We start from the raw sequence: 277,677 nt of genomic DNA on the forward strand, positions 1-277,677 counted from the left end.
GGTCCCATGGACCAAGGAACCCCCGTCAGTAAGAGGTGGCAGGCACTGAGGAATAGCTCTTTCTGGAGCAGGATTCACCGCAGGTGCCATGACATGCTGGGAATGTGTCTGCGCGCTCTGGAACCAGCTCACACAGACAATAAAGGATCCCTACTGCTCCCAGCAGCGATATCTCCTGCAGCTCACCCGCTAGAGGAAAGGGCCTTTTAGATCTGCTTCCATTCCCGCTCCTCACCCCACTGACATTCCCATGAGTGTCATGGTTCAGTGACTCAGCCCAGGAAAGGGGCTCGGTGTCCCTCACCCCAACGCCCAGCACAGGGGCAGGTTCTGCTCCCTGACTCGCCATGGTGCTGGGCAAACCCCACACCGAGCCTGTGCTTCCACAGGGTGCAGGGACTCCAATGGGGATCTGGTCTGAGCTTCCCAACTCACTGACCAAGGGGCTCCCCTCTCAGACACCAGGGTGTCAGCCAGGGAGAGTGAGCGGAGCCGGATCCCTGGAGATACAATCCTCCATTAACTCACCCCCCCCAGGGGATCCCTTGTATGCCACGTAGACATAGATCCATGGAACACACACAAGCCTGGACCGTTAGCAAGGCTCCAACCCAGAGTCCTCGGCCTCTTGCAGCCGAACACGGTCAGCTGGAAATAAGTATCATAGAATATCAGGGTTGGAAAGGACCTCAGGAGGTCATCTAGTCCAACCCCCTGCTCAAAGCAGGGCCAACACCAACTAAATCATCCAACAGATTTTTGCTCCAGATCCCTAAATGGCCTCCTCAAGGATTGAACTCATAATCCTGGGTTTAGCAGGCCAATGCTCAAACCACTGAGCTATCCCTCCCTCTCCATAACACACTAACTGCAGGGGGAGACAGCTCCACACCTGTGCTACTGCAATGCACCAGCGGAGAGTCCTTACCTCCCCCACCCTGGCCATATTTCTGTAGGCCAGGTGCTCGGGGTCCTGGAGCCTGTCCCGGCACCACAGATGGCTCGCCTCTGGGATGTTCAACCCTGGGGAAAAGAGACACACCCATTGGGGAGGGTTGGCATCCGGTTTTAGTGCCTGTTTCCTTCTGTTCCCTTTGCTGGGTGAACATTGGCCGGGGTCCTCCGGGCACCCAATGGACCAGGCGGCTAAGTAGCTGAAGGGGGATTTGTCTCATTCATCACAGCAATCATGGACCCTTATGGCCATGGTGCTCTGGGAGTGAGCGCCTGTTAACAGTGGTGTCTAATACTGAGAACCCACCCACTGAAGTCAGGATCTGGCCCTAGCTACCCAACTGGTGACATCCTACAAGCTTTGTGTCCTTCTCCTGTGGTCCCTGCCCCTGCCCTCATGGTGGGCTCTTTCCCTCCACGTGTCTCAATAGCTCCGTTCCTGTCCCCTCACCAGCTGGCTGCCCCCTGGGTGGGCTGATTTCCCTGGGCTGGGGGACAGAGCCAGGCTCTGAGGTAAAGCTGCCAATTTCCCTGGCATGTTCGTCCCCTTCCTCTCTCCCTGAATTAGGGAGATGAGTGTGAGACATCATCTAAGCTGGGGTCGGTCTCAGAGGAGGGGGCTTCTTTCTGTAGGGTCCCTTGGCCAGCAAGTGGGGGGCCCAAAACAGGGCCTTGTTTCCATTGGGGTATCTCTGCCCTGCTGCAATTGGTCTAACAGAAGAGGCCTTAGTTCTATTGGTGTCCCAATGGCCAGCTGGAGCTAGTCGCCAAGGGACTCACTTCTATGGGGCCCCATTGCCCAGCTGGGTTTCTTACCCCTCCTCTGCAGCAGGAGCCTCTGCAGCCAATGTAGCCCGCTCCTGGCTTGCTGGCTGATGTCGTTGGCTGGGTCCGAGATGTACAGACCCAGCTGCAATACAAAGTTGCCCGCCTTAGGGAAATCGGAGGAGGTCTGGTGGGAGGAGAAGAGGGGAATCCATCAACATTGTCCCTTCAGCTCCCCAGCTCCTCTGGGCCAGAGCTCTGCTCCCATCCATCTGTAGGAGGCGCTGAGGGAGAGGAACTAGAGCCCTCTTTCTCTCTGACCCCAAAGGAGCTTGAAGCAAAGGGACCAGGGCAAGGGCCCTCTATGAGCACTCGCTGCCAGGCTGCTCCAGAATAACAAGGGCCCTGAGGCCAGGCACGACCCTGCCAGCCCGTGGCCTGTGGAACGCAGTCCCTCACGGACCCAGGGCGGACCAATTAGCCAGGGGATGAGGAACTTGACTCAAGCCCTGACTCTGCAGGATGCTGGGGTCAAAGGTCACTTACGTCAAATCTGGGCAGGGAGGTGGCGAATTGGAGCAGGGCAGTGCTGCACTGTATGGCTCTAACTCTCTCCTGGGTGTTTTCGGACTGGAGCCAGAAATGGACGTGCTGCGGGAGAAGGAGGCAGGGGAGGGTCAGCGGGCAGGCGTACATGCTCTACAAACGAGCCTCTCCCCCTCCCATGGGGCTGAGCCCTTGTGCTCAGGGGGGAATAGCTGACTCCTCATGTGGGGGGTTCATGACACTGCCCACGTCTTGCTGGGCACAAGCTCATTGTCTCTCCAGGCTGGGACAATGTTAGGTCTTGGGGCTGGTCTATTTGCTCTGAACTCCTGATCCATGAACAGCACGTCAGGATCAAGGCACATGCCCTGGACCCCAGACCCCGGCTGCAAAGGCCTTGGTAGGATGGATGGAGCGGCCGTGAGGACAATGCCTCCGGGAACTGCAGTGTCCCTAGGACAGAAGAGCTGATTCCCTGAGGCTCCTCCTGTATCTCAGGATCCCCCTAGAAAGGAGCCAGAGACTTTTCTCAGAGGCCCATGTCCTGCATCTCACAGGGGTTTCAGTCTCTCAGTCCCCAGCCAGGCCTGGTGCTCACTGTTAGTGCGTAATGCTGCCATGCAGAGCTCTGGCTAACACTCCCAGCTCCTTCCCCTGCTCCCCCCGCGCCCCCGCCCCGTGAGGCGTAAGCGTCCCAACATGGCACTGCACAGACAGCTCTGGGAACGTGTGGCCGCTTGGGTCCAAGCTGGGAGGACACAATGGAAACGTGACTCTTCTAGTCTCTCCTTTGCAGCCCTCCCACGGGGTTCAGGGGAAATTCCGCCCCAGACCCTCCCATTCTACTCACCTCCAAGAGGTGCTGCAGCTTGTCTGTGGTGGGGGTCTCGGTGAGCAGGCACCTGAGCATGGTGTCCAGGCCCTGTAAATAGGTGTTGTACAGAGCCTGCAAGAAGACGGAGCACCCGTCAGTCATGGGACATGGGGCTACACCTGTCACGGGACCAGGGGGGGGTCTCAGGGGAGGCCTGGCCAGACCCAAAAGGCACATCCTGGCCTCTGCCATTCCCATCACTCCAGGGACACTTAGCAAGAGTTCAGGGCCGGATGCCTGCTCCCTCTTCAATCCTTGCTCTTAGCAGTTCTCTGCGCAAGGCCTGGTATCCAGCAGACTATGGAACAGCCGAACCGCAATGGGTGGGAGGTAGGATCCCCAGGAGAGTCCAGGCAGCAGAGCAGAGAATGAGGAGAGGGAAGGCTGGGTTCAGCCATAGAGGGGTAACACAATCCCCCCTGGAGGGAAGGGGCCCTCCCTGAGAGTTTGTGTTGTCCCCCCTCCGCCCTGCCTGGGCCTGTTCCCAGCTCTGCTCACCCCTCCCCTATTCTCAGCAGCTCCATCAAACCGAGGGAGCAGGGACCAGAGGTGGCTCCTGCTCCTGGGACGGAGAAGTAGCATCATGACCTACCTGGAAGTGGGTGGCATCCTGCCCAGTGCCCATGGCAAATACGCTATAAACAAGAGCCCGCAGGAGGCGTGACTCCAGCTCCAGGGCAAGCGGCGGCTTCAGTTTGCTGGCAGGAGAGAGGAGCCCGTGTTATACTTGGCAGCACCGGAGTGGCGCTAGCACTGACCGGGACATGACCCCCCTCCCCCGCAGTGATCCCCTCCCTACGGCCACTCTAACGTTATGGGACTGAAATCACCCCCCAGCCAGGAAAGAGGGGAAGTTCCCACCTCCTTTGCTGGGGGACGCGAACAGCCACAGCTGGGGGTAATCTAGGCCAGAGAGGATCTGGGACTCCCGGCTCCGGACCCGATCAGCACCAGGGTTAGGGCAGCTGGATGGGAGGGTCCTGGTACCTGAGGCTGCAAACCGCGGCCATGGAGCTGGAGATGACGGAGGTTGGCTCTGGCACCAGGGGCAGATTTTCAATCAGCTCCTGAGAGACCCCAAGAAGATAAAATCGCATGTGAGACTCAGGCCCCGCAGACCCACAGGCGCTTCCCAGGGAGGAGACCAAAGTGCTCTGCAGAAACAGCCAGTGTCCCCCCCCCCCCCCAACCAGCTGGGCCCCTCATTCCGCCCATCCGTCAAACTTCCTTCCCCCTCTCCCACCCAATTCCTCCCTCCCCTCCCTTCCCCTCCGGCCTTACAATTCCCCCACTGCCAGCTCCCGATCGGTGTCAGAATTTCCCCCTTCCCTGCTCCCCAGCCCTCAGCCCCAGGAACCACTGTCGTCTGCTCCCCATTCCAGCCCCACTAACTCTTCCTCCCATATCTGGGTCCCTCGCCCCAGGGGCCAGGCATGGGGTCCCACTCACCGCAATGCTCTCCACGAGGGCCGCTTTTGAGATGTTCGGCTCCAGGGTGTCCCGCCCCTGCTGCTGTGCCAAGAAGCACAGACGTGGGATAGCATGGAGGAAGCAGAGCTGTTTGGCCCTGTCCTCCAGCAACTAGGAGTGGGGTGGGGGAGAGAGAGAGACGGTTAGGTAGGGACCTCCCCACACCACCTAGAGCAGCTCTAGGGCTCAGGAACCCCATGAGGTTAGACAGGGAAAGCCGCCCCGCTTCCCGAACCCAGTGTCGCCCTGCGCAGACTGGGGTTGTAACTGGGACAGTGTCTGCGGGGAGCGGACACCTTGGCCTGCGTGAGACAAATGCCCCCACTTTGGGGTGCCAGGTAACAGGGGAGAAGTGCCCCCCATTGGGGGTGAGGGATTCTCTAGGAGGGATTCTCTAGGACAAGACCCCCCTGCGTGGGTGGGGATGGAACAAGGGGCAGGACAGACTCGGGGGCAGCACAGCTGGGGGATTTTTGTACCTCAGCTCTGCCCTGGAGGTGCCCCTGGATGACCCTCATGATCTCTTGTTCAGGGGACAAGTCCTCTTCCTCCTCCTCTTCCTCCTCCTCCTCCAGCTGGGCACTGGGGGTCTCTGCACCAGGGAGAGAAGGAGAAAGGATCATTTATGCTGCTGCTGTCGGAATGCAGTGCAGAGAAATGGCTCAATGTCCCCCATCCTCAACAAGGAACCCCATGGCATAGAGGGCCCCACCCTGCCCCTCCCAGAGACGCCCTCAGCCCCATCCGCCTCAGGGCCCCGTGGCCGTCAGCCCCGCCCCAGCAACATCACCAGGGGAGGCTGGAGCTCCCCCGACTGTGCCCAGCATCCCCTGCCGCAGGGTGGGTGGCTGTGCCACTCCCACTGATGTCAGTGGGGCTCCCATGGCTCAGTCCTGGTGCCTTGGTGAGCCAATGGGCACAGGGTGTTACTAGTCCCCCACCGCCCTGTCCTTCCCCCTGTCCCCTGGGTCTCCCCTCACCTGCAAAGAGGGACCCTTCGCCCTCAGGGCTGTCAGACACCACGGAGGGGCTGCTGGCCCCTCGGGAGTAGGTGGAGCTCCTGGCCCCCGTGCCAGAGTCGCCCAGCTCCTGCTCTGGGCCGGCTGGGGGCTCCTCCGTGGCCAGGGTGGTGGATGGCTCCTGCCGGGCACTGGGGCTGGGCTCCTGGCTCCTCCGCTTCCTGCAAAGGAAGCCGCAGAGCCACCTTGCCCGGCTCCCGCCCTCTCCTGGGTCCCTCCGACATAGCATCCCCCTGGGCCACCTCCATTTGGGACCAGAAGGTGCCTCAGGGTCTGCTAAGGGAGCTGGTGTTTTCCTCTTCCTCCAGCAGTTCAGGGAGCTCCTCCGGTTTGCTAGTCCACAAGCCTCTTCCCTGCCTGTGGGGACAGAGGGGCCGCTCTCCTCCCGGACAAGCCGGACGCTGCTCCCTGCTGGCTCCGGAGCCACCTCCCCAGCCTTCCGCCTCAGCATCTGCTTCAGCCGCTTCATTCTGGAACCGAGTGGGGAGCAGCCGTGAGTCTGGGCTCAAGGCAGCCTCTCCTTAACGGGCCTGCCTGCTCCCCTGCCCACCTCCCCGCCGCTGAGGCAACTCCCCCACACCGCACACCCCACCCCAGGGCATGGGGCTGCTGTCCACACACAGTGGCAGCAACTCACAGCACAGGCAGCTCCCAATGTTCCCCCTCCCCAATGGGGCCCTGTGATACTTGGAGAGTCTCGTCCTTTCAGAGCAATGGGGCTCTCCGTTAGTTTGGACAAGCAGCTCCCTCCACCCCAGTAGGCCCCGCTCCCTTCCAGGCCAGAGAAAGAGCAGAACCCGGAGAGTCCCCAACGAAAGTTCGTTCACAAGGTGCCAATCCTAGGAGGCAGGAGTCGCCCTCAGTTCCCACTGATTTCACTGATTGCGGTTGTGGGTGTTCAGCACCTGGCAGGTTCTGCCCTTCCCAAAGACTCTCAATGTGGGGAACAATCTCCTGCAAGGGAAGGGCTGGGAGCCCTATTGCTGGGCCATTCCCACCACACCACACTGGGGATGGCTCTGGAGAACTCCACTCACTTGCTCTTGATGGGAAAGAGTTGGATGGCAGATGCTCTCTTCCTCTATCTCCTGCACCCAGATGGGCAGAAAGGGTGCTGCCCAATGCCCTGCCAGCAGGTAGGGGGTAGAAGCCAGGAGATCGAAAGTGGCTGTGAAAACAAGATGATGGTTTATTGCCAGGCGATGGATAAATTCAGCCTAGCAACTGGGGGTTCACAACACTGACCTACAGCCAGCAGGACACCTCCCATCTCCAGGTCTCCTAGTACCTCACACACATTCCTGAAGCGTGAAGGCCCAAGGGCTCTAGGGCAGTGTCCCCAACCCCACGGATGGAAACAGAGGTCTTGGCAGGAGAAGCCACTGCCTCAGGGTCGCTGAGGGAGTCAGGGATAGAGTCGGGGACGGAGCCTTTGTCCAGGCTCCCGCACTAGCCACTAGAGGAACACTCCCTTCCAGAGCTGGGAAGTGCCAGCAGGACTCTATTCCCAGTCTCCCTGGCTCTGAGTGTGACTGAGGCAGGGGGTTGGGAGTCTGGACTCCTGGCTTTCATTGGCGGTTTTGCTCTATTCCCAGTCTCCCTGGCTCTGAGTGTGACCTACGGAGGTGGTGGAATCTTCATCCTTAGAGATTTGTAAGGCCCAGCTTGACAAGAAAAAAATCATCTATTTTAAACTAAGGGCGAAATTTATGACAATCTCTTAAATAATTTAAATAGAAGAGGAAAAAATAACATTAAGTGGAACATGTTCACTGCCAAGTTTTTAAGGCCGTCACACCACTGACGTGATAGCTAAGGCCCTGGAAGCAAAGTTAGCTGAAAAGCTAACCCAGCTTTGGACAGCAATAGCTTCCTTGAACGGGGCAGAAAATATTTCCTTCAGTTCTTCATTGCAGTTTATTCAAATAGTTCAGTTCAATTGACTAGTTCGTTGAAATTCAAGAAAGCCATTGGGAGTTCACAAAACAGGCAAACTGGTTTTCCTCCATCAATCTCTGCATAAAAACGAGGTGTGAGGGGATGGATCTACTAGTTCATCAATCTAGTGTTGTATCCTTGGGGGCAGCAGGTTTAGGAAGAAATTACTGGAGACCAGAGAACTGTAAGCCTTAAAAAGCAACCATTTATTTACACACACTGAACTAACCAAACCAGGCAAAACTGGCTGGCCTATCCCCTAATAATCTAACTCCGTTGCCATAGCAACACAAGATGCTATTACCAGAGCAACCAAATCCACAACATCTAGAAACACGTGGAGACCGGAATGTATCATTTCAGTTCACCAACCACACATCAAATTTCCTTTGTTCAAGAAATCAGTTTGAACTGCAAAACATTTGGATACAACTTTTTTCTTATGCTTCTCTTTCTAGCCCTAACATGACCTTGGTGTGTGACCAAAGAGAAGTCACTTCTTTTCTCTTTCCCTCTGTATCATGGGGATGGAGAAAATTCTCTAAGTCCTAGCAGGAGAGAGATTTGAGCACGTCAGGCGTGTTAGAGCCCTTGTGCTCTAAAGGACAATGAGTGATTGTTGTTGTTTGGGGCATTACCTAGGGAGGTGCTGGAATCTCCATCTGTACAAGTTTTTAAAGCTCAGCTTGACAAACCCCTGGCTGGGATGATTAACTTGGGGTTGGTCCTGCTTTGAGCAGGGGGGTGGACTAGATGACGCCCTAAGCTCTGTTCCAGCCCTAGTCGTCTATGATTTTATGAATAGGTAGCCATTAAAACATGTTGACTTGCTGGTTTTGCAGGATACATAAAAACAAAAAGGTTGACTGAAACATTTCTTTTTTCATTTCAAACAAACGGAGGTAAAGACGTATCTCTAATTAATGCATTGAACTGATTGTTCCTGGTCATAATCGTCTATCCAGATTTTCGAAGTAGAAGCTTACATCTCCTTCTCTGTAGTGTTTATTCATATATTACAAGAAGAATAGAAACTTTCATCCTTTTTCAACTCCCAATGAGTTTTTTAAATTGGAATGAAGTAGCTGCATCAACTGAAATGAAGAAAATATTCTTTCTGCACCTGCAGAAGAAGCTATTGCTGCCAAAATCTGGCTATTTCAACAACTTCTGGACCCCCAGGGGCTTAGCCAATGACTTCCAACAGTTCAGTGACTTGACTTCCTCTGAAACTTGGCAGCAAACATGCACTCCTTTATATATGTATTTATTTAAATGAGTTTACTAGGGTAGAGCAACTCTAGGCCTTAACATAGCTTGTCATAGTTTTAAATTTGATCCCCGATAGGTTTGTTAAAGAAACAAACTGTTTTTAAATTTACATTTTAAAAATCCAGGATAAATTAAAAAAAATCCCTTTTGGGGTTTTTTGGTTTTGAAATAGGCATTGATTGGTATTCCCCTTGATTTTAGAAGAACTACTTCATTCGAGAGAATCATAAACTGCTCATATTCTCTTAAAGGAGAGGAGGCAGCAAAATTCATATCAGTAATTTGTTGTGCCTTATTGCTCAGTCTTAAGCAAACAGGTGTCCGGAACTCTAGTTAGTCTCTTTTATGGAGGCATCGCTCCCACGGAAACCTGCAGGTTCATTTACTGACTCATGCAAATCACCTGTGGAGAGTTCGCACTGACTGGCTGAATTCACTCTCAAGTCACAATGCCCTTCAGCTCACAGCACCAAGGTAAGTGGCACAGGTGGAAATCAGGCTTTTTTGGTGATGTTATTTTCCAAATGTCACCAAAATCAACAAACTTCTTCCCACTGATGCCTAGAAATTCCCTGAAATTTTGGATTCATTTGGATGTAGCCTTCAAAAATTATCGCCTTAGCGACAGACAAACAAATCCCATTGAATTGAGTCTTAGGCCTCACTGCACTCAGCCAAGAGTGCCTGAGTCTCCTCCCTATTAACTCAGCAATAGCCCCACACTTGGCCGATCAGTGTGGAGACTCTCAGACCTGGAGGCGGAGCATTCTCAACACACGGGCAAAAGCACTAGTTGCCACAGGAGATCACTATGGTGGAGATCACCATCAGTGCACAATTCCAGCCCCACCTCTTTGTGAGGCCTCCTACAATGACAGCTGGAGCACAGCCCCACCCTCCCCAGGAAGAAGAGCAGAGGAAAGAAATGAAAGAAGAGAAAAGAGAAGAAGAGTCAAGAGGGAAGGAGGAAGAAGGAAGCAAAAAGGGACAAATTCCAAATGCCCCCAGCAAGTCTCAGATTCATAAATTCCAAGCCCAGAAGGAACCACACTGGTCTGAATTTCTGTTTCACATCGGTCATAGAATGTCCCTCAAAATAACTCCCATAGGAATTAGAGCAGATTTTTTAGTAAAACACCCAATCTTGATTTTAAAATAGGCCAGTTGTGGAAAATCCAGCACAACCCCCAGTGAATTGCTCCAAACTCTGATGTTAAAAATGCTCGCCTTATTTCCAGTGTGTATTGGTCTAGCTTCAACTTCCAGTCATTGTCTGCTCATAACCTTTATCTGGTAAAGTGAAGAGCCCATTAGTAAATATTTGTTCCCATAGGCTCACCGCTTAACCGTCTCTTAGATTGAGCTCCTGTAGTCTGTCACCACAGGGCAGGTTTTCTAATCCTTTCATCATTCTTGTGGCTCTTCTGTGAACCCCTCTCTGATTTATCAGCATCTGTCTCAAATTGTGGACACCAGAAATGGACACAATATTCCAGGAGTGGTTGCGCCAGTGCCCAGTACAGAGATATCAAACCTCTCTACCACAACCTGAGAATCTGCTAGGACAGAGTCCCCGATCTCGTCCATAGAGCCTATATTTTTTCTTACCTTCTACACAGATGACGATTTCTTTCCAAAAAATCCACACAGAATGGAAACAAATCCAAAAGAATCTCAACACCAACCGTCTCTTGGTCCTCAGGGAGAGACCGCGAGATGGAGGCTTGCTGCAGCAAGGCTACAGGGGTCTCTGAGGTTCCCCCTGCCCTGCATCCCTGTCCTGCCTGGCTGTTGTCAAGGGAGCTCTGTGAGGTTACAGCCACCTCATCATCTTTGCCCAATAGGCTGAGTTCCTGCCAGAGGCCTTTGTGAAGTCATTGCCACACTCACCATTCCCTGGCAGGCCTGATGCCTGCCCCCGGCCAGCCCGGTTGGATGTTTGAGCTGCACCCTGGATCTCCCCACTTGCTCATTATTGATTCTGGAGAGCAACCAGGCCACCCAGTAAAACAGCAGAGTGTGTTCCTCACCCCACACTGAGTTTTCACAGAGGCATCGGTTGTGAAACAATTCAATCTCTTAATCTGGCCTCTATTTCACGGGCTATGAAATTTCACACTCTCAGCACCCTATTAAGCCCAATTGCTTGTAACTCACTAAAAGGCCCCTTCCAGAATGACACCCAGTTGTGATGATAGGACACCAGGAAACAGAGACTCCAGCTCTCCCCTGGGGAATTTGTTCCAGTGGCTAGTCTCCCTCGCTGTCAAAAATGGGTGCCTTGCCTCTTATTTGAATTGCTCTGGCTGCAGCTGACAGCTGTTGGTTCTTGTAGGGTTACCATATCTATTAAATAAAAAAAGAGGACCCTCCACGGGCCCTGGCCCTGCCCATTTCCCCATCCCCAGCCCCGCCCAACTCCGCCCCTTCTCCGACCTAACTCCGCCCCCTCCTCCCTCCCACTCCCAGCCACGGGGAAAGGGCTGCCCAAGTGCTACTGGCTTCACGGTTTGCCGGGCAGCCCCCAGACCCTGCGCCCCCGGCCGGGGCTTGCCCAGCGCAGCTGGAGCCCGGGAGGGGAAGCGCCCAGCTGGGGGCGCAGGGTCTGGGGGCTGCCCGGCAAACCGTGAAGCCGGTAGCGCTTGGGCTTCGGGCAGCCCCCTTGCCTCCGGACCCTGCGCCCCCAGCCGGGCACTTCCCCTCCTGGGCTCCGGCGGCGCAGGGTCCGGAGGCATGGGGGCTGCCCGAAGCCCGTAGCGCTCGGCTCTTAAACAGAGCTGAAGAGTCGGGGAGGAGCAGAGCCGCCGCGGCTGGAGGTCTGGCTTTGGCTCTGTTTAAGACTCCATTTCGCGGTCTCTCCTCTTCGGCTCTGTTTAAGAGCCGAGCTGCCCGAGCGCTACCGGCTTCGGGCAGCCCTCATGCCTCTGGACCCTGCGCCGCCGGAGCCCGGGAGGGGAAATGCCCGGCCGGCGGCTGGGGTCCGGAGGCAAGGGGGCTGCCTGAAGCCCATAGCGCTCGGGCAGCTCGGCTCTTAAACAGAGCCGAAGAGTCAGGGGAGGAGCAGAGCCGCCATTTTCCCGGACATGTTCGGCTTTTTGGCAATTCCCCCTGGACGGGGGTTTGAGTGCCGAAAAGCCGGACATGTCCGGGAAAAAGAGGACGTATGGTAACCCTAGTTCTTGTTGTGCCTTTCTTGGCTAGATCGAATTAGCCCTGCCCCGTGAAATCCGATCTCCCTGTCCTGCTGGGATCCCCCCAGCCAGAGAACCCAGTAGGGGCCTCCTAGCTGTTTCTCTGCCGGGCTGGGGACAGGACTTCCTCTCCGTGGGGATATCAGATGCACCTGCAGAGGCAATGCAGAAGTGAGTGCGCTGCATCAGCCCGGCGTGGGGCTCAGGGCTTTGGCCTTGGCAGCTTCTGCTCCAGTCATGTCTCTGGGCAGCGGCGGCTCCAGGCACCAGCACTCCAAGCGCGTGCCTGGGGCAGCAAGCCACGGGGGGCGCCCTGCCGGTCCCTGAGAGGGCGGCAGTCAGGCAGCCTTCGGCAGCACGCCTGCGGGAGGTCCGCCAGTCCCGCAGCTTCGGCGGTAATTCGGCATGCTGCCGAATCTGCGGGACTGGGGACCTCCCGCAGGCGTGCTGCCGAAGGCCGCCTGACTGCCGTGCTTGGGGCAGCAAAAAAGCTAGAGCTGCCCCTGACCACACCGGATCTTCTGAGAAGTGTGTGGTTTAAATCTTGAGGAAGAGAGAATCTGGCTCCTCTCCTAGAGTTGGACGGAGCCCTAACCACGGCCTTTGGGATGTAGCCGAGTTGGTGAATATGTTCTGTGTTGGTTTATATTCAAGTTATCCACCAGTCTTAAGTCAGGGCTACTAACAACAACCGTCTTTATTAGATACATATTGACAGAACATCTTAACTCAGATCAATCTAACCGAAAACCGGCTGCCTCCTCAAACGGCCAGCTCCTGAACTGGAGCCTCTATTCATTCTTTCAAAAAAATCACAGTTGCACCACAGCTTTGTTTTTTATTTGTTTACCACAAATTTATGTATTGGCATTATCTTAACAGCTGTCTTTTAAAATGTGGGGTTTGGGGGGTGTTTAAAATTGTGTGGAGGGGATGGGGAGGGGTGTGTGTGGTGTCAGGATTTAAGGGTTGGGGACAGGGCTGTGTCAGGTTTTGGGGGGGAAGGGGAAGAATCAGGCCGGGGGTGGTGTGTGTGAGGGCTGGTGGGGAGGGGAGGTATGGCTGTGGGGGAAACAGTCAGGGCCCAGGGGTGGGGGTTGGGGTAGGCCAAGACTCAGGGCTCCTGAGCATTGGGGTTTGGGGGGGATCTCAGGGCTTTGGTGTAGGGGCTCAGAGGGGGCAGGTGAGGTTTGGGGGGAATCGGGTCTTTGGAGATCAGGCCTAAGGGGTGAGTCAGGGCAGGAGGTGTGCGTCAGGTGTTGGGGGCAGGACAGGCCGGGGGGCTGCGGCTCCGGGAGGAATTGGGCTGTTGGGGGCGGCGGGGGTCGAGTCACGCTGGGGGCGCGTCAGGACTCCGGCGGCGGTCGGGCTCCAGGGGTTTCGGTCGGGCTGGAGGCGGGCTCGGGCTGTCGGGCCTGGTGGGGGTGTCGGGGGTCAGGGCGGACTGCGGGGGGCTCTCGGGGGCGGGCTCGGGCCCAGCACAGCGGGAGCAGCAGCAGCAGCGCCCCCCCCCCGCAATCCGCCCCCTTAACGGGCCCGCGCATCGCCCCGGGGGTCCCGGAACCCGCCGGGGGAGGGACCGGCTCGCTCCTGGGGCCCAGGCCGGGCTGGGCGCAGCGCTGCCGAGGGACCGGGGACACCGTCCCATCAGCGGTTCCCATGGCAGCCAGGCTAACCTCTGACCTCTGCCCCATGAACCCCGGGGCCCGACCGTCCGCCAATCGCGGGGCGGGGCAGCAGGCCCGCCCCGTGGGTGTCCCCGGCGCGCAGTGGTGACGTCGTGATGACGCGAGCGCCGGGCCGTAGCCCCCAGCCTGGGCCGGAACCGCAGCCGCTGTGGGCTGAGGTGAGTGCGGGGCCCGCCCGGCCCCAGGGGCCGCCTCCCTCGGGGCCCCGCATCCACCTGCCTCAGGGACGCGCCGGGGCCGCGCTCTGCCCGTGTCGCCCCTCAGCGGCGGGGCCGCGCCAAGCCCGTGTGGCGCGCGCTCCGCGACCCCCCCCCCCCCCGGCCCGGCCTGTCAGTGCGGGCCTGGCCCGGCCCAGCCTCGGCCCCTCGCCCCGCCGGTGCGCGGGGTCCGCCCTGCGGCTCCCCCGGTGCGCCTCCGGGGCCCTCAGACGTGCCGGGTCCTGAGCGTAGGGCCGGCGGCAGAAGCTCCGGCTGTGATCGGGGAACGCGTGGCTGCCGTCCCGGAAGGGTTTCCAGGGGAGTCCCCTGGGACTCTAACCAGAGCACAAACACCCCGCAAAGCCGCCGCGGCGAGGGCCCCGCCGAGCCCTTGATGGTTTTGCAGGGGCGCGGGGGGGGGGTCGGCTCTCAGTGATGGGACCCTGGCAGCAATGGAGCTGGGGCATGGTCCGTGATTCGGCCCATCTGATAAGTCCTGTCGTTCAATCTCCCAACCGGGGCACGAACAGCACGTGGGGAGCGGGGATCAAAGCTTGTCATTGACAGTTCGATTGCAATAGCAGAGAAAACAGCAGCAGAATCTCATTTTGTGCCTATTTATTTGGGATAGTTGTCCCTAGGTCCCAAAGATTCGTGATTTGTGTGGGGTAGAAATGACGTATAAGTCAGCTCTTACTGTCTTTCTCTAATGGATGTTTGTGCAATGGGTCGGTTTTTACATAATGGGGGGGGGGGGGAGGGAACAGGATGTCAGTGGGAGAGTTGCACATCCAGACATAGCAACAATCAGTGTTTGGGGGTTGCTGTATCAAAATGAAATACTTTAACTGTGTGCTTCTGCAAGTGTCTTCTTTCATTTGGCTTTAGGCACAACCTCCTTCCATCAACGTTCTCTGAACATTTTTAAGAAGTTCCTTCTCTTTTGATGTATGGAAGAAACCCCTAGACTTTGTTTTTAAAGCAATTTTTTATAATCACTCCTGTTCAGTTAGTCCTGATACAGAAAGCAAGCATAGACATGATCTAGTATGGGAGAATTTAAAATAAACACAGAAGCAGTCCTGGCTAACATAGCAATCTTTTAGTTCAAATGGTTCTTGACCCAACACAGTTCACTATATTTTATTTGTGACAAAAAAGAAAATAAAATCATACTGATGAATTATGCAAATGATGCAAAGACTGGTGGGGTGGCACATAATGACAAGGACCCAGCAGTCATAAAGAAATACATTAAATGCAATCAAATATGTTTTAATACAGCTAAATGCAGGGTCACACACTTCGGAACAAAGAATGGAGGACAGTTTTCATACATACAGTTTACATACAGGAAAGGGGACAGTTTTCTGGAGTGCAGTGATTGGAAAGGATTTGGGATATTGCTGGAGATAAGTAACTGAATGTGAACTCCCAGTGTGATGCTATGGTAAAAAGGGTAAACACTACCCTTTGGTACAAACAGGGCAGTAGCAGGGAGGGTGGGTGGTGCTATTACCTCTTTATATTGCATACTGTGCTCAGTTCTAGTGTCCATACTTGAAAAGGATATTGAAAAGCTGGAATGGTCTGTTCAGAAAACAGTCATAAAAATTATCTGAGGTCTGGAAAATCCACTTTATAATGAGAGCCTTAAACAGATTGAATCTTCAGTAACCTAGGGTGCTCAGAGGCAACTTGATCAATACAAGTACTGACACAAAGAGAAGCTGAGATGTTGGGGGCCCTTTAACCTAACAGACACTGACATAACAAAATCTGATAGCTAGAAGCTAATGTTAGAGGAAAAAATCAAAGTGGAAGTAAGATGAGACATCTTAACAGTGAGAATAACAAATCACTGGAACAGCTTCCCAAGGGAAATGTTCAATTCATCATTACTTGAATTCTTTAAATCAAGATGGGATGTTTTTTTAAAAGATAATACTATAGTTAACCACAAGTTACTCAGCTCAGTAGTGTTCACTTACATAGAAGGGATTAATGATTTCCTCAACTGCAGGAATTACTGGGTGAAATTGCACAGCCCTTGTTAGATGAGAAGTCAGGATAGATTATCATAGTTGTCCCCTCTGGCTTTAAACAGCTGAGTCTGTTTAGTTAGTTTTTACCACTCTCACTGTGGTATCTGACTCCCCTGACAAAGTTGCAAAAAACTTAAAGCCAACCTAACCTGAATGGTCTTCGGTTTCCCTTACCAGCATGAGGGCCATGGACTTTGCTGGCAGGAACCTTTATCTTTCTTGTCTGCTTTTAGCTAATATCGGATATATTTTCCAAGCCCTACGCAGAGTTCTATATAGCATTATTTGGTCAGCATCCCTCTTATGGACTCTAAGCAAGCTTCCTATCCTAGCAACAACACACTCCAGTGTATGAACATCTATAACCAATGGTCTCTAGGGCCATTAACAGACATGCCAAATAATCAGGGCAACTTGTCAAGACCAGGAGCTGTCTCTGACATCCCCACTTCCAGCACATGCTGCACAACTTCAGATACTAGCATGGAAGCTGGACTTTGCCCACGGGGAAGCCATAGATAGAGGGCAAGGGAGGGCAGAACACAGAAGCACTTTTGCAATGGAAGAAAGAGACAGTAACACTTATGTGAACAGCACACGTTTTACTCCTGCGTTTTCAGGTTGCATGAGATTTAGTGAGATGTCCCAGGCATGTCGATTTATGCCTAAGTCTTGTATATTTTGGGTCTTGTCTACCTTAGGTTGATGCCTTTTGAGGCTGGACTGTGGCTTACTTCATAAAGCACCATATACATTTATGGTGCCTCAGAAGTGATGATCGATAAATACCAGCCCCGTGCAGCAAAGTGACCATGGAGATTATACTTCTAGTAGGATTTTCCACGAGTGAGAGATTTCCACAGATGTGTTCCTCATCACACCTGCTCAACAGCATCTAGCCTTGCAGATGAACTTGTATGATGAAAGGATGATCCTTTGCCGTGTTAGTGTTTGTAGGCATTAAAGACCCTGATATTTCAAACGTTGGTATTAGTGTATCACTGAAAAAGTGTGTGTGAATTTAAATTGCTTCACTCCGTTTCAAGATGTCTCTGATTTCATTTGTGTGACTGAAAGCCTGTCAGTATAGTCTCAGTGTGGTTACTCAGTTGTCTCCGTGTTTATCTTCTAGGGCACCCCCAAATAAATTATTAATCAGTAGGGGTTGGCGTCGGAAATGTTGAGGACACTTAGTGAATCAATGGAAGTGGTGAGTCCTCAGTACGTTTGACAGTTACCCCACATGACCTTAATGGGGCTACTAGTCTGAGGAAAGCAGTTGCTAGCTTTTACAGCATTAAACTAATACCAGCTCATGCTAATTACAAGTGTGGCTAAAACACGCAGCTACCACCCAAACTATGTGGATAGGCTGAATATGTGTTTCCTGTTCAATTGCCTGAGTTATCTAATGCAACAGCTGCTTCTTGCTCGGCTCTGTATTCGATAATATAATATTCCACAGCACCATTTCCATGCAGACTATGGCACACAAGCAGTGGAGTGTGGGCTTAGACTAATCATTCTGACTAGAGCAGGGATACAGTCCCTCTCTCTTCTGGACTGTTCTCTGAATTGGACTGTCACGTTGAAATGTGCATCTACTGCGTTTTAATGCCCCTGGCTGTTCTTCACATGCTTTAAAGGCACTTTGGGCTGATATTTTAAAAAATCCACCCCATGTTACTAATAATATCTGAGATTATTTATATTCTTTCAGGTTGAACATTGGATTAGGCTATTTGTTTACTTTTGGACACTTCACTCAGAATGACCAGTGAAACTCAAGAGGTCATTTTCACTTTTTCTGTAGCTGGTTTCCCTTTCTAGTTCTTGTGCCCTAGGGCATGGCCTCTGTAGCTGACATTCAGATATTGCCAGGGAAAGGTTAGATAGAAGAGGTTTTTTTTGCTGATATTTTAAAAAGTCTCAACATTAGATTTTTCTAAACCTTTGGTTTCTTTTTCCAAACTGAATGTTGGACCTAAACTACTTCCTTGTGTCCCTTTTAAAAATGTTCCTCTTTCTACCCATAATCCCCTTCTGAGTGAGGACTAATTGGAGCTCCAATTCATGGCAGTTATGCTCCATAATTGGCTAGAGGTTCCAATGGGCGATGGTAGGAGGTGATATCAGGCACAGAGGCTAACAGCTTTCCCATAGTCCCCTGTGCATGCTCAGGCACCCCACCACCAGACTTCGAGCCAGAGTAGTAATTTTAAACCATCAGGCTAATTGCCAAAATGTGTTTAGGCAGCATCCCCAACTCCTAGCCAGTCATCTTGTTTTAATCTGCAAATGCCATAAAGCCTTGCTGAAGTGCAGCAGATTTCACTGGTGTATTAGAATACAGTGTGAGGAGTGAACGCGGCGTTCCCCTGGGTACGGGAGCAGTTTCTGTTCCAACGCAATGAGTGGAACGAGTTCTACTTCACTGCAACTAAAACGAAAACTTTCCCATGCTCCTGTGAAAAGGCAAAAGTGATGTTTGGTTCTTAAGAACGCAAAATAAAACACCTCTGATCACTAGATCTTGACTATTGGAATTAGAAAGTATTAAAACCTGCCATGGGATTTCCTGGGGTGGAGAGAGAGAGAGACGCTGAATGTCCCCCTGCACCCCCAATCCATCTTAATTGCTGATCTTAAAGACTGTTTCAGTGTAATAGTCTTCCAATAGGTGTTTGGAGTAGCACCTCTTAAAACCCATTTTCCACAGGACTGTCTCTCCTCTGTAGGGCTGGGTGACCCTTGCAAACGGGCACTGTAGCAGAGATGAGGTTTGAATGAGGGTTTATTCACTAATCTCCCCTCCAAACACAGTTTGTGTCTTCAAACTCTAGTGTATCCTGCTCTGCTATTTATGATGAGATCTGATGCTTTGAGGAGCAAAGGTTACTTCTCACTTTATTTTAATTTAGTTGGTGAAATTTGTGCTCCTGAAAACGAATGCCTGACAGTAGTGATTGGGCTTGGGCGGTGCAAGATTCTCTCAAAGCTCTGCTACTGCGTCTCAGTCCTGATTTGCCATCCCCTGGGGTTACTCTTGTACCACAGTCCTGAGCTGCAATGGTTACTACTTTTTCTAGTCCTACCCTCCTCTTTGCCCCTCAGCTCTGTCAGTGCGCCTCAGAAGTGGCCTGTATCACACCCTGCAGTTCCAGTTTTGGGCTTCCCATACGCAACTCGCCCAATCTCCTTTAACTCTGAACTGTAGCTCTTGCAGTCCTGGATTTCTGTAGATCAGAAACTGCCAAATTATGCAGTAGTTCTGTGCTGTGCAAATCGGGATTGGGATGGGTGATTGCCTAACTCGTGACCACAGTTTGACGCCTAGCCTCTGGAGATGTTAAACTGGTTCATTTCTTGAGCCCTGGTATGTCTGTTTGTCAGTGTCCTTTCACTGAGCCGGGACCGCTGGCTGCAGGGGGATGTTGGCAGAGGGCAGTTTGCTTTTCTTCTCAGGAGTGATTCTAGCAGCTGCCTGAAATGCAGTTGTGGTCTGAGCCATGTGACTCTTCATCTGAATGCAGAAAGGACTTTCTAAATGTGATTTTAAGTGAATAGCAGCAGAAGCCATACACAGCCTACTGCCTCCCATGCTGGTAGTGACAGGGCAGCAGAAATATCTGCCTGCTTCTGAAAATGTCAATATGCTACATCAAACCATTAATCCTAAACCAGACTTGGAGGTGGGGTAGAAGGGAAAGACAGGTTTGATCAAGTGAATGCTTCGTTTTAATTTGCAACAGACTTGAAAGCCACATGTGTAGTGATTGCTTTGAATGGAACTCTGTAAGGAGAATTTATTTAACAGTAAATCTGTTTCCCCCATTTGGAGCAGGATCAATGTGTAGACATAAAGCTATACATAATTATGGATTTCATTTGAAATTGGTTCTTCCTTTGCCTACCTGTCAAGACTTATGTTCGGGATTCTCTGTTTCCTGTGTAAGAGCGGCTGCCTTTGTGAGCACTTAAACCAGAGAATGTTCCTGCCCTCCCTGCTGTGCATCTGCTGATATGAACAGCAACAGGGCAAATGCTGGGTCACTACAAAAAGTAATTTTCCCTCTGTTGATATTCACCCCTTCTTGTCAACTGTTGAGAATAGGCCACTTCCACCTTGATTGAATTGGCCTCGTTAGCACTGACCCCCCACTTCGTAAGGCAACTCCCATCTTTTCATGTGCTGTAATATATATACTGCTTACTGTATTTTTCACTTCATGCATCTGATGAAGTGGGTTTTAGCCCACGAAAGTTTATACCCAAATACATTTGTTAGTCTCTAAGGTGCCACAAGGACTCCTCGTTGTTAGGGCAAATGCAGAAGCAGTTAGAGAGCTAGTTCTTAGGCTTTGTTTTAACATGTAATTATTATATACTTACGTCTACGTAACTATGATCTTATATTTTTTTTCCAAAGGCTTTTCAGGTCACCTTTAAAGGTCATTCGCAAAGGGGGAAACATGGGTATGTTTATTTTTTTTATGATGGGGGAGAGGGAGGGAAAGCCTGAAAGGGTTTTCTTTTTTTTTTCTTTTTCCTGCTTACACTTTACATTAGAGATTCAGGTCTTGTCTACACTGGTACCTGGAAGAATCTGCAGAGGATGGGAGTACTGTCCTATTAGTAGAATTATGACATCACACTCTTCAAAGAAGTGAAATGTGATTGAGCAGGGAATAGATTTTAAAACTTTATATACAAACACCTGTTTGACTCCAATTGCTAACTGTTAGAACAGTGGTTCTCAACCAGGCGTACGTACACCCCTGGGGGTACAGAGAGGTCTTCCGGGCGTACATCAACTCATCTAGATGTTTGCCAAGTTTTACAACAGGCTACATGAAAAGCACTAGTGAAGTCAGTACAAACTAAAATTTCATACAGACAACGACTTGTTTGTACTGCTCTATATACCATACACTGAAATGTAAGTACAATATTTATATTCCAATTGATTTATTTTATAATCATATGGTAAAAGGGAGAAAGGCAGCAATTTTTCAGTAATTGTGTGCTGTGACACTTTTGTATTTTTAGGTTTGATTTTGTAAGCAAGTTGTTTTTAAGTGAGGTGAAACTTGGGAGTATGCAAGACAAATCAGACTCCTGAAAGGTGTACAGTAGTCTGGAAAGGTTGAGAGCCACTGTATTAGAAGGAAGGCTGAAAAAGCACCCTGTCCACAACTCTGGGCCCATCAAGGAGTTCTCCACTAAACACAGAGAAGAGAAGACTCAATATTCCTGATAGTTCTAAAGTAAAAAAGAAGCAGAAGATTTTTTTTTTTTATTTGAGGGTGGAGATCTTTTAGGTCTTCTCTGTATATCACAAAATAGGGTACAAACTCATTTTGCTCTTGTTTTCAAATAAGCTTTTTAAGGACTCACCTACTTAGCCACATTCACAGATTCATAGTTCCCAGCATAAGACTGCACACTTCTGTCTACTCTACACAGGCAATGTGCAATGTAATTGTGTTAGAGCTCTGGTTACGTACATGGAAACATCATCTTCCATGTTTGCAGGAAACCTATTCAGAATTCCCTTCCCCTGAGTGAGCCAGTCAAAAATCTAATACAAAGCAACACCCTTGTCTCTTTCCCAGTTGATCCATGTTCTTGTGTGTGTGTTTACTAAATAGGGAAGTGATTTTTGTGTGTGTGTAAAAGATCTAAATCATTTTGTAAATGGTCCTGCACCTGCAGTGTAGAGGTTGCACCTTCTGAACAGCAACTCGTGCCAGTTGGGTACAGGTGAGGCTGGAATCCTACACACAACATCCCATCAGCATTTGTGATTGAGACTCCATATGAGAGACTAATGGCAAAAGTGAATAATACCACGTGCTCCACAGAAAACATCTCATTGGCTCTGTCTTCTAAAATGGCTACACAAGTGCTTAAAAATCAGAGCACAGAGTAATGATGAATAGGTCAGTGATACATTAGGAGGAGATATGGGTTTTCCATAGGGGTCATTCTAGGTCTGGTACTATTCAGTATATTAGTTGAAGCCTTGGAGGTTGAAGCAGTCAATGCACTTACCATCCTTTAATCTGATACAAAGTTGAAAGGGATCACCAATACCTGGGAGGACAGAAACAGACGACATTGGCCTGGGTAAATGAGTGAAGTGGGCTGAAATGAATCCCAGGAGATTCTACCAAGGGAAGAAAACAGTGGAGGTACAGAAGGGATAATCAAATGCGCTGTTATAGAATAGGGGATAATGGCTGGGCAGGTGTAGCCGAGAGTAGGTAATTGTTGAACCACATTTACTTTAATAGAATATCACATCTGAAAGAAGCATGGGATTTCTTCCACTCCATACAACGATGCTCATGCCTTAGCTGGAGGGCTGTATTCAGATCTGGGCAGCAATTAAAAAACAAACAAACCAAAAACAAGCATATCGGAGAAAGTTCAGAGGAGACCAGCTAAAGTGATCAAAGATTTGGAAAATAAGAGCTGTTGGGAATGTTCAAGGGATCTTGGCATGGAGAAAAGATGACTGCATAGAGACAATGACCTACTGGTAGAGTGGTGTGTTATAGAGGACAGGTATCAGCTGTCACTAGTCAGCGAGGACAGAATGAGAAGTAACAGACTTAAGAGACAGTTTCCCAGTTAAATCTGAGGGGAAAGTTTAGGAAGAGTTCAGTAAGAGAGAGCTTCCAAGGGAGGCTGTGGCATTCCTGTACTCAGAGATTTGCCCAGAAAGTAGAGTGATGGGTGCCTTACAAAAGCCTAAGCTGCACAAGAGAGGCTACCTTCCATTGTGGTTTGCAGTGTAGCCATGTTAGTCCCAGGATATTAGAGAGACCAGGTGGGTGAGGTGATATTTTATTCTTCAGGTCCGAAGAAGAGCTGTGTGTAGCTGGAAAGCATCTCTCTTTCCCCAATTCATGTTGGTCCCATGAAGGATATGACCTCACCCACCTTGCCTCTCGGAGAGGATACTGACATATTAGGGATACTCTGCTCAGGCCTACCATAATGCTGGGAAATGTACTAGCTGACCCACGGGGGTCTCTCTTCTAACCCCAGTTGGGGTCTCCTCTAGGGCTTGCTTTGGCCTGCTAATGTTTAATGTATAACTGCCTTGTGCACACAGTGATTTTACCATGTTAGCTAATGCATGGTAAGACCCACCTCATTTACTGGTGTGGCTGTATCCTTCATCTACAGCTGTGTCTTGAGCCAGGGGTCGCTTGCATGATGTTTGATGTTATAAATCGTCATTACTCGAATTCCTACTTCTTAGCTCTCTTCTCTCTGTTTTTTGAAAGGTTCGAATGTGGGAGTTGTCCCAGATGCGGTTGCTGCTGATGTCGCCCTGGGAGAATGCCTTGATGGGTGATTAGCACCATTCAGTGATGGGCTGTGGGACAAGCAAAGTGCTTCCCGAGCCCCCCACGGACGTTCAGTTAGATCTGGTTAAAAAGGTTGAGCCTTACACTGGTCATAAAAATGACGTGTACAAGCACTTCATCAAGGATGATGGTGGAGCTGCTATCAAAGCCGGCTCCCCCTCGCCTCCTTGTCACACCAACCCCTATTCCAGTGGCCACCCACCTAACTACCTGGAGCAGCCTGAGCCCCGCAAGAACAAGGTGGCTAAGTACCGTGCCAAATTTGACCCCAGGGTGACCGCCAAGTATGACATCAAAGCCCTGATTGGCCGAGGCAGCTTTAGTCGTGTTGTGCGGGTGGAACATAAGGCTTCCAAGCAGCCCTATGCAATCAAGATGATAGAGACCAAGTACCGGGAGGGGAGGGAAGTGTGCGAATCAGAGCTGTGTGTGTTGCGACGGGTCCGGCACACAAACATCATCCAGCTCATTGAGGTGTTTGAGACCCAGGAGCGAGTCTACATGGTGATGGAGTTGGCCACCGGAGGGGAACTGTTTGATAGAATCATTGCCAAAGGCTCCTTTACTGAGAGAGATGCTACCCGAGTGCTGCAGATGGTGTTGGATGGGGTAAAGTACTTACATACACTGGGCATCACGCACCGGGACTTAAAACCAGAGAATTTGCTGTATTACCATCCTGGAACGGATTCTAAAATCATGATCACAGACTTTGGGCTAGCAAGTGCTCGGAAGAAGGGAGATGACTGCCTAATGAAAACCACCTGTGGGACACCAGAGTATATCGCCCCAGAAATCCTGGTCAGGAAACCCTACACCAATTCTGTGGACATGTGGGCACTGGGTGTGATCTCGTACATCCTCCTGAGTGGAACTATGCCCTTTGAGGATGACAACCGAACCCGCTTGTACCGGCAGATCCTGAAAGGAAAGTACAGTTACTCAGGGGAGGTGAGTGTGGCAAAGGTCGAACCAAGGGGGACTCCAGACAGAGTCTGGACCATCAGGGCTGTGATGGGAGCCCTGTGATCATAGGCAGAGCAAGGTGACTGTCTTGAAAGGGGTTTCCCTTTGCCATGTTCAATACGTGGTCCATAAGGTGACTTCTTTAACAGGCTCAGGTCAGATTTCTGTGCCATAACTGTCTGAGCTGTTCTGGATTAGCCAGAGGTGAATAAAAGGCTGGGAATCTTACACAGGGTAGTTCAGTGCTGGCTCTTTTTAGGAATTGGCAGAGGTCTGCATTCCTGACCTGTTAAAATCCCTCCTGTCCTGCAGAGGATTCTCTCTCCCATTCAGGTTTGATTCCACTGAGGAACAGTGAGTTCTTTTTCCGCCCCCCTAAGACAGCACAGGAAGAACGTTAACTGATTAGGACACTGATTGGTATCGGAGTTTGGGTGACGTGACTCAAAATGTGTTATGCTAATTTTGGACAATAGAATTCTTATTTTGTGATGGAAACAAGACCAGGGTAAAATTTTCAGAAGTTCCTTTTCAAGAATGACTTAGGAACTTAAGTCCTATTGGCTGTCACTGCAACAGAGTTTCCTTAGTCATTTTTGAAAATGGGACTTAAGCACCTGTGATGGTGTTGGGACTCACCACCTGGCGCCTCCTACTGGTTGTCTCGGGAATTAACTCTGTCCAGTGGAGCGCCACCTCCTGGTGGCGTCCCGTCCGTCGTCTCGCTCTCAGTTGGCGTGTCCGGACCCGCGTTGTTCCCAAGCTCGCGGCGTCCTCTTCGAGCCAATGCCCTCCGGCAGTGCCCCTTAGTCCATCCTCGCCCCCTTCCGGGTGGGGATCAATCAGCTGCCTCTCTGCGTCCTGGCCGATGTGGCCAACTGCACCCTCAAAGTCACTCCCCTCTTGGCAGGGGGTTGGTGCAGCTCTAGATGGCCGCTCCGTTGGCCGGGTGGAAGGCAAGGGGCAAAGGGGGGGACCCAGGCCCGCCCACTACTCTGGGTCCCATCCCAGGGACCCTCTAGTGGCAGCCGTCCTGCCCTCCTTCTCTCCCTGTGTTTGTCCACGTCCCTTGGCCGCTTCCCCTTCAGCCCCTAGCACCGGCTAGGCCCTTCCCTTCAGGGCCTGCAGCCTGACAGACTCGGGGCTGGAGTTACCCTCTGCTCCCCCGGGCCTGCCCAGCACTGCGCTGTCCCAGGTGCTAGTCTCCCAGCCTTGAGACAGACCTTCCCCTGTCGAAGGCCTGGGACAGACTGCCTGCTCCTGTCCTGAGCGGCCTTCTTATAGGGCTGAGCCTGACCCTGATTGGCTCCCTCCAATCTGGGCCCTGATTGGCTCCCTATAAGGCCTTCCCTGATTGGCTCCCTGTCTTTGCTGGCCCACTGGCCTGCAGCCGCCCCACTACAGCACCTAAATGATTTAGGAGCCTTTGGAAATTTTATTCTAGAACCGTATTAAGACTTTAACGGTTGGTTTAGTGCTGGGCTCCATTAGATTTGGTACCTCACTTCTTTTACACTCACCATCCTCTGGCTTAAGAGGATAAACAAGATGTAGCATGCACCTGTCGGCTTTTTGTTTCCGATACAAACTACATATTTGTCTTGAAAGACGTGACTCCTGAAATTCCTAGAGTTCTCACGCAGTCTTTAGTTGCACTGTACAGCTGGTCACCTCTGGTTGGAGCCACAAAGGCCTTTCGGTGCCTAATTGCCACGTTAGGTGCTTAGGTTCAAAACTTGGATCCTTAAAACCCCACGCAGCTGCCACCTAACCCTGGAGGCATCGAAAGTCCCTAGGCACATAAGTTTCAGCTGGTGAGTGTAGGCAAAGCTCCCTTAGTCCTGACATTGCTGAGCTGCTGGACCTCGTCTTTATGTCTGAGCCTCTGTGGAATCCTCAAACGGGGCCTTCTGCCCCCATCTTCTCTGAGGGGCCTGATTTGGTAGGTGGGCTCAGAAGTTGCTTTAGAGCACACACAGCACAGTTGAGGAGCAAGAGGTGATGTTGCTGTCCTGATCCAGTAGCACAGTGGTTAGAGCTCACCCAGGCTGTGCAAGACCGCAGTTCAAATCCTCACTCTCCTGTATTCAGAGCAGGGACTTGAACCCAACTTTCCCGACACACAGGTGAGTGCTTTAACCACTGAACTATAGGATTGTCACAGATCTGGTCGGGCTCTCACTAGACTGCTGTGAAGTTACCCAAGCCTAGGCTCCTAGGTGGTTTAAGACGTCAGAGTCTGAACAGAGCCCACTCACGGTCCCTTTCCTAGCACCTCTGCACACTGAGAGATGTGCCTATGAGCTGAGAGCTCAGATCTCATGGTGTACGTAGTCTGTGGGCATAGTGCTGACCCTTCAGACTCCCCATAGCTTACACTCCTTCTCCCAGTATCCCGTCAAAAATGTGAGCCTTCTGGGTTAGTTTAACTCTCTGTCGGGGGGCACCTGATAAGTGTAAATCATATAAATCACACACTTCGCACTGGCTTCTTACACACTAATGCGCTTTCCTTAATCATGAGAGATACACAGATCTGTACAAAAATAACCCAACGTGCATTTCCCTGCCTCAGTTTCCTTACCATTCCAGAACATTATTTGGGTTGGGGTTAGAGTCCCTTGGGTTGTCCAGAGTCATCCTACTGCATTGCATGGCTAGGCTTAGAACATGGAGTCATCTTGCCCTTGGTCGGTCTGATCCCTTCCTCCTGCTCAGATTTCCTGTGTGCTGCACCCCAAGTTCCCCTGTGTGACTGTGAGTCTGTTTGTATACCCCTTTACCAATATCCTGGCTCTTCTGTCCTGTGTTTGGTAACTTTCTACTACTCTATTTTCCCACCTCCCTTCTTGAGAGCGAGGAAGTGTCTTTTTTTCCCCACCTTGAGCAAATTCCCTTAGCATATCTATTGGCTGTGCACAGCACCGTTGTTAACGTTAAGTATTCTCCATTGTCCCTGGTCTGGGGAAGACGTGACCCAACCCTGCCAGCTCATGGTGGATACACATACAGAGGCTTTCTGTGATACAGCATGTTCATGATAATCTCAAAAGAACGTCATGATGTCAACCAGAATTCACAAGTTGTACAGACAGGGTCCCCAAATCATCATCCCAGGGGCATTCTGGGGTGAATGTCTCAATCTCTCCCATTGAAGCTGTTCCACTTGGTATCAAATATTTCTTGGAACAGAGACTGGAACCTGGTCTCCTAAGAGTGTGCTAGCCAGTAGGTGATAGTCAGTCTCTCACTTTCTGGCTCAGCAGAGTGGAACAGCTTCAGCAGGTGAGAGTGCGACACCCACTCCACAATACCTTATAGCCCAAGGTTAGGGCACTCACCTGGGAAGGGAGAGACCTGGCTTCAAGTCCCTGTTCTGAATCTGGCAGAGGGGCAATTTGAACCCGGGTCTCCCACATGCTGGGTGAGTGCCCTAGCTATTGGTTATAAGGAGGACACCACCATCACCTTGTTCTTTTCCTTTTAAAAAGGGCTAGCCTGGCTTTGGTGCCACAGGAGTGGGTTCGTGGCTATGAATCCCAAGCAGAGATAGGTGCCTCCCTCCAGCCCAGAGTTCGGTGCCTAGCTCCCTTTGAGGCCCCACCCCTTCTCCTCGGCATTTCCTGCTGACTAGCTTAGGTGTCTCCCCACTCAGCGTCCTGACTTCTGTGAAGTCCGTTTTTAGGCATGCCATTCTCCCCAGGCATTGCATAGGAGCATGGGCACCTAACTTGGGGCTGTGGATTCCACTAATTGGCAGATATTGCAGCACTGAGCCTAAGGCTAGGTCTACACTACCCGCCTGAATCGGCGGGTAGAAATCGATCTCTCGGGGATCGAATTATCGCGTCTTGTCAGAACGCGACAGTTGATCCCCGAATCGACGCTCTTACTCCACCAGCGGAGGTGGGAGTAAGCGCCGTCGACGGGGAGCCGCGGAGGTCGATTTTGCCGCCGTCCTCACAGCGGGGTAAGTCGGCTCCGATAGGTCGAATTCAGCTACGCTATTTGCGTAGCTTAATTTTTGTATCTTAAATCGACCCCCCCTGTAGTGAAGACCTGCCCTGAGTCACCTTTATGGATCTAGCCCCTAGACGTTAGGTCCTGAGGACTTGATGGTTTCTCAGCTTGGCTTGGCATTTTGTCTTTGAATCTGTGTCACTCCTTATCCCACGGTTATAATGGGATGAGGGCACCCAGATTTGGAGGCAGTCTCACTGCCTACATCCCTGTTTGAATTACCACTTCCTTTCTGAGTACTCCCAGCTCAGACTGCCCTAATAGCATGACTTTCTGAAGAGGACCCGAGTGGGAAAGGAACCGGTGCTAACACATGACTAAGTTTCTGAAGCAGGGAGTTGTGGAGTGACAGTAAAATAACAACGTCTGAAAAACAGCACATCATCTCAATTGTTCTGGCATTTTTAGAAATGTGAGGGGGGTGTTGGCATTTCAGTGATGGATGGAACGAGTCTCCTAATGTATAGCTCAGATTGTAAAATGTTTTGGGCTCCTTCAGAATAAAAGGTGCTGTAGAAACATAAGTCATTCTCCCTAAGGACGCTTTGGAAGATGTAAGCGTGTGTAAGACAGGCCCACGCGCCAAAAATAACCTTTTATCCTGTCAAGCTGGGATCTTCCTAAGCTGACCTGCAGCAGCCATATCACCTGGTGCTGTGATCTGATCAGATCTTGCCAAGGTGGATCAGAACTTGCATGGGCAGCCTCCAAGGACGTGCTGATGGAATTGTCATTGGTAAGTGGTACTCTTTCCTCTGAGTCACTACTAGAAGAACCGTCTGCCAGCATGGAGGAAGACACTGGGCTTTCAGGGGTACCATGTTGCAGATGAGACCTAAAGCCAAGATTCTGACCTTTTGTGGTCATCAGGGATCCTGTGATACTTTCTCTAATTCACTGTCCTGGCAAATTTGAAGCACATTACTAGAGCAATCCTGCCAAGAATGACCCAGTTGGGGGAATGCATAGTCCATGATTGCTATGTGATTTTTTGGGGGGAGTTTGTTCTGGAAAGCTATGCCCCTATACGGTGGGAAGGAGTGTGGTATGCCTTAGTAGCCTGTGTATGTTGCCCAGCTGGCTTCTGTTCTTGTAGAGCCAATGAAAATGAAAGCTCTGATTTACAAGGTTAAGCAAGCCTCTGTCCCCGAATTACAGATGGACTCTAATGCGGCTGTGTATTGGCACTGATGTAGCAGTGTGCTGCCCGGGGCAAGGGAATGATTTCTAGGTGGAGGGAAAGTGGGCCAAATGTTCAGAGGAGCCTGGCAGGTTTCCAAAGGCTTCCTGGATTCTTTTCAGGTGTCAGGCATGCTGTGGGGAGGGAAATGCTCCCGCTTTCCTGATATTCTTAGAGAATTGCTTTTCTTTTCCTCTTCTCCTGGTATAAGGAAGAAAAATCTCAGAAATGAGCCTGCTGGTGAGATTTGTCAGGCTGTGCCCCAGCCTCCCAGGGGGAGGGACGGGAGCCCCATTGCTTGGGATAGTTAAAACTAGATTGGACAAAACTTTTGAGAATGTACTGTAGGGAGCAATCTGCCTTAGGCAGAGAATGCAGGGATGGACTAGACAGGAGCAACCAGTTTTTTCTCAATTCCGACTTGGAGACTCTGAGATGAGGGTGCATTTACCCAAGAGGGGAACTCTGAAGAGAGATCTGTATGGGTGTTTGCCAGGAGTTTACCACTGGAGCTGTGCAGGAAGGACAGGTGTCAGTGGTGAGGGATGTTTGGGGGAGAGGAGGGACCTGCATCCTAACCACAATCCGGTCAGGCGGATAAAAATCGATGATTTTTTTTTTTATTGGATTTTTCTGATTTAAATTTGATTTAAAAAAAAATAACTTAAATGCACTTTTAGGTTTACTTTAAAAATATTTGAAGTTATGACAACCTGTGTTAAGGCCTATGTCTATAATCTATTAAAATAAATTAAATTAAAAACTATGAAGCAATACGTGCTTGCTGCCAAATCTTAAAGAAAGTCAAATCACTGAACTGGTGGAAGTCACTGGCTAAGCCCCCGGAATCAGAATTTATTGAGGTACTAAACCAGCTTTTGACAGTGGTAATCTTTTCTGCAAGTGCTGAGAAAATATTTTCTTAATTTCAGTTTATTGACTAGTTCAGTTTATTGACTAGTTCGTTCAAAGGTATGAAACCAATTGTAATTGAAAAAGCAGAAAAACTTGTTTATTCATCGACTGGAAAACAAGGTGTGAAAGGATGAGATCTACCAGTTTGAAAATCTTGAAGGAAACAATCACTACAGAAAGAAGAACAGGAGTACTTGTGGCACCTTAGAGACTAACAAATTTATTAGAGCATAAGCTTTCGTGGACTACAGCGAAGAAGTGGGCTGTAGTCCACGAAAGCTTATGCTCTAATAAATGTGTTAGTCTCTAAGGTGCCACAAGTACTCCTGTTCTTCTTTTTGCGGATACAGACTAACACGGCTGCTACTCTGAAATCAATCACTACAGATAATACTTTATTTAATAAATCAATTGATTTTAAATGCAAACATGTTTTGATAAACTTTTTGGTACTTTCTTCTTGTGTATCAGCACACTTTTATTAGTTTTTAAAATGCTGTTTTTGTGCCTTTTAACTGACTTCAAATATAGTGTGACAAAATCACAAGTAAAAAAAAACAGTCTTCGTCTAGTAAGAAAGAAATGCCTCATTTACTATTTTATAGCATAATACAAAATGTAAAAATTAAGTAAAATAAGCTATAGAATTTCTTAAATAAACGTGTATCGCTACAGCATATCCTCCAGGTTAGCAAAAAGTTGCACCAAATTTAGTGTGTAGGCTATATTTTGTTGCAAATCACGTTTTAATGGTTACCAGCCAATGAGAATCAACTTTGCTTTAAAATAAATAACTAAAAAGTACGACTGCAAAACAAGATTAAAATCAGTGATTTAAATCAAGGTTTCTACTTGCTGATTTAAATCTGTGACTTAGATCACTTTGATATAAATCAATCCACCCTGATTGCAGTAGAATTGTGTTGACTGTGGCAAAAGCATGGGTTTGGTGAGAATGAGAAAAGGTTGAGACCCACTTTCTGAGATGAGGCTGGGCTCAGATTCCAGGCAGAGAACACAAAGCCATATCGAGAGAGGAATAAAAGCCAGAATGCATGCTGGCCTATGAAGTATTTCCATTTTCTTGACAAGAAATGGTCTGACACCCAGCTAATGGAGTTGCTGTCTGAGAGATAGCTACTTACCAGTGGAGCTCTATTCCTGAAGCGGTGGGATCTGTTTGAAGAGGCTATTAGCAGATCAATAGTAGAGGTATCCCATAATAGCTCATTCAGGTACTACTGACATCACTACTCTAATTATCACTCCAGGCTCCTTTGACAGCTCCTAAACTGTTTGGAGTGATGGGAAGAGTCAGGCTTGGAGATGAGAGAGGCCTTGGGAAAAGTAACTTGGCAAGCGTCTCTAATAATGCCAAGTCTCCGAATAAGAGTTATTGAGCCCATTAAAGCTGGATTGGTACAGGCTGCCCATTAAACACTCAACCTGTCTCCATTTGCCTTATTAGGTTGGTCTTGCTGACTAACCAGAAGACGTGAAATATGCCAAGGGGTTTGACATATTTGAGGATCTCTATGTGGAGTAAAGAACAGGCAGTTTGGTAAAGGGCTAGAATTCATCCCGGGTTTCTGTGGTGATGACCTAAACCAGACGAGTGAAGCTCAAGTCACCAGCATCCCCTGAGATGAAATCAGAACTATGCTGTTCCAAATGTGGCCTTTTATGATGTTGTACTGACCACCCCAGTAGTGTTCAACTGCCCAGGACACTTGCAGCATAAGAAAGAACATATCATCTACTGCATAGACCAGGACCTGGAAGTAGGACTCCTGACACTGACACTGACTCTCTCAGATCTTGGGCAAACACTTAACTGCTGTATGCCTCAGTTTTCTCACCCATCAATTATTTTACTTATTTCAATTGTGCTGTTTATTTTTCTGTCTGATGTGCTGGGTTCATTTACACATAAACTTAACAGCAGTTAAAAAATATATATATATATATATAGGCATAAAACTGAGTGAGGGTTTCTGAATAGTGGTTTGTAAAGTGCTCTGAGAGCCTTGCGGGAGTGGTTCTAGAGAAGGGCAAAGTGTTACTTGAATTGAAAAGTCCTCAGTTCTGTGTTAAGCTGTGTTTCCTGTTCTTCATAGATTTCAAGGTCAGAGAGGACCATTCTGATCATCTAATCTGGCCTCCTGTATAACACAGGCCATAGAACTTCCCGCTAATAATTCTTAGAGCAGATCTCTTAGAAAAACCTCCAGTCTTGATTTAAAAATTGTCTGTGATGGAGAATCCACCACAACTCTTGGTAAGTTGTTCCAATGGTTAATAAATTACTCACTGTTAAAAATCGACACCTTATTTCCGGTCTGAATTTGTCTAGCTTCAACTTCACCCATTGGTTGTATTAGACCAGGAGTTCTCAAACTGGGGGTTGGGACCCCTCAGGGGGTTGCGAGCTGTCAGCCTCCACCCAAACCCCGCTTTGTCACCAGCATTTATAATGGTGTTACATATATAAAAGTGTTTTTAATTTATAAGCGGGTGGGGGATCACACTCAGAGGCTTGCTATGTGAAAGGGGTCAGCCGTACAGAAGTTTGAGAACCATTGTATTAGACCTTTCTCTGCTAGATTAAAGAGCCCATTATTAACTATTTGCTCCCTTCTCTTTGTTACGCTAAATAGACTTGAAGAGCTCAATCTATCATTGTAAGGCAGGTTTTCTAATTCTTTAATCATTCTTGTGGCTCTTCTCTGAACCCTCTTCAATATATTAACATCCTTCTTGAATTGCGGACACCGGAACTGGTCACCGTATTCCAGCAGCAGTCACACCAGTGCTAAATGGAGGTAAAATAACCTCTCTGCTCCCACTTGAGATTCTCCTATTCATGCAGCCGTGCTACAGCATCACACTGGGAGCTCGTGTTCAGCTGACTATTCACCATGACCCCCAAGTCTTTTCAGAGTCACTGCTTCCCAGGGTAGAGTCCCCTATTGTGGAAGAACTGCCTACATTCTTTGTTCCTGGATTTGTTCATTTACATTTAGCCCTATTGAAATCCATATTGTTTGCTTGCACCCACTTTACCAAACGATCCAGATCTCTCTGTATCAGTGACTTGTTCTCTTCATTATTTACCACTCCCCCAATGTGTGTGTCCTCTGCAAATTTTACCAGTGGTGATTTTGTGTTTTCCAGGTCATGAATAAAAATGTTAACGAGTGCAGGGCCAAGAACTGATTCCCGAGGGATTCCACTAGTAACCCATCTGCTTGAGGATGATTCCCCACTTAGTTACATTTTGAAACCTGTCCGTTAGCCAGCTTTCAATCCATTTGATGTGGGCCATGTTAATTTGATACCTGTCTAGTTTTGTAATCAATGTCATGTGGTACCAAGTGAAACGCCTTACAGAAGTCTAAATATATTACATTAACACTATAAACTTTATCAACTAAATGTGTAACATCATCAAAAAAAGGTATCAAGGTAGTTTGGCAGGATATATTTTCCATAAACCCATGTTGATAGGCATTCATTATATTACCCTTCTTTAATTCTTTATTAAGCAAGTCCTGTATCAACCGCTCCATTATCTTGACAAGGATCAATGTCAGACTGACAGGCCATCCCATTTACCCTTTGAAATATTGGCCAAATAGTAACTTCCTTTTAGTCTTCTGGAACTTCCCCAGCGTTTCAAGACTTATTGAAAATTAGCATGAACAGTGCAGCAAACTCCTCAACCAGCTCTTTTAAAACTCTCAGATGCAAGTTATCTGGACCTGCTGATTTAAAGATGTCTAACTTTAGTAGCTGTTGTGTTGCAGCCTCCTGAGATACTAGTGGAATGAAAGAGTGTTATCATATAACTACATCATCTGTTTTTTTCCCGCCTAATACAGAAGGATTATATTTATTGAATACTTCTACCTTTTCTGCATTATTATTGATAATTCTACCATTTAATCTAGGAATGGACCAATACCATTGTAAGGATTCTTTTTATTCCTAATATACCTAACACCTCCCCCCCTTATTGTCCTTAACTCTCCTGTCCATAGCTTTCTCCTTATGTTTCTTTGCTTCCCTTATACATTTTCTACAATTCCCTGCTTCTGATTTATAATAATTACTAGGAACTTCCCCTTTCGTACATTTGTTATATATATTTGATAGTTGCCTTTGCTTCCCCTCTAAACTAGGTCTATTTTTTAACCAGTATGGCCTTCTTCAATAGTTGCTTTTTTGGGCATCTAGTAAAGTGTTCTTAACCAATTCCCAATTATCATTCTCATTTTCCTGAATCAATTCTTCCTCTCGTCTGACTAAGTTCATAATGTTTTCTGCTTTGTGAAATTGCCCCTATTAAAGCACCCTGGTATATATATCACTGTTGTGGACTTTATTCTGTTTGCACACTATAACTGTGATCAAGTCATGATCACTTGTACCTAAGTTACCATTCATTTTTAGTTCTGTGGTCAGTTCCTTTGTATCTGTCAAGACCAGGTCTAATTTAGAATTCCCTCATGTTGGATGCAACACTTGTTGAGTTAGGGAATTGTCATCTCTAATGTTAAGAAATTCCAAGAATGTTTTAGTACTGTCAGCATGAGACCTCTAGCATATGTCACTCAAACTGAAGTCCCCCTTGATCTTAGAGATTTCCCCCCCCCACACACACACACACATTAGAGGTAGGGTGCCTAAGGAGTTGGTCATCCTGTTCCCTCATGTAATTTGGTGGTCTTTAGGAGACACCAACCAGTACACCATCTTGGGTTTTATCTCTTAGAACTTTGATCCAGAAGCATTCAAGTAAATTTTCTTCTGAGTTACCCCGACTCAGAAACAGGTAATGTGATTTGTGACATGTTGTGCCAGGTATCGGTATGTGGAGAGACTACTGCTGTCAAAAGCTGGTAGCACGTCAACAAACTCTTGTTCCAGGAGCTTATCCGGTGATTTCCACCAGTTCAGTGGTATGACTTTCTTTCAAACTTCAGCAGCAAACGTGTTGCTTGAATATTACCTAATTCAAATGATTTTTATAATTATAGTAAGTCTAGGCCTTAACATAGGTTTTCATAACTTCAAATTTAATTTTAAAGAGGTCTATTTTTTTAAAAAATGTATTTAATTTAAATGGATAAAATCCAATTTAAATAAAAATATCCACATTTTTTTCTTTCTTTTTTTGAATCTACTTTTGTCTATCCTGCCTGGAAGGGAGGGTGCAGTATCCCGCATTTTAAAGAGCTGCGCCTGACTGAGTGTAGGCAAGCTGGTGATAGCTCATCACTTGCAATGTGTGCCTGGAGCAGGAATGCCACACCACACCAGCAGGCCCGCTCACATGTCTGTGGTTGCGTAGGGACAGTTCCCCAGTGATGGAACAGAAAACTCTACTCTAGTGTGGTCTTTGGCTTGTTGATTGGGGGCAGCATGGCTTTAAATGAGACTGAGAGGCAGAAATCAATCCAGTGCTCTGTTAGCTCACACAGGTTTCATTTCTTTAGGCATGTTTTAAAAATAAAAAATAAAAAAACCACAGCACACACTTCCAGCATCCCCGGAGGTGCAGAGGAGGGAGAGAAACTGCAAACCTGTAGCATTCTCAACTCTGGGGAGATGTTTGCATAGCTCTGTGAGATTCCTCTCCTAATCATGGTCTAATGGTGGAGTCCTTAGAAAAGGCAGTACAGATGCAGGCAACGTAAAAGTTTGTATTTCATAGGTTATAAAATTCCAGTTTAATTTCCTCTTCTGTAGTTGTGTTCTGGGTGGGTGGAATAGATTGTCTAGGGGGAAGATGAGTCGTCTTTGACGCGGCACATCTAGAAAGAAAAAACTGGTGGTGTGAATTGTGCTGCATTTGGGATCTTTGTCCTTCTCTCTCTGTGGTGACTCATTCATACAATTTGAAACACAAGCACTTGTACCCTCCAGTTAGCTTTCCTGGCTCATTTATTCCACCAGAGGCATTAGTGTGATGGCTCCCTCCTGTCAGAACCCTCCCTGCTGGCCTGCTCTGCTCTCAGGTTTTTTTGTATGGTTCGGGATCTTGCTTGTTCGGTACTCTTTGACTGCCCCTCCTATTAGGCTGGGTCTGCAGTAAGATTTTTTCCCTGTTGCTCCAACCATTGCAGCTTCGTGGCTGGGAGCGAGGCTGGAGAGGGTCAGCATAGCCAAGGCTCCAGGCGTCCCTAGCGTTCTAAGCACTGTCTTGTGTAACCCAACTCAGAGCAGGTCTACCTGTTTGCGCATCTTTGCTTATCTTCTTCTCATGGCAGTGCTGTGCACCCTACCTATCAGACTCCTCTACTAACCCCAGGGATGGGATAGCTGTTCAAAGTCAGCCAATTACTAACCTCCCACCGCAAAAAGCTGCATTGCTATGGTATGTTACTAGAATCTTGTAGGGCAACTCCTTCTGTCTATAAGGAGGACCCCAGCAGAGTCTACACTGCAATTAAAAAAACCCTGGCTGTCTCATGCCAGCTGACTTGGGCTTGGGCTAAGGGGCTGTTTAATTGCAGTGTAGATGCCGAGGCTGGAGCCTGGGCTCTAGGACTCTGCAAGATGGGAGGGTCCCAGAGCTCAGGTTGCACCCAAGCCTGAATGTCTACATCGCAGTTAAACAGCTTCTTAGCCCTTAGCCCAAGACCCACGAGCCCGAGTCAGCTGGCACGGGGCAGCTGTGGGTGTCTAATTGTAGTGTAGACATACCCCAGCCTTGTTCTGAAAACACCTCTTGGGCTATGTTTGGTTTGCTTGATTGTGCCAGCAAGGTGGCTGACCCATGCCCTCTCGCGTTCCCATTCTGTGGTTTTCTCTTTGGAGAGGTGGATGGTTTGGGTGGATTGGTTCTGCTTGGCTAAGAATCTGGAACTATAGTTTGTTGAAGAGTGTAACCATGTTTTGACAGCAGCAGCCTCTTCTGCAGATGCAGAGAGAATATTTTCTCTGTTTCAATTTATTCAACCGGTTCTTTTCAATGACTAGTTTATTTAAGAAACCAAGTGGGAGTCGAAAAAGCAGGAAAGCTTGTTTTCCTCATCCAATCTATGAATAAAAACAAGGTGTGAGAGGGTGAGATCCACTAGTTCTAAAATCCTGAAGGAGATGGTGACCAGAAACAATCAGTTCAATTCACTAACTGCAGATTACACTTCCTTTGTTTGTTTAATCAGTTAGCTTTATAGGAAAAGCGTGTTTTGATAAACTTTTTTGTTATGAATCCAGCACATTTAAGATATTTTTTATTTGATTTAAAAAGCTGGTTTGGTGCATTTTAAATTGAATTTGAATTTCCATCCAACTAGAGCTTGACCCAAATCACAAGTAAAAAATTAATCATCTTGTGAATAAGAAATGCATTATTCACCATTTTCTAACATCATCAGAAAGGTAAAAATTAAGACTCTGAATAAATGTAAGTTAAGCTTTATAATTGCTTAAATAAATGCACAGATATAGGGTACCCTCCTGGTTAGCGAAAAGAAGCACCAAATTTAGTGTAAAGGTTGTACTTAATTGCAATCAACATGTTTTCACGGTTATCAACCTTTCTTTAAGAAATTTACTAAAAAGCAAAACACAGTTTAAATAGATTTAAATTAAGGTTTCCTGCTTTTTGATTTAAATCATTATTTGAATCATGTTGATTTGAATCTCATAGACTCCAAGGTCAAAAGGGACCATTATGATCATCTAGTCTGACCTCCTGCACAACGCAGGCCACAGAATCTCACCCACCCACTCCTGTAACAAACCCCTGACCTATGTCTGAGTTATTGAAGTCCTCAAATCGTGGTTTAAAGACCTCAAGATGCAGAGAATCCTCCAGCAAGTGACCCGTGCCCCACGCCGCAGAGGAAAGCAAAAAACCTCCAGGGCCTCTGCCAATCTGCCCTGGAGGAAAATTCCTTCCCGACGCCAAATATGGCGATCAGCTAAACCTTGAGCATGTGGGCAAGACTCACCAGCCAGCACCCAGGAAAGAATTCAATTCACCATGGTTCTGCAGAGCGACACCAAAATCCTCCTTGCTCCCTACTCTCTGCTGTTCTTTGGGCTGTCAGAACAGTAGCCCCCAGGCTGACGTCCTCTCCATCTTGGGCAGTGGTTTTCAACCTCTTTTCATTTGCGGATCCCTACAAAAAATTTGAATGGAGGTGCGGACCCCTTTGGAAATCCTAGCCACAGTCTGCAGACCTTAAGGGGACCATGGACTACAGATTGAAAGCCACTGATCAAGGGTTTATAAATTTCCTCTCTCTTAAATGGAGCAAGTAGAGGTTGCTATAACCAATGTTTTTGTTTTTTGTGTTACTGTTTTGTGTGCATGGAGTATTCACAGTACTGGATTAATATCACAGTGATACAGGAACTGCTGCACTGATTTGATTATTAATTTTATAGTTAATCCAGTAAAAACCTCAATTTGGTAATTTGATCTTAATTGGCCACAGAATTTTCATCAGACTGCCGCAGAATTCAAAAATCTTAGGTCTGGTTTTCTGTAGCATGCTTTGGACCTTCCCATAGTAACTAAATAGCCTTTGCATCTGAAGTGCCTTACCTTAGACTTAGTCCATCCCATGCTTTGCTGCACATTGGGCTACCCGCATTTGCCATCCTTGCCTGTCAACTGCCCTTCTCTCCAAATAGTCTCATTTCGTGTTGAGGTGCTTGATGTCATTCAGAACTGTTCGTTTCCATATTGTTCGCGGTCTTCCTCTCTTTCTTCTTGTGTTTTCTGCCTTACATTCAAGGGCGGTATTTGATAAGTGTTCTTTTTCCATTCTCAGCCCAGGTCCCAGCCACTGATGTATTCTTTTGCAGATTGTTTGTGAGAGGGCGCCTTGTCCAGTCATTTTTCTGACTTCTTCATTTGTCTTCCTATCTCTATATGTTATTTTCAATATTCTTCGCAGACATTTGTGATGAAATGCATCCAACTTTTGTGTCTCTTTCTTGGTAAGTTGCCATGTCTCACTGCTATATGTTGTGATGGTGATAACAATTGCTTTGTATACATTGTTTTGTCGTGAGGGAGATGTTTTTGAGTTGCCATATGTTTTTGAGTCTTCCAAATGCAGCGTTTGTCTTCCCGATTCTTCTTACTTCCTCGGAACTAGTACCATCTGGCTGATGGTACTTCCAAGATATGTAAAATTGTTCACCGTCGCCAGTTTCCCGTCTTTAATTTTGATTTCTGTCCCTGTAGTCCCCATTAACATGACTTTACGTTTCTTTGCATTGTATCTCAAACCTATCTTCTCCATTACTACTTTTACTTGGTTTGTGCATTTTTGTAGTCCATTGGCATCTTCATTGATGAGCGATGTTGTCAGCGAAGTCTAGCTCAAATAGCCTTGATTTGTTCCATTTTAGACCATTTGTATCACTGTTGCATTGTTTTAATCCATAGTCGATGACTAGCGTAAACAAAAAAGGAGACAGGACGCACCTGTGCCTTACTCCTGTCTTGATACTGAATGGCTTAATCCATTTTCCATTTTAATGTAGCATTTTGAGTTGGTGTAGAATACCTTCATAATGATTAATTTTGTTGCAATTTCATATTGTTCCACAATTTTCCACGTTGTTTCTCTGTTTACACTGTCAAATGCCTTTTGAAAGTGCACACAAGAAAAAGTCCATCCCCAGTTTGCTGGAGATGCTGGCCTTCCTGTAGGGGGAGCAAGGCTGCTTTCATTTTCATGAGTGCTGTGGTTACTTACATCTCTCTTTAAAGGTAGGTGATCAACAATATTAATATTATTGAACTTCAGGAGAGCAGAACCTGCCATGTGCTAGGCACTGCTTTGTGTGCAAGGTTAGGGAAAACTACTTACAGACAGCCATAGTTGTGCATGGGACCTCACAGACTAACACAATAGCAGGTACCTGCCTTGAGGAGTTCACAGTCTAGATTGGACTAAGCAAAGTAAGGACAAGAGCTGCATCCTTTAATGAAGAATGAGTTGTGCTTAATTTACACATGCTACTTGTTAGTTCCTTTTTGGATCTCTTTTCGGATATACTTCTACTCGTAGGGTTTGTGGCTGGGAGCTGTAATGAAGGCTGAGGTGGGGGGAGCAGAGGAGCAAGCCTTTGTAAGTCCCTTTGTCCAAGGAGATCTTAGCGGCCAGGTTTGGTTGTCTCAAAGGAAAACTGGCCTCCCACCGAAGTTCCTTTGTAAAGGAGACTGAAAAGCAGAGATGTCCATTCTGTGCTTTAGAGGACATTGCATGCGGACCCAGCTGTGGACTCCCTTCCTGATGTGAAACATAGGGCAGACAGCTGGCTGCAGATCAAAAGGAGGGACTTAAGCAAAGCGATGGGTCATGGCTGTGCTCTAGGACCCCAGGAGCCACAGTGTTTGCTACTTCAGTGCAGTTAACCAAGCGCCATTTCTGGACAGACCTTCCAAGTGGTTCTGCCCAGAAGAGGAAAGTTCAGGAAAATGTGTCGTGGACAGACGTCTGCCATGCACTCGATCCGTGGATAAATAAGCAGGGAAATCAGCATTGGGGAAGTGAGTTATAAATGATTAGCCGAGCAGCCAATGGACTTCAGAGTATTTCCAGATGTGCCCTGTAGCCTGCTTACTCTTTGTTCCCTGCTGAATTTCAGAGCAGCCATTGTGGAAAGGCTGGTTACTGCTTTACTTAACTCTCTTCCTTTGTCAGGCAGGTGTCCGGCAGTTCTGTGCAGAAATTGCATTTGGTCAGTTGGTCTGAAATAGAGCAGGTGACTGTCTTCATGTTCAGACCTAGAGAGCGGCTTGGCTTTAGATGGTGATACAATACATGTCACGGTTGGTTCCACAGAGTTTAGATAGAGGCCATTGTCTCTGCATATCATCCTTCCTTCTAAATCTATCCCTGCCTCCTCTGGAAAATCCTCTGCTTCCTCTGACCACTCCCAACCCCACATCATACCCTGGCATTCTTCTTGTATACCACAGCAGATTCATCCTCTTCTTCGAGGCCCTACATAATCTCACTCCCACCTAGTTTACTGCTCACTTCCTCCTTCCCCCAGGCCTGTTTCCTCGCAGTTCCCTTCATCTCCTCCTCTCCCTCTTGCTTCATTACTCACACAGCCCATACTCTTGCATCAGCTTTGCCACCTTTTATCCATCTCCTTCAAATCCCTCCACTGAACCGGCTTCCTTTGAGAATCCTTCCTGTCCTGCTCTCTCCCGCGGGCTGCCCTGTCAACTGTTTTGTCTCTTTGCTTGTGAGCTCTGTGGGGTAGGGGCTTGGGCTTGTTTTTCTCATGGTGCTCTCTCTCTGTATAGGCTGTGATATAATTAAGTACTAATTACAGACTGTTGCAGGACAATCAACATTAAAGTTTCTCTAAACCGTAAAACAAAGGCTTTGCTTGCTGTGATTCAGTTTCTCATTAACTCTGTGCCAGCACCAGCTCTTAGCTAAGACACAGGGCACCTATTTGTCCAGAGAAAGCCTGGCTCTGTTAGTGTGTGGCTCCTGAAATGTTTTACAACAGCAACTGGAAATCAAATCAAATCAAGCCTGAAATGTACTTTCTAAACTCTTCCCATTATCACATCAAAGCAGAGGCTGCATTAATGGGCAGAAGGAACCTACTCTCATTGGACTTTCTTCTCACTTGGGAAAGTGGCCCACCAATGTCTGCCCCCTCCATCTGTTTTCACCACTGTTGATGGCTTTGTGAATCACACCAGCTTTTATCCTGTGCTGAACACCCTCCCCTCCTTAACAGCAGATGGCATGGGAGTTAAACCACTTTGATATACAGTGTCCTTCCGAAGGTCCCTGGAACAGTGCTTGTTTGGCAGTGTGGTAGCTTTGCATGTCTGTTGGCAGGCATCAGCTGGGGGTGGGACTTACATGGCGTGCACATGTTTGAGCAGGGTAAGGAATAACTAAAAGAGGATAAAGGACAGAAGCTATGATGTTTGCCTTCCTGCAGCATGTTACATTCAGGAACACAATCTCAGGTGAGCCACAATAACACGAAAGTCTAGAACACAGGGCTGGTTACAAAATAGTTTTGCTGTGTGTGTGAACATAGCACTGCCACATCGATACTGACACTCTGAGGACTGAAAGTGTTGTGTTTCTCCATGTAACAGGTACCACTTGAGTAGTGGCCAGGCAAGTTTCTCCACTCTGCCAGTATCCATGGTCAGTCCCCTGAATCATCTACAGCCCCATAACACTCTGAAATAGAGTTGTTCATGGACTAAATTTGTTTGTGCTGGCTGCAGTGAGTTTAACAGATGTCCATATTATTTATTCATTTGTATTACAGTAGTGCCTAGCAGATCCAAGCTTATGTGTGGAAGTTTTTTTTTCTTACTGAGCCCCACAGAGAGCAAGGCAAGTTACAGAAGGGCTGGCCAGTGCCTTAATAAAAGGGGTAGGGAAGAGAAGCAAGTGTTTGGCCAGTAGTCACCTCCTTGTCAGTTTGTTCTTCCATGTCTCAGCTGCTCTTATGCTCATTCCTCCCTGGCCAGCTGCTGAGGAGAGAGTGAGGCAGTGGCAGGGCATGGCACCCAGCAGCTGGGGATGGTAGTGGAGGCTTTCTTGGTGCTTTCCTGCTCTCTTGGAACTAATGAAGGAGCATGGCTTTGTGATCTATCAGGAGAAGAGCTGGCTTAACCCAGCTCTGTAGAGCACAAGGTCTTGGAGTGCAGTGGAGACAGCTTTTTATTACAGGAGGTGGAGATGGTGACTAGAGGAGCAGCTATTCTGGATTTGATTCTGACGGCTAGTTGTGAATTCGAAGATGGAAGGCAGCTGGGGTGAAAGTGATCATGAAATGATAGAGTTTGTGATTCTGAGGAATGGTAAGAGGGAAAACAGCAGAATAATGTCAGTGGACTTCAAACAGGCAGACTATAGCAAACTCAGAGAATTGGGAGGTGAGGTCCCCTGGGAAGCAAGTCTAAGGGAAAAGAGTTCAGGAGAGTTAGCAGGGAGTCAAGAGAACAACATCAAAAATAACCGGTTTAGAAAACCTGACCTATGAGGAAAGGTGAAAAAACTGGACATGTTTAGTCTTGAGAAAAGATGACTGAGGGGGGATCTGATAGGTCTTCAAAGACATTAAGGGCTGTTATAAAGAGAACAGTGATCAGTTGTTTTCTGTCTCCTGGAGCATAAGCAGCCTGTTGACAGCAAGGACTGAGATATTAGCCATTCTCACCCAGATGTTCTTACACTGAAGAGTTGGACATGACGTTTTTCACAGCCTTGAGTGATGTAGCTAGGTCGAGCTAAGTTTTGGGTGTAGACCAGGCCTAATTCCTTTCTGGTAGAATTAAGTCTCAAATGGCTGTCCCCTTGGTTACTTCCTCCGTCTTCAGAAGCAAGAAGTTATCCCCGATACATTCCAAGTATTTATGGACGTTTTGTGTTTTGCTGTATTACTTTTCCAACAGATGTATAGGTAGTTAGTGCTCCATTACTGCCAGTCTTGTGGTTTGGACATTTGTTTGTTCTAGAAATGCCTCACCCGTCCCTACAGTGACACCACCTGTGTTCCTGCCCACCCTTTTATCTTCACCCAGAGACATTTTCGTCTGCTCTGTCGCTCACCTCTTGTTGGACCTGTGGTGTTGACGTATAATAGAACAACTCTTCCCATTTTCCCCTGCCCGTCTTTCCAGAAGAAGCTGTACCGGTATTACAGTAGTGAAATGTATTCCATCAAGTCTCAGTGATGCCAGTTAAGTCACAAATTAGGTCATGTACTGATCCTCCCAGTTCTTCTTGTTTATTCCCCATACTCCTTGCATTTGTGTCTAGACATCTAAGATGTTGATCAAGTTCCCCCACTGATTACCCTATTGCAATCTGCCCCCCCCCAAAAAAACCCCTAAAACCCATGTGCCCCCTCTGTTAACTTTTCCTTGCTTGTCATGTTGAAGTCGTCACCCCTCTCGTTGAATCACTCCAGTGATACTCCCTTTTCTATACCATCAAACATAATCTACTTGCCTTCACTTTCAAGTAGAGTGACCATATTTCCCAAAGGGAAAACGGGACACCACGTGAGGCTAGCCTGAGCTGTTCATCTGAGCCCCCCAGTCTGCACAGGTCTGACTTGCCTCCCCCACCTCCGTGCGGGGCTGGCCCCAGCTGCTCCCCCAAGCTATGCCTCCCTCTCCCCGGGTGGGGCTGGTGTCACTGCTTGCCCAAGACCTGCCTGCCTCCCGTGCGAGGCTGGGGCTGGCGTGTCTGCTCTCTGGAGCCCTGCCTTCCCTCCTGCATGGGCTGGCATTGCCACTTGTCCCTCCATTGCTCCACACCCCATTTTTTGACAAAAGTGGACATTTGTCCCGTTTGCTCTTGTGAACTGATCAGGTTGGCAAGAGCAAATGGAACAAATGCCCACTTTTGCCAAAAAAGTCAGGCTAACCAGGACAGGGCTTAAAAAGGGAAGTGTCCCAGCCAAAACGGGATGTATGGTCACTCTACTTTCAAGGCCCTTCACAAACTATCCTCTCTCATTCACTATCAAAATGTTGACTCCCCCTTCCAGTCAATCCATGATCCCACAACCAGCCTCCATTGCCCACTTGGTAAATTTTCAAACAAGTACCTTCATACTTTCTCCCATGCTGCCTTCACACTTGGGAGGAGCTCCATGTTAACATCTTCAAAGCTACCTCATTACCCTCCTTCCAACTGTCCTTTGCTGTGATACCGTCAAAAAACTTGACAACAGTTTAGACCCCCAGTGTGCTGAGAATACTGCTGATCATGCTGACCAATACTGTCCCATTGTTTCTTTGTACTCATCCATCGGTATTGTATCCTCCTGTGTCTTGTCTTGTATTTAGATCAGGGATCGGCAACCTACGGCACGCGTGTCAAACATGGCACGTGAGCCGATTTTGATTGGCACGCAGCTCCTTGCCGCGGTCCCGGCTCCCAGCCCCACTCAGCCCCCCCCTGCCCACCGCTCTTCCCTGTGGGGGCAGGAGGCAGAAGCTTCCCCTCCTCCCCGCTTCTTCCCCCAGCGTGGTGCTTTCCTGCCCCGCCTCCTCTCCGTCCCTGGCCAATCAGCTGATGGCCCTAGCGAGTGGGAGGGGGAAGAGCGGCAGCTCCGTAGAGGAGGCAGAGAGAGGTAGGGACGGGCCTGGGGGAAGGGGGTGGAACAGGGCATATCCCTCCCAGCCCCCTGCCATGAGCCGCTCAGCGGGCTGGGAGCACCCCCACGAGCCGAGCACCCCAGCCCTCTGCCCTGGCCCCCCACACACACCCTCCAGCCCTCTGCCCTGACCTCCCCCCAACACACACCCAGCCTTCTGCCCTGCACCCCCACAGCCCCATCCCTCTGCCCTGAACCCCCCCACACTCAGCCTTCTGCCCTGCACCCCCACACACCCTCCAGCCCTCTGCCCTGCACCCCCACACACTCAGCCTTCTGCCCTGCACCCCCATACCCCCCAGCCTTCTGCCCTGAACCTCCCACACCCCAACACACACCCAGCCTTCTGCCCTGCACCCCCCACACCCTGCAGCCCTCTGTCCTGAACCCCCCATCCCAACACCCCAACACACACCTAGCCTTCTGCCCTGCACCCCCCCACACACCCCAGCCATCTGCCCTGAACCCCCCATCCCAACACACACCCAGCCTTCTGCCCTGCACCCCCACACACTCAGCCTTCTGCCCTGCACCCCCATACCCCCAGCCTTCTGCCCTGAACCCCCCACACCCCAACACACACCCAGCCTTCTGCCCTGAACCCCCCACACCCTGCAGCCCTCTGTCCTGAACCCCCCCACCCCAACACACACCCAGCCTTCTGCCCTGCACCCCCACACACTCAGCCTTCTGCCCTGCACCCCCATACCCCCAGCCTTCTGCCCTGAACCCCCCACACCCCAACACACACCCAGCCTTCTGCCCTGAACCCCCCACACCCTGCAGCCCTCTGTCCTGAACCCCCCCACCCCAACACACACCCAGCCTTCTGCCCTGCACCCCCACACACACCCCAGCCTTCTGCCCTGAACCCCCCACCCCAACACACACCCAGCCTTCTGCCCTGCTGTGACAATGCGGTTCTGGTGGAACCCAACTGAGAGTGCCAACTCAGGACAAATTGCTCAAACAGGGCAGTTACCGCCCAAAGCTGGGGTTTTTTCCACCTCTAAGGCAAACCAAACCAGCCAGACTAAGAGGACTTCGGTCTCACCCCCTGGCTAACCGCAAGTCTCACAAGCAATCTCCTTAGACACCCCAGTTTCCCAGTATTACCACCAGTGCCACTCGTTATGGGGACAAATGGTTATGAAAACCAATACCCCAGTAAAAGAAAAAGGTTCTCCTGATCTCAAAGGACCAAGCCCCAGACCTAGGTCAATATACAAATCAGATCTTATCCACAAATCACGCTGTTGCCAATCCTTTAGAATCTAAAATCTAAAGGTTTATTCATAAAAGGAAAAAGATAGAGATGAGAGTTAGAGTTGGTTAAATGGAATCAATTACATACAGTAATGGCAAAGTTCTTGGTTCAGGCTTGCAGCAGCGATGGAATAAACTGCAGGTTCAAATCAAGTCTCTGGAATACATCCCCCGCTGGGATGGGTCCTCAGTCCTTTGTTCGAAGCTTCAGCTTGTAGCAAAGTTCCCCCAGAGGTATGAAGCAGGATTGAAGACAAGATGGAGATGAGGCATCAGCCTTATATAGTCTTTTCCAGGTGTAAGAACACCTTTGTTCTTACCGTGGAAAATTACAGCAAAATGGAGTCTGGAGTCACATGGGCCAGTCCCTGCATACTTTGCTGAGTTACAAGGCGTATCTGCCTTCTCTCAATGGGTCCATTGTATAGCTGATGGTCCTTAATGGGCCATCAAGCAGGCTAGGCAGAGCTAACACCGTGTTGTTTGGGATGTCACCCAGCAGCATAGCCTAAGTTTGAAATGCAGATAGTATAGAGCCAATATTCCTAACTTCAACTACAAAATTGATACATACATATAGACAGCATAATTATAACCAGTAAACCATAGCCTTGTCTTAGACTTGGTTGCAACAATGATCTATATGGTCCCAGAGTATATCAATAACGTCACACCTGCGCTCCCACAGCCCCATCCCTCTGCCCTGAACCCCCCCACACACTCAGCCTACTGCCGTCCACCCCCACCCCCCAAGCCCTCTGCCCTGAACCCCCATACCCCAACATACACCCAGCCTTCTGCCCTGAACCCCCACACACACCCCAGCCCTCTGCCCTGATCCCTGAAACACCCTCCCCCCCAGGTCTGGGGTCCCGGCCACAGGCCCTGATCAGCCCGCTGCTGGCCTAGGTGAACAGAACCCCAGGCTGGCAGCGAGCTGAGCAGGCTGGTGGCATAAGATCAGCATTTTAATTTAATTTTAAATGACGCTTCTTAAACATTTTGAAAACCTTGTTTACTTTACATACAATAGTTTAGTTCTATAATATAAACTTACAGAAAGAGACCATCTAAAAACGTTAACATGTATTACCGGCACGCAAAACCTTAAATTAGAGTGAATAAATGAAGACTCGGCCCACCACTTCTGAAAGGTTGCCGACCCCTGATTTAGATTATAAATTCTTTGGGGCAGGAGCCATCTTTTTGTTCTGATTGCACAGCACCCAGTCCAGGGGGGTCTTGGTTCGTTACTAGGCTCCTAGGTCCTAGAATATAAAGAATTGTGCAGGCGAGGTGTGCAGCCCTCAACAGTTGCTGCCTTTGGCAATAGGGCACCAAATGCATATTTCAGTTGTCAGATTGGATGCTGCTGTCCCTTTCTGGCCACAATCTTTGCAAATCCCATTGTAAAGGACTCCGCTGTGCAGAAAAATGGATGCAAGCTTACTTGACAATTTCCTTTTTAATAGGAGGAATTTCCACAGATTGGTTCTCACTCAGAACACATTAAGCTTTTGCCCTGTGTCTTAGTAGCTGTCTTATCTGGTGACAGAATAGATGCTCTGCAGGAATCTACTGCACTAGGGAATCTGAAGCAATCCTTGCTAGTAGCTTCCAAGCTAAAGAAAGGAGCTAGTTGGGAGCAGCTGTTGGAGTTAGCTCAAATTATCTGGGACTAGGGGAGTGCCCCTCTTCCCTGCCAGTGACTGACGTGTCTGCTTCTGCCTCTTGAGTTGTGGAAGGGCTCAACACCCATTCTACACGATCTGTGGACCTTTTGCTAGAAGAAGGGAGATTTTTTTTTTCTTTCAAGCAGGGGTAAATTTTCTTTCACCCCTTGAAAATTCAGACTGCTGTTGTGTTGAGTTAGAACAGTCTGACAGTAAGCACAGAGCAGCATCAGGACCAGGGCCGCCGAAAACCTTTGAAGCCACCTTTGCACATTACCCCCTGCCTTGAATGAGCACATGGGCCTCTAGCCCACTGTTTCAGCCTTCAGCTATTCATATGGAAAGAGATTTTTCTATGTGAGCTGCATTAGCCAGTGCAGCCACTTTACAATAGAGATCGCAGTTAAAGCCTGGAGGTGTGCAGAAATGCATACGTGGGTCTAAAAATCCTAGACAAACTTTTTGTGAGAGAAAGAAATGTTGTTTTTAAATACACGTGAGGCTCTCCTCCTGGAAAAGGAGAAATCAATTTACAGAGGAATGTGCTTTTACATTTCAGATGATCATGAAAACGTGTGGTGGTTTTAATAAAGCACTGAGAGCCTCAGTAAAGTAGTGAGCAGCCCAAGGGCTCTCCTCTGAAGAGGCACAGTGTTCTTTGGAGAGCGGGAACATTCAACTGGATTAAAATAGGCCTCTTGCAGCCTGGTGCGGAATGCTGAGGTCAGCCTGACAAACACACTATGCTCTGCTGCTCTTGAAACTTCTTCTAGCTTCTGCTTTCTCTTTTCTTTTAATGCACTACCTCAGGGAAAGTGAGTGCAGATGGATTCAGGTTGTTCTGTGCACACCCGCTAGCTGAAATGCGTGGCCAGTTGTCTCCCACTGGAGGAACTGACATCTCAGACTCCCTAAGGCATATCATCCGCTCATTACAAACTCAGAAAATCCTGTAGCCTCTTCCCAGGTGCACATTGTGACCTGGGGCCTACGTTGCTGTTGAACGTTGCGGAAAATATTGTGTATGTAAATAAATAATTCTCTCCTGCGTCAGTAAAAGGATATCTGCGCAGGCTTAAAACCAACGCATGCATTTGAAAAATCAATTCCCCTTCACTCGCGGCTGCTCGAGTTCAAGAGGCTTTCCTCTGAAAGAAGTGATACATCACAAGCACCTATTTTGGAATGTCCTCTCTATCCCCTTCACTTACTTCAGTAGGTGCTTATGCTGTGTCCAGTTCTGCAAGGTGAACTCAGAATCCTGAAGTTGGTAGTCAGCAGGGTAAGTGAAATAGGAATTGATCTTCCTGTGTTTTGTTGTAAATGGATCCTCTCTTTTAATACACATACGCCCTGGTGCAAACATAGACTCTTAAATATGGTTTAGATTGTTTCAGTTCCCAACTAAATGTGAAGGGCCAAACTCAATGGAGTCGAGCCACTTCTATCAGGACTGAAGTCAATAGGCTTTCACTCATTTTGGCCTGCAGTGTCTGTGGGTCAGAAAAGTGTGCTCACCTCTAGGTGTCTTCTGAGATGGGTGTTGCATCTTAACCACAATGATGCTGGATCATCTCGTGCCATTCTGAAAACCATTCTTAGTTTGTCTGCATGTACTGGTATATTTCTTCCACTGTATTCAGCAGAGAAACAGTAGCCGAGGAATGAAGCTAATGTGATTCAAGCAGCCATTATTAGAACAAAGGAGAAGTGGGCAAATTATTGAGGGTAAAAATAGCAGGAGAAGGTATTTGTGTGCAGCATCTTTCTTCCTGACCCCCTTGCCGTAAATATGAATACAGCTTTCCATACAGGTAACAACCATAGGTGCAAACTGGGGTGGCCATGAAGGAGATTGGGGACCAACAGCCGGGCATTTTGGTTGCTTTTTGAGAGAATGATGGCGCTTGAGGGAAGCTGGGTGCTTATGGGACAGGACATTATTGTTTGATGGTTGGGGGAGGGCAGGAATCATTACCGGGGGAGAGGAGATGGGCTTTGACATAATGCTGTAATGCACAGTATTACATTTTCATTTCTGCAACTCAGGGCCCTGTAAAATCTTGTTAATGGCTGAGTAATACTGGTGAATTAGGGATCAAGGGATGCTGTCAAGGTAAAAACAAGCCCCAAACACATTAACCTCTGCCCTCCTCATGTTACATCCTAAATTATTAACAGAAAGGATTTAAACGATCAACTTTCGGCTGCATTTTGTTTGACTCCTTTGCATTTCATGAGGCTGTTTCCCTTTTGTTTCTGGCAGGCTCACTTTCTGGTTCTCTTGCCCTGGCTCAATTCTGTTGCGTTTGGGTTTGAGTTTCCAGGACTGCAGCAGAGCTAGATTTGCACTAATTCGCATGTAGCAGTGTGCCCCGCCAGCATGTTTAGGGGCTGTCTCCATTGCAGGGTTAAAGTGGCTCTTACGTGGGATGTCCTAACGCAGCTCCTAGTGATGCGTTTCAGGCTAGCTGGCCTGCTTGGGGCCAGAGGCTAAAATCAGAGTGCTGCTTTTGCTCAGGCTTGTAACCCGCCCACTTTGCAGTAAGGATGCAGGGTAAACTACTTGATTGCTGGTAGCTCTCCAGTATCTGGCCATGCTTCCCCCCATGTGCCAAGGAGGACAGGCAAGTTCCCTTACAGGTCACTGGGAAAGAATTATAGAGCAGCTCAGCTTACAATAGCTCTCAGAACCATGGGACTTCCCTTTTCCCTCCCTGCAAGTCCTAACACACACAGGGACCGGAGCACCGGTGAGGACACAGTAACTCCAGTGTGGCTGGGAACTACGGCCAATGAATCATAGAATCACAGAACATAGACTAAACAATCCCAGTTCCCTCAGCCTCTCCTCATAAGTCATGTGCTCCAGACCCCTAATCATTTTTGTTGCCCTCCGCTGGACTCTTTCCAATTTTTCCACATCCTTCTTGTAGTGTGGGGCCCAAAACTGGACACAGTATTCCAGATGAGGCCTCACCAATGTTGAATAAAGGGGAACGATCACGTTCCTCGATCTGCTGGCAATGCCCCTACTTATACAGCCCAAAATGCCGTTAGCCTTCTTGGCAACAAGAGCACACTGTTGACTCATATCCAGCTTCTCGTCCACTGTGACCCCTAGGTCCTTTTCTGCAGAACTGCTACCTAGCCATTCGGTCCCTAGTCTGTAGCGGTGCATGGGATTCTTCCGTCCTAAGTGCAGAACTCTGCACTTGTCCTTGTTGAACCTCATCAGGGTTTTTTTGGCCCAGTCCTCTAATTTGTCTAGGTCCTCTGTATCCGATCCCTACCCTCTTGTGTATCTACCACGCCTCCCAGTTTAGTGTCATCTGCAAACTTGCTGAGAGTGCAGTCCACACCATCCTCCAGATCATTAATAAAGATATTAAACAAAACCGGTCCCAGGACCGACCCTTGGGGCACTCCGCTTGAAACCGGCTGCCAACTAGACATGGAGCCATTGATCACTACCTGTTGAGCCCGACGATCTAGCCAGCTTTCTATCCACTTTACAGTCCATTCATCCAGCCCATACTTCTTTAACTTGCTGGCAAGAATACTGTGGGAGATGGTATCAAAAGCTTTGCTAAAGTCAAGGAACACATCCACTGCTTTCCCCTCATCCACAGAGCCAGTTATCTCGTCATAGAAGGCAATTAGGTTAGTCAGGCATGACTTGCCCTTGGTGAATCCATGCTGACTGTTCCTGATCACTTTCCTCTCCTCTAAGTGCTTCAAAATTGATTCCTTGAGGACCTGCTCCATGATTTTCCAGGGACTGAGGTGAGACTGACTGGCCTGTAGTTCCCCAGATCTTCCTCCTTCCCTTTTTTAAAGATGGGCACTACATTAGCCTTTTTCCAGTCATCTGGGACCTCCCCCGATCGCCATGAGTTTTCAAAAATAATGGCTAATGGCTCTGCAATCTCATCCGCCAACTCCTTTAGCACCCTCGGATGCAGCGCATCCGGCCCCATGGACTTGTGCTCGTCCAGCTTTTCTAAATAGTCCCGAACCGCTTCTTTCTCCACAGAGGGCTGGTCACCTTCTCCCCGTATTGTGCTGCCCAGTGCAGCAGTCTGGGAGCTGACCTTGTTCGTGAAGACAGAGGCAAAAAAAGCATTGAGTACATTAGCTCTTTCCACATCCTCAGTCACTAGGTTGCCTCCCTCATTCAGTAAGGGGCCCACACTTTCCTTGACTTTCTTGACAATGGGAGCTGCGGGGGCAGTGCCTGCGGGCATGGGCAGCACGTGGAGACCCCCTGCTCCCCCCCCCCACACACACACACACCTAGGAGCCGCTGCCAGAGGGTGCCAGTCGCTTTCAGGAGCCGGCCAAGGTAAGCGCCATTCTCTCCCTCACCCCCAAACCCCTGCCCCAGTCCAGAGCTCGCACCCAAACTCCCTCCCAGATCCCACACCCCGCACCCCCTCCTGCACCCCTGCCCCAGGCTCAGCCCTGAGCCACCTCCTACACTCCGAACTCCTTGACCCCATCCCCTAACTCAGAACCCGCACCCCATCCCTCACAACCCTTTGCCCCAACCCGGTGAAAGTGAGTGAGGGTGGGGGAGAGCGAGCGATGGAGGGAGGGGGGCTGGAGTGAGTGGGGATGGGGCCTCAGAAGGGTTGGGGCCTTGGGGAAGAGGGCGGGGCAAGAGTCTTTGGGTTTGTGCCATTAGACGGTTGGCAGCCCTACTGGGCAATGAGGCCCTAGGCATCTGCCTGTTGGGCATAGGCCTTAGTATGGCTGTGCCCATGGGTATATCTGAACCCCCAAGGGGAGTGCCTGGCAGAGGTCACATGATCGTATTTTGATCATCTGCACAATGTACAAATGACTGGTGTCTCCTTTTGGCATCTCACGTGATGGGGGCTCATGTGTGGAGCTTGGGAGAGTACCAAGCCCTGTTTCATAACCACTGACGTGCGCCCCTCTGGGGGTGAAAAACAGCAGGTTAACAGTACATATCAGCTTAGGACAGGAGATGTGTATTCACTTGAACCAGAGGAATAATATGCAGAAGATGACTGTCCAAGTTGGAATTTGGGTAGGACTTTGTGGCTAACATACCTGTTCTTGGGCTCTTTCGTCTCAAGTAGTTAAGATCTTAATAAATCTTGCTCAAGAGTTGGGGCCTGGATTAGGGGGGTTATCAGTAGTGTGTAAGAGGGAACAGCTCTTCCCCCTTCCCCCATCCCCCCCCCCAAAAATCACCTATACCACTTCTTGTGTCACCTTGGGTTTTTCTTGGAGGTCTCTGATCCAAATACTGAACAAGCCAGACCCTGCTTAACTTATGTGAAAAGATCCTTTCTAGCATGAGCTGAGTGCAGACACAAGGGAGCTGTTAGCTTTTCTAATCTGTGATGTTTTTAGGGGACCTCTCAACAAAGTGTCTGAGCTCTGGGAGAGGTTTCTTGGGGTTTCTGAGTGTGTGGTTCAACCTAGTTGTAGCTGGTCCTTCCCTTTCTCTCCCTCCTCTGCCCCTTTTACACCTACCCCTCCCTGCTGCTCTGTGTGAGTGCCCAGCTGGGGATTCAAAACACGGTTCCCAATTCACTCTTTATCTTGACTTAATTCTTTTATGGATTCTGCTGAAACCTGAGACTCTGCTATGACAAGAGATCAGCGCTGATTGGTGAAATGGGAGCAGTGCAGACATCTGTGGTAAGGGGTAGGCATCCTGCTGTTGGTTATTAGCGGCCCTGCTGTTATTGCTACATTCACCAGCCTGCTCCTGTGGTTGTCTGCCTGACTGTGTGTCTATAGCTTGTGAAGTTCCATCAGCATAATCTGCTCCACACACTGAGTTCACCCCTATTTCAATGTATTTCGAATGATTAACTTCAGAGTTATCAGTATAGAGTAGCACTAAGCCACCCCTAAGAATTATCTGAGACAGTTTGCCCTTTTCATACCGATTGTCCCTTCATCCCTGTCTGAAGAATGAACTTCCAGAGGAGATTAGATTAGTCCAGAATCTGACCCCTTTCAGGACATGCTTACGCTACCCTCCACCATTAGAAAGCCTGGTAGCAGTGCTTAAAGTTAGGATTGCCTGTTGCTTTATACTAGAAGCCCCTGTTTCCAATTGTTGGCAACTTTGCCAAACTTCAGTGGTTCTAGTTGAACTTTTCCATGTTTGCTCCCTGCCTCATGCTGATTTGGAAAGTTTCAGCAAAAAATGGTTCAGCTTGAACAAGGTTTGGAAAAAAGGCCAATGTTAATTTCTCCCCCTTTGCTTTGAAGAGCTCTGCAACCTCCAGTGTTTGGAGCAGGAATTTGAAGTCTGGCTGAGGCCGAGGCCTGGGGTCAGAGATGTGCCTTTTGTTGTCTCCATGAAAATCTACCCAGATTTGACTGAGCTGTAAGTCTCTGGAAATCACCATATGCAGATGCACAGAGTCTGAACTCTGGGAGTATTCCATCTGCACTGGGTATGTGCCAGCCCCCCAGAAATCCGTCACACCAGCCTCACTGAGCGCGTTCCTAGGCCCAGAGCTGGTACCCCACATGGGGGAAATGCCACAGCAGCTGCTGCTGGCTCTTGAAAGCCTGCCTCCCCCCATGGGCTAAACTAAGTGGGACTCGGGGGAGTACAGCTCTGCTAAAAGTAGAGTGAGTTCCCGCCTCTGGCTTGGTGGTAGTGTTCCCCCACAGCTCCCCCCTACTTGGCTGATCCTGGGGGACCTAACCTTTCTGTTTGTCTATTGTGACCCCCTGGGGAAGGCGTTCTAGGCACCAAGCCCAGACTGTGAGTTCCAGTCTCAGCTCCTCACTGACTAGTGCGAACGGTTGTGTGCACTTCGCAGCCTTTATAGGTGAGCAGAACATGATGCCCCTGCCTTGGGAGGCAGGCATGTCGCACTCTGTCCATTGTACAGGTGGGGTAACTAAGGGGATGCACAAGGTCACTTCTGGCAGCTCTGGGAATAGAAACCGGGGCTGGATTCTGAACATCTGAGAGGTTCAGATGATGAGCTGGGGATGGGAGAAGCCTTCTTTGTGCTTCCCAGAACCTGAGCTGCTCTTGGAGCCAGCGTGACTTATGGCAGCTTTACATAACCGGCGGCTTCTGCAACCCAGATCTCTGGGCGCTTCCCATCTCACTTCTGCTGTGCCCCTGAGCTCGGAGCTATGATACGAGAGGCAGAATAGTGCTGCCTACCTCAGCAGTGCTGTTGCGCTGGGGGAGTTCCCATCAAGGCCGTTCTGCACCTGTATTGTCAAAAAGGGATCAAATGGGGAGTTAGAATCTGCCCCAGGTCTCTAATTTAGTGGATTCAAGTCTCATTAATTTTGCTATGCTGCCTTGCAGAATGAATGTGCCAAAGCTATATGCTTGGCTGTGTTATCTGTAAGCACTAGACCACAGTCCCTGCCAGAGCCAGAAACAGAACCCAACGTTCCTGATCCCAGTTTTCTGGTGTCTGATGAATATTCTGTGGCACATCTCCTTCTAGTGGCTTGTCCGCTACGAGGATAGCAGCCTACTACTGATACCAGTTACTCCTTTAGCTCAAGGTGCACAGGTCTGTTATGGATCTGAAAGTCAGCTGGTGATCCCTGCAAAGGTCAGTATGGTTCTATATTGGGGTGGGCAAACTTTTTGGCCCGAGGGCCACATCTTGTTATGGAAATTGTATGGCAGGCCATGAATGCTCATGAAATTGGGTGTTGGGGGTGCAGGAGGCGGTGAGGGCTCTGGCTGGGTGTGTGTCGGGGGGCGAGGGCTTTGGCTGGGGGTGTGGGCTCTGGGATGGGGCTGGAGATGAGGGGTTGGGGGTGCAGGAGAGTGCTTTGGGCTTGGATCAAGGGGCTCGGAGTGCGGGGAGGTGTGAGGGCTCCAGCTGGGGGCTCTAGGGTATGGCCAGGGATGAGGGATTTGGGGTGCAGGAGGGGGCTCCAGGCTGGGGGATGAAGCTGAGGGGTTAGGAGTATGTGAGGGGGCTCCAGGTTGATGCAGGGGGTTGGGGTGTGGGAGGGTTTGAGGGCTCTGGCTGGGGGTGCAGGCTCAGGGGTGGGGCTGGAGATGAGGGGTTTGGGGTGCAGGAGGGTACTCAGAGTTCGGACCAAGGGGTTCAGAGGGCAGGAGGGGGGATCAGGGCTGGGGCTGGGGGTTGGGGCATGGAAGGGGGTCAGGGGTGCAGGCTGTAGGCAGTGCTTACCTCATGCAGCTCCCGGAAGCAGCAGCATGTCACCCCTCCGGCTCCTACACGGAGGCGCAGCCAGGCAGCTCTGCATGCTGTCCCGTCTGCAGGTGCTGCCCCTGCAGCTCTCATTGGCTGTGGTTCCCGGTCAATGGAAGCTGCTGGGGCAGCGCTTGGAGCGGGAGCAGCGTGCGAAGCCCCCTGGCTGCCCCTATGTGTAGGAGCCAGAGGGGGGACATGCCGCTGCTTCCGGAAGCTGCGCAGAGCCATGACACACATGGAGCAGAGCAAGCCCCGGACCCTGGTCCCTGGCGGGAGCTTGAGGGCCGGATTAAAATGTCTGAAGGGCCAGATGCAGCCCCATGGCCGTAGTTTGCCCACCCCGGTTCTACATGGTAGAACATCTGTTCTTCTTGGTTTGCTTTTTATAAAATCTAGGAAATTACCTATAAAAACTACATTAAAAAGAACATTAAGGTTGCAAAATCAGGCACTCAAAGTTAGGAAATGCCCGAATTAAGGTTGCCCATGTGACCTTAACTCTGCCCCCTTGTGCATATCCCAGGGGTGGCCAAACTGTGGCTCGCAGCTCTTTTACCATTCAAATGCAGCTCGCAGAGTCCCTCCCCCCGCCCATTCTCTATCTACTAGTCTGGGGGTGGGGGAGCTTGGGACCTCTGCCTTGCAGTGGAGTGGTGAGACTAGGGGCTTCTGCCCAGCGGGGAGGAGGGTCTTGGGGCTCCAGCCCCGCGGGGTGCACCTGCCAGGGCTCAGGGCTTCAGGAGGTGCGGGGCTGGAGCCCCGGCAGGTGCCTCCCACAGGGCTGAAGCCCCGAGCCCCGGCAGGCGTGCCCCAGCTCTCGAACTTCTGAAGCTTGACATATGCAGCTCGGTGGGTCGGTAAGTTTGGCTGCCCCTGGCATATGCAGTTTGAGACCGTCTTGAATTACAGACATTTGTTCTACAGGACCCCTGCCTCATTCAGTGCACAGGATGGACAGTATATGAGGCAGACGGTTGCAATAAGAGGAAGGAGGCTTGCTTGTGTTTGAGGCACTAGAGTGGGACCTGGGACAGTTGGGATCCATTCTTGGTCGGCCATAGACTTCCCATGTGATGTATTGTAATGCGGACCCCAAGGGGGGGCTGAATTATGACTTCACATGAAACCTTAGTTCTGTCATCTCCTACCTTTTGAGGGCCTGTCTTTGCAACTTAAATGTCCTTTTAGCTGCAGTACATTGTATGGAGTTATAGATACGCCAAGCAGAGTTCCTCCAGGCAGGGCTGGGAGAGGAGTAGAATGTGAGGTTCATTAGGACCTAGGAAGTGCTCAGAGATTACAGTGATGGGTGCTAAGAGCTAGGTGAGCCCCTTTTTCCTAGCTAGTGGTGCCAGTGTGGGTGGCATGACTGGCATCACCTAAGTGCTGACCCAGTGACTACTGCGGTGGAATCAAGGAAGTTTAAACACGCGAGTGCGAGTTGGGTGTGGAGGGGGAAATCAAGATTTAGATGCTGACCATGGAAGAAGCAGACTAAGAAGAAATGATAATAGGCCCTTCCTTCTACAGAACCTTTCAACTCGGAATTCCAGATGGGAACTGAGCAGAACCCCTCTTTTTTTGTTTCATTTTACAAATGGGGAAAGCAAGTCCATGACAGAGCGTGGAACAGAACCCCCGGGGCCTGACCTAGTGCAGACAGCTGGAATTAGGAGCCTAGGCACGCTGTCACTGGAGAGGGGGATTGCTTACCTAAAGGAGCTGCTGAGTGGGAGATGCCCAGCGCTAGAGACTGGTTGGACCTGTCCTGCAAAACTTACACTGAGTAGCATTTACTCAGGTGAGTAGTCCCACTGCCTGGCGAGGGTGGAGGGAAGATCCTTGCTGTGTGCACTCAAAGTGGGAGTGTTTCTACACTCCCCAAGGTTGGACCATGCGACGCGTTCAGATTCAGGTAAAGTGAATGCATTAGTTGTGTCACTCTCTGTGGCGCTGGTGCTACTGAGTTCTCTCTGGGCAGCTCCTCCCAGAGTCTCCGGATCGCTCACCGCAGGGAATGCCCCCCTAAGACCATACTGCCTAGCCCCACAGATGAGTGTGACAGGCTGTAGTTCTTCCAGAGGAGATCTGAGTAGCTTCTAGATTGGACTGATGGAATTCATTAACTTCCACAGGATTCATAGCAAGGGGAGTTGACTCACTTCTCAGGCCGCGCACAGTCCATCCCTTCCTCGTTTCACCTTTGAATCAGTACAAGGCTGATGAGCAGTCCAGGGGCTCAGTGCTTGCTGGACGGGCTGGTGGTTAGGGCAGTAGTGTGGGAACTCGCGAGGCCTGAGTTCAGGTCCTCACTCTGCTGCGCCTCCCTGGGTGATCTTGAGCTAGGTAGCTAGTTTGTCCCAGTTCCCAGCTGTTAGTTGGGGATAAGAGCCCTGCCGTGCCTGCTTGGGGTTGTGTGGAGATAACTATACTAAAGGTTGTGAGGGGCTTAGCGCTAACGGGCCGTAGCTGGGAACGTATCTCCCCATTCAGTTACTGTAAATGTTGTCAGGAACTGGGATCCCGGTTAAGTCACTGGCTGCTCCCCTTGCTTGTCCTTTGCTAACTCTTCCCAGCTCATTAGCCGTCTGTTTCTCAGCGTCTAGTCCAGGGGTCGACAACCTTTCAGAAGTGATGTGCCGAGTCTTCATTTATTCACTCTAATTGAAGGTTTCGCGTGCCAGTAATACATGTTAACGTTTTTAGAAGGTCTCTATAAGTCTATAATATATATCTAAACTGTTGTTGTATGTAAAGTAAATAAGATTTTGAAAATGTTTAAGAAGCTTCATTTAAAATGAAATTAAAATGCAGAGCCCCCCGGACCGGTGGCCAGGACCCGGGCAGTGTGAGTGCCACTGAAAATCAGCTCGTGTGCCGCCTTCGGCACCCGTGCCATAGGTTGCCTACCCCTGGTGTAGTCTCTAGGGAATTAAATGTGTATAGCTGTTTCCAGGATTCCCACCCTTGAGCCTTGTCCGGGTGTGGAGTTACTTGAGTAGGGAGGTGCTTAAACCTAGAGTCCCCCTAGGGCTAACCACAACCTGCTTGCATGTTTTTAACCATTTGTTCACACTGGGTTCTAAGCATAGGGTTCATTGAAATGGGTGTTACCATGTTTCCTTTCCCAGTGCCGCCAGCTGCAGCCCAGCGAGGAGAGTGCTGCAGGAGGGGTGGGGTGCTGGTCTGTTGAGTCTGGAGCAGCGGTGTGTGATTCTAGCTGAGACGCTCTGTGCTTGTGCAAGGAGGGTCCGCTGGCTGTTTTCAGTTGAAAAATCTGGGTTATAGGAGTTCATCGCACCAGATGGCTGCACATACTTAGAGTGCTGTGGATTATTAAAGGGCTGTTGTGTGTCCCTCTTTCATCCTCCCTTTCACCCTCCTCCCGGCATCATCAAATTACTAGTGAATGCTTGGGAAGCTCTGCGGCACAGTTTAGCACATGGCATCTTTTCATTTGGAAACATTTTGTTCCAACCTGTTTGAACTGTTCCCTGTTCTGATCACTCCTTTCATGCTGCAGTGGGCTAGGTAATGAACTGGCCTGAAGCACAAGCCTTTTGTCACAGGGTGGCAGGACCGGGGCAGCAGGGTGCTGTGGGGCAGGATTGAAGTGCATTGGCAGAGCAGGGTGGCAGGACTGGGGCAGCAGGGGTGCTGTGGGGCAGGATTGAAGTGCATTGGCAGAGCATGGCTGGAGCAGCAGGGGTGCTGTGGGGGCAGGATTGAAGTGCATTGGCAGAGCAGGGCTGCATCAGGGGGTACTGTGGGGCAGGATTGAAGTGCACTGGCAGAGCAGGACTGGAGCAGCAGGGGGTGCTATGGGGCAGGATTGAAGTGCATTGGGAGAGCAGGGTGGCAGGACTGGAGCAGCAAAAATGAAACTTTGCAAACAATTCAAATGTTTAAAGTTATTTTCTTTGATGCAGTGATTTGAGGCCTAGTAAAGTGACTTCGGCCCTGGAATGATTTTACAGGGTTCAGGCTCACTAGAGAATGTTGAGTAGGGAACATTTTTAATTAGTTTATTTTGCAAATGCCCCATGCATGTCATTGATAGATCAACTGCCAAACACATTTTAATTTTTAAAGTTAAAATGCAGTTTTCCTTTCAAAAGTAACTGTAAAGTGGGCGTTCACGTCCAGCAGCTCTGCGGGCCCCCTCTCGCAAGACGTATGTCTGCTGGATCTGTTCATTTCTGTGCAAAAATATTTTTACTGCTCTTTTCATGTTAGTGAGTCAGTGCAGATACGGTGAGCTGGATTGTACGCGCTGATAGAATTGTTAATGTATTGAAATGCTCACATTGGCTGTATACCTCTGAAATCCTCTGAAAGATAAAGGCGTAGCAGAAATGCACCTGAGGGCAGCATATGGGCATGAGAGAGAGTCTCCAGTGAGAGTCTCAGACCCCAGGCTGAATTTGCAGGGCTGGCGGGATGGGGGGGGAGATGGTCCTTGTCTCACTTGTAATTAGAGCACATTTGATCTGGACTTTCCGGATCCTATATCCTGGTATGGTCAATTTTAGAGTCACTTTTCAGAGCACAAACTGCAGTTTAAAACTTCCCTACTCCCCTTTTTGTGTATTGTATCTTTGGCTTGTATGATGCCAAACGAAATGAAATCACATTTTCTGTGTGGTTATTTCTTTGTCCCAAGTGCCAAGTCTCACCCTGAGGCAGGTTAGGATCCAAATAATGAGCATCCAAACAGGCATTGTAAGGTGCATTTGGCCCGCTTTACTAGTAAGGAGGGGGAGTCTGATGGAGCACCCCTCACCACTGCGCGAAGAGCCATGTCTGTCCCCTTTGCTATTTGAAAGGGTACAGGGTAGCTGGAACTGAATGTAAAACTTGAGTTTTTTAACCTAAATCTGGCTTAAAAAAATAAAGGGATGGCACCATCAGGTAATCTAGGCTCCAGACTTGGCGATAGTTAAAAATGTTTTCCAAACCTGGATAGAATAGAAATGTTTTAAAAAACTGTCAGGGAAATTTTCTGTTGCTTGTCATTTGGTTGCTAGATGTAAAGCTTCTCCTGTAATGTTAGGAGCCCACCCTCAATAATTTAGTGCTAGACTAGTGGGTGAGCGTAACATGGATTAGAAACTGACCATCTTAGTTTTCTGCTGAGCTGAACAGAGTGGTACAAAATACAACACCCAACGGCACAAAATGCAGCAGCCAATCTTTATCGCGACATGGTTGCCCCGAACACGTCACACCAGTGCACTGCTCTCTGCACTGAACATAAAGTAATGTTCAAGGTCTCTGCCCAGACAGTTAAAGCCCTCCAGGGGATTGACCCTAGCTACTTGTGAGCTCCTCTCCCTCCATGACCAGGGCCTCCCACAGCAGCTCTCTTTGGTATGTTTAATTTTGTGGGAGGACTCTGGTATTGAGGTGCTAAGTGGCAAATGAATACCTACATAAAGCGATCTGTGATTGTTTTAATGCAGATCAAAATTTTATTTTACACACGTGAAAGTATGACCAGGTTTGTGCTAGCTCTGGCTTACGTTTGGATTGAAAGAGGGTTGCTGTTTGTTGAAGCCAGGGAAAAAATAAACTTGAGCGTTTTCTCTTTGAGTGGCATGATCGGCACTAACTGTTGGAAATAAAGCAGTGGCTTGAATTTGGGACGGTGCAAGGGCATGGTGAGGTGGAGGGGCATATCCCCCCGAACGCGGCCAGGTTTGGGGTGTTCCATGAACTACAGGACACAAGATAATTACAGCTAGGCTTGTGGGAGGAGATGGACTCTGACGACACTCTGAATCTGAAAATGAGATACGAATCTATTCTGAACATTGTGAAAGGGATTTAAAATCTCTTTCCTGCTCTTTTGTTTTTCACAATGGAAGGACACATTGACTAAAACCCTCCTCAGCCTCCGGACTGGTTTTAAAAAGCCTTCTTGAGTGAATGAAATGTAGACTGACATTCCACAGTGGAAGAACGGTAAGCCAGGCCAGAGTGTGCATTAGTGCCTATTGAGGAGCTCTCTGGAGATTGAAAGCACAAGGTAATGCACCTGAGAAGTGCCCATGCTGGCCTGGCTTATTGCTATACTCTAAAACGGGAAGCTGGTGTGTGTGTGCCTGTGCAAGAACCTCATGATTTGCTACACAAAGGAAACTTGGCCATCTTGTCACAAGAATAGACAAAAGAAGCCACAATGAGCCACAACGACCATGTTTTGTCCGTCTCTTTCTGTGGCTAGAAAAATAGCCACCCTAACTGGTGCTCGCTATTACTAGAGAGGCATGGTCCTGCCTTTGTATTAAGGTGGGGTCTGGTTTCTCACTTAAAGCACAGATTTAACTTCTTTGTTTTGTAGAAACAATATAGTGTAGCTTCCCAACAGTTACAGCATATAAATATTGAATAAATTATATTGTAAATATTGAATTTGCTGTGGATTTTCATCTAAATCTGTTAATTTGAGTTAAAATGCATTTTAAAATGAAAAATGTTAAGGAGTTTTTTATGATCTGATCCATTTTCGATTCCATTTGCTAACATGTGGCTGGTTTGATGCCATTCATACTCTGAAGTGCCTGCAAATATAAATAGCAGTGAGTGGAATAGGTGAAATCTGACCTCCTAGCACTCTGCACCATCTCCTAGGCCAGGGGCCGGCAAACTTTTTGGCCTGAGGGCCACATCAGGTTTCAGAAATTGTATGGAGGGCCGGTTAGAGGAGGCTGTGGCTCCCCAAACAGCCCCTGCCCCCTATCCGACCCCCCCCCTGCGCTTCTCGCCCCCTGATGGCCCCCCTGGGACTCCTTCCCCATCCAATCCACAATGATGCCCTCTCCCCCTTCCTCCCCGGGACTCCTGCCCCATCCCCCCCCGCTCCCTGTCCCCTGACTGCCCCCAGAACCCCTGCCCCTGACTGACATTCAACCCCCCTGTTCCCCGTCCTCTGACTGCCCCGCCCCCCCAAACTCCCCAGCACTCTATCCAATGCCCCCGCACCCTGCCCCCTTACCATGGTGGCTGCCGGTGCTACCGCCGCACCGCCCAGAGCACCAGGACAGGCAGCTGTGATGCCCGGACAGAGTCGGCCACACCACCACGCAGCACAGAGCACTGGGTCAGACAGCGGTTCTGCAGCCGTGCTTCCCGGCAGGAGCGCACAGCCCAGAGCATTGCGCCAGTGGTGCAGCGAGCTGAGGCTGCGGGGGCGGGGAACAGCAGGGGACGGGCTGGGGGTTAGGCTCCCGGGCCAGGAACTCAGGGGCCAGGCAGGAGGGTCCCGCAGGCCGTAGTTTGCCCACCTCTGCCCTAGGCTAATGGGTATTTTGATGAGACCCTCTCCCTCTTCCTCCAAACTGGGAGCCTGATTCAGCTGAACTGTGGTACACTTTGGTATTTGACATGCCATGTGAAAATGAAGCTGCCTGCAGTCATGATGGCCACTTCTTGGCTCTTTGTTTCCAGTGGGACTGAAACCACAGTTTGTCTTCTGCGGTCAGGAAGCTGTGAGAAGAGGGCTCATGTGACGGAGCTCAGCTCGGCTGGGAAGAGACGGCCAAGGTTCCCGGGGTTGAGACGCTCTGAGTTCCAGGGCCGGGGGCTCTCCAGCTTCTGTGAAAGCTGTGCAGCTTGGACGGAGACTCCTCTGCTCTGAGAGCCAGGCCCGGCCTGGCGGGCACAGGTCAGAGGTCAGCACTCGACAGGCTCCGTTGTGCTGGAGTTGGGAAGGGTAGAGATGAACTTGCTGGACCCCCTTCCACCCAGTGAGCCTCACCTGCTATCTCCCCTTCCCTAGCACAAGCGGAACTGTTCCCGCCATATCCCCACTGAGATGAGTGGAGTAGTTTGCTGTTTCAGCCGCCCTCCAGAATGAGGAAGACAACACTGCATTGATTACATTCAGCCCAAGGTTTGCAAAGAATAACCCAAATGGCTAGGAACACAGGTACATTTGAATGGAAGATTGGACTCGGGAGCACAGTTCTGGGTCGAGGGGCGGATTCTGTTGCGAATTCCTTGACTGCAGAATTGCAGAGTACACAGGGTCCTGCCAAGCGCTGACAGAGGGTGGGCAGCAGCCCGCTCTCAATGAGGAGTTGCACTTGTATGCTCCCCAAAATAGGCAGCTCAGTTTATAAGAGGAAAGCGTAGACCTGTGTGTTCGTATTTCCGGGCTTTGGCTAGCATCCACCTCCGTTCCTTGTTGCAGACACTCGAGCTATGCATCTGTAATCCACTGCTATTCCTTTGTGAGCAGCTCACACTCCCTGATTAGTGGGGCAGCTTTTCTCACTGGCTCGAGGGGCATGCTGCTGCCTGGGGATTCTTTGCACCCTACTAAGACCCTGGAGCTCATTGGGACTGGAGACCGAAGCGCTAGATGCCACACTCTTCTTTGAAGGGGTTCAGGTTGCACTGGGTTGTGACGTCTCATGATTCCATGTCTTACTGAATGGAATTGCCTGGGGGTGATTCCGAGTTATGGAGCAATTTCGAACTGCTCTGCTTCCCTTGGAAGAGGTGCTTTGGGAAGGTGCTTCAGATGTGAATGGGATAGACACCAGCCAGGCAGCGAGGCTTAAGCAGCACGAGTTACAGCTGGGAGGGCTCTAAAGGGATGTCTACACTGCAAATAAAACAAAAAACCAGCCCAGCTGCAGCGACTCTCAGAGCCCAGGTCAACTGGTTTGGGCTGGTGGGTCTCGCACAGCAGGGCTAAGCATAGCAGTGTAGACCTTCCTGCTTGGACTGGTGCCTGAGCTCTGAAACCCAGCACGGGGGGAGGTCTCGGCGGACAGCTGCAGCCCAAGCAGGAACATCTACACTGCTATTTTACACTGCCCAATAGCGCAAGCCCTGCGAGCCCAATCCAGGGGAAGTATTGCGCTGAAGTAGACTTTAACTCTTCCCTTTGTCGTGCTGCGATTTAGTGATCTATTGTATGGCATTGCCAGCTTGACGCACGCTTCGAGCCGGCACGGCTGCTGCAAGAGAGCAGCAGAGTCATTTTCTCCCTGCAGAATAGCCGGGGACTTTCGGCAGGTACAGGCATTTCCTTCCCACTGACTTTCACTCTTTCAGCCTCTGGGGCAATAGTTTTCCACTGTGAACCTGGTCTGTATCCTGGGTCTGTCACCTGAGCAAGGCCAGATGCCATGTGAAATGAGGGCCCTAGCGCCTTGCCCGGGCAGAGGGCAGTGGAACAGCTGCTCAGGCTTAGGGAATTCCTGCTAGCAGCCATTGGATTCTGCTGAGGTTCTGCTCAGAAAGGAGTGGCTTTGCCTTTCTTTGCAGAACAGTGTGACAAGTCCTGCTGTCATTTGGGGACCAAAAGACTACAGTGAAGCTGAGTGAAAGTGTGCAGCAAATATGTAACTGCAGAAATAATACACTGAACTCAAGTTTTGGGGGGTGGGGGAGAAAGGTTTGGGTGGTAAGAGTAGCGTGGAGACTGCTTTGATTTTTGTGGCTGAATGTAGTGTTCACAGAAATGAAGGATTAATAGCAATGTCCAGAGACTGGCAGAGTGGTGATGAGATTGTGTTATGCAAGTTTTCCCCACAGTTCTGCCATGGCACTTCGGTCCTGACCTGCGAAACACCAGGGTCTCCCTTGACCAGATACTGATATCCTGCCAGTATTGTGGTACTTCTGTGAAATGAACAAACTTCATGAACAAACTTCTCCAGGGAGGAGGACCTGCGAAAATACTAAACTCATGTCACTTGTGGCCTCAGCAGTATATATTCTTATTTCTTTTTAAAGAAAGAGTTTAATTAAATAAAATCAAAGATACGTACAGTACAGCAGGTAAAACCTCCACTAGCATAAACAGATCAATAAACTGATTTGTGTTTGCTGACCAGAAGAGATTTCTAATTACGAGTGCTCCATACTCCCTGTTAGTGATGGAAGTAGAATAATTGGAAGGATAAGAAATCCAATTTGCTTTTGTTTGGAGTTTGTTTTTGTTCAGTTTAATTTAACTGGCTTGGTGAAACAGGCTCTTCTGTTGCGGGTGAGCTTGGCTACTTTTTAGTCCTAGTTCCTTATTCAAAGAGTGCGGTTGTTTACAGATTTTTTCAATGAAAAGGTACATGTTCAGATATGTCATCTTCTAAAATGACATGAATTGACCCAATTTATGATTGTTCCTGGTTTTTAGAATATGTTCTTCTGAGACACATCCCTAGTTCTTCGAGTGATTGCTCATGTCTATTCCACAGTAGGTGTGCATGCTTGCCACGTGCACCAGTCCGGGAGTTTTTCCCCTAGCAGTACCCATAGCGGGGGAGTGCCCCCCGCGACCCCTGGAGTGGCCCCTGCCTGGCGCGGTATAAGGGGAGCTGCCCGCTCCCCCCACCCTCAGTTCCTTCTGACGCCAGTGCAGGTGCATCGGAACTACTCAGCTCCAGCTTTGGTGCAGCTTGTCTCCAGAACAGTTGTTCGTTCATTAGTACCTGTAGTCAGTTAGCTTTTCAGTTAAGTTTAGTTAGTTAGTGAGCCCGGGCCAGGGCATGCCCCGCGCCCTGGGATTTAAGTCATGCGGCTCTTGTAGGGATTCTGTGCCAAGGAGTGACCCACACACAGACTGTCTGCGCTGCTTGGGAGAAACCCATATCAGCAAAAGGTGCAAGATCTGCAAGTCGTTCAAGCCCCGGACTAAAAAAGAAAGGGACATTAGGCTCCGGGCCATCCTGATGGAGTTGGCGCTGGCCCCGACCCCAGCACGCTGCTCCGAACCGGTACCCGGCACCGCGCTGTCGGTGTGCGGAGACCCTCTGGTACCTTCGACTAGTCGGCACCGCTCCCCTTCCACGGGGCACGCCAAGAGGACCAGAAAGACTCCCTCTTCGCAACGGCACCGAGGGAAGTCTGGGACAGAGGCTAGACCCATGTCGGGTAGTCCTCGGTCCCAACCAGGCCCTAGGCCTCCGACTCACGTTGAGCAGAGTAGCCCGGCCCCTTCGGAGCAGGCCTCTCCGGATGTCTGGATGCCATCTGTGCCCGAAGCCCTCCAGGCGGCCAAGGATGTCATGTTCATGCCGGTGCCCAGAGCTCTGCTGATGTCGGCCCCATGCTCCAAAGGCAAGCTGCCGCTGGGATCGCTGCAGTCACCGCCGGCCTGGTACCGGTCTCGGTCGAGGGAACGTTCCTGACACGCTCACCGCCCAGCGACCGTTCAGGGCTCAGTCCATGTGGATCGCCCTCGACTCCGGCCAGGCTGTCTGGATGAGTGCCAGCTGATCGGGACTCCTGGCACCGCTCGTCTTCGCAGAGCGAATACCTACGGGACCGTGGCGGACGTCGCCAACAGTCCTCATCTCGAAGGAGGTACCGCAGTCAGTCGAGGCATGACCATCGACGCTGTTCCCGCTCGGAATCCCACTCAGAGTCTCCACCAAGGCACCATAGCTCCGGGCGTCGATCACTGGTGTCTGGCCATCGCGGGTCCACCCGTCGAGACCGTTCGGGGAGCAGCTACTACCGTCGTTTCTGTTCCTCTGCCTCGAGGTCGTGGTCCCGTGGTCGACGTAGATCCCGGCACCACCGCCACTCCCGGTCCAGAGGCAGCAACAGGTGGTACGCCAGCCCGGCCTCCGCTCACAGCCACCTGTCTACAGGCCAGGCTAGCCAGCCCTATCAGCCAGCCCTGCCGGTGCCTCAGCAAATGCAGTGGCACCGAGCATCGTGGCTGGCCCAGTGGTACCAATGAGCACCGTGGCTTCCGGCGCAGCCCCTGGTGGGGACTCGCTCAGTGGCCAGGGTGTCGGAAGCACTGTCAGCCTCTATCCCTAGACCGCCAAGAAAGGAGTCAGTGGGACCCGCTTCCTCAGTACCGTGCCTGGAGTTTGACCAGGTGGCAGATCCTCCAGTGCTGGCCAACTCCCAAAGCACTGCACTGGCCTCCTCGCCCCATCCGGAGGAGCTGATTGCAGCCCCGCCCCCCTCCGTCCCGCAGGAGGACTACCGGGCCCACCAAGAACTCTTTAAAAGGGTGGCAGCGAGCCTCCACCTCCAGGCAGAGGAGATGGAGGAGCCCTCAGAGTGCCTGTTCAATGTGCTGTCCCCCTTGGCACTGGGCAGGGTGGCCTTGCCACTCCATGAAGGGGTGGCAAGAATTTCAAATGCCCTGTGACAAACACCATTCTCGTTAGCTCCCATCTCTAAGAAGGCGGAGCGCAAGTACTTTGTACCCACTAAGGGGCACGAATATTTGTATACCCACCCGGCGCCCAACTCCTTGGTGGTTCAGGGAGCGGCAGGGGCAGCCAGCCCTGACCCCTAAGAACAAAGACTCTTGGAGGCTGGATGCTTTCGGGAGAAAAGTTTATTCGTCGTCAAGCTTCCAGCTAAGAGTAGCAAACCATCAGGCGCTCCTGGGTCGCTACGAATTTAATCTCTGGGATCCCTCCCCAAGTTTGAGGACTCCCTCCGGGAGCGCGATAGAAAAGAGTTTAAGGCGCTCATGGAGGAAGAGGCAGCGCCCGCAAGGGCATCCCTACAGGCCGCTTCGGATGCAGTGGACATGGCCGCGTGGTCCAAGGCCTCGGCGGTGTCCATGAGACGGACGTCCTGGCTCCAGCTCTCTGGTCTATCCAGCAAAGCGCAGTCGTCAATGCAGGATCTCCCTTTCGACGGGAAGGTGCTGTTTGCAGAGGAGACAGACACAAGGCTGCATGGCATGAAAGACTCCCGCACGACCCTCCAGAACTTGGGCCTCTATGTTCCTGCTCCGGCAAAGCCCACGTTCAAGCCACAGCAGGCTCCCGCCCAGGCCACCCTCCCGAAGTACGAGGCCGCCCAGAAGAAGCAGCGGGACTATAAAAAACGCCTGCAAAGGCAGTGTCGGCCTGCCCCCCAGCTGGGGTCCTCTAAGGGCAAGCAGGCGGGTAAAAGGCGTTTTTGACGGGACGCTCGGGGGTACCCCACCAGTTTTCAGCAGGGATCCACCCCCAATAAAGCTCCCTTTTTCCAATCGATTGTGTGCGTTCCTCCCGGAATGGTCGCGGCTCACCTTGGACCTCTGGGTCCTCAATACCATCTCCCGAGGTTACACCCTTCAGTTTACCTCCTACCCTCCCAACCACCCCCTGCCCCCGTCCCTCTTGGGGGACCCATCACACGAGGCTCTGCTCGAGCAGGAAGTCGGGAGGCTCCTGGAACTAGGAGCGATAGAGGCGGTGCCCAAGGAGTTCCTAGGCAAGGGGTATTACTCCTGGTATTTCCTTATCCCGAAGGCCAAAGGGGGGCTCAGGCCCCTCATGGACCTGCAAGGTCTGAACCGGTACATGGTGAAACTCAAGTTCTACATGGTGTCAAGTATCAGAGGGGTAGCCGTGTTAGTCTGAATCTGTAAAAAGCAACAGAGGGTCCTGTGGCACCTTTGAGACTAACAGAAGTAGTGGGAGCATAAGCTTTCGTGGGTAAGAACCTCACTTCTTCAGATGCAAGACTTGCATCTGAAGAAGTGAGGTTCTTACCCACGAAAGCTTATGCTCCCAATACTTCTGTTAGTCTCAAAGGTGCCACAGGACCCTCTGTTGAAGTTCTACATGGTTTCCCTGGCCTCCATCATCCCCTTTCTGGATCCCAGGGACTGGTACGCTGCCCTCGATCTATAGGACGCGTACTTCCACATCCACATATTCGAGGGGCACAGGTGCTTCCTCCATTTCATGGTGGGACAGAACCATTACCAATTCACCGTCCTCCCGTTTGGCCTGTCCACCGCCCCCAGGGTCTTTACAAAGTGTATGTCGGTGGTAGTGGCCTACCTCAGGCACCGGGGGGTCCAGATATTCTCCTATCTGGACGACTGGCTGGTCAAGGGCACCTCCCGATCGGAGGTGAGGGAATCATGTGGCATTTCTCCTGTCCACATGCACCGCCCTGGGCCTGTTGGTAAACAACACCAAGTCCACGTGAGTCCCGGTCCAACGCATAGAGTTTATCGGGGCGTTCCTGGATGCAACGTCAGCCAGGGCCTCTTTCCCCCCCAGACAGGTTCGAGACCCTGACAGCATTCATCAACTTGATTGCAAGGTTTCCAGTGACAACAGCCAGGGTTTGTCTGCAGTTGCTAGGTCACATGTCGGCGTGCACGTATGTGGTCCGCCACGCCAGACTCAGGATGAAGCCCCTCCAGCTCTGGCTGGCCTCACAGTTCTCCCAGGCTACAGACAGAATGGACAAGGTCCTCACCATGCCGAACTTGGTGATCACCGCCCTGCGGTGGTGGTCCGCACCAATCATAGAATATCAGGGTTAGAAGGGACCTCAGGAGATCATCTAGTCCAACCCCCTGCTCAAAGCAAGACTAATCCCCAACTTTTTTTTTTTTTGGCCCCAGATCCCTAAATGGCCCCCTTGAGGATTGAGCTCACAACCCTGGGTTTAGCAGGCCAATGATCAAACCACTGAGCTATCCCTCCCCACCAAGCAACATGCTCCAAGGGGTCCCGTTCAGGGACAGGGCCCCGTCGTTGGAGCTGGTGTCCAATGCATCGGACCTGGGCTGGGGAGCCCATGTGGGGACTTTTCAGACCCAGGACCGTGGTCTCCGCAAGACCCGACCCTTCACATAAACATCAAGGAACTCAGGGCGGTGCAGCTGGCGTATATGGCCTTCTGCTCGCACCTGAAGGGCAACGTAGTCAGGGTTCTCACGGACAACACGGCCTCTATGTTCTGTATCAACAGGCAAGGTGGGACCCAATCCTCTGCCCTCTGCCACAAAGCCCTCAGTCTGTGGGACTTCAGTATTGCCCACCACATCCACCTAAAAGCCTTTTACCTGCCAGGTGCCCAGAATGTGAGGGCGGATCGCTTGAGTACAAACAACTTGTATGCACAAGAAGCCGGAGCCCCTCCAGTCTTATGTTAAGTGTAACAACTAATGATTGATTTCCCTCACTTTATAGATTTAAGTCCGGTACGGCTGTTGAAGATCTAGCACAATGGATGTATTTGCGATGAACTATAGTGGCTTTCTTAAAAGACGGGAGCAATATCTTCAGAGGCTATAAACTTTGTTGGTTGTAAGCCTCCATTTAAAAGAGAGAGGATGAAGATCCTGTTATAGTCAGTGATATCTGCAGCAGGCAGTGTTCACCAAGGTCAAAAGGCTTTACATGAATGTGAACAAATTCCCCAGGAGAAACAAACAAAACTGAAGTCATATGATTCCCTGACTTTGGGTCTCCAGTCACCAGAGGGAAAAAAGCTGTCCCAAGATATATGATAAGGAATCACAATTGCTAGTGACGTTGAAATAGGTAATGATGATAAAGAGGGATTTTTTTTAAACCAACCAACTCTCCCTTCCCCCCTCCCCCAACATTGCAGGGAAATGGTACAACCACAAGACAGGTATATTTTCATCTCCATGTCCATTTACATTTGATATTAAGTTGAGTAAAGTGAGTGGAGTCAGACATGTCTGTCACTAGCATCAGCAAAATGTTTGCAATGCATGACCTATTTTCGACAAAAAAGTTGGAGCACATGGTATGTTTGTCTTTGTGTAACTGTTATGGCAAAAGGTTCTAGGAAAAAATGCTCCATCTTGGAATGGGAAAGGAAAGCGTATAAACTTACTGGATGTATTTGGTCATCCATAAGAATTCAAGAGAGAACAAATCAGGATTCCCATGGAAAATAACTGTCCCAATGAAGGACTCAAAGTCATTTGCGTGAGGATCTGCATTTTTCAGTTGCTCCAAAATTTTCACCTTGTGAGCTTCTATATCAAGAGGCAAATGCAAGGTGTCTTCCTATTTCAGTGTGGATTCAGTTTTGTGAGTGATAGGTAAATCTTAAATGTAAAATGAATCAACCATTTCTATGATAGTCTCTTGGTATTTTGAGTCCAGCTGATATAAGGAAATTTCTCTGATCAGGAAGACAATATTCTTTGGTCACAATATAAACTGTCTTTATAGCAGTCAGTCAAGACCAAGGATGCTAGAACTAGGAGCGCTGGGCGTGCGGCAGCACCCGCTGGCTTGAAGGGGTTTCCATCATACACAGGGTTTACGGTTCTGTTCAATGGCTTTTAGCACCCCCACTATTTAAATTGTTCCACCGCCACTGGTCAAGATGGTTTCTTGAATGACAGGAGTTCTTTTGGGGTTTTTAAATATAGTGCTTTCCAGCCATTGATCATCAGCAACCACCGCTTCAGCCTCTTGGCTCAGAGATTTTGTCAGTTGGATTGATAATTTCCCAAAACTTGAGCTTGGATTCTACACAGAACTATTGTGTCTGACAAAAGGATTTCTGGATATGCCCAGGCTCTGGGTTTTTTCCCCATCTCTGAATTAGGTACCAGACACTCATCAGGAGATTCTTTGTGATAAACCCGCATTAGCAAGGTTACCATTTTAACTCGGCTGGAATCTCACCAGGGACCTACATTTAGAAATGACACAAGCTTAAAAATTCTCCCCTTTTCCAAGGGAGCCTGGAAGGAAGGAATCCTCCCAGGCTGTCAGTCAAGAAAATTTGAATTGGATCTGTGGAATCAGTGGTGGCAGCATCTAAATAATCAGTCATCTGTTAATCTAGTCTTAGATGACTCTGATGTTACGTAGACTTTCACCACAGCGCAGAGGTCGGAGATTTTTCTCCTTTATATTTTTGCCCCCTGTTTAAGTAACACTAGCTGTATTTTTAGCCTCTTCGGACAGAATTTGTGCCTTCCTGATCCTGGGCTGCTCTGGGAACTGGAGCGTTTCCTGGGAGCCTAAGTTACGGCTCCATCCTCATCGTGCCCTGTGGGCTGCCGAACTGCCTGGAGTCTTTGCCTGCTGGAGCCCCCTATGCCAGGCTTGGGAGGGGGTCCTTGCAAGGCAGCCTTATGGCTGTCTCCATCGTGCCTGTGCTGGGTTTGCACTGGTTTAACTGGGTTGGTTTTTAAACTGATTGTAGGTAAACCGGTGCAACTTCTGAGTGCGGACAGGGCCTTAATTTCCAATTGGTAAAATGGGCCTAAGAACCCTTCCTCTCTCCCACTCTTGTCTGTCTTGTCTAGCTAGACGGCAACTGTTGGAGTCTCTTCTGTGGGCTTGGACAGTGCCTGGAGGTCCTTAAGTTGGGGACCAAATGGAACAAGAACAATAAATGGCTTTATTTAACCATTTCTCTCCTGAACAAACCTCCAAAATATCATGGTTTACGGACTATGACGTGGATATTATTTTGTGCACCCCCCACCTCCCCAGCTAATGCTAAAATGAAGTCTTTCTCATTGTCTGCTACCAGCTGGAGTTATGGCTTGTCAAGGCAGTCCCCGGTCCATGGCAGGTCAGGTTGAAAAGCAGGGTTGGAGGGGAAGCGCCTGTTGTAGGATGAAATTTTGTCTTCTCTTCTGGTGGCAGGAGCTAGAGTTGGCGGCTTCAGATGAGCAAACGAAGACCAAATCGGGGATGAGGCCTGAGGTGCAATTGGCTTTACATCCATTAAGGACTTTATAGACATCATAGACTTTAAGGCCAGAAGGGACCATTACGATCATCTAGTCTGACCTCCTGCACAACGCAGGCCACAGAACCTCACCCTCCCACTCCCGTAATAGACCCCTAACTGCTGGCTGAGTTACTGACGTCCTCACATCGTGATTTATGGACTTCAAGTTACAGTGAATCCACCATTTACATTAGTTCAGACCGGCAAGTGACCCGTGCCTCATGCTGCAGAGGAAGGCGTAAAACCCCTAAGGTCTCTGCCAGTCTGACCTGGGTGAAAATTCCTTCCTGACCCCAAATATGGTGATCAGTTATATCCTGAGCACGAGGGTGAAACCCTTCAGCCAGACACCAGGGAAATAATTCTGTGTAGTAACTCAGAGCTCTCCCAGTCTCTGACCGTTGGAGATGCTTGCTAAAAGCAGCTGCAGATGGGCCGTATGACATTCTAGGCACTCTCCCCAGGTCACGCAGGGAATTGAATCCAAGTATCCCAAGTTCCAGGCTAGTCCCCTGCTGTATCATCCTTTGCCCTCTGGTGATCCCTTCTGGCCTTAAACTCTCTATAAATCTCTGTTAGTTTCTCTGAGTAGCTAATACTTAGGTTAGCCATAATCTGAAGGCTTTGCATCTTTCATGCGAGGGAGAAAGGATTGCTTTCGGCAGAGATAGATAGCAGGAGTTTCAGGACATTTAAAATCTTTTTCTGACCATTTTGCACAAGAAAGAACATTCTGTCGGACTGTGTACAGTATGTGGACTCTACATTTTAAAATAGCTGGGTTCCTCCTTCCTGCACAAGGAAAGAGAGAGAAGCAGAAAACAAATACATTGGTCATCTACCAGACTTTACATTTACTTTTATTGTTTAATATACGTATTGACACCAAATAGTTACATGTCTGTGCATTGGCCTAGTTGTGATGACTGTATCCGGATCCTTGTCTAGCTCATTTCATTACTCATATGCTAGGGATCTGGCCAGGTGTTTCTTGAATGCTGCTGTGTATTTATTCATCACATAGAGTGTTTACAATACTACAGTGATGAAAGTGACAAAAAACCCTGGGGTGGGGAGAGAGAGACACACACCACATGCGATTTCATAGATCTGCCATCGCATTGATGGTATTGGCAGATCTGTTTTATCCCATATCATGCGGCAGCTACACTGCCTCTTCTGCTCAGGTTTTTTCCTTCCTCCTCCACCATCTGTTCCCTTAACCCTCCAGCACACAAGGAATTTTCAAAATTGTCCGTTTTGTGCTGTTACCCTATTTTGTCACACACAAAAATCTGAGTACATAGCGTGAAGCACTACAGACAAAAGTAGCTGCATGTGTTTGCGCTGCTATAAACTTGCATGGCAGCACTTTCCTGTGTTCCTGGGAAGGGGGGGCGGTATTGGATTATTTACCGGGTTACACACTTTTCCTTCCACATTGCAGTGTTTTGTGGATGTGTTTTTTTCCCCTAAGTTACTGATATTAGTTACAAAAATTCCTCATATTTACAACATCAGCTGTTGACTTGAGAACACAATCTTTGGAAGGTGTATGTGATTTGTCAGCTAATTTGAGTTAACCAGTGACATACTTTGTCATCTAGACATAGGCAACCCCAGTAATGTATTCAGATCACAGAGAGCCTGGAGTCTTGTCTTACTTATGCATGCAGGGGAGTAAGACTAGGTCTCAGCTGAAGACCTGCCTTGTCTTGGGTTTGAATTTCATGTGGAGCGCAGCTCCTGCTCACTAGCTATGTTCCTCACGAGGCGGGAGCAGGAGAGGGATTGTGACTCTTGGCGAGGGTGTATCCAAGTCACAATCCTTCTGGAGCAGGGCAGGCTACGTGCTCCTGTGCGTAAAGGTGCAGTCTTGCCCGCAGTGTGCATTTGGGGTTGTTGCTGGCACGGAGCGGCACTTGGCACAGAAACAAAGCTTTGGGTGGGGAGCTGAGTCATTTCCCTGCTGGAGCTGTCCAGCATCTGAATAAACAAGGCACTCGGAGTGACCTGAAAGGTATTATCATTCACACACATTCAAACCAGAATAACTTACTCAAAGTAACAGGCGTTTGTGTGACGGGGATTGGGGCGCCTTGGGTGAGAGCAGAAAAGTTCATTCTTAAAAACATGAACAAATATTTTTAATGTTGTAATTGTCATTTTAGAAGGTGACATCTAGGGAAATAAGTAATACATCACTGGTGCGTAAGAAATTGGGAGTAACCTGCTTCAGTCTTACATTGCATGGGGGGGGCGGGTGTGTGAGAGAGAGAGCGCACTAACATAGGCAGTATTAATACCCCCTCCGTTTTGATTTATGTCAGTCTATCTGGAGATTTCTTAGTTACGCGACTGATGAGAAGAGCAGAGTGAGTTATGGGAACGTGCATGGACAGACAATCGCATGTGGTACCTTATGATGTTCCTGGAGGCATGTTTTGGGCCTGTGGCCAATATTGGTTTAATCAGCAAACAGAGTCTGTTTTGTGCAGCAACTGCAAGAATTTCAGGTGGAAGCACAGTGGGGTATAAAGGCTAGGCCATGGAATCAGGGAATAGGAACAATTGTGCATGCTTTAGTCACACGGTTTAAATGGTGAAGTCCACATTTCTAGTACTCAAGCAGATACTTGCCGTGGGTTGTTCATTAACAGCTCATAGGCTGAAATTTATTTATCCCCAGAACTGAAAAATGAACAAATTTCTAGAAATCACACGCTGTCAGTGGGCAGGAAAAAGGCTAAATTCACAGGAGCCATTGTTCACCACAAACAATTCAGCTGACCCTGCTGACGAACATTTAATTAGTGGGCTGTGTCAAGTGGGGAAGATGAATTTCAGGGGAGCGGGGACTCTGATTATGCAGAATGGTGGGAGGTTTTTCTGAGAGTCTGTTGGAAGAGTGACACATCAGAGCAGATGGCTGTCGTGGCGGGGTCAGGGGTGTTTGAAGTGTACGTTTGTCAATTTTAAAGAAATGGTGGCCCCGACATACTGAAAGGATTGTGACCCTGGCCCAGAGCACCACCATGGAATGTAAAGCTAAAGGCTCGCATCCTCCGCCTTACCTCCACTGGGGCCATATTGATTCACATCACCTGAGAACCGGGCCCAAGTATGTGTTGTGTTGGTAAGGGCCAGTGGCCTGCAGAGCAGGGGAACAGAGTTCAGGATCTGGCAGGTGTTTCAGTCTTTGGGGTTCAGGAGGAGGAGTGGTGATCTGCAGTGGACCCCGGTAGCCCGTTTGGCAGTGTCATTTGGTGGGGGCTGATGGAAGCCTCCTACGCTCTGTGGCCTGACACCGCACTAGTTATAACTTCGGGACTTGGGGATGGATGAGTGAGGGGAAGTGGGAGAAGGGAAGTGCCCTGGGGATGCCTACAAGTGAAATAAATCAGTGCCCGGCACTGAGGGGCGTGGCTGGCCCTCTTTGGGCGGAGAGGGGTGGTGCTTGTCTAACGAAGTCATGGCGAATATTGTTTTCTCATCATTTCCTTCTGATTTTTCAGCCCTGGCCCAGCGTGTCCAATCTGGCCAAGGACTTCATCGATCGCCTGCTCACAGTGGATCCCAGTGGCAGGATGACAGCTCTTCAGGCCTTAAAGCACCCCTGGGTAGTCAGCATGGCAGCCTCCTCCTCCATGAAGAACCTGCACCGCTCCATCTCTCAGAACCTCCTCAAGAGGGCGTCCTCTCGCTGCCAGAGCACCAAATCGGCCCAGTCCACCCGCTCCAGCCGCTCCACCAAATCCAATAAGTCGCGGCGGGTGCGGGAACGGGAGCTGCGGGAGCTCAACCTGCGCTACCAGCAGCAATGCAATGGCTGAGAACTCACCAGGAAACTGCCAGCTGTCTTCCCAGGTGCGCTTCCTCTGGTGCAGGTGTGCAACGCTCCCACGCGGCGGGGAACACCCAGGCTCCTGCTGCAGGAGTGCTCCTCCCTGGGCACGAAGCTCGGGGAAAATGGAACCTTTGCCCCCCAGCCCCCCACAGTGGGCACTCCTCACTTGGGTGGGCTGTTCCGGAGCCTGATGCAGGAAGTGGAGCAGTGAAAGCCTTCCTTGTGCTCATCCAGGCCCAGAGTGAAGGTCAAAGTTCAGGGCCTCAAGTACTCAGCAAATTAGGGAGCCCCGTGAAGAGAAGAGCCCCGTCCCCAGCCCAGGAGTTTGGCTGCCTATAGTTATTTATTGATTCCAGAATGTTACGTCCCTATACATGCTTGGACAGTATTTATATTGGACTCCATTGATGCTGGTGGGAGTCACACGCACAGCTAGGGTTGGAAGTGCTGTGACTCGGCAGCAAGCCAGCTGCATGAAGGAAATGCCAGGCAGGAGTCTTCAGTGAGGAGCATGAAGCAGAGAGGTTTCCCCCAAGGATCCCCCCCGGTGACTGTGACAGCATCACAGGTTACTCGTGCTGGTTAAGGATTGATTGAGGTACCGGCGCCCTGGAGCGCAGATCGTCTGCAGTCTCAGTTCCCCTTTGCCCTGACTGAAGGCTCCTAACTGTGGGGAGGGGAGAGGATGCGAAACCTGCAGGAGCAAAACGCTTTGCAGGACACCTAAAAACGTCTTTTCTAAAGCGAACCCCGTGGCTAGCCCTGGCCCCCACCCCTGCGCTAGCACTCCGGAAGATCTCCTCTGTCTCGGGAAGCGTAAGACTTGTGAGCCAGTGCAGAGCGGCTGGGGCAGGCACAAAGGGAGGGTGTGGAGGTGTCAGGAGAGGCCACTTTGGACATATTTTGAGGCAATAAGCACAAGGCTAAACGGAAGCAGAGGTTGGTGCTGGCAGGGGCCCCTCTGATCTGGCCGTCCTCAGAGGCGAGCTGGCGTTCCTTCTTGCCGCTGGGTTGGAGGTTTTTGGATTCTTCACCCTAGTGTTGCACCATGGACCCCACAGACAAATGGTTCCAACTGTGCCACGTTACCAGGCCAAAACTGTGACTGCCCCAGCCATTACCCACTGCTTCCCCTTCGGCCACGCATGCTGATTCTGCCAGCACCTGGCCTGCTTGGCACCCCAGGCCTGCCTTTGGGATAGCTTCATGGCCAGTTACGGCGTGCACAAGGGAGTGGGATGGGGGCAGTCATGTCACCACAGAAACTCCTTGTTAACACGGACGGGAGCCTTCCTACCAGATATTCAGTCTGGAGCATCGGCCCTGGTAACACATGCCGGGCCTAGGGAAGCGCTGCTCCAGGTGCTCTGTCAAGGGTCACTCGGCTCCTTGTTTTCCTCTGTGGTCTTAAGGCAGAGTCATCTCTGCCATGACCTTGTGCAGGGTGTGTCATTCCCTGTGGCTAGGAGGCGCTAAAACCCTGATCTCCAGAGTCCCAGACCGCTGCCTTACCCACAAGCCCGTCCGAAGGCTTTCTCTTCCCTTGTGTAGGATAAATGAAGCTGCAGATTGCCACATGCTGAGTTCCGGTCTAATCCAATGTGTTCCCTCCCCATCTCAGTTCCTGACTGAGACGGAGCCTGCGGGAACATCTGTCTCACGTAGGAGAGTCTCCCCTCAGGGTTGGTAGCCATTACTCTTCAGAATGCTGCAGCCGTAGAGCCATCTCCTTGGCGATTGAGTTATCATGGGATGCGTCACCCGGAAAGGTCCCGTGTGCCGTCACTTGTGGCAGATGTAGGGCCTAATGCGTTTTGGGAAACAAAATGCTTTTATAGAGGTCGTCTCAGCTCCGCACAAAGCCAGTTCTTGGTGACTCAGCTTGAGGCTCACAAGGTCTATCTGGCTTTCGGGGGTGTGAGTGACATGCGTGATGGCGTGACCCAGGCTGTGATGCAGGCTGTGATCTTGAGGCCAACTGGCCTCTCACTGGTTTGATTAGTGTCCACACTTCTCCTGGGCTTCTTGTAAGCAGAGCGCCAGTTCTCACCGATGCAACCTTGTCTCTTCTGTGGGAAACCTCCGAGTGTACCTGGCAACACTCAACAAGAGCAGTGCAGATCATTGTGTTATCCTTTCACCTCTTGGTTTCAGTTGGGCGGTTCACCCCCTCTTAGTTCTAACACACTTATGCCCAGACAGTAGCCATATGTAAGCAAAGAAGGGGATGGTGGAGATTTCCCGGAGGGAGAGGGAGTCCAAGCTCCTCTTGGAACCTCAGGCAACCTCCTGTCCCCCCTTTTTTTTTTTTACTTTGCCCTCCCACTCCCCAGGAATCCCACTAGCTGAGTGCAGGTTACAAAAGTTGCTTGGGCTGGGTTGTCTCTGGACATGTGCTGCAGTCGCAGATCGTTCTGCTAATGAAGCCAGTTAGTCTGCTGTGCTTTTGAGCAGCTGTGCACATGCCCTTGATCTGCTCTGCTGGAATTGTGCCTTGCGTGCTCTCTGGACTCTCTGCCTTTGTAGATTTCACTCAGGCATCTGAACTCTCTCAATCTGACCTGAGACTCAGGAGTTTCTGCCTTCAGAAATGCCTCATTTGTGGATTTCACAGGTTAAACACTGCCCCCATCCCCCGCAATCTGCTTAGGAGTCCCTGTGCGCATTTTACCTGTCTCCCTCTTTTCCCTCTTAACTAGGGTTCTTGAGGTTTGGCCTAGTGTGAGGTTGGGGCACTTGCTCCGGTATTGAATAATCTCATAAATAACGCAGTGATTGTGTATCTGTGCCCTGGGTGAGGCCTGCATCTCGCTTGTCTGGGAGCTATCTGGGACAAACAGTACCCAGAGAGAAATCTTTCCTGCTTAGTAAGTGAAAATGGTCCCTCTCCCCGCATTTGAGTGAAATATGAGTGAAGTTAGAGTGACACCTAGTGGCAAATCGCAGTATATCATCTTGCAGAGAGAGAGAGAGCTCTTCACATTTTGTTTCCTTATACAGTAACTCCTCACTTTGTAGTTATGTTCCTGAAAAATGCAATTTTAAATGAAACAATGTTAAACGAATCCAATTGTCCCATAAGATTTAATGTAAACGCAGGGGGTTAGGTTCCAAGGAAATTTTTGGGGGGCAGACAAAAGGCATTATACTGTATACTGTACAGTACTGTACTGTGCCCCTGGCTTACCCCACACAGGCACAGCCCGCTGCAGGCAAGGACTCTAGGAAGAACCTTCACAGCAGCAGCAGCAGCTTCCCCGGAGAACAGGCTCGGACTTTGCCGGGAATGTTCCAGGCCCTCCTCTTCCTGTCCCCGCTCCACCTCTTCCCACCCCCACTCCACCTCCTCTCCGGAGCAGGCCACATCCCCCCCTCACCCCCCAAAGTCCTAACGGGGAGGAGTGGAGACGCAGCACTTCCCCGCTCCTGCCCCTCTCTCCCAGCACTTCGCGCTTAGGACTTTCTGGGAAGGAGGGGAGGAGGCGGAGAAGAGGAACTTGTGCAATGCTCCTTTGTAAAGTCGCTGCTCTTCCACAGAATCTTACAAGCAGGCAGCCAAACGCCGTTAGAAGGAGCATTGCACAACTTTAAACGAGCACGTTCCCTAATTGAGCAGGGCCGTAACATTGAAACAACGTAAAATGAGGAGTTACTGTAGTTACGAGTGAGACATCTCCGTGTTTGGTATGCAGGGGACTTGGTGAGGTTGGTGGGGGGTGTCCTCATCAGATCAGACAGAGCTGCCAGAGCCACTGAATAATTCCTGTCTTTAGCATGAGCACATCTCCTTTTTTATTCCTTTGGCAAAACTTCCCAGGTTAAATTGCCCAGTGCCCTGTCCCCTGACCGGACGTCGTCCAGAGCAGAGCAGCACACTGGCCTGGCGAGGCAGGGGAACGATTCTTGGCCACGTGCTTGAACCGTTGGCACGGAAGTTGTGATACACCAGTGTCTGAATTTTAGTTAGGAGTATTTCTGTCTACCAGTGGGCTCTCCTCAGATGTCTGAGCAGAATCGTTACAATTACGCAATTCGACGTCTCTGATAGCCGCCGCAGCCTTTCCCTTGATCCACATGTGGGCCAGTGTTTGCTGTCATAGGGTGGTAGGCTTGTGGAGTCGCCCAAATAGTGAAGGTAGCTAGCTGGTTATCTGAGGGACTAATGCAGGGGGAGAAGGGCAGAGAGCCGTTTGACTCCCTCTTTCCACCTGTACCAGGAGAACGTTAGCTTGGGAATGTTGCGTTTGCATTTTGTACCTGAAAAGGTTCTTCTGCCCAACCATGCCCTCTTCCCTGTGGGGAGAAGAGCCTGGGTTATTCGTACAGATGGACAATCAGATGAATTTGTCCCTTCCATTCCCAAATCATTGATTTTTACAAATGTGCTCTCTGTAACAGCTCAGCAAACTGCTCGTGGGAACGAATTTTAGCCAACAGGTTGTTTGAAAACTTCACTTTGGCAGCTTTGCTATTCGTTATCCTTGGGGTGTGGTTGGTCACCTAAGTCACATGACATTGTTTGCTCCTCCTGTAAGCTGGAGCGTAGTGCTTAGGGAATGACAAGTTGCCTTCTCCTCATGTGGTTATGGGTATAGGTCTGAAGAGCAGCCACTTGCCACATACGGGTGCAAATGTTCACATGCACAAAGGCAGGAAGCTGGCTGAATAGGACATCTGTTCAGTCTTCCATTGCCTACTAGTGAACACCAGCATTCAACTGGTTCTGCCCCGTGGCAGAAATCTCACGGGATGTGAGGAGAAAGCAGAGAGTAAACGGGCTGAGACTGGAAGCAATCACTTGGTGACCTAGTACATTGTCCTCCTGGGACTAGCTCTCAAATTGCTGCTTTCCCCGCTGTTCCCTGGGGGAAATGTTCCTTTAAGGAGTGAATGGAAATCCATGTGTCTGTCCATTGGAACTTAGCAATACTGTGTGAAATGGTCTCTTGGCTCTGACTAGGAGTTTCAGCTTGTTTGCTCTTTCGGGGGAGGTGGCTCTGGCTTCGTAGAATGCTGTCCATTGGATCCTGCATATTTTGGATCATTAGTGGAAATAACAAAGGGCTTCCAAGGAGAACAGTAGGTGGGTTGCAAACAAAGGATGCAACTTTGGATCCCACTTATGAATGTATTGGAGTTGGACTTTCCAAAAGCCTTTGACAAGGTCCCTCACCAAAGGTTCTTACGCAAACTGCACAGTCATGGCATAAAAGGGAAGATCCTCTCAAGGTTAAAAAATGTGAAACAAAGTGTTGGACTAAATAGTTTTCACACTGGAGAGAGGTAAAGAGCGGCATCCCCCAGGGATCTGTACTGACACCCGCGCTGTTCAACACATTCATAAATGATCTGGAAAAGGGGGTGAATAGGGCGAAGGCAACACTTGCAGATGATACAAAATTACTCGAGAAGAATTACTTGTGAAGGCCAAAATTATAACTGGGTTTAAAAAGTGGCTATTAGCCAAGATGGTCAGAGACGTAGCCATGGTTAGTCTACTCCTGACCCCTCCCAATGCAACGCCAGACAGCTAAATGGGAAAGAGGCCAGTGCTTCTTCGTGAAGTATTCCAAAATAATGGTGATATCTTATGTAATGTTCAGATTGCAGGAGAACCCAGTGGCCCCAGTCAGGTTCAGGGCCCCGTTGTATCGGAGCTATGCAAACACAGATGAAGGCATGGCCTCTGCTCCCACGAGCTTCACAGGTTTAAGAAGTAGGTGAGATCAGCTAGGGAGTTCTGGCTGCTGCTTGGCGTGGTGACTTGGAAGCCAGCTGCAATGAAGTTCCCGCGACAGGTTTGGGAACAATCAGCCTGCAGACATTCTAACCCCTTTGGGCTGGGTGGTCTCCATGTTTTCTCTAGTTCTTCTAATGTCTTCTCTGGTAACTTTCCATTGCTTCTTCCTTCCTTCCCCTCCATCCTGCTCCTTGTCCCACATTCTGGACTCTGCGCTCTGCCGTGTGGACGTTCGGTTGAAATACTGGTGCCCGACATACTGTATTAGGGCTGTGGGGTGGCTGAGGCTGGGCACACAAACATGCACTTCTCTAGTGACCCAGCACTTACAGGGAAAGATGAGAGTTTCCAATGTCCTCGTGTGGCCCCCAGAATGATTGTGGCTGATCTGGGCAGGACAACGGGCTCTGTCTCTCTCTGATGCCTTCATCAGAATCTAGGCTAACCACGTGCATGAAGTGAGGCACTTGGAAACCATGGAGTGATCTTCGATTTACTGTTTCTGGGGCTCTGGGCTCACTAAGGAGACCCCACATCACTTACCGATGATTGAAAAGGGCTTCAAGTCCCCCAGCATGGCTCCTTCCTTCTGGGGTGGCAGCTCACACTGCATGGCGGAGCCAGCTCCCAGGCTACTCCCATTAAAGCTGCCCTGTTGACTGCAGTTTTACCGTAGGTGCCAAGATACAGCTATAGGGGCAGTCTGTTCCCTGTGGCCAGACTCTGCACATGCCAGGGGAGGAGAGCTGGACAGAGCTCTGCTCTGCCATGAAGGGGGGAGCAGCTGGCATAGGAAGACGCTATGTCACCTCTGCCAGTTTCATGCTAGCGGAGGGTACCCTGCACAAGAGGAATTGCCTGCTGCCAACCTCTGGCCAAAGTACAGTCGTCATGTGATGTCTGAGCAGCACAGTAACAGACTGGAGGATCTGGCCCAACATCTTGAAGAACCAGCGAGGGCACCCTTGGAACCTCCATGCATTGCCCATTCAGGGGAGCACATGGACTCTCCTAGGGGCATGCTGCCCTCGTTAATGTTTACAGTAGGATGGGAAGGGCCAGGATCAGTAACGATTCTTGTATTGCGACCAATGTGCAGAACATGAGCATCCCTGTCTCTGTTCACAGCTCGGGCCCACAGATCATCTCTCCTCTGAACCTGCCTTCTCTTTATCCAGGACCTGTGTGGTAGGAAGGAGATAGCTTCATGTCACAATATAACCCTCTTGTCCCTTATGCAAACCAACCACCCAACCCATCCCGCATGGTGTGGGTAATGCAGCCCTGCCATTACACTGGCTGAGGCCATATCACTTCTTACGTGACATCCTCCTGCAAACTCTGACGTTTGATAGCTCACGTTCATCTGATTTGCTGTAATATTAAAAATCCTTAATAGTGTGTGACTAGAGGAGACAGGAGCCAACAGCGGCTTCCTAGAGAAGCAAACGCTTGGAAAGCATTGCAGAAAGCTGCTCCTGACTGCACACTGAAAGGGCTGTTGTGTGTGCCCAGTGGGCATGTGCGTGCGTCACACGTGCCCTTGCAGTTTCCAAATCTCCTGTATCTCTTAAAAAGCGATCACTAAGTGCCTGCGCTATTTGGTGCCTCGTACCAGACTTTGTGTGGACTGTGTTGATGCTCTCCCTCTCACGAGGCTTCTGGTGCTTTGTCCAAACTTCATCTCCACCCCCAGAAAGCCTAGCTAACTATGCAGCCCTTAAACGCTACAGGGGCATGTCCCTGTGTGTCAGATGCGTGCATTACTGAGCAGGGGCATTGCCAAAGACGTGCAATAGGAAGGGTGTTCTCTGATGGTGCTGTGTGCCCAGAGCACAGCTTTGTCCCTTGTCGCTCACCACTCCCTTGGTGAACAGTGCCTGGGAGGAGAGGCCACCTGCCTGCCTGACGATGTTCCCTTCTCCATCTGCATTTCCCTCTGTCCTCCTATGCACAACATACTGTAGATTCTCTCCTCGGTACCAGACGAGCTGCTGGCTGTGTTCTGAGAACTTTGCACTGTGGTTGCCTTTTGACTGTGGAAGAAATCTGGGCCCAAGTGTAGGTACCCGGTAGGCAGAGCACCTGCCATGAGCACACACGAAGATGCTGTGATCCTTCCTGTTACCTTTCATGACACGCAGATGCCTCTTGGAAGCCCTCAGGACTGAAGGTCTTGATGCGCTGGCTCCAATTTTGTTGCCAGGGCTTCCCTTGCCGTGTAGGAGCTGCTGAAGGTACTCGCATCATGTCCCACTTTGTCTCCTCTCAAAAGGATGCGCTGTTTGTCTTGAGAAGTAGCCGGTTCTGTGATTTGCCTTTGACTCCATTTGTACACTAAGGAATCTCTTGTAGAGTGAGATCTGATCCATGGTAATTAACCTGTAATGTTAAAATGAGTGTATAGAATTATTTATTTTGTGTATTCAGTCTGTTAAATGTGTAAATGTATCCGATGTATCCAATAAACCTTTTGTCCTGATTCCCTGGCTGGGGCCTGCTCTCTGCCGGACACCCACAGGAGGGGGCTTTTCTGGGGTTACAGTATCAGGGGCTAAGAGCGATGCCCACCTGGGGCATTTCCCTGCGCTCCACTCCTGTCCCAAACACACCCGGTGCGGTAGTGAGTCAGGGACCCTTTACAGCCAAGGATCTGCAAGCACTTGGCAGCGGAGGGAAGGACTGGAGATGTGAGATCTTCAAAGGTCTCGAAGGGAGTTAGGCACTCATCTCTCACTGAAAGCCACTGGGAGTTGGGTCTCCTTCAGCGTACTCTTCATGCTGTCTGGGCAGGACCTAGGATTGTGTGTTTGCGGAAGCGCCCAGCAGATCTTTGGTGCTCACCATTATTGCTAATAGATAACCTGCTGTCCACAAGCACCCCTAGCCAGCAGCACAAAGTCTTGGCTTACCCTGGGCTTTCTCTAATAGACGGAGCTCCCCTTCTTGCTTTGATCCCATTGCTCCTGTGTCACCCTGACCGACTCCCAGGAGGCCGAAGGGCGGACCCCCTGAGTCGGTGGCAGGTTCCCCTCAGCCCTGAGCTGTGGCTTAGCCGCAGGTTGAGCTCTTTGTCTCTCCTCATCTCTCATCTTGCCAGCACCCGCTCAGGGCAGCTGCTCTTCAGTGAGCTCCCTCCATTCTGTCGCTCCTGGTAAAGGGGACCCGGGTGTGAACCCCCTTTCCAGGTGGAGCTGCAGCACAGCCCAAGAGAAAGGTGCTGGCCCTGGCCCGGTGCGACTGCCTACGCAGCCCTCCACCGCACAGGCCTTTGCAAAGTCCTGCCTCCATTACTCTCCACTAGTACCTGTCGGCCATTGCTGCTTGCTGGGATTGCCTCAGATCCCCAGGATGTCTCATTGGGTCGGGTCCTGCTGGATAGCTCTCTGGCCTGATTCTCCAGGCTCCGGAGATGTTAAAGGAACCAGGCCAAAGCTTGTTCCCTGCGGTGGCCCCCAACGCCTTCCTGCTGCTTTTTGCAGACAGGGGCTTGGCTGCCCAAAGACCTTGTCTGGTCCATGACAAGCTGGAAGCTGATGGGTTTTGCAATGAAGATGTTGTGAGATAGCTGCAGTTTTTTGCTCATCTCCCAGGCTGGCCCCGATCCTGTGCTCCCACCCCCCCTCACGCTGTAGCTCTGCTAAACACGAGCAGTCCTCTTGCTCTGGCCTGATGTTTCCATTCCCAGCAGGGAGCCCAGTGCCTAGCTACTAGCCCACAGGGCAAGGACCTTCCCATGCTCCTCTGCACTGCTCTCGTTCCCCATCGGGGAAGGCCTGGCACCCCTGCCCCAAGTTGGGACACCCTGCCCTGCCTTGCCCCAGGATGCTGGCAGCTGGGTCCTGGCCCTGGTATAAATAAATGCATTGATGCCGGTGGGAGGAGACTAATAAGCAGACTCTGTATATCCTCTAGGGCTAACCCAGGCAAAGCAGCTGGGGATTCCTTGCTTATGCTTAGAAACCCTCGCCCCTCAGAGATCAAGTAGCATAGGAATGTTTATTGGCTTCCCCCAGTGTGATGGGGCGTGGGCACGTCCCCTCTTCCAGGCTGTGGGGGAAGCAGTGGACAGTGTGTGTAGGGGCGTAAATGCCCTGGCCTGGGGGCATTTGGGAGGGGGGGCAGTGCTGTGTAAATACCTGGCCCAGGTGTGTGTGTGTGTGTGTGCGCGCTCTGTAAATACCCTGGCCTGGGTGTGTGTATGGGGGGGGCAGGGGATGCTGTGTAAACACCCTGCCCTGGAGTGGGTCCAGGGGTTCCTCTAGGGGCTGGCTCTAGTTCCGCCTAGCCGGCTGCAGGGGCAGGCTCTGAGAGCTGGGGCCTGTCCCTGGTTTTGTTCAGGGCAGAGGCCCATGATTTGGTGCCAGGAACACCAGGTTGGGTTCTGCTGGTGACTGTCACACACCTGGTGCCCAGAGAACTGGTGGGGCCGCAAGCAGTCAGTGCCGCCTCCCCTGCAGGTGCGTGTCATTGTCAGTGGGGAGCTTGGTAAGGGGTGTCATGAGGGGGAGAAGTGGGCACCCTTTTCCCTCCCCCTCCTGCATGGGAACAGGACCCCGGGGCAGCCCTAGGGGCAGGATGGGGAGGGTACTGTTGCTCCTCGGTGCTCCCACCTAGCCCCGATCTCTCCCTTCCTCTTCTAGTCTGCCCAGCCTCCACTTGGCTCAACCCTCCCCACCCCAGCTCCAAGCCCCCCACCCTCTCACTTCCTGCCTAATTCCTCTGAGTCACCCACCTGGCCTGCACCCACTCCCACAAGGCCCCCAACCACCTGCAGGCTCAGAGCACCCACCCCAGGTTCAGGGCATTCTCCTGTGGTGACCACCAGCCCCCTGTCTTGGAAGCCACCTCCCCTGCCAGCAGGGACTGGAGAAGCCCCTGGACTGCAGGAACCAGGGGCCTATGGAGAACCAGCCCCCCCTGCTCTGCGCTGTGTCCCCGGGCTGCAAGGCAGACCCCGGTGGCACTGCACGAGGTGCATGGTGGAGCTGGCTGGGGGGCTCTGTTTGCCTGTACCGAGCTGATGCCCTGGGGCTGTCTGTGTGTACGTGGCAGCCAAGTGGGATCCTGGACTCCTGTTTTCTCTTTCTCCAGCGCGTCCAAATAGGCCGAGCTGCCCGGAGCCGGGCCGGGCACTGCCTGGGGATCTACACGGCACTGTGACCTCCCTGCCCTGGGCCCCCCACTTGCACCCACGCTGTGAGCGGAGGGGTGAGGGTGGCTCACGAGCCAGGCAGCAGCTCAGCAGAGCTGGAGCAAGGGCAGCCGGTACCGGTGAGGTGGCCAGAGGCTTGGGGGTCAGGAGTGGGGCAAGAAGGCCTGTGTAGCCCCCCACCCCCTAGGGGCAGCCTGGAGTTTCAGCCTCAGAGCCTGGCCCAGGGCCCACGTCCTTCAGCCAGCTCTGCCCATGCACCCCCACTTTGGTGCTCTGCTGCGCCCGGCTGGGCCTGCAGATGAACAGCTGCCAACGTGACTGCCCCACAGAGTGCCCCCATCCCACCCTGGGCAGTGGGCAACGCAGCCTTTCCAGGGACCATTCCTCTGAGCCCCTGGGGAGAACCCTGTGCCGGAGCTTCCCTGGCATGGCAGGATGGGGGCAGAACAGGCCAGCAGGACATGGGAAACACCTCTGCAGGCTTGTAGGGGGTTAACTCTAGCATGAGCAGGGCCCATTGGGCTGGCCCCTAGCATCTGTGGGGGCAGCTGTAGGGCACAGCCGATTGACGGACCCCCGGGGAAGGGCATGTGGGCAACGCACTGGGACTGACGGACCCCTGGGGATGGGCATGTGGGTGATGCACTGGGACTGGCGGGGGAAGGGCACATGGGTAACGTGCTGGGACTGATGGATTCCCAGGGCGGGTGAAGTGCTGGGACCAACGGACCCCCGGGGCTGGTAACGCGCTGGGACCGACGGATCTCCGGGGATGTGCAGGCGGGTGACATGCTGGGACTGAAGGACCCCTGGGAATGGACACACAGGCAACGCGCTGAGACTGATAGACCCCCGGGACGGGTGACGTGCTGGGACTGACGGACCCCCAGGGCGGGCGACACGCTGGAACCAATGGACCCCCCGGGCGGGTGATGCACTGGGACTGACGGACCCCCGGGGCGGGCGACATGCTGGGACTGACGGACCCCCAGGGCGGGCGACACGCTGGAACCAATGGACCCCCCGGGCAGGCGATGCACTGGGACTGAAGGATCCCCGGGGATGGGCAGGCGGGTGATGCACTGGGACTGACGGACCCCCGGGGCGGGCGACATGCTGGGACTGATGGACCCCCGGGGATGGGCAGGCGGGTGACGCACTGGGACTGAAGGACCCCTGGGGCGGCGACACGCTGGGACTGTCAGCGAGGGCAGAGGATCAGGTCTCACCTGAACCCCCCGGCTGGCTCCATTGCCCCAGGCTCCTCACACCTGGTCCCTCCTGGCACAGCGCGGGGCTGGGCATGGGTAGCCAGGACCCCCTGGCGCTGCAAGGGCTGAGCACAGAGGAGCTGGACAAAACACCGACTGCACAGAACAGGCCCTTTATTCCCTTGCACAGAGTCTGCAGGGGGAAGTCCCGGGCTCTCAGCCCAGGGCCCCGAGCAGCTGCCCGTGGGCCCAGGCCACCACTGCCCACTCTCCCGCACTCCGCGTCTCTGCCCAGCCGGGCGCTAGTTGGAGGCCAGGACGCTGTCGATCCAGGTGCGGAAGGCGCTGACTCGGCCGTACATGGCGGGCGTCCGGACGTTGCAGTTGCTAGTCCCCCAGGAGACGATCCCGATCAGGGTCCAGGCCCCCCCTTTCAGGTACACAAGTGGGCCGCCCGAGTCCCCCTGGCAAGAGAGCGGGGCTGACGTGGCACCATGCCAGGGCCCAGGGCAAGAGGAAGGCAGTGCCTGGGCACTGGCAGGGGGAGGGCTCCCTGGGGCGCTAGCTGAGTGGGGGTGAGGGGCTCCAGAGAGATCCTCCCCCTCTCTGGCCCAGCCTGCCATGCCCCTCCCCCTGCCCATCCACCCTGCCCTGTGCCCCTCCCACCTCTTCTACCCACCCTGCCCTGCGCCCCTTCCCCTCCTGCCCTGTGCCCCTACCCCTGCCCATCCACCCTGCCCTGTGCCCCTCCTGACTCCTCTACCCACCCTGCCCTGTGCCCCTTCCCCCACCCATCCACCTTGCCCTGTGCCCCTCCCACCTCCTCTGCCTACCCTGCCCTGTGCCCCTCCCTCCGCCCATCCACCCAGTGCCCCTCCCCATCTCTACCCGCCCTGCCCTGTGCCCCTGCCTTGTGTCCCTCGCCTGCACACCCTGCTGTGTCCCTTCCCCTCCCCCGCCCACCCTGCCCTGTGCCCGACACCCGTTGGGTGGGTGACGTTACAGATCGTTACCTGGCAGGAGGAGGCGCCGGCCCCCCCAGCACAGATCATGGAGCTGGTGATGCGGCTACCCCAGTATTGCTGGCACTGGCTCACCGTGACCAGGGGCAGGGCCACCTGCTGCAGCCGGACGGCCCCACCGCTCGCTGGGGAAGAAACCCCTGATCAGTGCCAAGGGTGGAGACAGCCAGACACCCAGAGAAGTACTTGCTAGCTGCCCGCTGGTTGCAGTGCTATGCATTAGCCTGGTGCCCCAGCGCTGGGTGCCGCATTGAGCCCCTACGAGTGGGCAAGGTCCAGGCTGCCCCCCCCCCAGAGCTGGCATCGGGCTGTGGGTACATACCGGTGCCGCTGGTCCGCCCCCAGCCGGTGGTGACGCAGGTGGGGTTGGCTGCGAGCGACTCGCTGGCTGTTGCCAGGCAGACGGGGGACACGCGGGCGCCCAGCTGGGCGGGGGAGGCGAGCTTCAGCAGGGTAATGTCGTTGTTCATGGTGTTGGCGTTCCAGTAGGGGTGGGTGATCGCCTGCATGGGGGTGGGACAAGCAGCCCTTAGCACCGGGGGCAGGGTGGGGGGAGGCTGGTGTCACCCCAGGGGAGCGCGGCCTTGCCCTCGTTGCTCCCCTAGGTGCAATGCCGTCCCACCCTACTCGCTCCCTGGATCTTGCCTGCCCTGGCGCTGCCCCGAGGGACAGTGCTGAGCTGGGCACGGGGCCTCGCCTCACTAACTGCCCGTTCCCGGGGCTCCCGTGGCGCCGGCCTGGGGGAGCACAAGGGACTGGGCCATACTCCCCAAGGGCTCACTCCAGGCCAGGCCTCCATGGTTCCTATCGCCATGGGAATGTGCCCATCTCCAGGAGGGGCAGGGAGCCTGGCCCAGGGAGCCCCGGGCAGAGCTGGGCAAGTCCCAGCCCAGGGCTTGTCCCTGCACCCATCCCTGCTGTGTGGAGAACGGGTCCCCATGCCCGGCCATGCCACTGCCAAGCGGTGCTGAGAAGGGGGTTTGCCTCTGCCAGCCCCTTCTCTTCCCCCACCAGGGCACAGCCCCAGGCACAGAGCTGGGTGCCTGCCCAGCGCTCCTGGGCTCTGTGGGACTGCCCAGCATCTTGCCCTCCTCTCTGCAGCGCCCCGGATGGCGTTCGGGGGCAACTCACCTTGGCAATGGACTTGACCTGGATTGGCTCAGCTCCGGAGCTCCTATCGTACTCCCCAAGGATGGCAAAGTGAGTCCCGGCTCTGCAAGGAAGAGAGCCAGTGGGGCTGGGCACCCAGGGATTCACCCTAGGAGCCCCTGTGCCCTCCAGTGGGCCCCCTCTGCCTGCCCTGCTGCAGCCCAGTGGAGCTGCCCTGTGGCACAAGCAACAGTGTCTCCTCCTCTGAGCCCCAGAGGGGCCAGGCTCCAGCCAGGGGAGACGGCTCCAGGGAGGCTCAGCCGTGGTGGGGCAGGGTGGCCCCCTCACAGCCCCTCCTTAGCAGGGGTGTTTGTTAACGGCGGGTGGAGCAGCAGCATCCGGGTCTCAGGCCCTGGGTTGGCAGCAGGGAACTGGCAGGAAGGGCTGGGGGTGGGGCAGCCCCAGGGCAAGGGGCAGGTTGGCTCTTCGGCTCCATTCTTCCCAGGAGAACCTCAGCACTGGGTTGCGGACAGCTTCCCCCTCCCCCCTGCCCCCCAGGCCCTAGGCAATGCCCAGTATCTCGAACCCTCTGCTCACCTGGGGAGCAGAGCCATGACCTTACCTCTGCGCCCAGCTCCCCCGTGCCCCAGGCATGCTCTGCTCTGCTCAGCCCACAGTGCCCCGCTGCCAATCTGGGGCTGGGTGTGGGGCAGCTGCGGGATGGGGGTGTCACTCGCTGGGGCTGTCCCTGTGCCCAGGCGGAGCCACGGCGCCAGCCAATGCAGAGCGGCTCCAGTGACCGGCCTGGCCTGTGGCACCATCTCCTTACCTGACTTGGCAGTGGGCAGCCGTCACCACCCAGTTCTGGTTGATCAGGGAGCCGCCGCAGAAGTGGAAGCCGGTGCTGTCCTGGAATGAGAATGGCGGGGAGAAGAGGGAGCCTGGGACGGGCTGAGGGACCAACCCTGGCATGTGCCCAGCGCTCCGGGCCCAGGGGACCCTGAGCTGCCTGACTGCAGGTTGGCACTTAGCCTGGCATTGGCAGCCTCTGCCTCTGGGTGGCTGGCACCACCACAAGCCGAAATGCCACCCAGAGCCTCCTGCGCTCTGTGCCCTGCTCCCCCTCCTCATCTGCAGGCTGGGAGCAGCGTCCGGCCCCTGGGTGTGGGGCCCAGCTCCTTCCATTATTCCTCCTTCCTGGCTGTCCCTGGGATCACGGCCCGGTGCCCACAGGGCATGGGGGTCCCTGAGGATCCCACTCCAGCCATCGCAGACCCCGCCAGACCCAGGGCCGCCTGCCGGCTCAGCACTTGTCAGTCCCGGCCTGGCTGGGCGTGCCCAGCTGTAGCGCACAATGCAATGGGTGTGCGAGTCAGGTCCCGGCCCCGCACGCTTGGGGCTTTGCAAGCTATGGCCCTTGGGGTGCCTCTTCCCAGGCTCAGGCGTCTGCATGAGCCAAATCGCTTTGGATTTTTTCCTGAGCTGCGGCCAGGGCGACGAAACACTGGGGGATTCCCCACACACGGGCTGCTCCTGCTTGTGCTCCAGGGGCCCTGGGCAGCGCTCTTTAGCTCTCATTCCAGGGGACGAACTGGCTCGTGGATTAGCCAGGCCGTTGAACACGACATCAGAACATCCCCGGGGGGGGCCGGACTGTGCTGAGCCCGGGGCAGAGACCCTGACTGCTGGAATTTCCCACCCTTTGAACGTGTCTTTTCTCGGGTGACCATACGGCCCCTTTTGGCTGGGACAGTCCCGTTTTTAAGCCCTGTCCTGGCCGTCCAAACCTTTTTTGGCAAAAGTGGGCATTGGTCCCATTAGCTCTTGCCAACTCGCTCAGTCGCCAAGTGCAGACAGGACAAATGCCCACTTTTGCCAAACACGTGGGATGCAGAGGAATGTGGGGGGGGGAGGCGGTGATACCAGCCCCCGCGGGGGGGGGGCAGGGCTCAAGCAAGCAGTGATGCCCACAGGCAGGGCTCAAGCAAGCAGCAACGCCAACCCCATGCAGGATGGGGGGCTCGGGCCCTCCCCGCTGGCCCATGCCCTTAGAACAGTGCCGGGGCAGCCCAGCCTGGGGGCTCCCTGCCCACGGACCCAGCCCAGCCCCTGCGAGCCAGCGCTGCCCAGCAGGGCCCTGGGCGAGGTGTGTGCTGCGCAGCACGTCAGACTGGGCAGCTGGGCTCTGAGCTGGCGCCCAGGCCCCCGTCCCCAGGGCCGCCATGAGGAGCGAGCGTTACCTGCAGGGACACTTGCCAAGGCCAGGAGCCGGGCACCGCGTTCTCCCCATTGACGATTCTCTTCAAACTGTTCACGACTGGTCTGATCGCGGGGACCCCACAGCCTGGAAATCGAAAACCAGCCCTGCTCAGTGTGCAGGGAGCGCACTCAGCAGCCCCGTCCCCCGCACCACTGCAGGGCTCAGCCAGGCCCAATCTGCAGGGGCGAGCCAACCGTGGGGCTGGAGGTCACCGAGGGGTCTGGGCGAGCCACCCGTGGGCCTGGCGGTCACCGAGGGATCTGGGCGAGCCGCCCGTGGGGCTGGCGGTCACCGAGGGGTCTGGGCGAGCCGCCCGTGGGCCTGGAGGTCACCGAGGGGTCTGGGCGAGCCGCCCGTGGGGCTGGCGGTCACCGAGGGGTCTGGGCGAGCCGCCCGTGGGGCTGGCGGTCACCAAAGGGTCTGGGCGAGCCACCCATGGGGCTGGCGGTCACCGAGGGGTCTGGGCGAGCCGCCCGTGGGGCTGGCGGTCACCGAGGGGTCTGGGCGAGCCGCCCGTGGGGCTGGCGGTCACCGAGGGGTCTGGGCAAGCCGCCCGTGGGTGGTGGGGGTCCTGGCTGGGTCAGAGAGGCCGTGCCAGTCTCCCCATCCATGGGGCTCAGTGCACAGGAGGCGTTGCTGGCGCACCAGAAAGGCTGGTCCCCTTGGCAGCGGGCTGAGCAGAGCGAGGGAGCCCCTCTGGCAGTGTCCTCTTGGACAGGAGTGCAGCTGGGAGGGCTCTGGCACCCAGGCAGTGCCAGGCTGAGGGCGCCCTGTCTGTGTGAACAGGTGCTGCCCGGGGATGCACAGGCCCTTGGCGCTAACAGGGCAGCAGTACAGGGGTCCCACAGAGCTGTCTCCACACAGCCCAAAGGGGCAGGCTGGCAGTTCGCTGGCTGTTTGCCCGCGTAGCCCAGGGCCGGTGTCCCTGCTCAGTGGCTACACCCAGCTCCCAGCATCTCCTTTAGCTTCCACCAGGTCCAAGCCGGAGAGGCCCAGCGGCAGGGTTCTGCCCCAGGGACTGCCCCTGCGCTCAGCCAGGCTCCAGCCGCAGCGCCCGCAGATGGGCATCGCTTACCGGAGGCGCTTGCCAGGAGGGCCAGGCAGAGAGCCGCGTGCAGGAAAGCCATGCTGGGTTGGTGCGTACAGCTGTGCCAGGCTGCCCAGAACCAGACGCTTTATACCCGCTGGGCGCCCTGTGACCGCCAGTCACGCACAGAGCAGGGCTGGGCGTCTGCCCCAACTGCTCCGCCCAGGCCTTGAGCTGACAGCGACAGGTCAAATATAGCGTCTCCTTGCCCCCGCTGCCTTATGTGCGCTGCTAGGAGCAGGCGTCGGCTGGCTGGAGGCGGGCGTCCAGGGGAGAGTGTGCAGCTACTCACAGCTGGCGGCAGGCTGCCCCTTCCCAGCCCCACCCCTCCTGCCACCTCACATGGGGGTTGGGACACGTGAAATGAGTTGGTGGAGTCTCAGCCTAGCCCTCAGTTTGGCACATGGGGTCTGACTGGCAGAGTCTCACCAGGGGCGCCCAGGGCTGGACTAGCGGGGGGGGGCAGGCTGGGTCCAAGGGGTGTTGGCAGAGACGTGAGGGCGCCCAGGGCTGGACGAGCAGGGGGCTGGGACCGAGGGAGAGCTGCAGGTCTGTGGGTGTTGGGGCAGGGCTCATGCATGGGGGAGCCTGGCCAGCCCCTGCCCTGACTGGGCCTGGCACATCGTCCTGGCACAAGCACAGAGCTTGTCCACCAGGACAGTTGCAGCTCTGCTCTCTCAAACCCCTCACCCCACCCCCGGTTTGGCCCCTGGCAGGTGGAGAGTGGCGCAGCGTCTCTGGCACAGGACAGGTCAGAGCAGCCTTGGCGTTGGGCTGGTTTTCCCTGGCTCATGTCCAGTGCACCTGTGGGGGTCTCACGCTGGCCAGCGGGAGCAGGTGGTGGTGGCGCCTTCTTCCCAGGGGCTGCGAGCTCTCAAGGCCGAGGCAGCTCTGCTGGGTTTGAGCGCTCAGGGACCTGGTGCGTCGCTGGCAAAGCAGGCACCAGCTTATGCCAAAGGCCCCATGCCCAGTGGCCCATTAGCCACTGGGCCAACGGGGCCTGTGCCCAGGGGCCTTGGCCAATTTGGGGGGCCCAAAAAAATGGGCACCCCCACGCCCTGACCCACCCACCTGGTGCTCCTGCCAGGGAGCGGGGTCTGGGCAGAGCGGGGGGGACTGCTGGTGGAAGAGGTGAGAGGGGGCCCCCACTTGCTCTGGCCCAGGCAGAGCAGGCTGTAGGTTTTTTGCCGCCCCAAGCAAAAAAATTTTTGGCTGCCCCCCACCCCAGCCCTGGGCTCTCTCCCCCCCCCCACACCAGTGCCTTCCCCACCCACACCCCCTGTCGCCCCAGCCCTGGGCTGCCCCCCACCAGTGCTGACTCCGCCCGCTCCCCCCTCGCCTCCAGCCGGTCTGGCACTGGCAGGACTGGGGTAAGCTGCGGGGCTCCCGGGCCGCGCCTCAGCCCAGGGTCCCTCCAGCCAGGGCTCCCGCCTCCAGGATCGGCCGGGACCTGGGAGGGCAGAGCCGGGGGACTGCCCCGGCTCCTCAGCCCCCTGCCGGGGCAGGGCAGCCCCAGAGGGAGTGGAGCCCCGGAGAGGGGACGCGGGCCCCGCACGGCAGCACCCCGCCCTCTGTGGGCCCGCTGCTGCTGCTGCTTCTGGCCACCCTGCTACAGTCCCTGGGCGGCTCTGGCCGCTTCGCCCAGCCCCGGCTGCGGCGCTGGGGGGCGGCCGCCCTGCGGCACCTGCAGGCGGCTCTGTGTGGCCCGCGGGGCGGCCCCCAGCCCGAGTGTCCCCCGCTCGGACCCTGCCCGGCCCAGCCACAAGGTGCGGGCGCTGCTCCCTCACAGTGCGAACTGCAGCGGCCCCAGGGTGCCCCCCGTGCACGACGTGCTGCTGCTGCCAGGGCCGGCTCTAGGCTTTTGCCGCCGGAAGCAAAAAAAAAAAGGCCGGAATGCCACCCCTGAAAATGTGCCGCCCCAAGCACCCGCTTGGTTTGTGGTGCCTAGAGCCGGCCCTGGGCCCAGGGCCCCACAAATCTCTAATCTGCCGCTGCCCATGCCTCACTTGGCTAGTGACAAATCCAGGCAGGCATTACTCCGGCTCACCCGTGTGTCAATGGCATTGGCAGTGTGAAAACGAGTGTTGGGTTTGGATGTCATCGAGCGCTTGTGAGTTGCTGCCTGCTGGGAGTCACCAGCCAGGAGAGAGACGTGAGTGAGTGTGAAGTGTGTGTGTGTTGGTGTGATCTTCTGCCCAGTCGAGCCAGCCCAGCGACACCAGACCACCAGGGAACATCAGAGGCCAAAAGACGCTGTTGCTGGCTCTCCCCTCATGCAGCGGAGATGTGCTAATGAATTATTCCCTGACAAGGGGAAACTGTATCTCGATGCTGCTTGGACTCTGGGGACCAGGGTTTCTAGGCATAAGCAAGAAATCCCCAGTGTTTAGCTTGGGTTAGCCCTAAGAGACATATACAGCTTGCTTATTATAGAAGCTTTGTTACCCTTTGCCAATTAAGAGTGTAACTCATTTGTGTGTGTATTGACCTGCTTTAATCTTGTAAAGAACTCTCGCATTTCCTTCCCCTAATTAAGAACTCTGTAGATAGTTTGTTATAGGATTGGCTACAAGCGTTGTCTTTGGTCTGAGATCTAAGGTGCAACTGTCCTGGGGTAAGTTACTAGTCCTTTGAGACTGGAAGTAACTTAAATATTGCTGTGATCTTTGGTGTAGGGGCCCATCTCTCACAAAGGTGGGCTCACCTGGGTGGCAAAAAGATGGAGTGCCCAAGGTAAGGCTGTTAAAGTGCCTGAGACATTTACACATGTTACAGACCCCCAAGGCCCACACCCCGCTCAGCCTCCTCCCCCAGAAGCCCTGCCCACATTCCACCCCCAGCCCCGCTTGGCCCCCTTGCCCACGCCTCGCGCCTATTCACCCCCTTCCCCAGACCCCCTCCACCCACTGCTCACGCCTCTGCACCTCCTCCCCCCAGACCTCCCCGTCCACCGGCCATCAGCCAGACGGCCAGCCACTCACACGGGCATTCCTCTCGCCCCAGCCCCCCTCGCCTGCCAGCCTCTTTTTGCCCTCCCCTAGGCCCTCCCCCAGCCCAGCCACTCATGTGCTCGCACCTCTTGGCCCCCTCCCCCGCCCGCCTGCCGCTCACACGCGCCTCTTCACCCTCCCCCGCGAGGCTCCCATGCGGAGCGGAGCTGGGATGGGAAGAGGACAAGTGGGGCCGGGCTCTCGGGGGGGAAGTGCGAGCGGGACCCCGGTCGGGGCTCCCACCCTTTCGGCGATGGCGCGCGCCAAGGGCAGCGGGCGGGCGTGCTGTGTGGGGAGGCTTCGCCTTCCCTGGCCTTTTAAACCTGCTGCCTGTGCATCGAACTCCCAACCAGTCGGGGTTTGTGCCCTGGCTCACACCAGCCTGCCCTGAGGGGTGCGCGTGAGCCCTGCAGGACAGCGTGACAGCTGGGCCGGCTCAGAGGAGGGTGTGACGGGCCCGTTACATGAGGTGCAGGGTTCCACGGGCCGGCTCCCACTGACGTCAGTGACTGTCACCCTGGGGGCATTCCAGGATTCCCACTGGGGCCAGGGCAACCAGCCCAAATCAAGGAACCGATCCAGCGTGCCAGGCCCTCTGCCATTGCTGGCGCCCCGGCTGGACGCAGCTCCCTTTGCTATTCCTCTGCCCCAGGCTGGCCCCCGATGGGTGGGCTTTGGGCAGGCCCCGGGCGGGGTAGATCCCTGCTAGCACGTGCAGGGGCTGTTCTGCGAGGTCCGTTTCGCACAGCCCCTGCCAGGGTGCCCCAGGACCTGGAAGAAAACAAAATCATCACTGGTGAAGTGTCCCGCTGACACACAAACTGGGGCAGTGGCAACTAATGAAGAGGCCGGGGCACTGATTCAAAGCAGTCTGGGTCGTCTGGGATGCTGGGCGCAAGCAAACGAGATGCATTTGGACACGGCTCAATGTAAACGTGTCCATCTAGGCAGAAAGGACGTAGCCAGACCCACAGATGGGGGCCTGTATCCTGGGACGCAGTGACCCTGACAAAGATTTTGGGGGGGGGGGGGGGGGTTGATAAGCTGTTGAGCAGGAGTTCCCAGGGAGATGCTGTGGGGAAAAGCGCCTTGGCTGCATGACCAGGGCAGTGTCGAGCAGGAGCAAAGCGGTTATTGGACCTCTGTCTTCGGCACTGGTGCCACCGCCGCTGGGATCCTGTGGCCAGTTCTGGGGTCCCGATTCAAGAAGGCTGTTGATGAGGGGTGCCATTTAGGGAGGGCGGGGCACCTCTCCCCCCCCCCGAGTTGTGTACCATGTTATCATTTTACAAATAATTGTACAAAGTTTGCCAATGGATTTATCAGTGTCTCTCTAAAGGGCTGAGGGCTCCCCCCATGGTCATCAAGCGAGCCCCTGGGCTCCAGCTGCCTCAGTGTATGTGTGTGTGGTGTCACACAGCCCCTCCCCGTGTGTGTGTAGTCACACAGCCCCTCCTCGTGTGTGTGTGTGTAGTCACACAACCCTTCCTCCTGTGTGTGTGTGTGTGTACTCACACAGCCCCTCCCCATGTGTGTGTGTGTGTGTAGTCACACAGCCCCTCCTCGTGTGTGTGTGTGTAGTCACACAGCCCCTCCTCGTGTGTGTGTGTGTGTGTGTAGTCACACAACCCTTCCTCCTGTGTGTGTGTGTGTACTCACACAGCCCCTCCCCATGTGTGTGTGTGTGTGTACTCACACAGCCCCTCCCCATGTGTGTGTGTGTACTCACACAGCCCCTCCTCGTGTGTGTGTGTGTAGTCACACAGCCCCTCCCCGTGTGTGTGTGTGTGTAGTCACACAGCCCCTCCCCGTGTGTGTGTGTGTGTGTGTGTGTACTCACACAGCCCCTCCCCATGTGTGTGTGTGTGTGTAGTCACACAGCCCCTCCTTGTGTGTGTGTGTGTACTCACACAGCCCCTCCCCATGTGTGTGTGTGTGTACTCACACAGCCCCTCCTCGTGTGTGTGTGTGTAGTCACACAGCCCCTCCCCGTGTGTGTGTGTGTGTGTGTGTAGTCACACAGCCCCTCCCCGTGTGTGTGTGTGTGTGTGTACTCACACAGCCCCTCCCCATGTGTGTGTGTGTGTAGTCACACAGCCCCTCCTTGTGTGTGTGTGTGTAGTCACACAGCCCCTCCTCGTGTGTGTGTGTGTGTGTAGTCACACAACCCTTCCTCCTGTGTGTGTGTGTGTGTGTGTACTCACACAGCCCCTCCCCATGTGTGTGTGTGTGTGTACTCACACAGCCCCTCCTCGTGTGTGTGTGTGTGTGTAGTCACACAGCCCCTCCCCGTGTGTGTGTGTGTGTGTGTGTAGTCACACAGCCCCTCCCCGTGTGTGTGTGTGTACTCACACAGCCCCTCCCCATGTGTGTGTGTGTGTACTCACACAGCCCCTCCTTGTGTGTGTGTGTGTGTAGTCACACAGCCCCTCCCCGTGTGTGTGTGTGTGTGTAGTCACACAGCCCCTCCCCTGAGCTCCTTTGCTGTCGACAGCCCGTGGCTGGGGCTCCGCTGCCTGACTCGCCCCCCCCCGTTCTGCGCCTGGTGGGCGCTCCCTAGTCCCTGCCATGCCCTGGGCTTGCATTACCCCAAGCTGCTACTTCGCTGGACTTTCCTGGGGAGGGGACGGGGGTAGATTGCTGGGCCCTGGATACTGCGGCTTCTTCCTCCTCCAGGCTGCAGACTGCACCCCCCCCCCCCGCACTCCTTCCCCCCAAAAGGAGTTGATCGAATGCTCTCAGACCCATATCTGCCCAATGGATCTATGGCACCTTTGGGGAGTTCATCGTATTTTTGAGACGTTTTCTACCCTTTCCCAACTGAAGGCAACGGCTGTCCGCCCTGCCATCACTAGACACCGGTGCTGTCACTGACATGATGTAGGAGTCTTGCTATAATTAGGGTGACCAGACAGCAAGTGTAAAAAATCGGGACAGGGGGTGGGGGGTAATAGGAGCCTATATAAGAAAAAGCCCCCAAAATTGGGACTGTCCCCATAAAATCGGGACATCTGGTCACCCTAGCTATAATGCCCAGGACAGTGCCCTAAAGAAACGAACCAGAGCGGGTAAGTGATGCTCAGGGGGGTAGTTCGGAATTAGCCAGAGCGATTTCTTTTCAGAGCTCCTCCGCACCTAGCTTCATCTCCAGGGTTTCAACAACCAGAGCAAGAACCACCTCCAGAATGCCCCGGCGCTGACAGTAGCTATGCACAAGTATTGGCTGAGAATAACTTGTGATCGGGGCACCAGAACGGGGGGTGCCCGGGGTCCATGGCCCCGTCACTTTTACTTTTTACCAGCCGTAAGGGCGAGCGACAGGGGAGAGGGGGCAGAGCGAAGCGAGTGGGGGGGGGGATCTTGGGGGGAAGAGGTGCTGGGGGGCCTCAGGGGAAGGGGCTCAGGGAGAAGGAGCAGGACGGGCAGGGCCTTGGGGGCAAGGGAGAGGCACAGGGGGCCGTAGTTCGGGCACCGGTGGCCCCCCACTTTTATGGAACTTTTGCCACTCCTGCTTCTGATTGTGTCTTTAATAGGTACCTACAGGGGGGAAAACATTTAATAATGGGCTCTTTAGTCCAGCAGAGAAAGGTCTAACACGATCAGGGGCTGGAAGCTGAAGCTAGATGAATTCAGACTGGAAATAAGGTGTCAATTAGTAACCGTGAGAGTAATTAACCATTGGAACAATTCACCAAGTGTTGGATTCTCCATTTTAAAATCAGGACTGGCTGGTTTTCTCAAAGCTCTGCTCCAGGAATGATTGTGGGGCAGGTCTCTGGCCTGGGCTCTACAGGAGGTCAGACTAGCTGAGCACAATGTTCCTGGTGGCCTTGCAATCTCTGAAAAATGGCCTGTTGATCTCCAGTGCAGCCAGTGGGTTTTCACCCTCTGCAATCCCATTTGCAGCCAGCTGTCAGCCCTGCACCTGGCCCCCCCTTCCCCAGCAGACAGAGGGATGCAGGGGCCTTCATGTGCTCCATTTCCCCCCAGAGATTTGGGGCTGATCTTCACCCAGGTTTGGGCCCTAGACATTTAACCCTCTGGCTTTAGAAGGGAGCGACCCTGGAGCAGCCTGGGATCGCGGCGAAGCTGGGGGATGAGCTGTAGCCGCATCCCCAGGTCTCACACTGCCTGGCAGTGATGGGATTTCAGCCCGCCCCACCGTCCCGCCTCCTGGGGCAGAGCAGCCAATCAGGGCTGCTGCAGGAGGCAGGCAGAGTTCTCTCCCCGCCCCTCAGGAGCCCACACTGTTCTCATGGGGTGGGGGGGAGCTAAAGAGCCCAGCAGCTAAGGGTGGCGCTGCCCCTTCTCCCCCTGTGAGCAATGGGGACGGGACGGCGCTTCTGCCCCTTCTCCCTCCCACAACCCCTGGCTTTGGAATAGGGCCGGGGGCTCCGCTGCAGCCCCCCCAGCCTGGGGAAGGGGTAAAGAGCCCCAGGAGGAGCAGAGATGGCTCTGGGGGGGGCAGAGTTGATGTGGGAACAGGAGGGGTAGGACTGATTTGGAGGCTGGAGGACAGGAAGGGCCGGCTCCAGGCACCAGCTTAACAAGCAGGTGCTTGGGGCGGCCAAGGGAGAGGGGCAGCACCTGCGGCAATTCGGGGGCGGCAGGTCCCTCACTCCCTCTAGGAGCGAAGGACCTGCCGCTGAACTGCCGCCGCCGATCGCGGCTTTCCCCTCCCTCCCCCCACTTGCCGCCGCCGATCGCGGCTTTTTTTTTTTCTTTTTCTCCAATTGTCGCCGCCGATCGCGATCGCGACTTTTTTTTTTTTTGCTTGGGGCGGCAGAAATGCTGGAGCCGGCCCTGAGGACAGGAGCAGCTGCTGGGCAGGAGACGGGCACAGGTGAGGTGACAGCTCCTGCCGCAGGGGCCCAAATCACCTCACTCAATCCATCTGGGAGCACTGGCCACACTGCTTGGCAGACAGACAGATCCACACCCACCTACACGCACAACCATGCTCCGACCCCCCCCACACTGATGTACCTGCGCTTGTTTTGATGCTGTTATTGTGTCTGCGTGGATGGTAGGTCAGTGACGCTTCCCCATAGAAGGGAGGGCCCAAGACCCAGACCCACGAATGCGACTCATGTGTCTCTTGTGTCTAGTACAGAGTCAGACACCAAGATGAACTTTGCTAACGCTGGGGAAAAAAAAAAAAAGATTGACCCACCACACTGCTGTGCGGGCTTAGCAGCAGGCCGTGTGCTCCAGAAACATGGTCTACCTCTTCCTAGCCCAATGGCCTTCGAGCTCTGGCGTTCTCTCCTCGGCCTTACGATGCCGGTTTAATGAAAAATTAAGACTAAGGGGAGGGGTGAAGGTAATTTACAAGAAAAGTGCCTGTACCTAAAACACTCTTCTTCCACGTTAAGCTATGCGATGGCACCATTTTCTGGCGGGTGGGGGAGCCGACCAGGCGGAGCAGGGTCAGGGTGTGTGGGGCAGGACGTAGCGAGGTTACGGGCTGGCTCTGTTTCCATGTGACCATGAAGAGGAGGACTGGAGAGTTTGGATAGTCTCTGACGTGGCCTTTGAGCACCAGGGGTGGGGGTAAAAGCCATGAGGCGGAGAACAGTTAGACCAACATGATGGTGTCTGTACAGTACCCGGGCAGGTATAATCCCCACCCCAGTGTAGTTCAATGCATCATTTCAATACTTACCGGCATTCGGATCAGCCCTGGGTTGGGTCGTCTCCAGAGGTTCAGGCTCATCCTCTGGCTCTGGAAGGATGTGGTCTGGGGACACTGTGGCTCTGTCTGGCTCTGGGTCGTCCACATCCTGGCCTTGCAGTTCAGTCGGGGTGGCCACAACAAACGGCAGTGGTGGCAAATTTACCAACGATACGGTCACGCTCCTCATAGTCAGAGCAGACCGAGGTCCCAATCTGGCAGTCAAATTGTGCTCGGCGTGTCTGCTGGACAGCCACATCTCCCTGGAGTGTCCCAGCTGCGTCCTTCCTGAGCACTGGAGATGATCCCTCGTGTCCCTGTGCCAAGATACTGATGGATGGATGAGCACTGTAATGAGTGGCCTCCTCCCGGCCCCCACAAGTGGCCCCTTGCCTCAGTTTCCTCTTGAGTAACGCAAAGGACTCCATTTCAGGCTTTGACTTCAACAAATACCCTTCCTGGGGCCAGTTTATTACACAAACCTTGTGCAAATAGTCTAACAAAAGTCCCAGCGCGTAGTCCCTGTCAGCTCAATGCCTATAGTTCTTGTTCTCACCATACCCCAGCGTCCTCCATCGCAGCCAAGCTCCTTATCTGACCTCGTCCATCTTTTCTCAGGTGCACTGACCATCTACACTAATATGGTCACCACTTTGAGAAAATTGTGGTACTTCTTGTACAAAGTATGCCTTGTGAAGCATCACTGGAAAAGTTATAATCTGCTGAGTATTATTATCTTGCTAGAACATGTGTATTGACATTGTGGGTGGAGTTATTAAATGGTGCTATTTGTCTGGAGCTCAAACATGTTGTGAGTCTGAGACCTGCCCATAGGTTTTCTCTTCAGGAATAACAAAGGAACTGTAAACAAAAGCCTCTGCGTGTCACTCCCGGAGACACCTCAAATGGGATGTAGGCAGACGGTGCAAGCAAAAATTTGCAATTCATATGAAGGCCTGAGGGCAAAGCACAGAGACCCTGGAACTGTCTGAGCCCATGACACAACCAAGATTTTTCCAGCCAAAAGGGTCAAGGTATAAAAAGGGAGAACAAAGGCCCCTCTCTCCTAACCCATCTCTGGACTAGTGAATTCTGACAGGGGAGATTTTGAACAAAAGGACTGAGATCCCCCAGACTCTTTGGGCCACCCAGGGAGACGTATAGAAAACTAGCAGATTTCCCACCCCTGCTATCATTTTGGACTTACAAACTTGAATTCACCGGTAACGTATTTTACCTGCTTTAACCTTTGACTAACTTTTCTTTCTTTTTCTTAGCTAATAAATCGCTAGCTAGTTGCCCAAAGAAACTGGCTGTCAGCGTTGTCTTTGGTGTGAGATTCTGAGCATCCATTGACGTGGGGTAAGTGACTGGCTCCCTGGGGCTGGACGAACCTAAGGGGTGGGGATTTGGGGCTTTCAGCGCAAAAGTCGTCTGTCTGGGTGCTGAGATAGGCTGGAGTGTCTCTGGGAACTGGCTGTGGCTCCATGGTAAGCTAGTATAGCGATCCGGGAGCGCACGTTTGGTTACATCTCGACAGTCTGACCTGAGATTGGCCCTCTCACCTGTGACCCAGGCCAGGCACTGTGACAGCCGCTCTGCTGGGAGTATCCTTGCCAGGGGAGCTGTCCTCAGGCCCCCGGCTCTCCCACTGTCCCTCAGAGCCTAGCTCTGTGGCAAGGAGACATCAGTGGGTAAGGCCCTCTGCTGCTCCCCTTCCTTCAGCCCTGGCCCTTGGTGCCTGCTGCCCGGCCTAGAGCAGCCTTCTCTGGCTTGGGGATGCCAGCCAGCCTGCAAACCCCTCTCTGCTCTCCTGGCTTCAGCTTTCTCCCAGAACTGCCTTCTGCCTCTGGCAGTTCTCCACTCCTGCCCTTCTCCCCGCTGGCTCCTGCCGGACTTCAGATACGCCCCAGGTGCTGCCCCAGCCTCTCACCTGGCTCAGCCGGGAGCCGCTGGACGGGAACAGGAGAGCTGAGCCCCCAGTTCATTTAAGGGACCAGCTACGCTCTTACAGACCCAGGAGACCTGCTCTCCCCCGAGGGCTATAAAACTCGGGATCTCCCCACGGGGCGCAGCACGAGGCCCAACTGGGGAGTAATCAGGAGTCAGGGACGCGGGGATGGGAACTCCTCAGGAGCCGGAATCGCCCCTGGCTGCGCGCGACCATGGCAGTGGCGAGGCGACATCCAGCGAGGAGGCCCCGAGAGCAATAGAGGTCCCCAGGCAGCCGCCAGGTGAGCCAGGCAGCCAGCAGACCAGTGGGGTCCGGCAGGGCACCACTCGCTGCTTTGCTACAGGTGAGCTCAGCGTGGGTTTGAGAACACACCTTAACACGCTGGGGGACTTGCAACAAAGCCTGTTGGTTGTTCCTGGCTCCCCGGCCTTGTAATGCAAAGCCTCTCAAGCTGGCCCACAAGACAGTTAACGTGTCGACAAACCTGTAGGAGTCCAGTGAGCATCACTCGTGTTTAAAAACCTGCCTCCTGGCCCTACGCGCTGACTTCTACTCACCCCGGTGAGTGCTCGACCCCGCTCTACCCCTGGCCCCGCCCCCGCCCCATTCCAACCCCTGACCCAACTCTGCCCCCTCCCTGCCCTATTCTGACTCCTTCCCCAAATCCCCGCCCCAGCCCCACCTCCTCCCCGGAGCAGGCCATGTTCCCGCTCCTCCCCCTCCCTCCCGGAGCTTGCTACGCCGCCAAACAGCTGGGAGGTAGGCGGAGGAGCGGGGAGGAGGCAGAGGAGGTGGTGGGGCCAGGGGAGTTTGGCTGCCGGTGGGTGCAGAGCACCCACTAATTTTTCCCCATGGGTGCTCCAGCCCCAGAGCACCCCCGGAGTCGGCGCCTATGCTCCTGGCAATGGTATTTCAGCGTCCTACGAAAACCCAACACGTCCATTGGGGAGAACTTCCTTCTTTTACTCCATGTAGTGGGACTCTTTCCTTTCCCCTGCCCTGCCGCATTGCTGAGACACCTACCCTGACTGGGCGAGTAGCAGAACGACATTCTGGACACTGCCTAGTTCAGGATGGATCATCCAACCTCTGCACTGGGCTCTGATTACTGCAATTCCCATGATCCCGGGCAGGGGAGTAGCAGTGAGTGACGGAGGAAGAGAAGTGAAGGGGGTGGGGCCTTGGGGAAAAGAGGCGGGGCAGGGGCGGGGTCTCAGGGAAGAGGCGGGGCAGGGGAGGTTCCAGCACTCCAGCTGGAGTGTCTGATTTAACTATTACAAAGTTGGCAACCTTAGTTGCAAGACAGTTTGGATTTGTCTGTGTTATAACTAGGCCGGGAAGGAATCGATTTGAATTGGTAGATGTCAGTACACGTTGATTTCACTGCCCCCTGCCCCAGTGAAAAATATTTCCCTTGATAATCACAGAAATGCACCGATCGGCAAAGGAAGAACAACGCTGCTGAAGTTCTTCTTTGCGTTTGATTGAAGGGTCTTTACTGGGTATATTCTGACATGGGATGTTGATGGTTTGTCTTATAACGGTATTAAAGCTTTAACTTGTGGAATCTCAACGTTCGTTGTCAGTAAATAATTATTATCTGACCCCCCCCCCATTGTCTGACTTCCCCTCATTTTCTGCAGCAGTGACTATTTAAATAGATCAAAATAAAAAATGCTTAAACATCAATGTTATCGGTCAAAATTATCAACCAGTAACTGAATTCTGCCCAGCCCAGTTAGAACCCGTCAGGCCCTGCTCTCAGCTTGGTAACAGACTGCCCTGGGCACGCTCAGGTGCAGGGGAGGGGACGGTTGTGGCTGGACCTGGGGAAGGAATCCTGGGGAAATTCCCTTCTGCTCCCCTAGCTCTGTGATGCTGCCACGCTTGGTTGGCCTGTCCCCTCCGCAGGCTCTGGGCTGCACATCCCCTGGGAGGGCTGAGCAGAGGGGGCAGTTGGGAAGCAGCACGGAGCAGAGGCCCGGAGACCCGAATGGGCAGAGCTGAATCTGGTGGTTTAGCAGTTTAGGGCCAGCCCTACAGCTGGGTTCAGCTCATCCAGGGTTACGTGGCCAGGGGGATCAGTGGGCTGAGGGTCCCTGGTGCCAGCAAAGCAGGTGCTGAGGTGTCAGCCACTGGGGAATGGGTGTGGAAGCCTCCCCTCTCCTCCCTGCACAGCAGGGCTGATGCCCAGGCTTTCCCTGCCCCGTCTCTGGAGCCCAGACAGCCCCTCACACACAGCAGGGACCCAGCGTCTCTGCCCAGCCCCACCCAGGGCTTCTCGGAGGTCCGTCGTTCGGAGACACCGCTGGCCAGGGCAGGCTGCAGACAGCTGGGCTGCGGCGTGCGTGTCTCAGGCACACTTGCTCTTGCGAAGGCAGAAGGGAAGCTCCGGAGCCGGGACCAGGATGTTGCTGAAGATGGGCTGGTAGTTTTCGGGCAGGGACTGTGGATTCTGCGCCATCATTTCCAGCACCACGTTCCGGACCTCCTTGGAGACGTCGCCCCGCAGATCCAGCAGGATGGAGACGTGCTCGTCGCTGTGGGGAACAGGAAAGCAGAGAGTGAGACGCCCAACCCCTTACCTGCTGCTACCTCCTCGGCCCCGGGGGCTCACCCCCGCTGCTCACACGTGGGACCTCCTCTCAAGCCCACACACCTCTGAGGTCCCCCTGAAGGGGCTGACAGCACGCTGCACAGCCTGCAGTGACGGGTACTGCACTGAGAGGAGAACCCCACAGCATCGTCTTTCCTCCAGGTGTCCTGTGCAGGGACCTACAAAATTCACGGCCGTGAAAAACATGTCACGGCTCATGAAATCTGGTCTCCCCCGTGAAATCTGGCTACTGTAGGCAAGGGTGGATTTCCCGTAAGGTACAGTAGGTACGTGCCTAGGGGCACCAGCGTTCTAGGGGTGCCTAAAAGTTAGAAGTGGGTTAAAAGTTTCAGTTTTTGTGGAAAACATGAAGGTCAGTGGGGGGGGGCACTGAAGATGCTGTACCTAGGGGCGCATAAGGTGTAAATCTGGCCCTGATTGTGGGGGGGCCGTGGTATTGCCACCCTTACTTCTGTGCTGCCTCAGAGCTGGGCAGCGGGAGAGCAGTGGCTGCTGGCCAGGCACCCAGCCCAGAAGCCAGAGCGTCTGCCAGCAGCAACTACACACCACACCACAGAAACACCAACCCAGGAACCAATCCCTGTAGCAAACCTCGTTGCCTACTCTGTCCCCATATCTACTCTGGCGACACCATCAGAGGACCCAACCACATCAGCCACACCATCAAGGGCTCATTCACCTGCACATCCACTAATGTGATATATGCCATCATGTGCCAGCAATGCCCCTCTGCCATGTACATTGGCCAAACCGGACAGTCCCTCCATAAAAGAATAAATGGACACAAATCGGACATCAGGAATGGTAACATACATAAGCCAGTAAGTGAACACTTCAATCTCCCTGGCCATTCTATTACAGATTTAAAAGTCACTATCATTGAACAAAAAAACTTCAGAAACAGACTTCAAAGAGAAACAGCAGAACTAAAATTCATTTGCAAATTCAACACCATTAATCTGGGCTTGAATAGGGACTGGGAGTGGCTGGCTCATGACAGAAGCGGCTTTTCCTCTCCTGGAATTGACACCTCCTCATCTATTATTGGGAGTGGACTACATCCACCCTGATTGAATTGGCCCTGTCAACACTGGTTCTCCACTTGCGAAGTAACTCCCTGCTCTCCATGTGTCAGTATATAATGCCTGCATCTGTAACTTTCACTCTATGCATCTGAAGAAGTGGGTTTTTACCCACGAAAGCTTATGCCCAAATGAATCTGTTAGTCTTTAAGGTGCCACCAGACTCCTTGTTGTTTTTGCCAGCAGCAGCACAGAAGTAAGGATGGCATGGGATGGTATCGCCATCCTGACTTCTCCGCTGCTGCTGGCAACGGCGCTGCCTTCAGAGCTGGGTTCCTGGCCAGCAGCTGCCGCTCTCCAGCCACCCATTCTGAAGGCAGCACAGAAGTAAAGGTGGCAATAGTGCAAACCCCTCCCTCCCCCACTAACCTTGCAACCCCCCACGTGACCCTCTTCTGGGTTGGGCCCCCCCATGGTTACAAACACTGTGAAATTTACAATTTCAATATCTCAAACTGTGAAATTCAAGCGTTTTGAAAGGCTCTGACCATGAAATTTACCAAAATGGACCATGAATTGGTAAGGCCCTAGACATGCGGCTGCATCCCTCCTTCTGCATCTGGTGTGGGGCAGGCTTAGACGCGCCCGGCCAGCAAAGCCACAAACCGAAGCTCGAGCATGTGTCGCTAAATAATAGACTTTGTTCAAAAGCAAAAAACCCTTTTTTCTTTCTTCCAAATGTTCTCGTTTGGGCTGATTTGGAATATCGAACGTTGGCCATTTCACTTCTCTCCTTTCAGCCCTTTGGCCCCTGAGCACAAGCGAATGAAAGGAGTGGGGACTCTTCAGGGAAACCTCTTTTCTTTTCTGTTCGTTCGGCCGTGCTGGGAGTTTTCAAACCACCCTTGTCGCTGGAAGAGTCAGAGCGTAGCACAAGGAAAGAGAGGGCGGGATCCACCGCCCCCCAGCCCCGGCCACCAGTCATTGCTTTATCTCGCTCCGTGGCCAAAACGAACAAAAGGGCGCGGGGAGCCCAAAAGTTCAACATTTGGAAATAAAACCAAACTCTTGTGAAAATCCTCGCACAACGGGCACCTGGCTCTGGGCTGGGCTCAGCGGCGGGGAAACAATCTCCCCAGGAGCTGCTCTCTGCCAGTCTGTGCCGCTCCGATTCGGTGACTCTCTCCTCTGTGCTGCCCGCAGGCGAGCCTGGGTGGAGCGGCCAGCGCCAGCTGACCCGTCCCTTGCAGTGCCTAAGAGCTCTGCCCTGTGGCAATCGGGATGAACAGGATTGCGAATACCTCTGGAGAGGTGCTCCAGACGCATGCCATGGGGTGGGGGTGCTATGTGAAGGCAGCTCCCCCTACTGGCAGGGCAGGACCTCCCCATGGCCCCCCGTGTAACGGGCCTTTCCCGCCGCGCTGGGTGTGCTACCTGATGTCGGGGTATTTCGTCATAAATCCCAGGACCTCCAGGCTGAGCAAGGCCGGATCCTGGAGGCGGATGAGCTCCTGGAGGGCGAATATCACCTCGAGGGTCTGCTCGCTCTCGGCCAGGCCCTGCAGGAAGGAACCAGCCAGCACAGGGAGCGTCAGGAGCAGGCCGCCCCAGGGAGCCGCGGAGCAGCATTGTGCCGGCAGGCTGGCCCGCAGCACCGGCCGGAGAGAACTCACCAGACACGCTCAGCGGCCAGGCCCGACACCCACAGGTGCAGCTCAGTGTCTGTCATAGACTCAGAGACTTTAAGGTCAGAAGGGGCCATTATGATAGTCTAGTCTGACCTCCCGCATGATGCAGTCCACAGACTCTCACCCACCCACTCCTGTAACAAACCCCTGACCTATGTCTGAGCTACTGAAGTCCTCAGCTCATGGTTTAAAGACCTCAAGGTGCAGAGAATCCTCCAGCACCCTCTGGGCTGATGTGCCCACGCCCGACCCCCCCCCAGGCCTAAGAGAGGGGCGATCCAAACTCCGGCAGCCAGCGCTTGGCTCGGCCTAGCGTTGAGAGGGGCACCGCCTAACCCGAGCTGGGCAAAACGGTTCACGGCCGACCAACGCAGGTTTGGATTCGTGAATCTGTGTCATGGTCACCGAAGAGTTTCGGCCGAACCGAACCGATGGAAAGGTTCCAGGCATGTCGAAAGGCAACGTTTCGACCCGCTGAGAAAAACTGGTTTCGATTTCGGGCATTTTGATAAAAGGCAAAGGAAAGCAGGACGCACGTCACAAAACAGCCGGAGGAGGTGGCGGCCAGAGGCGGCCGTATCAGCGTAGGCCCGGTGGGTAGCATGCTCCCCAGCACATGGGAGAGCCAGTTTCAGTTCCCCCAGGAGGGGTTTGAACTGGGGTCTGCCAGGTTGCAGGAGTGCCCTATCCAGGGGGCTATGGGATATTCTGGAGCAGGGCTGTCTCAAGCTCTCCTGCTGAACCTGTGTTACTTTGTATATTTCAGTAGCCAACGGAGCAGGGACTTGGGGCTCCCACATCCTAGATCAGGGCTGGGCAAAGTTTTTGACCCGAGGGCCACATCTGGGAATAGAAATTGTATGGGGGGGCCATGAATGCTCACGAAATTGGGATTGGGGTGCGGGAGGGGGTCAGGGCCAGAAATGAGGAGTTCAGAGTGCAGGAGGGGGCTCTGGGCTGGGGTGGGGGAATAGGGTGCGGGGGGCTGAGGGTGTGGGCTCTGGGGTGGGGCTGAGGATGAGGGGTTTGGGGTGCAGGAGGGTGCTTCAGGCTGGGATGGAGGGGGTTGGAGGGTGGGAAGGGGATCAGGGCTGGGTCAGGGGATTGGGGCGGGAGGGAGGCTCAGGGGTGCAGGCTCTGGGCAGCACTTACCTCAAGTGGCTCCTGGAAGCAGCAGCATGTCCCTTCTCTGGCTCCTACGTGGAGGCGCGGCCAGGCGGCTCTGCATGCTGCCCCGTCCACAGGCACCGCCCCTGCAGCTCCCATTGGCCACGATTCCTGGCCAATGGGAGATGCGGGGGCGGCGCTTGGGGTGGGGGCAGCTCGTAGGAGCCAGAGGAAGGACATGTCGTTGCTTCTGGGAGCTGCACGAAGTGGACCCCAACCCTGCTCCCCGGCTGGAGCGCCGGAGCGGGACAAGCCCCAGACTGTACTCCCCAGCAGAAGCTCAAGGGCCGGATTAAAATGGCTGGTGGGCTGGATCCAGCCTGTGGCCCGTAGTTTGCCCACCTCGATCCGTCCTAGATCCACCAGGCGAGAGTTGTTCTCACATGCTTTCCCTGGCCCCATGATCACTCATTGCCAACGTAAACGACTATGAATTGCCACTGGGGACGGCAGCAGACAATTCCCTCTCCCTCGCCCCGTGTGGCTGAAACATTTCCGTCTGCCTCCACTGCCCACCGGCGGTACCGACCCACAGGGCTGACCTCGCGTCTCTGGGAGTGCAGCTTCCCTCACCAGGTTGTGGAAAAGCTCCCGCAGCTGGGCGGCGTCCTGGAGCAGCCGGGTGGCGAGCTGGCTCCGCTCCTCGGCGCTCCGGCACACCATCTTCTTCTCCATGAGCGCCCGCACGTAGTGAGTCATGACCAGGTGCTCGCTCTCGGCCAGCAGGAACTAGACCCCGGCAGGAGACAGTGAGATACAAAGGGGAGAGGGGGACCTGGGGCAACCGTAGCCAGCAGCAGCCAAACAGGGGAATAACGTGGACTGAGTGGGATTCCTGCCGGGCAACATGGCAGCACAGGGCAGGGAGCCACGGCAGCCCCTGGCACCGCTCGGCAGCACCGCAGCAGCGGAGGGAGCGTGACGAGGGCGGGCGGGCCCAGCTATGTGTCTACGGCACCTTGGCTGGTTGCCTTCGGGGGAGGGAAGAATCTGCAGGGTGATCCCAGCAGGAGGGGAAGGAGCGCGTAGGGCACCCCCGGGGGTAGCGCCGGCAGCACTGGGGTGCGATTCGGGACAGGAACGGGCGGCTGAGCGCCGGGGGTGTCTCCTGGCAGTGAACCGAGCTGTCTCCCAAAGCTGAAGACCCGACGAAGAGCTCTGGGGAGCTGGAGAGCTCCTCTCGCTCACTTCCAGAAGCGAGTCCAATAACAGATATGATCTGCCCGCCCAGCCCCATCTTCCCATCAGCCAGGACAGGCCAGGAGCCCAGCAGGCCTCCTGAAGGTTACAGACAGCATCCGTGCCTGCATTTGTGGGGCGTGGGGAGAGAGCCCTCCGGCAGCCGGGCACTGCTGGGGCCAGGCAGGAGCAGCTGGGGCAGGTTATTCCAGTGCTCTGCCCCCTCTCCCCCCGGCTTTCTCCCCTCCTCTCTCCAGCCCCGCCCTGCTCCTCCCAGCCTCCTTGCTCTCACTCTCCAGCCCTGCTCCCTTCCCCGTGGCCGGGCTGTGCCAGCTGACTCCATTACCCACGCCAGTGGCTGGGCCCCGTGGGGCAGGGTCTGAGGGTGGGGGGGCAGGGCTGGCTTGCTCTCCAGCCCATCCCTCTGGGGCCACCCCTTGTGCCACTGCTGCTCCTGCCTGCGGAGAGCTCCTGCTCCACTGTCACCTGCGCCTTGGAAAGTATCCAGGACGCAGGAATGTTCTACCTCGCCCGGCCCCCGCAGAGGGGCAGCTCCAATCTGAAAACCAACTGCTCTGACCCCCCCCCCCTCCACCCCGCCCCATCAGCCTCCCCGGCTCCCACTGGCCCTGCTCCCATCCCACCTACGGGCCCAGGGCCAATGCAGAGGGCGCCTCTGGAGCACTGTACCGTGAAGACGGGGTTCCTGACGTGGGAGAAGTCTCTCGTGTACTTGTCGATCACCTCGCACATGCTGTTCACCAGCTGGGCCCCGGACAGCCACTTGCGGGACGGCAGCTGCATGTACAGGGGCTGAAACATACACAGCACCCACAAGGTGTCAGGTGGAGGCTCCAAGCCCATGCAGATCGGCTCGCTCCCGTTCCACTAGTATCTCAGTGGATGTTAAACAGCAGGTCCAGATAACTTGCATCCAAGAGTTTTAAAGAGCTGGCCGAGGAGCTTGCTGTCCTGTCAGTGTAGTAACTCCCACCCGTGCACTAGCAGGTGCGATGCAGCAGGACAGAATGCTGCCCTGGGGAAAGAGACAGCCAAGGCGAGGGCAGCTCGAGCTGGGGCGGGGGCTTGGAATCCACCCAAAGGGTCAGCTGGAAAAAGCTGTTCGAGAAGGAGACGACTTGAGATGCTGAGCTAGCGGGTGAACCGGAACCTGGGTAGGAGGGGAAGTGATAAAATAACAGGAGAACAAACGCAGGGAACTGGGACGTGAGAAGGAGGAAAGAAGGAAAAGAGGAAAGGTTTCAGGTCGGAAGAAGCAGAAAAAATAGAGCTGGGTACGTGAGCAGCCCTATGAGAGCAGGGCCGTGGAGGGAAATCAAATCTATGGCCCCACTGGAGAGAGAGTATCAAGGGAAACAAAGGAAATGGAAGTGGAGGAAGCTGTGCTGTGCAAACAGACCCTGGAAGCAGTAAACGAGAAGCCCACCCACAAGGGCCCTAAAGGACATGAACGGAGAGAGGGACTGTTTGAACTTCTATTGAGGGATACAGTTCAAAGGGGCCTAATGGACCAGTGAGGGCCGGCGAGGTGAAGAGCCCCCGCCTGTGGATAAACTCAGTGGCAAGAGGTCCTGCCACAGGAATATCGAATCTACAGAGCACTTCAAGCCGAAGAGAACAAAGAACAGGACAGCAAGAGCGGAGCTGGACTTACAGCCAAGGAGAGGAAAAGTTCTATGAAGTGACACGGGGTATTGGTAAGAAATCGCTTTTGTTCTTGTTGACAACAATGCATTTGTACTAGCGGCACAGCGCGTACGAGCTCACGGAGGTTAATGAGTGGGTAACCTGTGGTGTAGTATAAGTAGTAAGTCTTTGCAATAGTCTATATTATTTATGGTCCTGGTACAAAATGGGAGTTTTCCCTTATAAAGTCCTACAAATTTAAAAGAATCCCTTTTGTCTTGGTTGACGGCCTCTCCTCACAGCGTAGCCTAGCCGGGTCTGTGGGGCAGCACATTAGCGTTGATTTTCTGTAAGTTTGGAGCGGTGGGAACGGTCCAGAAGAAAGCTATAGTTGGGCCCTATTTTAAAAAGGGTAAAGGGGCTGACCTGGGTTGCTATAGTCTGCCATCAATTCCTAGGCGAGATAACAGAGCAGCTGATGCAGGACTCAATAGAGAATGGAAGGAGGGTAATGCCATTAATGGGCTTATGGAAAATAGATCCTATCAACACTAACTTGAGCTCTTTTGTTGAGGTGGTTACACAATTGGTTGACGAAGGTAATGGCGGTGACGTAATATACTTGGACTTTTGTGAGGTGTTCGACGTGGTACTGCATAACGTTTTGATGAATAAACTAGAATGATGTAACATTAACAGGGCCCACATTAAACAGGTTGAAAACTGGCTAACTCCAAATGGAGCTGTAAACGGGGAAGCCTTGTCTAGCAGGGGTGTCTCCAGGGGGGTCCTGCAGGGAATCAGTTCTTGGCCCTGCGCTATTCCCTGCAGCCCCTCTTGGACATGTGTACCTGCAAATCCAGCAGCAGTTCCTCCAGCAGCAGCCGGCAGGCCTTCTTCTGGGTCCTGTCCAGCGCAGTCTTCAGGGAGGAGGGGATTTCCGCGGGCTTGGCAAGAGATGCACTGCCGGGGTGCAAAGTGGAGATGGACGAGCTGGAAGGAGAAAGAAGGAGCTAGGGATGGACAGCTGGGGCAGACGGCCTGGGAGAAGGGGAGCATGGGCTCTGGGGAATGGGGGGAGGAGCTTTGGGGAACAGGGAGTGGAAGGCCAGGAATCAGGCCTAATGGTGGGGACGTGGGCTCTGGGGAAGGGGTCAGAGCCAATATGGGAGTGCAGGGGCTTTGGGGATCAGTGGGTCTCGTGTCCTTGGGGGCGGGGGCTCTAGGGTAGCAGTGAGGGGGATCTGTGCCCAGTGTGGGGGCCGTGTGCTCTGGGGAAGCAGTGGGTCGTAGGGAAAGAGCTGCCAGTCCCCTGCCAGGTTACCTCAGCGCCAAGTTGTTGTTGAGCAGGGCCAGCAGGTAGGAGATGTAATGCTTGGGCATGGCTCGGTCCTTCTGGTGCTCCTTCCCGCAGTCCCCCAGGGCCTCTCGCAGCCTAGGATGCAGCACATGGGACTGTGAGGGTTGGCAGAGAGGGGACCGGCCCTGGAGTTGGAGGGCACTGGGGACTCTCTCCATGGGAGCCCTCTGCCCCTGGCAGCAGCCGCTGGAAGGCCCGGGCTTCCCTGGGTGGGCGAGGCTGTGAAACGGAGCCCAGCGGCTGGGCAGATCTGCCTGGCGCCCGTCGGGCATTGCACGGCTTGGCCTGTGCTCAGCCTGGGCGTTCCAGCCTCCGTGGTGCTGATGTCTGGAAGCTCCTGGCGCGGAGCGTCCCAGTGCAGGGGGTCCCGACCCCTGGGTGCCCGACCCTGGAACGGCCCAGCGCTCCAACACACGGCAGTACCCTGGCCTGCCGCACCACCACCCCCGGCCGAGATGGGCGGCACGGGATTCCGCCAGCCTTTGCCATCCTGCCCTGGAAGGCCGGCCTCAGGAAGCTGGGGGGGCACCCCAAGGGCACCCCAAGGACACCACTGACCTGATCAGAAAGGCCTCCAGCTCGTCCATGGCCATAGCGTAAACCTTCTGCTGCAGAGAGGCCGTGACCAGGGAGGCCACCCGGATGTTCTCATCCAGCATCTGGGCAGGGAGATCAGGACACGGGGTCACTGCCCTGTGCGCAGGCTCCCCCCACGTCCCCGGCGCTGCTTGTTCAGTGAGGCTGGACGCCTCGGCCCCCAGCTCTGGGCTGGCTGGCCTCGCTCCTGTGCTGCCCCAGTGCCAGGCAGGGCAGGGCAGGTTGGTGCTCCAGGGATCTGAGAAGCCGTGAGGGCAACCTCCCTAGCCCAGCACACCCCAGCTACCGCAGGGGAGACCCCCCAGCCCAATCAGTACAGGAGCGGCAGGCCTGACCCTCCGGGCAGAGTCACCTCCTGAGGGGAGAAAGGCAGGTCCTCCGGGGAGCCCAGAACCAGGCCAGCTCAGTGCAAGGTCTAGGGCACGAGCATGAACGGAGGAGCAGGTGCCCCACGGTTCCAGGTGACCCCTAGCGATACGGGCCCGAGGCACAGAACAGCTCTGCGGGCAGAAAGCCCGACATGCCGAGAGTGCTCCGGTAATGAACCACGGCTGGGGGCAGCACCCTGTGCCCTGCCCAGCTCCTCACAGGGCACTGCCAGGCCCCTTGCCCTCCTCTGCCCCCTCACAGGGCACTCCCAGCCCCCTGCCCGGCCCTGCCTGGCCTCACAGGGCATTCCCAGCCCCCTGCCCGGCCCTGCCCGGCCTCACAGGGCATTTCCAGCCCCCTGCCCGGCCTCACAGGCCATTCCAAGCCCCAATGCCCTGCCCTGCCTGGCCTCACAGGGCATTCCCAGCCCCCTGCCCTGCCCTGCCTGGCCTCATAGGGCATTTCCAGCCCCAATGCCCTGCCCGTCCCCTCACAGGGCACTCCCAGCCCCCTGCCCTGCCCACCTGCATGACGATGACGGGCAGGGCAGACTGGAAGAAGCCCAGATGATCCATTTCTGGCTCCTCCTCTCGGAACCACTCCTTGAACTCCACCTCCAGCGTGCGCCGCATCCACTCAGTCACGCTGGCCTGCCCGACGGGAGGACGAAGAGGTGAGACGGGAGGCCGGGACCCTGCTCTGCAGCAGGAGCTCTGAACGCCCTGGGGTGGCCACAGCCGCCCTACTGCCGAGACTGCAACGGGGCTTATGTTTAACGCCGAGCCGCTCTACAAACACGTGCGCCGTGAGAGGGGGCTGCAGACCGGGCTGCCCCCTCAGGGGCAGGGTGAACATTTGGGATTATTTGCTCACGGGGCTCCTGAGATACGGCCCATCCCCCTCTCCCCCAAATTGATCTATAAGCCTTGGTTTGCAGAACTAGAGGAAAAGCTCCAGGCGGGAGCCACGTCCAGCTACGCTCCCGGCGCTGCCTCCGCAGAGCCCCCATGCCTGGGGCCCAGACCCGGCTCCCAGCGCCGTGCACTCGACGCTATCGGACCCCCTGCCCGGTTCTAGGGAGTGGTGTGCAGGGCAGCCCAGGGGATCCCAGCCTTGACACCCCTAGCTAGGGTGGCCGGACCATCCCTAGGCGAAGTGTGGAGCAGCCTGAGCCCAGAGACAACAGCTGGCGGCTAGCACAGGCCTCTCCTCACAGCCAGCGTTGTCTGGGTCCCAGTGCCCGTGGGGCACCCGGCTGGATTCAAAGCAGAAGGGCACGAACCTCCCGGTGCCACACCTGGCGGAGCTCGCCGATGTGCCTCACTGCGTGCCCTAGCGCCCGTTAGTGAAACACCAGGGTATCTCCCACCACAGGGGCCTGTGCCCACGGGGGAAGCCAGGGGATGGGGGCACAGCAGGAGAGAGGAGCGGACGGCTCAGGCTGGTGGGTAAGTCTGTCTCTCCAGGCAGCACCACCATGTGCTGGGAAAGGAAGGCATCCCGCTGACGTGGTGCGGAGGGAGTGTGCACAGGGCAGGCAAGGTCAGGGGCATGTTCGTTAGCTGGCGCGGCTCAGGGGGCAGCAGCGTTTGTCTCTGTTCCCCCTCAGTCGCTCCAGCCTGGGGAGGGCACAGAAGCAGTTCCGGAGCAGGGCACGGCTGCAGTGACAGAGGGGCTGTGCCCACGGGGGGCAGCCGGGGAAGAGGCCACAGTGGAGACTAAGGAGGAAAACTCTCAGCAGCGAGAGCTGCTGGGGAAACTCCACGTTTGCCTTAGCTGGGAGCTGGCAGAACCCTCCTGAAGGGTCACAAGAACCCGTGGTGGTGGGGAACGGCGCGAAAGCGAGCCGGAGCCTGACGCCGCCCAACCCAAGCGCCCGGCTCAGAGAACTCAAGGCCCGTGTCGTGCTCAGGCCGGGTAAACAAGAGATCCGGGTGATCAATTAACCAAAATGGCCTTGTCGGAAACAAAGCCTAATTAGTGGCCAGAATAATGAGGGGCTGGGCTGTTCCATCCACTGCTCCCTTGGGAGCCTCCGAAAGACGCTGGGGGGAAGCTGGCAACAGAAAGAAATGGAGGGAGTGGGCTTCACCATCAAGGCTGCCACCCCTGCTGTCTCCTGGGCCCCCGGGATTCATCGTGACGTCGTTGTGCCAGAGGTCCTGACCTGACCGGGCCAGAGGGAGGGACCCAGATCAATCCCCAACACCAGCTGGGAGGGGAGACTTTGTCACCCCCCTTTTCCTTCCCTCTTCCCTACCGCTCTCCTTTTCCCTTCTGTCCAAGAAGAGTCTGGCTTAGCCGGCCGACACGGTATAGTTTGCAACACTGCCGTTAGCTGGGGACCAGCGAGGCAGGTAAAAGCAAAGCCCTGCACAGCCCGACACTGGTACAAGTTTGCCAGCTCTTGGAGCGGCTGAGCGGCCCATGGGCTGGGCCCGTGTTTCTCCAGCAGCCAGGCTACCCGTGAGAATCGGCACCAGAGACAGATGCTGCATTTTCTCTCTGTGCTGTTCTGTCCTCTCCCCTTGTGTGTGTCTTGCTTGGTCTTCTCGCAAACAGGATCAGACTTTACCAGCAGCAGCAATAGCTCTAGCCCGTCCCTACTAACTTCTGCTCTCTGCCCCGGAAGCAGGGCCGGTCCAGGGTTTTGGCCGCCCCAAGCAGCCAAAACAAAAAACAAAAACAAAAACAAAACAAAAAAAAGCGGCCGCGATCGCGATCTGCGGTGGCAATTCGGCGGGAGGTCCTTCACTCCCAGGCGGAGTGAGGGACCGTCTGCCGAATTGCCGCCGAATACCTGGATGTGCTGCCCCTCTCCGGAGCGGCCGCCCTAAGCACCTGCTTGAGAAGCTGGTGCCTGGAGCCGGCCCTGCCCGGAAGGACAGTTATTCCCATCTTTCCACCTTTCCTTCTCGTCTGTACCTTTAACCAATGGTTACAACGGTTGTTACTGCCTAGTTTGCCCTAAGCGGGCCGAGGTCTGTGTGCCAGCCCCCGAGCCTTGTGTAACGCTGTCTACAGGGCCGGCTCCAGGCACCAGCTTAACAAGCAGGTGCTTGGGGCGGTCAAGGGAGAGGGGCGGCACCTGTGGCAATTCGGGGGCGGCAGGTCCCTCACTCCCGCTAGGAGCGAAGGACCTGCCGCTGAACTGCCGCTGCTGATCGCGGCAGAAATGCTGGAGCCGGCCCTGGCTGTCTAAGACTGATATTAACACAGCTGAACCTGGGGGCCGCGGAATGGGCTCTTCCTGGCCCCGCCACTGCAGGGAGCTTGGCACGGGGCAGAGGGCGAATGAACGGGGGAGGAGGGGCCCAGCAGAGCACGCAGCGCTGTGTGTGGGGTGGGGGGGGGAGGGGGGAGAGAGACACACTGTCATGGCTTGACTCTCAGGTTTTGCTGGGCCCTCGCCACCCCTTCCCCAAAATGGGTAACTCCAGCCCGGCGTGGGACGCTTGCTAACACATCCTCCTTAGCTCACTCACCTTGACTTTCCCCACGTATTTCCTTTCCATCTGCTCCACCACCTCTGGCGACACCAGGGGGGCCAGAGTTGACACGTCCACCTCGGGGAGAAGGTCTGGGTGACCCATCATTTCTGGGCTGCGGGTAGGAACAAGAGGAGCCAGTGAGTAACACCACGTGCTCCAGGCGGATGGATGACTTCCAAATCGAACTTCCACACGCCTGCAGGTGTGCGCACACACACACACACACACACACTCTCTCTCTCTGCCAGCCCACGGCTCCTCACACACACCCCGAGCTCCCCCCAGCCCCCGCCCCGGCACTGACCTCTGGTACACATGCAGAACCCAGCTGAGGAGCATGAAGATCTCTTGCTTGTCCAGGTCCCTGCTGAAGATGTCCTGCAGGTGGTCGGAGAGGCCCCGGTGGTACATGCGGGTGCAGATGCTGAGGATGTCGTAGTGAGGCGGGCAGCACTGCACCATCAGGTCTTTCACCACACGCAGCTCCGCCAGGATGTCGCTCTGCAGCGTGGCCAGGTGCCGGCCCAGTCCCGGGCCCTTCACGTCCACGTGGGCGGCCTTGAAGTGGGCAGCAGCGATGGTCTCCTGAATGACCTGGTAGAACCGCTGCCTCCAGGCTTTGGGGCGCCCCGGGGCGGGGAAGCGGTGGGCATGGGGACCCAGCAGCAGGGCATCATCGACACTCTCTTCTCTCTCAATGATCCGCACGGCAGAGACGAAGAGGGCCGGGTCCTCCTGCACCAGCCTCACGCCGCCGCCCACGACACGCCACAGCTGCTGGGCCAGTGCGTCGCTCAGCTCCTGCAGGCCACCGAAGAAGGACTCCACCACGCCCAGGGCCTGGTCGCTCGGGAGGCTGCCGCCGCCGTGCAGCTGGGAGGAGATGTCGTCCCGCAGGCGCTCCAGCGCCATGAGCCCGGCGTGGGCCTCCAGGAGCTGCTGGCCGTGGAGGAGACGCAGGGACTGGGCAAGGAGCTCGTGTACTGTGTGGAGAGGAGAGATCCAACAGCCTGGACCCCACGGGAGCCAGCGCCCGGCTGCCCTGCACGGACAACAGCAGGGCCCAGCACCGGGAACACGGGATCCCACGCGCAGCGCAGGCGAGGAGGAGACACACCCTCTGAGCAGGCCCCCCGGAAACCTCCTGCGGCCCCCCACAGGCAGTGTGAGCTGTCTGCCTGTGCCCGGCACCACGCTGGGCAGCTGCTCAGGTGGTGGGGTGGGCACAGGACAGGACTGGCAGTCCCTGAGCAGGGAGCTCCTGGCTAGAAAGCCTGGGACCTCCTGTCGCCAGACAGGCAGCCGCGCTCCCAGGATGTGCTTGGCCAAAAGGGCTCTGTGGGAGCAGGACATGCCCATGCCCCTCTCCCTGCCAACGGGGACCTTGTTCATAGACCTGCGTCCATCTGCTGGGGACCACGTGGCTACGGGGCATAGCCAGGCTTACGCCGTTGTGGGGTGACTGCGGAGCCCTGGGAAGCCTTGGGGTTGGGGATGCCCTCGTGGGGCTGGCTGCCCGTGCGATTAGGAGCACGGCTGGGCCTTCCCTCCAGCCCCTGCCTGACAGCGTCCCGGGACCTGGCTCCTTCAGCCAGCCGTGGGGCTCGAAGCTGGCAGGGCAGCCGGGCCCAGTGCCTTGGCAGGAGCCGTGCCGCACACCAGGGCACGCTGAGGCCTGGCTCGGTGCCCCTTACCTGAGGAGAGCTGGGGCAGCGCCCGCACGACGGCAGCCAGCTGCGCGTGCTCCGTCACCACAGCCCGCAGCGGCGCCAGCCTCTGGAAGCCCTCGGCACTGCCCAGCAGGTGCCATCGCACGGCGCAGAGGTCCCGGCGCACGCTCCGCACGTCCCCTGCTGCCGAGCGCAGCTGCTCCAGCCCCGAGCTCACCCCCTCCAGGTGCGACTGCACGGTCGACTGGCAACACACAGGGCAGGGATGGTGAGCGATGCCCAGCCCCAGAGATATGGGGAGAACCAACCCACCCCCACCACGCTCCCCCAGCCTTATCCTAGACACAGCCCCCCCAGAGCCCCTCACTCCCGTAACCCCACCCTACACAGCCCCTCCACACACCCCTCCCCTCACCCTACACAGCCCCTCCAGACCCCCCTCCCCTAACCCCACCATACTCAGCTCCCCCCGACCCTCCTCCCTAACCCCACCCTAAACAGCCCCTCCAGAGCCCCTCACTCCCCTAGCCCCACCCTACACAGCCCCTCCAGACCCCCCACTCCCCTAGCCCCACCCTACACAGCCCCTCCAGATCCCCCCACTCCCCTCACCCCACCCTAAACAGCCCCTCCAGAGCCCCTCACTCCCCTCACCCCACCCTACACAGCCCCTCCAGACCCCCCTCCCCTAACCCCACCCTACTCAGCCTCCCCCAGACCTTCCTCCCCTAACCCCACCCTACTCAGCCTCCCCCAGACCTTCCTCCCCTAACCCCACCCTACACAGCCCCTCCAGACCCCCCACTCTCCTCACCCCACCCTCCACAGCCCCTCCAGACCCCCTTACTCCCCTAACCCCACCCTACACAGCCCCTCCAGACCCCCACACTTCCCTCACCCCACCCAGCCCCTCCAGACTCCTCACTCCCCTCACCCCACCCTACACAGCCTCTCCAGACCCCCTCACTCCCCTAACCCACCCTACACAGACCCTCCAGACCCCCCTACACAGCCTCTCCAGACCCCCCTCACTCCCCTAACCCACCCTACACAGACCCTCCAGACCCCCCACTTCCCTCACCCCACCCTACACAGCCCCTCCAGACCCCCTCACTCCCCTGACCCCACCCTACACAGCCCCTCCAGACCCCCTCACTCCCCTGACCCCACCCTACACAGCCTCTCCAGAACCCTCTCACTCCCCTGACCCCACCCTACACAGCCCCTCCAGATCCCCCACTCCCCTAACCCCTCCCTACACAACTCAACCAGACCCCCTCACTCTCCTAACCACACCCTACACAGCTCCTCCAGATGCCTCTCACTCGCCTGACCCCACCCTACACAGCCCCTCCAGACCCCCTCACTCCCCTAACCCCACTGTACACAGCTTGTCCAGACCCTCCTACTCCCCAGCCTACACAGCCCCTCCAGACCCCCTCACTCTCCTGACCCCACCCTATACAGCCCCTCCAGACCCCCCCACTCCCCTAACTCCTTCCTACACAGCTCCTCCAGACCCCCCCACTCCCCTCACCCCACCCTACACAGCCCCTCCAGACTCCCTCACTCCCCTCACCCCACCCTACACAGCCCCTCCAGACTCCCTCACTCCCCTCACCCCACCCTACACAGCCTCTCCAGACCCCCCCCCGACTCCCCTAGCCGCAAACTACACAGCCTCTCCGGACCCCCTCACTCCCATAACCCCTTCCTACACAGCCTCTCCGGACCCCCTCACTCCCATAACCCCTTCCTACACAGCCCCTCCAGTCCCCCCCCTCCCCTCGACCCACCCTACACAGCCCCTCCAGACTCCCCCACTCCCCTAACCCCACCCTACACACCCCTTTGGATCCCCCTCCCCTAACCCCACCCTACACAGCCCCTCCAGACCCCCCTTCCCTAACCCCGTCCTACACAGCCCCTCCAGACCCCCCTCCCCTAGCCCCTTCCTACACAGTCCCTCCAGACAACCGCCAACTCATAATTACTCTCTTATCCAGGGACTTCTTGATGGTAACTGGTAGTGGGAGTATAATGTGGGTGTGGGGAGCAAGGGAGTAATACTGGTGGGGCAGCAGTTGTGGGGTGGTGGGCATAATACTGGGGGAGGGGCAGGTTGGTACAGGGAGGGTCCGTGTAATACCGGGGGAGGGGCAGGTGGCCGCGGTACTGTGAGGGAGCGGTATGTCCATGGGGGGGGGGGGGGGGGGACGTGTAGGCAAGGGGAGGATGACGATTTGGGGGGCTGGGGAGGAGGCTGCCCCCTTCGGATGTTAATCATGAGGTGCACGTCGCAGCCACAGCCGCCGTTGCCCCGGGGGAGTTTGCCGTGCGTGGCGGCACCGTTCCGTACCCACTCTCCTCCGCATGGCTCCTGGGTTTAGACATTAGACCCAGTCCAGCCAGGAGATCGTCCCCCTCGCCAGCTGCCCCAGCACAGGAAGTGCTGTGAGCCCCGCTGCCTGGGCCCGGGAATGAAGCTCGAGTCTCCACTCGAGCTGGTGGTGGGAGTGAGGCTTATGGGTCAGTTAAGCCCCCCGCCCTTTTTTTTACATTGAAAAGTTGAGCTCACAGGCCAGGAAGTCAAGTCATGGGCATGTGATCAGAACGCCTCGGCCTCTGTAGGGTCATTGTGATTTGGGGCAGATGTGGCCCCAGCTCAACGCTATCCCTGCAGCCTGCCCTTGGTGTGGCGGGAGAGGTTCCAGCCTTTTCCCACAAGCCTCGGCGCCTTCCCAAAATGCCGCTGACTTTAGGCCTGCAATTTCTCACACTAAAGGCAAGTTTCCTGAAAGAACCAGAAAAAGCCCAGGCCTGGGTTCTGGGAAAGCCGAGCAGGGTTCTAGCGTGTTTTCGTGCTGGGAAATGGCTCCGGTATGTTTCTGGGCTCCCTACGCGAACAATTCCAACCTACCCTGCACAGCACCAGCTGAGAATAGGTTTCGAATGGACGAAGTGTTAGAAAACGGCATACACTCCCCTGGCCAAGGAATCCCGGGCCTTAGGAGGCCCCCTGCAATGAGCACCCACCTTTAGCCGGGACTGGATCGAGATGTTCCGCTGGGCCTCCCGGCTCCGGTAGTGTCCCAGACCCTCCAACTTGTCCGGGCGGTAAAACACCCCCGAGGCCCATTTCAAAGCAGCCCCTCTTGCTAACTTCTCAGCCTTCTCCGCTTCTGGCCATTCCTCATCTAGGGGCAACGTTATCCGTTAAGAAAACAAACCGGAGGCAGCATCTCCTTCGCAGACAGGAAGAGCATTTCCACTCCAGCTGCTTCCCCAGGACGGAGGCACAGGAAGCCGGGTGTGAATGTACACACGCCTGTACACACGGACATGGGGACAGGGACAGACAGGCAGACACACACGAGCGCCCAGCTACCACCATGGTGAGAGACCTTATAAAATCCTAGAAAAGTGCGTGTAAGGCCAGCCAGACGCACAGCAGGGGACAGGGACAGACAGACACACGTGTGGACAGGCACACTCTAGGAGGGATGGACACATACACATGGGGACAGCCAGACGGAGTTGTCAGGTGTCCTTCAGCCTGCCTGTGTGCACAGCCCTACTCCACACAGCCCCTCGAGGCTGCCCCAGAGCTCGTGCTCCCCATGTGATGGCTGCACAGAGCGTGGCGGTGCCCTGTGCCGGGGGTTTGCCGTCTGGGAGCCGCTGATAGGGGCCTGCGAGCAGGGCAGTGACTCAGCAGGAAAGATACAGCCGCGGCTGGCAAGGACTTAGTGCCCAAGCAGGGAACGTGGCAGGCTGGGGTCAGTCCAGTCCTACCCACCGGGCATGGAGCCTGTCCCTCCCCCGGCATCGCCCACCGCTACCTCCCCAACAGCCGGTTATAGCCTCTCCCCTGAGCACCTGTGCCAGGGAGGGGCAGCTCAGCTGAGCTAGGAACAAGGCGTGCCCTGAACACTGCCCACCCCCACCGGGGGAGAAATGCAGTTCCCCAAACCGGCCTAGATGCAGGTTGGAGGGCGCATGGCCCCGGGTGTCTCCTAACGACCCTGGTTCTGTGTGCCTGACTCAGACGGGGTCTGTGGACCAGAGCAGCCCTCCCCAGGTCCTAGCACCCTCGTCTGCGGAGCAGCGCAGCCCCAGCTGGGGACGCTGCCTGGCACCTGCCCTCTTCTTCCCCAGGCTCGGTGCTGGCTCTGCCGTCACTTCCAGGCCCCCCCATTCGCCAGCAGCTCCCCCGCGCTGCGGCTGTGGGATTGTCAGTAGTTATTGACACAGTGCCCACGCCTAGCGGCAGGGCTCCCCGGGGCTGGGCTCTGGCCTGGGAGAATGGCAGCCCACGGGCCCGGGGGCAGGAGGAGATGGATTTGTGAGGAAAGCGAAAGAGCTTTGGGACAAACCGGCTAATACGGGGCAGAGGTGGCTGCAGCTTGCCGGGTGGGAGCGCCGCGCAGGCCGAGGGGTTATTCACAGGGTCGCGGGGCTGGGATGAGGGGAAGGGGATGACGGGAAGGGAGGACACAGGCTGGCTACTGAGGAAAGCTGGTTGCCAGTGAGGGGGTGCTGGGCTGTGGAGTAGCTTCCCAGGGGAGCCCCAGTCCTGGGACATTTCAATAACACTGGCCTAACACCTCGACACTGCACTGTAGGAATAGATGCTTTGCCATATGAGCCCCCTGCCCCATTCCATCACTCTCTTCCCAAGGCCAGGGCACAGGCAGCGATCCTAAACGTACCCAGCTGGCCGGCAGGGGAGATGTACCCCTCCCCCCAGGGGCAGGGGATCACCCCCATCCTCACTGCAAAAGGGCAGGAGAGCCCACCCCACCCTGGCTGTAAAAGGATCCTGGCCAGGGACAGATGACTGAGAACCCCCCCCCGACTTGGAGCCAGGCTTCATCCCAGTGCAGGGAGTCACCCCGGTCCCTGCGTGAGCCCTGCGCCCCGCTGCCCTCCCTCGAGCTGCAGTTCTCATTACCTCTGGGGCTGCAGGAGTCCTCCTGCTCTGCAGACATGCCCATGGCTCCAGCCGCTGTGTGCAGGGTTCAGAGGACAGGGCTGGGCTGAAGAGAGGAAACACAGCCAGCAGTTTCCTTCAGTGATTCCACTCACAGCTCCTCAGGGGCTCATTGTGTTACTGCAGACACACTCAGGATGTTGGAGGGGGGGGAGCGGGGAAGGGGGAGGCAGCTAATGCTCTTGACATTTTTCATTCTTTGTGAATGTAAATTGTTCCATGCACAGTGTCTCTCTGGGTGCGTACTTGTGTGCATAGCTGTTTGCGCATGCCTGTGTGTGCATGTCTGGGTGTACATGTCTTTGCATGGCAATGTGTGCCTGTCATGTGCGCCTGGCGGTGGGTGTGCACACCACGTGTGCTTGGCTGTGTGTGCATGTCTGGGTGGGCAGGGTGTTGTGGCTGCCTTTGCAGAGGCGTGTTTCCCGTCATGTACCATGTGCACCTGTATATTTTTGTGCATGGATCTGTGTTCCTATGTGTGTAAGTCCGTGGTGGATGTCTCTCCAGTTCCCCTATGCCTGCTATGTGCTGTTGCCATATGCTTGTGTATGTGGCTGCCTGAGTGTACAACATGTGTGCATCTGTCTGCGTGTGGCTGCCTCTGTTCATACCACATGTGCGGTGTCTTGGAGCGGGCCTGCGTTCGTACTCTATGGGCATGTGTCTGCACCACTGGCTGCTTGTGTGTATATTGTAGTCCACTACAAAAACCTGCCGAGCATGGAGTTCAGGTTGCTGACATCCATCCCAAAATAACAAAGATACAGGGAATCCCAAGGTAAGGGTCTTTCACCAGCTTGAGAAGTCACTTTGGGAACAGGAGCTGTTCCCAACCTGCTCTCAGAGTCCAAACTCACCCCCTTCCCAGGGTTTGGTTTTATGAACACGGAAATGAACAACAATACAACCTTCTCCCCAGGCTGGGATGCTTCTAGAGTTCCTCCCTCAATCAAAACTGCTCAGCTCGCACCCTAGATCCTCTGTCCCCACTGAGCCACTCCCATCTCCTGGATGGAGCAATGAGTCACCTACATCTGTGAGTCAGCAGGACGCATTTAACCCTTTCCCAGAACCCCTGCTAACTGGGCACGGTGTTTCAGGCAATTCTGGAGAATTACACCAAAGTAATGGTGAAAATCTATCTATCTAGATCACCACCCAAAATAATTACAGAAAGGGAAAGAAGAAATGTAGAAGGCCTATTGCAAATATGTACAACAATGCCACCCAGAAATATCTGACTTACACTTTTTGCATGAACTGTAAAGATACCTTTATACGTCAGAGATTGTATTTTGAGCTATCCCACTAAATACATAGCGTCACCCAAACACAATACAGCATTCCTCTGGAGCAAACAGCGCTCGTTAGGATAATTGCCCAACTCTACATCTGACATAGAAACTTGTCAACCAGACCTTAAAGTGCAATATTATTTTACAAAATATAAAACTGGGCACAGTTCCTAGATTCGTAGATCTTAGGAGCAGAAAGGATCACATGGGGTCCCCTTGTTGTCCTTCCTGCATCAAACAAGGCAAAAAAAAATGTAACTTGTAATTCCTGCATTAAGCCCAAGAATTTGTGGTCATCTCAGGAAGACAATGAGTTTTGATGGAAATGTTTTCAGTGATGGAGAATCCACCACTGAAATGGCAGGTAGTTCTAATTATTAATTCCCTTCACTGTTGTGTGTCTTATGTCCAGTTTGAATTTGTCTAGTTTCACTTCCAGCCACTGGATTTTGTTCTGCATTTATCTGTTGGATTAATGAGCCCCCTGCTTTCCGAAATCTCCCCATGTAAGTACTGACAGACCATGAGCACGTCACCTCTTCATCTGCTTTTTGATAAGATACATAGACCAAGCGCCTTAAGCCTCTCACTATAAGACATGTTTCCAGTACTCTAATGATTTTTGCAGCTTTTTCTGAACCCTTCTTGAAATATGGACACCAGAACTGGACACCATGTTCCAGTAGTGGTCTCCCCTGTGCTACACCCATAGGTAATACTCCTGCTTGATAGTCCTGTTTATACATCCAAGAATCACCTTCGTCCTTTTGGCCACAGCATCACCCTGGGAGCTCATGCTTGGTTGGTCTCCACCGTGACCCCTAAGTCCTTTTCAGAGCCACTGCTTTGCAGGATACAGCCTCCCATCCTGTAAGCATGGCCGGCATTCTTTGTTCCTACAGGTTGGACTTTGCATTTGACTGTATGGAAATGTGTATAGTTTGATTGCACCCAGCTAAGCGAACCAGATCACGCTGTATGAAGGTTTACAGGTATAGCCTGTGAGAAAGTTCCTCCTCTATCTTGGTGGGTCCTGCACTTATTGGCGGATTTTCTTGCCTCAGAGATTCACCATGTGGGTTGGGGAACAGCCCAGAGACCTTCCCCTCTGGAAGAACCCACAGTCCAGGTCAATTGGGAGGTTTGGGGGAACCCGGGCCCACCCTCTACGCCGGGTTCCAGCCCAGGGCCCTGTGGACTGCAGCTGTCTATAGTGCCTCCTGTAACAGCTGCATGACAGCTACAACTCCCTGGGCTGCTTTCCCATGGCCTTCTCCAAACACCTTCTTTAGTCTCACCTAGAGTTACCATACATCCTCTTTTTCCCGGACATGTCCGGCTTTTCGGCACTCAAAGCCCCATCCGGGGGGAATTGCCAAAAAGCCAAACATGTCCAGGAAAATGGCGGCTCTGCTCCTCCCCTGACTCTTCGGCTCTGTTTAAGAGCCGAGCTGCCCGAGCGCTATGGGCTTCAGGCAGCCCCCGTGCCTCCAGACCCTGCGCCGCCGGCCGGGCACTTCCCCTCCCGGGCTCCGGCGGCGCAGGGTCCGGAGGCAAGGGGGCTGCCCGAAGCCGATAGCGCTGGGGCAGCTCGGCTCTTAAACAGAGCCGAAGAGTCAGGGGAGGAGCAGAGCCTCCAGCCGCAGCGGCTCTGCTCCTCCCCGACTCTTCGGCTCTGTTTAAGAGCCGAGTGCCACGGGCTTTGGGCAGCCCCCATGCCTCCGGACCCTGCGCCGCCGGAGCCCGGGAGGGGAAGTGCCCGGCTGGGGGCACAGGGTCTGGAGGCAAGGGGGCTGCCCGAAGCCCAAGCGCTACCAGCTTCACGGTTTGTCGGGCAGCCTCCAGACCCTGTGCCCCCGGCTGGGCGCTTCCCCTCCCGGGCTCCAGCTGCGCTGGGGAAGCGCCGGCCGGGGGCGCAGGGTCTGGGGGCTGCCCGGCAAACCGTGAAGCCGGTAGCGCTCGGGCAACCCTTTCCGCGTGGCTGGGAGTGGGAGGGGGCGGAGTTAGGGTGGGGAAGGGGCAGAGTTGGGGCGGGGCTGGGGAAATGGGCGGTACCAGGGCCCGTGGAGGGTCCTCTTTTTTTATTTGATAGATATGGTAACCCTAGTCTCACCACAGGACCTTCCTCCTGGTGTCTGATAACGCTTGTGCTACTCAGTCCTCCAGCAGTACACCCTCTCACTCTCAGCTCCTCGCGCCTCTTGCTCCCAGCTCCTCACACTCACACCACAAACTGAAGTGAGCTCCTTTTAAACCCAGATGCCCTGATTAGCCTGCCTTAATTGATTCTACCAGCTTCTTCTTAATTGGCTCCAGGTGTCCTAATTAGCCTGCCTGCCTTAACTGGTTCTAGCAGGTTCCTGATTACTCTAGTGCAGCCCCTGCTCTGGTCACTCAGGGAACAGAAAACTACTCATCCAGTGATCAGTATATTTGCCCTCTACCAGACTCCTGTACCCCACTGGTCTGGGTCTGTCACAAGCCATACTGACAAACCCTCCTAGGCAAGGGGGGCTGCCCGAAGCCGGTAGCGCTGGCTCGGGCAGCTTGGCTCTTAAACAGAGCCGAAGTCTGAGAGGGGAGGACTCGCAGAGCAGCCGCGGAAGGGGAAGTGCCCGGACGGTATTTTTCCCGGACATGTTCGGCTTTTTGGCAATTCCCCCCGGACGAGGGTTTGATTGCTGAAAAGCCGGACATGTCCGGGAAAAACCGGATGTATGGTAACCCTATCTTTATCAGCGATGATTGTATATTTTCTTCTAAATAATCTATAAAAGTAACAAATAGCATTGGGCCGAGAACTGATCCCTGAGGTTCTAAAAACACTCCCATTTGGGGAGGGTTCCCTTGAACAATTCAAGTCTGAGGTCTATCAGTTAGCAGGTTTCTAATCTTTTAATGGGTGCTACAATAGGTTTTGTATTATACTGTTTTTTAATCACAGTTGAAGGTATTTGAAATTTGATTTCTCCTTTGTATTTATGAGAGTGTAATACTTAAAATAGTATGTCTGAAAGGGGAAATGCTTTCTAAAGTTTGTGAAAGAAAACTTAACTCAGGACTTTCTATATTTGTATGTTTTGTGCTCGTTAGGAATTTTGGCCAAAGGGAATCACTAACCTCACTGGACACAACTTCATCCAAGGAGATGTACATAATGGATCCAGTATTTTTCATGTGCACGAGCCGGATTTGCCCTGGGAAAAACCCAGTAAAAACGACGAGTCTGGCTAGCCATAAAGCTGTATTCAGCAAAACAGTTTGCTTCATACAGGAAACTTTTATCAGAGTAAATCACACCCTGGAGCTCAGCTTGTACTTCCAAAACTTTGCCAGGTGCCAGATGTGCTCCAGGACCAAGAGCTGACATGAGACCAAACATGAAATATCCAAGGTGGACATCACTAGCCCTAATCCCAAAGGTGTCAATCCGAATATGCAGTGGCTGTGAGGTCACAAAAACCAGTACAGAGATGACAAAAGCTACCCTGGATCCATGGGGAAGACTTATTTGTGATCTTGGTAGCATGCACTTGTTTCAATAAGCTTGGTTTGTCAAATACTTCCCAGTGACTGGAGCCAGATCTGGACTCTGAGGGGACTTGGTTATACATACCCACTGAGGAGCAGTGGCGGATTAATGATTCTGCCGCCCCTAGGCCCTGAAATAATTGCCGCCCCCGGCCCCATATGAACTTGTTTTAGTTTTTTTACAAATTCGTTTGAACTAAAATGAATCTAAATAGCATTAAAATAATTGAACATTTACAAGTACAGCGGCCCCTCGCTTGAACGCGTGTCTGGACAGCGCGATTTCGCGTGTAGCCCGGGACCGCGCATGGATCCAAAACTGAGAACCGCTTAATTTCTTCCTTCCAGTCATATTATTAACGTTTAGGATTCTCGCGTGTATGTTCACTACATGGCGTCGCGCCGTCATTGGTGGTTTCAATACGCGCTAGGACTGGTCAGTGACACCGCGATTGCAAAAATGCTGCTATTATAAATTTGCCGCCCCTGCAAATTTGCCACCCTAGGCGACGATACGCTGCTGAGGAGCTGTGAGGGTATCACTGCTACCTCCAGGCTCTGGTTCAACCTGTGACAGACTAAGCTTTGCAGGGACTCAAGCGTGAAGGTTGTTTGGCTTGGTACCAGCGAGATCACAATACCGTGGCGAAACACCTGCTCAGGCTGGCAGCTGTGCTTAGTCGTCTAGAACAGCACATAGGGTCGGAGGGAAGCAGGCTAACGGTGCATTGAATATCTGAGACACACCTAGAGGCTTATGTGTTGCACGGCACCCAAATGCTGACAGGATTCCACTGTGGTTCAGGCACCTGAAAAAACTCCCTGAACTTTGATGATTTTTATGTCCAATAAATTACTTTTTGGAAAGCCCTTTAACTACGTCTTGCTAAGTATCAGGGGGTAGCCGTGTTAGTCTGTATCTACAAAAACAACAAGGAGTCTGGTGGCACCTTATAGACTAACATTTATTTGGGCATAAGCTTTCGTGAGTAAAAACCTCACTTCTTCGGATGCATAGAGTGAAAGTTACAGATGCAGGCATTATATACTGACACATGGAGAGCAGGGAGTTACTTCACAAGTGGAGAACCAGTGTTGACAGGGCCAATTCAATCAGGGTGGATGTAGTCCACTCCCAATAACAGAGGAGGAGGTGTCAATTCCAGGAGAGGAAAAGCTGCTTCTGTAATGAGCCAGCCACTCCCAGTCCCTATTCAAGCCCAGATTAATGGTGTTGAATTTGCAAATGAATTTTAGTTCTGCTGTTTCTCTTTGAAGTCTGTTTCTGAAGTTTTTTTGTTCAATGATAGTGACTTTTAAATCTGTAATAGAATGACCAGGGAGATTGAAGTGTTCACTTACTGGCTTATGTATGTTACCATTCCTGATATCCGATTTGTGTCCATTTATTCTTTTGCGGAGGGACTGTCCGGTTTGGCCAATGTACATGGCAGAGGGGCATTGCTGGCACATGATGGCATATATAACATTAGTGGATGTGCAGGTGAATGAGCCCTTGATGGTGTGGGTGATGTGATTGGGTCCTCTGATGCTGTTACCAGAGTAGATATGGGGACAGAGTAGGGAACGAGGTTTGCCACAGGGATTGGTTCCTGGGTTGGTGTTTCTGTGGTATGGTGTGTAGTTGCTGGTGAGTATTTGCTTCAGGTTGGGGGGTTGTATGTAAGCAAGGACTGGCCTGCCTCCCAAGGTCTGTGAGAGTGAGGGATCATTTTCCAGGATAGGTTGTAGATCGTGGATAATGCGCTGGAGAGGTTTTAGCTGGGGGCTGTATGTGATGGCCAGTGGTGTTCTGTTATTGTCCTTGTTGGGCCTGTCCTGTAGTAGGTGATTTCTGGGTACCCGTCTTGCTCTGTCAATCTGTTTCCTCACTTCCCCAGGTGGGTATTGTAGTTTTACGAATGCTTGATAAAGATCTTGTAGGTATTTTTCTCTGTCTGAGGGGTTGGAGCAAATTCGGTTGTATCTTAGGGCTTGGCTGTAGACAATGGATCGTGTGATGTGTCTTGGATGGAAGCTGGAGGCATGTAGGTATGTATAGCGGTCAGTAGGTTTCCGGTATAGGGTGGTGTTTATGTGACCATCACTTATTTGTACTGTAGTGTCCAGGAAGTGGATCTCTTGTGTGGACTGGTCCAGGCTGAGGTTGATGGTGGGGTGGAAATTGTTGAAGTCCAGGTGGAATTCTTCAAGGGCCTCCTTTCCGTGGGTCCATATGATGAAGATGTCATCAATGTAGCGCAAGTAGAGGAGGGGCACTAGGGGACGAGAGCTGAGGAAGCGTTGTTCTAAGTCAGCCATAAAAATGTTGGCATACTGTGGGGCCATGCGGGTACCCATAGCAGTGCCACTGACTTGAAGGTATAAGTTGTCCCCAAATCTGAAGTGGTTGTGGGTGAGGACAAAGTCACAAAGCTCAGCCACCAGGCGTGCTGTGGCCTCATCAGGGATACTGTTCCTGACAGTTTGTAGTCCAGCCTCATGTGGAATATTGGTGTAAAGTGCTTCTACATCCACGGTGGCCAGGATGGTGTTTTAAGGAAGAACATCAATGCATTGTAGTTTCCTCAGGAAGTCGGTGGTGTCTCGAAGATAGCTGGGAGTGCTGGTAGCGTAGGGTCTGAGGAGAGAGTCCAAATAGCCAGATAATCCTGGTGTCAGAGTGCCAATGCCTGAGATGATGGGGCGTCCAGGGTTTCCGGGTTTATGGATCTTGGGTAGCAGATAGAATACCCCTGGTCGGGGTTCTGGGGGTGTGTCCATGTAGATTTGTTCCCATACTGTAGCTGGGAATTACTTGAGCAGATGGTGTAGTTTCTTTTGGTATTCCTCAGTGGGATCAGAGGATAGTGGCCTGTAGAATGTGGTCTTGGAGAGTTGCCTGGCAGCCTCCTGTTCATAATCCGACCTGTTCATTATGACTACAGCACCTCCTTTGTCAGCCCCTTTGATGATAATGTCAGAGTTGTTTCTGAGGCTGTGGATGGCATTGCGTTCTGTACGGCTGAGGTTATGGGACAAGTGATGTTGTTTGTCCACAATTTCAGCCTGTGCACGTCTGCGGAAATGCTCTATGTAGAGGTCCAGTCTGTCATTTCGACCGTCAGGAGGAGTCCACGCAGAGTTCTTCTTCTTGTAGTGTTGGTAGGAGGGTTCCTGTGGGTCAGTGCACTGTTCAGTGGTGCGTTGAAAATATTCCTTGAGTCGGAGACGACGAAAGTAGGCTTCCAGATCACCGCAGAACTGTATCATGTTCGTGGGGATGGTGGGACAGAAAGAAAGTCCCCGAGATAGGACAGACTCTTCTGCTGGGCTAAGTGTGTGGTTGGAAAGATTGACAATGTTGTTAGATGAGTTGACGGTACCATTGTTATAGCCCCCAGTGGCAGGTATTAGTTTAGATAGCTTACTGTCCTTTTTCCTCTGTAGAGAAGTGAAGTGTGCATTGTAAATGGCTTGTCTCATTTTTGTAAAGTCCAGCCACGTGGAAGTTTGTGTGGAAGGTTGGTATTGTATGAGAGTCTCCAGTTCTGAGAGCTCAGTCTTGATCTTCTCCTGTCTGCTGTACAGGATGCTGATCAGGTGGTTCCTCAGTTTCTTTGAGAGTGTGTGGCACAGTCTCTCACTATACTCAGTGTAGTATGTTGATTGCAATGGATTTTTTACCTTCAGTCCTTTTGGTATGATGTCCATCTGTTTGCATTTGGAGAGGAAGATGATGTCTGTCTGTATCTGTGCAAGTTTTTTGTTGAGGTTGATGGATTTCCACTCCATACGGCTAAATTTAGTGCCCTGCATGATGTCAAGTATCAGGGGGTAGCCGTGTTAGTCTGTATCTACAAAAACAACAAGGAGTCTGGTGGCACCTTAAAGACTAACAGATTTATTTGGGCATAAGCTTTTGTGGGTAAAAACCTCACTTCTTCGGATGCATAGAGTGAAAGTTACAGATGCAGGCATTACATACTGACACATGGAGAGCAGGGAGTTACTTCGCAAGTGGAGAACCAGTGTTGACAGGGCTAATTCAATCAGGGTGGATGTAGTCCACTCCCAATAACAGAGGAGGAGGTGTCAATTCCAGGAGAGGAAAAGCTGCTTCTATAATGAGCCAGCCACTCCCAGTCCCTATTCAAGCCCAGATTAATGGTGTTGAATTTGCAAATGAATTTTAGTTCTGCTGTTTCTCTTTGAAGTCTGTTTCTGAAGTTTTTTTGTTCAATGATAGTGACTTTTAAATCTGTAATAGAATGACCAGGGAGATTGAAGTGTTCACTTACTGGCTTATGTATGTTACCATTCCTGATATCCGATTTGTGTCCATTTATTCTTTTGCGGAGGGACTGTCCGGTTTGGCCAATGTACATGGCAGAGGGGCATTGCTGGCACATGATGGCATATATAACATTAGTGGATGTGCAGGTGAATGAGCTCTTGATGGTGTGGCTGATGTGGTTGGGTCCTCTGATGCTGTTACCAGAGTAGATATGGGGACAGAGTAGGCAACGAGGTTTGCTACAGGGATAGGTTCCTGGGTTGGTGTTTCTGTGGTGTGGTGTGTAGTTGCTGGTGAGTATTTGCTTCAGGTTGGGGGGTTGTCTGTAAGCGAGGACTGGCCTGCCTCCCAAGGTCTGTGAGAGTGAGGGATCATTTTCCAGGATAGGTTGTAGATCGTGGATAATGCGCTGGAGAGGTTTTAGCTGGGGGCTGTATGTGATGGCCAGTGGTGTTCTGTTATTGTCTTTGTTGGGCCTGTCCTGTAGTAGGTGATTTCTGGGTACCCGTCTTGCTCTGTCAATCTGTTTCCTCACTTCCCCAGGTGGGTATTGTAGTTTTACGAATGCTTGATAAAGATCTTGTAGGTGTTTGTCTCTGTCTGAGGGGTTGGAGCAAATTCGGTGTATCTTAGGGCTTGGCTGTAGACAATGGATCGTGTGATGTGTCTTGGATGGAAGCTGGAGGCATGTAGGTACGTATAGCGGTCAGTAGGTTTCCGGTGTAGGGTGGTGTTTATGTGACCATCACTTATTTGTACTATAGTGACAGAGCAAGACGGGTAACATACATAAGCCAGTAAGTGAACACTTCAGTCTCCCGGGTCATTCTATTACAGATTTAAAAGTCACTATCATTGAACAAAAAAACTTCAGAAACAGACTTCAAAGAGAAACAGCAGAACTAAAATTCATTTGCAAATTCAACACCATTAATCTGGGCTTGAATAGGGACTGGGAGTGGCTCGCTCATTACAGAAGCAGCTTTTCCTCTCCTGGAATTGACACCTCCTCCTCTGTTATTGGGAGTGGACTACATCCACCCTGATTGAATTGGCCCTGTCAACACTGGTTCTCCACTTGCGAAGTAACTCCCTGCTCTCCATGTGTCAGTATATAATGCCTGCATCTGTAACTTTCACTCTATGCATCTGAAGAAGTGAGGTTTTTTTACTCACGAAAGCTTATGCCCAAATAAATCTGTTAGTTTTTAAGGTGCCACCAGACTCCTTGTTGTTTACGTCTTGCTAGTTATTCTGGAGAGACTGGCGCTGGAAATGGTCTAAGGACCGTGGGGTGTTTATGAGAAATACAGATGACAGCTATTAGGTGATAATGTGTTGATCAACTGCAATACTCACAAAACACCCTGCCTACAATAGGAAGCATCACAGTGCTTAATGGAGCTGTGAGATCACAGCTGATGGAAGATGGACAGAAAAACCAAAGCATTTTGCCTCTAGGTATATAATGATTAGTGAAAAGAATCATGTACCAGGGCAGGGCTGGGAAAACAACGAAAACTGTATTTCCAAATACTGGGCCAGATCTTCAGCTGGTGTACATCAGAAAAGCCCCATTGATTCCAATGTATTTATTTTATTTGAAAAATGTCATGAGATCTGTTTCTATTTGTGAATTCCCCCTCAGCTTGTATAAGACAGAGGCATAATTTACAAAAGTGTTAAATATTTTTTGTAGGGCTGTCAAGCGATGAAAAAAATTAACCGCGTGATTAATTGCACTGTTAGCGAATAATAGAATACCATCTATTTAAATATTTTTGGATGTTTTCCACATTTTCAAATATATTGATATCCATTACAACACAGGATACAAAGCGTACAGTGCTCACTTTATATTTATTTTTAATACAAATAGTTGCACTGTAAAAAACAAAAGAAATAATATTTTTCAATTCACCTAATACAAATACTGTAGTGCAATCTCTTTAACATGAAAGTTGAACTTACAAATGTAGAATTATGTATTAAAAAAAACCTGCATTCAAAAATAAAAGAACGTAAAATTTTAGAACCTACAAGTCCACTCAGTCCTACTTCTTGTTCAGCCAATCGCTCAGACAAACAAGTTTGTTTATATTTACAGGAGATAATCCTGCCCACTTCTTGTTTACAATGTCACCTGAAAGTGAGAAAAGGTGTTTGCATGGCACTGTTGTAGCCGGTGTTGCAAGATATTGTGAAAGACCCAGACCAGTGGGGTACAGGAGTCTGGTAGAGGGCAAATATACTGGTCACTGGATGAGTAGTTTTCTGTTCCCTGAGTGACCAGAGCAGGGGCTGCACTAGAGTAATCAGGAACCTGCTAGAACCAGTTAAGGCAGGCAGGCTAATTAGGACACCTGAAGCCAATTAAGAAGAAGCTTCTAGAATCAATTAAGGCAGGCTAATCAGGGCACCTGGGATTTAAAAAGGAGCTCACTTCAGTTTGTGGTATGAGTGTGAGGAGCTGGGAGCAAGAGGCGCAAGGAGCTGAGAGTGAGAGGGTGTGCTGCTGGAGGACTGAGGCGCACAAGCGTTATCAGACACCAGGCGGAAGGTCCTGTGGTGAGAATAAGGAAGGTGTTCGGAGGAGGAGGCCATGGGGAAGTAGCCCAGGGAGTTGTAGCTGTCATGCAGCTGTTACAGGAGGCACTATAGACAGCTGCAGTCCACAGTGCCCTGGGCTGGAACCTGGAGTAGAGGGCGGGCCCGGGTTCCCCCCAAACCTCCCAATTGACCTGGACTGTGGGTTCTCCCAGAGGGGAAGGTTTCTGGGCTGTTCCCCAACCCACATGGTGAATCTCTGAGGCAAGAAAATCCGCCAATAAGCGCAGGACCCACCAAGATAGAGGAGGAACTTTGTCACAATATTTACGTGCCAGATGCACTAAAGACTCATATGTCCCTTGATACTTCAACCACCATTCCAGAGGACATGCGTCCATGCTGATGAGGGGTTCTGCTCAATAACAATCCAAAGCAGTGCGGATAGACGCATGTTCATTTTCATCATCTGAGTCAGATGCCACCAGCAGAAGGCTGATTTTCTCTTTTGGTGGTTTGGGTTCTGTAGTTTCCACATCAGAGTGGACTTTCAAGACTTCTGAAAGCATGTGCTGCACCTCGTCCCTCTCAGATTTTGGAAGGCGCTTCAGATTCGTAAACCTTGGGTCGAGTGCTGTAGCTATCTTTAGAAATCTCACATTCGTACCTTCTTTGTGTTTTGTCAAATCTGCAGTGCAAGTGTTCTTAAAATGAACAGTATGTGCTGGGTCATCATCCGAGACTGCTATACCATGAAATATATGGCAGAATGTGGGTAAAACAGAGCAGGAGACATACAATTCCCCGGCAAGGAGTTCACTCCTAAATTCCCTCTAAGCTGCGAGGGCGGGTGGCTACGCAGTAGCCTATTAAGCGCCACGCAGGCGCTCAGGGCTGCGGCGGGGAGAAATGCCTCTCCCCCAGCCCCAGACCTGCCACAGCCGGGGGAGAGGCACCTCTCCTGCAGCTCCCACCCAACCCAGCCCAGGTGCTGCTGCGGCAAGAGAGCTGGGGAGAGTCCTCTCTCCCTGCTGTAGTCTTGGGGCAGCCTGCACCCCAAACTCCTCATCCCTGGCCCCATGCCAGAACCCACACCCCCAGCCAGAGCCCTCACCCCCCCCCGCACCCCAACCCCCTGCCCCAGCCCTGAGCCCCCTCCCGTACTCTGAACCCCTCGGCGCCACCCCTGCCACATGGATTTTGTTATATGCACCAATATGGAGGTGATGTGTGACACATCACCTCCATATTGGTGCACATAACCAAATTCATTCCGCACAAATGCATGGGAAAAATTAGAGGGAATACCGGTTCAGTCACAAATTTAATTACCACGTTATTTTTTTAACGAGCATCATCAGCATGGAAGCATGTTCTCTGGAATGGTGGCCAAAGCATGAAGAGGCATGTGAATCTTTAGCGCATCTGGCACGTAAATATCTTGCAACACCGGCTACAAGAGTGCCATGCAAACACCTGTTCTCACTTTCAGGTGATATTGTAAACAAGAAGCAGGCAGCATTATCTCCTGCAAATGTAAACAGACTTCTTTGTCTGAGCGATTGGCTGAACAAGAAGCAGGACTGAGTGGACTTGTAGGCTCTGAAGTTTTACATTGTTTTGTTTTTGAGGGCAGTTACGGTAACAAAAAAAATCTACATTTGTAAGTTGCACTTTCATGATAAAGAGATTGCACTATGGTACTTGTATGAGGTGAATTGAAAAATACTATTGCTTTTATCATTTTTACAGAGCAAATATTTGTAATAAAAAATATAAAGTGAGCACCGTACATTTTGTATTCTGTGTTGTAATTGAAATTGATATATTTGAAAATGTAGAAAACCATCCAAAAATCTTTAATACATTTAAATTGGTATTCTATTGTTTAACCGTGCGATTAATCACAATTTATTTTTTAATCGAGATTAATTTTTTGAGTTAACCATGTGAGTTAACTGCAGTTAATCGACAATCCTAATTTTTTTTACAAAATTGCCAAAATCAGACTATTAATCTTCAGTGAATATCATCTAGAAGAGCTCTAGAAGTCAGGATTTTATGGTTTACTCTGTGTAGAAATGGTAAGGTGTTTATAACATGATGGGGAGGAGGAAGGAAGTCATAGGTACACGTACTGTTTTGAATGTTCTCTGATGGGAGTTCTAACTTTATGGCAATACCACTCAGTACAGGACAAGGCCCAACATGGGAGTCAGAAACAGGGGCTGGGCCCACTCTGACCTTCCTATATTTCTAAATGGGTGGTGGGTCCTGGCCTGAGAGAGGGTCCAGGGAGGTTTGGAGTGGGGGAGAGGGGTTCCTCGTGTGGCAAAAGCTGAGAACCACAGGACTGATGGACTACACTAGCTAGAAACCTTAGCAGAAAGTTTGGTATTTCTATATTTGGAGGAATAATAAAGCACGGTACCCAGAAGCCTCCTGCTACAAGACAGGCCCAAAAAAGAAACCAACAGAACTCCACTGGCCATCACCTACAGTCCTCCGCTTAAACCTCTCCAACGCATCATCAGTGATCTACAACCCATCCTGGACAATGATCCCTCACTTTCACAGACCTTGGGAGGCAGGCCAGTCCTCGCCCACAGACAACCTGCCAACCTTAAGCATATTCTCACCAGCAACCACGCACCGCACCATAACAACTCTAACTCAGGAACCAACCCATGCAACAAACCTCGATGCCAACTCTGCCCACATATCTACACCAGCAACACCATCACAGGACCTAACCAGATCAGCTACAACATCACCGGCTCATTCACCTGCACGTCCACCAATGTTATATATGCCATCATATGCCAGCAATGCCCCTCTGCTATGTACATTGGCCAAACTGGACAGTCACTACGCAAGAGGATAAATGGACACAAGTCAGATATCAAGAACGGCAATATACAAAAACCTGTAGGAGAACACTTCAACCTCCCTGGCCACACAATAGCAGATGTAAAGGTAGCCATCTTACAGCAAAAAAAACTTCAGGACCAGACTCCAAAGAGAAACTGCTGAGCTCCAGTTCATTTGCAAATTTGACACCATCAGATCAGGATTAAACAAAGACTGTGAATGGCTAGCCAACTACAGAAGCAGTTTCTCCTCCCTTGGTGTTCACACCTCAACTGCTAGCAGAGCACCTCACCCTCCCTGATTGAACTAACCTCGTTATCTCCATACTGATTTATACCTGCCTCTGGAGATTTCCATTACTTGCATATGAAGAAGTGAGGTTCTTACCCACGAAAGCTTATGCTCCCAATATTTCTGTTAGTCTTTAAGGTGCCACAGGACCCTCTGTTGCTTTTTACAGATTCAGACTAACACGGCTACCCCTCTGATACAAAGCACGGTAGTTTCATAAGAGCAAAATTCAAGGTCGGCATCTTTTCTTACAGACAAAATCCCGTGTGTTCAATATACCACGCTCTGTATCCCTCTTAGGGCCTAGTCCAGTGCGCATCACCATCAATGCGAAGACCCCCATTCACTTCGGTGGGCTTTGCACTGAGCCCTCAGTGACTCCCACAGATGTATACTCCTTCTCTGATGCTCCACCGCCTCCCACATTGATCCTCCCTCTCCCAGATGCACAGGCCTTAGCTGCACTGGGGTATTTTGCTAAAATTTCTCACAGTCCTTACCACTCACTGCTGGAAGAACTGGTGGGAGTCCTAAGGCAGACAAGATACTGGTGGCTCCTGGCATGTTAAGCACTACGGTGTGGTCTATATCTAAAACGTAGGTTGATGTAGCAACATTGCTCAGGGATGTGAAACATTCACCCCACAAGAGACATAGTTAAGCCCCCAGTATAGACACTACGAGGCCAGGGGAAGAATTCTTCCATAAACCTCGCTACCACCTCTCGAAGGGGTGCAAAACCCCCTTTTGTAACACTAGCAAGTGTCTACGCTACAGTGGCGAAGCTGCAGCACAGCAGTGGAAGGGGTTGGCAACCTTTCAGAAGTGATGTGCCGAGTCTTCATTTATTCACTCTAATTTAAGGTTTCGCGTGCCAGTATTACATGTTAACGTTTTTAGAAGGTCTTTCGATAAGTCTATAATATAGAACTAAACGATTGTTGTATGTAAAGTAAATAAGGTTTTTAAAATGTTTAAGAAGCTTCATTTCAAATTAAATTAAAATGCAGAGCCCCCCGGACCGGTGGGCAGGACCTGGGCAGTGTGAGTGACACTGAAAAACAGCTCGCGTGCCGTGCCGCCTTCGGCACGCGTGCCATAGGTTGCCTACCCCTGGTGTAGACGTACCCGAAATCATGTAGGCCTGCTCTGAGCAAGGTTAGATGACCTGGTGATTGAAGTAATTCAGAGATTCCAAGGCCCATGGGACCATTGTGATCATCTTGTTTGATCTCCTGCATAGCTCAGGCCACAGGACTTCCCTGAATTAATCACAGACAGAAGTGCCAGCAGTCCCTGGAGCCGGCTACACCAGCACTCTCACCGTCCTTAGCAGCAGCCAAACTAAACTAGAGGCAGCAACGGTGGAAAACTTTAGCAAGGAATTCCCAGGACCAGACACAGGCGTGTTGGAAACACGCACAGGCGCCTCTCGCCGTCCCCAAGCGGATCCCGCCATGGCGAGAGGTCCGTGGGGCCCGGACTCAGCAGCGCGGCTACACTCAATCTAACCAGGCCTCGGGCCAGCGGGGAAGGACAGGAGAAATATCAGCGGGTTTTGCTCTTTGGAGGCACTGGGGCAGTTCAGGCACCGGCACCAATAACCTAGTGCAGTGGTTCCCAGGCCGGGGTACCTCGGGGGGCCATGGCTCGGCTAGAGATGTGTCCGGTTTTACACCAGGCTGCACAGAAAGCACCAGCGAGGTCAGTGCCAGGGCCTGGGGGTCAGTGCCGGGGCCTGTTACGCTGACGGCTGACCCCGGCTGACCCCGGCCCCGGCGAGCCCGGCGGGCGATCAGCTCACAGGGGGTGAAACGTGGGGGCGCAGGGGCTGGGAAGCCCGAGAGCCGCCGGGCCGGGCCGGGTCCGGTCAGTCCCGCCCGCCCCGGGATCCGCACGGGCGGGGTGAGACGGACACGCGTGGGGCGGCCCGTGTCGCCCCGTGGCCCGAGGGAGGTTCCGCGCGCGACGCGCCCCAGCAGCGCGGGGGGGGGGGGGGGGGCGGCCCTCGCCATGGCAACGGGCCGGACCCGCCCCGGCTGCGGGGCTCTTCCGGCGGGCTCCCGTCGTGCCCCGCGGGCGGAAGCGGAAGCGGCCGGGCTGACCGGAGGAGCCGGCGCGGGGAGGCAGATGGCGGAGTCCGGGCCGCAGCCCCTGGGGGCCCCGAGCCGGCACGAGAAGAGCCTGGGGCTGCTCACCACCAAGTTCGTGTCGCTGCTGCAGGAGGCCAAGGACGGCGTGTTGGACCTCAAGCTGGTGCGGGCCGGCGGGGGGCGAGAGCTGGGGGGAGGGGGGCTGTCCCGGGGGGCGAGAGCCGGGGGGAGGGGGGCTGTCCCGGGGGGCGAGAGCCGGGGGGAGGGGGGCTGTCCCGGGGGGCGAGAGCCGGGGGGAGAGGGCTGTCCCGGGGGGCGAGAGCCGGGGGGAGAGGGCTGTCCCGGGGGGCGAGAGCCGGGGGGAGGGGGCGAGAGCCGGGGGCGAGAGCCGGGGGGAGAGGGCTGTCCCGGGGGGCGAGAGCTGGGGGGAGGGGGCTATGGCAGGGGGAGAGGGCTGTCCCGGGGGGCGAGAGCTGGGGGGAGGGGGCTATGGCGGGGGGAGAGGGCTGTCCCGGAGGGGAGAGGCTAGCTGGGGGGTAACTCTCCATGGGGTGTCTGGGGGGGCCGCAGGGGATAGGGTAGCTATTTGTGACAAGGCAGGGGTATCAATCCATGGGGGGGGGCATCGAGAGGGGGCAGGGGGCTATCTGTCCATCAGCGGACAGGGGGTATCTGTCCCTGGGAGGTTGCGGAGGGGCGGGGGGTATCTGTAGGGTGTGAAGTGGTTACCTGGGTTGCCAAGTGGGGGCTGTGTAGGGCCCAAGCTGTTGTGAGGCCAGGATGAGGGGTGCTCTGTTTGGTGCCCTTGGGTGCTAGGCTGGAAGGATGTGCACTAGGGGGAGTAGTGATTAGTGCCATGGGGCTGGGTGTGGGGCTGTGGGCAGAGGGGAGGGGAGGGGTGCAGGGCCTGGGTGGAGCCCTCAGTATCAGCCATATTCCTAGGGAGTAAGTATTTATAAATATGTAAATTTCCCTATCATGAATGCATAGTGACACAGCGTGAAAGGAGTTGCCCCCACCCTTGCAAAAGAGCCACAACCCTGCCCCAGAAAAACTCTTCCAGTGTGCCGTGAAGGCCAGCACACCCGGTCTGTGTCCCCTACAAGGGAAGCAATTTCCAGAGTCAAAGTTCCCATTGCTGAGAGCATAATATCCCAGATCAAATCCAGGACCTGCCCTCCCTAGCATGGTGGCTCGTCTCAGGTTGCAACACAGAGCAACAGCACTAAATGAAGCAGGACCCCAACTTGAAAGGGATACATAGATCAAAATCAACCCCTTGCGTTGTATCCGGGACCTGACAGGAAACCCGTGCAATCTGCAGGGTGCAGGGAAGGCGCCGCTAAGCAAGCGGGGCATGCAGTTCTCCACTAGCTGAAGTTTCCAAATGATCTTTAGGGTTAGCCCCTCGTAGAGCACTCTATCCGCTCCAGGCTGGAGGAGGCAAAGGCCTGGATGCTTGGGGAGGTGGGGAGCAGAGAGGAAATCAGACCATTTCTGGCTGAAGCGCTGGAGAGTGCATGTCCGTGATGAGATGAACATGCATTTTCTCCCATCACTGACACCAAGCTGCATGTTTATGCATCACAAAAGCGCACTGCACAGTCTGTCCCCAAAGCTGGCTCACCCCACCACGTCCGAGATCACGAACGTGCAGCTCACAACACCCTGATGAGCAGCCTTTTCAACGTGGATGATGTTGGGGGGCAGAGAGGGAGATTCAATATGAAAAAAGTTGCTTTGGATAAACTGAAGCTCAGGACGGGGCCTGGAGAGAGGTAGAATGGGGCTGCGAGGGGCAGATTGGAGGGGGTTAAGCTGAATGTCCTTCTGTGGTGCTGGGCTGCAGCCTCTACGCCTGGGAGCTGCTGCTTATCACGTTGGGGTGTTTGTGGGGGGGAGGGGTAGGGTGCTGAAGTGACATTTGGGGTGGGCATCTGCCTCCCAGAACTGTTGGCACCTATGAGAGGCTACTGGCATCCTCCAGGTCAGTAGAGGTGACGTCATTTACCTCAGGTGGTGGCCATGGGGAGAAGCTCCCAGCTGCGTCACTGTCCAGAGAACTAAGCCAGTGGAATGAATGCTCACTCTTCAGACCTGGGTCTCTCTCTGGGGTCGTCTGTCTGGGCAGAGGCACTCTAGGGAGCTGGATGAATCTCCCTGGGATCTGCAGTGCTGCGATTGCTGCTCTAGGCAGAAGGCATGGATGTAGTCATCCACTTGGGAGCTCAGGGAGGGATGACTGAAAACAGGAGGCTTAATAGATCTGGGAAGGGCTGTGGCCTGCTGGCTGAGTGCCGATTGAAGGAAGCACTTTTGCATCCAGGCGTGGCTAGGATGCAGCAGAACTCCTCTCAAGCTGGTCAGAATTTCGTTGATCAAATGTGGGTTTTGCTTTGGTTTTTCTGGAACATGCTGATTTGTCAAAAGTGAAGCTTTTCACAGAACCTGTCCGTTGTGAGGAAACTGTTGTCAGGCAGGTTTTTCAGAACCAGTCCGAGAGAGAGACCTCAGCGTAGCCAATAGCATGGTGGTTAGGACTGAGGTGGATGTCTGAACCACTGGGCTATAGAGTCATTCTCTCTTTCTTTGGCCCAGTGAATATTTCATGGCGTTTAAGGCCGGAAGGGACCACTAGGTCATTTCATCTGAGCCCTGTACAGCACAGGCCACCACGCCACCCAGCCCCAAATGGAACCGCTCCAACAGATCCTCTCTGCTGCGTCACCCTTCGGTCATATTTGGATCTTGCTCTCGCTGAGGCTCCACTCATGGGCAGATAGTGGGAAGTCCAAGTGCCTGTACAGTCCAGGTCCAGTGAATCAGAGATGCAGAGTGACCTGTCTTCTGTATCCTGCTATCAAATACAGTCCAAAGGCTGTCGCTCTCTCCCCAGAATTCTGTGGTACCTCCATCAGGGAGCCCTTGAGACAGATCAACAATTACTCATTACTGCCTTTCTGTCCTGGGAGGGAAAATAACAGAGCTAAGCAAATACAGCCATACCTACCTCTCCTGTGGCCTGCAGAGGAGTCATCCGTGCCTTGTACTGTGTGGTATTGAAGGTAGCCTATGGGTAGAGAATTGGCATAGACGCTTTATCCTTGTCCATTGGAGATCTTTGTTCAGAGTAAGCAACACAGTCTCCATCTCATACCTGTGCCTAAACCTAGGTCTTGTCTACACATGAAAGTTCTACCAGTGCAACATGCATCAGTGGAGTTACACCCATATATATCACACCAGCTGTGTGTGTTCACACTGGTGATCTCTGTCTGGTGTCAGGCATGTGCAGGAGGTGACCAAATATGTTTACATTCTGTCAGAAAAGTGGTGTGTTTGCTTCAGAAATGGCTGGCAAATGGGAGTCACGTTTGTCAGCATCATTGCAACAGATGCGTGGCTTCGGGAGCACTGCTGTGTAGAAAGGTGGCCAGACATGTCTGTTCTGCAAGATCCAGTGCAGTGTGGCACTGGGTTTGTTCGTACAGACAAGTGATGCGTCCACATTGGCCCAGCACCGATGTAATACCTGCTTATGCGGGGTTACTTGGGATGGGAGCTGGAGTCAAGGGACTCGTGTGTTAACGTGCAGCAGTTCCTGCCAACCGAAGGACAGTTCCACCAGTGGAACCTTCTTGTATGGACACTGGGCCCTACATCCAAGAGAGTCAAGGAAATCGGAGAACTTTGGGTTGTACAAGAGCTGCCTCGTCACAGCCTCCCTAATCTGCTTAAAAAAAGAATAGAGCCGGGGCTGAAATTTTGAGGGCCAAGGGGTGGCTTTTTGTGCATGGGCTGAACAATGCCCATTTGAGAGATGCTGGCGGCTCACCTGAGGGAGGTGGTGACACTTTCCACCCAGCGTCATGGAAGTCAGGTGGAAAAGGCCTGTGAGACTATCTAGCCCATCTCCCTGACAGTGCAGAACTGTTGCCTTTAGTAGACCCACTTTCTTCTCTCTTCCCCACACCTCCCCATTCCCTTCCTTCTTACCCTCTGGGTTTGACCAGTCAAGAGCATGCATCCAGTTTGCAGGTCGCCACACAAAGCTTCCCTAGAACGTCTAGCCTCAGATGGGTGTAACGTGTATTCCCCTCCCAACATGGCATTGTCCTGGAGATGAGCCGTCCGCATGGAGTCCAAAGGAGCTGGGGAGGTGGCTGGGTTTGGTGTGTGACTGATGAGGTGTTAGTGGGTTGAGAAATTGGATTGTGGGGCAGATCGAGTCAGTAACTGTGGGTCAAATCAGTGATAGTTATGATGTGCCTGGGAACAGTGTCTGATCTGTAATTTGAAAAGTGGGGGCACAAAGGACATGCGGTGGGAAGCAGCGGGGGCGGATCTGTAATTGGGGTGATGTAATGTCCGTGGCCGTGGGGGGCAGAGTGTAACTGGGAATTTCTGGAGTCAGCCGTCCACCTCTAACCCCCAGGCAGCGGATACCTTGGCTGTGCGGCAGAAACGGCGAATCTACGACATCACAAATGTTCTAGAGGGCATTGGGCTGATCGAGAAGAAATCCAAGAACAGTATCCAGTGGAAGTGAGTGACTGAGATGCTCTGAGAAGTGTGGGGGGATTCTGGGAGAAGAGTTCTTCTCAATGCTCCTCTCACTTTGAGGCCTTGCCCACAATCCACTCTCTGTTTCCCACTCTGAAATTTCCCACCCTTGCTACCGCTGGCGCAGCTCCACCTGCGGCGGGAATGGTGGCAGAGGTAGTAGAGCCATGGCTTCAAGCATCGGTTGGCATGCTGAGTGCAGTGTCTGCCAGCTGGTCTACGCTAGCGCTCCCCTAGCTGAGCCGCGCCAGTAGTGGCTGTGGGGAATTGGAGGGGGAAATGCTAGTGTACACACGGGAGCCATTTCTCCAGCGGCTGAGGCATGTAGGTGTTGCTTCGGGTGCATGCTAGCTACTTGCAGGGGCTTTGACCAGAACAGATGCCTCCACCCTTACCCTGGTGTTGAGAGAGGAAGGATTCTGCCCCCAGTAGGAGGGTAGGCTTTGACCCTCTTGTACTGGAAGGAGGCTTTGGTGGGGAGATGGGAGGTCTGGGGCCTCTGACCCTGGTGTACGATGGGAGAAGGTGAGGGGAGCTGGGGGCTCTAGCTGTGGTGCTGGAGAATGGGTTTGGCACTGCTGGGAGCTGGGGAGGTGTGGAAGAGCTGGGCTCCAACCTCTGTGTCAGGAGAGGGCTGGGGGTGGCTCCTCGTTCCAAGGCGGTGCAGTCAGTGCCCTCTGCAAGTTTTTTATTTTCTCCCTTAATGAGGCTGGGCCACTCATTCCTCTCTCTGTCTGCACAGAGGTGTGGGCCCGGGCTGCAACACCCGCGAGATAGCCCACAAACTCATTGAGCTGAAGGCGGAGATAGAGGACCTGGAGCAGCGCGAACAGGAGCTGGAGCAGCAGAAGATGTGGGTCCAGCAGAGCATCAAAAACGTCACCGAAGACGTACAGAACAGCAGATATCCTTTCAGCCCCCCCCCCAGCTCCCAGTTCGGTTCCTGCTGCTCTCCCTCTTCCTCCCCCGGGCTGGCTGCAGGCTGGCTGGGCCTGAAGGGACGGTTGCCTCTCCCTCCAGTACTAATGAGCTTTCATGTCTATAGCACTTTCTCATCAAATCCCGCAAAGCATTGCACAAATGTAACTTGCACAGCACCTAGCAGGATGGGCTCCTGGGAGTACGCTCGGACAAATAATTCGTAATAATAGCCAGCCCTGAATGCATCCACGTCTGGGGTAGCACGCAGCAGCTGATTAACAGCGTGCTGTAACATGACCCAGCAGCAAGTAAAGCAAACTATCCATGTGCCCCTGCAGGGAATGTTTGGGGAGGCAAGTATAATCACCTGGGTTGGAATTTCCCCAGGACCACTGGGGACTGCTCCACCTTTGGGGAAGGTGTGTTAGGAGGTTCAGAGATCACTTCTGGCCCTGTGGTGTCCCCTAGCACCATGTTGAGGCATCGCTTCAGGACAGAAATGCCTCTTTCTGACTCATCATTGCTACGTTCTCAGGCAGGTGGTCTCTGTGAGCGCTAACCCTGCTGCAGGTAGACCTCCTCTGCAGACCACTTCAGAGGCTCTGGTGCGGGCATTTAGCTTCTTCTAGGAATTCCATTGTCTGCATGCAGGAAGGAGACACTACACCAGGTGCTCTTTGAATTCTGTGTCCCCACAGGAAGCTGCACCTTTTCTCCTTAACCACAGGAACGTTAGCCTATGTGACGCACGAAGATATCTGCAAGTGCTTCACAGGTGAGGAGATGGTGCTGGGCCCCTGACTGATCTCCCGTGGCCTGAGGCAGCAGACCTACCTGGCTGTCCCAGCTGTGCTCCCCCATTTCCCAGGAGGGAGATGGCTGGTCCCCAAGATGTGCTCTCTGTGTCCTCCGTGAAGAGACAGTCCTGCATCTTCTCCCACAACCCCAGGGATCAGCTGCCACTAAATTCAAGCTGCATCTTTGCAGTCAGAGGAGTCCTATCTGGGAGTGGGACTGTTCTGTGCAAGGTGTAACCATAGAATTCCAAGAGCACACTTGTAGTAGGGGGCTGTCTGCTCTGTCCCTTTGTATCTGGGGCCATGTTATCCCACGGGGCAAGTTTTTAATTGCAGGATTTCAGCTTTCCTTGGCAGGTCATCCCTTCCTAGGGAAGCCATAGCAGAACCCTCCCCAGGGCCGAGATGCGCTGCTTGCCAGCTGGAGGCCTTTGCATATGACTGAGAAGAGCCGGCATTCCTTTTTCTTTGCCTCATTTGTACAAATAAATACCTTTATTTCAAAGGCCCTGGTAGATCCAAGGCCCTACGTGATTTCGCCTCCCCCTGACTGTTTGCTCCTATTTCTTTCAGCGTTCCTCCCAGTCCTCTTTCCTTAGTGCACCTTCCGTTGTCCTCCCCTCTCTTGACTCTGCGCCTGACCTCATGTTGCTTCCTGGGCTTGCAACAGTTTCTCTACCTACTCACCAAACTCTTTCTCTCTTCTCCTCAAGAGCCACCTTCTTCCTGGAATCTTCTCTCGTTTTCCTTCCAGTAACTTGTGCACAGCAACCCTCAGCTTCCTGCTGTGCCATGTCTGGTCTCTGACTCCTTGGGGCAGGGATTGTGTAAGGCACCAAATAACTTGTAATCGCATGGGAGGATGTGATGGGACAGAAGTAGACAAATGTTGTGTGGTAGCCATTATGCGTGGGAGGCAATTGAGGTGCAAGAGCCCAAGTCTTTTAAAAGAGTCCAGCGGTTGCTTGACACTCCTGCTCTTCAGAGCAGATTTACATCTGAAGCCAAACCTCACTCTGCAGTGGGAAGGCCTTGCAGCTGGACTCGAGGTCACTGATTGTATTTTTGGGAGCGGATCTGAATTATCCAACTGTTTTAAAACAGACATCTCAGCCTGTCTCCTCTTGGTATTACAGGGTGATCCCAGCTGGCCTCCCAGGGGTGAAGCTAATCTCTGTGTAGCCAGAAAACATACCTTGGGTCGGAGACCTGACTTTCCACTCTTGGTGATCTTTGGAAAGCTGCTTTGCTGGGTCTCTTGTATCACAGCCTTGTACTTCAGGCTGAATTCCAACTTCCATTCCACCTTGCCTCCTTTTCTCAGGAAATGACTTGTGGGCTGAAGTTTCCCATGTTTGGCCCTATCTCAAATGTGAATTTGTTTTGAAAAACTGAATGAAAATAGGTTGCGCGGTTTCTTAGACTGAGTGGAAAAAATACCGATTTACCTTATGTCGCTAGCTTAAAATTTTCACTCAAACTCGAAAAAGATCAAGGCACAAACATCAGACTTGGCTTGTTTCTTGAGATTTAAAGTTCAAGGCAAATTTGAAACCTGTTTCAATAATTGTAGTAACATTGAAAGTTTGGAATTTAAGCCTGTACTTTAGGACTCTTCTGTCCATATTTTAATGTGTTTTAAAGATGTATTTGGTAAGGATAAATTGCTGAAGATTCTTCACTTTTCAAACGCCACAAGATTTGGCAGTAACTTTTGTAAGCCAGGTTGCTTTGGGCCAGGGAATTTACAAGGAGAGCCGTTAGCTACTGGGCTGAGATCAAAGAACTTTCTCTCCCACTGTTCTTCCTTTTTTGTGACTTTTGGGATTTTCCTCCCTTTTACCTATTTTTATTAATAAACCATGAGAAGTTAAAGGCAAAAAACGAATTCGTGCCATGTAAAGGCTGAAATGTCAGTCACACAGAGGCCAGCATGAGTGCAGCTGTGCTGCGTGGGTATGATAGTTCTAGTCTTGTTTTCTGTGTTAAACGTGAACTCATGTGGTGTTGGTGCCAGCCAGAGCTGACGGAAGGTGTGCAGTGTAGCTAAATTAGTACTACGGGAGAAGCAGGAATGCTGGGAATTTCCTGCTTACTGGTGGCTCGATATTGCACAAAGCTGACTTGTTTTCAGTTCCTATGACTGCGTGCACATCTTTGGAAAGAAAGGTGTTAAACATCAAAGATCCTTCAAGGCGGTGGCATTCCCAGTTCAGCTCAGCACATGCTGGGTATGGGCCCCAACTGCTCCCTTTCTTGCTAACTTCAATAACTCACATAAACTTTGACCTGAACTTGGCTGTTTCTGGAGTCACTCCCTGCCCAGGTCTCTATCCCTGTCCCTAGCTCCCTTTTCCTCTGGAGACACTCAAACCATCTTTTCTTGCTACCAGAGTCCTAGCACTCAACATAAGAGCTCTGAATCGCTGGCAGGGTCCTAGGACAGCTACCTGGAGATCATATCTGAGTGTGCGCGCGCGCTCTCTCTCTCACTCTCACACACACACACACACACAAAGGATGAAAGCTTTGGAGTCAAGTGTCTGCGATCCTGTGTTGGCCCTACTGACAGCTGTTGCTGGACTCAGCATCTGTCTGATTTCTGAGTTTCGCTCCCTGCCTGCTTGCTGTCCTGTTGGCCGTTTCATTAGTTGCTATGGGGCACGTTTAAAAACCAGCGCAAACAGTGTTAATCCACGTAACTCCCTGTTCCTTTGGCTCAGCGCTTGGTGACTGTGGAAACTGAACTGGGGCCTGGTGCAGAGACTAGCCCTTCCTCGGGAATCCGGCTGTGTCAGAGGGCTGAGCTGCAGTGCTGGGGCAAGAGGGGGAATCTCCAGGGAGGAGGAAGGGCATGCCACTCAGGATGCCCATACAAAGTGTTCTCGGATCATCCTGGTCCTGCCCTGGGAGGGACCTCCATGAGGTCTGAGTGCGTGCGCTCCTGCCCGTAGCGCTCTGTTTTCTGTATTTGTTTAGTGTGTTGGGCCAGGGGTGCATTGTGAAGGATGGATGGTGATTCCCCAGGAAGGCATGGTGGCCCAGCCCTGGTTGGTGGGAGTGCGCAGGAGTTCTCCCGGGAGGGGCTGGGTGAATGACAACCCACAGTGGGCTCAGCAGCCAGAGGTATCCCTTCGAGCGCTGACCAGTCTGTTTTCACAGGAGACACCCTCCTAGCAATTCGAGCCCCGTCAGGCACTCGGTTGGAGGTTCCCATTCCGGAGGTGGGTGCTGTGTTCGATCAGGCTGGGATGGAGGTGGCCTGGGATGGCTGGAGTTACTGGAAGGATGTGGGCATGGCTTGCTTGCTGTGCTGTTGGGGGGGAGGAGGATCATTCCGAGTGTGCTGGAGTAGGGGTAGCTGTGGGAGGAGAGGGAGCAGCTGTCTGAGGGAGGGAGGCGCTCCTGTAGCATGCTGAGCCATTCCAGAGCGCGGATATTGCCCCGGGAAGCTAAAGTCCTGGTTTGAGGACTGCTGTTAATTGTATCTGGGTACTTTGCTTCCTGATTTCCTCAGGGCCTGAATGGACAGAAGAAATATCAGATCCATCTGAAAAGCACTAGTGGTCCAATTGATGTCCTCCTCGTAAACAAAGATGCTTTGAGCTCCCCCCCTGTGGTGCTCCCTGTCCCTCCCCCTGAAGACCTCATTCAGTGCCAGCCAGTTGTGCCCGCTAAACCACAGAGATCGCCTGTTGCCCACTTCCAGGAGGCATCTGTCCCCAGCAGTACGCACCCGTCCACGCCCACACCGACCAGCACTCAGGACCACAGCCCGGCTGCACAGAAAACAACGAGCCCAGGTGAGCAAGGAGTGGGCTGGTGGCCAGGCGAGTGGGAAGGTACCAGCTAGGAATGGGGGAGGGTTTTTAGAAGCACTTTGGAGTTCATATGGGAATGCTTCCGAATGTCCAGATACAGCTAAACGTGGATCTCCCCCGTCCCTGCCAGAGTTGTTCTGTAGTCCATTGGATCCTCCCAGCTCCGCCCTACGTCTTCCATGACCAATGGGCTGTGGGCGTATATGGGAGCTGAAGTGCAATGACTAGAGCACTGAGTCAGTAAATTCCAGCCCTTACCTCCTGTTCTGGTTGGGGCCAGGCTGGCCGTCCCCTCACTGCAGTGACCCCCCTGCTACCTCCCAGCCAGCCAGCTGGGAGTGTGATGGAGACAGTGCTCTCAGCCAGCAAGATGCCAGCAGGTGCTGGGGGCAGTGACAGCCTCTGGGGGCAGTAGGAGAGTTTAGGACAGGGAGTCTGTGTGCTAGGGACGCAGGCTCGTCCGGGGGAGAGAGAACCAGGCAGAAAGCCGTCTGTCTGTGGACGTGCCAGTGTCTGTTGCACTTAGGCCAGGTTTGTTAATGAGGGGGCAGCGGCTGGATTTGCTGGGGGCTGTGGCTGCTGCTTTGGGGTCACGTATTCTGGAGTCCCCTGAAATCCGCCTCTCCCCCCCTTCCCCCGTTTGTAACAGAATCCAGCGTTTCGGCAGCAGAGTCCAAGAGCAGCAGCGACTTTGACCCTCTCAGCTCAGTGGCCGCGCCAACCAGCCAGCCGCCGGTGTTAGATACGCAGCCGCTCCAGTCATCTGCCTCGCTAGACAGCAGCTCCGTCCTGCCCAATCCCTCTACCTCCTTTGAGCCAATCAAGCCAGATCCCACAGAGAGTGAGTATGGCCTTGGGGGACTCTGCCGCAGCCAAGGGGCTGAAGTGCTGTTGGCGCTGCCCAGACAGGGCTGAGCTCTGCTTTGCTTTCTGCTGAGAGGCTTCAGTCAAGCCTTGCAAGCTGGGATCTCAAGGCAGGGGCAGGCAGATCCCTGCACCCCCAGGGGAGCTGTGTGCACGGCAGCGGCGAGGGTGAAAAAGCTGGCGGAGATGGCTCTCTGGTGAGACGCTGTTTACTGTCTGCGTTCTGAGGCTGGTAGCAGACGCTCTGACCCGAGAGGTCCCTTCTGGACCCCCATCTATCCTTCCCGTTACCTGCCAGCGGTGCAGGGTTCTCCCCTAACAGTCCCTTCTGCAGTGCTTTGTCCAGTTGAGTTCCTCAGTCCAGGGGGACTTTCAGCCATTCCCTTGGGACTGTTCCCTAGTCTGGGAGGGTTCTCCTGATAACTAGCCTCCCTCTTCTCTTAATTCCCTCCCAGTCCTCAGGGTTAGTCACACTGAGTCTGTCTGTAGGGACATTCATCTAAGGTATTCACACTGCTCTGCTGAGAGATCCATGGGCATCACTTTGCCGCCCCAGATGCACAGCCTGCTCCGGGATGGGACCTGCCGGCTGTTTCACGCAGTGCGGCAGCGTAAGCTGGAAGTGGAGCCATATCCCTCTAGGGACGTGAGAGAAGCTGAGCTGGACTACAGCCCGGCACTGCAAACAGCCTGGCTCTGTGGGGAAGGGCTGGGGGCTCTTTACTGACAAGCAGCCAGAACGCTCGTTCTGTTTCCTTTCCAGAGCACAGCTGCCCTGCCGCCCTGTGGTGGCTCTGGAGTCACCCTGGGGGCAGAGCCCCTGTGCTGAATTGCCAGCCCCTAGAAATTCCACAGGCTGAGCCGGAAGGGTTTGAAGAGGAAAGGAGAGGGTGCGTGGCAGGGGGAGGCGGCCCACGCTGTTGTGCCTGAAGCAGGCTGAGAGGAGGCAATGGGGAACCAGGAGAGGAGGGAGTGAGGCGGGAGAGCAGAGACGCAGGTGGGGTGAGAGTCTCCACTGCTTCCATTGATGGGCCTGGTCAGGAGACACAGGCCATTGCATGGACCCCACCCCGTAGTGTTGGTATTCCATGCTGTGGCCAGAGAGGGTGGGGGGGCCAGTTGTGAGGGTGCTTGCCTGGGACTCTGGGGGTCTGGGTTCAGTTCCCTGCTACACTAAAGACTGCGTGTGTGTGACCCTGAGCCAGTCACTCAGCCTCAGTTCCCACACCTGTGTGATGTGTGTGATAGCCCGGCCGCGCTGGGGTTGAAGACACGTTCGTTAAAGAATGCAAGGGGCTCAGGGGGCTCATGAAGTGGCCCGTAGATAGGAAGAGCTCTGGGCCGCATATCCAGGAGCTCAAGAGGGACCAAGGGAGGGATTCCCAGGGTTGGGGTCGCACTATGTTAACTGATGGCTCCGCAGGCCACAGCTGTGAGAGCTCCTCAAGGTTTAGGCCTTGCTGACTTGGTCTTGTGGTGTGTCCTGGTGACTAATTGAAGTGGCTGTGGCTGTGGTGAAAAGCATCAGACAGACTAGGACATAGGGCGGAAGGAGGGCCAGGGGAGAACAGTATGACAAGGAAGAATGGGGAGACTGAGATAAGGAATGGGTCCAGTGTCTGGCTGTGGAATAGTCTCCAGGGAGCTGCTTGGTTTGCTGAAGGCCAGGCTGGACAGAGCACTAGGTGAGCAGAACTCTGTGTGCAGAGTGACCTGATGTCTTGATTTTATAGGGCTAGTCCCGATTTTGGGGTCTTTTTCTTCTATAGGCTCCTATTACCTCCCAACCCCTGTCCTGATTTTTCACACTTGCTGTCTGGTCACCCTATCTGTGTGCTCCTCCTTCCTTTGACCTAGACTTGTACTCCCGAATCTGAGCTGATGTTCAGGGGGGAAAACACACTTGCCCTCTTGGTTGTGAAGAGAGCCTTGAAAACATGACCCAGGTGTCACTGCTGCAGTTGTGCGTTCCTGAGTCTGCAGACAGCCTGAAACAACAGCTCAGAGAGTAGTAAACCTCCAGCTTCTTAGTATAAATGAAGCTGCTGCAGAATTTTCAGCTGGCAGCACCAGCGGGGGATGGAATGCAGGGCGCCTGGTGCCTACTTTACCTTCAGCTTGCCATGTTGTCTGGCCCACTCACTGTCTGGGAGCAAGCTGTCCAGGCAGGCAGGGGGGCGAGCTCTTCTGGGTCACTGCCTCTCTCGTTTCTCTGAGTCTGGGACCCTCCCTCTGCAGAGCCCCTGTTTCCGAGCAGGGGGTGGTGTCCCCCTCCAGGGATGTGGGTTGGTGGTTGCCTGGATGTGTCACGCCCAGTTGTGGGGACTCGGATGGATGGCAAGCCATGTGCTGGGAGAACGCGCACTGGGAAGTGTGCTGGGCCACAGTGTGGGTGACTGAGGACGGGGGCCCTAGGCGGGGTTGGCGTGTGCTGTTGTATTTCAGACCTTGCATGGTGCAATGCCAACTAATCTGGTTCATTGTCTTTACACAGTGCTGGAACTTCCCAAAGAACTCTCGGAGATGTTTGATCCAACACGAGGTACACTGATCCCTCCCCACCCCTGCTGCCCTCCCTGTGCTCAGGGGAGAAGGGCTCTGTTCTCCCTCCTTTTCTCAGCTCTCCTCTACTGGTCCTTGGCACAAGAAGGAGGCTGTGCACAGGAGTCCTTTCAGGTTCCTCTCGGGACCTGGTTGTATAAGGCACCTGCAGTCTCTGTGCTTACTAGATGCTGAGCGACCTCTGCTGGAGGCTTCTGGGGTGACAGCGGTTAATTTGTTCAGACTGCCACCGTCTATACTGGTGACCAGTGCTGCCAACAAACGGGCATTGCCAGCGCATCAGACATGGACCGAATCTCCCCCTCGACCCCCATACTAACATAAAATGGTGCCCTAGCCTCCCCTCCTGCCTGCCCGCGTCTGGACTAAGATGATCAGTCAGACCCTGCTGGTATTGTTTCAGTTGTGCACACAGGCCTAGTGGAGTGGGGGACCGGCCTAGACTAGTCTCTGCTCTCTGCAGTCCCCCACAGTGGTTGTACTGGTGCTACCGGAGACTGGCCATGGCGGGTTGTGGCTCTCGTCTCGCCCAGCTCAGACACTGTCCCGTTGGCATCATGGGTTAAAAAGCCTGGGGCCGTTGGCTAATCCCCCGCAGCGCTGAGTGATGCAGCTGAACACTGGTACCAAGGGTGAGGCATGCTAAGGAAGTCAGTCTAATGTAGGCAACATGGGCTTCCCGTTGCTGGTTCTTCTCACCGGAGCTGCTCTCTTGAACCCCTGGCATGGTGCTTCCTGGCCTTGCTGTGGAGATGCCAGCTGGCCTGGCTGCCTCCAGAGAACAAGCTGAGCACACGCCGCTGCTTTGCAGCACCGGGGCACGTCAACCAAGTGCAGCACATAGTGTGTCCCGCTGCCATTCGGCAGGTCGCCGCACAAGAGCGGTCTCCGTGAAGCGCTCCACTCACCCTCCCAGGCCTGCCGGGCGGGCTTCAGTCACATGTTGTGAGCTCCCAGAATAGACTCCGCTGGTGGCCCATGAAACCCTCTGTGCCAAATCCACATGTCCAGCACCCCTCTGTGCTTTGGGCTCCCCCTGCCAGAGCATGCGTGTGTGACACAGGTGAAATGCAACCAGGCAGCAAATCAGGCTGTGCTGTATGGGCCGGATAAACAGCTGTAGCACCCCAGCCTGCCCTTCCTAGCCCACTGCTGGCAGATGTGCTGTGCCGGTACACAGCGAGCGCCATGCCAGTGCCCGCAGGAGATAAATACTCCCTGTTCTGTGCGATGTTTTCCATGATGTGGAGAGGGAATGCCCCAGATCCTGCAGGGAAGGTAAATGCAGCAGCAGGAGAAAGGTGCAGTTTACCTCGGGGGCTGCTGGTGAGACGTCCGTAGAACAGTCTCTTTAAAACAACTGGTTTGTGCAGTGCTAAAGCATAGGTTTGACATGCGCAGTGACTACTGGACCCAGAGAGATGGGGCCTGCAGCAAATCTCCCTCCGACCTTCGCGTCTCTGCGTTTAACAGTAACATGGCCTGGGTGCTGGGTTGGTACTGATGGCTGGGCAGTTAAAGTTCCTGCCCACTGGCGTGCAGAGGAAGGCCAGGAGGCGTCCTGTTTTTCATTTTATATGTGTAGCTTCATAGCTTACTGTTTGGTTTTCAATCATCCCACCAAGCAAGCAGGATCTCGGCCGTGCCCGTGTTACCATTGCTGTAGGAGACTTAACAACGTGGATTTTGTATTTAATTTCCCCTTTTTTAAGAAAAAGGAAAAAATCCTGCATGGTTTTTGTTTTGCAATTCCCTCTTTGCTATGCTGAATCGGCTGGGGGAGGGGCAGTGCTTCTGTGGCTGTTTGCAGACCATCTTCTGGGGAGCGGGGAAGCAACGCATCGTGCATGTGGCTGTCCAGGAGTATTGATTGTCCTAGGAGCTAGTTGGTAAAATCTCTTTGTAGGTGCACATGGGCACAGCTTAGGTCGAAACCTGTTCACATTTTGACGACTGTCTTGGTTAATGGAGAGAGAGAGAGAGAGAGAGACCGTGATCAGACGCGTGTTTTTAATTGCTTAGTTTTTATTTTTCTCTCCCTCCCCAGTAAATCCCCTGCCCCCACACATGCAAGCAGTCACTTGTCCTCAGTGAGGACTGCAAACTTGCCAAGTTTCAGTGGGCCTACTTTAAAAAGAGACTGCAGCAAAAATGGCTAAAGAAGTGTTTGGAATATGTTTAGGCTGGGGAAAATGTGCATTTCTGGTACTGTCCCCGACCTGGGCCAGCTGGGGGCGCTGTCCCGGGGACAAGGCTCAGTCCCAGACCTGCACCAGCTGGGAGCGCGGTCACAGGGTTTGTCATGCTGGAGCAGGCACAAGAATCTTGCAGGATTTCTTGGCCCAGTTTCCCTCTGCCATGGAGTTAATGGCTCGAGTCCTGCGCTCCTATTTGCTCCAGAGCTACCTGTAGTTCAGGTCTGAGACTTGGCTTCTGTGATACTGGGAGGAAAGAACTTGGGGGAGGGGAAGGGTATTGAGGAAAAGCGAGACTAGGCGCTTGGAAAGCAGAGTGCGCCCCTCACCCTGCTGTCTCCCCCAGAATGTATGAACTCCGAGCTGCTGGAAGAGCTGATGTCGTCCGAAGGTGAGTTGCTGGGTTTTGTTGCCTCCAAACTCTCTCTCTCTTTTGGGGGGTGGGAGTGGCTGTCGTTTGTACGACGTCTGGCATTCGGGGGGCAGCCCCACACTGTCTGGCACTCGGTCCCCCCTCGCCTCAGGCAGAAGAACTCTGAGGACAGACTCTGCCCTCCATTTCCTCTCCTGCAAAGGAGGAGTGGGATGAGTGTGAGCTGAGGTCTCCCTGTGACAGGACTCGGAGGCTCCAATCGGGGGTGGTAGGTGGGATGGTTCCTGGGTTTGTGAACAGCAGGACCCTGCTTTCTCTTCAACAGTATTTGCTCCCTTGCTCCGCCTGTCCCCTCCCCCCGGAGACCACGACTACATCTACAACCTGGATGAGAGCGAAGGCGTCTGCGACCTCTTTGACGTGCCTATCCTCAACCTCTGACTGCCCGGTGCAGCGGCCGGGCTGGTGAACGGACTGGTTTGTAGCTGGCTTTGGAAAGTCTCCTTCGGATTCCTTTTGTGCTAGTGCTGGAGGAGAGTCAGAGGGGCTCTTGGCCGGACTAGAACCAAGACATGGACTTATGGACTGGGAGCCTCCCCGTAGCTTCTCTCTTCCCGTGTTGCACATGCCAAGTCCTCGAGTTACCTCATCCCGCTGCATCTGTCTCTCCACTGGATCTCAGGCCTCTTTCGAAAGGCTCCGTGTTTGAACCTTCCCCGTACAGCTTTGCCCATGTGCCTCTCAGAGCTTCCTCCCATCCGCATGCCTTGGATTTCCTGCACTTCCACAGGCACTTTGTGTCTCCTAGGCATCAGCTGCTAGACAGCGTCTCAGTCTGATGGCCAGAAGTAGTTAGCTGAACCCATCAGTGGGCAGCAGCCTCGGCCCCTCTCCGATTAGGGTGGCCATGCTCGGCTGTGAGCTCTGGTCCACAGTGACTCCAGTTAGTTCATTTGACAAGTGACAAGCAATTGGCAGCTGCTGGCCGTGCTGCTCCTGGGGTCCAGGAGCTGAGCTAAGTCCTGCATTCCCCTCGCTCTGCCCCCCCTCCGCCCCCGCCCCGCAGAGTTGGCGATCCTGCATCAGGCCTTGTTAGTTAAACCTCTGTGCTGATGCATGAAGAGGCTCCATTCCCACTCCCTCTCCTGGAGCTGTGCTGAGGGGCCGTTTTTTCTGACGTCTGGGAATCAGTCTGTCCTCCCCGCCTTGCGCTCGAGCCTGGGTTGGCGTGGACCCATTTGGTAGCACTTTGCCATGACAAGTTGGGTCTGTTTTGCTGAAGCACAGACAGCAACGTCCTCTGAGGCAGACCAAGCATCTGCTCCAGGGCGGGGCTTGCCAGTGTGTTAGGGGTTCTTCCCCTGGGGCCGGATGCCTTTGCTTTCCATTCCTGAGCTGGTGGCAGGGTGCTACCTGGTGTGATGCTCTCTCTGCGTCTCCCCCCTCCCACCCAGCTTTTCCTCATCCCTTGTTAATGAAAGGTCTCCTGTAATTTTTGGCGATTTGAGGCGCTCTCTGCCTTGCATGCCTCTGAATGTTGGCCATTGGAGTAGAAAGCCCCTCTGCAGGTCTCTGGGTTTGCACTGTTTGCCAGGCTCCACCTCCCCCGATTCTGGATTTGAGAAAATCTGAGCTTTGCACTTTTCTGGAACATCCGACTGCAGCAGCTCTCCTGCTTCTGCTGGCTGCAGAGCTGCTGGGGCTGGATCTAGCAGTGCCACTGCCCTCAGCAAACTGGCTATCCTCTAGCCGCCCCCCCAAACGGTCGACTGCTCCCGTCAGCTGCCTGGTCTGTCTGGAGGATAGAGCCAGCTCTGACTGCTGCCCAGTCAGGAGATCCGGCGGGGAATGCTCCCTTAGAGAACAGGTATTGGAAACCCTAGAGGAGCAGGTGGGGGCTGGAGTGTCTCTTTTCCCGGTTCCGCTGCCAGCAGTGAGCAGCTAGTACTGGAGAGAGAGATGAAGGTCCCAGAGGGACAATAGGTCTCCAAATCCAGTTCCTAAACCTCGCTCCTCTTTTGCATGGGAGCTGCTTGGAACCTGGGGGGCCAGCGTGTGCATTAGCCTAGACTCCTTGGCCTTTGTGAGTAGCTAGAGTTCTCTGTGTACTGCCTGGCCTTGCTCTCTCCTTCAAGCTGTTGATCTCTTGCCATCAGTTAGATGATGTTTGGAAAAGATATTTAGTGAGAATTTACAGTAACAAATGAACTTGGATTCGTATATAAAGATTATTTTTATACCTTTTGCAGCAAAAGAAAATTGCCTGTAATATTTGTACAGTGTTCTCGGAGTGAATAAACTGAACCTTTCAGAGCCGCCTGTCAACCCTTGGCACAACCAAGCGTCGTCCAGTTGGCCATTTCTGCATTAGCTGCCCTCTGAGTGCTGGGCTTGGCGGCCTGCAGGCCTCGAGATGGGATACCCTCACTTCCGGGGGGCTCCTGGACCTGCTGCTGTTCACCAGCTGTGGCCGGTCTATAGTTGGGGTTAGTGTGAGCATTTTACAGTTGTCAGTTTATGTGTGGGGACATATCCACTGCTCGGACCAAGAAGTGAGGAAATCCTTGGCTGGGGCCTGTGTCCCTGGAGCTCTAACCACTAGGGACAGAGGCCAGCAGGGCCATCTCCTGCGCATGTGCTGTGCCCCGCATACCCGTGCGGAGGTGCAGTCTGCTCTGTACCTGGCCGTGATGGCAGGGGGAGGGGGCTCGAAAACATTCGGTTTAAGAGCGGCTTATCTGGGTTTAGCGTCTCCTGGCTCTTAACCAGTTGAAGCCAGAGCTCACTGGCCTGCTTTATGCTGAAGAACCGTGTGCAGGTAACTAACTGGGTATGGATCCGCCCTCCCTTCCGAGCTGAGAGCGGACCTTGGTCCTGGGCCCCGGGGAACCTGTTCCCCCTTCCCCGACGAGGGCTGGGCAGCGGGAGCAGGCAGCAACTGGCATGCACAGGTGGCCATGAAAAAATGGGACCCTGACTTAGAACTAGTCCTGCTGCCATGGGGGGGGGGGGGGGGGGGCTGAGCCACAGACCAGCCCAGGAGGGAGCCAGGGCTTGGCCTAAGTGCCCCAGGATGCACGGAGATCTGCATCTGAAGAAGTGGGTTTTTTACCCACGAAAGCTTATGCACAAATAAATCTGTTTAGTCTCAGAAACAAAAGGGCACAGTAAAAGAACCCAAAATGTATTTATTTCATTGAATTATTTCAGGTGCACCGCTCCTGAGACTTGCAGTCTTGTGGTTACTCCATCATGGGGTTGTATATCTAAAGTAAATATTACAGTAGAAATTTGCCATTGAGAAGCACGTCATATAAGATAATATAGGGGCCTTTAGTCAGGGCCAGCTCTACCATTTTTGCTGCCCCAAGCAAAAAAAAAGCTGCCTGGACTGTGCCACCCCAAGAATGGACAGAATGCCGCCCCTTAGCATGTGCCGCCCCAGGCCTGTGCTTCCTCCTCTGGTGCCTGGAGCCGCCCTGCTTTAGTGAATATTTGAGAACCGCGGTTTGCACACAAGTGAGGATGTGAAAAAGCAGGAGGGGCTGCTGCAGAGAAAGGTAACATTGGTGGATCAAAGGAAACCGAAGAAGTTTTGAGAGGACCAGCAGAACTCGGTCTGCCTTAAAGTCACATGAGCTCAAAGAATAAACTTTGGTATTGAAAAAAACACCCACAACAATGTAGTATTGAAAACGACCGTTGCCCTACGCCTGGGAAGTGCTGGACAAAACCCCGTGAGATGGGACTGCTGGAGCTACCGGCGCCACAAGGTAATGCCTTGTCTCGGACCACCGCTGAGCCCCAGGGCTGAGACGGGCTCGGAGGGTCCCGGCTCCAGGCGAGGGGGGTCAGTTTAGTACAGATGCTAAGGCCCGGGTTCGAGGCAGGGTGGGGGCCTGTTAGCACCCTGCAGTCAGGACGCAAAGGGGATTAGCCGCTTGGGACAAGCCAGGGAGCCGGTCTGTGTCCCGGCCAGGCTGGTCAGTGTCTGGCAGAGGCTCGGTCGGTGAAGCGACGGGCGAGTTAACACGGGCACGGATGGGGGTTCAGCGCTGCCCGGGCTAAGGCAGGGCCATGGGGACGTGCTCGGAGTAACGCGGGACTCCCTGGCCGGGGGGTGCAGGGAGCCGGGCCTGGCCGGGGGGGGCGAAGGGCTCCAGGGACACCCGCCTCCGCCGTGTCCAGGCGCGGGGCGGCCCGCGGGGGGCCCCCGCCCCCCAGTTCTGTAACTGCCCCCCCGGACCCCCCCCCAACGCCGGCTCCTGCCCCCGGCTCGGCCCCCGCCCCCGCAGCAGGCGCGGCCGGGTTCGGCTCCCCGGGTCTCTCCCCCGCCGAGCGGCTCCTGCCCCGCCCCGGCCCGGCCCGGCCCGCCCCGCCCCGAGGGCGGAGACCCGCGGCCCCGACCCGGAACTGCAGGCGGCGGCGGCTCTGCGGGGTGCCCGGGCCGGTGAGTGCGGCGGGGCGGCCCCTGAGCCCTGCCCCGGGGGCCGTGGGGGCCCCCCAGGGGTGGCCGATGAAGGCGGGGGTGGGCGGGGTGCTATGGCCCCAGGGGTGGGGGTGGGCCGGGTGCTAGGTCCCAGGGGTGGGGGTGGGCTGGCTGCTAGGGCCCCAGGGGTAGGGGTGGGTTGGGTGCTAGGTCCCAGGGGTGGGCTGGGTGGCCCTTGGCATCGGGCACGCCAGCTGTTCCTTCCCTCCGGCTCCCTGCTCCGTGGCGGGTCCCGGTGCCCCCTCCGCCCCTCTCCCTTTCGGGGTTGGTGGGTGTAGCTGAGCTGGCAGCCCGAGGCTCGGTTATCCTGCCTGGCGCTGCCCGGCCCAGGGCACACATGCTCTGGCAGGTTCAGCCTGGCTCTGTGCCAGCCCCACGCTCCCAGCCAGGTGTTGGGACTAGCTGGGCCTGTCAGCCCCGTGACACGTTCCTGGGCTGCCCTTTCCCTGCCCGCTGTGGCCCTGCTCTGCATTGCAAACGTGCCAGTCATTCAGCCAGAGCTGCCCTCAGCTCATCAACTCATTCCAAAGGGCCTGCAGGTGAGCTGCAGAGCTCACTGCAAAGAGAGTCTGGCCCCCCCAGACGCTTGAAGGCGGGCAAATCCAGCGTGGTCCGAGGACGACAATGGGTACGTTGAGGCCACGCTTCCAGGATAATCCAGCCGCCCCCCGGGAAGAGACAACGCGGCGACATAGAGAAACATGACACAGAACGCTGCAGAGAAGAAGCCACATCCATCAACCAGCCGCTCGGAAGCCTGGACACGCCAGCCCGAGACCAAAACGCACGGCGAATGCCGGCGGACGCTCCGGGGGCGTGGGGGGATTAAAAAAACCCTAACTCTAGCCCCCTCCTCAGGCTGGCTGCTCGGCCGATTTCAATACCGCTGGTAGGAAACGAAGGGTATGTCTACACAGGGATAAAGAACCCGCTGCTGCTGTGTAGATGCGTCGGCTGGCGCTCTGGGACCCTGCGAGGGTGGAGGGCAAAGCCACCACTAGGAATAAGCAGACTAAGCAATTGCTTAGGGCCCCGAGCAGCTCCAGGGAGCCCCCATTTGCTTTTCAAATATGTGTTGGGGGGGAATATTCCTGCTTAGGGCCTGCAATGGGCTGGCCTGAGCCCGAACCACTACACAGCAAATTTTAGCTCCACTCCTGAGCCTTGCGAGTCTGGGCCAGCTGCGGCCGAGCTGTGGGACTTTCAGCTCTGTGTAGACCTACGCTAGCAGGCTCTTTGCTGGAGAGGATTTTACTATCTTGTCAAACACCACAAACAACCAGGTATCGAATCCATCGAGCGGCGGTTCGCAGTGCGATGACGAGCAGCCTGGCTTTGCCGAGCCATGTTTGACAGTCATTGTGGGTTCCTACTTCGCTGTTGCTGTCGCTCTTCCTTTTTTTCCTTCCTGGCTGCCCTCCGCTTTTTCTTTCTCTTTCCTGAAATAGCCAGGGGTCTCTTTTCTTGCAGTCTTCAGCACCAGCTTCCTCTTTTCTCTTTCTCTGCCTCTTCCCTTCCTACTCGGTCCACTTCCTACCTTCCAGGTATTTTCTCTCTCCCTCTCACCCCCCTGTCAAATCCTACCAGCTCCAGAGCCCTGCTGAGCAGATGACTAACTCTGCTAGCTGCAGGGTGATGGCAAAGCCGGGGGGAGCATTGATCGGGGCAATTCTCTGCCCTCTCTCCGGCCGCTGCCTTTGCTGCTGCTTTACCCCTTCTCCAGCCTGATGCCGAAAATGGCCCGCTAGATGTGGCATACGTCCATGGAAGGGGTTTTTCTGCCTGCGCAGTGATTTGCCTCCCCGAACGACGGTAGCAATGCCGACAGAAGCGCTGTTCTCCTGCGTGATCAAACGCAGGCTTGGATTGTGCAGGAGGTGACGGGACTCGTCCGAGAGAGCGTTCTCCTCACCCTGGCTGGGTGGGGTTTTCAGGCTGTGCCCCCGGCCGTAGCACCTGATGGCCCTTAGCGTCGGCCTCTGCATGTTGCCCTGTGTGCTGATGGCTCACGGCTGCTCCCATCTGACCGGGATCCCACTGGTCTCCGGCCCGGTGTGGGGGGCCTCTGGAGGACTGTAATTCTGTGGTGCATTCATTAAGCCCTTGTTCATCTTCACCCTGCCCATGTGCATTCCCAGTGGTAGGCGTGGTGCCACCTGGCGCACTCGAGGGCGTGCCAGTCCCACGAGCGTGATGCAGGCAGGTGACTTCTGAGCGGTCATTGCGACTGAGTGCCCCCCCTTTCTCTTTCAGGAGTTGCTGTGTGGGGCGGGAACTGGAGAACCAGGACCATGCCGCCCCCCAAAGACGTGGTGAAAATCGCCATTCAGATGATGGGAGCCATCCCGCAGCTCATTGAACTCAACCAGGTAATGTCCTGCCTTCTGGAAGGCCCAGCTGGCGTGGGGGGGCTCCTGCCACTGGAGGGGCTGGCAGGGCAGGGATGCATCTCGTGCTGTGTACTCGGGTGCCGTGCCAGGGGGTGACGCCCGGGCTACACTCCCCACACGCTGTTTCTCTTTGTTTTCAGACCAAGCCCCTGGCTGCGGTTGTGAAGGAGGTTTGTGACGTGTGAGTAACTCTTCTGTCTGCTCGATAGCCTTGGCAGTTTGGGGGCCTCTGTCCTAGGCTGTGGTAAAAGCCGCCTGGGCAGCTGTGGGGAGTCCATGGCCCTCCACCTGCCCTGGGGGGGGGGGAACCGGGGTGTCCGAGAGCAGCCCCTGCCCCCCAGGGTGTATCGCCAGGGCAGATGGAGAGTCCAGGGTTCCCCACGGTGGCCCAGGCTCTCTGGGCAGCTCTGACCCCAGCCCCAGTTTCTGGCCAGGCCAGGGGGGTGGAGCCTTGGGGGAAGGGGAGGAGCAGGGGGCAGGGCCCTGTGGCAGGGGTAGTGATGTGGAGGGCCCCAATAAAGCTTAATCCGCCTCTGTTGGCGGACCATCTCTGAGAATGAGCAGGCCCTTTGGGGGATATCTCGCCCCTCCCCCAGCTCTTGGCTGGCCCCTCTGCTCCCCACCCTGGCACAGCCGTGTGGCACGCCGGGCAGTCGGCAGGCGATGAGCGTGGGCGGAAGGGGGAGACCTGACTCTCTCTGCCGCTGCAGGTGGAACCTGGGCAACGCCGAGCACTACGCCCTGCAGTATGTGGACGGGCAGCAGACGTACATCACCGAGTCGGTGAGTGGCCGGCAGCGCGTGAGGATCTCGCTGGTTCCTGGAGCCTGTTGGCCGGTTCTGACCTACAGATTCTTCATCCCGTTTCCTTGTCTGTCTCGTTGTAGAACCGCGCGGAGATTAAGAATGGGAGCATTCTGCGGCTGACCACTTCTCCGGTACGTCCCGCCCGTATCCTCCTCCCCTCTTTGTGACCGGAGAGTCAGCTAGCCACAGATCCTGCCGCTGACTCCCTGTCAATCCCCGGTGCCTCAGTTTCCCCGGTAGTAACGTGGGGATAAGGATACTGACCTATCTCCGTACAATTCCAGGGGAATTTGAGGTTTGACTAGTGTTTGTAAAGTGCTTGGAGATCCCTGGTGCCAAGCAGTATTGCTATTGCTCAGGTCTGGCGTCCCGCCGTGGGACTGCTCTGGCCTGACCCCTCTTCACCCAGTCTCTCCCTATGGGATTGTCCCTTCACCCTGTTGGGATTCCCAGTCCCTGATGTCCCCTCTCATGCGGTGGTCTGACGCTGGTCCGACTCCTTCCTGGCTGGCAGGATCAGGAGGCAGAGCGGCTGCACAGTGGGATCCGGAGTCACAACCAGGACGTGAAGGCAGACTCCCTGAAGAAGCTGGCGGACCTCTCCCGAGACATCACCTTTGCCCAGGAGTTCATCAGTAGGAACGGCCTGAAACAGCTCTTCCTTATTGTGGAAGAGGGGAACGAGTGAGTGAGTTGCTCCTCTTTGCCCCTCCCAGCGTCCGATGAGTTCCCCTCTCTGCCCCCACGTACACACGGGCCTGGCTTGTCCTTTCCCCAGCCCCCTCCCCGGCGAGGCTGTGCAGCCCGGGGAGGTAGGACGCGCTCTGCATGCATGGCACGCACCGTTGTGCTCTGGGAGTCTAGAGGACCGGGATGGAAAGGCCTCCGCCTGGGGCCCTGGCAAGGCAGGACTTGTCCCTTGTAGGTTTGTCCATCCCAGATGTTCCATCCCTCCCCTGGGGAGCCTGGATCTCACTGCCAGGAAATCGCCTGAGGATCAGCCTGCGTTGTTCTGCGCCCCATTGCTGTAGTCACTGCTCCCACGTGTACCCCCCTAACTGATCCCTCGCCCTCCTTCAGTGTGACCCCCTGGATATTGGCTGTGTCCCTCTCCATCGTCGCTTGGCCAGGCCAGACGGACGTAGCTCTTTGGCTTCTTCCTCGGTCTCGGCTTTTCTTTCAGCACGTGTTAGATTTCCCCGGGGTCCCGCCGGGCAGCCTGCACTTTCCTGGCTCCGGGGCGTGTGTTGTGTTGTCTGGCAGCGCTGCATGTGCGTGTCGTTAGACTCCATTGTAGAGCATATGCCCGAGGCAGCAGAATTCAGGTGTTCCCCTGGATTTCCTTGACGCTTGTATGCTTCACTGTGCAACTGTAACGTCCTGTGTCCTCCTTGGCGCTTTCCGGGTCTCCACGCTCCTCCTTGGGCTAAGCGAGAGGCTGATTTCTTGTACCGAGTGTTCTCCCTCCATTGCTCATCTCCTGTCTCTTTCTCTCGCCCTCTCCCTGTTTTCTGTCTCTCTAGGTGTTTCTAATGTGCCCATCGCTGTGGTGTCTGGGTGGCTTTGTCCCTGCTGCCCTGGCCTATTGAGCGGCGTTTCTGTGGGGTTCCCGGGCCCCCTCTCACCATGTTTGCTGTTCTGTTGCTCCAGTACAGGGGAGATTCTAGCTCACACCCTGAAGGCATTCATGGAGCTGATGGAGCACGATTTTGTCTCCTGGGAGACGCTGAGTCCGGCCTTCATCAAAAAAGTAGGTGCCTCCCCGGAGCCTTTGCGCCCCCCGCCGTGCTGTGGCGGCTGAGCTAGGCATGTCTCTGACCTCCCGTTGCTCCCGTTGTTACAGATAGTGAGGTACGTCAACACGGGTGGGATGGACGCCTCCATCCAGCAGCTCTCCCTGTCCATCCTGGAGAACATGGTCCCGAGCAGCCGCCCCCTCTTTGAGCTAGTCAAACGTGAAGTGACCCTGGATCGCCTCCTCACCCACCTGCAGGTGTAAGTACAGCCACGGGCGCCGACTTTCAGCGTTCCCCGAGGGTGCTTTGGCCCCGCCCCCTCCCCTGAGGCTCCGCCCACCCCGCCTCTTCCCAGCCCCGCTCCTCCCCTTCCCCCCAGCGCCTCCTACCTGCCACCGAACAGCTGGGCGGGAGGTGCTGGGTGGAGGGGGAGGAGCTAATGGGTGGGGCCTGCCGAACAGCTGATCGGTGGGTAGTTGCTGATCACTCTTTTTCTTTTTCTCGTGGGTGCTCCAGGGCTGGAGCACCCATGGAGTTGGCGCCTATGAGTACAGCGCAAGCCATGATCCCATGCTGCCTCTGCCAGCCTCCATCTCCTCGGCCTGCCCCGCTTCCCTGGGGAGAGCAATCCGCAGCCTCCTCCGGTTCCCTGCTCCTCCACCTTCCTTTTCCACTGTGATTTCAGCCCGTCACACTTGGCTATGGGGGGGACTCACCCCTCCGATGTTTGCTGTCACCGCGTCCCGGCTCAGCTCCGTGTAGCTCTTTATCTCCGTCCGCCTGGCTCGCTCCATATGGCCTCCCAAGTTATGTTGCTTCTCCAGGCTTCCCATCTAGCTCCGGCTGGGAATGAGCTCCCCGGTAACCCCCAGCATGCCGGCTGTGCGTGCACTGTGGCCATTTAGAGACAGGCCTGTTCGCCCCTCTGCTCCTTTGCTGGGTCCCTCCGCATTGCTGCTCCACGGCTTCGCTCTCCCGCTGAATCTCTGGCGCCAGTAACTCTCAGCATTGGGGTGCTGTTGGAACCGCACGCCTGGCTGATCTGGGGGGGGAATCTGAGCTGGCGGAGCCGTGTGCCAGCTCTGAAATGAGCCGCAGCCTCTGGGCAGTTACAGCCCCACAGGAGAGCAGAGTCTGGGGGTCCCAGTGGCCCCTGAGCTGGTCCTGACTTGTTCTCACTCTTGGTCTGGCCGGGTCTGTAGCGAACACTCTCTGGTTTCTCCTTTTCTCCGGTCCTGCCCCGGCCAGTCCGACTCCATGTGGCTTTGGGAACGTTGGGCGCGTGGCATCGCCTCTCCTGCCCCTTGGTGAGCCCGGTCAGGGCTCAGCTCCGCCAGCCTCCCCCGACACGGGCTAGGGGGGCAGGCCTGGCACCCGTGACTGCTCCTTACCCTGCTGTCCCTCGCTGGTTCTGGAACAGCCCCCGTCGGCCTGGCTGGGTGGCAGGAAGTTCATGCCCCAGCGTCTGGGTGGGGGAGAGCTCCCCCTCCTGCCTGGGTTTAAATCCCTCCTGATAAGCCCTGCCAGCATGGAGCAGGCGCTCGTCTGCTGACGCACAGCCTGTCAAATGCAGGCGTTCGCCTCGCCCTGCCCGCCCCAGGCCCTCTTCTCTCTGCACCGTCGGCTGGGTCATGGGCCCAGCAGGGCTCTGCCTTGGGCTTCCTCACCCCAGGTCTCTCTCCAGGCCCTTGAATGCCCTTCAGTATCTTTGTGCCCACTCTCTGCAGGGAGCCCGCTGCCCTTACGTGCCCACCTGTGCCCTGGCACCGGGCACCAACGGAACATCCCCTGATCTGTACCTGGCTCACAGATGCCTCCGGCCGGCTTCCCCACTGGGAGCTGAGAGCTGTGTGCAGCCTGGTGGTGTGGGGCCGGTGGGGACAGCTGGGCTAGGAGAAGAGCTGGGGGTGGGTGGCTCAGGCCCACCCTCCGGGCTAGTCACGCGAGTGGTTCATTTCCTTCCCCTAGGACCAACCAGCAGCTGCAGCTCAAAGCCATGGCGCTGCTCATCGCCCTGCTGCTGAATGCCAGCGACGCGGAGAGGAGGGTAAGGTCCCCCAGAGCTGGCCATGCCCCTGGGGCGAGGAGGGAATGCAGTCTGTCTGCCCAGAGAGTGGGGGGCAGTCACTGGGAAGGGCTGTTTGGGGCTGGGGCAGGGGAGGATGGGGGCTGCCTGTCCGTGTTGGAAAAGACAGTGGTCAGGTCAGGGGAGCTGTGCCAGGCCCGGCTTGCTGCCTGCCTGCCGGCCAGGGGTGTCACCCTGCTGGGTTCCCTGGGCTGCTCCATGAGGCATTTTGCCTAGGAATGTCCCAATGGTGCTAGCGCCAGCTCAGCTCCCTGGAGGGGGCGATGCCGGAGCCCTGGCGTAGAGACAAGCCGGCGTTTTAACTACTGTGCTGTCGGACCCTCCTCGGGCAGGTTGAGAAGACGCAGGGCCTAACCGCAGTAGCTGGTGCCTGTCTGCACTAGGGCTCCGGCCGGCAGAGCTCCACGGACGATTGCAGCCTGGGGTGCTGGCTGCTTGCCTGGAGTGTCCTGCTGAGTTGCACTAAGCTCCCAGCACCGCATCCCTGCTCCGCCCGGCTGCTGCAGAAGGAGACGCGTGTGGCTGAGCCTTGACTCTGCCTGCCCCACCTCTCCCCTTCGAACAGCAGCACTTCCATTGCCCTGCGTGGCGCCGAGAACAGGCCGGGACCAACTGGCCAGCTGCTTTATCGCCCTCTGTGCCCTGCGCAGAGCCCCGCACGGGCCTGCCCTGTGCCCACCCCTCGGCTCTCTGCTCCGCCGGGTGCTGATCTGGGCTGGACTCTTCCACCCGAGCAGGAGGCACCTGGGCGCTAGATCCTTTCGTTCCCTGCATGCCCGTGTAACGTTCAGAGCCTGCCTGTTCCCTCCTGCCCGGGCAGCTGGCCTCGCCCAGTGGATCGGTGGGGAGAGCGGCTGCTGGAGGAAGCCGGCCAGCGGCTGCAGGGAACTCAGGCCCGCCGCTTCCCGGAGCGGGTGGGGCTGGGCTGGGAGGCGCGCGTCTCACCAGCTCTCTCCCTTCCTAGGACATGATGGGCTATCTGGGCGAGAGGAACATCCGGCAGTTCATTCACAAGGTGGGAACGCAGAGAGCTCCTGGCCTCACGCCCCTCCCTGGCCGCCCCGCCCCTCCCCTGCGGTCTGCCCCTAGGCCAGGTGTCTGTGCGCCCAGAGCCTCCGCCTGCAGCATTTCTGTCCCCTTCCCCCGCTTTGTGCCATCCTCCTGCCAATGCTGCCGTGCCCTCCCGCTCCCCGCCCTGGCACCTGGGTGCCTGCAGCTGCCTCTGTCTAGTGCTGGCCCCAGCAGCTCTGGGAGCGGGCACGGAAGGCTGGGATCCAGGCTGGGGTCACTGACAGCCTTCGTTTGCGGGCTCCTGTAGAACATTATCCACGCCTCGGAGCCGATGGGGGATGAGATGGCCCATTACCTCTACGTGCTGCAGTCCATCACCCTCAACCTGCTGGAGCGGAGGATGCGGACCCCCATGGACCCCTACTCGCAGGTCTGCCGGGCTCTTCTCCCCTTTATCCCCCCTGCGGGCCTGTCGGATGAGCTCTCCTGGGTCTGCCCTGGGCGCTCTCCTCCGCAAAGTGTCCCCCTCCCACCTTTCCTGCCCCTGCCACTCCTCCCCCCACCCCAGAGAGCGCCGGCCTCTCTGCCATTACCCCAGTCCTCTTTGCTTCCCGTCCTGCTGAGAGTTGGCTGGAGGGGATGGAGCTACCGCCCCCTGCTGGTGGAGGGAGGCAGGGCGGTGCTATTCCAGGTGTGCCCAGGTCACGTAGGGCTGTGTTTCTGAGTGCTCGGCACCCACAGCTGGAACTGGCCTTTCCAAGGGCTCAGCTCCCAGGGGTGGGAACCCATCGCAGAAGAGATCATTACAGCTGGAAAGGTGCAGAGTGCAGCGCAAATGATGTGGGGGATGGAGCAGCTTCTGTTCGAGGAGAGATGAACAAGACTGGGACTGTTCAGCTTAGAAAAAAGACAACTGAGGGGGGATATGATGGAGGTCTCTAAAATCGTGACTGATATGGAGAAAGTGAATAGGGAAGTGTTATTTACCCCTTCACACAAGACAAGAACCAGGGGACACCCAATGAAATTAACAGGCAGCAGGTTTAAAACAAACAAAAGGAAGTATTTCTTCACACAATGCACAGTCAACCTGTGGAACTCCTTGCCAGGGGATGTTGCGAAGTCCAGAAGTATAACTGGGTTCATAAAAGAACTAGCTAAGGATGAGACTGGATGACAAGATGTCACTTGATAATTGCCCTGTTCTGTTCATTCCCTCGGAAGCACCTGGCATTGGCCACTGTCGGAAGACAGGATACTGGGCTAGATGGACCTTTAGTCTGACCCAGTGTGGCTGGTCTTGTGTTCTTATGTACTTATACCTCTGAGCCAGGCGGCCTGGTCCCTGCCCTGTCCATGGGTTTGTTCAGCTGGGCTGCCCTCCCCTCTCCTGGGTTGGGACCCCGCAAAGCTCTGGTGTTTTTGTTTGCTAGCTGGGGGTCTGTGGTCCCAGGGGCGCTAGATGGGGAGGCCTGGTGGGGCCCATTTCTTTCCCAGCAGGGTCTGAGCTTTGCCTGTGGGGTGGGGCTCGGGACGGCAGCCCTTTCCCGGCCTCGCTATGGCCGGACTGAGGCATCGGCCGGGCCCTGCTCTCTCTGCAGGAGCAACGGGAGCTTCTCCAGTTCCTGCGTCACAGCGCCTTCGAGTCGGAGAGCGAGGCTTCTGCCGGCACCGTCAGCGCGGAGCGCCGGCGTTCGGTGTGTGTCACGGAGTTCCGCAAGCTGGGCTTCCAGGTGAGTTGCCACCCAGACCTTCCGCGGGGCAGGCTCCGAACCGCTGTGCCCGGAGAGCTGCAGGGGTGATTTCCGCCTCGGCTGGCGGTGGTCAGGAGCTAAGAGCGGGTCGCGGCAGGAGCCGTGCGGAAGTGTGGCACGCGCCGTTTCTCCCCTGCTTCCCCGCGTCTCTTGCCTTGGCAGGAGAACCGCGACCAGCACTTGGCTTCTGTCGGCGTCGGGATTGCACCAGGGTGTGCTGGCCCCTTAAGGGAAGCCTTCGCACCCTGTTTTGGCCCTTTGGGGAGAGGCGCTGTGCAGGTGGAAGGTGGGAGTTGTGGGCAGGAAGCAGTGCATGCTGGGAAAGGGGGAGGGGGTGAGAAGGAACCTCGAGAGCCCAGCAGCAGTGTCCCCTTCTCCCAGAGCCCTTGCCCTTGGGTACAGGGTCTGACCCCAGCCCCTCTAGACGGCAGCTCAGTGCCCACCCCTCGAGCGTGGGCTTTGGGCCTGGACCAGGCAGTGGCACGACTGTCCTCTCCAGACTCCGCTGTCCCTGCTCCCCAGGGCTACGTCCTCCCTTGTCCTGCTTACCTCCCTGCCCCTTCCACGGGACACTTCAGCAGCGCCCTCCCGGCTCCATCCCCACTGCTGGCCCTGGGCCAGACCCCAGTCACTGGAGAGCCCCTACCTGGACCTTGGCCTTGCACCATGTGAGATTGCAGGATCCTTTGTCAGCCAAGAGGTGGCTGGGGGACTGGGGTTCTGGGGCCAGCCTGGGCCCCCGGCACAGCCAGGAGCCCATACAAATGGCAGCTTTTCCCATGTCTGATAGCCTTGCTTCTGTGCGCTGCATGTAGCCAATCCCATCTGAGCTCAGCAGGCCCCGTTAGGGGCCTTCAGGACGCGCTGCTGGCTTGGGGAGCCTGCGTCCTGCCCAGGCTGTGCGTCCCCACGAAGAGCTGCAGAAATCTCATTGGGTTCTCACTGGGCCGCCTGGCTTCATCTCAGCCCCTCGTTCCCCAATGCGCTGGTAATCCCGGGGTCTCTGGAGCCGTAGTGAGCCCATGGGACCGTGACGGATACGTACTGACTGTTCCTATCGGCGTCTAAACGGCAGCCCTCTCCTTTGCGCTGGGGTCAGTCACGAAAGCTGCATCCTCTTGTGTCCTCCCAGAACCACAGTAACCCTGCCCAGGACCTGCACCGCGCGCCCCCGGGACTGCTGGCCCTGGACAACATGGTCTACTTCTCCAGACACTGCCCGAGCGCCTATAGCAGAGTGAGTGGATGTTCCCGGCTTGTGTGCTGCGCCCCATGCACAGCCCTGGGAGGTTTCTCCCATCTCGCCGGGTTTGCCTACATGTGGAGCTATTCAGAAATAGTTATTTCACTTCAAATTCCCTCCCTCCCTTAATCTGAATTAACTTTCCAGTGTAGACGAGCCTTTATTTCTCGTAGCTGGAGAGCCGGCGCCCCCTAGCAGTAGGTCTGCCTGGGCCTTCCTATCCTAAGGCCATTTTGTCAGTTATTTGTAACATCCTCAGCTGTTCGGCCAACGTTCACGCTGATCTTTGTCTCTGCCTGAGGCTGGCGGGTTCGGGGAGGGGGGTGTTGAGCCAGGCTATTTTGAAGTGCAAGGAAAGCAGCAGCTACACTTTGGGTACAGATATTGGCTGAGTTTTTGTCCCGCTCTCGTGCTGAAGCAGGCGGGCAGCTGAAATTTCCCATGGCCCTTGGGGAACCAGAGGTGTTTTCAGCGCTGCTAAAAACCGTCTCCGGTTTGGCCGAAATAGAACAGTGTAAATATCATCTTCACACGCGTGGAGTAGGAGCACTCAGGATCCTGGACTCATCAGGACACAGGGCGGGAAACGCGGGCAAATTCCCTGACGCAAAGCGCTGGGTTCTCTGGTTTGTGCTGTACGGGGGTCAGACTAGCTGAGAACAAGGGTCCTTTCTGTGCATCTATGAAAAACCTACAAATAAATGTAGCTCGGGTCCTGTTAGCAGCACGCCGTCCCCCCGGGCGCTGCCGTCGCTGGGGGCTGGGACGTAGTATGGATGGTACCGTAGTGCCCTGCTTCTGGAGCTGGCCACGATGCCAGTAAAAACATTGTGTCCCTGAAAAATACCGACGGGGACTGGTCTGCCCGTCCCTTCTCCACACGTCTCCAGCAGCGTCTCCTTTCGGTTCCCAAGCGAGCCCGGCTGCTTCGGGGCATGACGCTTCCTCATTGATTTCTCACTGCCACTGAATTCTAACCCGCCCGCCCCGGGGGGCACCCGAACCCCGAGCTTCCTGACCGCGGTGCAGCTGGTGGGAGCCTTTGGGCTTGGAGGGGGTACGCAGACCCTGCCCGTCACTGCCCTCGCTAGCCCTGCTTGGGAGAGCTCTTTGGCGGCTCTGCCTGCCCGGGGCGTGTGCGCTCGGGGAGCCGTGACGGGGCCCGTGTCTCTCAGTTTGTCCTTGAGAACAGCAGCCGTGACGATAAACACGAGTGCCCGTTTGCCCGGAGCAGCATCCAGCTCACCCTGGCCCTCTGCGAGATCCTGCACGTCGGGGAGCCATGTGAGTGCCCGGCCCCTTGCATCTGCTCACGTAGCCCGTCCAGAGCCCCACGACTCCCGGCTGAAACCGGGGGGCAGCACAGATCCTGGCTGGGTTAGGGGGTGGGCACAGCTGAAACCTTGTGGGTGTCCTGGCTGGGCGGGGGGGGAGGCCGATGGGTGCAGCCATACCCTGCAGGCATCATGGTCCCCATTTCTGGGACCTCCTGGTTGTTGAGGTTTTCCAAAAGAGCAGGGAAACCTAGTCCCATTGTGTCCTCAGGCTCGGAGACGGCCCAGGCCTTCTACCTCATGTTCTTCGGGCAGGACCACTTCTTCCAGGAGCTCTTCTGTATCTGCATCCAGCTGCAGAACAAGACCTGGAAGGAGATGCGTGCCACGCAGGAGGACTTCGACAAGGTGAGCCCCACGCTGCCATGGAGCGGGGTGTCCAGGGTCTCACTGGGCAGATGGGATCTGGACAGATCTGCACTGTGGAGCGGGGTGGTGCCATGTGCTGGTGCCATGTGCCCCGCAGGGGGCATGGGGGGCTGTGGAGCGGGGTCCATGCCGGTGGGGCAGTGCCGTGTGCCCCGTGGGGGGCTGTGGAGCGGGGTCCATGCCGGTGGGGCAGTGCCGTGTGCCCCGTGGGGGGCTGTGGGAGCAGGGTCCCATGTTGGCATGATGGTGCTGTGTGCCCCGCAGGGGGCGTGGGGGACTGTGGGCGTGCCGGCGTGATGGTGCCATGTGCCCCACGGGGGGCTGTGGAGCGGGGTCCCATGCCGGCGGGGTGGTGCTGTGTGCCCCGCAGGGGGTGTGGGGGGGGCTGTGGAGTGGGGTTCCATGCCGGCGGGGTGGTGCCGTGTGCCCTGCAGGGGGTGTGTGTGAGGGCTGTGGAGCGGGGTTCCGTGCTGGCGGGATGGTGCCATGTGCCCCGTGGGGGGGCAGTGGAGCGGGGTCCCTTGCTGGCGGGGTGGTGCTGTGTGCTCCGCTGGAGGTGTGGGGGGCTGTGGAGCGGGGTCCCATGCCGGCGGGGTGGTGCCGTGTGCCCCGTGGGGGGGCTGTGGAGCGGGGTTCCGTGCTGGCGGGGTGGTGCCGTGTGCTCCGCGGGGGGTGTGGGGGGCTGTGGAGCGGGGTCCCGTGCCGGCGGGACGGTGCCGTGTGCCCTGCAAGGGGCATGGGGGGCTGTGGAGCCGGGTCCCGTGGCAATGCCTTGTGCCTGCAGGTGCTGCAGGTGGTCCGGGAGCAGATCACCCGGACCCTGTCCCTCAAACCCACCTCCTTGGAGCTGTTCAAGACCCGAGTGAACGCGCTTAACTACAGCGAGATCCTGAGACTGCGGCAGACGGAGAGGATGCACCAGGAGGAGACGCTGGCCGTGCCTGTGCTGTGAGTGGGAGAGGGGCCGGGGCACAGGGAAAGGGACCCTGGCTCTGTATCAGGAGCTGCAGGGGGAGCCCCCCGTTCTGCCAGTTGGGGCCTTGGAGGTCTGGGGTCCCTGCTCTGAGCATTGGGGGGAGGTTTGGGGGTCTGCTCCAAGTGCTGGGGAGGGTCTGCGGTCCCTGCGCTGAGCACTGTGGGGGCGGGGTCCCTGCGCTGAGCGCTGCAGGGGAGGGGCGGTGCGGGGAGCCCTGCCAGCCCGCCAGGGCTCAGCGCTGCGCTCGGGGTGGACCTGCCCACGTCCCATCTCGCCCGCTCCCCAGGGAACTGCGAGAGAGGCTGAAGCCCGAGCTCCTGGAGCTGATCCGCCAGCAGCGGCTCCTGCGTCTCTGCGAGGGGACCCTCTTCCGCAAGATCAGCAGCCGCCGCAGACAGGGTGAGGTCAGGGGCAGCGCCACGTCCTGGCGCGCTGGGCCCTGACACCCGGGGGCCGGAGGGGGCGCTTGGCACTGTGGGGGGAGTGGTCAGTGTCCCTCAGGTGGTGGGGGAGGGGTCCGCGGTGCCTGCGGGGGGCAGACAGTGGGCACTGAAGTACGTTCGCTAAACTCTGGAGACCAGCGTGGCTGAAGTGGAGGAGCTAAGGGAGACCCCCGGGACGGTCCCACCCCCGGGCTGGCAGCCCCTGGGCTGTTGAGGAGGATGAAAGTCTCAGGGTAGGAGAACTTCAAGCAGGAGTGTGGGAAACGATCGCAGAATTGGGGCCCTCCCTCCAGATGACGTCATGGTGTCCTCTTGCCCTGAGGATACCCTGCAGCAGCGCAGCAGTAAGGGCGGCATGGTGCGGGGAGGTCATCACAGCCTGAAATAGTTCCAAAGGGGGGTCCCAGCAAAAAAAGTTTGAGACTCCTGGATCTAGACAGACTTGCGTGCAGTGCTGGGGAGGAGCCGGTGGTCATGGTACGTGTCAGTACTGATGACCCAGGGAAAGGTAGGAGAGAGGTCCTGGAGATCAAATTTGGGTTGCTAGGTGAGAGACTACAGTCCAGGGTCTCCATAGCAACATTGTCTGAAATGCTTCCAGTTCCACGCGCAGGGACGGTAAGGCAGGCAGAACCGCAGGGTCTCAATGTGTGGATGAGACGACGGGGTAGGGAGGAGGGATTTAGATTTATTAGCAACCAGGGAACCTTTTGAGAAAGGAGGAGCATATACAGAAGGATGGGCTCCACCTAAGCCAGAACAGAACCAGATTGCCAGCATGTAAAACTAAAAAGGTCGTAGAGCAGTTTTTAAACTAAGGGCTGGGGGAAAGCCAATAAGTGTGGAGGAGCACATGGTTCGGACAAAGACATCCCTTGGGGGGGGAGGAGACATCCGTCTGTGGGTGAGCTGAGGGCCCTGACTGCCACTCCCTTCCCATCCCAGATAAGCTGTGGTACTGCCGCCTGTCCCCCAACCACAAGGTGCTGCACTACGGAGATGTGGAGCAGGGGGTGCAGAGCCCCCCCATCGAGAGCCTGCCGGAGAAGAGTACGTGACAGCCAAGAGGGGGATCGTCCCTCAGAGGGGATGTGATCGCGGGGTGCCAAGTAACAAATGGGGGAGCGGCGATCGAGGGCTTCTGTTCTCTCTCTAACACGGAGCAAGGGACGCTTGGTGACTTGGGAAAGTCCAAACCGATGCTCTTCCCACAGGGGGCGGTTAGCCTGGGGAACTTATGGCCACAGGAAGCTGCTGAGGCCAAGAATTTAGCAAGATTCCCAGAGAGAGCGACTATGGAGCGGCCAGAACTGGCATTGTTCATGCCAACCCTCAGCCTAGACGGGATATTAACTGTCCTGCTTTTGGGCTTCAGCTGGTCTCTGTTAGAGAGCGGGGGCAGAGCGTCCCCATCTGCTCCTGGGGTTCGGGCACTGCCCTCTGAAGCAGCTGGCGTTGGCTACCGAGGGAGATGGGACTCTGAGTAGATGGGCCTTGGCTCTGAGCCTGCCTGGTGGGGCCTGGGCTGCTGAATAACCCCATACTGCTGGCATGTACCCGCCCTGCCCAGCACCCAAGGAGGCTGCCTTTCCTCCTGTGCTTGTCTTGCCAAGAGAGCTGGGCTGGGCTCCCTCAGGGCGCGAGTGTGCAGGGGCTTGGGCTATCAGGGACTCCTGACCCCCCTGGGGTGGGGGTGGGGGGAACATGCTGGGCTCTGCTGAGCGCCTCTGCCATGCCTCTGTCCCCCCAGTTCCCGTGGCCGACATCAAGGAGCTGCTGGTTGGCAGGGAGTGCCCGCACATGAAGGAGAAGGGCTCCGGGAAGCACAACAAGGTCAGCAGCTGCTCCCTGCCTGGCCACTCACCCCCCCAGCAAGGAGGAGCTGAGAGCGAACGCTGAGCCGGGTGCTCCCCCGCAGCCCTGCGAGCTCACCAGCTCCTTGCCCCGGGTTTTCCCTGCCTGGAGATTGGAGGTTGCTGACACCACGTGTAGGCCTGGCAACTCTCCAGGGGCTTGTCTACACGGGCGTTACTGGGCAGCCAAATAGCACCCCAGCTTGCTGCATGGCGCCGTCCCGGTGTGGCAGCCCAGCCTGGTGACCTGTCACCGCAGGGTACAGCCCTGTCCGCTGCCTTGCCTGGGTCCCGTGCTCTGCACAGCCCTTCCTGTCCTCGCTGCGGCCGCACCCAGGACCGGCTGCCGAGAGATTGAGATGTGCCTGCCGTTTCCCCACAGGATGTCCTGGACCTGGCCTTCTCCATTAGCTACGACGTGGAGGAGTACTATCTGAACTTCATCGCCCCCACTCGCTACGAGGTGAGCCTCTGCTGGGGGCCCATTGGGCCGGGTTCTAGCTTGGACTCTGCCGTTGGCTTGGTGGGTGACCTTGGCAGAGTCTCTGCCCCTTTGTCTGTTTCCCCATTGGTGAAAGAGGGAGGCGGCTCCCCCTTGGCAAACCCTTCAGGCTCTGGGAGTGGAATGTGCGTGGCAGAGCTGGTGGGGTCCATGCAGACGGACAGCAGAAAGCAAGGTGGGCACGTGGCCCAGAGCTTGTTCCCCGGACACGGTGTTCCAAGCTGTAACTCTCCGGGTGACCCAGCAGTGCCCACGCCGCTCTGGTCAGGCCCACCCACTGCCAGTTGTTGGCCGGGGCTGCGGGCAGTCGTGCCTTTGTACGTCGGTGTGGCTGTGTCTTGGGGAAGGCAGGTTCTGCAGTTCACTGCCCAGGCGTCCTCAGAGGCGCTCAGACCAGCCTGGATGAATGGGAAGTTACCATTTCCCTCAGCCCGGGACAGAGGTGAGGGCCCTTGGGGATGGGCTTGAACAGACATCCCAGGGCGAGGGGTGTTGTAGGATCGATTGGGGGGATGCGCATGGCTTAGATCAGATTGGGATGGCACAGGGCCTGGCCCTGGATCGGGAAGGGATGGAGGAAGAGGGGTGGTGATGGATGCCAGGGGAGTGTGGTGGATGGACGTGGAGCTAGGAGGTGGCGTATGAGATGCCAGATGCCTCTGAACGGGGGGAGGGTGCGCGGTGGACTGGGTGGAGAGACAGGAATGCAGCGAGGGGGGCGCATTGGGGGACAGGCGTGGGAGGGAACAAGGCGTTAGCACTGTCCCTGCCTGGAGAAGACACTACACACAGCTGGCTGAGGTTGAAGCAGTGTGACTTTGCTCCTAGCCAAGGGCCGGGGGGTCAGACTCCACCCAGACACTGGGGGCCGGGGACTGAGCTGTGCTGCACAAAGCCAGCTGCTTCCCCCAGACCTGTCGGAGGAGCGTGGGTGAGGGGCACCCCTGTGGTGTTGGGTGGAGTGGGGTGGGCGGGAGGCAGCGTGGCCCAGCCGGCGGGAGCGACTACCCCAAGGCTGAGGCCAGCTTTCGGTTGCCCCTCAGTTCTGCCTGTGGACGGACGGCCTGAACGTGCTGCTGGGCCGGGAGATGACGAGCGAGCGAACCCAGAGCGAGCTCGACATCCTGCTCTCCATGGAGCTCAAGCTGCGCCTCCTGGACCTGGAGAACATTTCCATCCCCGACGCCCCTCCCCCCCTCCCCAAGCCCCCCAGCAACTTAAACTTCTGCTATGACTTCAGCCCCAGTGAACAGTGAGGGCCTTCCCCCCCGGCCATGGCGCTCTCGCTCCCCCGAGCCAGCCCCAGCTCCCAGCCAAGTCTGGCCCAGAGGCTGTGCTGGAAGGTGGAGGAAGGGAAAACCTGGCTCTCCGCTGTGGCCCCTCCTGCTGGGCAGAGAGCGAGTGGGGGAAGGGCTGGTGGGTGAGGGCCATGATCTCCTGTCCCCCTCGTCCTGGTTCTGCCCCGGGGGAGCCGCCGAGCCCTGGCTCCACTCCCCCCTTCCCCCTAGGGCAGCCTCCCACCCCTGCCACTTGCTGCCCTGACCGAGCAGGGCTCACCCAAGTGCCTCATTGCCCCACACTGCACTGGTGCTGCTGCTGTTACTGTGCCATGGGGGGTGGCGTGGGGCACCCCGCTCCCCACGGCAGGCTGCTCCTGGGGGGTTGACAGAGCCTTTGGCAACCCGCCGGGCCCCTCGGAGCTGGCACCATCCTCCCCCAGGAGTCCTCACCTGCTGTGCTGGTACGATACGGGGCACCTGGGCACACCCCAGGGTGGCACCCGAGATGGTACGATTCTGTGCTGCCCCACGCTCGCCCTGCCGCTCTCTGGGCACGGGACACACGGTGATAAGTGACAGCCTGGGGGGGGGGCTGGTACCTCTCCCTGGCCCGGTACCCGCTGAGGATCTCTCTGCTGCTGGCTCGTTAGCCGAATGCCTGGCAAGGGTGGGCTCAGCCCCGCAGGAGGAAGTTAAACTGTCACACTGCAGGGCAGGGCCCAGCTGTCGCCCTGAGCTTTGACGTGGTGCCAGCAGCCCCCCGTTATTCTTTATGGACAAGAGGGCGTTCTGGGGAGAATCTGCCTTCCAGCAGCTAAGGTGTTAAAGCTGCTGGGGCCAAATGGCTGAGCGACTCTGAGCACAAGGAGAAAGGGAGTCACTTCCAGTCCCCTCTGCCAGCCTCCCTGAGTGGGGCCTGCTGGTGCCTGGCTGGGGGGAGCTGAGGCTGGGCATGGGCGGGCGCCTGCTGCAGGCTCCACTGTCACTCGGGGCTGAAGTCTGCACCCCGGGAATCCCGGCCAGGCTGCCAACTCCCCACCAGGCCTGTGGCTCGAGCCGAGCCATCCCTGGTCACAGCCCAGCACTGACTGCCTCGCCCCTCCTACCGTCTACCCTGCCCCCCTTCGCCAGAATGCTGCACTTACTAACCGGCCAGCCCGTTCCCCTGGCCCCTCACCCTGCTCTGTACCACTCCAGCCTGGTGCTTCTACTGAGAGAGGTACCCCGTGGCACCAGGCCCTTCCCCCCACCTCTATATGGGACTCTAATAATACTAAGGGACTAACCTGCCTGATTGTCTCACACTGGATCTGCACTGTCCCCTGCCCTGGGGCTGGAGAGCGCTGAGAACAGAGCCTTTCCACCCCCCAGCGTTTGGACAATAAACACTTGTACGGAGAAACCCGCGGTCTGTTTTCTTAAGAGGGGAGTTTGGGGTTTCCAGCTCGATTCCTCCGGCCACCCTGGGCTGGACCCTGCTTATCTGCAGAAGCTGCAAGGCAGTGACTGCAGCCCCCGTGGACTGTGCTGTTTCATAGAATCTCAGGGTTGGAAGGGCCCTCAGGAGGTCATCTAGTCCCACCCCCTGCTCAAAGCAGGACCAATCCCCAAATGGCCCCCTCAAGGATTGAACTCACAACTATGAGTTTAGGAGGCCAAAGCTCAAATCACTGAGCTAGCCCTCCCTGGCAGAGCGGGGGCTGGGGCCCCAGGCCCTCCTGCTTTTCACAATAGCACAGGTCAGTGGGGCTGTTTAAATTAGAGGCTTTTATTAGAGCACTGGCCGCCTCGCCGGGTAAAGGCACCACGCGTCACTTTGGAGGAGTCAAGCGGGGCGGGTTCCCAGAGGGTCGTGGTGGGTGGTGAGGAACGCGTGAAACGGAGACCAGTGTGCTCTGGAAGCAGCTGATGCGGCCTTGCCTGCTGGTGCGGTGGGGGCAGGAATAGACTGGCAGCACAGAGCTTTGTCCTGGCACAGGAGAGCGGGTGCTGAGCCATCCCCATCCCCCACCGCTGGAGGGGGAGAGCGGGCACTGAGCCATCCCCCCCACACCGCTGGAGGGGGAGAGCGGGCAGTGAGCCATCCCCATCCCCCCACCGCTGGAGGGGGAGAGCGGGCAGTGAGCCATCCCCATCCCCCCACCGCTGGAGGGGGAGAGCGGGCAGTGAGCCATCCCCATCCCCCCACCGCTGGAGGGGGAGAGCGGGCAGTGAGCCATCCCCATCCCCCCACCGCTGGAGGGGGAGAGCGGGCAGTGAGCCATCCCCATCCCCCCACCGCTGGAGGGGGAGAGCGGGCAGTGAGCCATCCCCATCCCCCCACCGCTGGAGGGGGAGAGCGGGCAGTGAGCCATCCCCATCCCCCCACCGCTGGAGGGGGAGAGCGGGCAGTGAGCCATCCCCATCCCCCCACCGCTGGAGGGGGAGAGCGGGCAGTGAGCCATCCCCATCCCCCCACCGCTGGAGGGGGAGAGCGGGCAGTGAGCCATCCCCCCCACACCGCTGGAGGGGGGAGAGCGGGCAGTGAGCCATCCCTCCCACACCACTGGAGGGGGAGAGCGGGCAGTGAGCCATCCCCCCCCACACCACTGGAGGGGGAGAGCGGGCAGTGAGCCATCCCCCCCACACCGCTGGAGGGGGGAGAGCGGGCAGTGAGCCATCCCTCCCACACCGCTGGAGGGGGGAGAGCAGGCAATGAGTCATTTCCCCCCCACCTCTGGAGGGGGAGAGCGGGCAGTGAGCCATCTCCCATGCCACTCTGCCTCCCAGAGAGCAGGGGGTGGGCTTAGGTAGCGAAGTTCCCCCCCGCTTTGCAGCACTAGGCTTAGTCCTGAGCTGCAATCTGTGCTGGGGAGACGGGGCAGGGGGCTTGGAGTCGTCGCTGGCCTCGGCCTCGAGCGCTGCCGACTGCATGGAACAGCAGCTCTCACTGCCCAATACTGCTGAGGAAGGAAGCACCCAACCCCTTCAAGGGGCTTTATCACCCTCTCCCCCTGGGTGAACGCAGCCCAGGGCAGGTGCCCTGGCTTTTGGCTTTTCCCACTGTCTCAGCCCTGCGTGAGCAGCCGGGGACCCCTGGAACTCACTCTGGAGGTGCCAGGCTCCAAACAGCTCTGCATACCAGCATCTCCCAAAGGCACCTTGGGGGTGTGCCAGGGCGGGAGTTCAGGGCCTAGCCTGGGTCTTTGCACACCCGGCCGGACCTTAGCAGCAGCCCAGCTGCACGTAGTGTTAGACACTAGAACTCTCTGGCCAAGGGGTGTCACCACTCGCCCCCCAGCCCAGGCCAAGACGCCGTGGAGCGCGTGTCCCAGCTGGGAGCGGGACGCGGGGAGCAGCAGCGCACCCATGGGGGAAGGGCCTGAGCTGTAGCATCAGCCATTCTCCGAGCTGCCCCAGACTGGAGGGATCTGAGCCTCCCGCTTGGCCCCGCTCACAGGGTGAAGGAAAGGTCTGCTCCACCCACAAAGCGCGACTGGACACACGTCTGCAGGGGCAGCTGGGCCTGGAAAAGCTCAATGTCGGCCATGCTGATCCCATGGCACATGGAGACATCCAGGCTCTTCAGCTGTCTGCACTCCCTGCTGAGGGCCATCAGTGTCCTGCAAAGGAGACAAGTCAGGGCTCTCTTCCCCCTTCCTCCCGGCCTGCGACAGGCCGGGCGACTCCCCCGTTGAAGGCCAGCAGTAGAGGAAGGCCTTGCGATACTTACTGGCGTGTGAGCTGGCTGCAGCCAGAGATGACTAAGTGCTGGAGTCTCCGTAGAGAGCTAGCGGCCTCCAGGAAGCCTTTATCAGTCAGCTTTCCGCAGTGACTCATGGACAGCTGCTCCAGGCTCTGACAACCCCTGGCCACCGCTACCAGGCTGGCGTCGGTGATCTCCGGTAGCAAGCCGAGGGACAGCCGCCTCAGGGCAGGGAAGCGGATAACCTAGATGGACAGACGGATGAGAGCCCATCGGGCAGAGCTGGCCTGAACCTTTCCAGAGTATTACAGCCGTTGTGCTGGCACTCAGGTGGGCACATCTTCGCTCCCGGCCTGGGCAAGGCTTGCCCAGAAAACTTCAGAGCATAAAGTATTAGGAAGGAGAGAAAAGGCGTCCTCAGCCCGGCTCCCGCCCAGAGCCGTGGCACCGGGAGTTCTGAGGAATGAGGTCTTACCCCCGATCTCGCCCTGGGTCAGTACCGCTGCTGGCACTGCGCCGGAGGGGGTTGCTTTCTGCTGGCAGGGCAGCTTCTAACCCAGCCAGCCTGGCGTCTGCACACTGCCCACCCAGCCGCACGGCAGCTCCCCAGCTGGAGAAGCAGATCAGAGCCTGATTCCTCCGCCTCAGCGCCCTGTGTCACGTGGGCACCTGGTGGGCAGTGCTGAGGGAGCCGTTAGCACCCGGCGCCGTTTCCCCTGGTACGTGCACAGGAACACGCAGCCCAGGAGGATTTCACTGGACAGCCGCTGGGCTGGGCTGACCCCAATCCACGGCCAGGCTCTCCATACCTTGGTGATGCTGCTGTCAGTCAGCTTGCTGCAGGCCATGAGGTCGAGCTCTTGCAGCTGTTTTAGCGCCTGCAGGGAGGCCCGGTGCCGCTTCTGGGACTCGTTCCAGGCGGAGTCGCTGAGGACCTTGGGATCCTGCTCCAGGTTCTGCAGGGGTGGCAGGAAGAATCCCATGTTACCGAAATTCCTGCTGAACTGTGGCCCTGCGTCCTTCTGCCAAGAAAAGGGACATGTTGCTGAGTCCGGGGGGCTCTTGGCCTCCCATCCTCTGAGCTGTGGCAGGGACTGGGCCTGGGGTCCCAGAGAGAAGGAACAGCCCCACAGACGTTCCCGTTCCATGCTGGCCCCCTGCAGGAAACCAAGGTGCCGAGCTGGGACTGCGCTGCCACCACCTCCATGCATCCTCCTGCCTGGGCACAGGCTGGCCCTTGGCAGCACTCAGAGAGCCCCGGCTGCCTCGGCTTTCGCTCCACGGGCACCAGCCAGGCTCCGGAGCGGGCTCTCACCTCTCTGCGATGGTGACGCTCCTCTCTGGGCTCCTCTACGTCCAGGAGGCCCCAGTCCGTCAGCTCCTTGCACCAGGCCAGTCGGAGGACCGTCAGCCGGGGGAGGTGGGAGGAAATCGCTTGGATGCTCACGTTGGTGATGGAGACGCAGGAGGAGAGGTCTAATACCCGCAGACTGGGGCTGAGGGACCTGGCCAGCGAGAGGACAGAGCTGTCCTGGGGAGGAGAAGGGAATGAGTGAGAGGCCAAAGAGCTGCACTGAGCAATGCCAAACAAGGCTCTGTGCAGGAGAGAGCCCCGGTGGGGCAGAGCCTGGCGGCCCAGCTGCAGGTGAAGGGGTATGGGACCGAAAGGCAGGGCCCTGCCCCTTCTGCCAATAGCAGGAATTGGGGCACTTACTCTGAGCAGAGAGCAGAAGGCGAAGCTGAGGGAGGCCAGGCTAGGCCGCAGCTCCGGGGTGGAGCACACTTTCACCAGCTCACTGCCGCTCACGAGGCTACACTCAGACAGGTCCAGCCTCTGCAGGCTCCGGAGCTCAGCAATGCCCAGGAAACCCCCGTCCGTCAGGCGCTGGAGCTTCCCCAGGCCCAGGCTCCGCAGGGCTCGCAGCCCCGCAGACACAGTGAGGGCGGCCCGGTCGGACAGCTCCGAGCACCCGGTGAGGTCCAGCACGGTCAGGTGGGGCTGGTGCGTACAGAGGAGGCCGATGGCCTCGTTGGAGAGGTCCCTGCAGTTCTGCAGCACGAGTTCCCGCAGGCGCAGCCCCTCCACTTGCACCAGGGACCTCATCGCCGGCGAGGTGATGCTGGTGCCGCTCAAGTCCAAGGCCCTGAGGCTGCTGGCCCGCTCCTTCAGGAAGCGCAGGAGGTTGCGGAAGGACAGCAGGGCAGAGGAGTTGTAGTTGCTGGACCCGCGGTAGGGGTCAAACTCAAAGGTGAGGTGGCAGCGAGCCAGCGAGAGTCGGGCCAGGTGTGGCGCACAGCCTGTCAGCCGGTTGAAACTGAGATCCGAGAGGTAGCGCAGGCCGGCCAGGTTCAGGTCCTGGAGGTTGGTCAGCGCTCCTCGGGCTTGGCTGATGGTCTCGGGCTTGGAGAGCAGCGTCCCGGACATGAAGAGGCTGTTGCAGCCAGTCAGATCCAGCGCGGAGAGGCAGGGGCAGGCAAGGAGGAGGTGCACGAAGGCCGTCTCGGGCAGGCTGCTCCCACGCAGACACAAGCTCTGCAGATGTGGCCCCAGGTGACAGGAGACAGCCTGGATCACGTCCCGGGAGACAGTGGAGCTGTCGAGGCTGGTCAGGCTGACGCAGCTCACGCGCCGTCTGGCCAGGCTCTCAATGGCAGCCAGGGAGGCGGAGGTGGCTGGGATGTTGTACAGGATGTTCTCCTGGAACCGACAGGGGAGAGGCGGTTGCCACAAACGGGGGAATGCAGAGCAAAGGCGCTCCCCCATCCAGACCTCTAGCAATGCCCCCGGGAGGGGAGGCAGGACGCCAGGGAGATGCTTGGGGGAAGCATTGGAGGCACAGGCTAGCACAGGCCTTGAGGCTCCAAACCCTGGGTCTGGGGGCAACAATGGAGGTGCCCTAGGCTCCGGAGACACAGCCAGGGAACAGCTGTCTTCCCCTCCGCCCCTTCGTTGGGAGCAGACTGAGCATGTGCAGAATGAGGCGGTGAATGCAGATCCCAGGGAGCGACCATAGGAGTGCAAGCCTGTGCACTGCCCGAGAGCTGGTGGGGGGGGGGGGGAAGAGGGGAACTGCAGAGTGAGCCTGGGGGGGACTGAGTGCTGCAGTGAGCTGAGGGGGTGGGGGGACAGCATTCAGGTATGTGCTTGGCCTGGCTCTGTAACTCTCCTGTGCTGTCTAGGAGTAAAGAGGGGGTGTTAAGAAGTTCCTTGCAAAGCCACTGCCCTTGTTTTAACAGCCACCTGGTGCCCAGGGATTGAACTGCCACCCAGAGAGCCTACAGGTGGGGGAATGTGCCGAGTGGCTGCAGAGGCTTGGGAACAATCAGCACTAGCTTTGGGGCCTGGGGCAGTTGGCGGTGGGAGTCCTTCGTCCCAGGAAGGGGGCCCCATGACAGGTCTTCCCCGAGGATGATGCCCTACAAGTCCTGCCGCTTGAAGCAGGGACTGGACTCGGCCCAGAGCCGGCTGCCTGGGCACATGTGGGATCCAAAGGTGGGGGCCGATTAACACAGGGGACTCAGCAGGACTGGGCCAGTGGGCACGCCGGCCACGTGGATGGGGGCTGCTGGGAGGGGTGGGCTTTACCTGCCGCAGGGAGTCCTGGGCCGCAAAGTACCAGGTGTGATTCACCAGAGAGGCCTCCTTCCTGTCGGCAATGGGCAAGAAGCTGAGGATGTAGGTGATGACCTGGGAAGAGAATGGGAGACGCATGGGGAAGGGCCCCAGAGCAGGACTTGCGCAGCACAGAGGAATTAGGGCATTTGCTGGGGAAGCCGTGATTGGAGAAGAACAGCAGTGCCTGACTTGCTCCCGTTTCTGAGACGCTGCTGTACAGTCTTCTTTAAAATAAGAACACAGCGTAACTGACGCCGTGATGTCTGCCTGTGTCTGCAGGCAGCCTGAAGCAATAGCTCAGAGGTGCGAACTACCTTCTTTGTGCGGATGGTGTGAGCTCTGAAATGCTAATCTAACGTCAGCAGGGTGAACTGTCTCACTCCAGACAATTTCAGCGGAAACTTCCAGCTCACGTTTGTATCGCACAATCCCAAAGTGCCTCTCCCTCCTTCCCAGGAGGCAAAAGCCCCAGCTGTTCCCGACTCTGGTGCCAGCTTCCCCCAGACAACTTCCACAATGTCATGCTATACGGTCAACACAAAACTCTGAGTATGCTGTCAACTTAGAGACAGCGCAAAATCAAATGATCCAATTCAACAACCCAGAGACGCTGCACTGGTTCCATGAGTCATTGTCCTGTTTAATGAATCAATAGACCACCTTCCTGTTTTAATTTCTCTGAAGCTTCGGCCCAATTCCCAGGCTGCTGCATGGGAGGGCGGAAGAATTCAGATCAAGTTTGCCATGCACATGGCCCTGAGGAGAAATGCGGATTACCTCACCCCACCCTGAAGTGTGACCACTTCTGTGGTGGGACACAGCAGCTGGGCATGCACAGAGACGCTCCCCAAGCATTTAGGACAGGAAGTGAGGAATGCTTTATCCTAGTATGCTTGCAGGCACAGTTCCCAACCTCCTTTGCAGCCTGTAATATTTCATGTCCACTTTGGCCAGGTGCTGTCTCAAGGGTGGGCACTAACTGACAGGACTGGAGGAATACTCCGCACATTTGTAGTGGGAGCAAGGTCAGCTGGGATTAGGATTTTGTTTGGCTCCAGCAGAGAAGTTGTAGTTACTGAGTCTGAAACATGCGTGTTGTTTTCATTCCTTGATCAGACCCTCGTGACTCCACACTAAAGGACAGAGAGGCCCAAGAGTGGTCAGAAAAGCCTAAGTAAAAACAGCGTGGCCTGCTTACAGGACGAACAAACCTACGTGGCCTGGGATGGATTTGGAGCTGCCTGTTTTCATGGATCCACTCCAGCTTTTAAACAGCTCCTTGAAGGACCCCTTCACTGTGCCAGACCCGCAAGGGGTCTCACTGTTCCTCTAGGGTAGGCCCGGCCGCCTCAACGCTTCCAAGACTGAAGCTTTGGGTTCCAGCACTCCTGTGTCACACCATGAACTCCGCCCAGCGAGTCCAACTGAGACAGACTCCTGGTCAGAGACCGCTACACTCTTCTGGGACCAGCACACCTCAGCCACTGTTTGCAGTGACACCAGGCAGAGGCGGGTTTGTTAGTCACCCAGAAGACAGCATCGGGAAGTCCTTAGGTTAGTACAGTCAAGCAAAGGTTAAGACATGGTCCATCCTGGCCAAGCCAGTGTTCACCCAGCCATGCTGCCTGGAATCCTTTTCTGGCCCTCTCCCTCTGTCACCTTTGTCAGTCCAAGGTGAGAGCCGCTGAGTCTCTCCAAAAGCCAGCTCTGATCCCCCTCCTGCCAACCCATGCTGAGGTGAGGTCACATGTTCCACCTGCCAGAGATGCCACCTTGGGCCTCCCATTGTCGTTCTGGATCCTCCACTGATATGGGTCAGCTTCAGCCAGTCCTTTAACGCCCCATTCATCCCACCCCAGACAGTTCTGTGACACACACACCTCACGCTCCTGCTCTGCCCTAGGTGTAGAGTTAACCCTTTTGCACCATGGGGTGGCAATCCCTCGCTCAGTAAGTTACTGCCATGCATATCCTTCATACAGATATTACAGACCAGTCCCACTTTGCCACACCTGTGAAGCTTCCTGAGCACTGCAGCAGGCCAGGCCGCTGAGCTAGTTCAATAGCAGCATTGTCAGAAATGCCCTAGGAAGAGGGGGAGGCAAGAGCCCCTCACGTGGCTGTTCCAGCCTGACCGCCGGCAGAGCTCACCAAACTGCCAAACCCAGGAAACTGCCAAGCAAGGCCTTTGGCTGGCTCTAAGGACAGGGGGCGTGCTGGGGGGAAATGTTATGGGGAACAGTCTGTCCCCCCACAGGTAAGGACTCTAGACCTGTAGACTTTTGTTGTTGTAAAATCCCTTTTTCTCTTATGCTCTGCTTGGATCTGGAGGTCACACGAACACTGCTTTGGTCTGAGAGAAGGCTGTCTGGTCACTAGCTCCCCAAGGGAAGACCCACAAGTGCCGAACCCCATCACACCGGCAGGGTGAGCATGGTCAGTCCACAGGGGCCTGCCGCCCAGGGCCTGGTCTACGAGTGACAGTATCATCACCAAGTCCCACAGGGGATCAAAGGCATTGAGGGAAGCTGACGGAGGGCAGGTAATAAAGGCAGATAAGCAGTCTGGAGAATTCTAGTGAAGCTGTTCTGCCTAACAAGTCTATTGCTTGTTACTGTTAGGTACTTTGGACTCTGGATCATAGCAGAGCTGTACGTTAGCTCCTCTTATCAGCAAAGGGTGTTTCCACAGCAGCACTAGACGCACTGTACAGAAGACGGCTGAATACTTTATGTGCTTTTCAAACTTACACCAACCTATTGATGCAAAGGTTTCTAACATAGAGCCACGTCCTGCAGCCGGCGGAGCACTCTCAGCTCCCACTGAAGTCAAAGTTATCCCAGTGAAATCAAAAGGAAACTGAGGGTGCTCAACACCCAATAGAAGGCATGCAGCACCTTGCAGGATTGGCTCTTTACTGTGACAAGGAACATTTGCTCTCCCTTGGATGATTGAAATATACCTAGTGTTACACACAAAAGTGCTTCCATTGACTGTTGGGTGGCTAAGGAACCAGACAGACAGACCTGGCATTCTCAGGGCTAAGCACCAGGATCAATCACCCGATGCCAGGGCAGGTGAAAGTGCTGGCACAAAGCTGAGCACCCCAGTGGGGAGAGGGGTGCTGTCAGGAGCAGAGTGCCAGCTCCGTTTCACAGCTCCCTTCATTGGTAGAACTCCTACAGTCCCCCCTCATGTCCAGAACCAACAAACATAAGAATGGCCATGCTGGGTCAGACCAACGGTAAGTTTGGACCACAGAGGAGAGTGTCTCAGGACTTCTCCTTAGTTCAAAGATCTGCACCTCTCGAGTGCTTTACCAGCAGCGGTACCGTGGCTAAAGATTCCTTGGCTCAGCCTGTGTTCCCTGCTTTCCCGTCACATTGTCCCCGAAGGGGTTAAACTAGAAGCCAGAGTACCCACAGCTAAGGTGGGGCTCGGGGGCTGCGTGCGTATAGAGTTTTATGTTTCTTAATATAAACGAGGCTCTTTACAAGAGAAAAAGCCAAGGAGAGAGGTGCTGGCTCATTCGGAGTTTTGGTAATGGGAATCCTGGGGGGCTCAGGAGGTCTCAGGGATGAGGGGGGGGCAGCATCCCACATCCCAACAAGGGCCTCAGCCAGGAGGTCTGAGCCCAGGAGGGTAAGCTGTCTGAGCTAGAAGCAGAGCCAGCCGGCTGGGAAGCATGTGGGACCCTGCTCGCAAGAGACCTAGTGATCATAGAGAAGGGCCCTGTGCCAGGTTATAACATTGTCTTCTCCAAGTGAACAACTTACTGGGGATTACAGCAGTTGGCTGTGAACATCAGCATCCCTTCAAGCACTGCACCTGGAGTGTTTTTATTGCAGGCTGTGGCCACAGAGGCATACACATCCATCCTATAACATGTGGTAAAGGTGTGATGAGCCCTAAAGAACCACTGCCCTCTCTGAAGCCATGAGGGAGCAGCATCTCTGGTGGAGTGAGTCCCTGTCCCTGGAGAGCAGGGCCGACACTGGTCACACAGACACCAGCAATAACATTCTAGTAGCCCCTTTAGATGACGCAGGCTGGGCCCTGCTACCAACCTAGAGCCCAAGGAAACACAGGAGTGTTGTCCTCATCTGAATCCCAGTTCTAGTCATATGAACTCTTGTGACCCTCCAGACACTGACAGGTCTTGGAAGTGCCACAGGGGTCCCCCATCCAGCCCGCTGCCGTCCAGCCTGAGCTATCAGAAGGTGTTACCTCCACTGGGAGCCTTCGCGTCTCCATGCCGGTCCAGGAGACAGCAGCTGCATCTGCCCCTTCTTGGGACCCCCAGCACGGATTGCTCCTGCTCAGGCCCAGCTGCTCCCCTCGGTTCGTCCAGGCGAGTGCCTCAGTCTCTGGAGTCCAGACAGAGAGTGATCAACACCTGGCCCTCCAATGCCCCCATCCTGTCTATCCGTCTGTCTGTCCTACCGCCCCCACCCCTGTCTGCCTGTCTGTCCTACCGCCCGCACCCCTGTCTGCCTGTCTGTCCTACCGCCCGCACCCCTGTCTGCCTGTCCTACCGCCCCCACCCCATCTGTCTGCCTGTCCTACCGCCCCCACCCCATCTGTCTGCCTGTCCTACCGCCCCCACCCCTGTCTGTCTGTCCTAGTGCCCCCACCCCTGTCTGTCTGTCCTAGTGCCCCCACCCCTGTCTGCCTGTCCTACCGCCCGCACCCCATCTGTCTGTCTGTCCTACCGCCCCCACCCCTGTCTGTCTGTCCTAGTGCCCCCACCCCTGTCTGTCTGTCCTACCGCCCCCACCCCTGTCTGCCTGTCCTACCGCCCGCACCCCTGTCTGTCTGTCCTAGTGCCCCCACCCCTGTCTGCCTGTCCTACCGCCCCCACCCCTGTCTGTCTGTCCTAGTGCCCCCACCCCTGTCTGTCTGTCCTACCGCCCCCACCCCTGTCTGCCTGTCCTACCGCCCGCACCCCTGTCTGTCTGTCCTACCGCCCGCACCCCTGTCTGCCTGTCCTGCCGCCCCCACCTCTGTCTGTCTGTCCTGCCGCCCCCACCTCTGTCTGTCTGCCTGTCCTACTGCCCCCACCCCTGTCTCCCTGTCTGTCCTAGTGCCCCCACCCCTGTCTGCCTGTCCTACCGCCCCCACCCCTGTCTGTCTGTCCTGCCGCCCCCACCTCTGTCTGTCTGCCTGTCCTACTGCCCCCACCCCTGTCTGCCTGTCCTACCGCCCCCACCTCTGTCTGTCTGCCTGTCCTACTGCCCCCACCCCTGTCTGCCTGTCCTACCGCCCCCACCTCTGTCTGTCTGCCTGTCCTACTGCCCCCACCCCATCTGTCTGCCTGTCCTACCGCCCGCACCCCGTCTGCCTGTCCGTCACTCACGCCTCTCCCCTGGCCCTACCACCCCATCCCTGTGTCCGTCAGTCCCACTCACTGCCGGTCTCTGCGCCCGCACTTCCGGGTTCACCATGGCAATGCCGCAAAGGCTGCTGGGAATTGTAGTCCGGTGCGGGGTCAGCACCCCGCCCCTTTCCCAGAGCGCTCTCGTCCCTTCCGTTTCCGGTGACGCGGACCCGGCGCCGGAAGCTGCGCTAGTGCTGAGTTGGTGTCGCTGCTGCCGGGGAGCTGGAGCCGCAATGGCGGTGAGGGGCTGCGGGGCGCCTGGGGACTCCCGCAAAGCGCCGGGGGCGGCCTGAGCCCCCCCGTCCGCCCCCCCCCCGGGCTCGGCCAGTGCCCCCCCCCGCCCAGCCTCCCCCCATGGCCTGGCCTGAGCCCCCCCGTCCGCCCCCCCCCCCCCCGGGCTCGGCCAGTGCCCCCCCCGTCCGCCCCCCGCCCCCGGGCTCGGCCAGTGCCCCCCCCGTCCGCCCCCCCCCCCGGGCTCGGCCAGTGCCCCCCCCCCCCGTCCGGCCTCCCCCCATGGCCTGGCCTGAGCCCCCCCGTCCGGTCCCCTCCCTCGGGCTCGGCCAGTGCCCCCCCCCCCGCCCAGCCTCCCCCCATGGCCTGGCCTGAGCCCCCCCGTCCGGCCCCCTCCCCCCGGGCTCGGCCAGTGCCCCCCCCCCGTCCGGCCCCCTCCCCCCGGGCTCGGCCAGTGCCCCCCACCCGTCCGGCCCCCTCCCCCCGGGCTCGGCCAGTGCCCCCCGCCCAGCCTCCTCCCATGGCCTGGCCTGAGCCCCCCCGTCCGGCCCCCTCCCCCCGGGCTCAGCCAGTGCCCCCCCCCTCCGGCCCCCTCCCCCCACATATGCCTGGCCTGAGCTCCTCTGTCCACCTCGTCCTGACCTGGCCTGAGCCCCCCCGTCCGGCCATGGCCTGGTCTGAGTCCGCCCGCCCGTCCTGGGCTTGGCCTGTGCCTCCCACCCGCCCCCTTGCCCTCCTCTGGCCTGGTCTGTGCCCCCAGTCCGCCCCTAGCCTCCCCCTCCCGGGCCTGGCCTAGGCCCTCAGCCTCTACACTTCTGAGAGCAAAACAGGAGGGTGTTTCCCTGCGCGAGACCCTATCTCTGCTCCCCCACGAGGGCTGCACAGCGGGGTGTGGGAGTGGGGAGGGGGTGATTGTAAAACCACAGAAAATGGTGAGGGGATCTTGGGGGTGGATGTAGAACGTGATGCTCGTTTATTTAATTGACATGACTTCGATTGACTGTCTCTTTAGAGCTGTGTATGGATCCCTCAAGGGTAGGGTTATAATAGACAACATGCAGATAGAGACCTTCAGGAAAGAAAGGGGAGTGTCAGAGATGTCGCCTTGCCCTGTCCAGCCTGTAGACATCAATGACTGACCAACTCTCTTGAAACAGTTCTCCAAACCAGGGCTCCGACTGAACAACAGAGGTAGAAACTGGGGATGATATGCTCACCCACATAAGCTGGCCTCCAGAGAAACTGACAACAGTTAGAAGCATATGGCAATGCTTGGACTTTGCAAGTCAACTTAGGATAAACAAAAAATGTTCATCTACAAAATGCCCAAAGACCAGCCAACTAAACTATGCTTTATAAATGCTGGGGTAGAACCCACACGGAGCTCTACCTAGATGGGCCTCGGAAGTGCAGACTGCTGACAACCACAGGAGCAGAAGAAGCCTGTAGGGCTTAAGTGGCATTAACAAAAGCCACAGGCTAAATATCGACCACCAGAAAACTACTATGAAAATGACCTGACAGCATAATTCAACCCGTCCTGTAATATGGAAGCAAAGCCAGGGGCCTGACCTTAACGGCCACCTACAACAGCTGGGGCAAGAAACCTACAGTCCCGCAAGCAAATTATACATGTGTACAAGAATTCGCCCAACGACGGCTGGACAGAACTGAGATTTTTTTTTCTCTTTAGACCATATTGAAAAGAGCACTCGGTTTCTGGTGTCTCCACACTCAAAGCAGCTAAATGTCTACGCTATATAATTACTCCAGGCTTCAACAGCGCTGCCTTTGGGGTCAGTGACAGTGGGTTGTGGAGGGGGTGTAGGCAGGAGGAGCTTTGGAGAAGGGATGGAGATGTGAGCAGAGGGGGGCAAGGATGTATGTGTTAAAGGCTGCGCTCTTTTTCTAGCCAAAGGGGAAGGTGGGAACCAAAGGCAAAAAGCAGATTTTTGAAGAGAACAAGGAGACTCTGAAATTCTACCTGCGGATCATCCTTGGTGCTAATGTGAGTGTCTCTCCCCATCAGTCTTCCAGGGCTATGAATTCCAGTCTACGGCTATTGGCTGCAAAGGCAAATCCAAGCATATTGGTCAGGAAACTGCTTCCTTCCCAGATGCCTATTTTGTCCCATCCTTTTGTGGGGCCTTAGGGGTCGAAGGGTTGGGGGAATTGAAGAAGGGATTCCTTCTCTGGCTGGCAGCTCCATTTCAGTCAGGGCGAACATGAAAAGGGCCGTATGGCCTCACGTAACTTCTGCACTTGGGGGCTGTCGGGGGAGCAGTGACACACCTTGCTGAGTCCCCAGAGACCTGGGGAAAGAGCTGACACCTCTGTCTCTCAGTGGAGGTGGAATGGTTTTAACTTCCAGGAATGGGTTAGCAGGGAGGGAGCTGACCCAAACCTGGCCTGTAGTGAGGGATTGCAGGTTGGGAAGTGCACCTTCTCCCACCCAGCACTCTGAAAGCTCGGGGGTGGGGAAGACTTTCTTTGGGTTTTTATTTTGTGGGGAGGAGGAGAAATGTACAGCCCCACATGACAGAAACAATCCCCCAAACTCCATATATGTATTGGCCTATTGCGTACTGTAAAGGCAGGTGTGGCTAGGAGGTATGAAGGAGCTAAGAACTAGCACTAAGAAAGCAAGGAGCTCTCCTTCGCCTTAAAGATTTCACCCCTAGTCAGACTAAGATTTCTGCTCTGCTGGAGCAAGCTCATAGGCTTGTGGCTTGCCTGGCTCTGAAAACTGTCTGGATCCAGGGAGCTCTCTGGAGCGTTCCTTTTCCAGCGTCGTAGGGCAATAGATCTTGGAGAAGAAGGCAAGGTGCAAGCGGGGGTGACCGTCTGAGACTCAGGCCATTTTTCATGATAGCATATTGGGAGAAGGCCCAAAGCTGTCCCGTCCCTGAGGTGTTCCTTCCCCTCACACTCGCTCATTCTGGCTGCTTGGCTTTATTTCCCATGTCTTCAGGCCATTTATGCAGTTGTGAACCTGGTGATCTTCTACACAACAGCCTCCTTCTGGACCTGGGTAAGTCCCTGATCTCTGACCCTTCCCTGTTCAGGGTGGAGAAAGCGAGGGGGTAACACCTGCTGGGGTATTTGTTCCAGTCTCTCGCCCTTCCTTCTGCTTCTCCCTGGGGCTGTGAGGAATCTTTACTGGCTGTTCAAACAGCGCCCCTCAGATCTCCTGTTGGGGTTAGTGTGGAGTTTGGCATTCACTCACACTGTCTTGGGCCTGCTGCCCCCTCATTGTTTCCAGGTTGCTCTGATAGGCAGTGCATAAGCCATGTTTCCCTGGAGACACAGACCCCATGAGGGGCTTTTACCCAGCTGAGACGAGAACATCTTCCCTGACCAGAAATGTCAGTACAAATAATTGCTGTGGGGCTCTGCTCCGCTCCTGCTGCTTTACCCTATGGGCTGGTCGCTTTCATGGCTGATCTTTCTTTGCTTGTTGCAGGTTGCGTTTGTGTTTAGCATGGTGATCTACGGTGCCAGTTACCGCTCCATGAGCTCCATGGCAAAGGCGTCTTTCACGGACGATGGCAACCTTGCTGACGGGGGAATTGACCTGAATATGGAGCAGGGGATGGCAGAGTGAGTGTCCACACCCACACGAGTCCAGGTGAGCAGGACCTGCTGCCTGAGCGCGTACACAGACCCATTTACCCCTGAGAGCGTGGGAAGAAGCATAGCAGAGCCTGAGCTCGGAGACCATCCCACAGAGTTCACTTGCTCTCCCCAGTGGGAAACTTTCTAATCATTCTTGTCATTTCCCAAGAATCCGTCGAACTGTCCTCGTTGCTTGAACGTCTAGCTCCGCCTCCAGGAAGTGAGTAACGGGACACCCCAGGAAGTGTGCTAGGCTGAGATAGTGACTTGCTTAGGGCCTTCACTGGGCTGGATGGGTGACCGTACCCAGCTGCTCCGCCAACTCCTCCTTTGCCCTTTGGCTTCTCTCCTGGGGTGTTACATTCTCTAGCAGAGGACAGCTCTTCCCCTGCCCTTTGACTGAGGGGGATGTTTAGGGCTCTCCAAAGTTCTTTTCCTTGGATTGGCTGCCTGAAGCACCTACACAAGAGTTGTTTCCTTAGAACAAAGTAAGACCTATTAAAAAGAGACACAATGGAATTAAAAGAAAAGCAAGCTTGCTTAACAGACCTTGAATTATATGTCTGAGCTAAGCTAACTCAGGCACCCTCAGCTTGCTTACAGGAAAGACCAGACGATTGTGTGTAGTCAAGAGCAAGTCCTTGCTCTCTGGCCTCTCCTCGGAGATCCAGCCCACGCTTTCCAGAGAGAGTCAGTCCCCTCCACCTATTTGTCAAATCTTTGTTAAAGGTCCTCCCCATCCGAGGTGAAGCATTCTGGTTGTGTCTGTCCCTTCCCCCACCCTGCATCTGTCTGCTCTGTTTCGATTGTCAGCTCTCTGGGGCAGGGACTGAGTGTGTCTGTGTGTGTTCAGTGCCCAGCCCTGTTCTCGGGCCCGGGGCGCTCCCAGGAGGAAGAGAGCCAGGCAGTAGGAGGCGCTGGTGGGGCAGGCAGTCTGCTCCAGGGGTGAGCTGGGTAAGTATCCGAGTGAGGGGAGTACACACAAAGTCTCACTTCTAGGGATGGAAATATCATTTAAAAAGTTAACCAGTAAAACAATTAAAATTATATCGTTGAACCGGTTAACCGAGGTGGCTCTAGCGGGGCCGGGGGCTGAGTGTTAATGGTTACGGTTGGTTAACGGTAAGCCTAATGTTAACCGTTTAACCTTTTACATCCCTGACTCCTTCCTACGGTGCCCTGTACGGTACGGTGATGTCGCCATAGTGGTCTGTCGCGGCGTGTCAGCTGGTGCCAGCTGGTGCCAGGACAATCAGGGGGGTTAACGTGCAGGCTTGGGCAGATGGCGCCGCGTTGCTGTATGTTCAGGAGGCCCCCTTCTGACAGACAGGCAAGAAATGGCACCTTTTTAAACCTGGAACTAAAATTCTGTGGAAAACGTTGAGGGGAAAAACTGAATTCCACTGGGAGGCCCAGGGTGGCATCCCCTCCCTGAAGGCATGTCTGCAGCATTGAATGTTAAGGCTCTGCTGATGGGTGGGAACCAGGGGCTTAGAACTGCAGAACCATCCCAACCTGACTGCACTGTTGCCATCCCAACTCTGCGACTCCTCCTGTTGCCCTCTGTGTCTGTTGCACATGTTGGCAAAGTTGACATTGCAGCTAAACCAAAAACTTTCTCAAACTTTCTGGGCAAGGGAGGACTCAGGCAAGGAGAGGTGGGGGAAGAGGAGGAAGTTGGCTACCACCAGAAAAAGAAACTGCTCGTGTGTTGGTGCAAGGGCCGCTTGCACTATAGCTTCTGGCGCAACTGGCCTGGGTATCGCCACCTCACCCACTTGGTTTCTCCCTTGTCTCCTTACTGCTTAGTGTCTCTCTCGCTCTCATTGGCCACTTACCTCTGGAAAGCTTGCTGGGGCCTTTGTGTGACGCACATGGTACAGGGCAGAGCGGTAGTGAAACAACGGAACCACCTGATCTTTTCTGAAATCCTCCTAGTACGATGGGAAACTGTTTGGCTGGATAATGATAGTGCTCCAGATGTGACACGTGGCCTGGTGCTTCACAATACAAGCTGTGTGATTGGCAGGGATGGGACTTTTATTGGCTTGTTCTAAAAAGTGAAGGTAAAGGATTGTATATGTCCCTTGAATCCACAGCTCATGTAAGTTCTATCTCTCCTGTTACAACTGTCCTGAGTTACTTTTGCCTGGCAGTAGAGAGAGTTTTTACTTGCCTGATATACTACAATTCACTGCCTAGAATAATTTTTGTCCAAGATGAATAATAGTGCATGCAAAAACCCACTATTAATGCAGCATAGATGTGCTAAGAGACACCGAAGTCACCAAATGCAGTTATGGTTTACTGCTCCACTCTGCCCCCTTGTGTTTGTGCATTGGAATAGTCTCCAGTGATGTGATCTCTGGGTTTTCCCGTATTTTACTGCGCACTTTTTTCCAGCAGAGTCAGAATAGGTGTGCAGTGTGTTAGGACTAATGTGCTGTACTCTCAGCTGTCCAGTTCATGTCAGTTTGCCATTTGAAACACTCCAAGAAGCATTGTTACACTTCCCTTTCACCCGACAGTCCTGTCACGTTTTACTTTGCCACAGGAACAAATGCTGACTTGAAACTGCTTTCTGTACAGTACTGATTGGAATGTATTTCCAGCGTCCCGTCTAACCCCAAAGAGGATTTTGTACGTTCCTCGAGGATGTGGTATAGGCAGTTGTTACTTGGGAGATCTAGGTTCAGTCCCCGTGGACTGTGGTGAGGAGAAATTCATTCCTGTTTGCGAGGTGCTCACGTGCTGTGTGGTCAGGTCCAGATCACTACCCAGAGAAGCTGTTTCCAAATGCTGGGTAGCTTGGTGCGGCACATACAGTGAGATATGCTCATTTCCGCTGATGCAGTGTCTGTATGCCAGCCTACTGATTTCTTACTCTAGTACGTGTTGTTTCACGTGAGTGCCGGGGGTCATGTTTCTGTGCACATTACAACGGTCCGGGTGTGTCTGAGCTGTGTAGAAGACAAACGTATCATGCTGTTGTGAGAGCTGCAATTCAGCCCACCCCTGCCAATGGCTCTCGCTGTTTGTGTGTTACCTCAATGGTTTTGTGTGTGGGAAATCAAAGGGGTGGTGGTGGTGGGGGGGGGGAACCTGGCCTGGGGTCAGATGAGTAATGGGCAGTTGACCCTCCGGCTGTTTGTGCCCCTTGGGGTATGTTTATCCATGGGATGCTGTGTTGTGTTAGCTCAGCAGCTGTGTGTATGTGGAGGGGCTAGCTGCTATGGCATGGGACTGCCCCGTAAAGTTTAACACCTCTCCTAGTGCTGCCAGTCAGGGTCCTGTGAGCGAGCAGGCTTCATGCAGAACACAGGCCAAAATTCATACGTAGCTGCCTGTAATGGCGTTGATCATTTTTTCTCCCATTCAGACAGGCCTGCCCTGCCCCTCCGCTGGGGAGCCTAAAGCCCTATTTGAGTCTTCTGAAGACACTATTTCTCCGAGGCCCTAACTCACATGGCAGAATGGGGAATTGAACACATGGTTTCCCAAAGCCATGGGACTGTTCCTGCCCAAAGGAGAACTGGGAAGGGCTAGAGGGGAGCCCAGTAGCTTTGTAGTGGCAGCAGAATTGTAGTGTTGACGACAGGGTTTGGACTGCAGATGTTCAGTACAGAAAACGGGCCCTGGCTCAGTGCAATTAACCTGTTGCTTTTCCCGTCCCTCTCAGGCACCTCAAGGATGTGATCCTACTGACAGCCATTGTCCAAGTGCTCAGCTGCGTCTCCCTCTATGTCTGGTACTTCTGGCTCTTGGTAAGTCTTTGGGGCCCTTCTCCCTACCCCCAGATTCAAACCTTGCCTTGCTCTCCCTTCCAGCTCTGCTCCAGTTCATAGACTCCACGGCCAGAAGGACCGAGGCTGCCCACCTGTATAGCACAGGCCAGAGACCTGCCCCAGCAGAATTCCCAGAGCAGATTTTAGAAAACCCGCCAGTCTTGGTTTAAAAATGGCCAGGGATGGAGAAGCCACCACGGCCCTTGGTAAATTGTCCCAGTGGTTAATTACTCTCGCTGTTTACACCTTATTTCCATTTCATTTCTCACCCTCCCTTCCCAGCCTAGAGCTGGTTTTTGGTAAACCATGCAGCCCTCCCCCAGTCTTCTCCAGAAGAGAGTGCCGTTATGCACGGGAATGCTGAGGCCTGCCGGGGTTTGGGTGCCACCTCTCTGAAAGCCCTTGGACAGTGAGAGGCCCAGCGGGCAATGATCGATGGGGGAGGGGCATTTGGGGCAGAGTCCAGGATGTCTTGGGATGCGCATTGATACTTTACATGTGCATGGTGAGGGGTGAGCTGTGAGTACTTACCTGCCTTGCCTTGCCCATGTCGGTGCAGGGGCAACCCTGACTGAACTGGGGAGCTGCTGAGTGCTCAGCACCCCTGAAAATCAATTTTTATTTTTATTTTTTTCCCCTTCTAACTTATCAGACTTTAACACCTGGCACAGGTAGACGTACATCAAAACAGAACTTCCTGCATAGACTGATTAAAAACCGCAACCTGATTATTACCTAGCTTTGTCACCAGTGGGTCTGTGTGGCAGAAGCCACCCGTTATAAATGGCTGGCTGACTAAAACATAACTCAGAATATTTTCCTTTGTCGGCGGAGCGGCCTCGTGTCTGACCCCTGTACTGGGCGTCTTGTCAGGAGGAATAGACTGAATTGAATAAGCATTGAAATGGTGTAGCCCATATTCTCCTGTTCCGAGGAGCAGTCCTCCTGGAATGGGGGCGAGCCCGTTGGTGGGAAGTGGGGCCTGGTCTGTGGAGATCTTAGGAACTGAAGCCAAGATTTTCATGACTAGGCTCCGATCATGAGGCCTCAAGTCTATATTTAGGCCCCTAAAGAAGCGGGTGATTCTCAAAAGTGCGGAGCCCCTGCAGCTCCCATTGACTGCGGCACGTATCTAGGGGCACCTTTCACCCGCACTGACGTCATTACAGACTAGACCCAGGTCTGGATGTAGAATCAGCTTCTCCAGAGCTCTGCGGTCCCTGGTAGCCGAGTGGCGTCCTACAGTAACTGACTCTGCTGCCTGTTGTGCTTTGTAGGCGCCAGGACGGGCTCTCTATCTCCTGTGGGTGAACATCCTGGGGCCCTGGCTCACGGCCGACTCTTCAGCTGCCACCCAGGAGCCAAATGAGAAGAAGCAACGCCGTCAGGAGCGCCGCCAGATGAAGCGTTTCTAGCTACACACGTGGGGGTGGATTCGATCTAATTCACCATCTCCACCTGGTTACTTCATCAGGGATGCGATTTAAACCAATCAGAAACCATCACAGTGTCTGTCACCCTCTCATCAATCCATTCCACTCTAAAGGCTGCCAGAGACTTCCCTTGACTGCTTCTGATGGTCATGTCAGGGGCTGCTCCACCACTTGGGGCCTTACTTGACAAGGGGGAGGGAGGTTACGATGGGATATGTGTAAATAGCTTTTTCAAGCAACGGTGTAATGAGTTTGGGGATTGGGAATTGCCTTGTTGGAGGAAATATATTAAAGAGGAGAATCTAAGCGATGGGACTGGTGGCCGATGTTTGCTTCAGGGACAAACTTTGCAACAACAACAAAATTACCAGCAGGCGGAGATGAGAGCTGGAAAATGTCATGCCGCCAAGGGAAAGTTTGACAAAGTTCTAAGCAATGGAGAAAGGATGTTCAGAGTGGAGCTGGCTACTCTCACTGAACTATCCCTGACAGGCTGGGACCGTTCACAATAGTCCCCCAGCACTGCCAGAAGCTGGTGCTCAGATTTCAAGTTCTTGGGTGACACTTTCCCCCATTTCTTCGCTAGTCCCCTAGTGAGGCCTCCAGCGTCACTGACACTTCCCATGTAAACACGAGTGGGAAAAAATCTTTATTGTGGGAATTAAAATCCTCCTTACAGCTGAGGAATGGTTAAGGGCAAAGGCATTTTTACAGGCAATGTCTAGACCAAGAGTGGGAAGCAAATAAGCAGTTGATTGAGTTCTGGTGCAGACTGTGCTGACCAGAGCGCCTGCTGATGAGGAAATATCGCGCTGTCAATAGCTTTTCATGGCATGCAGCCCAAATTGGATTTCTTTAATAATATCCAGTTCCCTCTCACCAACTAGAGAAGTCACTCCGAGCTGTCTGGCTTCCCCTCTCCCCAGGTACTACAGTGATGAGCACAGTATAAGAACCAATCTAGATTAGAACAGACCTGGTGCTCCTTCATCCTCTCGTCCAGCTCTGCTCCTCCAACACCTCACGCCCTTCCACCCTCCCTGACCAAGCCACCGCTCCCTCCGAGGGTTTTAATCTATGATCTGCAGACTTCACAGTCCTCTCAGTGATTCCTAGAGCAACATTTCTCTTCTCCATCTTGGATTTGGGCTGTTTAACTATCTTCCATCATCCTTCCCTCCCCCTGCAACAGCATTTAAAAAACACAACCCCCAAAGCACCTCTGGTGCTAGTTCCCTCCCATGGCATTGCATGCATCTTAGCCATCGTCCCCTCCCCCCCCCCCCCCCCCGCTGCATTCCATCCTGCTAAGCCATGTCCTGCTGCAGGAATCCACCCAACCGGCTCTCCCTTTGCAGGACCCGATGCTGAATGGATGGGAGGAAGCCCTGAAATGGCAGCCTGCCTCCTCCAGGTGAGGACTGACCTGCCGACCAGTCACAAAATGAATCATAAATACGCAGGCCCCTGGGCACCCTAAATGCTTGGGACGGCTGCAGTCAGACACGCACACAAGACAACTCCCTTTTGTGCCAAAGGCTTCCCGTCCACAAGGCCGTGTGGCCTGGGAAATGGGACTCTGCCACGGGGCAGGCAGGGCAGGACCCCGCAGACCTGGTCAGTCCGGCAGCAACTGCTCAAGCTCCTCCTCGTTCAGTCTGTTGGTGGCGATGATATGGTCCAGCTGCTGCCTGTACCGTTCCATGTCCTGCATGAAATGGGGGATTCGCGCCTTCTCCAGAACCCCAAATTTCTTCAGCTGATTCACATCTTCGTAGGAGACCTGGTGGAAAGAAAACAGATGTTTCAGGCCCTCAGGCCAGCCATCCAAGGGGATCTCTGCACACACGCAGCCCCGCATGCTTTCTGATTCACTCACCTCCTGCTAGAGTATCTGGGGGAGGGCTGCTAATGTAACTGCACCAGCCCGAGCCTTACTGAGAGGGCACCACATGGTAGCAAGAATGGCTGGAACGTTCCCAGGAATTCCAGGCACCTGAGCTACATGGTCGCTCTGGCCAGGAGGGATGGGGGGCTGTGACCCACCAGCTCCAGACTCTAGGGTGGGGTGACGTGGAGGGGTCACGGAGAGGCTTCCAACAGATACTCTGATTTCTCGCTGCAGTGCATGAGACCCAACGAGCTGTGCAGATAGTGGAGCCTGGCAGGTCAGGTTCCCATCTGGAGCAGAAATTGCTGATATGGAGGCAGGTGACACAGCACAGGCACGTTCTCTCAGGCCCAACAAACACCGGCTCATTTGGACTGACAGGAACTCATCGTGCACCTGGTGGGGCTGCAGCGAGGGCCAGGTACAGGGTGGGCCGGCACCGCCTTGCTCAGCCACAGAACAAACAGAAATAAGCACACCCTTATCACCGTGACAGGGACCAGAGCACCTACCCTAGGCCTACATCAGCAAATGTATCGACGTGAGCCCCGCAGTTAGAAATGGGTCAGGCCAGAGCTTCAGAAATACACATTAGCCTCTGACTGCCCAGGCCAAGCTAAACCAAAGAAGGACCCACAGAGTCTCTCGGGTGTGGTGACATTCTTGGGAGACTCCCCAGGTAGGCTGGTTAATTTGCTAGCCAATTACATACCCTATAGTGCTGTTGTCCACCACTGCAGCAGCCCAAACGGTCAGTGGCAAATCATCGACGATACACTATCAGCCCACTGAAGTGAGACGGGCTGCTATGGCAGCGAGGGGACAGCCCTCCGCAGAAAGGCAAAGGATTGATCAGTGTCTCACAGGGTGGAGAGAGACATGCTGCAGCATCCAGCCACTGAGAAAGAACCTGGGGGAGTGGCGGTGCTGCAAGGAAGATGCTGGCCTAGCTCCTGGGGACTAGCAAATGCTGCAAAAGACTGAACTGTCAGGAGAGAATCTACCTGATTGGCTCGGAAAGGTCACTAGTAATAAGTGTCAGCCCTAGTTGGTGTTTTATGGTTGTTTTATATGTAACCATTTGTTTCCCTCACTCGCACTTGTATCCATTCTCTTTTTCATAGAAATTCAGGCCAGGAAGGGACCTGGATAGGTCTCTAGTCCAGTCCCCTGCACTGAGGCAGGACTATCTAGGCATCCCTGGCAGGTGTTTGTCCAACCTGTTCTTAAAAACCACTGAAAACAGAGATTCCACCACCTCCCTAGGTTATCTGCTCCAGTGCTTAACTACCCTGAAGTTAGGAAGTATTTCCTAATGTCCAACCCAAACCTCCCTTACTGCAGTTTAAGTCCATTACTTTTTGTCCTGTCCTCAGTGGTTAAGGAGAACAATTTTTCACCCTCCTCTTTATAACAACCTTTTATGTACTTGAAGACTGTTCTCATGCTCCTCCCCTCCCCGCAGTGTTCTCTTCTCCAGACTAAACAAACCCAATTTTTTCAGTCTTTCCTCACAGGTCATGTTTTCTAGACCATTCATCATTTTTGTGGCTCTTCTCTGGACTTTCTCCAATCTGTCCACATCTTTCCCGATGTGGTGCCCAGATGTAGACAATACTCCACTTGAAGCCTTACCAGTGTAGAGTAGAGTGGAAGAATTACTTTTTGTGTCTTGCTTAACAACACTCATAGAATCATGGAATATCAGGGTTGGAAGAGACCTCAGGAGGTCATCTAGTCCAACCCCCTGCTCAAAGCAGGACCAACCCCAACTAAATCATCCCAGCCAGGGCTTTGTGAAGCTGGGCCTTAAAAACCTCTAAGGATGGTGATTCCACCACCTCCCTAGGTAACCCATTCCAGTGCTTCACCACCCTCCTAGTGAAATAGTGTTTCCCAATATCCAACCTAGACCTCCCCCACTGCAACTTGAGACCATTGCTCCTTGTTCTGTCATCTGCCATCACTGAGAACAGCCGAGCTCCATCCTCTTTGGAACCCCTCCTTCAGGTAGTTGAAGGCTGCTATCAAATCCCCCCTCACTCTTCTCTTCTGCAGACTAAATAAGCCCAGTTCCCTCAGCCTGTCCTCGTAAGTCATGTGCCCCAGCCCCCTAATAATTTTTGTTGCCCTCCGTTAGACTCTCTCCAATTTGTCCACATCCCTTCTATAGTGGGGGGACCAAAACTGGATGCAATACTCCAGATATGGCCTCACCAATGCTGAATACAGGGGAATAATCACTTTCCTCGATCTGCTGCCAATGTTCCTATTAATGCAGCCCAATATGCCGTTGGCCTTCTTGGCAACAAGGGCACACTGCTGACTCATATCCACCTTCTCGTCCACTGTAATCCTCAGGTCCTTTTCTGCAGAACTGCTCCTTAGCCAGTCGGTCCCCAGCCTGTAGCGATGCATGGGATTCTTCCTTCCTACGTGCAGGACTCTGCGCTTGTCCTTGTTGAACCTCATCTGATTTCTTTTGGCCCAATCCTCCAATTCGTCTAGGTCATACTGGACCCTATCCCTACCCTCCAGCATATATACTTCTCCCCCCAGCTTAGTGTCGTCTGCGAACTTGCTGAGGGTGCAATTAATCCCATCATCCCGATCATTAATAAAGATGTTGAACAAAACCGGCCCCATACTTCTTTAACTTGCTGGCAAGAATACTGTGGGAGATCGAATCAAAAGCTTTGCTAAAGTCAAGATATATCACATCCACCACTTTCCCCATATCCACAGAGCCAGTTATCTCATCATAGAAGGCAATCAGGTTGGTCAGGCATAACTTGCTCTTGGTGAATCCATACTGACTGTTCCTGATCACCTTTCTCTCCTCCAAGTCCTTCAAAATGGATTCCTTGAGGACCTGCTCCATGATTTTGCCAGGGACTGAAGTGAGGCTGACTGTGGTCTGTAGTTCCCCGGGTTCTCTTTCTTTCCTGGGGCACTATATTTGCCTTTTTCCAATTGTCCGGGACCTCCCCTTATCGCCATGAATTTTCAAAGATCATGGCCAGTGGCTCTGCAATCACGTCAGCCAACTCCCTCAGCACCCTTGGATACATTAGATCTGGACCCATGGACTAGTGCATGTCCAGCTTTTCTAAATAGTCCTTAACCTGTTCTTTCTCCACTGAGGGCTGCTCACCTCCTCCCCACACTGTGTTGCCCAGTGCAGCAGTCTGGGAGCTGACCTTGTCTGTGAAGACCGAGGCAAAAAAAGCATTGAGTACTTCAGCTTTTTCCTCATCATGTGTCACTAGGTTGCCTCCCCCATTCAGTAAGGATCCCACACTTTCCCTGACCACCTTCTTGTTGCTAACATACCTGTAGAAACCCTTCTTGTTACCCTTCACATCCCTTGCTACCTGCAACTCCAATTGTGTCTTGGCCTTCCTGATTACACGCCTGCATGCTTGAGCAATGTTTTTATACTCCTCCCTAGTCATCTGTCCAAATTTCCACTTCTTGTAAGCTTCCTTTTTGAGTTTAAGCTCACCAGAGATTTCACTGTTAAGCCAAGCTGGTCACCTGCCATATTTGCTATTCTTTCTGCACATCGGGATGGTTTGTTCCTGTGCCCTCAATAAGGCTTCTTTAAAATACAGCCAGATCTCCTGGACAACTTTCCCCTCTCATATTAGCCTCCCAGGGGATCCTGTCCATCAGTTCCCTGAGGGAGTCAAAGTCTGCTTTTCTGAAGTCCAGAGTCCATACTTTGCTCCTCTCCTTTCTTCCTTTTGTGAGGATCCTGAACTCAACCATCTCATGGTCACTGCTGCCCAGGTTGCCACCCACTTCTACTTCCCCTACCAATTCCTCCCTGTTTGTAAGCAGCAGGTCAACAGAAGCACGGCCCCTAGTTGGTTCCTCCAGCATTTGTACCAGGAAGTTGTCCCCAACACTCTCCAAAAAGTTCCTGGATTGTCTGTGCATTGCTGTATTGCTCTCTCAGCAGATGTCAGGGTGACTGAAGTCCCCCATTAGAACCAGGGCCTGTAATCTGGAAACTTCAGTTAGTTGTCCAAAGAAAGCCTCGTCTACCTCATCCTTCTGATCTGGTGGTCTATAGCACATGCCCACCATGACATCACCTTTGTTGCTCTCGCCTCTAAACTTAACCCAAAGACTCTGAACAGGCTTTCTTACATACAGTGCAACTCCTCCACCTTTCCTCCTGTACCTCTCCTTCCTGAACAGTTTATATCCATCCATGACAGTGCTCCAGTCATGTGAACTGCCCCACCAAGTTTCTGTTATTCCAATCACATCATAGTTCCTTGATTGTGCCAAGACTTCCAATTCTTGCTGCTTGTTTCCCAGCCTTCTTGCGTCCATGTACGTGCACCTAAAATAACTAGCCGATTGCCCTACCTTCTCAGTATGAATCAGGAGGCTTCCCATCTTGTACCTTTCTCCTTGTGTTTCCTCACAGTATCCCACTTCCCCACTCCTGCTAATACATCCCAGAATGCTGTTTGCATTTTCCCAACAGTGTTACACTGCTGACTCATATTCAGTTTGTGATTCACTATAATCCCCAGATCCCTTTCCGCAGTAATTTCCTATTCGGTATTTGTGCTAAATTCCATCATTTAAGAACAGGGTTAATGACCAAAGCTGGGTTTTTCATGTTAATCTCCTGAGTATTTACATTAATCAAATAGCAAAGTTTACGATTACATCCCTGAGACCAAGGGGAAGAACCCTGGTTATCGCACTGGCTGGGGGTGTAAAAACATCACATAAATAATCCATAAACCATGGCCCATCCTGCAGCAGAACCGTTCCCATGTACTGATTTCACATCAGGAAACAGGTTCTGTCCATCACTCCAGGCTGTTACCTTGCCCAGTGCTGCCAGCAACCGGAAGTCAATAGTCTGCCGATGCCTCAGGATCCGGAGAATTCCATCCAGATACACTTGATCCTTACTGAAACAGCCTGGAAGAGAGTAAGGAGGAGAAGTGGGAGCCCAGCCACCTCCCAGCATGCTGGCTGCTGCGGACCTAATTTTCATCCCACTCTGGTGCAAATCAACAGCATTTCAACAGACGTCAGCTGAGGGGTGTCTGCACTTGGCGCGAGGGGAGCAGTGCCCAGCTCACACAGACATACCGTGCTGGCTCTCGTCAGCTAAAAGGATCACAGTGCAGCCGCAGTACAAACCCGCCCAGCCCCCCTGGGTTTGTACATGGGTAGCCAGTGCTGCTGTGGCTACACTCCTGCTTGTAATGCGCTGGCTCGACGAGCACTACCGTGAGTACGTCTACACACGCTCAGCACTGCAGCCCTAGCTCCAAGGGTAGGCAGCCCTTAGAGTTAGACTAGGACAGAGCTGGTGTAAGTGAGGTCAGAAGCAATCCAATGGGCTGGGGTCAGTACTAGGACCAGTGGTCTCCAATATATCCATTACTGACCTGGAAAAGGGGGTGAAGAGTGAGGAGATGAAATCTGCGTAGGAGAAAATTAAAGCTATCACTATAAACTATAAGGGGTTTCCTGGGCCTGCTTGCAGGTTAGGGGGCTCTGAGAGAAGCTGTGTGGTCTGGTTTCTTCAGACCAGTGGTTCTCAACTTGTGGTCCAGGGACCCCTAGGGGTCCGCAGACTATGGCAAAGATCTCCAAAGGGGTCCGCACCTCCATTTGAAATTTTTAGGGGGTCTACAAATGAAAAAAGGTTGAAAACCACTGTTCTAGACTCTCCTTTATACTCCAGCTCAGCAGGTTTCTGTGGACAACACAAGCTTAAGCATGGTAAATGTCGTTTTTCCCACCAACGTTAGGAAAACAGCCCTCTGTTTATCAGTATCCTCTATAGCATACGTGTAAAAATACTGCTCAAGTCTCTGAATGTATGTTGCAAAATCTTCCTTTTTTCCCCCCATTAAATTGGAAACTCTCCAGACTGCAGTAGGTAGCCATTTTATCTCTACTCTTCATCATCCTCTTTTATTTTTCTTTCCTAAAGAAGCCGTCCCAGCATTCTCTGTTATGTTCACAGCGCACACCCACCCACCCACCCACCAGAAATACTCTTTCTGCAGGCTGCCATGGAGTGCTACGTCATTTCTTAGACTGTCTACACTTGGAGCTGGGGCGCAGCTTGAGGAGAGACGGTGCTAAAACCAGAGCGTAGCTGTGGCAGTGCGAGCTGCAGGACGGACCAGCCACCCCTGAGTATGTACCTGTCTGAAAGTCTGGCGCATACTCAGCATGCCTAGCTCATAGCTACAGTTGATTTGTAGTGCGCTAGCTGGGTGAGAGCTACCTCGAGCTGGGAATCACACCCCTAGCTGCATGTGTAGATGTACCCGTAGAGTTCAGATCCCAAACCCAAAACAACCAAAAAAACCCAGAGAGAGACGAAGCAGGCTGCTCCCTAAGACAGAGAGAGGCCTAACTCACCCCACTTTGCTCTAGGCTGGCTTTCCACAGACTGACTGCTGCTATGCCCAGATCACACACTTCCCTACCGAGCCCCCTAGCCTGCAAGCAGGAGCAGGAAACCTGTTATAATTTAAAGTGGTAGCGCTGGTAATGGTAACAGTTTTCAATACCCCACAAGTGACGCACTAGTAGAGGACTCTTTAATCTAGCAAATAAAGTCAGAACAAAATCCAAGGCCTGGGAGTTGAAACTAGATGAGGGTAATTAACTCAGGGAGGGATAGCTCAATGGTTTGAGCATTGGCCTGCTAAACCCAGGGTTGTGAGCTCAATCCTTGAGGGGGCCATTTAGGGAGCTGGGGCAAAAATCAGTCTGGGGATTGGTCCTGCTTTGAGCAGGGGGTGGGACTAGATGATCTCCTGAGGTCCCTTCCAACCCTGATATTCTATGGTTCTATGATTAACCGTTGAAAAAACTGACACAGAGGTGTGGTGGATTCACTGTCACCTGAAGTCTTTAAACAAAGACAGGGGCAGCTGCTCAAAAGTATTCCAGTGCCTATCTCCCAGTGAAACCAATGGGAGTCAAGCGCCTAAGTCCCTCTGAGTGATGGGGCTGCTACAGGGATCCCTGGTGACATTCTCCAGCTATGTATGCAGGAGGGCAGAAGGGATGGTCACAGTGACCCCTCCTAGCCCTTAAATCTATGAAAAGCATGAGCAGCGGCAGTGCTCTTTGTAATCACAGTATTTCAACGACTGTCTACAAGGGTTCTGAGTGTTAAGTGTAAGTATCTGTCTGATAAACACACAGGCTGGTTCCCCCGTCTGTGACAACGACTGGGAGCTGTTACTATCACCCAAGTTCAGGGCTCCGGCTACCGTAGCGCTGCCGTGTACTCTGCGTAACGCGTCCTGAAAAGCCCTGGACAGACCCAACTCTGCAAGTGCTACAGCAAAAAGGTGCCGGCGTAGGGTTTTCAGATGAGTTGTGCACAGAGACCCCATATCCCACATTCCATCTAGTCAGTTTCCCTGTTACCCCTCTACAGTCAGCCAGTTTCTCCTCTGGCTCATGGGGGTCTCTCACAGCCAAACGACAGGGGCTGGGCTAGGACCTGAGGCTACTTTTTAAACTCATTTTTGCAGAGGACTTAAAGGGTCACCTTCAAAGCTAGTCAGAGCGACACAAGAAAGGGAGAACTCTTCAGGGAAGACACCCCCCCGCCCCAGTTCAGGATGCCCCCTTCCCCAGCCACGTGCGCTCAGGTTAGAAAGTTGCTGCTGGCAGGGGCCACCACAGACTCCACCAGCCAGAGCAGGGCCCAGCTGTGACACCACGGCCTTGTACAGTTCTCATGCTGGACCCTGTGCTGATGGGTGTCTGTACCATCCCCCTCCTGCCACCTGCCCTCCACGTTCACCCTCCCTTTCCTGCCAATCCCCACCTAAAACAGCAAGTCCCCAGCCCTGCACACACCCAGCAAGAGACCCTCCATGCTCGGATGAGAAAAGCTGGAACATAGGGCAGGAGAACAGAGGAACAGAGACTCACCCCTGGGCAGTAGCAGAGCTGGGAACAAACCCCAACCTCCCAGCCCAGTGTCTTAACCACCAAGTCCCATCCCCACCCACGGGCCTGGCTCTGCCGTGGCGCTATCTGCCCACCTGGCTGTGAGGTGTCAGTCTGGCCTCGTTTTGCCCGCACGCAGTAGTCCCACCGGACCCGGGCGTCTTGGACGTACTGCTCCAAGTGCTGGAAGAGCGCGCTGAAGGACATGTGACTGGCCTGGTGGACGGTGTAGTACAGCAGTGCTGCCCGCCACAGAAAGGGCTGCTTACGGAAGAGGACACTGTGCAGACTAGCCAGGCCTTCTTCTGTGGGGTTAGCAGGCTTCAGGCCGTACCGCTTACGGCCCTCCATGCTGTGCCAAGGCTGGCGGGCATTATTCACCCCACGGATGTAGTGAGTGCCTAGAGAAGACAATGGAGAGAAATTAGTCAGCTACAACCCGTGTCTCACGCACCCTGTGCAAATCCCCTGGGCAATGGGGCTAGGAAATCAGGAGCATTGGGGGGAAATCATTCCCCACATTGATAAGGGCCATGGCAAACTCCCCCTACCCCACAGCTGCTCTTTCAGCAGATAAAAGTCTAAGAAAAGCTGGTCTCTCTTACCAACAGAAGTCGGTACCTCCCCCACCTTGTCTCTCTGACAAAACCTCTGACATTTGAGCTTCTCCCTCAGAGCTAAGGGCACAGCAGCCACTGGCTATGCTCTAGGACTGGTGGCAGGAGGGCTGGAATAATACTCAATTAATCCTTTGATATCTAAACTGTCCCCTGGGGCCAGGTGGCTTCACTGCTGGGTTCAACAAACTTTTACAAACTCTAGGCTCCATGGTTCAATAACTAGAAATGAACAAGCCTCCCTCAGGCCTCTCTCTAGAGCAGTGCTTCTCAAGCAGGGATCCGGGGCCCCCGGGGAGGGCAGTGAGCAGGTTTCAGGGGCTCCGCCAAGCAGGGCCAGTGTTAGACGTGCTGGGGCCCAGGGCAGAAAGCTGAAGCACCACTGTGCAGGGCTGAAGCCCGGTGCCCCGAGCCCCGCCACCTGCGGCTGAAGCCTGAGCAACGTAGCTCTGCGGGGCCCCCTGTGGTTTGGGGCACTGGGCAATTATCCTGCTTACTCCTCTCTAACGCTGGCTCTGGCTTTTAGATGGCATTGGTGGGCCGTGGAGTTTTTAATAGCATATTGGGGGAGGCCTCAGACAGAAAAAGGTTGGGAATCCCTGCTAGAGCCCTACACCCGCACTTCGGACGCCGAGGTGGCACTGGCACCCCTTCCAATGTGTGTCTCCTCCTTGATCGTCAGGTTTCTCCTTGCCATCTCCCATCCTAGCCCTGCGAAAGCACCTCCTGGGAGGGGACACCTTTGTCTGAGAGCTCTGCATGGTCTTTCAGTGGGCACCGAATGAGGCAGGGTCCTATGGAAAAAGTAGCATGTGCTCCTGTAATTAAAGCCTGTATCCTAATGCATATGCACAAGGAGACCAAAGGGAGGTTGGAGGGGGAGCCCTAACTCTGGTGCTTCTGAAGGCTTGATTTTGCAACCCTAGTTTAATGAATTATAGAATATCAGGGTTAGAAGGGACTTCAGGAGGTCACCTAGTCCAACCCCCTGCTCAAAGCAAGACCAATCCCCAGCTTTTTGCCCCAGATCCCTAAATGGCCCCCTCAAGGATTGAACTCACAACCCAGGGTTTAGCAGGCCAATGCTCAAACCACTGAGCTATCCCTCCCCCATGTGTAACTGTGTGTAACTATAGTGGTAGTGCTCCTACGCTGCGCTAACACCGCCCTAACACCATCCTGCCCTGTCCTAATACTACACTAACACCTTTTCAACTAATTCCAGCACTCGCGTTAACCTTCCCTCACAGCAATGGGCACGGCCGAGAGTGCTTCAGCTCTTCCAGCCATCAGTGCCATGTGTTCAGTGCCACCTGGGGGGAGGTCCTGCTCCCCAATGGACACGGCTTCCAAGAGGGCTCTGTGCTTGCTGCCAAGGGGCAACTCCCCCAGGGGGATCAGAGAGGCCTTTGAAGAAGAAAGGGCCATTTTGCAATGAAAAAAATGTCCACTGTGAAAAATTCTGAGCAGTTTTTCTTGGCGTCCTACCCCCGCCTGCTGCCCTAACCGATCCCCTCTGTGCCTCCCTTCCTCGGCATTCTCCATGTAGTGCCGAGTCCTCAACCCGCCGTTGTGCAGAGCCAGCTCCAAGGGGTCCTGGCACTGGATCTGGTCAGGCTCTGCAGCACCTCACCACCTCTGGCTCTTCTCCTCCCTCCCTCCTATCGTCAGTAGCTCTGAGAGGTTGAGGTGCTCCCAGCTCAGGGTGTTATTTCCAGGGTGGTTACCCCAGAGGCCTATAGGGAAGGACGACTGCCTCCCGGCTCTGTGACATGATAGGCTCCAGCCTCCTTCTGCCTACCCCACCCCACAAAGGCCATGCAACATGCGGCTCCATTTTATTCCCTTTCAACAGCAGGAGCGTTAGTTCCAGGCGAGTCCCTGTGCGGGTCCACATCCCCGGCGCCCCGCATGGCCCATGCCTCCAGCCCGGCTCTGACCTATTTCATGGCGCAGCATGCCCTCCAGCCAGTATTGCCGGGCTCCGGCCAGGTTAATCGCCAGGGTGGGCCGGCTGTTCTCCACCATCATCACGGCTTGGGACAGCAGATCCTCAGTCAGATGAACGACCACCTGGGGGCAGATGGAGAATAAGGGTCAGGATGATGGCATGGTCACAACCGGCAGCCCCATGCACACCTAGGTGATACTGTGCACTCCCAGAAGGACTATAAAATTTAGGTGGGCCATTATAAGACAAAAGCGTTGTTAACTGCCCAGTCCACTCATGGAGCAGTACGTGCCGGCCTTGTCCATTGGCTTTGAATGCTGGGAGCGGGAAACAGAAATAGTTGATGGGGAGATTTTTCATCTCTTCGCTGTTTGAACTCTCATAGGACCAGAGAAGACAAACTGAAGCCAGAGATCCCCAGGGGCTACCTCCTGGGTCTGCCCTGAAAGGCACTTGGAATTGACAGATCACTACAATTCTGTCACTCGCAGAATCTAGATGATAACTCATTTCTGTGTGTAGTTTGCTTGCTTTAACCTGTAAGTAACTCATTTCTTTTTCCTAGTTCATAAACCTTTAGATAGTTTATTACAGGATTGGGACAGGCATTGTCTTTGGTGTAAGATCTAGGTACCAATTTATCTGGGCTAAGTGACTGGTCTCTTGGGACTGGAAGCAGCCTGAATGTGGTGTAATTTTGGGTGTAAGTGACCATTTATCACTAAGTTCAGTTTGTCTGGGTGGCAAAATAGACTGGAGAGTCTCACAGGACTGTCTGTGCCCCCATGGGAAGACTGGTATGGTGATCCAGGAGTTCACATTTGGTACTGAGTCGGTGAAATCTAATTATAGAACATACTAGCAGTTTGGGGTGTCTGCCCTGTTTTTGACAGTCTGCCTTGAGGTAGGCACTCACAGTCGTGAGCCACTCCAGGGAGTGTGACAACTTCTTCTTGGAGCCGTTAGTCCTGGAGTCCACAAGGGGCGGGGGGGAGTTCTGGATTTAGTCCTGAGTGGCACAGGATCTGGTCCAAGAGGTGAACATAGCTGGAACTGCTCAGTAATAGCAACCACAATGTAATTAAATTTAACTGTCTTGTAGGAAGGAAAATACCAAAGAAACCCACCACCGTAGCAGTGAACTTCAAAAAGGGGGACTACACAAAAACGAAGAATCTAGTTGCATGGAAATTAAAAGGAACAGTCACAAGAGTGAAATCCTTGCAAGCTGCTTGGAAACTTTTTAAAAACACATAGTAGAAGCTCAAACTACACCTCTACCCCGATATAACATGACCCGATATAACACGAATTTGGATATAATGCGGTAAAGCAGTGCTCCGGGGGGGGGGAGGGGGGAGGGGGGCTGTGAGCTCCGGAGGATCAAAGCAAGTTCGATATAACATGGTTTCACCTATAACGCGGTAAGATTTTTTGGCTCCCGAGGACAGCGTTATATCGGGGTAGAGGTGTATATGTATAGCCCAAATAAAAACAAAACAGTAACAGGACTCAAAAATCTTTACCACTAAACAATAGAGTAAAAGAGGAGATTAGAGACAAAAAGACATCCTTTCAAAATTGGAAGTCAAATCTTACTGAGGAAAACAGAAAGGAACATAAATTCTGGAAAGTCAAGTGTAGGTAGGCCAAAAACAGAATCGGAAGAGCAACTAGCAAAAGACACAAAAACTAACAAATGTTTAAAGTACATCAGAAGCAGAAAGCTACCAAACAATCCATGGGACACTGGATGATTGAGGTGCTAAAGGAGCACTCAAAGGAGACAAGGCCCTTGCAGAGAAGCTAAATGAATTCTTTGTATCACTCTTCACAGCAGAGGGTGTGAGGAAGATTCCCACAACTGAGCCAATCTTTTTAGGTGACAAATCTGAGGAACTGTCCCGGATTGAGGCATCAATAGAGGAGGTTTGAGGAGAAATTAAACAGTAATGAATCACCAGGACTAGATTAAACTAGCTAGAGACATAAGGAGTAACAAGAAAACATTCTACAAATACATTAGAAGCAAGAGGAAGATCAAGGACAGGGTAGGCCCATTACTCAATGAGAGAGGAAAGACAATAACAGAAAACGTGGAAATGGCGGAAGAGCTAAATGACTTGTGTGTTTCAGTTTTTGCCAAAAAGGTTAGTAGCGATTGAACATCTAACATAGTGAATGCCAGTGAAAATAAGGATCTGAGGCTAAATTAGGGAAAGAACAAGTTAAAAAAATTACTTAGACAAGTTAGATGTCTTCAAATCGGTAGGGCCTGATGAAATACATCCTTGAATACTCAAGGAGCTGACAGGAGATATCTGAGCCAGCCACAGATTATCTTCAAAAACTCATGGAGGACAGGCAAGATTCCAGGGGACTGGAAGAGGGCAAATATAGTGTCAATCTATAAAAAGAGGAATAAGGACCACCCAGGGAATTACAGACCAGTCAGCTTAACTTCAGTCCGGAATGATAATGGAGCAGATAATCAAGCAATCAATTTGCAAATACCTAGAAGACAATAAGGGGATAAGTAACAGTCAGCGGGGATTTGTCAAGAACAAATCACGTCAAACCAAACGAATAGCTTTCTTTGACAGGTTGACAAGCTTTATGGATGGGGGGGGCGGGAGGGGAAGAGCAGTAGAACTGGCCACCAGTTCTTACTCAAGCTTTGCCAGTGGGGCTTGAATTCACAGTGGAATTCTGAAAGCTGGCATGGATTCTGGTGTCACTGCATGGAAACCCCGCATTATAGTCCCTCTGCTGAATTCTCTTTTTGAGCTGCTTCTAGCTTACATCATTCTTCACTGACAATAGTCAAATCACCTGCTAGGATCAGAGTTCTCTCCAAGTGCCTGGACTTGGCTGCGTAACCTCAGGCAGCTCCCTTCCTCCCTCTGCTGTGCCTCAGTTTTCCACTCTGCAAATGGAGGGTGATGACAAATCTATAAAGTACTCTGGGAGTTGGTAATGAAGTTTGCTATGTGTCATAAGCAGAAAGTGTCATTCAGTCTTTGCAGCAACAGGAACAGAATCTCCACAAAGGAGATTCTGAGAATGGGATTTGGGTCTTTCTAATCTTTAACAGCAGAAGTGCTTTTGAAGTTTTCAGGCGGTTTGTTCCAGGTGGCACAGTGATAAGATGTTAGCTTCAGAACACATTTCTGTAATTCCGAAGCTGCTAAAACCAGTCATCCCATTTTGGAGTCAAGAATTGTGACCAGTGATTCTGTGTCTGTGATTAAAGTAGAATTTCTCTCCTACAAAAACTCCTGGAATTTCTTCACTCCTAACAGAATGCTGTGTTACATCTGAGCACATTTTTTTATCTGCTTGACTTGCGGTTCTGAAAGTGACTGGCTGGCCTTTTGGTCCCATCTGCCATTTGTGACCAAACCCACTTCTCCCCACAGGTGAGGCTCCACCTGGACATCGAACTCTACTAGCACCTTCAAAGAAATGAGGATATTGATCTGCATCAAATGCCTTGTGACATTCTTCACTCTTATCCATTCTGAACAACCACAGCGCTGGGTTTTGGTTTGTGGGATTTTTATTGTAGACAGGACAGAAGAAGTTTTCCCGTTAATGAAGTAACCAGAGCTCACTAGGATCTCAGTGGTGACTTGTGACATTCTTAGTAACTCTATTTTCTCTGGTAGAGGCCTTAGAGGCTAATCTCTATGACCCACTTGTGAAAAAACCCTTCTTTCCCAGAAACACAGACCCTTCAAACCACTGCAGCACAGGACTAGGTCTCTCAAATTAGCTGCCGCATTTACACCTGTAATAAGTATTTCATCCAGGCAGCCAGTAGAACTCTGTCACATTGGGTCCTTTCTGTGTGAAACCACAGCCAGAATGTTGGCTGCCTCAAACGGCAGCCTGGTACAATGGCCAATCCATGATGAGAATGCATTACAAGATTTTTAGATTCTTGTTTGTGCGCCATCTGCTGGTGAACTTGAAACAACCAGGTGGCCCATTCCTGCTCTCTCTGATAGGAGCAGCAGCATTGGTTCACCTCGCTTGGGGAACTTTTGTTCTAAGTCCAGCCAGAGGTTCCCAATTACCTTACAGTCCCCACAGCCAGAGACATGGCTAACCTATACTGAAACATACTCTCTGGTGCCGCCCACTCCAAATATTCCATAGCTGACCGGGCACTTTGGTTCACCAGCTCCTGGGTCAGAACTTACACAGGTTAACTTTGGCCCAGTGGTCTCAGCCTCATCGAAAGGCCAGCACGGGGTGAACAGTGTGGCAGATCTAAGACGAACTTTCAAGGACATCAGATAGTGTATTTGCCTTTGCCTGATGTAAGCATAAGCCCCAATGATAGACCTGTTACAATGAACATAGTAATACTGTTCACCTTATTATTCTTCCTTTACCTTAATTTCCCCACACACCTCCCACCTGCCATTTTCTTTACATTCTCCGGGTATGTGGAAATGACTTTTTGAGGCCTAACTCATGAACACGTGGGGTTGTTCCCTGTCCTAATGAACTATGCAGAGCGAGGGAGCAATATGGGAAGTGCCCCAAGTGGAGGATTTGGGTCTCTCCTTCCCAAGCAGCCATGTATGTGCCAGTGCACGGCCCAACTTCACATACGCAAAGAACTCCTCCTCCTCCAGTGCCCTCTGGCACTTGTGCCAGTGGCTACACCTAGACCAGTGCCACAACACAATGCCGGAGGAAGGAAGTCCTCTGCTCATTCAAGTTTTGCTTCTGCTTTAATATTTATTTCTTATTCACTGTGCGGGTCATGGTCCCAAACCTGCAGATTCCCCTGCAGTAACATGTCCCAGGCAGGGACTGACGCCTTGAGACCCACTTTTATCCATACTGTCTTCCATCTCTCGTGGTCTCCCGTTTAGGAGCAATGAGGGCCGAGACCTGCAGGCTGAGTTCCCTTTGGCCTTGCCTGTGATGAGGCACCAGCATGGCAGGACTTACTGTTGGGGACTTAGGGAGGAACATACCCTCGTGGTACATTTATAAAGATTGGTTTGGGGACCGAAGGAGATTTGTGTGGGATGCTCTGGGCTCTTGCTAACGTTTGTCTCTCCTATGCTCTTCTTTCTGGGGTCTGCAATGGAGGGGCTGCTCTCTGAAGCCTGCAGGCACACGGTATTTTAACACCTTCATAAAGGGCAAAGCAGTTTCTTGGGGAAAACGAGACTACCAAGTGTGACCCTAAGAGCCCCTCACTGCCAACTGGCAAAGGGTTCACTGTTCTGTAACAGTAACTCCTGACAGGCTGTGACGATGCTGCCTGTGGGAGCCAGCTAAGGTCACTCAATTAGGGTGAACTGCAAACAAAACGGGGCAGACAAACCCCAAACGCTGGTGGATATTCCAGTACTTAAATTTACCAAGCCAGCACAGAACAGCTTCTGTAGTACCTCACTGGTTACTCAGAAGTTCAAACAACGCAGTTCCCTTAAAGTGCCCAGCCTCAGGCCTCCATCCAGACACATGTCAGATATGATGATGATAACTGAAAATCTGATCTCATCATATAAAAGAAAAGGTTCTTCCAATCCCAAAGGGTCAGCCACATACCCAGGTCCAATTATAACTTAGATCTTACCCAAAATACATGCTTAGAGCCAATTCTTATTAACTAAGCTAAAATTTATTAAAAAAGAAAAGAGAGAGAGTTGGTGAAAAGATCAATATACAGACAGACTTGAATTCAATTCTTGAGGTTCAGATGCATAGTAGAGATGAGCTTGTAGTTGCCAAAAGTTCTTTTAGAAATAGTCCAGAGGTTATAGTCCAATGTCCATATTCAGGGTGACTCCAATGACTAGGGATCTCAATCCTTATGGCTTAAGGTTTCCCCCTCTTGAAACCCAAAGCAGATCTGAGATGAAGAAGGATCGTGTCCCAGGGTTTTTATACATTTCCTGCAGCCTTTTGGCCTGAGAAAACAATAGGCTTAACTTCCCTTCTCCTAAACATTATGGCAATTAGCACAGGATAATTTATCCATTAAACAGTTCAGATACAGGTTACCACAACCTTCAAAGAGACATAGAGACAATAATACTATTTCATTTAAGTACCTTCCTAAATGTTAATATTCCTTTTTTGATCTTTGAATCAAAGCTATAGCAATAGACAAGACTTGTTTGCTTATATCACAAGACCTGAGCAAACATCTACCCTTCTATCTCTAACAATGCAGACTTGCATTTCAAAGCTCTGTTCATTTACATAGCTTCCTAACCAGTTTCTAAAGTTCGGCCCTGGGGCAGGTCAGTCTGTGAGTTAATTAACTCTTTTTGGCCCTGTCACCTTTCAATGAGATATTATATTAAACTCATAACATCACACAGGCCTCACAATCTCACCACCCCTAGCACATGGCTTACATAGTATTTCTCCATACAGGTGGGGTCTTCAATAAAAGCAAGGGTCACATTGGTCATTAACATTGTTGTAACATATATGTACAAATACCATGTACAATGTTGTGTGTGTGTGTGTGTGTGTACCAAAAATATATTCCTAAGAAAGTCTGAATCAAGGGAGGATTGAGAAACAGGTTTTGGCCAGACAAAGGTTATGTGTTCACCTCTCTGCCTCGGGTCACATGTAAATGAAGCATTGTAAGTCCCTTTACCCTGGGGACGAAACAATGAATTTTGGGGGTTATAAGGAGAAGGCAAAAGGACACCTTTTTATCCTGCACCTGAGGAAGGAATTGGACAGAGTGATCACATTCCTGAAAACAGGATGCCAACCTGCCCTGGTTGGGAGCACTGCGAAGGACATATAAGTGAGGTAAGGCTCCTTTTAGGTAAGTGGTTAGGCTGTAAAGGTTATAGATTCATAGATTCTAGGACTGGAAGGGACCTCGAGAGGTCATCGAGTCCAGTCCCCTGCCCGCATGGCAGGACCAAATACTGTCTAGACCATCCCTGATAGACATTTATCTAACCTACTCTTAAATATCTCCAGAGATGGAGATTCCACAACCTCCCTAGGCAATTTGTTCCAGTGTTTAACCACCCTGACAGTTAGGAACTTTTTCCTAATGTCCAACCTAGACCTCCCTTGCTGCAGTTTAAACCCATTGCTTCTGGTTCTATCCTTAGAGGCTAAGGTGAACAAGTTTTCTCCCTCCTCCTTATGACACCCTTTTAAATACCTGAAAACTGCTATCATGTCCCCTCTCAGTCTTCTCTTTTCCAAACTAAACAAACCCAATTCTTTCAGCCTTCCTTCATAGGTCATGTTCTCAAGACCTTTAATCATTCTTGTTGCTCTTCTCTGGACCCTTTCCAATTTCTCCACATCTTTTTTAAAATGCGATGCCCAGAACTGGACACAATACTCCAGCTGAGGCCTAACCAGAGCAGAGTAGAGCGGAAGGATGACTTCTCGTGTCTTGCTCACAAAGGTTCAATCTCTAGAAAGCGTGTATGGGTTTTGTTTTATATATAACCTTTCTGTTTCCATTATCCTTACTCAGTATCTCTTAAATCTTTATCTTTGATAAAAAACTTGTTTTCACTATAAATATATCTCAGTGCGGTGATGTTATATAGGAACTGATCCTCAGTTGACTCAAACAAGCTGGTGTGTACGCTGTCCCCTTGGGGATAGCAAACCTTATATTTTTGTGATGGGCTGGATATCACAGGGGAATGCTTCAAAGGGGTTCACCTACTGTTAAGGCAAAGTAAGGGCTGACACAGCCCCAAGATTGTGTGGGTGGCTAGCAGGCTAGTGGCGTCAGGGAGCTGACATCCCTTTAAGTCTGAGAGACTTGCAGGCAGAGGGGTAACAAGGGGACTGCCAGTCCTGGGAACTTGAAAAAACATCACACCGAGGCCCTGGGAGCCACATGGATCAAGCACAATTGTGTAAAGCCATTTTTCAGAGCATTGTCTTCCACTCTTTGGGCTGGCTCTCGACCGGTAGCTGTTTTACACTGTTGTACGCTCCACTGGCTGCAGTAGGGTTACAGCCCAGTACGGACTATGGGTCTCTTTGCCACAGGTTTCTCCAGTACAGCCTGGCTCAACTGAGTAAATGAGGGTTGGAGCTTTCAGCATGATAGTCCACATCTTTCTGTGGGTGAGCTTACGGAACCACTGATCGCATCAGATGGGGAAAGGAACCAGAGAGGCAAAGTTGTTATTTCAACTAATGGCGATTTATTGGAAATCCCGTGTTAAACAAGAATGGTTTGACAGACACTGGGAATGATACAAAGGGAATGATAACAGTAAAACATATTCTGATGAAAAGAACCGACAGCAAACCCACCAGGGTGTCCCAAATGTCAGTGCCCAGTGACGCACCAGGTGAACTCAGCACTTTGGATTGCAGTGATGGCTGGAGCTGCAAGGCACTTACAGTGAAGGTTGCCGACCATTTCCATTAAAAATCCCCTTTCCACTGGTTTTATTTTGGGGTGAAGCTTTTCAGGTTGGAAAGTCAAAGCTTGCCATAGTCCTTAGTGAGGAGGAGCGCCTTTCAGTTTTCCAGCAAAAAATCAACTTCAATTCAGCTGAGCTATGAGGCTGTAATGATTCTTTGCACCTGCTCTGTGAGTCTCTGTGTTTCACAGCAAAGCAGAGCTGGTCTGCACATGCATGTGGAATTCCAAGTCCTACAAAAAACACTGTGAGCCAGGTTTCATTTAATGTGCAAGTGTGAATTTAATGAAATGGCACTCTGCCTTAACCAATAGGATATTTTGAGATGAATTCCAATCTTGGCTTGCTTTCTGAGTTTTTGTGTTGGTCTAGCCCAGGGGTCGGCAACCTCTGGCACGCAGCTCGCCAGGGTAAGCACCCTGGCGGGCCGGGCCAGTTTGTTTACCTGCTGCGGACCGAGGGATGTGCTGGCCACGGGTTCCCGCCATCCCCATTGGCCTGGGACGGTGAACCACAGCCAGTGGGAGCTGCGATCGGCCGAACCTGCCAGCACGGCAGGTAAACAAACTGGCCCGGCCCACCAGGGTGCTTACCCTGGCGAGCCGCGTGCCAGAGGTTGCCGACCCCTGGGCTAGCCAAACCATCTAGATAAAAGAACTTTAAGGTTACAAAGTGGAACACTCAAAAGTTTAGAAATGCCAATCTTAAGGTTGCCCAAGTAACCTTAATTCTGACCCATGTATGCATGTGCGTTATAGTACTACAGTGCAGTCTTTAATTACATGATCACACGCTATTGTTGCCCCCAAGAGTCCTATCTCATTCAGTGCACAGGATGGATGGGGCTCTGGGAATGAGGCAAGGGTCTCATGGATCCCTGACTTGTTCTAATCCAAATTTGTTACGGCAGGACAAATCTGAAGTAAATCCATTAAAGTCAATGAGCTTCAAATCTGCACCAGGCTCGCTGAGAGCATAATCTACTTCAGGCGTGCAGGCAGGACAGTGAGCTGTGACGAGGCTGGGCTGCACTCATTTAATAGACTAAAAATCATCGGTTGCGGAATGACAGAGTGAAAAATAGTGCCTGGAACTTGTACAGCGAAAAGCGTTGATTTCAGTTTGGTTTGGCCACAAGTGTTCTGTGTGCACCTCTGCTCTACTGAGTTATTTAAAAATAAATGTAGCAACTTCCTGCTCACACTGTGCAATGTCCAACCTGCACACTGAAGCAGTGTCTCAGGACAGCACTTTAAGCATGTGCAATAGGACTTATGCATGTCCTTAAGTGCCGCCCTCACTAGGGATGCTTTCCTGAATCGGGGCGTGAATGAACCTGTGATTCCGCAGAAACAGCAGCATGTTGTTGTACAGGTAAAGATTGCCTGATCCCCCACTTTCTTCCCTGCATGTCATCATTGACACCTGGGCTAAATGGCTGTAAAACACTCCCACGGGGCGAGTGGACAGTTCTGATCTGGCAATGTTTCACTCCCCTTTGTATTTATTTTGCACATGTCTAAGTGGTTAGACAAGGTGGAGGGCAGTGTATTAGACTGTATATGCACAAGAGGACCGAGTTAAGGGTGCACGTGCAAACTTATTGTAGCTATTTCCTGATTTGTAAAGGATTCACTTTGCAATCTTAACATCATTTCACCAAGTTTCTGTTTGATAATCCAGTGTCTCATGCCAGGTCTGTGTGATGGTGAGGGTGTGTTCCAGCTGGGGCTGAGGTCGAGGTAAGATCGGCCAGAGTTAAACGGAATGGAGCCAGAGGACACTGCATCACCAAGGTTGTTCTCCTGCTGCCCATGCAGGGATGTCCCGGTTCAATGCCAGCAGCAGTGACCTTCTAAGGAAACTTGGTGCCTGCAATGCAGCTGTTGACTCTGATGCCAGTCTCAGTCCTAGCCTGCTCTCCTGCCCATCTGGAGTCCAGTGCACTGCCCAGACATACACCATATTTATGACACTTATGATCCGCTGTTTTTGTAAGGGGAACGAGCATGACATTCTCTCATCAGCCTGCAGATCTCCATTGTCAGGCCATCAACGAATGCACAATCCTCCGCTGGCAGGGAGGGCTGGGCAAAGTGCACATGTGCTATCTTGTCACTCGCAGTTGCCCCTGTATGAAGGAAACAAGGAGGATTGAATTTAGAGCATTAAATCCTGGGAACGTGCAGGAGAATACAAACTCCCACCCAGGATCAAAGTTCTCCTGTTCTAAAAAGAAGTGCTTTCCCTCAGCCGGGCAGTCTATGGTGGGACAAGAGCTCACCTCTGTGCCAGTCTTCTTTGCCGGCTGAATTCTCTGTTGTTGGATGAGCAGCTGCAGTTCACACCTTTCCTGGATCAAAGAGCATGACTCCTCCACAAAACCCAGGGCACCGCTGAAAATCCTCGTTATCTGAGTGAGCCCAGGATGGCTCTGGCTGGGCTGTGTGGGGAACAAGGAACCAATTTTTTTGACAAGTTCCCCGTGTAGCTGGGCAACTGGCTTCCCAGGGAATCAGGGAGCCCGAGCCACGTGCCCAGGGAGCCTGGGGCCTTGGCTCATGGCAGCCCGCCAGAAGGACCCAGGATCCTGGGAGCTCTGGTGGCACCAGCAGCCGGCCAGGTGGGCTCCTGAGGAGATGGGAGGGCAATCTGTCAAAAACATTCTACTGGAACATTTCTGATCAGCTCTAATACAAGAGATTGTGATTTACATTATTCCGTGTGACATATTTTCCACTTTCAAAGAACCCACCTTTGTGGGCTGCACCACAGGAAATGAAAAGATTTCTTTCTGAGTAGGAGAACAACGCTTCTTTGAATTTTTCCTTACAAACTGCAGGATACTCATGCCCTTTACAGGCCGCTCTAGCTTAGCCAACTCTTCTCCACACAAATGTGGTTCATGCAAACTATGGTGTTTAAATGGAACTTGTAAAGATAACTCATTACCTGCTTTGTGCCAGACTAGTCTGATGCCTTTCTTTGATAACTGAGTTTTTAGACAAGGGAAATGCGGTAAATCTAATATACCTGGACTTCAGTAAAGCGCTGACATAGCACCATGTGAGAAACTATTAGTTAAATTGGAGAAGATGGTGATTAGTACAGAATTGTGAGGTGACTAAGGAGCTGGCTAAAGGGGAAATGACAACAGGTTGTGCTGAAAAGTGAACTATCAGACTGGAGGGAGGTTACGAAAGCTTATGCCCAAATAAATCTGTTAGTCTTTAAGGTGCCACCGGACTCCTCATTGTTTTTAAGAAACAGCTGGACAATCAGTGGCATTTGAGGGTGCAATATTTACAGCTGAAATCACCTTGGTTATCGAACAGCACAAAGATACCTCCTTTGACCAGTGCACCAGGGGCTAAAGCCAAGAGTGAAGCATTCTTTGACACTCCATGTTCTGGGTATGTAGCAAAGGGGTGGCTGCTACCTATAAAGATGTGCTGGGGAGTTACTGACTGCTGAGGGCTAGGAACGCAGGACACGATTCTAGATACTAACATGTCTGAGTGTATTTTGTCAGGAGTCCTGGCTGATCAGTCCCCAAGGGGGGAATCCCTACTTTCTGTAGACTGTACAGAATTGTCCCTATCTCAGGCCCCTATCCTGGAAAGTTTGGGCCACATGAGATTTTTTTCCAAGGTACCACAGAACAGTGGGAGGATCACACAAGTGTTAACAAAGCAGGGCTGATAGAGTCACCAGCTCTCACAATTTCTTCGAGTGACAGGATTTCAGCCAGCCTGGAGCCAGTCGGCAATGCTGCAAGAAGCTCCACCTCCTTACGAATATCAGCCCTGCCTGAGAGAAACCCTCCTCTGACTGGCTGCCTTCCCCACTGCCCCACCTTATGGGCAGGAGCAGCCAATCAGGGCTGATACAGGAAGCAGCCAAGGATATTTCACCACCGCACCTTTCAGGAGCTGAGAGGAGGGTTGCAGCTCAGGTGGTGGCTTGAGTCCAAGCCTGCCCGGCTCTGAGCTCAGGTGGTTAGCCCATGCTGCAGTGTTCAGCCTGCTATTTTTAGCGTGCTGCCTTGAGCAGAGCTAGCTCGAGTCTGTCTACGGGGGCTTGGAGGCACGCTCCCAGCTGCAGGGTAGACACACCCAGTCAGTCCTGTCTCCATGGGCAAGGCCAGCACAGTGCAGAATGGAACCTGACTGAAGCCACGTCAAAGACCACTTTAGTTGTATTTCATAACAGTGCAGTACTCACCAGTATAGGCGGGGAGTTCCTTTGCTGCAGGGAGTGGGAGCAGCTAGAAGAGTCATGGGCAGTGTGGGGAGGTCTCTATGAGCTCTTGCAACATCACCTCCGCCCTGAGCCAGAACAGAGCCAGACAGGGTCAGGATCTACGGCCTGAACCATCCTGAAGGAAGTCTTTAATACTCAGCATCAATTGTAATGCAAAAAGACTCACCAGTGGAATGCTCCTCGATGTGCAGGAACCCGTGGTACTCTGCCTTCCCAGATCAGTATATCCCTTGATGCCCAGAGACCAGGGATAGAGGGAGGATGGGAGCTGCACCCTCGCTGCTCTGGAAGCCACTACCACTGCTTGGCCCAAGCAGCCATTAGGGTTCTCTGCAGTCAGCTTCTCACTGGTCAGGGCAGGGGTGGGGGAGGTGAGAGAGCTGGGCTGCTGCTCTGCCACCAGCTATACTGGAGCGATTGCGCCCAGTAACTAACTCAATCTGGCTTTGCAAATGCTAATCTAGACACTCACAAGTGCGTGGTCCAGGATTTAAACCCAGACTTTGCTCTGGTTTAGTCTAGATTAGCATTTGCAAAGGTGTTAACTGCCAATCACTTTGAGTTCCAGCAGGCCCAAACTTCAGTTTAGACACAGCCTAGGTGGGGAGGAGCCCCCTTTGCAGCCCACTTGCCGTCCATCGCTGTGGAGTCAGACCAGGCTGTTGGGTGAGGCTGGGCTCTGTCTCTAAGACACGATCAGTGGTGCTTCATCAACACTTCTTACTGTATATACTACTGCTATTGAATGCAGCTCCGCAGGAGACCCCAGAACTGCAGGGGGGGGATCTGGCTGGGGACAGGCAGCTAGAGGACACTGAAATTGTGTCCGCACCACATTAGTTCCCTGTTTCCTGGCTTTCAAGTACTTGAATTTTCACTACAATGTTCTGATCATGTTTTAAATTAAATGGTGTGGCTGAGATTCTGTGCTGCCACTGGCAGAGACCCAGCATGCCTGGCCCAGGCCAAAGGTAGGGTGGCCTCCCGATTCTGATCTGTTCTCATAGACTCATAGACATTAAGGTCAGAAGGGACCATTATGATCATCTGGTCTGACCCCCTGCATGCTGCAGGCCGCAAGACCCTTCCCTGGACTCTGTTCTGGGAGCACTCCCCATCCCACCCTCGGTGTAACTCAGGCAACCCGGGGGGCTTCTTTAAGTTATGGCAGCCTTCCAGGAATACCTCAGCAGGGTATAGCAATGGGCAATATGGCTCCACCCTGACTCCACCTCAGCTGTTGGAGGGGTGCCAGTGTAGGGCTATCTAAGGCAGAGCAATGCAGTGCCTGCACTGGGGGGTGGGAGAAGGAGATACTCCATGGAGCCCTTGCGAGCTGTGTATGCTTCCTACACCCTGCCGGAGTGGCATATCCCAGATGGTCTGTTCACAACCTTAACTGTCCAATTCCACAGGGAAGGGTAGTGGGATGCCAGAGAACTGAGCGATGTGAGGAGCTCCTAAACTCTGCAGCTATGAAAACATACTACTTCAGTTAAAAACCCATCTTGGCAAAGAGGACACGAGCTTGCAGAATCTCTGTTCTCATTTTCACCATCTGGAAGAAGGGGCTGAATGATACTTGCTTGATTTTGAGTTGGTTGGTTTTTTTGCAGGGTGCGGGTGATTAGTGAACCAATGATTCAATTTGTGTTGGATGTTCATGTTGAGTCGATAGGAACCTTCTAGGTAAAAGCGTTACCTCTTTGGCTCAAACAGCAGAAGTCTATGCAGTGGTGCTAGGAGTCCTGGCTTTACACACTGCTCTGACGAACAAGAACAGAGAAATGAGCTTGGAGTCACAAGCACCAACTTTTGTTGGCGCTGGTGGATGCCTGTGCCCCCCCCGCCCCCACTCCACCCCAGCCCCAAAGTCCCCACGCCAACTCCGCCCCTCCCTGCCCCTATTGGACCCCTCCCCAAATCCCCGCCCCGGCCCCATCTCCTCCCCCAAGTGCGCCGCGTTCCTCCTCCTCCCCCCTCCCTCCCAGGCTTGCCGCGCGAAACAGCTGTTTCGTGGCGCAAGCACTGGGGAGGGGGGAGAAGCAGGTCCCGGCGGCATGCTCAGGGGAGGAGGCAGAGGCGGAGGTGAGTAGAGGCGGGGGGCGGGGCGCTGCCCGTGGGTGCTCAGCGCCCATCAATTTTTCCCCGTGGGTGCTCCAGCCCTGGAGCACCCACGGAGTCGGCGCCTATGCTTGGAGTATATTGTCTTGAGAAGCAGTAAGAGAAAGGATTGGATCCAAAAGACACATGATACATTACCTTCAGGAATTTAACTCCTAAAACCACCGACAGCGTGAGCTAGTTGGTTTGTGATGTGCTTATATGTCTGAAAAACTCGGTCACTGCAGTGACAGAGACATTGGACAGATTAATCTGCAGGACAGTTCATCTTTTGGACCTGCTAGCCTTGGGTGTGTGTAAATGTCACACTCATTGGGCTTGTTCCCGGGCCTGTGGTCAAAAGCAAGGCAAGGCAATCCAGGGCTTACTGTCACGCTACTGGTAAGTACAGCATTCACTAAGGAGTCAGAGTATCAGAGGGGTAGCCGTGTTAGTCTGGATCTGTAAAAAGCAACAGAGAGTCCTGTGGCACCTTTAAGACTAACAGATGTTTTGACATCTGTTAGTCTTAAAGGTGCCACAGGACTCTGTTGCTTTTTAAAGAGTGAGAGTAAATCTTATCTTGCCCAATCACATTCTTGATGGTTGGCCAGTGCCAAACAGAGGAATGGGAGTCATGTCTAATCCAAAATCCTCTTACACCCAAATCTTCAACACCAAGCTACATACTGCCTGATCAACTACGAAGCAAACACTCTGGTCATACCAGGAAGAATTCTAGCACGTCCAGACCCTGTCAGCTGGCTACACCCTTCAATCAGACTATGCCGATGTCCGCACAATCAAACGCTGCTGTTGGTCTGCAAATTCTTTATAAAATATTACAAATTGTTTGAATTTCCCCACAGAAGTGAGATAAAGCTTCGCCAATGTTATCTCTGGGGGCACATGCAGCGGTGTTACTTCATTTAGAGCTCTGTAAAATCTTTTTAGGTGAGTTGTGTCACTTCTGCGTATTGGAACATGAATTACATTCATAACGTCATGTCTTAAAGTTAACAATCAGCCCACTGAACAAACCCCAGCTGAGACTTGTATTTATTGAAATGAGTTTCCTCCCGCAGTACTTTCAGGCCCCTGCCCCTTGATGCTGAAGTTGCTTTTCTCTCTAATTTCCAATCCATTCACGATGAGCTGCAGCTCACTGCTCCCCCCCCCCCAGCAGTCTCATGCAGCGCTGCAGCTGTCACACTCTGACATTTCTCTAGCTTCCAGCACAGTGACTCACTGACCTCAGGCCCTAGCTAGCCTGACCACTAACTGATGTTAATTACAGCATCACAGATGAAACACATGACCATAAGATATCACACTGAGGGGGCCCTGGTGCCTAAAGATAGCAGCTCCTCATAGGTTTTGTATATGGCATGTCTGATACAATATACACGCTCAGCTACAATGGGCCAGTCAAGCTGTGCTCAGTGCAGGACTCGGAGTGGGGTAAAGACAAAAGCAGCTTTATGCCGTCTTGGTACATGACCAATTCCAGGGCTTCCAGAGGGCAGATTCTGACCCCGGCACAAATTATGGCAGTAAGGGCTGCTCATATATATGTCCTGCTCTGTAATGGCCCCAAAGGGGCTCTTACCCTGATGGCGATTGCTGGTGCATGCCTGCTCGTGAGTTCCCAGTGTGACACTGTGGCCGAAAGGGCTAATGTGAACCGTGGATGTGTAAACCGGGGACTCTCAAGAAGGAAAAAGGAGATTATTTTACCTTTGTATTTAGCACTGGAGCGACTGCTGCTGGAATACTGTGTTCAGTTCTGGTGTCCCTAATTCAAGAAGAATGTTGAAAAACTAGAGCGGGTTCACAGAAGACCCACAAGAATGATTAAAGGATTGGAAACCATGCCTCACAGCAATAGGCAAGGAGCTCAGTCTATTTAGCTTACCAAACAGAGGTCCAGGGGTGACTTGATTACAGTCCAAGTGCCTACGTAGGGAACTGAAATTTGATAGAAGGTTCTTCAATCTAGCACATAAAGTTATAACAGTGGCTGGAAGCTGAAGCCAGACAAACCCAGACAAGAAATCAAGGCTCAAATGTTTAACAGCGAGAGTAATTAAGCATTGGAACAACTTACTATGGGCTGTGGTGGATTCTCTGTCACTAGACATGTTTAAATTAATATTGGATGTTTGATTCAAGGAATTAATTTTAGAAAATCTAAATTCCTGGAATCAAACAGGAATTAATTCAGGGAACTTCTCTGGCCTGTGTTATACAGATCAGACGAGATGACCACAGTGGTCCTTTCTGTCCTTAAAAATCTGTGAATCTGTGCCCCCTACGGTATGGGGCCAGGAAGGAGTGGCGCAGAGCTGAGCTAGCTGAATCCTCAGCAGTCCTTTTAGGGCAGCTTTCTGCACCCTGCGAGCCATGACTAGCGCTCAAGACGGGCCTGTATTGGCTACATTTGGTTAGATCTTTGGCTCCCACATTTAATAAGAGGAGCAGCTGTATAAACTAAGATAAATGTGTATTTTTTTTGCACATGTTTTACAGCTGCCACTGGGCTCAGTGGTGCTCTGGTGTAACTCCACTGTAGTCAAGACAAGAGTGCTTGTTTCCATGAGAACTGGATTTAGTCCACAAAGGGTGAAAACTCAGCTTGGTAACACTGTGTTTTGGAATCAACATGTCTGATTTATGTAGTCACTCTGGATATCACTTTTACGCCAAAATGCCTTGAGTCTTTCCTGTGCCACATTCCTAGAACTGTTTGTGCTACAGTTTGTTAACATCTTCCTGGTTCCGAAGTGCTCAGAAGTGAAAACAATATTTCCAGCTGCAGACATCAGAGCCATATAGAGAAGTGCTATTAAAACCCTGCTACTCTAGGTGACTCTCCTGCAGCACAAAATTACATCAGATTTGTTTGCAGCAACTTCGTGTTGCAAGCTCATACTTACTTACCCACTCTCACTGCTGGGTTCTAAGAATCATGGGTTCCCAAATTGCTTCCTCTCAATCAATAGCTATGTTTAATTTTGGCTTTGTTGGTATATGTGACATTGCACTCTATTTGACAGAACAAGGAGCAATGGTCTCAAGTTGCAGTGGGGGAGGTCCAGGTTGGATATTAGGAAACACTATTTCACTAGGAGGGTGGTGAAGCACTGGAATGCGTTACCTAGGGAGGTGGTGGAGTCTCCTTCCTTGGAGGTTTTTAAGGCCCGGCTTGACAAAGCCCTGGCTGGGATGATTTAGATGGGGATTGGTCCTGCTTTGAGCAGGAGGTGGGACTAGATGACCTCCTGAGGTCCCTTCCAACCTTGATATTCTATGATTTTATGATTCTATGATTTTATGAAAATATGCTAATGTAACTGGAATATGCTTCATGCAAAAGGTCTCTTGTAAGGTATCACTACAAAGCTTATAATCTACTGAGTGTGATCATCCTATTTGTATAAATGTACCACTCTTGTATTTGAAACTAGAAATATGAAATAGAACTCTGAGGGCCTATTGTAATTATGCAAAGTGTGGGCCATTAATGGTGGTTTGGAATCTTGATGACTCCCATTAACCAGGACAATTGACTGCAGATGGCTCTGTTTTACCTGTAAGTCTTCCTGTATACCTGTGTGCTGGCAAGTGGGTAATGAACTCTTACAGTGACATGTGATCATGTCACCTGAACTGAAATCCATCTTTAACCAGGTGCGTTTCCATTGAGAAGGGGGGAGTAGGAACCCAGAGGGACAAAGGATTCTCGCCTTATGCAAAAGATATATAAAGGGGTGGAACAGAACAAAGAGGGAGAGCCATCATGAGGAATCCCCTAGCTACCACTTGAGCTGGAACAAGGGCTGTACCAGGGGAAAGAATTGTGCCCAGACTAGGAAGGCGTCCAGTATGTGAAAGAAACTTATTAAAACATCTTCCAGGGTGAGATATTATCTGTACTCAATTTTATTACTGTATTAGGCTTAGATTTGCATGTTTTATTTTATTTTACTTAGTAATTCACTTTGTTCTGTCTGTTACTACTTGGAACCACTTAAATCCTACTTTCTGTATCTAATAAAATCACTTTTTACTTATTAATTCACCCAGAGTATGTATTAATACCTGGGGGTGGGGCAAACAGCTGTGCATACCTCTCTATCAATGTTATAGAGGGCGAACAATTCATGAGTTTACCCTGTATAAGCTTTATAGGGCAAAATGCATTTATTTGGGTTTAGACCCCATTGGGTGTTGGGCATCTGAGTGTTAAAGACAAGAACACTTCTTTTAGCTGCTTTCAGTTAAGTCTGCAGCTTTGGGGCAAGTAATTCAGACCCTGGGTCTGTGTTGGAGCAGACGGGCGTGTCTGGCTCAGCAAGACAGGGTGCTGGGGTCCTGAGCTTGGCAAGGAAAGCAGGGGCAGAAGTAGTCTTGGCACATCAGTTGGCAGCTTCCAATGGGGTTTCTGTGATCCAACCCATCACAGTATACATCGTACTTTTGAGTCCAACTCTTCTTTTCTCTATTATCCCTACTGATCTGTGCTAGCAGTGGTTGTGGTGAAGGTGTTCATAAACAAAATGAAGACAATTATTACCTCTCCCACACAGCCCTCCTTCTGCATGTACTTCCGGATAATAGACCAGATCTGGCACTTGCTCAGCAGTCTTCCACCAGTGGCCACTTCAAAGCTCTCATAAGAGCCGTACTTCTCCAGGACGGCATGAATGATCCCAGTTGCCTGCCACACACACACATAAAAGAGAGTCAGTCTTTCCCCAAGCTACCTCCTACAGTTTCAAGTGCAGCCTCCATAGCTCTACACAGATTTCCTTGGGCTACGCCCCGTTAAAGGAATACCTGATAAAAGAATCAAACAGTTGACTGCTTTTGATACACAAAGACATTGTATATATTTTTGTATGTTATCTGATAAAGGAATAACAGATTTTTCAACAATTTTTGGGGTTTTTGGTCAGAAAATGCCGATTCTTTTGGAAGGTTTCTCAGGTCCAGGATGGAATTTCTGGTCAAAACCAGAGAGAAAGCAAGCTTCTAGACTAGCCAATAGCCCCCTGAGGTTAGGGCACTCACCTGGGACGAGGGAGACCCAGGTTCAAGTCTTATTCAGAGCAAGGACTTGAACCTGGGTCTCCCACATCCCCGGTGAGTGCCTAATACCAGTGGACTAGTGACTATAACGGGTCTCCCGCTCCCTCCCTACATCTTTTCATGAACAATTTCCAAATGGCTCAGGTTCATCCTGCATTTGAAAGAAAACAAATTCAATCGCAAATGGAATTTTGTTGCAGCCAATAGACAAAAATCATCACGATGGGCGGTACCTGCCATCCCCCTCACTCTAGAGCAGGGGTAGGCAACCTATGGCACAGGTGCCGAAGGCGGCACACGAGCTGATTTTCAGCGGCACTCACACTGCCTGGTTCCTGGCCACCGGTCCAGGGGGCCGTACATTTTAATTTAATTTGAAATGAAGCTTCCTAAACATTTAAAAAACCTTATTTACTTTACATACAACAATCGTTTAGTTCTATATTCTAGACTTATCGAAAGAGACCTTCTAAAAACGTTAACATGTATTACTGGCACGCGAAACCTTAAATCAGAGTGAATAAATGAAGACTCGGCACAGCACTTCTGAAAGGTTGCCGACCCCTGCTCTAGAGCATGACCAACTGTTTAGTGTCCTTCTGACATGCTAGTCCCGAGCCTTGGCCAAAAACTCTTAACTTTACTGGTGCTTGGAAATAACGTCTTCACAGCTTAATAGCACAAGCATCGTTTTTTTAGCTCCCTTGAAATGCTTACCAGGAGGTTAGTTAGGAAATGCTTACCAGGAGGTTAGCTAGGAAATGCTTACCAGGAGGTTGCCTTCCTGCTAGTTTCCTAACAGCCCTGCTCCACTATTAAATTAAGTCCACTCAAGCATACAGTGAACAATCCAATCACTCAATATAGTCCTACAGTAACTATCCCACTAACCAGCTCATCTGTGACAGGTTTCAGAGTGGTAGCGGTGTTAGAACTGACCCCCCACTTGGTAAGGCAACTCCCATCTTTTCTTGTATTGTGTATATACACCGCTACCTCAATAGAACACCACCCGATATAACACGAATTTGGATATAACGCGGTAAAGCAGTGCTCTGGGGGGGCGGGGCTGCGCACTCCGGTGGATCAAAGCAAGTTCAATATAATGCGGTACGATTTTTTGGCTCCCGAGGACAGCGTTATATTGAGGTAGAAGTGTATTTCTGCCTACTGTATTTTCCACTCCACTGCAATCAGGAGAGTGTAGGGGGGACAGATAGCTCAGTGGTTTGAGCATTGGCCTACTAAACCCAGGGTTGTGAGTTCAGTCCTTGAGGGGGCCACTTAGGGAACTGGGGTAAAAATCTGTCTGGGGATTAGACCTGCTTTGAGCAGGGGGTTGGACTAGATGACCTCCTGAGGTCCCTTCTAACCCTGATATTCTATGATTCTCCCTGCATCTGATGAAGTGGGTTTTACCCACGAAAGCCTATGCCCAAATAAATCTGTTAGTCTCTAAGGTGCCACAAGTACTCCTGTTCTTTCAGCTCATTTGTAGTATTGAGAAGTTATTACAGATCAGCCCCATGCCCTTCACGCTTAGCTCTCCCACTTGTAGATCTCAAAGCAGTTGACGAACAGACACAAATAGCCCCACTTTATAGACAGCATATCCAACCACCCACATGTGAAGTGCTTTTGCTCAAGCAATGTCATCTGGTGGATCAGCTATGGGTCTATTAATGCAGTGATCTTGGTTCTGTTCTCAGATCTGCCATAAACTTTGTGTGACCTTGTGCAAACCACAGGCCACAAGGCTGCTGACATTCAGAGTCTAACTCGGTCTCAAGGATACATCTGCACTGCAAAATAAACCCCATGGCAACAAGTCTCAGAGCCTGAGCAGCAGACTTGGCCTTGTGTGGCTCACACTCTGAGGCTAAAAATAGATGTTTATTCATTCCCGCTCAAGTGGGAACCTGGGCTCTGAGACCCTCTCCCCTTCCCGGGTTTCAGAGCCTGGTCTCTAGCCCAAGCGGGACCATCTACACTGCTAAAAGAGCCTTGTAGCACCAGCCCTGCAAGCCCATATCAGTGTAGATGTACCCAAGGTGTCTACCAGGGACCTGATTTCTGGAAGTGCCAAGTACCCACAACTCCAGCTGAAGTCAATGAGAACTACGATTGTTCAGTAACTCTGAAAAAATCAGGCCCAAGCTGTTACAATTGGCTACGTAAATAGTGAAGGACCCCCAATTAGTGGCCACTTTTGAAAGTGTTGGTCTTAACCTTTTTGTGCCTCAGTTACTACTTCATCTGAAAAGCGTAAGCAGCATATTTTGCCAACCTCCACGGAAGAGGTTTGAACGGCAGAGAATGATTAAGGCCAGCCAGTGGAACCCTAAACTATATAGGAAGGACAGGTCAGGTCAGAGGTGGGGAGTAGCACCTAGCAGATTTAATAGAAATGAAAAAGAAATGTTTTGAACTGACAGGACCTACCAACCCCAAGTCCTAACAATTCACATACACTAGTGGCCTCCTGATGAGGAAAAGGGAGAGCATACTGTTGTAGGAGACCAGAGAGGCAACCATCTCCAACAATGCAGCGATAACGGGTGACTTCAGGTCTGCATATGTGTCACATCTGTCACACTGGAACAAGAATTAAAGAAGCAACTGATCAACATTACAAATGATTGCTTCTTGGAACAGTTAGTTTTACACCAAAAGAGGAGAGGCTATTCTTCCATTAGGCCTAAGCAACACACAGGACCGCAGATTACTTGAAGTGGCAATTATATTTAACTATTAGTAAAATCAACATCCTCAGGGAAGGGATCGTAAAACTTTAGGAAGATGGAATGTATGATCCTATTGACTAGCTGTGGTTCTTTTTTAAGCCAAAATGAAGGAATTAAAAAACCACGGTTTGAGCATGTAAACAAATTCTACAACCATATCCACAAGAGGCATGTGGATCTCTCACTGAAAAGGAGGCAAGAGAAGAATAAACAACATGCTTAATTGGTAAGGATGGAGAGGTTATCTGAGCCAAACAGGTTACCTTCTAAAGGTGGATATCCAGCCCAAGTGAAGCAATGGAAAAAGAGAACGTAAACTATAACAGCTAAAATGGAAAGTCAGAGGAATAATAGGGAATTTGAAGAGCAAACACCCAGAGACATAAGAACAAGAAATTCTTGAAGTGTATTAGAAGTCTTGTTGACCACCAGAAGTAAAGAAAGCAATTAAGGGGTTAGGAATATTGCAGACAAGCTAAAGGATTTATTTTGCATCAGTCTTCACCACAGATGACGTTAAGAACATAAGAACGGCAATACTGGGTCAGACCAAAGGTCCATCTAGCCCAGTATCCTGTCTTCCGACAGTGGCTGATGCTGGGTGCCCCAGAGGGAATGAACAGAGCAGGTAATCATCAAGTGATCCTTTCCCTGTCGCTCATTCCCAGCCTCTAGCAAACAGAGGCTAGGGACACCATCCCTGCCCATCCTGGCTAATAGCCATTGATGGACCTATCCTCCATGAATTTATCTAGTTCTTTTTTGAACCCTGTTATAGTCTTCGCCTTCACAACTTCCTCTGGCAAAGAGTTCCACAGGTTGACTGTGCATTGTGTGAAGAAATACTTCCTTTTGTTTATTTTAAACCTGCTGGCTATTAATTTCACTTGGTGACCCCTAGTTCTTGTGTTATGAGAAGGAGTAAATAACACTTCCTTATTTACTTTCTCTACACCAGTCACGATTTTATAGACCTCAATCATATCCCCCCTTAGTCATCTCTTTTCCAAGCTGAAAAGTCCCAATCTTATTAATTTCTCCTCATATGGAAGCCGTTCTATACCCCTAATAATTTTTGTTGCCCTTTTCTGAACCTTTTCCAATTCCAATATATCTTTTTTGAGATGGGGCAACCACATCTGCACACCGTATTCAAGATGTGGGCATACCATGGATTTATACAGAGGCAATATGATAATTTCTGTCTTATTATCTATCCCTTTCTTAACGATGCCCAACATTCTGTTTGCTTTTTTGACTGCTGCTGCACATTGAGTGGATGTTTTCAGAGAACTATCCACAATTCAAAACCTCTTTCTTGAGTGGTAACAGCTAATTCAGACCCCATTATTTTATATGTATAGTTGGGATTATGTTTTCCAATGTGCATTACTTTGCATTTATCAACATTGAATTTCATCTGCCATTTTGTTGCCCAGTCACCTAATTTTGAGAGATCCTTTCGTACTTCTTTGCAGTCTGCCTGGGATTTAATTATCTTGAGTAGTTTTGTATGTTGGGGAGTTACCTATTCTTTTCAAGTAATAAATATTAAGTTATCAAAAGAGGAGGTTCTGAAACAAAAATTACAGAGCAGCGAGTCACCAGGACCAGAATGTATTAATCCAGGAAAGTGGAATTATCTTCTGAGGTACTACCAAAAATATGCAATATCCTAAAAACCAGCAGTTTATACCGGAAGACTGCAGGGAAACAAACATTATACCTATCTTGAAAAATAGTACTGGAGGAGATCCTATGAATTATAGGCTTGGGAGCCTTAATTCAGTGCAAGGAAACTGGTTAAAACTACACTTAAAGAGAATTATAAAACCACATAAATAACACATGGTAGAGATGGCACAGCTTCAGCTGCAAATGACAGTCTGTGTCTGAACTATTTTTACTTTTGTTGTGTGGATAAAGAACCAGTTTACAAGATATAAAAAAAAATCACAAAGAAGCAAATTACATAGTCACGAGGTGAGAGGCAACTACTCATGCTTAAGAACTTGGCTGAGTCACAAAGATTCTCAGGAGTAGGAACAGATGGTCAATTTTCAATATTGAAAGTGATCACTAGGATATCTCAAGGTTCTGTACTAGAACAGCTGTTTAATATTTATTATCTGGAATAATGGGAGAGAAATGAGGTGGCTAAAGTTTCAGATAACAAAGGTATATAGGTCAGTCAAGACTAGAAAATTCGGATTGAATTGAACACTTAAAATTCAGTCTTACAATGCAAAGTTATGCGCATTGGATGGAATAATCTGAATTATTCATACACTTTACTGGGTTGTAAGTTAACGGTAATCATCCAGGAAAGAGACGTGTGTGTCACTGCAAACAGCTCAATGTGTAGCATCAGTCAAAAGAAGCAAACAAAACATTTAGATGCAGGAAGAATGAGAGAAAATAAAACTGAAGATCTCACAATGCCATGTCATAAATCAACACTTCCTCCCTTGGGATACTGGTCTCCCTGTCACAAAGCTATAACAGAAATAGGAGTGGTGGAAATGACGAGAGGCTGAAAAGTTGTCTGTATAAGGAAGATAGAAAAGACTGGGGCTTATTAGTTTAGACTATATCTACACTACACACCTTTCAGCGACACAGCTGTGCCGCTACAACCGTGCCACTAAAAGGTGCGCAGTGCAGCCGCTCTTTGTTGGCAGGAGAGAGCTCTCCCACCAACAAAATTAATCCACCCCCAGTGAGAGGCGGTAGCTTTGTCGATGGGAGAGCTCGCCCGCCAACAAACCGCTGTCCACACTGGCACTTTTCGTCAGTAAAACTACTGTCATTTGGGGAGAATTTCTGTCGTTTTTTTCACGTCCCTGAATGGCAAAAGTTTTACAAACGAAAGTGCAGTGTAGACAAAGCCTGAGGAAAGTTGTCTGTATAAGGAAGATAGGAAAGATTGGGACTTATTAGTTTCAATAAAAGAGGAACAAGAGATATAGGAGAGATATAACAAAATGAGTAGGACACAGATGGTCTCAGCAGTTCCTATTCACCCTCTCACATAATAACAAAGGGATATTCAAGGACATTTAAAGGTTATGTCTACACTACAGACCTTACAATGGCACACCTGTACCGCTGCAGCTGCACCACTGTAAGGTCTCCTGTGTAGCCGCCCTGTGCCGATGGGAGAGAGCTCTCCCGTCGGCATAATTAAACGATCCCCAAAGAGCGGCGGTAGCTATGTCGGCGGGAGAGCATCTCCCACTGACAAAGCACTGTCCACACCGGCGCTTCTGTCAGTGAAGCTTATGTTGGTCAGGGGTGGGTTTTTTTTCACTCCCCTGAACAAGAAAAGTTTTACTGACAAAAGTGCTAGAGTAGACTTATCCAAAGGCAACATATTAAATCAAAAATGACTTTTTAAAAACCCAACACCTAGCCAATCTGTGGCACTTACTGCCACAAAAATACGATTGAGGAGAAGAGTCAGTATAAGATTCAAAGAGGATGAGATATGTATAACAAGAACATCCACAGACAGACAGATTTAATAATATTTAGGGATCAAACCCACCCTGCTTCAGCCTATAGATCATCCACTAACTGCTCTGAGTTGGGAAGAAACATCTCTTATGTGCAGATTACATAATTGTTTGTTGTTATAGAGTTTCTTCCACCTTCTTCCTCTGAAGTACCTGGAACTGGCCATTGTTTGAGACAGGATGCCAGACTAGATGGTCTGGTCCAGTATTGCAGTTCATAAGACGGAAGAATAGATCTCAGGACCTCCTGGATCCCAGACCAGTGCATGGCCTCCTGGACTAGGAGATAGTGTGGGGAAGAACTCAGAAGCCACTCTTGCCCTCCTTTCACTAGAACCTAGATGGTCCTGAACCTTTTGGAAATTAGTCGTTCCAGGTTCTGGGTGATTCCAGGGACTATAGTTTGAAATTACATGTGCGCAATGCAACCACCTATCTTCTGCTCTGAAAGAGGTATTAATTGTATTTCAGATACAAAGTATGCATTTTCAAATCCTCATAACTTGGTCAATTTGCAACCAGTTCTCACAGGAACACTTAACCTCTCTTTTAGGGAGGGCTATTTGCATATCAATTATCAGCCCTTGATCCCCAGCATCTCAGCACTAAGGCACACAGAAAGTTAAGAGTGCGTACGTGTACACAGCACATTTTTACCTCAGTCTCCTCTCATTCAAATGATTGAATGTTATTTGCTCAAACTTATATACTCAATCACCATGCGTGGTAGAGACCAAGCCTAGAAAATTTCAGCCCATAAAGTGAAAGTTTCAGAAAGTTACAAGCAATCAAAACAGGAGGCTAGGATGGAAACTGTTATACAACCTTAACTACAGCAGGTCACAACCATCAGCTGCTAGAATACTTACTGAGAAAAAATAGCAGAGTTAAGGTTGCTGCCACCCAGTGGAGCCTTTTGCTCTTAATATCTTTCCCCAAGAGACGCACTGTTAAGGTGCTGCTTCACACACAAGACAACCACATCTCCCTCCAGCTCCTAGATGCACCATCTTTTGGGAGCCGAGCATATTTACTTAAACTACACAGAAATCATTGTAAGAAATCCCCTAATGCATGGTTAGTCTTTAACAGCGACTGTGCCACTGGAAACAGTAGGAGAGGTAACTTGTTGTGTGCAGTGTGATCTGTCAGCCAGCAGCAATCGCTCCCCATATCAAGTAAGGAGTTCTTATTTATTATTTGTATTGCAGTAGCAGATACACAAACAAGGGAACCCAGGCAGACACATCATATCTTGCCATAGCACTCTTACTGAAGGCATACCAGAATGGACAGAAATCATCTTGACCACTCACCACACAAAAGACCAGCTTCCTCCAAGACACAAATGACTTCCTCCACAACTCCACAACATTAACAGCCTCCCTCAGAACACCATCCTCACCACCATGGATGCCACTTCCCTAAACACCAACATCCCTCAAAATGACAGCATCGCTGTCTGCCTCAAATATTTACAAGACAATGGACATCCCTCAGATAGCACCCCAGATACATGGCCGAACTCATCCATTTCAGCCTAACCCATAACAATTTTACATTCAACAAACACTTTGTCCAAACCAGGGGAACAGCCATGGGTACTACACTAGGATGGCTCCCCAATATATCAACCTCTTCTTGAAGAAGAATTTCTGGACAAATGCACCATGAAACCAATGATATACCTGAGACACATTGATGATATTTTCATCCTCTGGACAGATGGCTTAAACTCGCTCATGGATTTCCATCACAATTCCAACAATCACCACCAGTCAATTAAACTCTAGAACACTCCCACACCAGCATCAACTTCCTGGACACCCCCACCAGCTTCAACAATGGAACCCTACAGACAATTATATACAAGAAACCCACAGATCACCACACTTACCTTCATAGATCCCCAAATACACCAAGAAAACTTATCTATAGCCAGTTGCTAAGATACCACAGAATGTGCTCCAAGGAGAAAGTCTGGGATATATACCTTAACACACTTAAAAACACCTTCATCAAACAAGGATGCTCCACCAGAGAAGTAGATTGCATCATGGAACGGGCCACCCAAACACCCTGAGAGAACCTGCTTCTGTACAGAAATAAAAACCCCTCCAACCACACACCCCTAGTTGTCACCTACCACCCCACACTGGAACCTATACAGGATATTGTCAAACAACAACAACCAATACTTGATGGTCACCCCATCCTGAAAGGAAGAATCCTGAATTCACACTTCCGGCCTTCAAACAACCCCAACCCTCCAAGCTCATCATCAGAAGCAAGCTCCCCACAGACCAGAACACACCAATTCAAAGCAGCACTGGACGCTTCCAGAACAACAGCTGCAGACATATCTCCACTGCTTCAATGATCAATGCTCTCACAACACTGCTACAATGATCAACACTCTCACAACACACCTTTCAAGATCCGTGGGCCCTGCACATGCCTATCACAACATGTGGGGTACCCCATCCAGTGCACTCAATGCCCCACAAACAACTGTGTGTGTGAAACCAGACACTCACTGTACTCTCCATGAACTCACACAGGAAACTGATCAAAGACAAAACACCTGTCACCTGTGGGTGAACACCTTTCACAAAGCAATCACTCTATGTCTGACCTATGAGCACTCATCCTCAAAGGAAACCTGCAAATCGCTTTCAAATGATGAGCCTAGGAGCTTAAATTCATAACTCTGCTAGACCAGGGTGAGCAAACTTTTTGGCCTGAGGGCTACAGCGGGGTTCCGAAACTGTATGGAGGGACGGGTAGGGAAGGCTGTGGCTCCCCAAACAGCCTGCCCCGCCCCCTATCCGCCCCCTATCCGCCCCCTCTCACTTCTCACCCCCTGACTGCCCCCCTCAGAACTCCCAACTAATCCCAGGACCCCCCGCCCCTAACCACCCCCCGGGACCCCACCCCCATCCAACCCCCCCGCTCCCTGTCCCCTGACTGCTCCCTGGGATCTTCTGCCCCTTATCCAGCCCCCCTGCTCCCCGCCCCCTTACCATGCCGCTCAGAGCACCAGGACGGGCAGCCGCACTGCCCGGCTGGAGCAAGCCAGCCGCCGCGCAGTCTAGAGCACTGGGGCAGGCCGGCAGCTCTCGCAGCCATGCTGCCCGGCAGGAGCTCGCAGCCCCACCGCCCAGAGCACTGGCAGCACCATGAGCTGAGGCTGTGGGAGAGGGGGGACAGCAGAGGAGGGGCTGGGGGCTAGCCTCCCCAGCCGGGAGCTCAAGGGCCAGGCAGGACGGGCCTGCGGGCCCTAGTTTGCCCACCTTTGTGCTAGACACTATCATGGACTGAACAAAGACACTGGATATATGGCTTATCACAACGATTTGTAACGGACTAACCCCCTCTTTTTGTCCTACTACCTTGAATGGTCCCTTAGAATATGTGCTAACTACTTATGCCAAACCATCTATTCCATTTTACAGTTATCTGGGACACCGGGAGTACCTTTCAAAGACCTGGAGGAGAGCTCTTTGTAAGCTTCAAAGCTTCTTCTCTCACCAACAGTTGTTGAGCCAATAAAAGATAACTCCAATTTTCCAGCCTAATCCGACTGCATGTAGATTTTAGAGAAGATTCAAAATTCTGCTTTAAACAAGAAACACGTTGCAGTCTTAACTATGGAGGGATTAGCAGTTGCTCCATAAAACAGAAGCTCAAAGTCAGAGTTAATGTTGTTCTAGCCGCTTTAATTCTGAATTTGAGGTTTTGGGCTCATACAGTTTCACACCAACGTATCCTTTCTTTTTTCCATTTTATTTATTCTAACATACTAACTTTTCACAGTCTATAATGTGGGGTAATGACCACTATGCATCAGTGTACAAGAGCACTCTGTGACAAGATAAAGCCCAACAAGCTTGGAGACGGAACAGAAATATCTGAAATATAAAAACAAGGGCATCAGTTATTCCATTCAACAAGGTGGGTTTCTTAGGCTATGTCTACACTACGCAGCTTTTAGCAACACAGCTGTGCTGCTAAAAGGCGCGCAGTGCACCTGCTGTTTGTCGAGAGGACAAAAAACTTCCACTCCCAACAAGCGGCACATTAGCTCTCCTGCCGACAAAATGCTGTTCACACCGCTTGTCGTCGACAAAACTTTTGTCCTTCGGGGGTGTGTAGTTTTTTTAACACCTCTCACAAAAGTTTTGTCTTTCACTTGCCAATGTAGACAAAGCCTTAGTATGAGTCCTTCAAATGAAGACATGTTCCAGAAAACCAGTCAAACGATTATTTAACTGTTGCAGTATGTGATAGACTCCTTGACACCAGGGAATTGCTCTGACAGAAGAATATCCCCTCCCCCACCAATGCTGGAGGAGCATTATTCCCTGGTTCCAGCCCTGGCTGTACTTAGGGGGAAGCTATCTCCCAGGTGTCAAACCAGCCCACCTCCTTGCTAGATGGGGGAGAGGGTTATCCCCTGGGTGTTGGCCCCTTGCTGTGTGGCGGCTTTAGTCTCAGGGCAAGAAGACAGTCTGGCGTTTTGCTGTAAGGGGTGGGTGGGTTTGTGTGTCCGTCCCTTAGGGTAAAGAGCCAACCTGCCTGTGGGAGGGGGGCTCGAGGGACTGGTTTTTTACCTGTGTAATGAACTGGTCTGATGCATCTCTGTATTTCTCCAACACAGCCGTGGGGACAGGCTCCTCATACTCGAACTGTGGGTTGTAAGTATAACGAGACTGGAAGAACTTCTCTCTCTCCTCGTCAACATTCAAGGGCCTAAGGGCCACCAGCAGGCAAGGACTCCTCCTGCTGACGTTGATCTCCTCAGCCTTTGGCCTGGCAATATGAGGCAGGGAAGCTGCACTGCGGATCTGTGCACGTGCCCGGCCACTACTATTCACAGTGCAGGTACTCTCGCTACGGCGCATCCAGCTGCAGGGGCTCGGGAAAGCAGGGCAGATTTCCGACAGCCGCCTGACCTCGGGCCTTGCTTCTGAGACCTTGGAGCACTTGAGCTTGGTAGGCGTTTTGAGCCTTTGGCCCAGGTGGGCAGGGTCTGAATCTGGAGATGGTGAAGGGGAGAGGTAGGAATAGAGTCGCAGCCCATTATGTTCAGAGAACTTTTTCCCGCCCCTCTCGCGCTGGGGGCTGGCGCTCAGGACATTGCGATGCCGCTCATATGACTGTGTCCCCGAGTCCAGCACCATCTTCCTTGACCAAAATCCTTGTCGAGATTACATCAAACCGGGCGCTCTCCTCTCATCTCAGCCTTGTACCTAGAGACACACACAAAGAGATGCAGGAACTGCACAAACAACCTCAAAAGAGAAGTCTCCTAGACACCAGGATGCTGTAACTGTGATGACACCGCAGTTATGAGGAACAAAATACCTCTCTTCTTTGAGTATCGGGGGGTAGCCGTGTTAGTCTGAATCTGTAAAAAGCAACAGAGGGTCCTGTGGCACCTTTAAGACTAACAGAAGTATTGGGAGCATAAGCTTTCGTGGGTAAGAACCTCACTTCTTCAGATGCAAGTCTGTTGCTCTCTTCTTTGAATTTCCCAAGTAGGTTGGCTCTTACATACATCTGCAGGTAAATTCCCCACATCCAGAAGTTCAGTAACCCCAGACGTGGAGGCAAGCCCAGCACAGCCACCAACTCTCCAGAAGAGATTAGACCAAAAAGCACCAGGTGATTTACAGCCTCACCTTCATTTTCTCACTCAAAATTGTAGCTTTGGATCTAAAGTTTTCTGTGCTTGTTATGTACCGAGAGGTCATTTCCACAGTCAGCACAAGTATATGCACAGCTTGTGCACCAATCCAGTTTCTAAATGCACCTTATTAAATCAGTGCAAACCATGCCCCCACCCCCATTGAGGGTTTAAGTGTCCACAGAAAGGGTTTGCTGATTTAATTAAATCAGTGCACACACTGCACAGATACAAGCTCTAAGTGTGAGTTATGGGAGTGGAGGAAATGTGCTTTTCCTATTATTAAAAGAAAACAGTATTTCAATATAACTAGAGCTAACTTGGCCCTGACAGAGTTCTCAATGAGGAGCATGGATTTGGTTTGGTTTAAAGGAAAAATTAAGAATAGAATAAAACAAAACTATAAGGTGCAGAGGTCTGCCTTACTGCAGTGTTAAGATTGCGGAGTTAAAACCAAGTCACGAAGTGCAGAAGTTACAGTTCCCATATTAATGAGAACTGAACAATAGCATGCCATAATATTTTTATATGCAGTGGTGTTGTAGCCACGTCGGTCCCAGGACATTAGCAGGACAAGGTAGGTGAGGTAATATCTTTCACTGGACCAACTTCTGCTGGTGAGAGAGAGAAGCTTTGGAGTTTATCCAGAGCTCTTCTTCAGGTCTAAGAAACTTACTTCAGACCTAGGAGACCTGAAGAAGAGCTCTGTGTAAGCTCTGAAGATTGTCTCTCTCACCAACAGAAGATGATCCAATACAAGATATTACCTCACCCATCTTGTCTCTCTAATTACATTTTTAGCCAGGCATGCAATTCTGCACTTGTATGCAAACAGGCATTCTTCATGCAATGTTACATCACACATATGGTGCATGCGAGGTCAGGCTATGTGGAGGACACTGTTCTTTTCTACAAAATGGCAATGTTCAGGGGCCAGACACAGTCATCCCCCAGGCACGGTTTCCTGGGGCATGCAATGCCTGCCTTGCATATGTGCCACTGGAACTATATGCACTGAGAGGGCATTGCCCAGTCTTGTTTTCTTGCACAATGGGTAACTAACATCCCTCACCCAGGGTGCGTGGACACTTGGGGCAGCAAGTGGACTGAGGAACTGCTGCTTCTTTCACAGAATGGTCCTGCTGCCACTAATTTTGTACTTTGCCCAGGAAAAGAGTAGCCTAAAGTATGCTGGGAAGGAGAGCCCGTGCGGCTGCTGGGAGCTGGGGAGTTGATCAGGCACCTGCTGCTAAGAGAACAGCCTGTGAAGAGGTACGGGAGGGTGGGGTTTTTTTTGTGGCGATGGAGGTGTGCAAAATGTTAGGGTGAATTAAGTAACGATAGAAACAAATTAAATAACTGTTCAGGTCACGCTGTCGAGCAATCAAAGGTCAGGAAAGGCCAGAATGAAGTTTGCCCAAGCAACCTTAATGATCCCCCCCTCCCCTTATGATAAAGTCTCTAACTGCATCGTCCCACACTTTTAGTTCTTAAACCTGTGGGGCAGCCTCCCCTGGGTGCAGGCTGGTCTAATGGGGAGGGCAGGGCAGGCCTGGTAGACAGGGGCCTGGGGGAAGGGGAACACCGTGGGGCGGGGACGGCAGAGGGCGCTGCGGGGTGGGGATGGTGGGAGGTACTGGGGGGGGCCCTGCAGGGCGAGCACTGGGCAGGGGCGAGGACGGCAGGGGGCCCTGCAGGGTGGGGATGGCGGGAGGTACTGGGGGCGCTGCAGGGACGGGGCGAGGACAGCAGGGGGCGCTGCGGGGTGGGGATGGCGGGAGGTACTGGGGGGGGCCCTGCAGGGCGAGCACTGGGCAGGGGCGGGGACAGCAGGGGGCGCTGCGGGGTGGGGATGGCGGGAGGTACTGGGGGGCGCTGCAGGGCGGGGATGGCGGGAGGTACTGGGGGCGCTGCAGGGACGGGGGGAGGACAGCAGGGGGCGCTGCAGGGCGGGGATGGCAGGAGGTACTGGGGGTCGCGGCGGGGACAGGGTGAGGACAGCAGGGGGCGCTGCGGGGCGGGGATGGTGGGAGGTACTGGGGCGCTGCGGGGCGGGGATGGCGGGAGGTACGGGGGCGCTGCGGGGACGGGGTGAGGACAGCAGGGGGCGCTGCGGGGATGGCGGGAGGTACTGGGGCGCTGCGGGGACGGGGTGAGGACAGCAGGGGGCGCTGCGGGGTGGGGATGGCGGGAGGTACTGGGGCGCTGCGGGGCGTGGGCGGCAGGGGGCGCTGCGGGGCGGGGATGGCGGGAGGTACTGGGGGGCGCTGCGGGGACGGGGGGAGGACAGCAGGGGGCGCTGCGGGGATGGCGGGAGGTACTGGGGGGCGATGCGGGGACGGGGGGAGGACAGCAGGGGGCGCTGCGGGGATGGCGGGAGGTACTGGGGGGTGATGCGGGGACGGGGGGAGGACAGCAGGGGGCGCTGTGGGACGGGGATGGCGGGAGGTACTGGGGGGCGCTGCGGGGACGGGGTGAGGACAGCAGGGGGCGCTGCGGGGCGGGGATGGCGGGAGGTACTGGGGGCGCTGCGGGGTGAGGACAGCAGGGGGCGCTGCGGGACGGGGATGGCGGGAGGTACTGGGGGGCGATGCGGGGACGGGGGGAGGACAGCAGGGGGCGCTGCGGGACGGGGATGGCAGGAGGTACTGGGGCGCTGCGGGGCGTGGGCGGCAGGGGGCGCTGCGGGGCGGGGATGGCGGGAGGTACTGGGGGGCGCTGCGGGGACGGGGGGAGGACAGCAGGGGGCGCTGTGGGACGGGGATGGCGGGAGGTACTGGGGGGCGCTGCGGGGACGGGGTGAGGACAGCAGGGGGCGCTGCGGGGCGGGGATGGCGGGAGGTACTGGGGGCGCTGCGGGGTGAGGACAGCAGGGGGCGCTGCGGGACGGGGATGGCGGGAGGTACTGGGGCGCTGCGGGGACGGGGTGAGGACAGCAGGGGGCGCTGCGGGACGGGGATGGCGGGAGGTACTGGGGGCGCTGTGGGGGGAGGACAGCAGTGGGCGCTGCGGGGCGGGGATGGTGGGAGGTACTGGGGCGCTGCGGGGCGTGGGCGGCAGGGGGCGCTGCGGGGCGGGGATGGCGGGAGGTACTGGGGGCGCTGCGGGGTGAGGACAGCAGGGGGCGCTGCGGGACGGGGATGGCGGGAGGTACTGGGGCGCTGCGGGGACGGGGTGAGGACAGCAGGGGGCGCTGCGGGGCGGGGATGGCGGGAGGTACTGGGGGCGCTGCGGGGTGAGGACAGCAGGGGGCGCTGCGGGACGGGGATGGCGGGAGGTACTGGGGCGCTGCGGGGACGGGGTGAGGACAGCAGGGGGCGCTGCGGGACGGGGATGGCGGGAGGTACTGGGGGCGCTGCGGGGGGAGGACAGCAGTGGGCGCTGCGGGGCGGGGATGGTGGGAGGTACTGGGGGCGCTGCGGGGACGGGGTGAGGACAGCAGGGGGCGCTGCGGGACGGGGATGGCGGGAGGTACTGGGGCGCTGCGGGGACGGGGTGAGGACAGCAGGGGGCGCTGCGGGACGGGGATGGCGGGAGGTACTGGGGGCGCTGCGGGGGGAGGACAGCAGGGGGCGCTGCGGGGCGGGGATGGTGGGAGGTACTGGGGGCGCTGCGGGGTGAGGACAGCAGGGGGCGCTGCGGGACGGGGATGGCGGGAGGTACTGGGGGCGCTGCGGGGGGAGGACAGCAGTGGGCGCTGCGGGGCGGGGATGGTGGGAGGTACTGGGGGCGCTGCGGGGTGAGGACAGCAGTGGGCGCTGCGGGGCGGGGATGGCGGGAGGTACTGGGGGGCGCTGCGGGGTGAGGACAGCAGGGGGCGCTGCGGGGCGGGGATGGTGGGAGGTACTGGGGCGCTGCGGGGCGTGGGCGGCAGGGGGCGCTGCGGGACGGGGATGGTGGGAGGTACTGGGGGCGCTGCGGGGACGGGGTGAGGACAGCAGGGGGCGCTGCGGGACGGGGATGGCGGGAGGTACTGGGGCGCTGCGGGGCGTGGGCGGCAGGGGGCGCTGCGGGGCGGGGATGGTGGGAGGTACTGGGGCGCTGCGGGGCGTGGGCGGCCGGGGGCGCTGCGGGGCGGGGATGGCGGGAGGTACTGGGGGGCGCTGCGGGGACGGGGGGAGGACAGCAGGGGGCGCTGCGGGGCGGGGATGGCGGGAGGTACTGGGGGGCGCTGCGGGGACGGGGGGAGGACAGCAGGGGGCGCTGCGGGACGGGGATGGCGGGAGGTACTGGGGCGCTGCGGCGCGGCCACGCGGGGGGGCGGGTGCGGGGCACAAAGGCCTGTCACGTGCTTGCCGGGGCCCGCGCGGACCCGCCCCGAGACAACAAGCCCCGCCCCGCCCCCAGGGCCGCTCTGCCCCGCCCCAGCCTCCCCCTCCCGCCAGGGGGCGCCAGAGCGCGCGGCGCCGGGCACACCGCCCCCCGCCTCATCCCTCGCACGGAGCCGGCCGCGCCCACCGCGCGGGGGACGGGCTGGGGCAGCGGCCCGGGTGGGAGCGAGACTCGGCCCGGCCCCGGGTCACGGCCCGGCCCCACTACCCCCGCCGCGCCGCGCCCCGCCCCGCCCGGGTCACAGCCCAGCCCCGCGTCTCACCCCGGGCAGGCCTCGCGCAGCCCGCAGCTGTCCTACATTCCGGCCCCTCTCACCGCCTCCCGCCAATGGCGGGCCGACCTCGAATGGAGAGCCAATCGGAACGACTCAGGGGGAGATCGCCCCGCCCCTCCGTCCCATTGGCCAGGCACAGCCGCGGGGCGCCCCCTCCCACCGGGGCCGCGCGAGATGCTTGTCCTGCGGAGGGGGGCTCCGGCGCGCGCTCCTGCCCCTGGCTTGCTTCAGTGCGCGCGCGCCTGCCCCCGGGATCTCCTGAGGGGAGGGGCGGCAGCCCCCTCCCAGAGACTCTGCCCAGCCCTATATAGAGCCTATAGGCGCTTTGCCCCCTGGAGACCCAACCCACCCTAGCCCCTATCTAAGTACCCTATAGACGCTCTGCAGTGGCCCTACAGACTGTATGCTATGGTCACACTCTCCCCTCGCTAGTGGGTCGGCAGGATGTTAAACCAGGGCCACTAAAGTTAGAGATTTTTAGATTGCAAGTCTGGATAACTTGTACCCAAGAGTTTAAAAGAGCTGGCTGAGGTGCGCGCTGCACCATTCATGTTGCTTTCCAATAAGTCTTGGGAAACCAGGGAAATGCCAAAAGACTGGAAGAAAGCGAACGTTGTGCCACTATTTCAAAAGCGTAAATGGGACGGCCAGGTGGTCTGACATTGATCCTGGGCAATATAATGGAGCGGCTGATACAGGACTCGATTCCTCCCCCGCTTGCTTGCAACACAAAGGAAAGGCTGTGACGCTCAAGACAACGTTCTGTCTGTAGCGAGACACCTGAGTCTGAATGGGGCAGAAGAATGACCTGAACCCCTCTCCACTGGCTGAGGCATAATTGCCTCAAGCCTGATGCTGTGACCACGGGAGCAACTGGGAAAGCAGAAGCAGTGTTGAGCCCTGCGGTCGCTGAGCCCCCCGTTGAGTGTGGGGAGACACAGGCAGGGAAGGGGGATTGCCAAACATGCTTGTCCTGTCCACAGGTAAGAGAAGCCCCATAGAAAGTTAAAGCAGCCGGAAGGCCATTGCTGGTAGCGGACACATCATCACAGTGTGGTCGTGGCCATGGTGGGTTCTCTTAACCAAGAGACCCTGAATCACAGCCCACCCGGGGGTGGGGAGGACTCTGTCCTGGGGGTGAGGGCAACACATTAACCCCAAAATGGGAAATGGGTCCCTTACATACACACAGCCCTGGGGTTGGAACACAACTCCAGAGGGGGCCTGCCAGTGTGGGGGGCACTCTGCATCACCAGAGCCACAGACATATGGCTGGGTTAAGACCTACCTTGCAGAGGGACAAATCTACACTGATCCCCCATCCTCACCCGCAAATGCTCAAGGGGTCACTTCCTACCCCAAGCATGGGATAAGATAAGAACACCCCAGGGTACAGCCAAGATGGCTGACAAATGCAGGAACGTGGGTTTACTGCCCTCCTCGCTCCCTGGCAGACGAGGGCAAGGAGGCGGTGGCAGGGCTCCATCCCAGTTTCAAACCCAACCGCTTTGGGGTAGCAAAAGAATGAAAACTCCCCATGTGCATCCTGCTGGTGCCATCCAACAGACCAGACCTAAGGGAGGATGTGAAACTGCTTTGGATTGTGTATTGGAAGTTTGATTGATTAGAAACTGTGCTGTAAGAATCATGAAAGTGCCTGGTAGGACAGCTACCAAGGGATCGGAAATACAGTGTTTCCAACTCTCATGATTTTGTCATGCGTCTCATGATAATTATTGTTTTCCTTAAAGCCCCGCCTCCTGAGGTCAAGTGGAGGTGTGATGATTTCAGCCTTCATTCTTAAAGAAAAAGTAACTTTCTAGCCCTCGTGGCTGTAGAGAAAGCTTCCAAATGTGACCCCAGTGCAACCTAAAGGCTCAAAAAGCAAGAGGCAATAAAAAGAACACCCAATCTATTATTTTTACATAATCTAATGATTTTAAAGCCAATCTCATGATTTTTGGTGCGCCTGACTCATGATTTTTGAACATTTGGCAATACTGGAAATAGGCTGTGGCATCTATGAATAATGTTTGTGTGTTCAAACTTCCCCAGCTCACTGGTTAAAGTAACCCTGCTCAGTTCAGTCTTGAAGGGGGAAGAGATATGACAAAGTGGGAATTTTCTGTAATATTTTTATAAATACTATGCGTGCCTCAGTTTCCCTCTATGATGCATTGCTACCCAGTGGGTGTAAAACGGCCAACACTGCTCTTGGAACAGTGCAAGAGGTGTGAGTGTCACCTCGCTGTCTCTGGAATGAAGAGAGTCATTGAAGAACTGGCTCAATTCAGGGGTCCAACAAGACAGAGAGACGCCCCAAGGACTGAATGATCAACACCTAACACATGAAACCCAGCAGGTGGGGCTTGGGAACTGAGCTGGAGAGAGGGTGTCAGAAGGCTGGAATTGGAGTGGCCGTTTTGGAGGGACTCAGGAACAAGGACAGAGACTAGCACCAGAGATGAGTCCATCACAGCTTGGCTGGCCCATCATGGCTTAGCCAGGGTGAACTATGACTTAACTTCTGCCTCTCTGAGCTAACCCCAGTGCGTTCAGATTCTGTAGCCAGGTGACCAATGGATGGTGTGTGGTTTGGAGAGGCTGCCTGTGTCGCTGTGGATACGCACTGAGAGCACTGCACCCTGACGGGGGACAGCACAGATCTCCCACAGGAGTCTGGCTGGGCTGGATTCAGTGCAGGGAGCCACGAAGAGAGACGGGGTCACTGGTGCCCACAGAGTCTTGGAGGTCACAGGCCTGCCCTGGTGGAACGGTGTGGGACCTCGGGGCCCGGCCCACTGCCAGCAGACTGGTTACAGGTCGTGGGACTGCATGACAGGGTATGCTAAGGAGCTTGGCTGAAGCTGGAAAATCAATTTCCCCCAACCCTGTAAGAGGGGGCTTGCATGTGAAGGGTGGAAGACCCCCCAGTCCAGAAGAAAGCCCCTAAGGTATGGATGCTGGAACTTAATACCCACAATGTTTGGAGTGTGTCAGGGGAAGAGTTACAGAGCTGCACAGGGAGTTCTGGCCAGGAGAGAGAGAGAGATGGGCAGGCTCAGAGCAGTGGGACGGGAGCCCAGTTTAGGTGCAGGACCCACTAAGGTCAGAGCACGCTGACCTGCGGGGGGAGCGAGACCAGCCCTGCACTGCCGGAGAAGGACCCTGGATGCCTCTAGAGGACTCTGACCCTAGCTCAAAGAATGCTCGGGAGTGGTGATTATCCTGAGGCAGGGAACAGCGTGGAGGTTTAGTGTTTTTGCATAGACCTGTGCATTTCTTGTGCGATTTAGTAAAGAGCAATGGGGAGGGGGTGCTCAGACAGAGGATCTGCACCCCAAGAGGGGTCTAGAGACCCCCAGTAAGGGCAGCGCCGGGGCTCTGTTCAGACTCCAGCGGCTTAAAGCACCCTGGGATTCCGCATTTGGATCCTCTCAACAGTATGCTCAACAGGCTCTCCTGGGACTCCGTCGCCTTCGGAGAGAGAAACAGGGCGCCTCCGGCAAAGAGGTGTTAGCACAGTGTTCCTCAGGGCCCTGGGCAAGCACGGCAAGGCCAGTGCATGTCTGCAAGCCCCGGCCTGGGCTGGCTGGAGTGATCCTAGCCTGGGCTCACAGTGCTTTATGCAGGGGCTAGCCCCTGGCTCCAGCGGATACTTCCAGGCAGGTGCTTCTCTCACAGGCCAGAGGCAGCTCTCAGTCTGCCGCAGCAATGCTTCCCACTAGGCCTAGTGCTCATGGGCTGGTGATGGCAGCAGTTAGCAAAGGCCCGGCCCCAGAGGTGTGTGCCCGCGGCAGCCGCCAATGAGGGCGTGCCGGGAAGCGGAGCACTTTGCACAGTTACTGCAGAGAACAGAGACCATGTGTGCAATGGCAGATGCTGTCTGAACGTGCTCCCTTTGGTCCCTGTGCACAGCCTGGTGGGACCCCAGACGTGGGGCACTGGCCCCTCACTGCAGTCGGCCTCATTCACAGGCCTTAAAGGGCCTGTCACAGGCACTCAGTTACCTGTGGCTCTCCGGCTCTAGGATGGGGGCAGGATTCGTTCTCTTTGAGCTGAACAGCTCAGCTTCTCAGTGAGGCCCCACAAAGGCCCCTGCTTTGCAGCGCCCCTTGGGCTCAGATTTCTTGGGAGCAAATCCAAGCCTGCCTGCTGCAGAGCCCAGCACAGGGACCAAGGGGGCACAGCTCAGACCTGGCATAGGCTGGGATTGCCCTGTGGCCAAAGTGGCCTGATGAGTGTGGTGGTCTGTCTCTGGCTAGTGGCATCTAGAGATTAATGAGTCTGCTACAGTCTTGGCTAAGAGCCACGTGGCTTTTAGCTCATGCAGTAGAGACTCATCTACTTCAGAGGTCCCAAGTTCGATCCCGCCTGCCAACAACCAGGGTCTGTCGGCGTTACACTAGCTGGCCAGTGATGGCAGTGTCATGGTGACACCTGCCAGCGTGATGGAATTAGCTGGCAGTGTAGTTAATTACCCATCTGCTAATATGCAAGTAACAAGCCTCTAATGTGTAATTAATCACCATTCACAACACAAAAGCCCGTCATAGCAGGAGTGGGTGCTGCTTTGCCCTCCACACGCACTCGGATTTGAACCCTTTGCTGGAGGGCAGTCGGTCGGGAGCAAAGCTGACCCCCGCTGCCTTCAGTTCATTTTGGGGTTCTTAGTGGCCCTCTGACCAGAGAGGTTCTTCCTGGCCCGTGTTGGCTCTGGGTTGGGTGGGAAGAGGGTCTTTTGCCCTCCCTGCTCCTCCGCACTGGCCTGGAAGCTGCCCAGCAGTATCTCGTTGATGTAGCTCAGTGTTTGGTTGCTGAAAACCATATTGAGGTGTTCCACTCCCGGCAGCTCCATCACATGCACTCGCTGCTTCTGCTGCTTGGCCCAGCGGCTGCACAGCTTCATGCTGCGGGTGCTGACGGTGTCGTCCCCGTCCCCATAGACCACGTCCACGGGGTCCTCATAGGGGAAGCGCTCATCGTAGATGTAGGTTTCCACTGTCGGGAGGCCCGTGCCGTAGAGGCAGTAGGTCTCCACGCCAGGAGGAGGCAGCCCCTTCAGCAGGTCCTTGGTGTCGTTCCACATGTACCAGCCATCCTCAAAGTTGACGTTGAGGAAGAAGCGCCGGTAGTCCCGGTACGTGTAGTTGTAGGACGGCGTGGAGATAAAGACGTGTGAGTCGGGCCAGGCTATGTTGGTCGGGAACATCCAGGGGCTTGTGGTGGCCATGCGCTGTTCCTCACGCAGCTTGATGTTTGTGACCATCGGGATGCCCTGGTTATCTCCTGCAATTCACACGGGCACTCATCAGGAACAGCAGCTCTAGCAAAATTAACAGATGTCCCAAGGGTCCCAAAGCAGTGTACAGACTATATATACAGAGATCATTCCCTGCTGAAATGCTGCCAGCACTGGGGGGGGGCTGCAGGGGGGGGGCAAAGCTGCTGCTCAACAGATGCGCTGTAATTCAGGGCAGGAGCCCAAGAGACATGTTGTTTTGAGGTAAAACTATTGGATTATGGGCTAATCCAAATGATGGAACATCCAGCAGCACAGCCCTCAGTGCCTTGTAGCACTGGGGTCAGTCCTGACTGCGTGGGGAGGGCGCCCCCTGCAGAGTACCCTGCCCTGCTGCAGCACAGCACCCTGTAGCACCGCACTGGGGCATTGGGGTCAGCACTAACTCTAAGGGGAGAGCGCTCCCTATGAATCCCCCACACCACTCCTTACAGCCACAGTCCTTCCCTGCTGGGCATCTGTCCCTGCTTCTCTAAGCCCGACCAGAAGTGTGTGTGTTGAGGGGGATGGGGACAAGGTTTTGTGCTGGGGGAGTTTCTCAGCTGGTGGTGCTGGGTGTCCGGCAGGAAGGGAAACGGTCCTAAGCCTGTGTTAGGTTTTCTAAGCCGGCTCTGTGTGTGTGTTGCGAGGGGAGGGTGTTTCCAAGGGTGTTGGTCAGAACAGCCAACTCTCCTGGGGTTTCCTGCGAGTCTTGCCATATTTGGTATATTTTGGAAAGACCCTGCTCCTGGAGTCCTGTGATTATTCCAGAGAATATCAGCGTCCTTTAAACCAAAAGTAAGTTTCTGACCCTCCTTGCTGTGGAGAAAGGCATGGAAACGTGACTCTAACGCAGTCCTAAAGGCTCAGAGAGCAGAAGGCAAAGGAAAAGCACCCACAATGTCTTTTTTTTTCAAAATGTCATGATTTTTAAGCCCAACTCATGATTTTTGAATGTCTGGGGTTGACAATACTGGGTGAGGGCTCAGTGGTGTTCTGAATGGGGGAGAGACTGGGTAGGAAGTCGAGGGGTTCTGTGTCTCAGGGAAGAAGGTGCGTGGGGGGGTGTTTCTGAACTCGTGGGGGTAGGGCTAGGGGGAGGATTAGAGTGGGGAGGTGTAATGTAGAGGAAATAGTTTAAAAGACCTCCCTGTCTTCTGCAGCAGAAGCCACCAGAGCCCTGCCAGAGCAGCAGTGTATACACAGAGCTAGTCCTTGCATCTGAAGAAGTGAGGTTCTTACCCACGAAAGCTTATGCTCCCAATACTTCTGTTAGTCTTAAAGGTGCCACAGGACCCTCTAGTCCTTGCTTAGTTCGTTCTTTGGACCCTAGCTGTAGCTGTTGGTTTCCTCATCTTTGGAATGTGGTATAAAGACAGTACAGACACAATGGAGAGGGGACCGGCTGTGTTGGCAGGGTGGGGTGTGGGGGAATGGAGCCAGTTGGTGAGTGAGGGTGGGCATAGGGCTGGTCAAAAAAACTCTCGACAAAATGTTTTTTGTTGGGAAACGTTGATTTGTTTCAATAGGGACTCTTTGCAGGAACATATTGGCTGCGATGCAGCTTTCATCAGGAGAGGACGCTGGTCACGATGGAATTTCTGGTGGGGAGAGAGACCTACCCCAGACCAGCCAATGGGCCCCGTTGTATAACTACAAGTCATCAGGCCAGAGAACAAAACAACCAGACTCTGTAGGCCACTGGGGTGGGTGTGCACCTGGGCTGTAGGAGACACAGGTTCACGTTCTGCCATTCTAGGGGAGTGCCCTGATGCAGGGTTATAGAGTCTGTATAAATAATCCCTGGGCCAGAGAAACTAAGTGGAAGAACTTCAACAGGAGAGCCTGAGAGAGTCCTGCCCCAGAATAGCCCCTTGCCTGCTGATTAGGGCTCTCGCCTAGGAGGAGGGAGAGCTTAGTTCAAATGCCCCCAAATCAGGCTAAGCAGGGTCTTGAAGCTGGGTCTCCTGCATCCTAGCTGAGTGCCCTAGCCACCAGGCGAGGGGCTATTCTAGGGGGAGGGAACTGTTTCCCAAGGAGCTGTAAGTGGAGTGAATTGGGAGGAGGGTGTGCGTGGTACGTGTGCAGGCAATAGCATGTAGAGCTTCAGTGGGAGTCTTTTTACTGTTGTTCCCTTTCTACGACAGGCATTTCCGCCCCTGCCTGCTCTGAAGTGCTCGTCCCTGGCCAGTGCGGCAATGCTACCCACAGCAAACCCTGGGCGGGCTCCCTGTGACTGGACTTGTGCTCCCTCAGGGGCACTGCCGTCAGACACCAGGTGGTTGGCGAGCTCCTGATGGAGGTCCCGAAGGGGTCCTTTGCCCGCCCTGGGGGCTCTACAACAGATTCACACCTCCCCATTACTGCATGAAAGGAAGGCAGGAAGCGGACAGTGGGAGCCATCACCCACCGGAGGCCAGGACGAGCATGGACTTGACGGCCCCGCCCCAGGGGGCACCGAGGGAGATGAAGCCCGCGATGAACCGATCTTTCCAGGCCTGGGGCTGCTGCAGCAGGAAGTAGAGGATGTTGAGGTTGCCCATGCTGTGCCCGAGCAGGAAGACCCGTTTCTGGTAGGTGTCGTGCATCTCCTCAATCAGCGCCTTCAGGTTCTGGAAATACTCGGGCTGCTGGTCTGGGGAGAGAGGGGCAGCGTGCCATGGGCAGGCCAGCCATGGCCAGCAGGAGCCCAGCCGGGGGCAGGTCCCCAGACCCCGGCACAGTGAGACACAGGAACCAGGACCCTCCAGTGGAGGCAGAAGAGGAGACGCACTGGGGGGCACTCATACAGGCCCCCCCCCCCACGAGAGAATCACTCCCTGCAGGGTTCCTCCTCCCACATCTCTGCCAGCATGGCCCCCCCTCCCCTCAAGGGTGTCTCTCTTTCAGGCTCTCTCACCCTGCTCCCTGTCAGGCTTTCTGGCCTGGTCTCCCTCCTGGGCACGGGGCTCTCCCTGGGCACCAAGCTGCCTGTGTGGGTGCCCTTCCGCCTCCCTCCCTGGCTGTCTGGGCTGAGGTGGAAGCTGGTCCCAACACTGCACTTACTGGGCCCAATCCTCCAGTCGTAGGGGGCAGCCCGTACCGTCTTGTCTCGCACGTAGCCGTTGTTCACCAGGTTCTGCACCAGGGTGTGTAGGTAACCTACAGAGAGACAGCACAGAGATTGGGGGGACCCCAAAAGAGACAGCATGGAGGTAGGGGGACCCCCAGAGATACAGGGCAAGGATTGGGGAGGTACAGGGTGGGGGTTGGGAGACGCTAGAGACATAGCATGGGAGTTGGGGGCAGACTGCATTCCTCCCTGCTTCTTGGCTGTGCCTGGCCTGCCCAGTGTCTGGGTTTCTCTGGCCAGAGGCGTTGGCTCAGTGCATTCTGGGCATTGTGCTCTGGGTCCCCTCATTCCCTGGGATGGTTATGCCTAGTGGCATTGTACAGCCCTCTCCTCTCAGACACGGGTCACTGCACCGTGGGCTTTGCAGAGATCTTGCCTCCCCTGACCCTCAGCTTCCCGCCGCCCCCTCCCGGCTCTGGGGTCTGGATGTGCCAGGGTCCCAGAGCTGGGACAGACTCAGGGATAAAGGGTAACGGTCCTGGGCTTCAGAGAGCCCTGCAAAGCCAGGCCTGGGCAAATCCTGCAGCAGCCAGGGACCCTTTTCTACTGCTGGGCACCAGCAGCAGGATCAGCACCCTCGGGAGCTCCCCCCAGACCACGGGAACCCCTCGCCTTGGACACCAAGAAGGGCGCCCCTCACCTGCCAGCTTGCTCTTGTCCAGGTACTCCACGGAGTAGGTCTTGCCAAAGCCGGGCACGCGGATTTGCACCCCAGGCGCGTTGGACATCTTGCCGGTGCTGCGGTTATACACCACTCTGCAGGGACAGGACAGGATATGGCAGGTGGGTGGCAGATCCACTCTGCCAGGGCACAAAGGCGAGGCCTCTGGGTGGGGTCAGAAATCCAGGCCACCCCCATCCCGCATGGGAAACACCCTGCTTGGGAATTCAGGATGGGAGTTGTGAAGAGGGCTTGTTTCTATGGTCCATTGCTCACCGCAGGGCACGTGTCAGCCCTGAATAGCCGATGAGGTGGCTGTTAATATTTTGTGTTATTCATGGGTATTAAGGCTCGAGGAGCGCATTGTGACCAATCTGTATATCATGGGCCAGAGGATCTCACCCAGGGATCCCTGCATCTGCCCCTGCCCCCCCCCCCAGGTGAACTAGAGCGGGTCAGGTGCGTTGCAATGGGCAGAGATGAGTCCTGGTCAGCTAGAGGCAGAAATCCCTGGTGACAATGCAGGAGACCTGCTGTGAGGGGTTAGGGGATGGGGAAGAGGTGCCCCATAACTTGTCATTTCCTGGCTTTTCAGGGTTTGCCACGCTGACCAGCCTGACCCCTCCAAGGTAAAGGTTTTGTTTTGTTTATGTAGGAGGATTTCAGGTTTGGGGGGGGCAGGGATGCCCTCCAGACCCCCCCTCTGGTGTGTGGGGACAAGGAGGGAGCGCTCATGTCTGAGGTTGCAGGGAAGAGGGGGTTAATTACTTGCATGGAGAGGCCTGGTGAATCCATCTCTACCCTTCCCAACTCCAGCACAACAGAGCCTGTCGAGTGCTGATCTCTGACCTGTGCCCGCCAGGCCAGGCCTGGCTCTCAGAGCAGAGGAGTCTCCGTCCAAGCTGCACAGCTTTAACAGAAGCTGGAGAGCCCCCGGCCCTGGAACTCAGAGCGTCTCAACCCCGGGAACCTTGGCCGTCTCTTCCCAGACGAACTGAGCTCCGTCACATGAGCCCTCTTCTCACAGCTTCCTGACCCTAGAACACAGGGGGCAGCCCTCTTCCCTGAGCGCAGTCTGCGGCTTCAGACCCACTGGAAACAATCTGGCAATCTCGACTCAGCGGCAGCCTCACGTTCACACGGCTAGCAGAGCCCTCAAGTGTACCACAGCCTAACCGAATCGGGGGGAGCAGTCCTCATTAAAACAGCCTCGGGGAAGGTGCACTGTGGTGGGAGTGTCTACTCACCTCGTCTACTCACATCTGTTTATATTTGCATGTGTGTCACAGCCCTGAGTCCTGAGCAACGCCCGGGGCCGGGGATAGGTAAGAGCCAGCCTCCCTGTTGTACAAATGAGGTAACTGAGGCGCTCTCTGGTCACTCTGGGAATAGAACCCAGGTCTCTAACAGCAGACCCCAGTCGCAGATATGTTACCATTCAGAATACTGTCGCGAACCACTAGCCCACACCCCCTCCCAGAGCCAGGAATAGATCCCAGCCCAGACCTCTATCACCTCAGCTAGAGGAGCTACGGGGACCCTCTAAAATATTGGCTTGTCCAACGCTGACAGTGCAGAGACTGAAGGCCGAGAGCTACACCAGCAAAACCTCTGAGGAATGGGAGCCATTTTCCCAAAGGCAGCTTGTGGCCCCAGTCCCGTTGGAAACAAAGGGAAACAGCAGCTATCTGCTAGGGACGCCTCTTCCACTAGCCACATAGTGTCCGTCTTTACTGCGGGCACGAGCATCATCACAGACTCCGAGATCCCAAGGCCAGAAGGGACCACTTGGGTCATCTAGTCTGAACCCCTGTAGAGCACAGGCCAGAAACTGGCCCAAAATAACTCCTAGAGCAGGTCTTTTAGACAAATATCAAATCTTGATTTAAAGATTGCCAGTGATGGAGAATCCACCATGCCTCTTGCTAAATCGTTCCAACGGTTAATTACCCTCACTGTCAAAAATTGACATCTTATTTCCGGTCTGAATTTGTCTGGCTTCCACTTCCAGCCATCGGATCGAGTTAGACCTTTCCCTGCTACATTATTAAATCGTTGTTCCCTTCTCTTTGTCAAGCTAAATAGATTGAGCTCTTTGAGTCTATCACAAGGCAGCTTCTTATCTTTTAATCATTCTCATGGCTCTTTTTGGACCTCTCTCTAATTTATCAACATGCTTCTTGAACTGTGGCTACCAGAACTGGACAGAGGATTCCAGCAGCGGTCGTACCAGTCCCAAATACAGAGGTAAAGTAACCTCTGCTCATACTCAGAATTCCCCTGTTGATGCATCCCAGGCCTGCATTAGCTGTTTTGACCACAGCTTCACACTGGGAGCTCATGTTCAGCTGATCATCCACCACAACTCCCAAATCTTTTTCAGAGTCACTGCTTCCCAAGATAGAGACCCCATCCTATACGTGTGGCCTACATTCTTTGCTCCTAGATGTATACATTTATATTTAGCTGTATTAAAACATATGTTTTAATGTATGTGTTTTAATACGACTAAGTTTATTTGCCAGTTTACTAAGAGATTCAGATCGCTCTGATTCAGTGACCTGTCCTAGTAATTATTTACCACTTCCCTGATTTTTGGGTCACCTGCAAACTTGATCAGTGATGATTTTATGTTTTCTGCCAGGCCACTGATAAAATTTTAAATAGCGTAGGTCCAAGAGCCGATCCCTGCTGGACCCCACTGGAAACATACTCCTCAATGACAATTCTCCATTTACAGTTACATGTAGAGACTATCAGTTAGCCAGTTTTTAATCCATGTAATGTGGTCCATGTTCATTTTACATCGTTCTAGTTTTGAAATCTTCAATCCTATTTGGTAGCTTTGGTTCCTGTGATGGGGGTATACAGACCCCACACTGGGTAGCACGGGGTTAACGAGTTCTTGTGGGCTCCAGTGGCCCCACCCCATCACACCTGTGAGAGGCATCAGAGTTGGAGGGAGGAGCTTAAAAAGGGCAAACCCAGCACAGCTGGTGGGAGAGCAGATCTTTGGTCCTCAGTCCCTGGAGCAAGGCAGGAGCTCCTCAGCTGACCACTGCCCTACAACTCCTCCCTGAAGAAAAGGAGGGTCACGACGCTGATCCACTTTTGACGGGACTATTCTTCTGTATTAGCCTGTGAGCCCAGTTGGGGCCAGAACTTCCCCGAAGGAGCTGAAGAGAGAGCCTTAGCCCCCCTTGGGGCAGCTCATGTCTGTCCATGTCTTTTGTCTTTGTTGATAGCCCCAGAAGCTGCACCAGCGTGGTGGAACACCCACACAGCACAGGGCAGAGGCTGGGAGCATGCAAAGCCTGGGCTAGAGCGTGCCTCGGGGAAGGAATGCAGAGACAGACCTGTTGCCAGGAATGGGAGTAAGGGCAAACGGTGACCAAGATAGGAAAAGCACCGATTGACGTTGCTTAATTACAATCTAACTTCCTTAGATGAACAGTGAAGGAATGTTGGTGGTAAATTTTAGTGGCATGGAAACTGAGAACAAACCAGCCATTTGGGAACTAGAGGGTTATGGGAAAAGGGTCAGATATAGAACATTTCTTAAAAGGCCCATTTTTAACAAGGTAATGGGTCACTTGCAGATCTCCAGGAAATGCACCTCGCTCCCAGGTGGTGTAATGGAAGCTGGTGAAGAGGCAGTGTATTCTCCATGCAAATTGAGAGCTTGAATCTCTGCTGCATGGGAACAGCAGGACCCTGCTTACAGCCCCTCAGTCCTCCCAACCCCACACTGGATGCAGACGGGAGGACACAGAATCGGGGCCTGAAATGGTCTATTGGAAACTGTTAAAATTATAAGCTATCACATTACGTTCTCAGGGGTTTTCCCCAGCCTGCTTGCAGGCTAGGGGGCACGGTCGGGAAGTGTGTGATCAGAGTCTTCAGCAGCCAGACTGCAAAGAGCTGACCTAGAGTAATTTGGGCCCCTCTGCCTTAGGGAGCAGCCTGCTTTGTCTCTCTCTGGTTTTGGTGTGGTGGGGTTCTGGGGGCTAAGAAATAAAGCCATGTCTAACTTCAGTTTGTATGCTGTGAATATAACACCTACGGAGGTTAAGAAACCATTCAATGAGGTGGGCTAGTCAGAGTTCAGTGGCCTGCATTTGCAAGCCTATGGCTCTAGATTTATAAGAGCTAGATCTATGGGAGCTCTCACTGGCCAGGAACTTTCCTTAATTCCACTTCCATTTTCCTAGTGCTCATTTCTAGGCCTCGCCACACCCTGTCTCACTCTACAGACCTTCTCCCTGCTCTTCAGGTATTTGCAGACCCTCACCATGTCCCTCTGAGGAGCCCCCAGTCCCAGCCAAGTGGCCACACTTTGCCCTTCCCCAGAGCCCATCCCTCCTGGCCCATGAACCTCCTCTGCTTCCCTCTCCATCGCTCCCACCTGGGGATGGCTTTCTGGGATGGAGGTGCCCAGAAGAGGATGCAGCATTTCAGGCATGGCTGCACCAGGGCCCTACAGAGGGATGGGGCAGAGCTGCCGCTCTTTGGGGTGCTGTGTCTCACTGTGGCTCTCCCAGCTCCTCTGTCCCTCCGGGAGCAGGGCTTTTACCCCCAGCACTAGCCGAGTCCTCAAGGGACTCTCCAGATTCCCACCGCTCCCAGTGCAGCAAGGCTCTTTATTTGCACTTTGACCTCCTTCCATGCCACTTCTCTGCGTTCGTGGGGCTCAGTCCCCAGGGCAAGGAGCCTGCGCAGCTTGGGGGCCGAGCAGGCTGCCATGGCCAGGGCTCTCGCCCCGGGGCTCTGAGCTGGTGTCACAGCTCTGTGCTCACAGGAGAATCCTGTCTTCACTGAGGTAGCTAGGAGTTCCAGGCGGCCCTGGCTACTGGGTCCCCCGCAGCCCTGACTAAAGCCCTGGATGGACCTGGCCTGATGTGGCTGCGAGTGTGGAGGGAGGGCGACACTCAATGGCGAGGTGGAAGGCGCTGGGTGAGTGGGTCCATCCAATGCCCGTGATGCCAGTCGAAGGGCTCCCCTTGTCCTCAGTGGGCTATGGGGCCAGCTGGCCCGGCGCCAGCGAGCTAGGGCTGGCAGGGGGAGCTCCAAGGTGGGGTCGGGCAGGTACCTGGTGTTGTCGATCCAGCAGGCGACGCCAAGCGGCAGGAACATGTGCAGGTTGATCCAGAGGGTGAAGTAGTCCTCGGTTTTGCGGTGGCACATCCAGTTCACCACGTTCGGCTTGTCCAGCTTGGCCTCCAGCTGGTTCCCCAGGCACGCGGGCACTGTAGGCACCAGAGACAGAGGGAAAGCAGCCAGTCAGACCCCAGCGCCCAGCACAACAGGTCCTGGGCTCTGCTGCCTGGGGGCTACCGGGCGGCCTTGGCTCCACAGCCACCCTCAGGAAGCATTGGCAGTGCCCGGAGGGCTGCACCTGCCAGAGCCCATCCCTGCTGCCTCGTGTCACCATGGGGCTCCCTCAGGCTAGGGCTCTCCTAGGTGGGTGGGGCCCGCACGGTGCCAGGCAGGGACGTGTTCAGACTGGGACACCTGTAGGGGGGCAGGTACGTGTTCAGACTGGGACACCTGTAGGGGGCAGGGACCACACGGGTGCCAGGCAGGGATGTGCTCAGGCTGGGGCTCCGCCCCCACGGGCATGGCTGCACAGGGGTTGCACCAATGTAGCTGCCCCCTGCAGCTCTTCAGTGTAGACACGCAGCACTGGTATAATAATGGGTGACTTACATGGGTGCAGCTCACCCTGGTTTGAAACCCTACGTGGGTGTGTCTCTCTGGGCACTGGTGCAGGCCGCAGGCCCTTGCTGCACTGTGGTGGCCTGCTCTCCCCTGGCAGCACTTGGGTGTCACTTTGATCCTCTCCCGGATGAGCCCCAAAGCCGTTTTCGGCAGGCCAAGCATCCCTGGCTCCCAAAACACGGGGGGAGGGTCGGGACTAGTCAATCGTTGAGGGGACTTCAGAAAAGCCAGTGGCGCAAAGCTGGCAGTGAGACTGTGACTGGTCAGTGGAGCTGGGGCTCCTACCATGGCGAATCGACTCCCCCCCAGTTCAGCCTGGCAGGAGGAAAGCAGCCCAGGGCTGAGGCAGGGGGGCCCTTGGGGGGGGGACCGAGGGCTGTTGGCAGAGCTGGGTGGCTGCAGTTGGGACTGAGGGGCACCAGCAGAGCTGTGGGTGGTGATCTAGCTGTATGCTATCCCACCAGCCCACCGGCCTCTAGCTATGTGTCTGGCCCTCATGAGCCCCAGGCTCGCCGGGACACAATGTCACACAGGAACATTAGATAATTATTAAGGGAATTTGTAACTGGGACTCCAAAGGTTATCACGGAGCTCAAGGGCGGTGGGCCGGGCAGAGCTTTTGCCAGCAGCCCAACGGGGGGGATGGGCTGGCAACCCGAGGAGCTGTGCCTGGGGATGCTGACAAGACTGAAGACTCCGGTCCGGAGTCGGACCCCCAGTGCTTGCTCTGTGCTCCCGGCCTGTTCAGAGACTCACGGACTGTCCTAGGACACCAACTCATCCAGGGGGTTTAGGGTGCTGGGACACCCGGGCTGCGGGGAGACCGACTCGGGCATAGGAGGGGACGAGGCAGGAGGCTGCTCTGGTTACAGTGTCACCAGTGGGACGAGGACGGTCAGAGCAGGGGTCAGGTACCGGGAGGTCAGAGTGTGAGGCGGGTCAGAGGGTGGACTGAGTCAGGCATCAGGAGGATTACCAGATCGGGCTGCAGGTTACAGACAGCAATCGAATAGCAAAGTCGAGGGCAAACCAGGGCCAGAAACCAGAGCAGAGGGTCTGGAGTGCAGGCAGTCAGTCAGTGTTGTTACTCAGTCAGCTCCTGTTCATGGCTTCCTGGTTTATATACTGGTATCGGCCAATCAGGGGACTGTGAGGGGCTGCCACTCCAGTCCCACTGGGCGGTACTTTCTGTTGAGCTCAGCCTCACAGGGTCCTCCTGTGGGTACCTCACCTAAGCCTCCCATGCAATGTGGAGGTGTCAGAAACCCAGAACCTCCACAGGCCTCAGTTCTAGCTCTGTAGGGTATAACATCCAGCAGTTGAACTCCAAGCCAGGCCCTGCTGATGCTCCTGGGGCCGGGGAAGTTCCATGAGTGAAACCCAGCGTGTGGGGAAGTGTACCTTTAAAAGGCTCTGGCAAGAGCCAGTTGTTGGAGTGTGCAGAGACTCATGTTATGCAGTGCGGGGCAGCTAGAGCTCAGACACTGACTATAGCAGAGTTCTGACAAGCACCATGTGATCACTGAACCCCACGTGGTACCAGCGATAAAACAAACTGAGACGAGACCCTGAGTAGAATGGAGCAGGCCAAAGCCCCAGCAGAGCTGAAACAACTGGAGAAGGTTTAAACTGGGCTTGACTCTATCTGCGGGCGATGGGCACCAGCAAAGAAGAAGGTAGCCTTATTTCCCACAGCAGCTGGTTCTGAAGCGCTGTTAGCTCAGGCAGGGGAGGCTAACTATGGAACTGTAGCTCAGAAAGGTGAGGAGTGGTGCACTCCAAGTCCAAATGAAACCTAGGAGAGAGGTTTTTAAGCAGAGAGACCAAAAAGGTGAATCCAAGAGAAGTTTGTGACTGAGCTAAGACTGAAGAGCCAGTCTTGCCGTTTTAACTGAGCACCTGATAAGAGACCAGGTCATGATCGGGACCTGGGACAAAAGACTGTCCACTCTCAGATGCAGTGCGGACAGTGCTTGCTGCACTGACGGCTCAGGATGAGACCCTGCAGAAAGTAATGAAGGCGATTTCCAGTTGAAGTGGGTTTGTCACTCCTGTTTAGAGGCACCAGGATGGTGATTCCTAAGGTGTTACAGAAACATATGCTAACAAGGATACATGAAGATTATTTAGGGATTGACAACTCTAGGAGAAGGGCCAGAGATGTTTTACACTAGCCTCAAATGAACAGTGACATTGAAGAATCTGTCAAGGCTTGTTGCATATGCCAAAAATACAAGCGAAGTCAAGCAAAAGAGCCGATGTTGTGGCATAGGAAAAACTGGCCCCCCTGGAGCACGGCAGGCATAGATTTGTTTACGTTGGCTGGAAAAAACTTTGTACTTGTCCTAGACGATGATTCTCACTTCCCTAAGACAGCCTTACTAGAAGATACTACAGGCAAGCAGGTGATGGTGCATATCAGATTTATTTTTGCTAGACGTGGTATACTTGACATGCTAATATCTGACAACAGGCTGCGGTTTAGTGGGCATGAATTTAAGCAGTTTGCAGCGAAGTACAGGTTTAGACGTGTAACTGCTAGTCCCCACAGTCCCTAATCCAGGGGTTTAGGTGGAAGATGGTGTCAGAATTATAAAGTGCCTACTGAAAAAGGCTGCAGAGTCAGACTCTGATCCATATGTTAAATTATGGAAAGGCACAAAGAAACATAAGAACATAAGAATGGCCGTACTGGGTCAGACCAAAGATCCATCCAGCCCAGTATCCTGTCTACCGACAGTGGCCAATGCCAGGTGCCCCAGAGGGAGTGGACCTGACAGATAATGATCAAGTGATCTCTCTCCTGCCGTCCATCTCCACCCTCTGACAAACAGAGGCTAGGGACACCATTCCTTACCCATCCTGGCTAATAGCCATTAATGGACTTAACCTCCATGAATTTATCTAGTTCTTTTTTAAACCCTGTTATAGTCCTAGCCTTCACAACCTCCTCAGGCAAGGAGTTCCACAGGTTGACTGTGCGCTGTGTGAAGAAGAACTTCCTTTTATTTGTTTTAAACCTGCTGCCCATTAATTTCATTTCGTGGCCCCTAGTTCTTATATTTATGGGAACAAGTAAATAACTTTTCCTTATTCACTTTCTCCACATCGCTCATGATTTTATACACCTCTATCATATCCCCCCTTAGTCTCCTCTTTTCCAAGCTGAAAAGTCCTAGCCTCTTTAATCTGTCCTCATATGGGACCCGTTCCAAACCCCTAATCATTTTAGTTGCCCTTCTCTGAACCTTTTCTAATGCCAGGAAGCATGGGCTGTCACCTGCTGACATTTCATCCAACAGAAAACTGAAAGCAAGAGTGCCTGCACTGGTAGAAACGGACGTCAGAGTCCCCAGTGACTCTGACGTATGAAGAGACAGTTAAGGCAAAATAAAAAACTCAGCATGATTTGGGGTCACAGGAACTACCACCACTTCATTAGAAATGATGCAGTGCTTCTCTGTGAAGGGAAACAAAGGTTGCAAACAGCTGTGGGGTCCCAAGAGGTTTCCCTGTGGTCATGTGAGGTTGTCACCGCAGATGGACACATACTATGGGGTGTGAACAGGAGGCAGCGTCTCCTGCCTAGCAGTTAGGGCCTAAGGTGGCAGGTACACCCGATGGCTCATCTCTGGTGGCAGCCCTGCCTACTAGATGCTGCTCTCGAGGGCAGCGCTGACTAATGGGTACAGTTCTCAGCAGCAACCCCACCTAATGGGTTCAGTTCACGGGCAGCAGCTCCACCTATGGGTGCAGTTCTCAGGTGGGGTAAGGGAACCTGGGCCCTCCCACTCCATGGGTTCTGACCCAGGGCTTTGGGAAGCTATTGCTCACCCCACGGTGCCGTGCTTCAACTTCCCTGAGTCACTTCCTACCTAGCCCTGACCGAGCTGTCCAGCTGCCTTTTAAACCTTGCCTCCAACCAGCACATGCTCAGCGTGGGAGGAGAAGTGGGGCCTTCTGAGCCCAGAGTTGCTCCTTACTCCCGTCCTGTCCAGTGAGGGGTTAATACACCTTGTCAAACCTCCCTCCCTCAGACTCAGTGCTGGGGCATGGTCCTGTGGTTCTTGTGCCCACAATCTCTTGAGAAAAAAAATCTGTGTTTTCATGATCCTACCCTACCCGGTGAAGGCTTTCAAAGCTCTACGGCTGCCGGGAGAGGTACCACCGCATAATCCAGGGGTTAGTGTCTTTCGTGGTGTTCAGCCATTATAGCGGCACATGGTCGGTCACTTGCCGAAAGGCATTCATTCCCCCGCAAGTAGCACCTCAGAGCGTCCATGGCCCATTTCACTGCTAGGGCCGCCTCCTCGATGACTGAGTAGGTGGTTTCTCGGAGGAACAACTTCCTGCTGAGGCACACTCTGGGTGTTTTTCCCCATCAGTGTTTTGGGGTAGCACTGCGCCTAGGCCCACCTCGGAGGTCTCTGTTTGGGATGTAAACTTCTTGGTGACGCCAGGGTGGGTGAGCATGGGTTCTCAGTTCAGCTGCTCCTTTAGCTCCTGGGAGGTCCTCTCGCAGGTCACCGACCATGGGACTTTCCTTGGGTGGTGTTCCTTGCCAGGTCTCTCAAGGGCACTGTGATGGTAGCAAAGTTGGGTATGAAGTGCTGGTAGTAGCCTGCGAGGCCGAGGAAGCGCCGTACCTGGTGTTTTGCCATGGGGGTGGCACATTGCACCAGGGCCTGCACGTTGTCAGTGAGTCATCTCAACCACCCCATTCCTACTTGGTAGCCCAAGTAGGTCACCTCTCGCCGGGCCAGCCAGCATTTGGTCAGGTTGGCTGTGAGCCCTGCCTCCTGAAGGGCTTGTAGTATGGCTGATACGTGCCTCAGGTGGTCTTCCCAGCTCTGCCTGGAGATGCATGCCGCAGCGTACGACCCGGGTGGGGCATCCTTATCCCCCACTTGGACAGTGTGGCTGGGTGCTCACCTTCCAAGCCCCTCCTTGTAGCTTGGGGTGGCGCCGCAGCATGCTGCCTCAGTTTCCCCTCTCACCTGTCTCCTCAAATGCTCCAACCAGGCCATAGCATTTAAAAATAGTTTCCTTCTGGAGCACACTGCTGACCTCGAACAGCTGCCCCCGTCCCCTCTGAGCAAGTCTGCCAGCAGTCTGAGTTCTGACCTGTACATGATGGGCACACAACCCTTCTGCCCAGCCTGTACCAGTGACTCACTAGTGCAGGCCGGGCCCCCAGTCACTGCATCTCTCTGCATCCCCGCTGGGGGCAGAGCACACAACTCTTCTCCACACACATGACTTGCTCAGAGGCAGCATGCCGTCCACACGCCTCCCACATGCCATCCACACGCTTCCCACACACCATCCACATACCACTGGCATGTTGCCCAAATATGTCCTACACTGTCTTCACATGCCACCCAGGCACCTCCCAAACGCCACCCACTCACCTCCCATATGCTGATCATATGCTTCCAACATGCCTCCCACATACTACTCACACAGGGAGCTCAAAATGGTGTTTTCTCGCATGTCAGTACATATCAAATACACGGAACATGCCACCCACATGCCATCCCCTCAGGGGAGATGACAGCGTCCCTGGGGTGGCCTTTCGGACACACAACCACAGACTGAGGGCTTTCTTCCCACACCCTGACTGCAGAGACAGGCGGTTCTAGGATGTACGAGGCGAGGCATTTCCCGGAGAGATAGGGAAGTATTAATGCCATTGTACAAGGCACTGGTAAGGCTTCATCTGGAATAGTGTGTGCTGGTCTGGTCACCTGTGTTCAGGGAGGATGAATTCAAACTGGAACAGGTGCAGAGAAGAGCTACTAGGATGATCAGGGGAGTGCAGGGCCTGTTGTATGAGAGGAGACTGGAAGAGCTCGGCTGGCCTAGGCAAAGGAGGGCTGAGAGGGGCTGGTTTGAAGCTGGAGCTTTATGAGTGGGATGATATGATGGGGCTGCCTATGATGACAGGGACTGGATTCAGTGACCCAGCAGGTCTCTTCCAGTCGGATGTTCTCATCACTCCAGCTGAGGCCGGTCTCTGCCCTGGGACAGCATGACTCAAACACAGCCCCTCCCGGCTGTGCATGGGGTCAGACAAACAGGGCAGAGTCCAGCGGCAGTGTGAGAACAAACAGTGCAGTAGCTTCCATGAAAAACGCCAGCCCAGTCCCACTGGGCGACATGACCGGGCAGGCCTCTCTGGCTGGCTTCCCTTGTGGAGCGTGGGAATGCTCCTTCCAAGCTAGGGGTGGGCAAGGCTTTGGCTAAGAGGCTAAGTGCCGCACATGCAGGGCGGAGTAGGGAGGTGATGTTACCTCTGGATATGCCACCGGTGGGACCATTACTGGATTCTGTGTCCAGTGGTTGTCCACACTTCAAAAAGGATGTTGAAAAACTGGCAAGGGTTCAGAGCGTAGCCATAAGAATGATCTGAGGTCTGGAAAAACCTTGAGAGACTCAAGTATTTCAATCTATAAGAGAAGGTTAAGAGGTGATTTGATCATGGTCTGTAAGTACTCATGTGGGAAGGAGATTTCTGAACCCAGAGGGCTCCTTGATCTAGCAGCTGTGCTGTCTTTAATCACTGTAACTTCAAACCACTAGAACACAGAGCCAGGACTGGAACCCAGGGGCCCTGAGCCCCAGGACTCTACCGCTGGGTATCAAATACCTGTGTAACCCGCTGGCAAACTATGGGACCAGACCCCCTGGGCTCCACCTGAGGTGTACCCCTTTAGTTCACATGCAAGAGCTCTGTGTGGGGCATGTGACGATTGCGGGTTCAAACCCTGCTGGCTGCACGTGATGGAATTTCTGGTTGCCCGTTGTCTTAAAAACAAACAAACGAAAGTGCCAACGTCTGTATAATTCACAAATGGAGAAAACGGCGTTTAAAAGCGTTTACAGTTAAAACGGTCAGTGCTGGTGCAAGATACAGCAAAGAACAGTGACATCTAGGTCAGCCATGTCCCGCACTTTTGACACATGTTGCTGAGTTGAAGCTGGAGAGGTAGGACGGCCCAGTGGTAGGGCCTGTGCCTGGGACTCAGGCATCCTGGGTTTCAGTCACTTCTCTGCCAGACTTTTTGGGTGATCTAGGGCACTTGCTTTGTGCCTCAGTTCTCCATCTGTACAATGGGGCTAATGACATCCCTCCCCCGATTATGAGGTGCACAGACACTGTGGAAGTAGAGACCCTATAAGTAGTTTAGAGACGTGGCAGCCATCTTCCCTGAGGTTGCCAATGGCTTCAGCTCCATTGGAAACTATGGGAGACAGTAACCACTAGGGGGCACTCGCCCCCAGTAGCCCTCTCTGCTGAGTAAGCTGGAAAGCTTGTCTCTCTCACCAACAGAAGTTGGTCCAATAGAAGATAATTTACCTCACCACCCACCTTGTCTTTCTACTGAGAGCCTGAGTAGCTACAATGTTGGGCCTCATGTAAATTATGTGAAATTGCAGCCACTTTTGCGTAAGGGAAAATTGAATTTAATGGTTTCCAGTGACAGGAAACAACCGCTAATCAGTTTGCTTAATTGCGCCATCATTTCTGCAAGCACACTTTCATCACGAGCGCACCAAGAGTTTGAACAACGTCAATAGGAAAGCAGCCACTTGCTGGCGAAAGAAAGTCGGAAAAGGGGAAAGATGGCCACCAAGATTTCTTAACACTCCTATTATTAATTAATGGTAACTCATTAAGGAATCAACGTAGCTGACAATCCACAGAAAATTCCAGCTTTACGCCGAGAACCCGGGCTGTAAATCTGGAGACGAGACACGCTCTTCTTCACATGAACCGGAGACATACAATCCCTGGTGTCAGTGACAGCTGGAACCTCATCCCAACCAGTCAGAGGCACTACACCGGCCCTGTAATGGACGTGCCACTAGTGCAGATGAGCGAGTGGAGGGGCAGAAAGGCCCAGAGCCGCAAAGGTGCCTAAATACCTATGCGGATTTGGGCCCACGTGCCAAACGCCTTTCCTGTCAAGAAATGGTGGCCTCGCTGTCAGTGTGGGGCTCATGCTGGCATAAAAACAGTTAAAAGAACAGGAGTACTTGTGGCACCTTAGAGACTAACAAATTTATTTCAGCATAAGCTTTCGTGGGCTGCAGCTCACTTCTTTGGATGCGTAGAATGGAACACACAGAAAGAAGATATTTATACATACAGAGAACATGAAAAGGTGGAAGTACACATACCAACTATAAGAGGCTAATCGTACAGTTGGTATGCGTACTTCCACCTTCCCATGTTCTCTGTATTGTGACAAAGTTCCTCCTCTATCTTGATGGGTCCTGCGCTTATTGGCGGATTTTCTTGCCTCAGAGATTCACCATGTGGGTTGGGGAACAGCCCAGAGACCTTCCCCTCTGGGAGAACCCACAGTCCAGGTCAATTGGGAGGTTTGGGGGAACCTGGGCCCGCCCTCTACTCCGGGTTCCAGCCCAGGGCCCTGTGGACTGCAGCTGTCTATAGTGCCTCCTGTAACAGCTGCATGACAGCTACAACTCCCTGGGCTACTTCCCCATGGCCTCCTCCAAACACCTTCCTTATTCTCACCACAGGACCTTCCTCCTGGTGTCTGATAACGCTTGTGCTCCTCAGTCCTCCAGCAGCACACCCTCTCACTCTCAGCTCCTTGCGCCTCTTGCTCCCAGCTCCTCACACTCGCACCACAAACTGAAGTGAGCTCCTTTTAAAACCCACGTGCCCTGATTAGCCTGCCTTAATTGATTCTAGCAGTTTCTTCTTAATTGGCTCCAGGTGTCCTAATTAGCCTGCCTGCCTTAACTGGTTCTTGCAGGTTCCTGATCACTCTAGTGCAGCACCTGCTCTGGTCACTCAGGGAACAGAAAACTACTCATCCAGTGACCAGTATATTTGCCCTCTACCAGACTCCTGTACCCCACTGGTCTGGTCTGTCACAGTATGTATAAATATATTCTATCTGTGTGTTCACTCTATGCATCCGAAGAAGTGGGCTTATGCTGAAATAAATTTGTTAATCTCTAAGGTGTCACAAGTACTCCTGTTCTTTTTGTGGATACA

General features: G+C 53.6%; 10 protein-coding genes across 26 annotated transcripts in view; 4 read left to right on the top strand and 6 right to left on the bottom strand.

Annotated features, from left to right (window-relative positions):
* Positions 1-1,146: 1,146 nt before the first annotated feature.
* LOC122174688 (maestro heat-like repeat family member 5) lies at positions 1,147-4,287 on the bottom strand. Its single transcript, XM_065567739.1, has 6 exons — positions 4,127-4,287; positions 3,732-3,837; positions 3,116-3,211; positions 2,266-2,370; positions 1,771-1,906; positions 1,147-1,154 (listed from the first exon to the last, which is right to left on the bottom strand). The coding sequence occupies exons 1-6, from the start codon at positions 4,234-4,236 to the stop codon at positions 1,147-1,149; spliced, it is 561 nt and encodes a 186-aa protein (XP_065423811.1). The 5' UTR covers positions 4,237-4,287.
* Positions 4,288-13,728: 9,441 nt separating this feature from the next.
* PSKH1 (protein serine kinase H1) lies at positions 13,729-86,226 on the top strand. 4 transcript variants are annotated; one of them, XR_010592650.1, is made up of 4 exons: positions 13,729-13,875; positions 23,258-24,292; positions 64,484-64,633; positions 77,673-77,809. XR_010592650.1 is itself a non-coding variant. In XM_065567543.1 (3 exons), the coding sequence occupies exons 2-3, from the start codon at positions 23,345-23,347 to the stop codon at positions 44,128-44,130; spliced, it is 1,101 nt and encodes a 366-aa protein (XP_065423615.1). In that variant the 5' UTR covers positions 13,729-13,875; positions 23,258-23,344; the 3' UTR covers positions 44,131-64,627. The 4 variants fall into 4 exon arrangements, 3 of the variants coding, with proteins under 3 accessions (XP_065423615.1, XP_005310160.1, XP_065423614.1); XM_065567543.1 differs by lacking the exon at positions 77,673-77,809 and having other exon boundaries at positions 43,978-64,627; XM_005310103.5 differs by lacking the exon at positions 64,484-64,633 and having other exon boundaries at positions 13,730-13,875; positions 77,673-86,226.
* Positions 86,227-90,267: 4,041 nt separating this feature from the next.
* CTRL (chymotrypsin like) lies at positions 90,268-95,679 on the bottom strand. Its single transcript, XM_024111319.3, has 7 exons — positions 95,557-95,679; positions 94,462-94,565; positions 93,051-93,130; positions 92,264-92,345; positions 91,455-91,635; positions 91,124-91,257; positions 90,268-90,574 (listed from the first exon to the last, which is right to left on the bottom strand). The coding sequence occupies exons 1-7, from the start codon at positions 95,606-95,608 to the stop codon at positions 90,413-90,415; spliced, it is 795 nt and encodes a 264-aa protein (XP_023967087.1). The 5' UTR covers positions 95,609-95,679; the 3' UTR covers positions 90,268-90,412.
* An 11,974-nt stretch (positions 95,680-107,653) lies between these two features.
* EXOC3L1 (exocyst complex component 3 like 1) lies at positions 107,654-128,275 on the bottom strand. 2 transcript variants are annotated; one of them, XM_005314513.5, is made up of 13 exons: positions 127,948-128,275; positions 126,030-126,190; positions 123,018-123,237; positions 121,628-122,306; positions 121,318-121,435; positions 118,357-118,482; positions 117,425-117,525; positions 116,831-116,941; positions 116,358-116,499; positions 114,550-114,672; positions 113,254-113,409; positions 111,260-111,384; positions 107,654-108,726 (listed from the first exon to the last, which is right to left on the bottom strand). In XM_005314513.5, exons 1-13 carry the CDS (start codon positions 127,988-127,990, stop codon positions 108,540-108,542), a joined length of 2,292 nt encoding a protein of 763 aa, XP_005314570.2. In that variant the 5' UTR covers positions 127,991-128,275; the 3' UTR covers positions 107,654-108,539. The 2 variants fall into 2 exon arrangements, with proteins under 2 accessions (XP_005314570.2, XP_065423612.1); XM_065567540.1 differs by lacking the exon at positions 127,948-128,275 and adding an exon at positions 126,509-127,881.
* Positions 128,276-144,862: 16,587 nt separating this feature from the next.
* Positions 144,863-163,323, top strand: E2F4 (E2F transcription factor 4). Of its 2 annotated transcripts, none has more exons than XM_065567558.1 (10): positions 144,863-145,077; positions 149,350-149,459; positions 150,220-150,377; positions 151,126-151,173; positions 154,358-154,419; positions 154,713-154,998; positions 155,666-155,857; positions 158,375-158,422; positions 160,984-161,028; positions 161,336-163,323. In XM_065567558.1, the coding sequence occupies exons 1-10, from the start codon at positions 144,952-144,954 to the stop codon at positions 161,449-161,451; spliced, it is 1,191 nt and encodes a 396-aa protein (XP_065423630.1). In that variant the 5' UTR covers positions 144,863-144,951; the 3' UTR covers positions 161,452-163,323. The 2 variants fall into 2 exon arrangements, with proteins under 2 accessions (XP_065423630.1, XP_005310159.1); XM_005310102.4 differs by having other exon boundaries at positions 144,864-145,077; positions 150,220-150,381; positions 151,130-151,173.
* A 1,339-nt stretch (positions 163,324-164,662) lies between these two features.
* Positions 164,663-184,685, top strand: ELMO3 (engulfment and cell motility 3). 4 transcript variants are annotated; one of them, XM_065567549.1, is made up of 21 exons: positions 164,663-164,783; positions 167,753-167,868; positions 168,030-168,070; positions 168,600-168,672; positions 168,777-168,827; positions 169,211-169,380; positions 170,347-170,446; positions 170,540-170,691; positions 172,401-172,479; positions 173,483-173,533; positions 173,837-173,959; positions 175,131-175,262; positions 176,416-176,520; positions 177,702-177,810; positions 178,072-178,208; positions 179,014-179,177; positions 179,492-179,604; positions 180,594-180,698; positions 181,399-181,481; positions 181,884-181,964; positions 183,047-184,685. In XM_065567549.1, exons 1-21 carry the CDS (start codon positions 164,753-164,755, stop codon positions 183,257-183,259), a joined length of 2,229 nt encoding a protein of 742 aa, XP_065423621.1. In that variant the 5' UTR covers positions 164,663-164,752; the 3' UTR covers positions 183,260-184,685. The 4 variants fall into 4 exon arrangements, with proteins under 4 accessions (XP_065423621.1, XP_065423622.1, XP_005310157.4 ...); XM_065567550.1 differs by lacking the exon at positions 164,663-164,783 and adding an exon at positions 165,314-165,460; XM_005310100.5 differs by lacking the exon at positions 164,663-164,783 and adding an exon at positions 165,658-166,402.
* LOC101934297 (Leucine-rich repeat-containing protein 29) lies at positions 184,165-196,100 on the bottom strand. 6 transcript variants are annotated; one of them, XM_065567553.1, is made up of 7 exons: positions 195,993-196,100; positions 194,812-194,951; positions 190,555-190,656; positions 188,284-189,666; positions 187,778-187,990; positions 186,996-187,213; positions 184,165-185,252 (listed from the first exon to the last, which is right to left on the bottom strand). In XM_065567553.1, the coding sequence occupies exons 2-7, from the start codon at positions 194,836-194,838 to the stop codon at positions 185,042-185,044; spliced, it is 2,154 nt and encodes a 717-aa protein (XP_065423625.1). In that variant the 5' UTR covers positions 194,839-194,951; positions 195,993-196,100; the 3' UTR covers positions 184,165-185,041. The 6 variants fall into 6 exon arrangements, with proteins under 6 accessions (XP_065423625.1, XP_065423624.1, XP_065423626.1 ...); XM_065567552.1 differs by having other exon boundaries at positions 195,941-195,998; XM_065567554.1 differs by having other exon boundaries at positions 195,960-195,997.
* TMEM208 (transmembrane protein 208) lies at positions 196,054-205,335 on the top strand. Of its 4 annotated transcripts, XM_065567560.1 has the most exons (8): positions 196,121-196,200; positions 197,205-197,988; positions 198,105-198,200; positions 199,164-199,223; positions 199,455-199,557; positions 199,656-199,792; positions 203,487-203,571; positions 204,870-205,335. In XM_065567560.1, exons 5-8 carry the CDS (start codon positions 199,507-199,509, stop codon positions 205,005-205,007), a joined length of 411 nt encoding a protein of 136 aa, XP_065423632.1. In that variant the 5' UTR covers positions 196,121-196,200; positions 197,205-197,988; positions 198,105-198,200; positions 199,164-199,223; positions 199,455-199,506; the 3' UTR covers positions 205,008-205,335. The 4 variants fall into 4 exon arrangements, with proteins under 4 accessions (XP_065423631.1, XP_005310154.1, XP_065423632.1 ...); XM_065567559.1 differs by lacking the exon at positions 197,205-197,988 and having other exon boundaries at positions 196,054-196,200; XM_042860263.2 differs by lacking the exon at positions 199,455-199,557 and having other exon boundaries at positions 196,127-196,200.
* Positions 205,336-205,655: 320 nt separating this feature from the next.
* Positions 205,656-253,998, bottom strand: MATCAP1 (microtubule associated tyrosine carboxypeptidase 1). Its single transcript, XM_005310096.3, has 7 exons — positions 253,860-253,998; positions 248,190-248,828; positions 236,803-236,946; positions 217,442-217,574; positions 214,980-215,285; positions 211,769-211,866; positions 205,656-206,808 (listed from the first exon to the last, which is right to left on the bottom strand). Exons 2-7 carry the CDS (start codon positions 248,757-248,759, stop codon positions 206,644-206,646), a joined length of 1,416 nt encoding a protein of 471 aa, XP_005310153.2. The 5' UTR covers positions 248,760-248,828; positions 253,860-253,998; the 3' UTR covers positions 205,656-206,643.
* Positions 253,999-258,365: 4,367 nt separating this feature from the next.
* The window catches only part of LCAT (lecithin-cholesterol acyltransferase), a 23,032-nt gene continuing 3,720 nt past the window's right edge, over positions 258,366-277,677 (bottom strand). The window contains exons 2-6 of the mRNA XM_005310095.4: positions 268,015-268,171; positions 262,905-263,020; positions 262,198-262,293; positions 261,563-261,787; positions 258,366-259,160 (exon numbers count right to left, since the gene is read on the bottom strand). Of these exons, the coding sequence (XP_005310152.2) occupies positions 258,523-259,160; positions 261,563-261,787; positions 262,198-262,293; positions 262,905-263,020; positions 268,015-268,171 (1,232 nt within the window). The 3' untranslated portion in view covers positions 258,366-258,522. The remainder of the gene's footprint in view (positions 259,161-261,562; positions 261,788-262,197; positions 262,294-262,904; positions 263,021-268,014; positions 268,172-277,677) is intronic.

Source organism: Chrysemys picta, chromosome 14, assembly GCF_011386835.1.
Source record: "Chrysemys picta bellii isolate R12L10 chromosome 14, ASM1138683v2, whole genome shotgun sequence".
Taxonomy (NCBI): Eukaryota; Metazoa; Chordata; order Testudines; family Emydidae; genus Chrysemys; species Chrysemys picta.

Excerpts from the sequence above, each read along its gene's own strand:
- MATCAP1 (XM_005310096.3), bottom strand. The coding sequence starts at position 248,759 with ATGGTGCTGGACTCGGGGACACAGTCATATGAGCGGCATCGCAATGTC. Across the intron at positions 217,575-236,802 it reads AGGAGGGCTGTGTGGGAGAG|GTGGTCGTTCATCTGACTGA; the intron begins GTAATAATTGTC and ends ATCTGCCCCCAG. Across the intron at positions 206,809-211,768 it reads TGCTGGCAGCACTGGGCAAG|GTCTCCTACGAAGATGTGAA; the intron begins GTAACAGCCTGG and ends TCTTTCCACCAG.
- LOC101934297 (XM_065567553.1), bottom strand. The coding sequence starts at position 194,838 with ATGGAGACGCGAAGGCTCCCAGTGGAG. Across the intron at positions 189,667-190,554 it reads CCCAGGACTCCCTGCGGCAG|GAGAACATCCTGTACAACAT; the intron begins GTAAAGCCCACC and ends TGTCGGTTCCAG. Across the intron at positions 185,253-186,995 it reads TGCAGCCAGCTCACACGCCA|GACAAAGCTCTGTGCTGCCA; the intron begins GTAAGTATCGCA and ends CTCCTGTGCCAG.
- ELMO3 (XM_065567549.1), top strand. The coding sequence starts at position 164,753 with ATGGGACTGCTGGAGCTACCGGCGCCACAAG. Across the intron at positions 169,381-170,346 it reads ATTGTGGAAGAGGGGAACGA|TACAGGGGAGATTCTAGCTC; the intron begins GTGAGTGAGTTG and ends CTGTTGCTCCAG. Across the intron at positions 173,960-175,130 it reads CCATGGACCCCTACTCGCAG|GAGCAACGGGAGCTTCTCCA; the intron begins GTCTGCCGGGCT and ends CTCTCTCTGCAG.
- CTRL (XM_024111319.3), bottom strand. The coding sequence starts at position 95,608 with ATGGCTTTCCTGCACGCGGCTCTCTGCCTGGCCCTCCTGGCAAGCGCC. Across the intron at positions 91,258-91,454 it reads GGGGCGGACCAGCGGCACCG|CGAGCGGTGGGGCCGTCCGG; the intron begins GTATGTACCCAC and ends TTTCTTCCCCAG. Across the intron at positions 90,575-91,123 it reads CCGGCGCCTCCTCCTGCCAG|GGGGACTCGGGCGGCCCACT; the intron begins GTAACGATCTGT and ends CTCTCTTGCCAG.
- PSKH1 (XM_005310103.5), top strand. The coding sequence starts at position 23,345 with ATGGGCTGTGGGACAAGCAAAGTGCTTCCCGAGCCCCCCACGGACGTT. Across the intron at positions 24,293-77,672 it reads AGTACAGTTACTCAGGGGAG|CCCTGGCCCAGCGTGTCCAA; the intron begins GTGAGTGTGGCA and ends CTGATTTTTCAG.
- EXOC3L1 (XM_005314513.5), bottom strand. The coding sequence starts at position 127,990 with ATGGGCATGTCTGCAGAGCAGGAGGACTCCTGCAGCCCCAGAG. Across the intron at positions 113,410-114,549 it reads TCAGGAACCCCGTCTTCACG|TTCCTGCTGGCCGAGAGCGA; the intron begins GTACAGTGCTCC and ends GCCGGGGTCTAG. Across the intron at positions 111,385-113,253 it reads GGGAGCTTTTCCACAACCTG|GGCCTGGCCGAGAGCGAGCA; the intron begins GTGAGGGAAGCT and ends TCCTTCCTGCAG.
- E2F4 (XM_065567558.1), top strand. The coding sequence starts at position 144,952 with ATGGCGGAGTCCGGGCCGCAGCCCCTGGGGGCCCCGAGCCGGCACGAG. Across the intron at positions 155,858-158,374 it reads CAAGCCAGATCCCACAGAGA|TGCTGGAACTTCCCAAAGAA; the intron begins GTGAGTATGGCC and ends GTCTTTACACAG. Across the intron at positions 158,423-160,983 it reads GATGTTTGATCCAACACGAG|AATGTATGAACTCCGAGCTG; the intron begins GTACACTGATCC and ends TGTCTCCCCCAG.
- LOC122174688 (XM_065567739.1), bottom strand. The coding sequence starts at position 4,236 with ATGCGATTTTATCTTCTTGGGGTCTCTCAGGAGCTGATTGAAAATCTG. Across the intron at positions 3,212-3,731 it reads AGGATGCCACCCACTTCCAG|GCTCTGTACAACACCTATTT; the intron begins GTAGGTCATGAT and ends GTCTTCTTGCAG. Across the intron at positions 1,907-2,265 it reads CCTCCCTGCCCAGATTTGAC|ACCTCCTCCGATTTCCCTAA; the intron begins GTAAGTGACCTT and ends TCCTCCCACCAG.
- TMEM208 (XM_005310097.4), top strand. Across the intron at positions 198,201-199,163 it reads GGATCATCCTTGGTGCTAAT|GCCATTTATGCAGTTGTGAA; the intron begins GTGAGTGTCTCT and ends CCATGTCTTCAG. Across the intron at positions 199,224-199,655 it reads CAGCCTCCTTCTGGACCTGG|GTTGCGTTTGTGTTTAGCAT; the intron begins GTAAGTCCCTGA and ends TGCTTGTTGCAG.